Genomic DNA, 288,358 nt, shown 5'->3' on the forward strand with positions numbered 1-288,358 from the left:
CTCTATGGCCAAATTTTTCGAGTTACTCACATGCCGGGGAAAGGAAAATACACAGATCTTTCAAGGGATGTTGAGTACAATATCACAGTTGATGCTAATCCCTGAGGACTCAAAGCCCTTTCGTAGCCCCTGTTAGAGTAGAGTACTTGGAGGTGAGGTAATGTCCATCTCACAATGGGCCCTCTGGATCCACAGGCCACCCAGCAATCATTTCCCCATTTCCTGAATGTATAATCAGGATATACATTCATACATACATCATAAAATATAGCAATTGGCTGACCTGGTTCCTTAACCTCTGGTTTCCTAACCTATGAAATAACAATGACTGTTTTAGGGAAGGCCAAGCAGAAGCCTCTGAAACTGAAGTTTCATGGTGAAAACAAGTAAGTTAAAAGCAATATCACATTCTTGGGGAATGATAGAGATTAGTGCCACCTACAAAGACATGAAGGAGGCAGGGGTTGTTACTCCAGTTACACCTCCATTTTAATTCAGCAGTCTGCCCTCTGGTATCTCCTGGTGGTTCATGCTGCTAAATGGCTCCTAAAACTTAACCAAGGAGTAGCCCCTATTACAGTTGCTGTGTCAAACGTGGTATCTTTATTATAATGGGTTAGCACAGCCTTAGCAAGTGATATGCAACTATTAATACGGAAATGCCACTTTTAAAGGATCCAGCAGGATGTAGGTTGAGAGGAAATTCACATTCTCAAGGATTGGACAACAGTATATCTTTACAGTCTTGCTCCAGGGCAAGGTGAATCCTGCTCTGTGTTACAATATAGGCTTTCTGGACACTCTGCAATACATTACATTGGTCAACTGTATTGATGACAGTATGTTCATGAGCCTGATAAGCGAGAAATGTTGACTATTCTGAATGACTTAGTAAGTCATAAACACTGCAGATGGTGGGAGAAAAACGTTACAAAGATACAGAGATATGCCATATAGGTAAGCTTTCAGGGGTTCAATGGTCTGGAACGTGTCAGAGCATCCCCTCCAAAGCTCCAAGCTGTTGCACTTCATACCTCCTACCACTAAGAAACCCAGAGCTTGGTGGTCCTCTCCAAGTGAGGAGAATCACCGTGGTTGACATTCTGATGAAAGTGATTCTAGGCTTTGTAATGTGGTTGTGTGTTTGGGAGGCAGGGAGTGGGGAGGCAGTGGGTATACCATCTTCATAAATAAAAATGTGCTAATCAATGTTTTTCACTTAACAATATAAGATGGACATTGTCACATCAGTAAATACAGCTCTACATCATCTGTGCCTTACCTTTCATTTATCCTCAAAACTGGATGACAGTTGGCTCTTTGATTATTTTTGGTCTGGTAAGCATAGTAATTTGTACTGAGGGGCAGCACAGGCTAGCATTCAGGAGCACAGCCTCTGTAAGTGGAAGCCCAGTTCCTGCACTTCTCCACTTGCTGATGGTGTGTCCTTGGGCAACCTACTCATCCTTCCCCTGTACTGTTTCATCTGTAAAAAGGAGATACTAGTAGTAAATAGCTCACTGGATTATTGTGAGGATTAAAGAGTTAATATTTATTATGCACTTAGAAAGTGCTGGCCCTCCATGCAATACATACGTAATAAACAAGCAAACTTAAAAGATTAACATAAACACCTTTGTATCAATTCAGGCTCTTTGCTGTCAAGAAAAACCCAATATATACCCAAAAGAATAGAAATCATTCTATGATAAAGATACATGCATGTGTGTATTCATTGCAGCACTATTCACAATAGCAAAAACATTCAATCAACCCAAATGCACATCAGTGATAGACTGGATAAAGAAAATGTGGTACATATACACCATGGAATACTATACAGCCATAAAAAGAAACTAGATCATGTCCTTTGCAGGGGCATGGATGGAGCTCGAAGCCATTATCCTTAGCAAACTAATGCAGGAACAGAAAATCAAGTACCATATGTTCTCACTTGTAAGTGGGAGCTGAACAACGAGAACACATGGACATAGGGAGGGGAACAACACACTGGGGCCTGTTGTTGGGGGCAGGGGAAGGGAGAGGATCAAGATAAATAGCTAATGCATGCAGGGCTTCATACCTTGGTGATGGGTTGATAGGTGGAGCAAACCACCATGGCACACATTTACCTGTGTAACAAACCTGCACGTCCTGCACATGTATCCCAGAGCTTAAAATTAAATTAAATTTAGAAAAAAAAAGAATCCAATCACAAAAGACCACATAATTTATTATTCCATTTATATGAAATGTTTAGAATAGGTAAATCCATAGAGACAGAAAGTAGATTGATTGGTGGTTGCCTAATGCTGGGAGGTTGAGGGGAAATGGGTATGTGGTTTCTTTTTATGGTGACAAAAATGTTCTGAAATTGATTGTGGTGATGTTAAAAAGCCCTATGAACATACTACATAAATTTGAATTGTACAATTTAAATGGGTAAATCGAATGGTATGTTAATTGTATCTCAATAAAGCTGTTAAAAAAATAAAAAAGAGAGAGACCCAATTTATCTAGGGTAGACAAAAGTTACTTCGATGATGATATCACAGTGCCTCACAGAAAGGGCCGGAAGGCAGGGTTACAGAGTTGGCAAATGGCCCTGGAAAAGGGCAGGAATCAGAGCATTTCCAGGCAATCATGCAACAGGAATGACACAGCCATTCCCTAAGGATGTTAAGATTTTACCAAATGTTGTTGTTGATTTTTTTAACCTCTCACAATAAATACTTCACTCAAAAGCTCAACTCCCCCCAAACAGCATCTGGCTGGCCTGGCCTGCTCAATGGCCAGCATTGTGATTAACAGCCCCTCACTCCTACACCCAGAAGGGAAAGCTCCTCCACCCAAAGGAACCAGGGACTGTTAGGCAAGGGGGATGGAGGAGGCTGGACAGCCAAGGAAATCACAGCTGACTGAGAAAACCCACCTGGGACACTCACAGCCTAGACCACTGCTGTCTAATGGAGGAATAGGGGCAATTCCAGGCCAGTCAGAGAGGTGGAATTGCTGGGGGATGCCAAGTTCCTTGGGTACACAGGAGCAGGTAACTGTTTCACCATTGTCCTGTGCTGCGGAGGCAAAGACTGAGTTGGTCACTGTTCATCTGACATGAAACTACCCCTTACTACATTATATCAACACCGAGATATTTCTCTCCTGAAATATTTGTTCACATTTTCCCCTGAACCCCGTGGTGTGTGGGACTGAAAGAGTCTACACTGGTTCATACAAGGACGGCACACTCCATGGTCGTGTAGTGTGGCCCCAGGAATGTTAAGCTGGAAACTAGGGTATGGTGTGTTCAGGGAAGGGGGTGACTCCTCTGCTGAGACACTTGATTACATCTTTAACTGTGTCCTGCTGGAGCTGCTGGGAAGGTGGGTAGGACCACTTTCCATCCCCTGATCACCTCATCTTCCAGAGGGTTCATCCACAGTTGCCTGAGTCTGGATGGGGAGGAGGATGTAGGACCTCAGCCTTGAGATCTCAGGACCTCGAGTCTTGGCCATATAATGATGTAGCCACCACTTCTGGCTCTCTCTGGTGTCTGTTTTCACTCCTCTGAGTCTCACAGAATGGGATTGTGCCCATGGCTGGTGCAATCTGCATGCCAGTGGACAGGTCTGCTCTTAGATGTTTTTGTAACGTCTGTGTCAGTACATGTGGCCCAGAGTGCTGTACAGGAGCTGGCTGGTGCTTTTTGTTTTGTGCTTATTCAGGAAATACAAGAAATAACTCCTGGGTTCCTGCATTGTGCCATTGTCTGAATGATAAATGGTAAATCCCGGCCCCACTTCCTCATGCCCCCTCAGTGGGGAAGCACCTAATTTCCAATTCTGGATTCTTACAAGCACAGCTCAAGACTATCATTATTGTCATCACAGCTCAGCCTGGAATCCAGGCTCTGGGATAAATGTGAGCCCCTCACTTCCATAGCTCCACATTCAATGGGCTGAACACCCTCTAGAATTATTCATGAGAGAGGGTGTCATAGACCATAGATGGTATGGGCAGAGGGGTCTCCAATTCTCTCTGGAAAGGAGAGTGTCACCTACTAGACTGAGTCCACTGGCCATTCCCAAGTGGCTAATAGCTGCAGAAATGGATCTACGTCAGGGAACACTTTATTCCCTTATACACCAAGAAAATGGATCAGTAGCAGATGAGATGAATGAGTTTCCAACTTCAATGCCATTGTTTTGGAAACCAGCAAAACTGTGCCAGTATGTTGCCCAGAAAAACATCAGACCAGAACACCCTGGAAGCCATCTGCTCCCCAAAAAACTATTCTACCTGGCAGTTTTATAGCCCACCTGCCCCTGAGAGCCTTATCCCAAGGTAAGACACGGGATATCCAGCAAAACCTGGTTCCCAGGGCCACTTCATGACCTGGCCGGACCAGGCGGTCCCCCTGTGTTAGTGGGCTGGGGCCCCATAGGATGTCAACCTGTTCCCTGAGCACAGCATTTGTACCCATGAGAAACAGGTGCACCAGTTAGGAGAAATGCACAGGGCTGTCCCACCAGTTCTGGAGTCGTCCTTGGCCCTGGGAAGAGCTCATTAGACTTTATTTTGGATTTCCCCTAGAGCAGATGTTATGACTGACAGTCTAACAAGACCCACCTCATCCTCAAAACAGGGTCTTCTCAGCCCTTGCTAGGCAAAGGTGCCCTGGGAGAGCCCCCCAGTGCTCTGGTCAGCTGTCTCCCACCCACATTTCCAGGAGGAGCACCTGTGGAAAGGCAGACTCCACCCCTTCCCTGCACATCTCCGCCAGACAATGGTTGGCAGATGGGCATTGGCCTTTGCTGGAACTGTACCTCCTGTCTCATAACCTGTCTCGTAACCACTAAATCTTCATGAAACTACGCTTTCCAACCCTGCCCTTCCTTTATTCTGTTCAGCAATACTGAGGAACCTGCCAGGGACCCTCCTCTTCATAGAAGCACCCACTTGCAAGCCCAAAGAAGCAGAAGCTGCTGCCCAGCAGGTGCTGGTGGAGACCATCTGGAGGGGCCACCAGGTATCTCCTTCCCTCGCCACACATGCATCACCTGGCAGTCCTAAGATCTAGGACAGTCTGCGGGCCATTCCAGCTCACCATGGTAAAAGTAATAGACATATGGAGGTTTGCAGAAACATTAGGAGTGCAGACTTGGTAAAAGGCTGCATTGTTCATTCAAGCCTTTCCTGGCTCCAGCCCCAGCCACCAGGCTCCCTCCGCTCCTGGTGGTGTTCAGCCCTGCCTCCTTGGCACCCCGAGGCTCACAAGGAGACCCCAGGCCGACCACAGCTCGAAAGACATTCCTCCTCCTTTCTGAGGGTAGGTCTGACCCCGCAGCCTTAGTTCCATGCTTGTGGAGGCAACCATCATGGAGCTGCCTGGTTCCATATGTCAGGTGACAGCCCCTGTGCTAACGGGGACCCACTGGTGAACACAGGAAGGTGCCACCAGGAATCCCCAGAATGTGAAACATAGTGAGCCTGTAGGGTCGTTCTGTTGCAGTCCAGCAGTTGGGGCTCAAAGTGAAACGAAAGGGAAGGTGAAGCCCCCTCTCCCTCACTCAGGGAGACTGGGTTTCGGGGTGGGGGGCATTGACAAACTTCTGTGCATGAAACGCACTTCTCTGAAGTCTCGTGTCTTCTAATTCACTCCATGCCACCCGTTTTTGCCGTTTGCCCACTATTTTTTAATCCTTTCAACTGCTCAGCATCGAGTCATATCAGTGTGCCCCGCAAGGACAGCAGGAGTGTCCTGCAGGGCCTTAGGGTGCGGGGCAGGCTTAAGGGCTTCAGCCTCCGGGGAGGTGCAGAAGGCAGGGCCGCTTGTGGCTCCGGACGGAATGAAACTCTTAGGGAAGAGGACAGAGACCAGGAGGAGCGAAGGGCAGAGTCCCCCGCCCCTCACGGGCTGAACAGAGGGCAGGCGGCGACCCGGTGGTGCTCGTGAGCTGCCAGAGGGCAAAATGATCTCAGAACCCAGTCCTTACATGGTTTCGACTTTATTTAGAAGGAACTACGGCTCTTCTACCACACATTTCGAAGTGTTTGGTGAGCTAGAATCCCGATAAGAGGAGGATTTTCGGTTTCTGTTTCTGCCCAGCCCTGAAGAGGCTGCAGCGCTATGCGCGGCCGGGAGACTGGGCGCCGGCCCGGCGGGGGCGGAGCCCGGAGGAGCGCGGGGCGGCCGCGGGACCGGGAACGCGGGAGGCGGACACGGGGAATGGCGATCACGGGCCCCTGCTCGTTGCGCGTGCTCACGGTGTGTCCGTGGCGGGCCTCGCCGGCTAGGTGGCCTCGGAAAGGAGGCATGAGGTGGCGTCCATGGGCCACCAGGACCCTGTGCTGTCTGTCAGTTACCAGGGGACAGGGATCTGAGGATGTTCATCTGCGGATATAACAGGGGCTCAGCTGAAGGACCCTGCGTGATGATGCGGACTCAGGGGTGGCCCTGGGCCAGTCGGTTTCTTCCTGGTGCTGCACAAGGACTGAGGGCGTCCTCTGGATTTCTCATGAATGGTCCCCACCTTCAGAAGGTGGCCAGAGGGACTTCCTGTGTTGTCCAATGCTCCCCTTGTCTTTCTGACTCCCTACAAGCCTTCACCCATAGCCTCTTTAGGCCAGTCACTGAGGCTCTGCTGAGCAGGGGACCCTGGTGAGTGGGCCAGGGAGGATCAGACCAGCCTGGTCTCACCCAACTTCCTAAAAGCTGAAATATTGCCACCAAATGCCCGCTGAGCCCAGGGGATAATTGCATCACAATCATGCAGGTGCAAGGAACTATGACCCCAGCCTCTACCCATCTGGGGCACACATAGAAAAGAACCTGAGAAGAGAGATGTATACCCATGTGCTTGAACCCTTTGAAATATAGGCAAAATGGAGAGACAGACGGCGATCAAAATACCAGCTTTATTCCGGATAAAAGCTGGATTGGGGATGTGGCTTAGATATGTGGCAGTAAAGGGACCCCCAACACTGAACTCCAGAATTGGGCTTATCCGCATGGCCTCAGGCTGTTCCAACCCTCCCCCACGCTATGCAGGCCCCTGTCCTTGTGCACTTGAGCTTGGAGGAGCCAACAGAGTCTTGGTCTCTGCAGGCAGGATGACGCCAGGGACACCCAGCAAAGAGCAGGCTCACTCCCACTCCCAGTCAGAGAAGCGTCCCCTAGAAGATGGGCGGGGACCGGAAGGGACCGGTCCTTGACTGATTGATGTTCCACCTCCTAGAAGGAGACAGTTCGGCAGGACTGGGTGCTCCCACTAAAGATCCCAGGCGCCTGCCCTTCACTCGTCACTTCTACGTCCCTTGGAGGGTGGCCAGGTTCTCTATTCTCATGCCCCAGTGGCACTGTTCCTGCAGCTGCCTCCTGCCCTGAAACTCTCTGGTCCATGATGCCAATGACCTCATCTCAGGTACAGACCTCTGGTTCTCACATGGGGGTCCCAGGTTGAAGAATCACCCCCAACCATGTTACCAGTAGAGGGTCTTGACTGCAAGTTGTCCAGGTTCTTGGCGTTTTGAACAAAGAATTGGACAAAGCGCACAGCAAAGCAAGAAAAGAATGAAGCAACAAAAGAACGAAAGCAGGGATTTATTGAAAATAGAAGTACACTCCACAGTGTGGGAGCTGCCCGAGCAGTATTCAACGGTCCCGCATACAGAATCTTCTCTGGTCCAAATACCCCCTGGAGGTTTCCCATTGACCACTTGGTGCTCACCTCATGTAAATGAAGTGGCAGCCTGCAATCAGTCTGATTGGTTGCGGAAAGCAACCAACCAGAGGCTGAAGTGAAGTTACAAAGGTCACACTCCTGTGCAAACATCTCATTGGTTGCAGAAAGCAACCAATCAGAGGCTAAAGTGAAATTACAAAGTTGCACTTCTATGCAAAGGAAGACTTGGCCTGCAATCAGTCTGATTGGTTGCAGACAGCAACCGATCAGAGGCTGAAGTAAATTTACAAAGTTACACTCCTATGCAAAAAACAACTATACACAGGTACTTTCCATTTCCCATTGCCCCACAGAAAAGGTGGGGGCTTGCAAAGGGAGTAGCCTCTGGACCTTTTGTTACTTAGGCATGGAAAGTTAGGGTTTTCCTTTCAACTTAGTTCTAGGAAGTTAGCATGAAATGGCCTTAGGTTCCCTGCCTCCAGACCCTATTCTCCTGCCTCAACCACACCACTGAAGTCTGAACTGAAGCTGCTCTTGGTGAAATGTAAGAGGCCCATCATCTGGCTGGGTGCCCTGCCTGTGGTCCTTCCTCAATCACTGTCTCCCCTGCTTTTGAGTTTTCTAGGCTCCAGTAACTGGAACTACTTCTTGACAACAGAAATATTCCCTATTGCCTGTGCTCCTTGCAGCCATGGAAAATGCCCCAGGAGTTCCATTATTTCCTTCTAAACAGTCCAGCAGGATTTTTAGTTCACACGACTTCTTAATTTGGTCCTGTCCCTTTCCCAACCCCAGTGTGTCTGACATTGTTTTCTGGATCAGAGAAACTTTGCTTTCTTCACAGAGGCCTACAGATTCTCCATATACCAGCGGAGGATGGTGCATGCTCATCTGTCTCCAACCTCATCTGACAAGAACATCTCCTTCCCTGCTGCCAGGAGGTGCCCCAGCATGGGCATGTCTGCCTGTGAAGTTCAACCCTTAAGGAATTCCCTGCCAGCCTGTGGCTCATTGGTCTGGAATTCCAGGTGCTGCTCTTAGCAGCCCCTAAGTACATCCAGGGAAAAGCTGGCACGTTTATGTCAGTGCCACTCAATGGCCTGAGCCTGCCTGCTGCCCAGAGGCAGCGAGAGGGGAGAACGTGAACCACACCAGAGCATACTGTGTGGTCCATGCCAGGTCTTCTTGGGACCAATGTGCCTCATGGAGACTGGGATCAAAGGACGGCTGTGCCCAAAAGAGGCTCAGCTTACCAGCCCTTCAGCCCCATAAAGTCGGGGAGTCATGGGGGGTAGGAAGAATGAGAGAAAGAGAGAGAGACCTACAGGTGTGCAGTGCCTGATAGAAATAGTGACCTTCGCCCACCGGAAAAGCTGTCCTCACCAATGTCCTGGTGCCTGGTCATTCACTCATGGGGAAAAGAAGAGCAGAAGTAGAGCGAAGGTAGAAAGCCCCTTCCCCCACATTTTCAAGTGTACCTGGACAAGCATCCTTATTCACAGCTGGAAGAAGTTGGATTCAGTAGAATGCCATTTGGAAAACACTGTTCTGAAGCGCCATCCCCTCTGGCCCCTGAATCCTCACCAGCTTCCACCCTCTGCTCACCTTGGGCCCTGGATTCCAGCGCCCCCAGACTCCCAGCTGCCTCCCTGTCTCTGCCCCATGGTTCGGCCTGGAGTTCTGGTCCCTGGTTGTGTCCTGTGGCCCCATTCTCATGCGCCTTTTGCTTCTATTTCTTTACCTATGACTTTATACTGATGTAAAGTGAGTCTTCTCGGTCGCTTCTTGTTCTCTGAGGAATGTTGAATCAGAATCTAAATGGAAAATCTGGGCAGAGATAGAACCTCCCGCGGGAGCCACCCTGCCTTTCCATGTCTAGATCATCTGGGTTCCAACCTCCATCCTCCTCCAATGAGAAGCTTTTGTCCTCTCAAGATTCCAGTGACTTCTCCGAAGCTCTCTTCACCCCGGTTGATGCAAGGCAGCCCCATAGTCAAGATTCCTTAAACCCTTGCCCCTAAAATGTTTGCCTTTCTTACCATGCTGGCTCCAGCCTCTGGTCCCAGGGGTGTGGAGAGTTCTCTGTTACTTCTGGCTGATTTCCAGGAAGGCTAAGAACACTCTCCCCAGGTTATAATGCTGAGCATTTTGGTTCTCTCCAGCCCTGGGTCCCAATGCCAGGACCTACCTTAGTCCAGTCCATGCTCTCCCATGGGCCTGAGAGAAGATTTGAGGTTTCTGGCTTTCCCTCCAACCCTCCAACTCCCACCCCCAGCCATGTCAGCAAGGGGAAGGGGCAAACATGGAGTTTTCCCCCCAACTCCCATGTAAACTATGCCCCCTCTTAGAGGGCAGAGCAGCTAAGGACAATTTTGGTTCAAGGACATTTTTTTTGGCTGTCTATTGCACAAACAAGTGGAGTCCCGGGAGCCGGCCCTGCTCGTCCCCTGGGCCCTCCTTCCCTGGTCCTGCAGGTCTTGCTGCTTGTCAGGCCTCTCCTCCAACCCTCTGCCACATTTCAGAAAAGCTGAGAACCCCATGGAGTGAAAAAGGAGGAGAAACACAGTGTCCGTAGCCCAGAAGGAGGTTAAATACTTTCACTTCTCTTTTCCCCATTTGGGCGGAGCCCTTTCTGAGTCAGTCTGTCGGCCGACTTCCTGCTTGGGGCCTGGGCAGCCACACTGCACGCAGGCTGGGCCGACTGAGGGGCTCAGAGGCCAGGCTCTGAGGCCCACGCAGGGCCTAGGGTGGGAAGATGGCAGGTGGGGGCGGCGACCTGAGCACCAGGTGAGTCTTTATCTCCCTTCCTTTAACCTTTATCTCTGGCTATATTGCAGCTTTCATGCCTTTAGTTCAGTTTGTGCCTAAGGCTTCACTTTAATCCTTCTTTGCAAGAACATAGGTATGCGATGTTATATAATGAAATGAAAGAACAAGTAATGAGGAAATCAGATTTTTTAAACAGGAGCAGGACAGCTGTTGGTGTGAGTCCAACTTGCCGTAACACACGTGACTTTCTTGTTTTGGATTTACTGCTCAGCTGACCGGGACACTCTGAACATAGCAGTTGTTGGTGGCTGGGATTAACTATTTCCTCATGATCTGTGAACCCTTTCACCCCTCAGCCTTCCTCTACCTTCAAATATGTCATGTCAAAAAAGGTGCTTTAGAAAATAAACACTCCAGGGTAAACACCTGGCTTACTTTTAAACATCAGACGCTGTGGTCTCACCTGTCCTGGCAAGGGGCCTCTGCCGGCTGTTCCCATGACTGGCTCAGGGTCTGAGTTCTTATTCCATCAACCTTGATCAAAAGAAGGAAAGGGAAGAAAAAGGCCCAGGGTGACAAACGGCTAAATATTTTCATTTTTACCTCAATTTCCTGTCCCAAGATGGGGGATACCTCTGACCAGAAAAGAGAAGGAAATCCTAACTTTTCTCTAGTAGTGAGTTGAGAAATAACATTACTTAATCTTTTAAATTTTTTAATACAAAAGAAATACACTGTACATTATTGTTCATAAAATTTAAAACAGTGGAGAAGTATATTAAGGAAAAAGTCATCTTTGCCACTCAGCCATTCTTGTAGCTTCTCTTCCCAGTCCTGTGAAGAGTCTTGGGCACAGCTTTTCTTATATTTTTCTGTGCATTTATATATCTAATGTATTTTTTGTAAATACGTAATTTATGTTCTTGTTTTATAATAAATTATATTACATGTGCTAGTCTGCATTTTGCATTTTTACTTATTTTAATAGTGGAAAACTTAGAGATCTTTTAACCTTAATACATATAGATCTGCCTCATTCTTTTTATACACGCTATTCCATAGAATTGATATATGATATTTATTCTCCAATTGAAGGACATTTAGATTGTTTTTAAATTGTTCACATTTACCAATAAGCTATCATAACAATGATTATATACTTCTTTTTGGGTTTTTACATCTAAACAAATATTTATCTTGTCTCTAAACCTTAAAAATGGAATTATTGAGGCAAAGGGTCCAGTTATTTACTTGGTCCTGCCAAATTGTCTTTCTAGGAGGCTGAATGAATGTATTTCACCAGTAGCAAATGAGACGAACCATCTTCCTGCACACAGCCACGATTTGCAAAGGTGATGAATGAAGAGTTATGTCTTGTTTTAATTTGTATTTTCCTTACGATGGGAATATTGATCAGCTTTTCATGTTTCTTGGCCATTTAAATTCCCTCTTCTATAAATTGCTTGTTTGTTTTTTTTGCCAATATGATTCCGTTGAGGTGTTTGTCCTTTTTTTTCGTGATATGGGAGAATTCACTAAATATTCTGTAAGTATAAATATACTTTTCTTGTCCATTACCTTTGTCTATGGTGACTTTTATCTTGTTAAAGCTTAAAATTTAGCATATAGGCCTCTTGTGATACAGATTTTTTTAAGATAGATGCACGCTTGTTATAAACGAGGTGATGCTGACACCCTCTGTGAGCACTCTTAGTTTTTACAATTATTTCTGTGTTAAGGTGGCAGATTCGCTGCTACCGTTATTCCAGGAAGAGTTTCTCCTCTAATATCTCTGAAAATTTTTTAAATTTTTAAACAAAAATATTCTTACATTGGAGCCACTTTAGCCTTCACAGCTTTTATTTGCCCCGTTTTCATCTTTTCAGTCTTTCACTTTGTGTTCATAAGAGTTTTCTCAAACTTTTCCTCCATGACAATTATTTACCTTCTAGTAGGTTTCTTGTTTCTTGTCATTTCTAATTTTTTAAAAATTGATAGTGTTTATTTTTGAGGAGGGATCTTAATTGGTTTCTGTACGCCTGCAAGCTCCATAACCTCTTGTCATTCAGTCTTCACAGTCTTGCTTTATTTAGGTTTGCCTGTGCTGTTAAGAATTTTGGGATATTCTCCTTGTTGTCTCTTAGTTATTTTTCCAGACTGATTCTATCTGATCTTGTGTTCCATGTGCCTGTGGTGGCTTTACAGCTCCTCTAGCCAGGCTTGGCCAGGGCAGGTCACCCCAAACTTCCCGTTTGCTTAGTCATAATCTGGATGAACTTTTTTTCTTTTTTCTTTTTAACATTCCCTGTTTTATCTGAGATCAAATTGTTTTTTGTCTGAGCTACAGTTTGAAGTCTTTGTTTTGATTCTTATCAATTTTTCTGAGTTCACCGTTGATTGATTAAATTATCCTTTTCCCTGCTGATTCGCAGTGCTACCCTTTTTGGGAGTATAGAGGCAGGGTGTGCTTCTGTGTTCTCTCTTCTCTCCCCTTGGCCTGTGACAGCCCCTCCTTATGCCAGTACCACGCTGCCATAGTGATGGCAGCTTCCCAGGAACTCTTGACATCTGAGGGAGCAAATCTCTTCCTCTTCCTCCAGAATGTCTTAGACTCCCAAATTTGCCTGTCAAAATCTCGAGATTTTGTGTGGAACTGCACTGGATCTATAAATCAATTTGAAGAGAACGGACATCTTTACATTCATGAGACTTCCATCTCATGAATATGGTTTATGTATAGTATTACTTTAAAAATATCTCCTATTAAAATTTGTATTTTTCTCTCTGAAGGTTTTGCCCTTCTGCTAGATTCCTTCATAGATATTTGATATTTTTATGCCATTATTAACTAAAGTAGTCCTCCCTTATCAACAGTTTTACTTTCTGAGATTTCAGTTACTTGCAGTAAAACTTGGTCCAAAAACATTAAATGCAAAATTCCAGAAAACAATTCATGAGTTTTAAGATACTTGGCGTTCTGAGGAGTGTGATGAAATCTCATGCTGTCCCTCTCCATCCTGCCCAGGATGTGAACCATCCCTTTATCCAGGGTATCCACAGTGTAGACACTACCAGCCCATGAGTCGCTGAGTAGCTGTCCTGGTGATCAGATCGACTGTCCTGGTATAACAGAGCCTGTGTTCAATGAACCCTTATTTTAGTCAATAATGGCCCCAAAGCACAAGAAGATTGATGCTGGCAATTCAGATATGCCAAAGAGAAGCCGTCAAGGGCTTCCTTTAGGTGAAAATGTGAAATTTCCTGAAAGAAAAAAATAATATGCTGAGGTTGTTAATATCTACAGTATGATGTTTTGAGAGAGAAAAAGAGACCACATTTACATAATTTTTATTACACTACATTGTTATAGTTGATCTACTTTATTATTAGATATTGTTATTCATCTTTTATTGTGCCTAATTTATGTACAGATTGGGGAAAACATAGTATATGCAGAGTTTGGTACTATCTGCGGTTTCAAGCATCCACTGGGGTTCTTGGAAGCATCCCCTGTGGATATAAGGGAACTAGTGTGCTCAATTTTACGTATGAATTTGCGTTGGTGACCCATGATCTGATCCATGGTTCTATTTTTCATTCTTGTTTCAATACTGAAATGTTTTAGTTACTATGATTTTATAGGTAGTGTTCTGTAATCTACCTTACTGGGATTGAATTGAGAGACACTAAATGAACAGATAAATTTAGGAAGAATTTATGTTTAAAAAAAATCCTGAATGGCCCCAGTGAGAAACATAGTAAATCTCTCCATTTATTCATGATTGTTTGAACTTGGGACCTTGTTGGGTCGCTTCAGTTCTAGGCATTTTAAAATTGTATTTGTAAACAGGAATTCATTTTCCTTTTACATTTTCTAGTTATTTCTTGCTGGCATAAGGGAAATCTATTCATTTTAGTTAGCTGATCTTGTGCATAGGAGTCTTACTAAGTGGTCTTCTCCCTCTTAATATTGTCTTGTGTTTTTCTGGAGAAATAATTACATCTTCAAAGATAGTAGCAGCTTTGTCTCCTCTTTTTCAGAATTTATACCTGTATACTTTTCTTTTTCTTTCTCTTTTGCCTTAGTGCATTAGCCAGGACTGCCAGTGTAATACTGAATAGTAACAGTAAAAACGAACATTTTAGTTTTATTCCTGATTTCAAGGGGAATACTTATAATGTTTAAATTGAGGCTTTCTTATAGACACCTTTTTTCAAGTTAAGGACATTTCCTGCTGGCTCTGGTTTACTAAAAGTTATTTATTTTAATCAGGCCTGTGTATAGGATATTTATCAAAATGCCTACTAAAGAATCTTTGAGAATTGTATCATTTTTCTCTTTTAATCTGATTTATCCAGAGTAAATTATATTGAAACATTTTATTAATTCTGTTATTAATTTCACCAAAGTAAAACATATATATATACAGCTTAAAGTATCAGTCAATAAGGCCTTTAAAAACACAAGTAGTACTTTCTGCCATCTTCCCAGCCCATGTCCAGTTTCCCTAATGGATTAACTTTTTGGCTCTTACTTTTGTATTTACTTCTGTATTTTGAAATGATGTGCTGATACAGCTCTTTGTAATTTTTCAAGTTTCAGACATTAATCTGTTCACATAATAGGACAGAAGATGAAGACTTTTTCCATAACGCTCCTTTTCATTCCCTGTCCATTCTCATAATACATCACAGTTGGAGGTTCATCAGTAATCAGTGTTACCATTATGATGACTATTTACATGTTGTTCATAACCAAGTCATCTACTATATTATGATTACATTTCCTTTCCTGTGCAACATCCTCCCGCCCCTCCCCCCCAACCCCACAAATAACTATTGCCCTCTTATATATTTGCTTGGATTTTGTGTGTCCTCATTATGAATTCTTCCCAAGCACTCTGCAGAATTCTAAAATTCTTCTCAGTACAGTGAGGCACATTGGGTAATTTATCAAGTCCATTTTATTTTCTTAGGGAAACCCTCCTGGAATTATCCATTCCCCTGATTCCATCAGTTCTGGTTAGTTTCAGCTTCCAAGGCTGACCTTCTGAAGCTTGACACCTCTCCTGTGTTGGGTCTTGTTTTGTGGATTACATGTATACCTCTTTCTTGCTTTACTATCTCATTTTGGTTTACCACATTATCCAGTAGCCTCCTGACTAAGAGTTTATAGAAGATATATATATCCTACCTTACTGGGATTCAATTGAGAGATACTATATATACATATAAATTGTACATGTCTGGAAAAAAATTTTATCCTTAATCCTCACAACTGCATAAATATTTGGTAAGTATAAATGCAGAGTTTGGAAATTAATTTAGTTCACTGTCTTGCAACTTCCAGCATTGCTAATAAGAAACCTGATGCCATTCTGATTCTTGATCCTGTCTTTCTATGTCACCTGTTTTGCCTGTCTGAAACTTTCTGGCTCTTCTCTTTAATCCCTTGATTCTAAAATCTCATGATGGTTTGCCTTGATGTGGGTGTTAAATTCATCTGTTGTGCTTTGCTCTCCAGGGCCCTTTCAAATGGACAACTTGATTTCTATTCTGACCATTTTGCTTGTGATATTATTTGATTATTTTCTCCCTTCTGCTTTATCTCTCTCTTTTATCTTTTGGAATTCCTGTTAGTTGGATGTTAGGTTTCCTAGATTGATCCTCTAGAGACTCCCTGTTTTTTTTCTTGAAAATCTTATGTCTTCTTTTCTTGAATCTAACTTCTATGACATTTTCTGAGGAACTTCATTCCTTCCAGTGATTAAAAAACTTCTGCCATTATATTTTTAATTTCCAAAAGCTCTTTTGAAAAGTTGTTTCTCTTTTATAGCATCTTGTTGTTTCAAGAAATCTGAAATTTTCTCTCTACTAATGAGGATGATAATTGTTTTAAAATTTCACGTTTCTTCCAAGGTTGTTTTAAGTGTTAGTTCCTTCCAGGTTTCTTTCCCAGCTCCTGCTCCATTATTTGCTTGTTCTGGAAGAATTCATCAAGTGTCCACTGGGTGTCCATTCGCATTTCGGAATGAGACACTAAAAATCTGATTAGGAGCTCTGTGCAAGGAATGCCTCTCATTGACTGTGCCTCATTTTGATTTTTCATTTTCCAACTCGCCTTCTAAAGGAATGGTGCCTCTAATTCCTGACAACTTCCAGAGTTCAAAAGTGTACACTGGCTTACTCCTTGTCAGCTTCCCCTAAGCAAGTAATCAAGATTTTTATTTTTTCATTCTGTGAAATTAGCTACCATATATGCACCTATCTTCCAAAATGTTTCATTATCTCTTATTTGATGCCCTTTTCTATTCCCTGATCTTTGCTTCTTTTCTGCCTCTCTCTCTTATAGGTGGTTTCATGGGATTTCAGAAGGAACACAGATGAATGCAAGTGTGTTCAACCTGCCAGGCTTAACCAAATGCATAGATTGGTTCTCTAATGTGACCTTTCCTGGAATCCCTGAGATAACACCTACATGGTCATGCCATATGACTCTTTCATCCACTCCTGGGTTGGATTTATTTATATTTTATTGTGGGATTTTACCTCACCTGTTTATAAGCAACTTTGTGACCTACAATTTTCATTTCTTATTTTGTATTTGTCTAGGGTTGATAGCAGAACTATAGCAGCCTCATGAAATAACTGAGGGTGATTGAAATTTTGAATATATTTTTATATATGCACATATATGTATTAGAATGATTTGTGTAATACAGACATCATCTGTTCCTTGAAAGATTGCAGAAAATTGTCCATTAAATTATTTGAAACTGATGTCTGTGTGTGTAGTTCTTAGGAGAAAGCAGATTAGTGAAGCTCTGGAAGTATATTATGCATTTCTCCTGTTATTTTTAGTTCTTATGCTGACCTTTGAGCCAGTTTTGATTGTTTATATTGTCCTAAAAAGTAACTATTTCCCTAGATTCTCTTCTTATTGGTAGAAAGTTGTATAGAAATTTCTTATATAAAGTTTTAATCCTTTCCTTCTCTGAAGATGTGTCCTTTTTCCTATTCCTACCATTGTTTATTATTGTTTTTTCCTTTGTTTTCTTGATCAATCTTTCCATTTTGTTGGTCTTTTCAATGAACCACCTTTTGGTTTTATTGATCCACTACTCTTATTTTCTGTTTGAGATTTAATTAAATCTTGATTTTCTTTATTATATTTTTCTATATATTTCTTTCCTAATTCTTTACTTCTCCTTTGTTGAGGGGATTACCTTGTGTTCTGTTTCTAATACATTGGTTTAAAACTTAATTTACTTGCAGTGTTTCTTATTTTCTAATAAATGCATTTCAGGCCGTGAATGTTCACCTCTGTGCCACTTTGGAAATGTCTGGCCTTTATAATGTATAGTGTTTTCATTGGATTTTATTTCTTAGCCATTTGTTATTTTGATTTTGATTTCCTGGTTAACCTAAGAAGTGTTTGGAAGTAGCTTTTAAAATTTCTCAGTGGAACGAGTGGGGGAAGTCGTCCTCTATCCTTTGGTTGTTTGCTCTGATCCTATCATATTGTGGTTAGAAAATGTGTTCCTTAAGATTTCCATTTGTGAGAGTCAATTGTTGTTTCTTTTGTGGCCTAGTGCATAATCAGTTTTGAGGCTTCACCACATTTGAAAGGCAATATAGTGCAATGATTAAGAGTGTAGTAACTAATGCCAGATAGTAGAGAGGGTAGGAGCAGGGAGGATCAACACTAGGATGATTGGGGAAGGGTGATGTGAAGTCCATCTCTGCCACTGCATACATGTAGAGGTGGGGCAAGCCTTGTTTCTTCCCTGTAAAATGACGGTATTAATAATGGTGCTGCCAGCAGGCTGGGCTGATACAGGTTCTTGTCCTTGCCCCAGAAAAGAATTTGAAGGCCAGACCAAAGTGAAAGTACAGAAGATTGATTGCAGAGCAAGAGCAAATACACACTCAAGAGAGGATTGCAAGCATGCTCAAAAGAATGAGCCATGCCCAACCTGGCCAGAGCTCACATGCTATATGGATAAGCATAATGAAGTCATGGAATATTACATAATAAGGGGAGGGATTGGCTGGGTGCGGTGGCTCAGGCCTGTAATCCCAGTACTTTGGGAAGCTGAGGCAGGCGGATCACCTGAGGTCAGGAGTTCAAGACCAGCCTGGCCAACATGGTGAAACCACATCTCTACTGAAAAATACAAAAATTAGCTGGGCGTGGTGGCAGGCACCTGTAATCCCGGCTACTCAGGAGGCTGAGGCAGGGAGAATTGCTTGAAAACAGGAGGTGAAGGTTGTAGTGAGCCGATATCGCACCACTGCACTCCAGCCTGGGCAACAGAGTGAGACTCCATCTCAAAAAAAAAAAAAAAAAAAGTGGGGGTGGAGCAGGGAAGGGATTTTCTGGGTAATGAGTGGGCAATTCCCAATTGGGGGACCAGCATTTTCTTAACTAAATATGGTTAATTCGGAACTGCTGTGGTGTCAGGTCCGTGATGGGAGTGGGAGGTTTTCCCAGGGAAGTTTTATGGTAATAGGGGCATAATGTAGCCCCTATTTGAAAACTTCAAATTTGTCGTCCTACAGAAATCATCTAAATGTGTAAAAACAATCCAGTACTTTAGGAACACAGACCATGATATAATTGCTTGAATTTAAAAGTCTCCTAAGGTTAAACTATTTAGTTGTGATTACCTTTCTTTTGGTGTTATTGAGGTATAATTGTATAAATTGAAGGTGTAAAACATGATGATTTCATATATGTTTATATTGTGAAATGATTACCACAATCAAGTTAGTTAACATATCCATCATGTCACATAGTTACCATTGCGTGTGTGTGATGAGAATATTTAAGATCTACTCTCTCAGCAAATTTCAAATATGTAATACATTATTGTTAACTATAGTTTCCATACTACACATTAAATACCCAGAACTTATCCATCTTATAACTGAAAGTCTGTGCCCTTTAACCAACATTTCCCCATTCCTCCGACTTCCAAGCCTTTGGCAACTGCTATTTGACCCTCTGTTTCTATGATTCAACTTTTTTAGATTCCTCGGTCTGAATCTAATCTAGCAATGGGCTTGTCATACATGGCCTTTTTGGTATATTTCATTTATACCCAATTTGTTAAATGTTTTTTATCATCAAAGGATGCTGAAGTTTTCAAATCCTTTTTCTGTGTCTATTAAAATGTTCATATGATTTTTGTCCTTCATTCTGTTAATGTCGCACAACACCATTATTGATTTACATGTTGCATCATCCTTGCATCCCAGGGATAAATCCCACTTGATCATAGTAAGTGATCATTTTAGTGTACTGTTGAATTTGGTTTGGTTTGGTAGTATTTTGTTGAGAATTGTTGCATCTATGTATATCTGGAGAAATGGCCTGTAATTTTTTTTTCTTGTAGTATCCTAATCTGGCTTAGGTATCAAGGTAATGCTCATAAAATTAGTTTGGAACTGTTCCTTGCTCTTAATTTTTTTTTTTGGAAGAGTTTTAGAAGGATTGGTATTAGTTTCTTCTTAAATGCTTGGTAGAATTCACTAGCATAGCCAACTGGTTTTTCTTTAATGGAAAGTTGTTTACTTATTCAATCTTTTTACTCATTATTGGTCTATTCAGATTATCTGCTTTTTCAGGATTCAGTTTTGATAGATTGTGTATTTCTAGGACTTTATCTATTTCTTCTAGGTTATACAATTTGTTGATGTATAATTGTTCATAGTAATCTCACGGTTCTTTGCATTATCATGTTATCAGTTGTAATGTTTCCTCTGTCATTTATAAGTTTATTTATTTGAGCCTTGTCTCTTTTTTAACTTGGTTAGTTTAGTGAAAGAGTTGCTAATTTTGTTTATCTTTTCAAAGAACAAGTTCTGAGTTTTGTTGATCTTTTCTATTGTTTTCCTATTACCTATTTATTTCTGCTCTAATCTACATTATTTTCTCCCTTCTGCTGCTAACTTTGAGTTTACCTTATCTTTCTTCATCAACTGTAAAGCTAAATGGTTTAAGATTTTTCTCCCTAATGTAGGTGTTTATAGCTATAAACTTGCCTCTTAGAATTGCTCTTCCTGCATCTCATTAAGTTTTGCTATGTTGTGTTTTCATTTTTGTTTGCCTCAGGATATTTATGTTACCTTTTTGGCTTCTTCTTTGATCTATTGGTTATTCAGGAATGTGTTGTTTAATGTCCTTACATTATTTATATATTCCGCACAGAAGTTATGAATTCTTCAAATTTCCTCCTGTTATGGATTTCTAGTTTCATAATATTGTGGCCAGGAAAGACACTTGATATGATTTCACTCTTGAATTTGTTAAGACTTCTTTTGTGGCCTAACATATGATTTTTTTCCTGGAGAATGTTTCATATACACTGGAGTAGAATGTGTATTCTGCTGCTGTTGAATGAAGTGTTCTATATATGTTTGTTAGGTCTATTTGATCTAAAGTCTGGTTCAAGATCAATGTTTCCTTATATTTTTCTGTCTGATTGATCTATGATTATTGACGGTGGAGTATTACAGTCTCCTACTAACATTGTATTGCTGTTTCTTTCTTTTTTCAGTTCTGTTAGTATTTGCTTTAGTTATTTAGATGTTGCAGTGCTGTATGCAAAAATATTTACAGTTGTTGTATCCTCTTGATGAACTGTCCCCTTTATCTTTATATATTGATCTTCTGTATCTCTTGTGGCCATTTTTTACTTAATGTATATTTCATTTGGTATAAATATAGTCACCTCTGCTATCTTTTGGTCACTTTTTGCATGGAATATCTTTTTTCATCCCTTCACCTTCAGCCTACTTGTGTTCTTAGAGCTAAAAGGAGTCTCTCTCTCTCTGTCTTTTTTTTTCCTTTGGCAGAGTCTCACTCTGTCACCCAGGTTGGAGTGCAGTGGTGCTATCTCGGCTTATTGCAACCTCTGCCTCCCGGGTTCAAGCAATTCTCCTGCCTCAGCCTCCCGAGTAGCTGGAATTACAGGTACCTGCCACCACACCGGGCTAATTTTTATATTTTTAGTAGAGACGGGGTTTCACTATGTTGGCCAGGCTGGTCTCGAGCTCCCGACCTCAAGTGATCATCCGCCTGGGCCTTCCAAAGTGCTGGGATTACAGGTGTGAGCCACTGCGCCCAACCTAAAATGAGACTCTTCTATGCAGCAGATTGTTTGATCTTGTGGGGTTTTTTTTAATCCATTCAGTCACTCTATTTCTTTTGATTAGAGAATTTAATTCATTTATTGATAGGTAAGAACTTACTATTGCCACTTTGTTAATTGTGTTCTGACAGCTTTGTAGTACTTTTTTTCTTTCTTTTTTTCTTGTTGCCTTCCTTTGTGATTTGATCACTTTTGAAATGATATACTTTGATTCCTTTCTCTTAATCTTATCTACTACAGGTTTCTACTTAGTGGTTACTATGAGGCTTACATAAAATATTTTATAGCTATACCATCCTATTTTAAGCCAACAACTTCAAACACATACAAAACTCTACACTTTTACTTCTCCCCTCCCTCACATTTCAGTCAATTGATGTTACAATTTACATACTTTTTATATTCTGTCTCCAATAACAAATTACTATATTAGTACATTCTCACACTGCTCTAAAGAACTACCTGAGGCCAGCTGCAGTGGCTCACGCCTGTAATCCCAGCACTTTGAGAGGCCGAGGTGGGTGGATCACTTGAAGTCAGGAGTTTGAGATCAGCCTGGCCAACATAGTGAAACCCTGTCTCTACTAAAAATACAAAAATTAGCCAGGCGTGGTGGCATGTGCCTGTAGTCCCAGCTACTCGGGAGGCTGAGACAGGAGAATCACTTAAACCCAGGAGGCAGTGAGCCAAGATAGCACCATTGCACTCCAGCCTGGTTGACAGAGCAAAAGCAAGACTCTGTCTCAAAAAATATAAATAAATAAAAAATAAAATAGAAGTACCTGAGACTGTGTAATTTATAAAGAAAAGAGGTTTAATTGACTCAGTTCCACAGGCCGTACAGGAGGCATGGCTGGGGAGGCCTCAGAAAACTTACAATCATGGTGGAAGGGCGAAGGGGAAGCAAGCACGTCTTCAAATGGTGACAGAAGAGAAAGAGACTGAAGGGAGAAGTGCTACACACTTTTTTTTTTTTTTTGAGACGGAGTCTCGCTCTGTCGCCCAGGCTGGAGTGCAGTGGCGCGATCTCAGCTCACTGCAAACTCCCCCTCCCAGGTTCATGCCATTCTCCTGCCTCAGCCTCCCGAGTAGCTGGGACTACAGGCGCCCGCCACCACACCCAGCTAATTTTTTGTATTTTTAGTAGAGACAGGGTTTCACTGTGTTAGCCAGGATGGTCTCGATCTCCTGACCTCATGATCCACCCACCTCGGCCTCCCAAAGTGCTGGGATTACAGGCGTGAGCCACCACGCCTGGCCGAGAAGTGCTACACACTTTTAAACTAGATCTCATAAGAACTCACTGTCACAAGAACAGCAAGGGGGAAATCCACCCCCATGATCCAGTTCCTCCCACCAGGGCCCTCCCCCAACACTGGGGATTACAATTCAACATGAGATTTCGGTGGGGACATGGAGCCAACTATATTAATTGCTATAGATATAATTATTTTTAATAGTTTGTTTTTTAACTTTTATACCAGAATTGAAAGTGACTTATGCACAATCATTACAATATTAGAGATTTCTGACTTTGACTATATATTTACCTTTACTGGTAAGATTTTGTATATTTATATATTGTTATGTTGTGAATTAGTACCATCTCATTTCAGCTTGAAGAACCCCTCTAGCATTTCTTGTAAGACAGGTCTAGTGATGATGGATTCCTTCAGCTTTTGTTTGTTTGGAAAGGTTTTTATCTCTCCTTCACTTCTGAAGGACAGCTTTACCAGGTATAACATTCTTGGTCAGTAGAGTTTCTATTCTTTCAGCATTTTGAACATATCACCCTAATCTCTCCTGGGCTGAGAGGAGGAGGTTTCTGCTGAGAAATTTGCTGCTAGTCTTATGAGAGCTCTCTTATATGTAATGAGTTATACTTTCCTTGCTGCTTTCAAAATATTGTCTTTATCTTTTGATAATTTAATTATAATATTTCTTGATGTCAAATTTTATTGTTCAATCTGCTTGGGCACCTTTCAGCCCAGTGAATCTAGATGTTCATTTCTCTCCCCAAATGTGGGAAGTTTCCAGCCATTACTTCTCTAAATGTACTTTCTGTTCATTTTCTCTCTCTTTTCTCCTTCAGTAATTCCCATAATTTGTATGTTGTTTTACTTGATGGTGTCCCATAAATCCCATAGGCTTTTTTTAACTCATTTTTATTCTTTGCTATTTTTGCTCCTCTGAGTAAATAATATCAAATGACCTATCTTTGAGTTCACTTAGTCTTTCTTCTGCTTGATTGAGTCATCCGTTAAAGCTCTCTATTAAATTCTTCCATCCAGTCATTGTATTTTTCAGATCTAGGATTTCTGGCTTTTTAAAAATGGTTCCTGTTCCTTTTTGGCATTATAATTTTGTTTATATATTGTTTTCTAATTTTGTTGAGTTGTCTATCTGTGTTTACTTATAGTTCACTGAACTTTTTAAAGAGAATTATTCTGAATTATATGTCAGTAAGTTCACAGATTATTATTTCTTTAGAGTCAGTTATTAGAGCATATTCGTTTATTTTAGTGATACTATTTTTTCCTGATTCTTTATGATCCATGCATCCTATCATTGGTGTCTGCACATTTGAGGAAACAATAACCTCTTCCAGGCTTTATAAGTTTGTTTTGGCAGGGAAAGCCCTTCACTAGTCAGTCCAGCCTGGAGTTCTGGGCAGGTCAGCTGGTAGCATCCATGGACAGGCAGAGCTTGCTGTTGAGATCTCCAGCTGGGTCAGATCATTGCCTGTGCTCTGAGGTTGGGTAAGGCCACTGCTGCTCTCTATGGTTGTTTGGATGTTTTGACTGGACCCTTTTCTTGGGCAGCGGCTAACGGCCAGGCTCTAAGATGGGACAAGGCCTTAAGCTACTGTCAGGTATGGTCACAGGCTGGGCTCTGTGATTAGGCAGGGTTGAAGACTGTGTTCCACAGTTGGGTGTTGCCACTGGATTAGTTATTCTCCAGAGTAGGGCCACTGGCTGTGCTTCAAAGTTTATCAGAGTTGCTACCAGGTGCCCAGGTTCAGTGGGACCACAGAATATGCCCCTCCCTTAGGTCCTTGCTACAAGCTAGGCTCATCAGGAAGGTAGCATAAATTTCTGGAATCCCTGTTCGGGCAAAGCTGCAAGTTGTGCCCCACAGTTCAGAAGTGTCACTGGCTGGGCTGAGTGATTGGGTAGGACCACAGGCTATGTTCTACATTTGGACAGGGTGACTTCTTCTACTCCCTGCCTGGGCATGGCCATAGGCTGGGATCTCTGGTTGCTTGGGGCCCCAAAGCTGTGCCCACCATTGAGAGAGGTCATTGGCTTGGTTTCCTGCCCATGCAGGTCATTGGCTGGGCTTTGTGCCTGGGCAGGATCTCAATTTGGACTTCCTGGTTAACAGGGTTAGAGACCGTACTCTGTAGTTAGGCAGGGTGGCTGGCTTGATTACCTGCCTGGGCAAAGACATATGCTAGGATCTGAGGCTGGGCAGAATTTCTTTGGGGGTTCCCTGGTCAGGCAAGACAGAAACTTAAACGTCTTAGGTGGGCTGGGCTGCTGGCTAGGCACCCAAGCTACTTAGAACTGCTGACCATGCTACCTGGCCAAATAGGGCCACCAGCTTGCCTCTGCAGGTGGACAGAGCTGCTGGCTGAGCTCTCTGATAGGGTGCTGATGTCAGGAGCACAGTACCAGCATGACAATCTATGCATTGGCCACTGTGAGCCCTGCCCTCACTTCTTCATTTCTAATCAAACCCAGGTGGTCCAGCCCCTCTGATTTCCTGTTTGTTTCCCATGAGGCAAGACAGAATTGGGCCTCCTAAGAAGCAGCCCAGAATGCCAGGGAAGCTGGGTGTCCTCCTCAGGCTCTGTTTTCCCCACTGGAGAAACCTTAGGCTCAGGGAAAACCTCTTGGTGTGGTGCTGTGCCAGCCTGGGGTAGGAGCAACACAGTCAAAGTGAATCCATTCCTCTTACCCCTTCTAATGTGGTTTTTCTCAGGTTTTGTGGTCCAAGGGAGGTGGTTCAGCTTCACTCTTGGGTTCTGAAATTTTCACAAAGGCATCCTTGTCTATGGATAGTTGCTACTTAGTCTTTCTGTGAGAGAGACTAAAGCCAGAAACCTCCTATTCTGCCATCTTAGTGACATCCCATCCTGGATGTGCCTTTTAAATCTAAGGTTCTAGCTTCAGCTCTGGAAGACTATTTTTTTTTACTTGATTTCCCTATTCTCTTTCTTTCTATTCTCTTCTGGAATTCCCCTTGGCAGAATGTTGAAACATCCTATGCAGTTTAACCTTCTTTTTTCACATTTTCCATATCTTTCCCTGCCTATATTCCAGAAAGAAAAATGTGGCTCACTAAGTTACTCTTCAACTGAGTCTATTCTGCACACCCACCTTTATTTTTTAACAGCTTTAATGAGGTATAATTTACATACTGTAAAATTCTCCTGTTTTAAGTGTGTATCTCAATGATTTTTAACAGAATTACAGAGTTGTGCAACCATCATCACAATCCAAGTGTAGAATATTTTAACTACCCTTAAAAGCTTCTTCATGACTATTTGGGATCAATTCCTGCTCCTATTCTCCAGCCCTAGGCAACCACCAATATACTTTCTATCTCTGTAGTTTTCCCTTTCCTGGCCATTTCATGTAAATGGACCATATATTATACGGTCTTTTACATCTGGGTTATTTCATCGAACGTAATATTTTGAAGTTCATCCATGTTTTAGCATGTGTTTATATTTTGTTCCTTTTTCTTGCTGAATTGTATTCCATTATATGGCTCTATCAATGGTATTTTTTCATTTGCCAGTCAATGGAAATTTGGATTGTTTTTATTTTTTGACTATTATGAATAATGCTGTCCTGGGTATTTGCATACAAGCCTTTGTGTGGATATACATGTTCGTTTCTAGGTAGATATTTAGGAGTGAAACTATTGGGTTCTGTAGTAGCATTATGTTTCACTTTTTTCAAATCTGTCTTACAGTGTTTCCAAAAGACCATTTTACAGCAATGTATAAGGGTTCAGGTTTTGCTAAAATTTGTTATTTTATGTCTTTGTAGTCATTCCAGTGAATGTATTTTGGTATTTTGTTGTGGTTTGATTTGCTTTTCTCTAATAATGAATGCTACTGAACATCTTTTCACATGTTTTTATTTTTCATATGTCTTTCGGAGAAATATCTATTCAAATCATTTGTCCATTTTTAATTGGCTTGTCTTCTTATTGAGTTGTCAGAATTCTTTACATATCTGAATACAAGTAGTTTATTAAAAATATGATTGGCTAATATTTTCTCCCAGACTGTGACTAATCTTTTCTTTCTCTTTATGGTATATTTGAGGCACAAAAGATTTAAATTTTGTTAAATTTTAACATCATTTATTCTCTTATGATTATACTTTTGTGGTAGCTAATTCTTTGTCTTACCTAAAGTCACAAAGATTTTTCCTGTGTTTTCTTCCAAAAGTCTTATCATTTTTGCTGTTTTACAAGACTACTGCATAATTTGGGAAACGCAGTGAAAATGAAAATGGGGGGATCCTTGTTCAAAAATTATTAAGGATTTCAAAACAGTGAAAGCAGAACATTAAACTAAGCACAGAGTCTTTTGTGACTGCACAGGATGCATGCCCATAAAGCCATCCCTGCTTTTACATTTAGAGATGCATGATCCATTTTGAGTTGATTTATGCATATGGTGTGAGGTAAGGGTCTAATTTCATATTTTTGCATGTGCCTATCCAGTTATACTAGTACTATTTGTTGAAAAGACTATCTTTTCCTCATTTAATTGCCTTGGCACTTTTATTGAAAATCAATTGACCAAAAACCTAAGGATTTATTTCTGCACTCTCAGTTCTGTTGTATTGATCTTTATATATATTTATGCCAGTACTGTCTTGATTCATGCAGCTTTATAGTAAGTGTTGAAATCACAAAGTATAAGTCTTCCAACTTTTTTCTTCTTTTTCAAGACTGTTTTGGATATTCTGGGTTCTTTGCAATTCCATGTAAATTTTAGGATCAGCTTCTCAATTTCTGCAAAAGGCCATTTGAGATTTTGATAGGAATCATACTGAGTCTCTAGATCAATTTGGAGAGAATTACCATGTTAAACATATTGAGTCTTTCAATCCATGAACATTGGCATCTCTATTTTGATCTTTAATTTCTCTCATCAATGTTTTGCCATTTTCAGCATGCAAGTCTTGCATTCTGTTTGTTCAATTTATTTTTAAATGTTTTATTATTTTGCCTACCTTTATTTTTGAATTTGCAAACTCGACTTTTAAATTCCTAAGTTTCCTAGTTGGTTGAATATTATTCATAACTTATTCAATATTATTGAATAATATTGACCTAATATTGAGTCATAGACTTTTGAGTAAGTATATTTAATAACCCCATAACTTATTAGGTCTCAATATTATTAAATAAGTTATGGGGTTATTAAATATACTTACTCAAAATCTTGTTCTGTTTACTGTATTATTTCTTTTCTCTGATATTACCTAAAAAATGGTAAAAGAAAAATCTGAAGGGACCTGGTTAGAACCCTGAAACTGTCCACTAAGCCAGTGTTGACAACTGGGGTGTAGTGGTTCCATGCCTTCCCTAACATTTATTCTGAATTTTATGTACAAATGAAAGACTTTTTTAGTTTAATTTATATAAAAATGAGATCATAATATATTGATCTAAACATGATGTTTTCATTGAACAACAAAACTATGACTGTCTATCCAAATTACTAGAATTAAATAGCTATGTAATAGTTCAACAGTGTATATTTACAATAATATACTTAACCAGTCAGCTGAATACACAATTAGGTTGTTTTCAGGTTTAGGAGTACGTGTTATTGTTGAGGGGTTTTTGCTGGTAAAAACAATGTTTCAACAAAAATTTTGCATTTATGAGCATCTAATCAACAAATATTTATGGAACACCTTGTATATATCAGATACTCAAGAAAAACAGTGGACAAAACAGACAAAATCTCTGCCCTCATGGCATATATATTTTTGGGGGAAAAGAGACAATAAAGAATAGATAAACAATAAATACACAAATAAGTAATTCATTTAGCATGTTAGGGAGTAGTAAGGGCATGAGAAAAAAAATAGAGGCAGATTAGGAGCTTGGGAGTGTGGGGGCAGGCTAAGGGGATTGTGATTGTGATTTTTAGATAGGTTGGTCAAAGCAGGCCTCATTGAGAAGGTGATAGTGAAGCAAGGATCTAAAAGAGACAAGGGAGTTAGTTCACTACATAGATATATGTGTCTATGCTAAGTAGAGAAAATAGCCAGTATCAAGTCCCTAAGGCTAGAGAATCTCTGGTGTAGTCAAGAAACAGCAGAGGTGAGTGTGGCCCGACAGACATGAGCAAAAGGAGAGGAGCAAAGGATGTATCATTTCAGACCCTTTGAACAGTGTAAGGATCTGGCTTTCACTCATGAAGAAATTGGGAGCATTGAAAGTTCTGCAGTTCTTGTTTTTATAAGATGGATGTTGTCTTTTCATTTCTATACGATAGATTCCAAAAGTGGATCTGCATGGTCAGTCTGTAGTATATCTTAAAATTTAGTAGATGTTGCCACATCTTTTCTGAAAAGGCTGTAGTAATTCATGCTTACACCAGGGATGAGTAAGTGTCTGTTTTTCTGAATCTTCTCCCTCGTGACATAGTGTCACTAATGAAATTGTGTTTGCCAATCTAATGGGTGAGCAATGGTTTCTCATTGATATTTTAGTTTTTATGTATTCATATGTTTATTAGACATTTTCATTTTCTCTTATTTAAGCTGCCTGTTCAGGTCCATTTTGGAGGAGTTATTTGTTGCTTTTTATTAATAGACTGTAGTCTTTGCCCATTAATATCAGATATATTAACCCTTTGTCATATATATTGAAAATGCTTTTCTACACTCTTTTATATCTGTATTGCTTTTTAAAAACATTTTAACCTATTAAGAGAAATCTTCCTTTAACTATTCTCTTCTCAAATTTTTTTTGTCTGACTCAGATATTTGTTCTGTCATTTAAATATTTACATTATTTGATTCAGCTTTTTTTCCAACTTTTATTTAAGTTCGGGGGTACATGTGCAGGATATGCAGATTTGTTACACAGGCAAAAGTGTGCCATGGTGATTCGCTGTGTGATTCATTCCATCACACAGGTGTTAAGACCAGCATTCACTAGCTCTTCTTCCTGATCCTCTCCCTCCTCCCAGCCCCCACCCTCTGAAACACCCAAGTGTGCATTGTTCCTCCTGTGTCCATGTGTTCTCATCATTTAGCTCCCACTTATAAGTGAGAACATGCAGTCAGCACTATTCACAATAGCAAAGACATGGAATCAACCTAAATTGCCATCAATTATAGACTAGAGAAAGAAAATATGGTACATATACACTATGAAATACTATGCAGCCATAAAAAAGGAATGAGATCATGTCCTTTGCAGGGACATGGATGAAGCTGGAGGCCATTATCCTTAGCAAACTAATGCAGGAATATTTTATCCAGTTTCAATGGGGTTCCAGGTTGCAAGTGCACTATACTTACATAATAATTTCAGAATAATGGATGTTTTAAAACTACTACCTTTTTTGTCATTGGAGGCCTTTCATAATCTCTGTTTATTTAGATCTTATTTAATTTTCTTCAATAAGATTTTTATAGTTTTCTTCATACAGGTCTCATACCTTTCAGATGTTTATAAATACATACATTTGTATTTGCTATTGAGTCTGAGTATTTTTTTCAATGTATGTCATTCCAAATAAAAGCTATAAGTTTTATATATCTATTTTCTATTCATACTCTCATATGGTTTTGCTGTGTCCCCACCCAAAATCTCATCTTGAATTGTAATCCCCGTAATCTCCAGGTGTTAAGGGAGAGACCAGATGGAGGTAATTGAATCATGGGGCAATTTCGCCCATTCTGTTCTCATGATAATGAGTGAGTTCTCATGAGATCTGATGGTATAAGGGCCTCTTCTGCCTTCACCTGGCACTTCTCCTTCCTGCTGCCTTGTGAAGAAGGTGCCTTGGTTCCCCTTCGCCTTCCACCATGATTGTAAGTTTCTTGAGGCCTATCCAGCCACACTGAACTGTAAGTCAATTAAACCTCTTTCCTTTATAAATTACCCAGTCTCGAGCAGTTCTTTATAGCAGTGTGAAAATGGACTAATATATACTCCTTGGTAAATTCTTTTTGTAGTTCTTATGAATTTTATTAGGTCTATAGGTTTCCTACATATATAATTATAGAACATATTGTACACTATTTTAGTATTTCTACCAATTATTTTATTTTCATATCCTACTGCATTAGCTAAAGCTTCTAAAATATGTATATGTGAACACACATGTATATGTGTATACACACATATATATGTGTATACACGCATATATATGTGTATACACACACGCATATATATGTATACACACGCATATATGTGTATACACACGCATATATGTGTATACACACACATGTGTATACACACACATGTGTATGTATACACACACACATATATATGTAAAAGACCGTGGTAATGGTAGACATCCCCATATTGTTTTCTATTTAAATGACTTCACCATTAATGTTTACTACAACATTTGCTGATTTTAGAGACTTCATTTTGTGTTAGTTTTTATTTCATAGTTTTAATTTTTAAAAAATAACTGCTAGGACTTATCAAATTCCCTTTTAAACCCATTCATGAATATGTTTAAATACGTTTTCTCCTTTTATTTATTGGTATAAAATTATAGAGACTTTCTAAAGTTGAACTATTTTTTTGTTTCATTCAATCTCATTGTCATTGGTTTTCTCTTTCTTCTTGGTTCTAAATAACCTCTAACTACAAGTTTTATTTCATCTTTGATCCAACACAGTGCGTTTTCTTTTGTTTTCTAAAATCTTAAGTAATTTATTTTCTATATGAAGTCTGTTTCACTTCTAGTGATTATAACTTTTTGTGACTTCTTTTGTGGCTAAGATTATGCTGAATATTGATATATATTTCAAGGGTATTGAGAAATATGTGTTCTCTGTTTTTTCTTTTTTTGTTGTTTTGTTTTGTTTTGTTGTTGTTGTTGTTTGGGACAGAGTCTTGCTCTGTCACCCAGGCTGGAGTGCAGAGGCTCACTGCATCCTCCACCTCCCAGATTCAAGCAATTCTCCTGCCTCAGCCTCCCGAGTAGCTGGGATTACAGGCATGCACCACCATGCCTGGCTAATTTTTGTATTTTTAGTGAGATGGGGTTTCACTATGTTGGTCAGGCTGGTCTTGAACTCCTGACCTCGTGATCCGCCCGCCTCAGCCTCCTAAAGCTCTGGGATTACAGGCATGAGCCACTGCGCCCAGCCGTGTTCTCTGTTTTTAAGTCACAAGATTAAATATTAAATCACTCATTAATTTATCCAGAGCCTGTATACTTTGTCCATTTTTGTATATGTAAAGAATCAAAAAACAGGGGTGAATTGTTTTTCAATGCCTGTAAAACATTTGTCTCATGATTTGTTTCTTGAATTTTGATTTGACATTAAATGGGAACAGTCTTGCTTTTTGTTTTATTTACAGTTGCATACCATAACTTGCTGATTTTCAATTTCAACATTTTTTGTGTCATTTTTTCTTAGTTGTGTCTTTAGTTGGATTCTCTTTGATTCCAGTCAATATCGATATCATCAATATTGATGCTTCTTTTTCAATATTATTAATATTGCCTTTCAATATCATTTTTCTTTTACATTCTGTTTAAATAATTTTTCATACTTTTTCCATTTTGTCTTTATTTCATTTCAGTAGTTTTGGGGGAACAGGTGGTTTTGGTTACATGGATAAGTTCATTAGTGGTGATTTCTGAGATTTTGGTGCATCTGTCACCCAAGCAGTGTACACTGAACTCAATGTGTATTCTTTTATCTGTCACTCCCCTCCCACCCTTTCCCCTGAGTCCCCAAGGTCCATTGTATCATTCTTATGCCTTTGCATTCTCATAGCTTAACTCCCACTAATAAGTGAGAACATAACGATACTTGGTTCCATTCCTGAGTTGCTTCACTTAGAATAATGGTCTCCAACTCCATCCAGGATGCTGAGAACACCATTATTGCATTCCTTTTTATGGCTGAGTAGTACTCCATGGTGTGTGTGTGTGTATATATATATATATACACACACACACACATATATATGGTATATATATGTGTGTATACATGTATATGTGTATATATACATATATATGTCACATTTCTTTATCTACTCATTGATTAGTGGGCATTTAGACTTGTTCCACATTTTCTCAATTGCTAATTGTGCTACTATAAATGCGTGTGCAAATGTCTTTTTCATATCATGACTTATTTTCCTCTAGGTAGAGACCCAGTAGTGGGATTGCTGGATCAAATGATAGTTCTTTAAGGAATCTTCATACTGTTTTCCACAGCAGTTGTAATAGTTTACATTCCCACCAGCAGTGTAAAAGTGTTCCCTTTTCACCACATCCACGCCAACATCTATCATGTTTTTATTTTTTAATTATGGTCTTTCTTGCAGAAGTAAGGTGGTATCGCATTGTGGTTTTGATTTGCATTTCCCTGATAATTAGTGATGTTGAGAATTTTTTCATATATTTCTTGGCCATTTGCATATCTTCTTTTGAGAACTGTCTATTCATATCCTTTGCCCACTTTTTGATAAGATTATCTGAATTTTTTCTTGCTGATTTGTTTGAGTTATTTATAGATTCTGGAATTTTTGCTTAGTCTTGCTTTGGCAATGTGGGCCCTTTTTTGATTCCATATGAATTTTAGGATTGTTTTTTCTAGTTCTGTGAATAATGATGATGGTGTTTTGATGGGAATTGCATTGAATCTGTAGATTGCTTTTGGGCAGTATGATCATTTTCACAATATTGATTTTACCCATCTATGAGCATGGAATGTGTTTCCATTTGCTTGTGTCATCTGTGATTTCTTTCAGCAGTGTTTTGTAGTTCTCCTCATAGAGATCTTTCACCTCCTTGGTTAGGTATATCCTAAGGTTTTTTGGATTTTTGTTGTTGTTGTTGTTGTTGTTTTGCTTTGTTTTTTTGGTTTATTTTTTATTTATTTATTTTTTTGCAGCTGTTGTAAAAGGGATTTGATTTGATTCTCAGCTTGATCATTGTTGGCGTATAGCAGTGCTACTGATGATTTTGTATCCTGAAACTTAACTGAATTCATTTATCAGATCTATATCTTAGGATACTAATCATATCATTGGTGAACAGTGACTCAAGTTTGACTTCCTCTTTACCGATTAGGATGCCCTTTATTTCTTTCTTTTGTCTGACTGCTCGGGCTAGGACTTCCTGTTTTATCTTTTACAACTCATTGTTTTCCTTGTTTTATCTCTCTAAAAATGCAAACTATGTCTGCTTTTTATTTTTATTTTCAGTGTTACATAAGGTTTTATAAGGTCTGATTTCACTCAATCAGTAGTTATTTTCAAATCTTTTAGAAAGGAAAGAAGGAAGGAAGGAAAGAAAGAAGCAGGAATATGTATAAAGGTATAGCAAACATCACACTTAATGGTGCTGCTGAGTGCTTCTTCCTTGAAATTGGAAATAAGGCAAGGAAGTCCACTCTCATCACTTCTCTTCAACATTGTATTCAAACTCCTAACCAGTGAAATGAGACCAAAAAACGGAAATAATTGTTTGGGAAGAAACAGTAAATCAGTCTATTTGTTCATGATATAATTATTTTCTTTAAAATACAAAGGAAATCTATAAATAATTTACTAGAAATACTACATGAATTTAGCAATGCCATAAATTCATGGTTAATACGTTTCAAACCAATTATATTTTCATATAATAGTAATAAGGAATTTGAAAAGCATTATCATTTAAAGTAACACCAAAACAATAAAATAACTCGGAATAAATTTATTATTTTTTAAATTTAATTAAATTAAATTTTTTATTTCAATAGGTTTTTGGAGAGGAATAAATTTAATGAAAGATGTACATGACTTCTAAAAACTATAAGCAGTGCTGGGTAAAATTAAACACATGTAAGTAAATGGAGAGATATACAATGTTAACAGATTGGAAGCTCAATGTTGTTGTCATCTCCCCCAAATTTATCTGTAGCTTCAATTCAAATCCAAAAAAAAGTCCTAAAGTTTTTTCTTGAAGAAATTGACTAATTGATTTGAAAAGGTAATGTATAAAAGCAAAGAATCTAGAAAATCCAAGACAATCTTTTCTAATTGACTTCAAGACTTTTGTTAAGCCATGATATTTAAGGCAAAATCTTATCAGCATAAGGGTAGACAAATAGATCAATGGTATAGCATAGAAAGTACATATATAAACCCATGCTAATATGGTAAATTGTTTTTTGAATATTTTCATGACCTTGGAGTAGGCAAATATTTCTTAGAAAGTACACTAAAGTCATTAATTATAAAAGAAAAAAATAATAAATTGGATTTCATCAAAATTACAGATTTCTTCCCATCAAAAGACATGATTAAGAAAATGAAAGAGAAGCTACAGACTGGGTGAAAATATTCACAATACATAAATCAGACAAAACACTTCTATCCATAATATATTTAAAAAATGCCTACCCATCAATAAGTAAAATTGAATAATATAAATGGGCCAAAGACTTGAACAGACACTTTACAAAAAATAAATTGCCAATTAACACATGAAAATGTGCTTGACATCATTTTATCATTAAAGAAATACAAATTAAAATGAAAATGACATATCACATCACACACACTGGAATGGCTAAAACTAGAAAGGCTATCTCTGATAGTCTTTGAAAAACAGTTTGGCAGGTTCTTAAGTGGTTAAATGTACTCTTACACAATGACCCAGCAATTCCACTGCTACATATTTACGCAAGATAAGTGAAAACATCTTGCCACAAAAAGACTTGTACAAGAGCAGCAATTTTGTTTATACTAGTCTCAAAGTGGAATCAACTCCAATGACCATGAACAGAAAATTGAATAAGCAGATTGTGGTATATTCACACAATGGAATGCCACTCAACAACAAAAATGAACAAACTACTGTTCAACACATCAACATGAATGATAAGCAAAAGAAGGCAGACACAAAAGCATATATACCTTTTATCCCATTTACACAAAATCCGGTAGCGGGCAGTATTAAGATATGATGGAAAAAATGACAGCAGTGGTTGCCCTGAGAGACTGCCTGGTTGCATATGGTCAGGATGTGGGTTGACGGGCAGGGCACACACTGTTCTGTTCATTTCTCAAATAACACATCAGTTTTTGGCTCTGTGTCTCCCTTCAAATCTCCATTGTTTCTTACAAATTCTGTGGGGCACCATGATTCCTAACCTCTGAAAGCATCCATCCCCTACCTGCTATTGCAACTAGCACTTTTCTGACCACTTTTCACCTTCAAGATTTTACTTGAAATCTCTTATCTGCTCATTGTCCTCTGCCATTCTCTTTGTCATTGTGAATCTAATTCCTTTGTTATCATTTTAGTAATCTTTAGCCAGAAACTTTTTTTACAGAAAATCAAAACAATAATGTAACATTATTGTTTCCTGCCTCATGTTAGATACTGGAAAGTGCCAATAATACTCTTCTGGTTGGGAAGGAAGGGCTCATAAGTTTTCATAATATTAAGAAATACTGAGATGTTGGCTAAAACATTGTCAGAGCAATAAAGTAATCAGCTAAGAACCAGAATTAGAGATTCAACTTTAAAATTACTTTCATAGGAAACGGCAAAATTTCTGAAATTCAGATGCCTAAAATGATTCACCATATATAACAATAATACAGAGAGATTGATATTAATACAAAGTAGAATCAGGCATTCTAGGAGATATCATTGATATTCTCATGAAATTCTCAATAATGTGGTATCATTATTATTATTAAACTGCATTGTATTATTTATGAATTAATGATGTAGGATTATATTTCTTTCTTAACAGCTACAGATTAGAGAAGGACATGTTATTTTCATCTTTCTCAGATTTGTTTTCTCTCAGTTGATTAAGATGCACATTCAAGGTTAGATTTTATTTTTATTCCATTGTTTTTCATTTCTCTGTGGATGACCTGCTTATTCCACCTAGATTCTGTAGGAATTTAATTTTTATTTCAAAAAATATTCCATATGTGGTTAGGTGAAGGTATCTTTACAATGGCTTTGTTCAGTTTAGACAGAACTTTTTCAGTCCTCTATATTAGTTTTTCACAACCTCCATTTCTTCTATTACATCTTTTTTGTTGCTTCAATTGCATTTTTTCTGGCCTCTACTGAGGACCACCTAATTTATATATGTTCGTTCTTTGTAGCGTGTCCCTTATATGCAAACTCTTACAGCCTCCACAAACATCTCAGAATCTTGATGACCATTTTCACATGGTGTCCTTTTTCCCTAGGATGTTCACGGAAGACCAGGGTGTAGATGACAGGCTGCTCTATGACATTGTATTCAAGCACTTCAAAAGAAATAAGGTGGAGATTTCAAATGCAATAAAAAAGACATTTCCATTCCTCGAGGGCCTCCGTGATCGTGATCTCATCACAAATAAAATGTTTGAAGTAAGTAAAGTTTATTATGTCACGATCTGGTAAAGCAGCCCCAAAGTAAGTTATGCTTTGATATCGTAGACCAAAACTTCAGGGTACAATTTGCTAACTGACAGGTCTCCTATGAGTGGGGAACTTTTTCAAGTGTTTCTGTAAGTGCTCCTGTAAAGTAGAAAAGGAGAGGAGAAGCAGAGGTCACCGGAGATGGTCCCATTTCCAGCTGAGGAAATGGTGTTCCATGGTGCCCTCTGGAGTTGGAGTGAATGGTACTAGAGAAACTGGAATGGAAACAGGTGTTCTCCATAAATGTACAATATTTTGTAGAATTCATACACTATAACATAAACTAAAACTTAAAAATAATTTTAATGAAGTGATTTACTTGAAATAGCAATTGACACAGCATTTTCTTCCAGTTAACATCAATTTAAAATGCCTAGATCTGGGAACATTAAAACCCACAGGGAATTGATGTCTAGAGAGGACAAATTTGGAGGTAGATGCTTGTTATTCTTTCTCCAACACATTTGTTTTCTTTTTGTTTCCTTTTTTTTGTGTGTGCATTTCTGGAGTCTTGGAATATGGGTAAATTCCACCCATAGGCCCTGTTGGAGATACAGAGCAGCGAGTCGTCTCTGGCTATGAATATGCTTCCTCTGTGGCCAACTTCACAGCAAGGGGAGACTGGTTGCCTGGTTTCCTTGGGCCCTTCAGGCCAAATCAGTCTTGGGGGAAGAGCAGGGGTTGTCCAGCCAACAAAACAGCCACTCATCAATTGCCTGCTACGTCTATCCTAAAAACATACGGATAAGGCTCTTAAAGGACCTTGAGCCCACTTTTATCCTTCCAAGTTTCCCCTTTTTGCATCTAATGTAAATGAGGGTGAAGCAATCAGGCTCATCAGTGGGCATTTTTAAGGACAAGGGACTTACTTCTTTCATTACTGGTTATACAAATGAGTAAAAAGTATAGAACTTCACATGAAAATACCTATGTAGAGAAATTAGAATACAGTAACCATAGAATTCCTTTCTAGAGCTCTTCTGTGACTTGGAAGTCTTTATTTAGATTTTCTCCATTCAATATTTTTTAAGGATTCTCAAGATTCTTGTAGAAACCTGGTCCCTGTACAGAGAGTGGTGTACAATGTTCTCAGTGAACTGGAGAAGACATTTAACCTGCCAGTTCTGGAAGCACTGTTCAGCGATGTCAACATGCAGGAATACCCCGATTTAATTCACATTTATAAAGGCTTCGAAAATGGTAATTAAATTTATTATCTACCTTTTTATTTCCAGGGCCAAGTTTTTTCAATAAGTATATACTGATCTCCTACCATGTGTGACATGTTGTGTTGGGCAGTGGGCATAGAGTAGTTAACAAAACAGACATGTCATGAGTCTTCTCTTAGCTCATGGCGTATGGCTATGGTAAAACAAGTACCCGGAGGTCTGCTTCACTGGCCACTTAGACTCACAGGACAACCAGAGCCACACTGGCATCAGATTTACTTAGAAGAGTATAGGATAAGAAACAGAATCCCAACAGGGCAGCTTCTTATCTTCAGTGGGAGCCCTTGCAGTGGTCTACATAGCAGTCCACCAAATTGACTACTACCTGCCCTGAGTGACAGCTTAGCTGTGGGTGCAGGATCCACCTTGGCTCAGCACCACATGCCTGTGGGAGTGTATGTCTCTTGTAACAACTCCACAGTCACAGCTTTCAGGACGCCCTAAGGGGCAAGCTGAGTTACAGGAGCAAGCTGAGTTACAAGAGTTACCAATTGAAGGAAGACCACAACTATGGCTTCCCCACAGGTATTTATTGTCCATATATAGTCCCAGTCAACCCGTTATGGGTCATTTCTAACCTCAGTGTTTGCCTAGTAACACTGCAAAAAAGGCTACCTTTATTAGGTTTCCAGAATATGAGCAAGAAAGTTAACCCTGGGTCAAGTTTGCCTTCAATGAAGCAGAAGTGGTTTTGCTAACGCTTTATCCACAAGGGGTGAAACAAAGATTGACAAAACTGATTACTCTGCCAGGGACTATTTTTGGTGCTATACCAAACTAAAGGTTTCATTCTTGACCTTTTTCCTGAGAATGCATAATATATACTATTAAAATGGTACACGTTAAAGATGTCCTCCAATTTTTTTTACTTGCCTGGAAAACTTTTTATTCCCACACAGTTTAATCTCAACCCAGTTCTCCAAATAAGAGATAGAGACATCACAAGAAAAATGGGCACATGCCCTGAAGATGGTGGATGCTATGGGAACTGGAATAAAAGTATGAAAACATGTCTGCAAAACAGGACAAATTAGATTTGGCTAAATCTGAGAGTGAGAAGCAGTATAGAAGTTGACTTAGATCAATTGGAGGAAGATATTGAAAGGTCTGGAATTTAAAGCTAAGGAATTTGAAGTTTACTCGCTAGGCAATCAAGAAATACTGCAGGTTTATAAACAAGGAAAGAAGTGTAAGCAGTAGTTGTATATGGCTTATTGATTTGTGTCAATACTAACCTTATCTAAATTAATAATAAAATAATTTCTATAGCAAAAATTCAAGTCAGAAAAGGAATAAAAGGAAATCAAATACCTGGGCACAAATTTTGAGTCAATGTTATGTTTGTAAGCAGGATGGTCCAGGCTGCGGGGATGAAGGGAATGGTGCTACCTTTACTGCCCACATTCTCAGGGGCTCTGTTCCTCTCCATGGACTGCAGGGATCCCCCTTCCTAGTTCCAGTGCCCACAACTCACGTCTTAGTTTCTGGCGCTCCTTGTGCTTGGGTGACCTGCCCTGAGGCTCACTGTCACTGACCTGGGACAGCACCGCCCACCGCCCCACCCAGCGCAGCAAGCCCACCCACCATCAGGGGGATGCTGCTGACTCTCGGACCCTGAAGTCCACACAAGCTGCCCCTGTGTCCTCTGTTGTGTTTATTTGAGAACTGTTCATCCTCCCTGACCCAATTAAGACAACATTCTCCTGTTTCTAGGCTCATCTTTAAAGATGTTGAGGTTTTTCTCATTTATTTTTTATTTATTTATGTTTTTTGAGACAGTTCCAATCTGTTGCCCAGGCTGGAGTACAGTGGCATAATCTCAGCTCGCTGCAGCCCCAACGTCCTGGGCTCTAGTGATCCTCCCACCTCAGCCTCTTGAGTAGCTGGGACCATAGGTGTGCAACACCACATCCAGCTAATTTTATTTTTCTTTTCAGAGATGAGGTCCAGCTATGTGGCCCAGGCTGGTCTCAAAATCCTGGGCTCAAGCAATCCTCCTGCATCGGCCTCCCAAAGTGCTGTGATTACAGGTGTGAGCCACTGCACCTGGCTGATTTTCTGTGATTACAGGTGTGAGCCACTGCACCTGGCTGATTATAAAAAAGTGGAATCTCTCTAGGACTTGAGACCTTCTCCCCAGGGAATTCCCCAGTTTCTTCCTTACACTTGATATATGCCTACTCTGCCATCTGACAATTTTGAGGGTAACACAGCTCACAATGTTTCCATTACTCCTTTATCCTTAAATCTTGAATGTCTCCTTTTTGTGTAGGACAATAAAGCCTTCATTGTTGGGGTCTTCTCTTCTCTGTCCCAGGGGATGACGGGAGAACTTTAGGTCATGTGGAACCCTCTGAGCTCTGAGTCACCCAAGGGCTGGAAATTCCTAAAAGCATGATTTCCAGACATTGTCCCTGGTCCCTGTAGATCTCTAATTGCTTCTTCTCTCTCCCACTCTTCAGTAATCCATGACAAATTGCCTCTCCAAGAAAGTGAAGAAGAAGAGAGGGAGGAGAGGTCCGGCCTCCAACTAAGTCTTGAACAAGGTAAAAATGACAGAATAAAAGCTGTTTCTAAGAGAGGTTAGGGATCCAAGGTTCTGAGTGGAGATTGTGAATCAGGGAAGACATATGGAAGGACTATGGAGAAGTCAAGGAGGGGGTTATATGAGCTCCTAACCAGGTGCAGGGTCCTGGAGAAGTGGCCATGACAAGGCATAGTTGGCTCAATAACCACGAGGGAATAAGAACCAAGCGTGTCAGTAGGCCAGATTTACAGATGCCGACTACCTAGAAGTAATTGTAATTTAAAAAGGTCCCTGTAGGGGATCAGTGTGAAGTTGCGAAGGGTTAAGAACCACAGCCCGTGGCCCGTGGTCAACATCAAAGAGGAGACCCCTGGGGAAAGAAAGGCTCCTGTTTTACCTGTACTGTCATATTCACAACACTTCTGACACCAAACATGTCATTGGTCTCCCCACATCAGTCAGTTCTCCAATTCTCTGTAGATACCACCTGATATCTTATAATTTAATTGAATTCTGGCACTAATTGCCCAGACTTGGCACAGACTCTGCAGGTTAAGGGCTCATTCCCATAAGAATGCCCCCCACTTCAGATGCCAGTTGCAAGTCTCAGGTTGTGGCCTGTGCCTGTAAATTGGAGGTTCCCACAAGCCCTTCATTGGCTTTCATACTTTCCTAGTAGATCACACAGAGCTCATGGAAATGTTGACTTATATTTGACATTTATTATAAAGGATACAACTCAAGAAGAGCCAAGTGGAAGAAATGCATAGGGCAAAGCGTGGGGAAGGGCACAGAGCTTCTGCCCTCTCTGGGACACGACTCTCCTGGCACTTCCATGTGTTTGCCAACCCAGAAGATTTCTGAACCCAGTCACTTAGGGTTCTTTATGGACATTCCATTATACAGCCTGGATTGATTAAATCATTGGCACCTGATTATTAAATTAACCTCCATCCCTCCTCTCCCCTCCCTGGAGGTCAAGAGGTGGAGCTGAAAGTTCCACCCCTCTAATCTCATGTTCAGCTCCCCTGGCAACCACACCCCAATCCTTAGGGGCTTTCCAAAAGTTACCTCATTAACATAAACCCAGGTGTGGTCGAAAAGGGGTTGTTATGAATAACAGAAAGTGCTCTTTTCACTTGTAATGACTTAGGATGTTTTAGGGTTTTAGGAGCTCTGGCCAGGAGCAGGGAATTAAGACTGAAATGTGTATTTCTTATATCACGGGAGAAACTTGGTGATGGCAGAAGAGGGGACAAATTTAAACGTGAGGATGTTGTTCAAGAGCAGGAATATTCAAAGAGAAAGGCGGTCATGTAGAGAGACTCAGAAAGGAAGTGATGCACATGGGAAGAGGAAGTAAGTACCTAGAGGACAAAGGAAGGGAAATGAAACCGTGAAAAGGGGTAAAAGACAACAAAAATAACCTTGTCATTAACAGCTCACTTTGATTGAACATCTACTCTGTGGCGGTTGGTTTAATGCTCATGACAGCCATTGGAGATTAATATTACTTATATGCCTGTTTTGCAGATAAGGTAACTGAAATCCAGAGATACCACAAATGGAGTTTACATAGGGTCAGATGAATAGGGAAAAACCCAGATGTTCTACCCCAGAGCCTGCATTCCTAACCCTGTGCTATCCAGGCAATCTAAAAAAATAAAAACAGAAAAATGAAACAAAAATGAGGAAATATTTGCAGACAAAAAGATCCAGAAAAAAAGAATACCAAGAGCTGGAGGAAGTAGAGGCTACTCAGACACTGAGTCCTCATGGAAAAGCCAATGAGAAAGCATGAACAGATGTGGAGAGGGAGGGTATTGTGTGAAAGGGGGTGGGCATGAGGCAACCAGGACTTCAAAGAAACTGAGCTAAGGGCCCTGGGCAGGGTAGCTCTGGGGACAAAGGCAGGATCACTCTGCCATTATCAGTTACCAGAGTGTCTCACAGAGGACACTCAGCAGAGTTGTCTGGCCAAGGCCCCTGTCATCCAGGGGTGCAGCTGACCCAGTCCCCTACTCTCAAGGCTGGAGTCTGACTTCAGTAATTGGGTAGCATCTGCCAGCTCCAGGTGGCCTTTGCATTGAGACCTAGAAGGGGTCTTTAACTCCTACGTTACAGAGACCAAAAAGGGATTAGGGGAGAATGGCAAAATCCATACCTCGATTTCTGAAATAAACTTCTAATTTCTTCCTGCCAGGAACTGGTGAAAACTCTTTTCGAAGCCTGACTTGGCCACCTTCGGGTTCCCCATCTCATGCTGGTTTGTTCCTGTTTACTACTCTTTGAGCCTCTGCTATTCTTGCCCCATTCTGGAATGTGCTGTGGGGTTGCCTCTTTGTGTTAATGATTGTCCAGAATTTTCAGGTTTTGCATCTACAGTTTTTCCATTTCTGGGATTTAAATAACAAGTCCTCATCCTCTAGGTTGCCTAGGAGGGTTTCTTCCTCCCACACCCCTTAATCACACTTGCTGCTGGTTCCTGCTGCCGCTGAGCCTGGTCGTTTTACCCATGTGCCTGCTTCACCATTTTCTGCCTGCATCTGCTTGAATCTGGCTGTTGCCTTGGTGCCTTGACCTTACGTCCATCAGTGGCCCGTGCTGTAGTGGTTGGAGGGGAGTGACAGGCAGCAGAGGGCAAATAAAATACCTGTGAATCAAACCGTGGTTTAGGTACAACCCCACCTGAAAATGGACTCTCAGAGCACCCCTGTGAAACAGAACAGATAAATGCAAAGAGAAAAGATACAACCAGTGACAAAGATGATTCGCTAGGAAGCCAACAAACAAATGAACAATGTGCTCAAAAGGCTGAGCCAACAGGTAAGACTGACTGGGTTTGCATGAATGGGGAGGAGCCAAGGGGCCCTGCCTGGTGGCAGAGGAAGAGTCTAATGCACAATGCAAGGAGACACCTGTTTAACAAGCAGGGGAAAATCACATAGACACAGAGGGGGCCTGATATACAGATGAGCCTGATACACTGACATACTGATGACAAAGACCTGGAGGAAGAAAGCTAGAAGCAAAAAACTGAGAGAGAAAGGGGAAGAGTTGCAGAGTCTCACCAAAGAAGAGAGACAGAAACAAAAGGCAAAAGGAGAAAGTAAGAGAGAGATTGGACAGGAACCAATGAAGCACGAACACCTTCACGCAGCAATATATGCAGACAGGGGTATAAGTAGAAACAGGAGAAGAAAGGAGAAGCAGGGTGAGGTCTAACCAAATGGAAACAGGACAGAGCAAGGCTCTACTGGATCTCAGCTGTGATCTCGTTTATCTCCAGAGTCCTGCGAACAAGTTGCTGTCCAAGTGAATAATGGGGATGCTGAAAGGGAGATGCCCTGCCCGTTGCCCTGTGATGAAGAAAGTAATTATTGCTTACCTTGCCTATTTTCTTTCCTTTCTTATTCAGATGCTATACATTTGGTTGGTTGGTTGGTTGGTTGTTGTTTTACCATCGTAACCGCTTTTTAAAATTACCAGATTAAAAGCTGGATGTATTTATCATTACATGTTGTTTTGAAATATGTACACATTGTGAAAAGGCTAATTAGAGCTAATTAGCATAAATATTACCTCACGTACTTATCATTTTTGTGGTGATAACACAAAATCTATTCTCTCAGTAATTTTTAAGAATACAATACATTATTAACTATATTAATCGTGTTGTATAAAAGATCTCTTAATGTATTTCTCTTATTTAACTAAAATTTTGTGTCCTTTGACCAACATCTCCCCAGTCCTCTTCCTCATATCCCCAGCCTCTGTTACCACCATATACTCTCAACTTCTATAAATTCATCTTTTTTACACTCTACATATAAGTGAGATGTCATATATGTCTTTCCATGCCTGTCTTATTTTACATAACATAATATCCTCCAGGTTCATGGTTGTTGTTGCAAATAACAGGATTTCTTCCTTTTCAAAGGCTAGATAGTATTTCAGTGTGTAGATGTATTTCATTGTGTATATATTTTCTTTATCCATTCACCCACTGATGGGTACTTAGGTTGTTTCTGTATCTTGGCTATTGTGAATACTGCTGCAATGAACATGGGAGAGCAGATATCTCTTCCATATACAGATGGTCCCTGATTTATGATGGTTAGACATATGATTTTCAACTTTACAATGGGTTTATTGAAGTATTAAATGCATTTTTGACTTATGATGTGTTCAATTTATGGTAGGTTTATGGAAATGTAGTCCCATCGTAACTCTAGGAGCATCTGTACTGATTTCATATCCTTCGAATATATATTCAGTAGCGAAATTCATGGATTGTATGGGTAGTTCTACTTTTTATTTATTTGAGGACACTCAATACTGTTTTTCTTAGTGATTGTAGCAATTTACATTCCCACCAACAGTGTACAAAGGTTCCCTTCTCTGCACATCCTCACCAACATTTGTTATCTTTAGTCTTTTTGATAATAACCATTCTAACCAGTATGTGGTGATGTTCATTGTGGTTTTAGTTTGCATTTTCTTGATGATATCTGAGGCAGGGCATTTTTTCACATACCTGTTAGCCATTTGCATGTGTTCCCTTAAGAAATGTTTATTCAGGTCCTTTGCCCATTTAAAAATCTGTTTGTTTGTTTGTATTTAATATTGAGTTGTTTGAGCTCCTTATGTATTTTGGATAATAATCCTTATCAGACACATGGTTTGCAAATATTTTTTCCCATTCTGTAGGTTGTCTCTTCACTCTGTTGATTGTTTCCTTGCCTATGCAGAAGCTTTTTAGTTTGATGTAATCCCAGTTCTTTTTGCTTTTGTGATTGTGCTTCTGGTGTTATACCCAAAAAATATTTGCTCAGACCAATGTCGTGAAGCTTTTCCTCTATATTTTCTTCTAGTAGTTTTACAACCTTGGGTATTAAATTTCAGTATTTAGTCCATTTTGAGTTAATTTTTTAATATGGCATGAGATGGGGTCAAATTTCACTCTTCTGCATGTGGATATCCAGTTGTCCCAACACCATTTATTAAAGAGATAGATATCCTTTACCCATTGCATATTCTTGGCACCTTTGCTGAAAATCAATTGACCATAAATGCATGGATCCAAGCTCTCTATTTTGTTCCATTTTTCTACATGTCTATTTTATGCAAGCACCATGCTCTTTTGATTAACATAGCTTTGCTGTATATATTGAATCAGGTAGTGTGATGCTTTCAGCTTTGTTCTTTTTGTTTAAAATTCCTTTGGCTAGTTGGAGTCTTTTGTGCCTCCACACAAATTTTTTAATTGTTTTTCTATTTCTCAAAAATGCCATTTGAATTTTTTTTTTTTTGAGATGGAGTTTTGCTCTTGTTGCCCAGGCTGGAATGTAATGGTGCAATCTCAGCTCACTGCAACCTCTACCTCACGGATTCAAGTAATTATCCTGCCTCAGCCTCCTGAGTAGCTGGGATTACAGGCATACTCCACCACGCCCAGCTAATTTTTTGTATTTAGTAGAGACAAGGTTTCACCATGTTGGTCGGGCTGGTCTTGAACTCCTGACCTCAGGCGATCCACCCACCTCAAACTCCTAGATGCTGGGATTACAGGCGTGAGCCACTGCACCTGGCCGCCATTGGAATTTTTATAGGTATTGCACTGAATCTTTAGAGGACTTCGAGTTGTCTGGACATTTTAACAATATTAATTCCTCCAATCCATGAACATGGGGTGTCTTTTCATTTCTTTCTTCTTCAGTTTCTTTCATCAATGCCTTAGCATTTTCCGTGTGTGCATATTTCACCTCCTTAGTTAAATTATTTCTTAAGTATTTATTGCAGTTATTGTAAATTGGATTGTTTTCTTGATATGTTTTTCAGAGAGTTTATTGTTAGTGCATAAAAATGCAACTGATTTTTGTATGTTGCGTTTGTATCCTGCCACTTTACTGAATTTGTTTATTAGTTCTAGCAGTTTTTTTTTTTTTTTTTTTTTTTTTTTTGGTGGAGCCTTCAGGATTTTGTATATATAAGATCAGGTCATCTGCAAATAAGGACAATTTAAAACTTCTTCCTTTCCAATTTGAATGCCTTTTATTTCTTTTGCCTGCCTAATTGTTCTGGCTAGGACTTGCAGTAACATGTTGAATAGAAGTGAGAATGGGCAATCTGTATTGGTCCATCCTCACACTGCTAATAAAAGACTGGATAATTTATAAAGGAAAGGGGTTTAATTGACTCAGAGTTCAGCATGGCTGGAGAGGCCTCAGGAAACTTACAATCCTGGCAGAAAAGGGGAAGCAAACACGTCCTTCTTTACATGGCAGCAGCAAGGAGAAGTACAGTGCAAAGGGGGGACAAGTTCCTTATAAAACCATCAGATCTTGTGAGAACTCACTCACTGTTGTGAGAACAGCATTGAGGTAACTGCCCCCATGACTCAATTACCTCCCACTAAGTCCTTCCCATGACATGTGGGGGTTATGGGAACTACAATTCAAGATGAGTTTGGGTGGGGACACAGCAAGACCATATCAGCATCCTACTCTTGTTTCTAACCTTAGAGGGAAATCTTTCAGTTTTTTGTCATTAAGTATGGTACTAGCTGTGGGCTTGTCATGTATGGCCACTATTGTCCTGAGATACATTTCTTCTATATCTATTTTGCTGAGAGTTTTTATCATGAAAAAATGTTGAATTTTGTCAAATGCTTTTTCTACATCTATTGAGATGATCATATGGTTTTTGTCCTTCATTCTATTAATGTGGTGTATGACCGTTTAGATATGTATATGTTAAACCATTCTTGCATCCCAGTGATAAATCTTATTTGATCATGGTGTTTAATGTGCTACTGAATTTGATAGTATTTTGTTGAGGATTTTTCATATACGTTTATCAAGGATAGTGGCCTATAATTTTCTTTTCTTGTAGTGTTCATGTCTAGCTTTGGTATCAGGGTAATGCTGGCTTCATAAAATGAGTTTGGAAGTAGTCCCTCTTATTCAATTTTTAAGAAGAGTTTGAAAAAGATTGCTATTTGTTCTTTAAATATTTGGTAGAATTCAACAGTGAAACCATCTGGTCCTGAACTTTTGTTTGGTGGGTGGTATTTTATTATGGATTAAATCTTACTCATTATTGGTCTGTTCAGATTTTCCTGTTTCTTTGTTATTCAGTCTTGGTAGGCTATATGTGTTTAGGAATTTATCCATTTCTTCTAGGTTATCCAATTTGTTGGCATTAAATTGTTTATAGCAGTGTCTTATGATTCTTTGTATATATGTGGTATGAGAAAGGTAGTGTCTCCTCTTTCATTTCTGATTTTATTCATTTGAGTGTTTTCTCTTTTTTCTTAGTCTAGCTAAAGCTTTCTCAATTTTGTTTATTTTTTCAAAAAGCCAGTGCTTTGTTTTGTTGATCTTATTTTTTTCTAGTTTTAAACTCATTTATTTCTGATCTGATATTTATTGTTTCCTTCTTTCTGCTAATTTTCGCCTTAGTTTTTCTTCTTTGTCTAGTTTCTTGAGGTGTAACATTAGGTTGTTTGAGATCTTTCTTCTTTCTTTATGTATTCTTGTGTTTATTGCTATAAACTTCCCCTCTTATAACTGCTTTTGCTATATCCCATAAGTTTTGATGTGTTACATTTCTATCTTCATTTGTCTCAAGATTTAAAAAATTTTTTCCCTTTAATTTCTTCATTGACCCATTGGTTATTTGGGAGTGTACTTAATTTCCATGTATTTGCAAATTTTTCAAAATTCCTCGTTATTGATTTCTAATTTCATATCATTGTGGTCAGAAAGTATATCTGATATAACTTCAGCCTTCTTGACTTTGTTACAACTTGTTTTGTAGCCTAACATATGATGTATCCTGTAGAATGTCTCATGTACAGTTGAGAAGAATGGTACTTTTCTGCTTGTAGATAAAATATTCTATATATGCCTGTTAGGTCCCCTTGGTCTAAAGTATAGTTTAAGTTCGATGTGTTCTTATTGATTTTCTCCCTGGACAATCTGTCCACTGCTGAAGGTAGGGTGTTGAAGTCCCCTAGTATTATTGTATTAGTCTCTCTTTCCTTCAGATCTATTAACATTTGTTTTATATATTTAGTTGCTCAAATATTGGGTGCATATGTTTACAATTGTTATATCATCTTGATAAGTTGACTCCTTCATCATTACATAATGACTTTCTTATTTTCTTTCTTTCTTTTTGTTTCTTTTGTTTTTTGTTTTAGTTTTTGTTTTGGAGACAGGGTCTTGCTCTGTCACCCAGGCTGGAGTGCACTAGTGCAATCATGGCTCGCTGCAGCCTCAACCTCCTGGGCTCAGGCAATCCCCCCAAGTAGCTGAGATGACAGGCATGTACCATCACATCTGACTAATTTTTTTTAGTTATTTATAGAGACAGGATTGCCCTATGTTGCCCAGGCAGGTCTCAAACTTCTGGGCTCAAGCAATACTTTCACCTCAGCCTCCCAAAGTGTTGGGATTACAGATGTAAGCCACCATGCCTGGTTTTATCATGACCTTTTTTGCCTTGTTTTATATTATTTCATTCAAACTGTATCTCATCTGATGTAAGTACACCTATGCTTTCTTTCTTTCATTTCCATTTGCATGAAATATCTTTTTCTATCTTTTCACTTTCAGTCTATGTGTTTCCTTAAAAGTGAAGTGAGTGTCTTGCAAGCCGCATATACTTGGTTCGTGTTTTTTAAACTCGTTCAGCCACTCTATGTCTTTTGATTGGAGATTTAATTTATTTACACTTAATATAATTACTGATAGGTAAGTACTTTCTAAAACCATTTTGTTTATTGTTTTCTGGTTGTCTGTAGATTCTTTATTCCTTTCTTTCTCTCTTACTGTCTTCCTTTGTGATTAGGTGATTTTCTCTAGTGATACACTTTGATTCCTCTTTATCTTTTGTGTAATCATTGTAAGTTTTTGCTTTGTGGTTAACATGAAGTTTACACAAAACATCTTATAACAGGCTATTTTAAGCTGATAACAACTCAATTTTGATTGCCTACAAAAACTGCACTTTTACTTTGCTCCCTCATTTAAATGTTTGATGTCAGAGTTTACATGTTTTATATAGTGTATACTCTAACAAATTATTGTAGCTACTATTTTTTTGACTATATATTTACTTTACCAGTGAGTTTTATACTTTCTTATATTTTTATATTATTAGTTAGCATTTACTTCTTTCAGCTTGAGCATTTCTTGTAAGACAGGTCTGGTGGTAATGAATGTATTCATCTTTTGTTTTCCCGGGACAGTCTTTATCTCTCCTTTATTTCTGAAAGACAGTTTTGCCAAGAAAAATATTCTTGGTTGTCAGGTTTCTTTTTCTTCCTTTGGCACTTTGAATATTTCATCTCATTCTCTCCTGATCTGTAAGGTTTCTGCTAAAAAGTCCACTGCTATCCTTATTAAAACTCCCTCATATGTTAGTTGCTTCTTTTCTTTTATTGCTTTCAGGATTCTCTCTTTGTCCTTGAATCTTGACAGCTTGATTATAGTATGTTTTGGTGTAGTCCTGTTTGCACTGAATCTGATTGGAGACCATTGACCTTCTTGTACCTGGAAACTTATGTCTTTCACCAGATTGGCAAAGTTTTATACTATTATCTCTTTAAATTAACTTTCTACTTTGGTCTTTCTCTTCCCTTTTATGAATTCCTGTGATTCAAATATTTGCTCTTTTGGTGTGTTTCATAAATCCTGTAAGCTTTCTTCATGACTTTTCATTCTCTTTTCTTTTTCTTCTCTGACTGTATTTCAAATAACCTGTCTTTGAGTTCATATTCTTTCTTCTGCATGATCAATTCTGCTGTTGATGCTCTCTGATGCCTTTTTAAATTTCCTTCATTGTATTTTTCAGCTCCAGAATTTGTTTGATTTTTTAAATAATTTCAATATCTCTGTTAAACTTTCTCATTTTGGTCATTTATTGTCTCCCTAATTTTAGTGAATTGTTTCCTATATTTTCTTAAGGTTTGCTGAGATTCCTTAAAACAATTATTTTGAATTCTGCATAAGGCAGTTTGTTATCTCCATTGCTTTGGGGTCTGCTATGGGGAGATTATTGTGTTCTTTTGGTCATGTTGTGTCTCTTTGGTTTTTATGTTTCTTGTTGCCTTACATTTATGTCTGTGCATTTGAAAAAGTAGAAACTATTCTAGTCTTTGCAGGCTGACTTTGTCTGGGAAAGCCTTTCACCCTATTTAAAGATTCTAAGATGGCCATCTGGCATGGTGCAAGGGCAGGCTTGCTGCTAGAGTCCTCAAGCAGGCTAGTCTGGTGCCTAGGACAACCAGTGGGCAGGTCTGTGCTGGGGGAAACCTTGAGCCAGAATCTGCAGGGCTCTACATCACTGATGCAGGCTTCTTCAGGCACTTCAGTAGGCATGAAGCCCAGTGCTATTGAAGCCAGCTTGCTGCTGGGATGGGCCTCAAGCCCAGTGCCACTTGGTCCAGTTTGGCACTCGGTCTGGTCTGGATCGTGGGGTCACTGAGGCTGAAATAGTGCTGTAGGAGGCTGGAGACTGAGTTCACAGGGCTGGCCTGAGTCCTGGGGCTGCAGGATTTAGGTTGGGGTCAGAGTGAGCTTGGAGGTTCAGACCATGGGTACTGGCTAGAGTCTGGGGCTTTGGGAGCTGGGTTTTACTGAAGTCGGTTCTGTGGTTTGGGTGTAAGGCAAAGTCTAGTGCTCACTTCCTTCTCCTTTCCCCAAGCATATTGTATCTTTCTCAATGCTGTGCTTCCTGGAGTTGGGGAAGATGACACAGTGAAACTTTTCTTCCTGCCCCTTTCAATGTGCTCTTTCTTATTTCTGTGTTACACTCAGGTGCTGTGATCTTTCATCTGGTTTCCTCAGCTCTTGCAAAGGTATTTTCATGCATAGGTCATTGTTCACATCAGTGTTTCTGCAGGGGAAGGAGGGCTGGAGAGTCCTATTCTCCCATCTTGCTCTACTTCTCCTCAATTTTCTAATTATATCTTTATTTTTCTATAAGGGCAAAACTTTCCTTGGTTTTCTCATACTAACTGCCTACACTCATCCAAGACACACAGACTTTGTTCACAGCCTCTGGCTGCTTTTAACAGGTATGAGATGGAAGGGAAAAAGAGAGTGAGTCTTTTTAACAGAGGGACTGTCCCTGGTTAGAGAATGCAAGAAGAAAGAATACAAAAGAGGTCAACTAGGGAATATTAAATAACAAAACACAGTTGACCCCTGGACACTGTGGGAGGTTAGGGGTACCAGTGCCCCATGCAGTCAAACATTTGCACATAACTTTTACCTTCCCCAAAACTTAACAACTGCTGTTGACCAGAAGCCTTACTGATAACATAAACAGATGATAACACATATTTTCCATACGTATTATGTGCTGTATTCTCACAATGAAGTAAGATCTCCAAAGGAAAATGTTATTAAGACAATCATAAGGAAGAGAAAATATATTTACTATTCATTAAGTGGCAATAGGTAATCATAAAGACCTTCATCCTCATCATTGAGTAGTTTGAGAAGGAGGAAGGAGAGGAGGGGTTGGTCTTGCTGTCTGAGGGGTGGCAGAGGTGGAAGAAAATCTGCATACAAGTGGACTCATGTAGTTCAAGCCCCTGTTGTTGAAGGGTCAACCGTGTATGAGTGAGACAGATTTTAGATAAAGTGACATGGTATCCATACATTGCCATGTTGTGGAGTTGTTGAATAGAAATATGTTGCAAGTTACTTTTCAGAAGTTATCATGAAAACGTAGAAATTATGCATGATGCTGCTTGTCAGATTTGCAAAGGAAGGAAGCCCAGGTGAAAGACCTTCAGGAAGGAATGGCAAGTGGAGGGCCTCTGGTGTGGTAGACAATGGCACTGGAAGAGACCTTTCGTAATGACGGGAATGTTTGAGATGAGGAAGTTATAGAAAGATAAAAAGTGATATAGCACTCACACATCAGATGCAAAAGTATTTTTGAAAAAAAAGTGACATAGAAGAAGCTTGCAGAGGTAACGTTAATAATTAAGAAATAAAGGCCGACTCAAAGCAGGTAGGAAATGTAACAGAGATGCAACATTACATATGGGACAACAGGCCTGGCACGAGGTGAGGCAGGGAGGCCCCCAGGGCACAGCATGTAAGGAGATCTCACTTGGCATGTGAGACTGAGCTTCCTTACATTTCATGGCATCCCATAGCACCACCTTCACCTCGCCCTAGTTCTGTCTCTAAGAGACAATAATTTTTAAAAAGTGTAGATAAAAAGACTATGAATAGAAAAAATATAGAGGGAAATAAATACCAAGAAATAGGAAAAATGGAGGGAGGCACAAAGAGAAGTATGCAGAAAATGAGTTAAAGGACAATGAATGAAAAATTGATAGAGAGTGGATCATGCAAAGAAGGGAAGAGAGAAGACAAATCAAGACGTTCTCTGATCTGAGGAGATAAGAGCTAGAAAGGAGGCACAGGGTGTCCTATTACTATGGAGAAAGATCAGCTGCCCCCTTATCGAAATGGCCCCTGTGACTCCACCTCCACCCCCAGATTATGATAAGCCTCTCCTCAGGCATCACTTCCTCTCCATGGCTCAATCACCATCTAAGATCTGTTGATTTCTAAACATACATCTCCAGCTCAGGCCTGTCCTCTTGACTCCCTTCCCCAATTGCCTGAAGACCTTTATTTAAAGACCTGAAGAACATCTCTCTTTGGAAGCTGCATCTGTCATCTATTGCTGTGTCATGTAACAAACTATCCTGAAACTTAGTGGCTTAAGACAATCATCATTTCATTTGCCACTTCTGTCAATCCCAACTTTAAAATATCTCTAACTTGTCCATTTCTCTTCATCCCCAGCACGAACACCCTAATCTAGACCCCTGTCACTCTCACTAAAATTAGAGGAACAGTCTCCTGTCTGGCCCCCAATCTTGCTCCTCTCAAGTCTGCACTTCAGCTGAATGGACTTTTCCAAAATAGAAACCAGTTGATATGACTTTCCTGTTTGAAACCCAGTGCCTTCGTGTGGCCCTTAGCAGTAGATCAACACTGCTTGGAGTGGTGAATTGAAGGATGTCTACCACGCACCTGCGCGTTCCCCATCACCCACCTCTCGCCCTTTCATGCCACATTCCCACCACACCAAGCTTCCTTTACTTACTGGAATTTGCCAAGCTCTCTTTCTTTCATCTCTGCCTTTATATATGCTTTTGGGAAAACAGTTTGGGGTAATCTTCCAAAGGTGAAAATATACATACCCTATAACCCAACAATTATATTCCTCAGCAGAAACCAACAGAAATGTGTGTTATGTCACCAAAACACATAGAAAAGAATGCTCAAGGCAGCATTATTCATAGAAGCCAAATGCTTGAAATTGCACAAATGAATAAATAATTCATGGCTTATTTCTATAATGGAATACTATCTAGTAGTGAAAATAATTATACAAAATGAATACAGATGACTTTCACAAGCATGTTGAGTAAAATATCCATACAATTTTGGGGGATTTGGCTTCTTTTGGGAGATCTATATATATTGAGAGAGAGGTAAAGGGAGAGAGAAAGAGTGGAGAGAAAAGAGATTATTCCATTTTTATAAATTACACAACAAGCAAAATTAACCTTAGTGTTGGAAACCTCGATGGTAGTTGTCTTTGCGCAAGTTAGTGGAAACAGTTAGTGGGAAGTGTCACCAGGAGGTGTCTGGGGTATTGGTAATCTGTTTCTTGATCAAAGTGATTTACTTCCTTCGTGATCATTCAAAACCCACTTTTATTCATGTGTCTTATACTGCAATTATAATTTTTATTTTTTTTTTAAAAAAAGCAAAATATTAACCATCAAAGAATGAGAAGAGTAGGTAAAGGGAAAGGTAAAAAACAAAACAGAGCCAAGAGAGGCACAAAGGAAGGGACAGAGGTGAGCAAAAGGAAAAACACGGAGGTGGGGTGAAGGTCTAGCCCCAGCAGTGAAATTGCAGAGAGGGGGAGTTATTAATGATAGTGAAGGAGGTCCACTGAGGAGACAAATGAAAATTCTTCATTTATTACAATTAGGCCCAGAGGCAGAGCTACACAACCATGGAATCCAAATTAATTCCTGTTCTGTGCGACTGGTGGATATAAAAAAGGAAAAGCCATTTTCTATTTCAAAAGTTGAGTGCCAAGCCCAAGCAAGAACTCATCATAACCAGGCATCTGACATAATAGGTAAGGCTGACTGGGAGAATTTGTAACTGTGAGTCACAGGTTACCAGGTAAGGGGCTCGGGGACTTCATCAGGGACCATCGGGGCAGTGCAGGTAGCCTGGGATGGAGGCAGGAAGGGAAAGGGGCTGGCACCTGATGCAGTGAGTCTTCAGCTTGACAGAAGAAAGTCCTTAGGAGTTGGGAAAATACCAGAAGACAGAAATGGAGGTAATCAGTAAGAATGTCAGAGAGGCTATTTCTGAAGTCAGAGAGGGCTGGGCCTGATGGCTCATGCCTGTAACCCCAGAACTTTGTGAGGCTAAGGCGGGCAGATCGCTTGAGTCCAGGAGCTCAAGATCAGCCTGGGCAACATGGTGAAACCCTATCTCTACAAAAAGTATAAAAATTAGCCAGACAAGGTGACACATGTCTGTAGTCCCAGCAACTTAGGAAGCTGAGGCAGGAGCATCGTTTGAGCCTGGGATGTGGAAGTTGCAGTGAGCCAAGATTCCGCCACTGCACTCCAGCTTGAGCAACAGAGCAAGACTCTGTCTCAAAAAAGAAAAAAAAAAAGGAAAAAATAAATAAAAAAATAAAAAAGAGAGGAAGGCATGGGAGAGGAGTTAAAAAAAAAATCAGAGAGCCAAGATATTCACAAGAGGAGATGGGGAGGGAAACACATCAAGACAAAGAGAGGTATAAAGAGACACCATCGCTGGAAACAGAGGCAGAAGCAGGGGAGATGGCAGAACAAAGAGGAAAGATGAGAAGTAAAATGAGAGTGAAAGAAAAAAATAGAATGAGGGTTGGGGTAAGAACAGTGTCAGTGGATGGGCACAACTGCCTTCTGTGTGTCAATTTTATCAGCTTTTGGTTAAGAACTTGGAACAAACTGCAGGTGGCATGCATTCAAGGAACACTCCAGGGTCTTGAGTCAACTTAGCTTCCTGGGTCTTCCTAGTGCTGTCATTGTGGAATTTCCTGGTGCATGGACTCCTTGGTCACACCCTGAGACTCTTAATGGTTTTTGCTCCTTTGTGCAGTCATCAGCAGTGAGGACTCTGAAGGATCCACTGACGTTGATGAGCCCTTAGAAGTCTTCATCTCAGCACCGAGAAGTGAGCCTGGTAAGGAAGTTTGGGAGAGCAAGACTTGGGCTGTGGGAATCTGATTTAAGAGCTACTGTTTCCTGAGGCATTTTATTCTGAGCTCATTCTGTACAATGGATCCAGTTTATCCTGGGATCCCATTCTTTGCATTAATTTTACTTGACCTTTTTGGAAAATGCAGGGAGACAAGAAATTGTTATAAACTTATTTTTGAGAATTAGCCTTCTTTCTTGATGGATTCTATTAATCAATATTCATACCCATACATTGATTATATAGTAGGAATAGGCTAGCCAAGTGATGAGTTTGTTTTTAAAACTAACTAGTTGCTATGCCTATATAGTGTTAGATTTATATAGTGATTTTTATAGAGAACAGAAAACTAAATATTCCTTTATGGGAAGATCTTATTGTCATCTGATCACAAACTTTGAATAGGGTCAAAAGACATCTCATCCAACTATCTGGTGTTGGCAAAAACAAACACCTGAGATAAAGTATTCTGAAACTTGAAGTATTGTTTCTGATAGAGTTCTTCAGCAAGTCATAGCACATTTAGTGATTTTTTGAAAGACTTTTGCAAATTATCTTATTTTTAAATTTACAATAACCTTAAAGGGGTAAACAGAAGAGAGATTCTCGTCCTTGTTTCCTAGATGAGAGAACACAATTGCATAAATGTTTCAAAGTCATCTCCAAAATCTCATGGTAAATTAAAGGAAAGACAAGACTAGCATCCTGGATTCTGAGTTACTTCCTTTGTGAAATGAAAGAGAGAAACATTATTAAAATCTTGTATTATCTCAATCCTATTTGCATCATGAGTTGTCATAAGATTTATAACATAAATACTTATCATAACATAAGTATGCAAATTGGTTGATTTGTTTTGCCCTTTACTTTCTAGATCCAGAGGATATTAGAAATATGCCACTTTAGGGAAAATACACTAGGGAAAGACCTAAGAGCAAAGAAGAACCTCATCTTGATGTTATAAAATAACAATGTAATAATACATTCATTCTAATTGCTCACTGTATCTTTCAAAGTAAAATGTAAATTTGCATTAGTTTTTAGACAATATGTACTCTAACTTTGAACTCAGTGTAAGCAATCTGCTCTAAAAAATAGTCCCAAAATATGTCTTTGGCTGAAATACATGAGGAGATTATTTCTCAGCCTTGTAAACAATTCAGGAAGGCACTGGGTTGGTGGGAGGTAGAAAAAGCTCACGAATTTAACAGAAGATCTTCAAGGTCCCCCTGCATGAAAAATAGAAGCAGAAACAAAGGAAATGTGGAATGGCAAGCAGAAGGGATAAGAAGTAAAAGAAGCATGGGAAAGCAAAGGCCAAGCAAGGCAAAGTTTCCCTCTGAGGACAAGAATGGAGTATCACTAACCCACAATGAAGGTTAGTTGAAAGGAAAGACAAGCATGGCCTGTGTACAGGCGAGGACTTGCACGGATTTTCAAGGTTTTCTAGGTTTTCTTATTAGGGAATTTCCTACTGAATTGATTCCTTGGTCACACACTGAGACCTCTAAAGAATCCCATTCTTTTGTGCAGTGATCAATAATGACAACCCTTTAGAATCAAATGATGAAAAGGAGGGCCAAGAAGCCACTTGCTCACGACCCCAGATTGTACCAGGTAAGAATATTAGAGTTGCAACCCGAGACTGTAGAATATACAGAGTACAAATCCAGAGCTCTGTTTTCTTGATTAATTTCATTCTGAGTGGTCTCCTTATGCCTTGATTCCATAAATTCTAGAATATCACTTTCTACATTTAACCTCTCTGGCCCTGTTGAGAAATGGAAGACATTAGGAAGGTGTTATAAACTCTTGTTTAACTGGATTGGTTCAATCGATTGATACATTGAAAATGTAGCAAAAATATGCTAGTAAAATAACAGTCTTTTTAACAACAAACTATCAAGAGTTATTATTTCAAGAGTTGAAATAATGTACTTATTCTCTACTACTACCCTTTATATTTGATAGAGCATGATAAGCACAGTCTTTGTTCATTGATAATATTGTCTTAATCACAAGCTCAGAAAGTCTTCAAAGAATACTTTGTGCTGCTATTTAATTATTAATGGCAAAAAAAAAGTGACTTCAACTACACCCAAACCCAAATTATAGTTCACTTATTGGCTTACATTGTGATTTTTCACAGGGCTTTTGAAAATGACCCTTCATTTCCCCATCACAAAAACCTTAACAGGGAGGTAGGGTAACTAGTTTATCCCTGCTTTATATGTGAGAAAATGGGAGCTAGTGGTGTTTAAGAGTCATTTATGACCAGGCGCAGTGGCTCACACCTATAATCCCAGCACTTTGGGAGGCTAAGGCAGGTAGGTGGCTTGAGCTCAGGAGTTGAGATCAGCCTGGACAACATGGAGAAACTCCATCTCTACCAAAAATACAAAAATTAGCCAGGCATGGGCCGGGTGCAGTGGCTTACTCCTATAATCCCAGCACTTTGGGAGGCGGAGGCAGGCAGATGATGAGATTAGGAGTTCGAGACCATCCTGGCCAATATGGTGAAACCCTGTCTCTACTAAAAATACAAAAATTAGCCAGGCATGGTGGCGCTTGCCTATAGTCCCAGCCACTCGGGAGGCTGAGGCAAAAGAATCACTTGAACCCAGGAGAGGGACGTTGCAGTGAGCCAAGATCATGCCACTGCACTCCAGCCTGGGTGACAGAGCAAGACTCCATCTCAAAAAAAAAAAAAAAAAAAAAAAAAATTAGCCAGGCATGGTAGTGTGTGTGCACCTGTGATCCAGCTACTCGGGAGGCTGAGGTGAGAGAGTCACTGGAACCTGGGAAGTTGAGGCTGCAGTGAGTTACGATTGTGCCACTGCACTCTAGCCTGGGTGACAGAGACCCCGTCTCAAAAAAAATAAGTAAAAAAGAACGAGATCATGTATTTTGAGAGAACGTAAATGGAGCTGGAGGCTATTATCCTTAGCAAAGTAACACAGAAACAGAAAACCAAATACCATATGTTCTCACTTGTAAGTGGGATCTTAATAATAAGAACTTATGAACACAAAGAAGGAAACAGCAGATGCTGGGGTCTACTTGAGGATGGAGGGTTGGAGGAGGGAGAGGAGAAGAAAAGATAACTATTGAGTACTGGGCTTAATACCTGGGTGATGAAATCATCTGTACAACAAACTCCTGTGACACACATTTACCCATGTGACAAACCTTCACATATACCCCCAAACCTAAAATAGAAGTTGAAAAAATTAATTAAAAAGAGGCATTTCCAAATAATACACACAGAGGATTATGGGGAGAGCTGGGCAGGATCCCAACATTATGACCCTGAACCTCCAGAACTGGATTCACTAGAAGGAGAGAGAGAAAAACGCTCATCAAAACTTTGTTATTGGCAGGGCACGATGGCTCAGGTCTGTAATCCCAGCATTTTGGGAGGCTGAGGCAGGCAGATCACCTGAGGTCAGGAGTTCGAGACCAGTCTGACCAACACAGTGAAACCCCGTCTTTACTAAAAATACAAAAATTAGCCGGGCTTGGTGGTGCACAACTATAATCCCAGCTACTCAGGAGGCTGAGGCAGGAGAATCACTGGAACCTGGGAGGCAGAAGCTACAGTGTACCAAGATTGCACCACTGCACTCCAGCCTGGGTGATAGAGCAAGACTCCATCTCAAAACAAACAAACAAAAAAAAACAACTTTGTTATTAACCCAAGCCCATTTGCCATGTCAGTTGTCATAGAATTTATAAGTCTCTTGCATACAAATAATGGGTTTCTCCCTTTTACTTTACAGAGCCCATGGATTTCAGAAAATTATCTACATTCAGAGAAAGTTTTAAGAAAAGAGGTAAGAGAAAGCTTTAGGAAAAGAGGTAAGAGAAAATAACTTCTCTTCATGGTTATAAATGAACAATATTTTCTACAAAAGAGTCAGTCTAATTCCTTGCTATATCCTTCAAAGTAAAATATAAATTTGCTTTAAATTTCAATGGTTCCTATTTTAGCTTTTGTATTAGGGAGGTTGGCTAACTGCTATAACATATGAACCCAAAGAAGTCAATGACCCCAACACAACAGAAGGTTTTTTATTTTTTTAGTAGAAGTTTATATTTTTTTCAACTGAATATTTCAAGGATTTTTAGATGAGGGAAAGGTTGGGCTCTGTTTCAAGCAGTTCTTCAGGGAAGCAGGCAAGTAGAAGATCTGCCTTCTCCCATCCTAGACTTTCATGGTTGCCCTGAGAGAGAAGCAAATTTACAAATAAATACAAATCCATATACAAAAACCACAACAAAACCATAAAGGGACAAGTAAAGAAAGATAATGTGGTGTAAGAAGACAGAGGGCCAAGACAAAGCAGAGATGCCCACTGGGGCTAAAATTTTCTCAGCCTCAGGCTCAGGTGACAGTGAGGGATAAAATACTAACCTTGAGCCACACAAATTTGAATGAAAAGGTAGATCATGGAGGTTTGAGGGCACGGACATTCTTGCCCTGAAGTTTCAGAGCATCACACATTTTCCTAGTTTCCTTTTCATAGAATATTATTCTGACTTGGTTCCCTTATCATACATTGAGACCTCCAAAGGACATTTGCTCCTTTCTGCAGTGATAGGACAAGACCACGACTTTTCAGAATCCAGTGAGGAGGAGGCGCCCGCAGAAGCCTCAAGCGGGGCACTGAGAAGCAAGCATGGTGAGAAGGGTAAGAACAGCTCCCTTGACTTCAGGGCTCTGACTTCAGAGCACCTCTTCCCTGATGCACTGTGCTCTGAGCACACACAACAGCTATCCAGGAGCCAGTTCTCTGCATCTACCTCATCTGGCCATTTTGAAAAATGCAAAGAAAGAAGTCACTCTAAATTCAGGCTTAACAAGATGGTTGTGGTTGAGTGGCAGTGGCCTGTTTACTACATACTGCCTGTATTAGTCCATTTTCATGTTGCTGATAAAGACATACCTGAGACTGGGTAATTTACAAAAGAAAGAGGTTTAATGGACTTACAGTTCCACATGGCTGGGGAGGCCTCACAATCATGGCAGAAGGTGAAAAGCACGTCTCACATGGCGGCAGACAAGAGAAGAGAGCTTGTGCTGGGAAACTCCCCCTTATATAATCATTCAGATCTTGTGAGACTTATTCACTATCACAAGAACAGCACAGGAAAGATCTCTCCCCATGATTCAATTACGTGCCACCAGGCCCCTCCCACAACACATGGGAATTCAAGATGAGATTTGGGTGAGGACACAGCCAAACCATATCACTGCCAGACCTATTAACTCCAAAGTATTGGATTTATGTAGTGATTTCTACTTCTGCCCGTTCTCTGTTTTGTAAAGAAAAGAAAGTACACTAGTCTGTTATTGCCTGATTTTGTCACCAACTTGTTCAAAATTCAAAGCTTCTGGTCATACTCTCTAGCTACTGACAGAAAGAAAGCCTCCTGTTTCTTACCATCAGATTCAATTCATAGCTTTTGACAGATGGCCCCCAACATGAAATTGGCCAAATAGTGATATTTGAAAATATATTTACAAATAAGATCTACTTGCATCTTTACAACAACCTAAAAGGTGGGCGAGATAACTATTGTTCCCCCCATTTGACAGATGGGGAAACTAAGGCACACTTAAGGATCTTTTTTCTTTGCACATCACATATGGAAAGTTATAGGAGGAGACAAGACTAACAACCCAAACTCTTAATAAACATTCATAATCCTCTATAAAACCTTCAAAGCCAGATGTACTTCAAAGTTCAAAAAATGTTTTATTATTTTAGAAAGACAATGTGGTTTATATTCTATATACAACAAAATACCCCAGTAGGATCCAGGGAAGAATCCCATTCTCAAATATACTAATGTTTATACAGCAAATTATATAAATATTCACACCAAATATGATAAGATTTTACATGGACTCATGGCAACTCAAGTCCAGACTCACTGCCAAATTAGTTAGCTGCAAACCTATGAAAACAATACTGGTTATAAAAATATCTTTGAGGCCAGGTGTGGTGGCTCACGCCTATAATCCCAACACTTTGGGAGGCTGAGGCAGGTGGATCTTTTGAGCCCAGGAGTTCAAGACCAGCCTAGGCAACATGGCAAAACCCCATTTCTACCAAAAAATGCAAAAAATTAGCTGGGCATGGTGGTGGTGCATGCCTGTAGTCCCAGTGATGTGGGAGGCTGAGGTGGAAGGATCATTTGAGCCTGGAAGGTCAAGACTGCAGTGAGCCAAGATTGCACCACTGCCCTCCAGCTTGGCTGACAGAGTGAGACCCTGTCTCAAAAAAAAAAAAAAAAAAAGTCATTGATTTTTGCAATTAGGGCTAAAGGATTGTGGGTCTGTGCTCCATTTGATAGTAATCTCTTTCCCTTAGATGGGAAGAGACAGAAATGATCCTCATAGAATATTTATAGTCCAAATTCTGTCAACAGTGTAAGCAGTCATAAGATTTATAGATCTTTTGGTTAGATATTATTGATTTGGTTTTCCTTTACTTTCTAGCTCCTATGACTTCTAGAAGTACATCTACTTGGAGAATACCCAGCAGGAAGAGACGTAAGAGCAATTAAAAACTCTTGATGTAACAAATGTCCTTCTTTGCTGCAAAAGCTACATTCACTTTTTATGTTATATCCTTTAAAATAAAAAATTAATTTGTTGGGATTTTAGATGATTTGCATTTTACATTTTCAATTAGATGAGTTGGGCTGGTATAAAACATAAGCCTCAAAATGTTCAAAGGCACAAGTGCAACATAAGTTTATTTTTCACTCACATAAATAGGATAAAGTAGTTCCTGAGTAGAGGGGGTGCCCACACAGTCATTCAGGGCCCAGCTGATGGGGGCTCTGACATCTTTAAGATGTTGCTTCCATGGTTCCCTTGGATAAGAAACTGAGATGGAAGCAGAAGTATGTGCAAACTAATAATGAAAGCCTAAGAAGCGTAAGAAACAACATCGTCCTAGGATTGTATTCAGAAAAGATTGAACCTTATGTATGTTCCTTTTATTTGATTATGCATGAATGAGATAGGAGAAAATGATGGAAGCATCCACACTGATCTGTTGACTTCACTAGCTGGGAGACCAGAGACAGAATAGGGTAGGAAAAGAGAGCTTTGGGGTTATATACATTTGCATTCATTGGTCTTCTTATGACAAGCATATATTGCTTTCTTAATCTGAAACCACCCAATGAAATGGATGATTTATAATAAATACATATTTTTCCCAAAGTTAAAAAAAAAAAAGAAGAAGAAACAATGTCATCCCCAGTCCCAGCCTCAGAGAGGGCTCCTGGAGCAATCTTGACCAACAGGTCAGATGATCAAAGCCAAAGGGTGGCCTAGTGGTGGGAATATTTCTCCCCCTCCTCCACAAGCTTCTCTTGTTCAGTTTTGCTTTTAAAGAATTCCCTGCTGGTTCCTAAGACTCAGACTAAGACTGTTAAGGAATTTTATTTTTTTCTGCAGGTTTCAGCAGTAGTGACTTTTCAGACCTGAGTAATGGAGAAGAGCTTCAGGAAGCCTGCAGCTCATCCCTAAGAAGAGGGTCAGGTAAAGAAGATTAGGATGCCAAGACTTGGCCTGCAGAATGTCAGGAATGTGAATTAAAAGCTGCTGTTTCCAGACGCTTTTTATTCTGAGCACCTTCACTACCTGGTATCCAGTTCATCTGGGAACTCCTTTTTGCATTTTAGAAAATGGAAAGAGGCAGGAAATTATGATAAACTCATGTTTAACAGGAAGAGTTTCACTGACTAAATGTATGTAATTATATTTTGTTGTTGTAGAAGAAATAAATAGCAAATTTGTGGTATCCTTTTTTTTAAACCTGCTCTCATTCCTATTAACACTAAGATCTTAGATTTTTATAGTGATAAATGGGTTGACATCAATGTCGTTTGTAATTGTAAAGCCTCAAAAGACAACTGTTCCTACTATGTAATTATAGACAGAAATAAAAACTTCAGATCAAACACTCTCAAACGTTAGTATAGTTTTTGGTAGATGTCCCTCATCATGTAATTGGATTATATTGTGTTATTTCAATGTTTTTGGCAAATAAGATCTTATTTTGTCATCACAAAATTTTTAAGACATAGGCAGGCTAACTATACCCATTTTGGGGTGAGGAAATAGATGTACAGAAGTATTAGGGCCAAAAAACTAAAGAAACAATAGAAACTAGCAACCCAGGTGTCTCACGGTGGGTGACTGTTGTATGTAACAGACAGGAGGATAAGAGCTGTGTCATTTAAGTCAAAGTCCAAAGAAGATGTGCAAGGAACTCAGAATATTCACAGGAGACTATACCAGTGCCTGATGCAAGAAAGCTTATTTAACAACCACTGTGTGTGTGTGTGTGTATGTGTGTACACATGCATATATTTGTTACATATAACATGTATACATACATAAACACACACATATGTGTATGTGTATATATATATTGGTTAATACATATAATCTTTAGGGGGAGGGAAAAATAAAAATCACAAACAGAGATAATAAGAATGGAACCAGCTATAATATATAATATACAAAATACCTAGAAAGATAGAAGCAAAATAGATAAACATAGAAATAAAGGAGAACAGAATATCATTGATGGAAACAGAAAAAGCAACACAGGAGACAAGAAAAATCAAAGGGAGATGAGCTCACCGAATCAAAGAGACAGAGACAAAAATGTATAGCAGCAGGGCAATGGGCAGAAAAATGAGAAGTGAGAAGGAGAACGAGGTGTGGCCAGATAGAGTAGGGCTGTGAGGTGTACTCATTGATGTAGGTGTATTTTTTGGTCAGTCCGTTTAAGCTCTGAAAATAGCTCAGCATGACCACATTGAGACAGGTTCCCTGGTTTCCTCGTCACTGTCTATAGTCTATTATTTCCTTGTTTGTCTTCATTGTCCTGTGAATTTAGAGCTCCTCCAATGAATACACAAAGAGAGTCAGAAGAGATGCAGCCCATTAGCTTGTGATGGAGAAGCCAATTATGATGTTCAGTGCATTATTAATTATCTTTTTTTTCCTACTTGCATGGAGGAAAAGCTCTTTTTTCTTTTCCTTACCTCTCCCCCTAAACATATGCACACACACATACACACCACACACACAAAGACTTGTGCACAGACTCGGGCTGCTTGCAACAGGTTTGAGGGAGCGAAAAGAAAAAGAAGAGCTGGGCTCCTGAATGGAGGGAGGAGACACTGAGTGGATAAAGGAGAAAGAATGGAGAAAGGTAGGCTAGAGTCACCAAATGAAAAGATATGAGTCAGCTTCAAGTTTTTCTAAGTGGACAAGGAATTCAAATATTCCAGGTAGGGGAATTTTGTGGGGGAGGGAGGGATAATTTTCAACACACTTCTCAGAAATTGTACCAGAAACGTGAAAATAAAGTTGCTGATTGATTGACAGCCTTGCAAGGTAGAAAGCTCATAAAGAACAGACAAAGGTAATAGAGATGGCTATGTGGTCAGTGTCCAAACAGCAGGCATTTGGTGATGAAAGTAATAACCTGTGAGATAAAGATGAATATAGATGAAGAAAATGTGGATAAAGACAAAGATTGAAATTGCAAAAAGAGTCAAGATCAAGATAAGGGCCAGGCGCAGTGGCTCATGCCTGTAATCCCAGCACTTTGGGAGGCCGAGGTGGGCGGATCACGAGGTCAGGAGATCAAGACCATCCTGGCTAAAACGGTGAAACCCCATCTCTACTAAAAACAAAGAAAATTAGCCAGGCATGGTGGCGGGTAGCTGTAGCTCCAGCTACTCAGGAGGCTGAGGCAGGAGAATGGTGTGAACCTTGGAGGCAGGTCTTGCAGTGAACCGAGATCGCACCACTGCACTCCAGCCTGGGCGATCGAGCAAGACTCCGTCTCAAAAAAAAAAAAAAAAAGTCAAGATAAGATTCAGAGAAACAAGCTAGAAGAGAGAACAGAAGGAGGAAGTGATAGTAGAAAGAAGTTCACCTCAATAATAAAACTAGATCTAAAGATATAAACAGAAAAACAGGTGGAATGAGATACACTCAAAGGGTGATGAGTGGTGTAAAAAATTAGGTACAACAAGAAGTATGTAGAGAAAGAATTAAAAGATGAGAGAAAAATGGAGGCAAGAAGGGGGAAGTGTAAATGGGAGAGAAGAGAATGATGGAGAAATTGTAGGAGCTGAAATGACCATGAGATAAAAGCAACTTTAGCACAAGGCATGATTCATAATAGCAGTAAGTTTTCAGAATAAGGTGTCCCCTGGCCCCTCTGACTCACCCAGATTACAAAAGGCCTCACCCAGGCATTTCATCCACTCCTGTGATTTCAGTCACCACCCACAACCTCATGATTCCTACATGTTTATCTCCAGCCAGCCCTGTCTTCTAAACTCATTCATCCAAGTGTCAGAAGGCTCCTGTTGGAGGTCCTGAAGGCCTTAGACTTCACCACTTGGATGTTACTCAAGACCTTCAAGCTTAACACCTCCAAAGCTGAGCACATCATCTTTTTCCCTAAAACCAGCCTTTGCTCCTCCAGTGTTCTTCATCACTGAAACAAACTATTAATTGACCCTTTATTTCAAGATGAAATCCTCAGGGTTATTTATGAACAGAAGGGACAAATACAGTGAGAAACCACAAAAGAAAAAGAGATTTCAGATGTAGAGCCCATCCCTTAATTTAGCTGTGGGGAGTGGGTAGTCACTAATGTTGGGGGAAAGGAGAATCTTTGAAGGGGAGTGGGCACAAATAAAAATGTTTACAAATCACAATTTAGGATCACAGCCACAAGAACCTGAAAATAAGAAGTGCTCCTGTGTCATGTGTTTTCCAAAAGGTGTGCCAAGAAGCCAAGAAGCAAGGACTGAAAGTAGTCAAGCATCTGACATGATGGGTAAGGCTACCCTAGGGTCTTGGGATGGAAGTGGCTCAGTGGATATCACAGACACTGGGTAGGGATGTGGGAAGTGATCAGAGTTGAAGCAAAGCATCAAACAGCCTCTGGATCACCAACAGGAAGTGGGCCCACAGGCCCCAAGCTTCAGAATTTCAAAAGTCTGAAATCGTAGTCCCGGTTTCCTGCTGCACTTGACTGTGAGCAGACTGAGACAAAGAACAGGTTTGGTGCTGCCAGAATCCTGTTCTCTACATTTGCTTAACCCGACCCTTTTGGGAACTGCAGGGAGGCAAGAGATCATTATAAAGCCATATTTAACAGAATGGGCTCTCTTGGTTAGGTGGTAAAAAAATACACTGGTAAACATAGTAGTATCTCGCTATATTAGCATATCAATAGTAAAGTGTTGAATTTATAAAGCGAGTTCCATCCTTGTTCTTGAAAAAAAAAAAAAAAAACATGTTCTTCCACTCACAGGTAATAGTGTCATTTTGTCACAACTTTGGAAAGGCCTAAAAAGACAAATAGTTCTGCTACCTGTCAGGAAAGAAAAATCAGATACCTACTCTTAATGCTAAAAATACATTGTTTTGAAAGATATCCTCTGGACTGTTATTGATTTATATAGTGATTTCCTATTAACTCTTGCAAGTAAGATATTTAATATTCATAAAAATTTTAAAGCTGAACAGGATAATTGTTGCTGTCCCTGTTTCATAAATGAGGAAATTGGTGCATAAAAGTAATGAAGAGCTGTTTCAAAGTCTCAGAGAACTAGACAAAGACCTTAGACATCAATTCAGTGTCTGTTTCCTTTGGAAGGAAGACAGATAAATTATACTCAGAATATTGTTATAAACGCAAGCCTTCCATGCAGTGTGAATTGTCATAAGATTTATAAATTTTACTTATAAATTACAGTTCTCTGACCACTACCTGTCACTTTCTAGATACCATGGATGTTGAAAACAATTCTACTTTGGAAAAACACAGTGGGAAAAGAAGTAAGAACAAATAAGAATTTACTTAATTTTTATGTTACAAATGAACTATTTTTTAATGCTGAGGTTTATTATCATCATTTTCTTTTTTCAACTTTTATTATAGATTAAAGGGTGCATGTGCAGGTTTGTTGCATGGGTAAATTGTGTGATGCTGAGGCTTGGTGTCCCAAAAATCCCATCACCCAGGCAGTAAGCATAGTACCCAACAGATGGTTCTTCAGCCCATGCCACCCTCTCCCCCTGCCCCATCTAGTGGTCCCCAGTGTCTCTTGTTCTCATCTTCACATTTATGTGTATTCGATGTTTAGCTTCCACTTGTAAGTAAGAACATGCAGTATTTGGTTTTCTGTTCTTGCATTAAGTTGCTTAGGATAATGGCCTCCAGCTCCATCCATGTTGCTGTGAAGGGCGTGATTTCATTCTTTTTATGGCTGCATAGTATTTCATGGTGTATATGTGTGCCATATTTTCTTTATCCAATTCACTGTTGATGGGCAACTAGATTGGTTCCATGTCTTTGGTTTTGTGAATAGCACTATAAGGAACATATGAGTGCATGTATCTTTTTGATAGAACAAGTTATTTTCCTTTGGGTATATACCTAAAGGTAGTGGGATTGCTGGGTAGAATGGCATTTCTGTCTTTAAGTCTTTGAGGAATTGCCACACTGTCTTCCACAATGGTTGAACTAATTTTACCCTCCCACCAACAGTGTATGAGCATTCCTTTTCCTCCACAACCTCACCAGCATTTGTTATTTTCTTGACTTTTTAATAATAGCCACTCTGAGTAGTGTGAGATGGTATCTCACTGTGGTTCTGATTTGCATTTATCTGATGATTAGTGATGTTGGACATTTTTTTCATGTTTGTTGACCACTTGTATGTCTTCTTTTGAGAAGTGTCTGTTCATGTCCTTTGCCCATTTTTTAATTGGATTTTTTTTGTTTTTTGCTTGTTGATTTGTTTAAGTTCCTTGTAGATTCTGGATATCAGACCTTCGTTATATGCACAGTTTGCAAAAATTTTCTCCCATTCTGAAGGCTGTCTGTTTACTCTTTTGGTAATTTCTTTTGTTATACAGAAGCTATTTAGTTTAACTGGGTCCCACTTGTCAATTTTTGTTTGAGTTGCAATTGCTTTTGGAGACCTAGCTATAAATTCTTTGCCAAAGCCTATGTCAGGAAGGGTATTTCCTAGGTTTATTCTAGGATTTTTATAGTTTTAGGTCTTACATTTAAATCTTTAATCCATCTTGAGTTAATTTTTGTATAGGATGAGAAGTATGGGTCCGGTTTCATTTTTCTTCGTATGTCTAGCCAGTTATTCCAGCATCGTTTATTGAATAGACAGTCCATTTCCCATTGCTTATTTTTGTTGATTTTGTTGAAGATCAGATGGTTGTAGGTGAGCAGGTTTGTTTCTGAGTTCTCTGTTCTGTTCCACTGGTCTATGTGTCTGTTTTTGTACCAGTACCATGCCATTTTGATTACTGTAGCCTTATAGTATAGTTAGAAGTCGGGCAATGTGATGCCTCTAGCTTTGTTCTTTTTGCTTACAATTGCTTTGGCTATTCAGGCTCTTTTATGGTTCCAACTGAGTTTTAGAATAGATTTTTCTAATTCCATGAAAAATGACGCTTTTATTTTGATAAGGATGGTGTTAAATCTATAAATTGATTTAAACAGTATAGTCATTCCAACTGTATTGATTCTTCCAATCCATGAGCATGGAATAATTTTCTATTTATTTGTGCTATCTCTGATTTCTTTCAGCAGTGTTTTGTAGTTCTTGTAGACATCTTTCACCTCCTTGGCTGGATGAATTCCTAGGGATCTCATTTTCTTTGTGGCTATTGTAAATGGGACTGTGTTCTTCATCTGATTCCCAGCTAGAACATTTTTAGTGTATAAAGATGCTACTGATTTTTATGCATCGATTTTGTATTCTGAAACTTTACTAAATTTGTTTGTCAGTTCCAGGAGCATTTTTTTCTACACCTTTCATAAGATAAAACCTGAATGCCTTTTAAAGTAGCCATTTATTTTTTTCAAAATGCTCATGTTGCTTTATTCTGTCTTCATCTTGCTTTTTATTCTGATTTGAAAATAGATGTTCTTGTGAACATTGGTGTCTATCTTTCCAGAATTTTACTATGCATGTATTAACACGTTTTGGAATATAGTTTTATTTATTTAAATGAGTAACTCTGTACACACTTGTCCTTTCTTGCTTTTTAAACTAATATACCTGGACAATAAAAACGTTTTAAATTGAAATATAAAAAGTCTTATTTCAGAGCTGCTTTAATGTGCATTGTTTTCATTTTTAGTGTCGTCAGGAATTTTTCATTTATTATCGGTCATTTCTTTTTCTTCTTCATAGAACTCTTTGTCAGAGAATGCTCTCAGTGTTTCTTTGTTTTGTTCTGTTGTGTTTTTGTTTATTTTTGATGGAGTCTTGCACTGTTGCTCAGGCTGGAGCACAGTGGTGTGATCTCGGCTTACTGCAAGCTCCGCCTCCCAGGTTCACACCATTCTCCTGCCTCAGCCTCCCGAGTAGCTGGGATTACAGGTACCCGCCACCACACCCGGCTAATTTTTTGTACTTTTAGTAGAGTCGGTGTTTCACCGTGTTAGCCAGGATGGTCTCGATCTCCTGACCTTGTGATCTGCCTGCCTCGGCCTCCCAAAGTGCTGGGATTACAGGCTTGAGCTACCGCGCCCGGCCCTCTCAGTGTTTTAAGTCATGGTGTTTTTCTTATTATTCTGAATGAATATAGAACTCTTAAATATTATATATATTAAATCTTGGTCATATACGTTGCTAGTATTTTGTCCATTTGTTGTTTTTCTTTTAGATTTGTTAAGGGAATCTTTTGTCCTAGAGAAGTTTTAAATTTTTATGTAGTCAAATTTGTCAGCCTTTTTCTGACTGGTTCTTGGGTTCCATATCATATTTACAACAGCTATTTCTTCCTCAATATTTTAAAAATATTGTTCTATATTTGATTCTAGAAGTTTGATATAACTGATCATTTTTAATGTTTACATATGTAATCTACACGGGGTTTGCCTTTCTGTGTAAGTGAGGTGGGAATTTTAAAAATATTCTCCACACTATGGCATGGTGATTTGAATCACCACTTTGATTACACACTGCCTTTACCTGTCTATATTCTATGTTCTTCTTTTGTAATTGAAGGCACTACAGAAAAGAAAGAAGAGCTCAGAGGTAGAACCATCCTGATGCTTCATTGGGGTGAATTTTAGAATGAGCTCAAGAAGATCTCTCCCAACTCCTTCCCAAGTCCATTGAAAGCTCTGATCAGAAATGCATTGAACTGGCTAGGCATCATGGCTTATGCCTATAATCCCAGTTTCTCAGGAGGCTGAGGCAGGAGTATCGCTTGAACCCGGGAGGCAGAGGTTGCAGTGAGCTGAGACTGCACCACTGCACCCCAGCCTGGGTGACAGAACAAGACCCTATTTCAAAAAAAAAATTAAAAAAAAATAAAAAGCATTGAATTTGAAGGTTAATTTGGGAAGAACAGAGACTTTTACTCTTTTATTCATGTCTTATGTAATGTTCTTCCACGAAAAATTTTTTTTGTACAATTCTGGCATTTTTAAAAAGTTTTATACATTGTATAAATTTATGTGTTGCTATGAATATCTTTTTTCTATTACATAATAACTGGAGTGAATTTAAATGAGACAAGACTCTCAAAATCTTTATTTAAAAGGAAATCTGTAGTCAATTTATTACCTACTTGCATATGAGAGAATCAGAATGCCACTGAGTTAATATAAAATTTTACAAGCATTTATAAGTTTAGGGATCCAGATGTCACTTAAAATATTATGGCCAGGCCCAAAAATTATCAAATAAAACCATCGATCAGAATGACAGGTTTCTTTGGAAACTGGTTTCATGAGAAGTGGCAGTAATTTTCTATTTTGTGGGATTATTACAAAACCTCTTCAAATAGCTCTCCTAAGGACAAGTTTATGTTAACATAGAACAGAACAAATCAGTAACGGTTATGAAAAGACACACTTCCATATTTTGCAAGAGAGTAAGACTGATCTTCTTTTGAAATTTCTCAATTTAACACTTTGTCAAATCAGATTCTTTATGTTAGTGTTGTGGTGCAGAATGTTCTCTCTCCTTCCACAACTATGGGTCGAGGGGCCTTTCCTTTCATCTCCTTCAGCAATTTCTTTTGTTAGTTATGAAGACTTACATTTTTAAAATCTGGTCTGTGGAATTCATTAGTTAGCCTTACAAGAAATGTAAGCCCGTGGAGCTCAATGTTACTGGGAAAAATAGAGGTGCCTGAAATGAATTTCACCTAAAAACAGTGAAATAGGATGCGTATAGATTTTTTTTTTCTTTTGAGATGGAGTCCAGCTCTGTCACCCAGGCCAGAGTGCAGTGGTGCGATCTCGGCTCACTGCAACCTCTGCCTCCCGGATTCAAGCAATTCTCCTGTCTCAGCCTCCTGAGTAGCTAGGACTACATGTGCCCACCACCATGCCTGGCTAATTTTTGTATTTTTAGTAGAGATGAGGTTTCACCATATTGGTTAGGCAGGTTTTGAACTCCTGACCTCAGGTGATCCACCCGCCTTGGCTTCCCAAAGTGCTGGGATTACAGGCGCGAGCCACCGTGCCCGGCCTAGGATGCATATAGATTTTTCAACTACAGCTCTCCCATTCTCCATTCTGAATGAGCTCCAGATCCCATATCATTTTATTTTCAGATTTCCTTTCTGTCTCGTCTTCACCTAAATACATAACGTGAAGTTAGTTCAGTATTTAGGTGAAGATGCTGATGGTGTCTTTCTTTTAACGCTACATCTTGTGTAATATTTTATAGGCATTGCTACTGTTTATAGGCTAATTATTATTCCCAGCATCATTAAAATACTTTCTGCATTTTATTTTCTTTTATCTCAAAATACTGATGGCCTTTCTTTATACCACTTCCATTTGCCAGGCCTCATCCTATGGACCTCATCACGCTTCCCTTTGTATTGTTCTACTTGTCTATTTCACACTCCCAACCCTCCCACAACTTTTCTTTCCTTGTAAATTAGACCACAGCTGTACTAAAGACTCAGTCTTCCTTCAGGGTACCTGTTTTGGGTTAGGACGTACAAACAGTCTTCAAAACTGTCCATCACTATTGGAGTAAAATAGGAAATCCAGTGAAATGGAAGAAACAGCCAGATTTAAAGCGATCCCCCAACCAATAGTGTAGAAGGCTTCAGCACAGATGCCAAGATTTTGAGAGATTTTGGCCAAGCCCATGCTCACAGTGAAGATGGTGCAATGTTTTTGGTGGGAGATGAAGTCACCATAGCTCAGTCTATAGGACATGGCAAGACAATTCACAGTGACTCCCAGTTCCACAGGATAAGGCAGTGTGCTCAGAGCCTGCAATAGTCTTTCTAGAGCATGATTTGGGCATCTTGACCAATGAAGGACAGGATTCATGGCTTACTCTCTGACTTTTTGTCAGGCCTCTCCTCAAATGCTGACTTATGAGAAGTTCTTCCTGGCTCTTCTACATAAAATAACACATCCTCCTCCCACACACACTTCTAGCCCCATTTACCACTCCCTGAAGTTCTTATTCTGGTTTACTTTTCCACAAAACACTCTGCCATCTTCTGTGTTTATTTCTTCATTGCTGTCTCCCCACTAGACCATAAGCTCTACGCCAGCAAGGACTTTGTTATATTCACAACTGTATCCTCAGCATCTAGGATAGTGGGTTGATTCACAGTAAGTGCCCGATTAATAGTTATTGGATGAGTAATTTGCATGAATTAATTAATTCTACCAGCTTGTGAAAATTTAATCCAAATATATGATTGTACAAAATATGTACTTAAAGCAAGCAAAGAAAAAACATTAAAAATAAAAGGATGGTTAAAGAAATGTCAAGACCTATAAATTAGAAGATCAGGGATTTTTCATTGCTTGCTCTTTGTCATAAGTAATCACATGGTAATCAATATTGTCAGCTAATTCAGGTTCTCTGTGGATCTCATTTATGGGGGCCAGTCTGCTTCTAGACTACATGTTCTCAGTAGGCAGCCGGGCTTCTCCCTAGGAGGACTGTACAGATTGGTCTGGCTTCACAGATGAGGTAGGGGGTAGACAGCAGGTGTGCAGAGCAATGCTGGAAGGGGAGGCAAATCTCCTGCCAGGAGCCTGAGGTCTGAGGCCTGAAAAGATCTGTTTCCAGAAAGCTGGTTCCTCCAGTCAAAGAGATCGAGCTGGTGTGGCTTGTCTGAGAATGGCCTTCAGTGATCACCTGCTCATGGCCTTTCTGACTGGAAGTTGTGGCTGCCCTTTGCCTCTTAACACCTGGCAAGTATTGGCATGACTGTGATCAAGTGAGTGAACTGGGAGAAGGTGGTCTCCTTTGGGCCATGTGGATGGATGCATTCTCTTCTCTTGTCTTCTGGAACACCCCAATCTCCTACTGGCTAATATAGCTCCTTCCTGGTCATTTGCTGGTGATGTTGGTGGTAGTGTGGATAGTGGTAGTATTGGTGGTGGTATTGGTGGTGGTGGTGGTGGTGGTGGTGGTGGTCCCTTCGTGGCTTCCTGATGTCTACATATTGGAGTGCCCCACGGATTGGACCTGTGTGCTTTCTTTGTCTCTATACTCTCTCCCTAGGAATTGCATCCAGTCCTGTTCTTTAAATTTTATCAATATGTGAATGACTACCAATTATATTTCTTTTCTTCTCTCTCTCCTCAACTGCGAAGTCATAAATTCAACTTCTTACTCCAAACTTCTACCTGAAGTCTAACAGGTGTCTTAAATCTGATGTGTCAAGCACATTTCTTGATTCTCATTCCCAAACTTGTCATCCTCATCAGTAATCCTCATCTCAGTAAATGGCACTACATTTACTAAGTTTGAGCCAAAAATGTAGAAGGTGTGCTTGATTTCCCTCTATGCTAACCCCTCGCACTCTCTCTATCATCAAGTTCCAAGACTATATATCAGATTTGTCCATTCTTTATCTCCCCTGCCACTGCCCCGGCCCAAGCCCTATTATCTTGCATGTGGAATACCGCAGAGTCCTCCTAAATGGTCTCTCTGCTTTCATTCTTGCCCACTAGAACCTATTCTCCATTCAGCAGTTGGCCACCCAACTGCTATATCCTTTCAGTGGTTTTCAGTCGAACCTAGAAAAGTTTCCAGTTGAACCTAGAAAAAAAAAAGTCTAAACTTCTTACTGTGCCTATGAAGCATTACGCAGGCTGCCCCTGATCAGCTCTTAAACCTCATCCTTTATGATACCCCCTCACTTGCTACTCTGGCCTTCCTTGAATGAACCAAGTAGTGTTCAGCCTCAAAACCCTTGCACTTCGTGTTGACTCTATATAAGATGCTTTTACCTGGTAGGAATGGTTTCTTCTTATTCATGTTTCAGCTCAAGTGTCTCCTCCATGGAGAGGCCTTGCCTGATCTCCATTTCTTTTTTTTTTTTTTTATACTTTAAGTTTTAGGGTACATGTGCACATTGTGCACGTTAGTTACATATGTATACATGTGCCATGTGTGTGCGTTTCTTAAAAACTCCCCCAGCCTCTTTGATATCACCTTTTGACCTGTCTTTTCACTTGATTGTAAGTTTTTGATGTACAGAATATTTTATCCTTGTGTAATTGGTCTATCATTTATAATTATGTTTTTTAATCTTGTTTAAGAAATCTTGGCCTAATCTCAGGTTACCAAGATATTTTAATACTTTTCTTACTTTATTGAACATCTTGACCAATAAAGTCAGATCCAGTGAATAAATACTCTTGCTTCCATTCCTAAGATGGGCAGCCTGAGGATCATTCATTATGGTTCTTCAGAGAGTCCCCAGCAAGAGTGAGGCTCAGTTGACCACACTGGTGACCAGCCCAATTGGCTTCCCTTCTCATCCTTTCCCTCTTCCTGGTTCCTCACTCCTAATCCTTGTAATCACTTGAAAAATAAACCTACTGAAAACAAAACCCTATCTCAAGATTTGCTTTTGGGAATATTAGGTGGAGACATTCTTATTTGTTTTCTCATTTGGATATTTAATTCTTTTGGAATTGATTTTTTTTTTAGTGTGGCATAATGTAAGGGTCTAATTTTTACCAACCTGGATAACCATTTGTCCTAGCTTCTCCACTGATGTGTAATGTCACACATAACATGCATCAAGCTGCCATTTACATATATATATACATATAGGGTTTGTTTCTGGGCTTTCTAGTCTGATCCATTGCCCTATCTATTCTGCATCAATACATATCACACTCTAGTAAATACTATAATTTTATAACGTATTAATATCAGGTAGGGTAAGTTCTCTCAACTTTTTTCTCTTTCAAAATTGTCTTGGCGATTACAGCCATTTTATCATTCTTATAACTTTTAATATCATTTTGTCAACCCTTGAAAACCCTGTTGAATTTTTATTGAAATTGCATAGAATAAATGTGGAGAGAACTGACGTCTCTAAAATATTGACCGTTTCTATTCACGAACATAGAGATATCTCACTATTTATTCTTTCCTTTTTAGACCCTTTATTCATTTATTCAGCAAATCCTTATTTCCAATGCTGCTCAATAGGGATAAAGAAGTGAGAAAAATCTCATCGAGCTTACATTCTACTTAGGGTATATAGACAGTACACAAATAAGTACATAATATTTCAGATAGTGACAATGTCATAAAGAAAAATAAAGAATAATGGAGGTGTACAGTGACAGAAATGTGCCATTTTATGTAGGGTGTCCAAGGAGAGCCTTGCTAACAAGCTGCATGTAACTCAAAATCTAAATGCAGTGAGGTACTAAGCCATGGAGCTGAGGCAGAGAAAACCTCAGTTGCAAAGACCTGAGAGAGGACTATACATGGTCCTTTAGGCAACGGCAAGGGAGACCACTGGCTGGAGAGGTAGAGAGGGGTTGGGCGGGAAGTGGTTTCTCAGAGGTATATAGAACTTATAGGCCATGGCAAAGACTTTGGATTCTTAAGTAAAAGAAGACATCAGAGAGTTTTGAGCTGGGGACTATAATCTGAATTATGTTTTGAGGACATCCTCTGGATTCTACATGGATAATAGACTTTAGGAGGGCAAGGATGGGGCAGGAGTAAGGAGGCTATTGCAATGGTCTCGGAAGGGTGACGGTGAATTGGACTAAGTTGGTAGCAGTGGAAGCGTTCAAAAGTGGGTAGATTCTGAAAATGCAGATATGTGTGGGTATGTATTCATATACACATATACAGTCAATTCTCATTATTCCTGATAGTTATATTCTATAAAGTCACCATGAACATAGACTTAGCAAATATTGGACCATTGCTTCTAGTAGAAATACAGAATAAGGTTTTTCGAAGCCTCTGATCATATTTTCCTCAACTGATCAATACATAACCTTGTTTTATATGTGTTTCTGTATAAAGACACCTTATGTAATATCACATTGATTTATTACTATTGAACTCATATCCAACAGCACTATATCTCATGCCTGAACAAAGCTCATCTAACACATGTACTTTCTGTCCCACGTCACAGCCTTCTTGTACTTAGGAACACTAGACAACTCTTCAGCATTACACTTGGGTGCCACTTTATATAGTGAAATTACCAAAAAAAGCACAAAAACGCACACAAAAAAGTGGCACTAAATAGACCACAAACGGACTCTTGTTTACAGTGTGAACGCTGAAACAAGAAGGCAAAGCATCACCTTGTTTGACCTCAGCTAAGAGCATGCATAGGTGACTCAAATAATTTGCCACACTGCATGTCTGCAAATGACCAGGGAAGTGCCATGAGTATTGATTGGAGGGTTCACATAAATTTGAACTAATAGACAAATTTGCAGATTTGGAATCTGTGAATAATGAAGATTGTGTGTCAATTAGCTTTACTCAACTTTTTAAAAATCTATTGGTACTTTTAGTGGGATTGTGTTAAATTTATAAATAAACATAGGGAGAACTCCCATCTTTATGATGCTAGACTGCCTCTCCAAGAACACGCCATGATGATCGATTTGTTCAAGGGTCCTCTGTGCCCTCAGTGGAACTTTTACATTTATTTCCTGCATGTGGGTGGGTGATGCAGACTTTCTTTACACTTAGTCTGAGCTTTGGTGGCAGTGTGCTTTCGTTGTTATTATAAATGAGGTCTTCCCTTGCATTATATCTTTTAACTGGTTTTTACTCCCATATAGGAAAGCTACTCATTTCTATATCTTAATTTTGAAACTTACTAAATTTTCCTATTATGATAGTATATTTTTAATTGCTTGCCTTGGGTTTTCCAGGTATATAATCATATAATCTGCTTTACTTTTTTGTGCTTGTTCTAACTTTTCCGAGGCATATGTTTAATTCAATTGGTGTCTTTTTTTCCCACTGGTTCATTATTTAAGGCTATTTATTGGTTTGGTTTGGTTGTTTTTGGAGATAGGGATCCTGGTCTGTCACTCAGGCTGGAGTGCAGTGGTGTAATCATACGTCACTACAGCCTTGAACTCCTCAGCTTAAGTGATCTTCCTGCTTCAGCCTCCCAAGTAGCTGGGATACAGGCACATGGCACCAGGTCCCAATATTTTATTTTATTTTATTTTATTATTTATTTTATTTTAGAGATGGGGTATCACTATGTTGCCTAGGCTGGTCTTGAACTCCTGGTCTCAAATGATACACCCATCTTAGCCTCCCAAGTAGCTGGGATAACAGGCATGAGCTACCACACCCAGCTAAGACTTTTCCCCTCCCTTTGGGCACTGTATTAACAGTCTTCCATAGCTTCTCATAGGCAATGTTTTTTATTATTGTCATTTGCTAAATATCCTGCAATTTGGATTTGCATTTCCTCTTTGACTCAGTTATTTAAGAGAGGGTGGGGAAAATGTGTATACTCTATTTTCTGACTATGGAGTTCAACATGTATCAATCATATTGATCCTGTTAAACAAATCATTTGGGTTTTCCATCCTTTTCTGTTTTCTACACTGATCTCTCATGGGCTAAAAGAAACAAAAATAAAGTCTTCTATTAATAGTGTGTTTCTACCCATTTCTTATTGCATCTCCTATAATTTCTACTTTCTTAAAACTTTTTGGCCTGAATTACATGGTCCCTGATATCTTTTATTGATGTATACTGAATATATCTTTGCCTATATATTTATTTTCAATGTTTTATATGGTTTTTAAATGAGTCTTTTATACATGATAAAATGTTGGGTTTTACTTTGTAATTCAGTCTCTCAAAATTTCTTTTTTAAATAAGTGAGTTAAGCCCATTTACTTTCATTGATAGACCCAAGACGTTTGATCTTGTTTTAGTCACATTGGTTTATATTATATATTCTAGGGATTTGGATTTTTTAAAAGTCAACACTCTGCATTCTGTCTTCTATGCATTTTATGTGCATGTGTATACTTCTGATACTAAGGAAGATTTGCATTTTTCTTCTAGTGGTTACAACTAGCTAGTGGCTACCTAGCTGAGACTATCTGTATTAGTCCATTCTCACACTGTTATAAAGAACTACCTGAGACTGGGTAATTTATTTTAAAAAAAGAGGTTTAATTGACTCACAGTTCCACATGGCTGGGAGGCCTCAGGAAACTTTACAATTACAGCGGAAGGTGAAGGGGAAGCAAGCACATCTTACCATGGCAACCCAGGAGAGAGGGTGAGCTAAGGGGAAGTGCCACATTTTTTTTTTATGTTCTGGGATACATGTGCAGAATGTGCAGGTTTGTTACATAGGTATACATGTGTCATGGTGGTTTGCTGTACTTATTGACCCATCCTCTAGATTCACTCCCCTCACCTTCCACCCCACAACAGGCCCTATGTGTTCCCCTCCCTGTGTCCATGTGTTCTCATTGCTCAACTCCCACTTATGAGTGAGAACATACAGTGTTTGGTTTTCTGTTGCTGGGTCAGTTTGCTGAGGATGATTGCTTCCAGCTTCATCCATGTCCCTGCAAAGCACATGATCTCATTCCTTTTTAAGGCTGCATAGTAGTCCATGGTGTAGATGTACCACATTTTCTTTATCCAGTCTATCATTGTTGGGCGTCTGGTTTGGATCCATGACTATGCTATTGCAAATAGTGCTGCAATAAACATAGACGTGTGCATGTGTCTTTATAGTAGAATGACTTATATTCCTTTGGGTATATACCCAGTAATGGGATTGCTAGGTCAAATGGTATTTCTGGTTCCAGATCCTTGAGGAATCACCATACTGTCTTCCACAATGGTTGAACTAATTTACATTCCCACCAACAGTGTAAAAGTGTTCCTATTTATTCACAGCCTCACCAGCATCTGTTGTTTCTTGACTTTTTAATAATTGCCATTCTGACTGGTGTGAGATGGTAACTCACTGTGGTTTTGATTTGCGTTTCTCTAATGTTCAGTGATGTTGAGCTTGTTTTCATGTTCATTGGCCACATAAATGTCTTCTTTTGAGAAGTGTCTGTTCATATCCTTTGTCCACTTTTTGATGGTTTTGTTTTTTCTTGTAAATTTGTTAAAGTTCCTTATAAATTCTGGATATTAGACCTTTGTCAGATGGATAGATTGCAAAAATTTTCTTACATTCTGTAGGTTGCCTGTTCATTCTGATGATAGTTTCTATTGCTGTGCAGAAGCTCTCTAGTTTAATTAGATCCCATTTGTCAATTGTTGCTTTTGTTGCAATTGCTTTTGGCGTTTTTGTCATGAAGTCTTTGCCCATGCCTGTGTCCTCAGTGTTTTGCCTGTGTTTTCTTCCAGGGTTTTTATGGCTTTGGGTTATACATTTTAAGTCTTTAATCCATCCTGAGTTAATTTTTGTGTAAGGCATAAGCAAGGGGTCCAGTTTCAGTTTTCTGCATATGGCTAGCCAGTTTTCCCAACACCATTTATCAAATAGGAGATCCCTTCCCCATTACTTGTCTTTGTCAGGTTTGTCAAAGATCAGATGGTTGTAGATGTGCGGTGTTATTTCTGAGGTCTCTGTTCTGTTCCATTGGTCTATATGTCTGTTTTGGTACCAGTACCATGGGGGTGTTTTGGTTACTGTAGCCTTGTAGTATAATTTGACGTCAATTATACTACAAACCTGGAGGCTGATGCCTCCAGGTTTGTTCTTTTTGCTTAGGATTGTCTTGACTGTATGGGGTCTTCTTTGATTCCAAATGAAATTTAAAGTAGTTTTTTCCAATTCTGTGAAGAATGTCAATGGTAGTTTGATGGGAATGGCATTGAATCTATAAATTACTTTGGGCAGTATGGCCATTTTCATGATATTGATTCTTCCTAGCCATAAGGTTGGAATGTTTTTTCGTTTATTCATGTCTTCTTTTATTTCCTTGAGCAGTGGTTTGTAATTGTCCTTGAAGAGGTCCTTCACATCCCTTGTTAGTTGTATTCCTAGGTATTTTATTATCTTTGTAGTGATTGTGAATGGGAGTTCATTCATGATTTGGCTCTCTGCTGGCCTACTGATGGTGTAAAGGAATGCTTGTGATTTTTGCACATTGATTTTGTATCCTGAGATTTTTCTGACATTCCTTATCAATTTAAGGAGTTTTGGGGCTCAGATAATGGGGTTTTCTAAATATAAAATCATGTCATCCGCAAGTACAGACAATCTGACTTCCCCTCTCCCTATTTGAATACTCTTTATTTCTTTCTCTTGCCTGATTGCCCTGGCCAGAACTTCCAATACTATGTTGAACGGGAGTGGTGAGAGAGGGCATCCTTGTCTTGGGCCAGTTTTCAAAGGGAATGCTTCCAGCTTTTGCCCATTCAGTATGATATTGGCTGTGGGTTTGTCATAAATAGCTCTTATTATTTGAAGGTATGTCTCATCAATACCTAGTTTATTGAGAGTTTTTTTGTTTGTTTGTTTGGGTTTTTTTGTTCTTGTTGTTATTGTTTTTTGAGACGGAGTCTCACTCTGTTGCCCAGGCTGGAGTGCAGTGGTGTGATCTCGGCTCACTGCAAGCTCCGCCTCCCAGGTTCACACCATTCTCCTACCTCAGCCTCCCAAGTAGCTGGGACTACAGGCACCCGCCACCATGCCTGGCTAATTTTTTGTATTTTTAATAGAGACAGGGTTTCACCATTTCAGCCAGGATGGTCTCAATCTCCTGACCTCATGATCCACGCACCTTGGCCTCCCAAAGTGCTGGATTACAGGCGTGAGCCATCGTGCCCAGTCAAGAGTTTTTAACATGAAGGGATGCTGAATTTTTTCGAAGACCTTTTCTGCATCTATTGAGATAATCATGTAGTTTTTGTCTTTGGTTCTGTTTATGTGATGGATTACATTTATTGATCTACATATGTTGAACTAGCCTTGCACCCCAGGGATGAAGCCTACTTGATCATGATGGATATGTTTTTTAATGTGCTGCTGGATTCAGTTTGACAGTATTTTATTGAGAATTCTTGCATCAATGTTCATCAGGGATATTGGCCTGAAGTTTCCTTTTTTTTATTGTGTCTCTCCCAGGTTTTGGTATCAGGATGATGCTGGCTTCATAAAATAAGTTAGAGAGGAGTCACTCCTTTTCAATTGTTTGTAATAGTTTCAGAAGGAAAGGTACCAGCTACTCTTTGTACCTCTGGTAGAATTCAGCTGTGAATCAGTCTGGTCCTGGGCTTTATTTTGTTGGTGGGCTGTTAATTACTGCCTCAATTTCAGAACTTGTTATTGGTTTATTCAGGGATTTGACTTCTTCCTGGTTTAGTCTTGGGAGGGTGTATGTTTCCAGGAATTTATCCATTTCTTCTAGATTTTCTAGTTTATTTGTGTAGAGGTGTTTATAGTAGTCTCTGATGGTAGTTTGTATTTCTGTGGGGTCAGTGGTGATATCCCCTTTATCTTTTTTTATTGTGTCCATTTGATTCTTCTCTCTTTTCTTCTTTATTAGTCTATCTAGCAGTCTATCTATTTTGTTAATTTTTTCAAATAACCAGATCCTGGTTTTTTGGAGAGTTTTTCATATCTCTATCTCCTTCAATTCTGCTCTGATCTTAGTTATTTCTTGTCTTCTGCTAGCTTTTGGATTAGTTTGCTCTTGTCTCTCTGGCTCTTTTAATTGTGATATTAGGGTATAGATTTTAGATCTTTCTAGATTTCTGCTGTGGGCATTTAGTGCTATAAATTTCCCTCTTAATACTGCTTTAGCTGTGTCCCAGAGATTTTGGTACGTTGTCTTTTTGTTCTCATTGGTTTCAAAGAACTTCTTGATTTCTGCCTTAATTTCATTATTTACCCAGGAGTCATTCAGGAGCAGGTTGTTCAATTTCCATGTAATTGTGTGGTTTTGAGTGAGTTTCTTAATCCTGAGTTCTAATTTGTTTGTGCTGTGGTCTGAGGGACTATTTGTTATGATTTCAGTTCTTTGCATTTGCTGAGGAGTATTTTACTTCCAATTATGTGGTCAATTTTAGAATAAGTACCATGTGACACTGAAAAGAACATATATTCTGTTGATTTGGGGCGGAGAGATCTGTAGATGTCTATTAGGTCCACTTGATCCACAGCTGAGTTCAAGTCCTGAATATCCTTGTTAATTTTCTGTCTCATTGATCTGTCTAATATTGACAGTGGGGTGTTAAAATCTCCCACAATTATTATGTGGGAGTCTAAGGACTTGTTTTATGAATCTGGGTGCTCCTGTATTGGGTGCATATATATTTAGAATAGTTAGCTCTTCTTGTTGAATTTTTCCCTTTACCATTATGTAATGCCCTTCTTTGTCTTTTTTGATCTTTGTTGGTTTAAAGTCTGTTTTGTCAGAGACTAGGATTGCAACCTCTGCTTTTTTTTTTTTTTTTTTTGCTTTCCATTTGCTTGGTAAATTTTCCTCCATTCCCTTATTTTGAGCCTATGCATGTCTTTGTAGGTGAGATGGGTCTCCTGAATACAGCACACCAATGGGTCTTGACTCTATCCAGTTTGCCAGTCTGTCTTTTAATTGGGGCGTTTAGCCCATTTACATTTAAGGTTAGTATTGTTATGTGTGAATTTGATCTTGTCATCAAGATGCTATCTGGTTATTTTGCACACTAGTTGATGCAGTTTTTTCATAATGTCACTGGTCTTTATTTTTTAGGGTGTTTTTGCAGTGGCTGGTACTGGCTTTTTCTTTATTTTAGTGCTTCTTTCAGGAGCTCTTGCAAGGCAGGCCTAGTAGTAACAAAATCCCTCAGCATTTGCTTGTCTGAAAAGGATTTTATTTCCCCTTCACTTGTGGACCTTAGTTTGGCTGGATATGAAATTCTGTATTGAAAATTTTTTTTTAAGAATGTTGAATATTGGCACCCAATCTCTTCTGGCTTGTAGAGTTTCTGTTGAGAGGTCTGCTGTTAGTCTGATGGGCTTCCCTTTGTAGGTGACCTGGCCTTTCTCTCTGGTCTTTCCTTCATTTGGACCTTAGAGAATCTGATGATTATGTGTCTTGGGATTGATCTTCTCGTGGAGTATCTAGATGGTGTTCTCTGTATTTCTTGAATTTGCATGTTGGCCTGCCTTGCTAGGTTGGGGAAGTTCTCCTGGATAATATCCTGAAGTATGTTTTCCATCTTGTTTCCATTCTTCTCATCTCTTTCAGGTACTCCAATCAGTCATAGGTTTGGTCTTTTTACAAAGTCCCATATTTCTTGGAGGCTTTATTCAATGAAGCTCATTGACTGTCCCTTGGTGTAGGAGGTGTGCTTTGGGGGTGGGGTGAAACCCAGTTGTCTGGGCTGCACGGATTCCTCAGAACTACCAGGAGGAAAGGCTAAGTCTGCTGGTTCATGGAGACTGCGGCCTTTCTGCTATGGGCTCAGGCCCAAGGACATCTGGGTTCTGTCCCTGAGCCTCTGGCTGGAGTTATTGGAGTTCCTGCAGGGAAGCCCCACCCAGTGAGGAAGGATGAGTCAGGGTCAGGCCTGAAGAGGCACTCTGGCTGTAGTAGGCCACAGCCAGTGTGTTGGGCTGTGAGGGACACATCTTGGGACCAAGCCATCCAGCCTCCCTGGCTCCAGCAGAGGAGAAGCATGGCCTGGAGCTATAGAGATGGATGCCACCCTTCCCCTGCCCAGAGAACTTAGAGTGTTAGGCAGTTGTGAGTCCCAGTGCTGGCTGCTGAAGTGCCACATTTTTAAACCACCAGATCTTGTGAGAACTCACTATCATGAGACCAGCAAAGGGAAAATCTGCCCCCGTGATCCAAATCACCTTCCACCAGGCCCCTCCCCCAACACACAAGGATTACAATTCAACATGAGATTTGGGTGGGGACACGGAGCCAAACCATATCACGATACTTTCAGCCTTCCTTACAGTTCGCTCTGACCATGTCATTAGGTTCTAGCCAATGGCATATAAGCAGAAGATATGTGAGCCACCTCTGAGTCTTTTCCTTGAAATAAATGAATGGGTAAGCAGCCCACACTCATTTCCTATTTTTTCAGTGGTTAGGAGTGTATACTTCCAATTTAAAGAAGGTTTGCATTTTTGTTCTAGTGATTACTTTTAGGATTACCTTTATATGATTCCTTTGGTGCTCTATTTTAGACAGTATCCTTTAGTTTCCCACCCAGAAGATTTATAAAATCAGCCTGTGTGCCATTCCATTGTCCAGTCTTTTTCCTCTCCCATCCAATTTTAGGCTGTGCCATTACCGTGTTTACCTTTCAGCCATTAACCTTGCTTTACATCTACTCTTGGATTTGTCAACACAATACCTTTGGATTCCTACCTATAAAATAAACAAAGAACTTGCCCTACAGCCTATTTTTGCTCTCTCCTCCCTGTTTTTTGTTTGTTTGTTTGGTTTGGTTTGGTTTGGTTAGAGACAGGGTCTCACTCTGTCACCCAGGCTAGAGGGCAGTGGTGCAATATTAGCTGCAACCTCTAACTCCTGGGCTCCAGTGATCCTCTTACCTCAGCCTCAAGAGTAGTTAGGACTACAGGTGTGCACCAACATAGCTTGCTAATTTTTCAAATTTTTTGTAGAGTTGAGGTCTTGCTGGGTTGCCCCAGCTGGTCTCAAACTCCTGGCTTCAAGCGATCTTTCCACCTATGCTTCCCAAAGTGCTGGGATTACAGGCATGAGCCACTGCACCTAACCCTTCTCATATTTTTTGTTATTATACTATTTCTATATTGTCAGAGCATATGCATTTCATATTCTCATCTGTCACCCTACTGCTCACTTTTATTTTTGTCCTTTTGCCAGAATTTTTCAGTTCTACCTTAGTTTGCTGAAGTATATCTTCTAGTAATTTTCACAATAAGGACTCAGAAACTACATTCCAAGAATTTTTCTGTTCAAAATTATGTGTTTGTGTTATTTATACCTGAAAAATAGTTTGCTCATTCTTTGTTTCTAGAAATATCGTATAGGTTTTTCTCCACTCTCCCATGGCATTAAATGTTGCTGTGGAAAATTCTGTGGCCAATAAGTCTCCCTTGAAAATAACATTTTGCCTACACCACCCATTCAATTCTTTATTTATCTTTAAAGTCCAGTAAATTTGTTGGAAATATATCTCAGTGTTGGCTGTTTTGGGTCAATTTCTCTGTCACAGGGTGAAGAGATAGGTACTTTTGATGTATACATTTCAATTTATATTATAATTCCACAGACTTTTTTCATCAAGTATTTATTCTATTATTTTGATTTTCTTCTTTGGGAACTCCAATAATTTGTTCACTTACATTGATTATTTTCTAATTTTTATTTTATGTTATTTTATTTGAAACAATGTCTTACTCTGTCACCCAGGCTGGAGTGCAGTGGAGCCATCTCAGCTCACTGCAACCTCCACCTCCCAGGTTCAAGTGATTCTCCTGCCTCAACCTCCCAAGTAGCTGGGACTACAGGCATGTGCCACCATGCCAGCTAATTTTTTTATTTTTAGGAGAGATGGGGTTTTGCCATGTTGGCCAGGCTGGTCTCAAACTCCTGAGCTCAGGTGATCCACCTGCCTCGGCCTCCCAAAGTGCTAAGATTACAGGGGTGAGCCACTGCAACCAGCTTATTTTCTAATTTGTTTAATCATTCTTAAAGTTTCTTGTTTCCTTTACCTATTTCTGTAATCTATGTTCTTCACTTTAATTTCTGAAATGTCTAATCCCCTTTATTTGCCTTCTAAATTTGTCTTCATTTCTCTGATTTTTTTTTCTACTTATTTCTTAAGTTCTGGCTGTTATAAACACAATTACAGCTTTAGCTCTTCAAAGTATGCCTCTGAATTCCACCAAGTGTACTTTACTGGTAATTTCTTTCTTTTTTTATTTCTTTTTTTTGAGACGGAGTCTTGCTCCGTGGCCCAGACTGAAAGTGCAGTGGTGTCATCACAGCTCACTGCAATCTCCTTCCAGGTTCAAGCAATTGTCCTGCCTCAGACTCCCAAGTAGCTGGGACTACAGGTACATGGCACCACTCCAGGCTAATTTTTGTAATAGGATTTTGCCATGTTGATCAGGCTGGTCTCAAACTCCTGGCCTACAAGTGATTCACCCACCTTGGCCTCCCAAAGAGCTGGGATTCCAGGCACGAGCCACTGTGCCCGGCCATCACTGGTGATTTCTTAGACCTACTATTGCTTGACCCTCTTGGTACTCTTCTGCTGCTGCTGTCACCTTCTGCTTGATTTCAGCTACTTTAAAAACTTTCTTTATTGTGAATGATAAGACCACATATGGATATGTACAAGCATAGTGTAAATGATTGGCACTGTGTAAAAACAGGTTGCTTTGTGGTTATTGGTTTCTGTGTGACAACAATCAAGATGGGATGTTGGTAGCCGAGGACTTAGCCCCACAAAAGTAGAAGGAAAACAAAATTAAATACTTGTAAACTATTGACATATAAAGTGTGTAAATCTTTGTTTATAGTTCTAAAGGATTATTTTCTTTCTTTTCTGTTTGCAGGAAAAAAGAGAAGGCATAGATCTAAAGTAAATGGTCTCCAAAGAGGTAAGAAGAAATGTGGGGATTTACTCCTTTGAACTCGCTGTGGTCCTGTTCTTCCTGCCAGACCCCATCTTTGCTGCAGCCTCAGAATCTCCTATGGGCCATGGTAGCTTCAGACCTCATGGATTCTTTAGAGTACCAGCTAAGTCATTGTAACAAACAGATCCCAAAATACAGTGGCTTAAACCAAATAATCTAAGAGCCCAGAAGTAGTAGGCAGTCTGCCTTCCTTAACATGAGGTTTCCAACTGTGGGTCCACAAGGGCTGAGCTGGTTGACATTGTCTCCCAACCAGTGGGAATGAAAAAAAAATTGACAAAAGAACCAGCCATTTATTTATTTTAATAGAAAGACTCAAAAGTCTTCTGCCCACATCCCATTGGCCAAAACTTGGTCACACAGCCAGAGCTAGCTGCAAAGCGAGGCTGAGAAATGTAACGCTGGCCGGGCAGTCCTTGGTTCAGCTGTAAGTCTATTCTTATGGAAGAAGGAATGATTATGGGTGACAAATAGCAATATGCCTACTTGCCCTTTATGTTTGCCTCCAAAGTCACTGATTCCCTTAAATGTGGAGGAAAACTCAGACTCTCCATTTATTCAGATCCAGCCTTTTTGTCACCTGAGACTCTTTGGCAAGGACAGGAGCTGGAATCTGAGACGCATTACAGAGATATGTGGGCAGAGACATGCCAGCCTTGATTAGGAAATGAGGGAACAGGAGGAAGTGTTAGAAAGGTGTGTTGTAACTAATACAGTCCAGGACAGAACATGGAGAAACAGACAGAGAGAACTTGAATCAATTACGTGGAAGCCAGAGTACTGGTGCCACATCAGATCTAAGCCTGAGAAACACGCGGTTATTTTATTTATTTATTTTTTTCTTTTTTGAGATGGAGTCTTGCTCTGTCACCCAGGCTGGAGTACAGTGCTACGATCTCAGCTCACTGCAACCTCTGCCTCCCAGGTTCAAGCAATTCTGCCTCAGCCTCCCGAGTAGCTGGGATTACAGGCGCATACCATCATGCCAGGCTAATTTTTGTATTTTTAGTAAAGACAGGGTTTCGCCATGTTGGCCAGGCTGGTCTTGAACTCCTGATCTCAGGTGATCCACCTGCCTCGCTCTCCCAAAATGCTGGGATTACAGGCAGTGAACCAAACTCAATCAGAGCATATGCCACACTGTGAAGATAAAAAAGATGTGACAGTCCATTCTCTTCATCAGATCTTGTGAATTTTATGCTTACTGCATTCCTCCTTTTCTTCCTCTTCTTTGTCTCTCTTTTATTTCCTTCCATCTCCCATCCTACTTATGCTTCTCTTGCATGCTTTATTTCTTTATTTATTTTTACATCTTGTAAAATACTTCTGGCAAGTTGATATGGCACTATAGAGATAGTAGCACTTTTTCCTCTAGAGCTAAAGCATATTTGGATATATTTTTTCCCATTACTTCTGATTATTTGTCTGTCCCTCATATACATAGATCTATATGTTTATGTAAATGATATATTTTCAAGTATAAGTAACTGTAAATATAACTTTACTATAAATAAGTATATACATATAATATTTCTAGCATCCCTATCATTTTTATTTCTATACCTATCTGTCATCTTGGTTATATTCCAGTTTGTACTTACCCAGGTCTAAGATGTTTTTTCATTCCTGTTTCTACTGGTTTCTATGGAAGCCTCTCTACCTTAACTATTTTATTAAAATACTTGGATTTGTTAAGTCTAAGCAGAAATCACATTTATTCCTTCTACTTCCTTTTCAAACCCGTTCTCTCAAATAGTTCTTTTCTTGCCAATGGATGAAGTCTTAGGTAAGCCCTAGAGCTATGCTAGTCCCTTTTAGCGGTAATATCTCATTTAATATTAAAAAGCGTGAGCTGATATAATATTAAAACTGGAAATTATGTGGTAGGGAAGCTGGGTGAAGTCAGCATTTACTTTCATCCACACTTCCTCTCCAACTCCACTCAGTGTCTATTGCTTTCAGCTAATTTGGGTCTAGGAGGAGGAGGAGAAGGAAGTGGACAGGAGCAGGAATGGTCCTCATACTATATAGGTTGGTGCAAAAGTAACTGTGGGTTTTGCCTTTAAAAAAAAAAGGGAATAGCAAAAACTGCAATTACTTTTGCACCATCCTTATAGATTTTGGTGTCTCCTAGATATGGTGGATGCATGAGCCATATTCATTTGTGAGTTCTTCAGAGACACTCAACTTAGAGAGAACCTCTCAACCGAAGTTCCCCTAATTCAGGAACTTCAACTGGCTGCTTACCAATTCCCTCAGTCTCCCAGCTCTGGGAGGTCCACACTACACTCCTGCTGGGGTCAACTCATCCATCCAAGTGATTCTCCCAGACAGAATATCTCTCAAGAAGAACTAAGTGAGTTCCTCCTTTCCCTAGGGAGACCTATAGGAATTATGACTCTTCATACCCTCTCAACATTCTAGGATTGAGTCTATAAATGTCTCTGCCTTCCTCAAACTCCTGAAGGTGAAGATCAGTTACCTTGAAGCTGAAGTCTTCTCAGTTGCCTTAAGGAGGGAGGAGCACTTTACTCAACTTCTATAACATGGTGTTAACCTTTAGTATTTGGGTAGGAAATCCAAGAATAGCCACACTACTTCCTGTGGGATATTTGAGCAAGACAATTTGCAAAGAATAATTACAAAGGAAGTCCCAAGAGCTCTATAGTATTAGCAGATCTTAAGCCTCAAATCTTCTAGTGAGTAGAGCTCAAGTAAACGGAACTAAACTACTTGTATACCTCTAATTTGTTTGTCCTCAATGGACTTTGATGAAAGGCGACTACAACAGGACCAAAGACATAGATGAACAGAAAAAGAGTCTTTGTTTGTCTAAGATATTTATGGTTGGACAAGTTCAAATTGTGGCCAGGCCATATAAAGAAAGAAAGGAAAGAAAAATGCAGGGAGATGGTGTGGGGAGGGAAAGAGGGAAGGAGGGAAGGAGGAAAGGATGAAGGGAAGGAGGGGAGGGGAGGGGAGGAGAGGAGAGGAGAGGAGAAGGGAAGGGAAGGGAAGGGAAGGGAAGGGAAGGGAAGGGAAGGGAAGGGAAGGGAAGGATAGGATCAGCACCTTTAAACATGGCACTCATGAGATGCTCCTGCACATACCTCACTATCTTTCTACCTACCCCCATCACCTGCTGAATCTAACAGCATATTCCTGAAATAGTGTTTTAATCAACCCTTTGTTAGTCCTAACCCTAAGGCTTTCTGGGACTTGAATCTCTATACAAATTCCCCTTGGACAATAATCTCTTGGTTAGTTTCTTAGATCCTAATTTTTTGGCCAAACCTATGTGAATAAGGTCTTTGGTCATTTTCACTGTATTTTCAGCCTCAAAGCCTTCATTGAGGGCTAAGATGGTGGCTAGTGTCTCACCATCATAATGAGCAGGACAATCCAAATTCTTGCATTGCTGCCATTGATTTCTGCCTACAACCAGAGGAAATCTGCAATGCTTCACTTCATTTTGCAATATCTGTATACTGAAATTTCTTCATTGGTCATAGGGGTAGTAAGAGTCTCTATCTCATAAATGAATTAGTAGATGTAAATATCTTGTGTTAGTGTCTAGCACATAATAAGCACTTAAGTCTTAGCCCTCATTATTATTATTCTTACAGTATTCTTTGGGATATAAATGAAACTGTCGTAAATTCTTTTTAAAATTAATGTTGGGGGGAGGCAAATGAATTTGGATTAATGTCACGGTAAAGGAAAGAAAATCTAGGATGAACCCAGGTTAACCATCAAAGGCTTGGTAATTGCAAGGCTGTGTGTTACATACTTTTCTTTGTGTGTTAGGCTCTGGAAAAGTTATAGCTAAATAAAATTTTTGAAAGCACTATTATATATAATGTGAGTTTTTTACACCATCCATATTTATATTTTCCTATTTTCTTAGGGAGAAAGAAAGACAGACCTAGAAAACATTTAACTCTGAATAACAAAGTCCAAAAGAAAAGATGGCAACAAAGAGGTAAAAAAAAAAATACATTTTAAATAAATAACGTCTAAATTCTCATGCTCTTAGTAAGAAACATTTTTTTCCTAAATGCTTTATGTAGCTGTACTTACTGTTGAGAAATATATCAGATTTAGTCAAGTTCCAAAATATGTCAGGGAAAAAAAGATGATAACACCACAAACAAGTAGCTAGGTGATGAATCTGCAACCATACCCCAGGGCCCAGGAGCTGCTTGCAGTGCTTCCTCTGCTGAACTGATAACTTTCAAGGCTGGAAATAGTTGTTGGCATAAAAACAAAAACAAAACAAACAAAACCTATGTAATTCACAAGTGATGTAGCTGTCCCTCCTCTTGCCCATCACCACGTGGTAATTGTGTGGACTTGGGTCTGCCCCAAGTAAATTACAGTTTACTCATCTGTAAAGTGAAATTAAGTCAGTTAGACTAGACTGGCTGCCTTCCAAGGCCAATACCAGCTTCCCATGTGGCTTCTCATTCCATGGATCTCCTACAGGACTCGGTAAAAACCATGGACAGCCCCCTCTCCTGCATCATCAGCACAGAGCTCTTGTAGACTGTGCCTCTTCCCCAGTGTCACTGGCTGGAAGGGTTGGAACAGCAGCTCAGCATCCTCAAGTTCATTTTAAGACCTTTACACCTGTTTCTACTAAGTCAGCTCTTCAGTCCCCACCTCCACCACATAGAGGCTCTGAAATGCAAAGCCTCCTCCCTGTACAATTTGCAGATGATGCTGGAACTCTGATGAGCTGTTCTTTCAGCCAGGAGAAAGGTGCATGAAGGAGGAGGCAAGCAGAGAAGACAGACATCATCTCCTGCCAGGCTGCCCTGTTGTTATCCTGCTCAAATTTACAGACAAATTTGTCATCTAAAAGAGTTTTAACACCTAAAACTCTTTCTCTGGCCACATAACTTCATATAGACTCACTCTCTCTCTCTCTCTCTCTCTATATATATATATTTACATGTATCTATATATAAAAATATATATCTAGATTTATATATTTATATATATTTAAAATATATATATCTAGATATATATCTAGATATAAATATATATAATTATATATATAAATTATATATAAATATATATAGATATATATTTTTATATAAATATATATCTAGATTATTTATATATATATTTATATATAAATATATATCTAGATATATTATTTTATATATAGATACATATAAATATATATATATATATTTCCTTTGGCTATGAATTCCCCCACTAGAATGGCAGAAGCAGTGTATGCAACTGCCTCTCCATAGTTGGTGGTGGCAAACCTGCTTGGGAATTAAGACACTGGATGGTCCTTCTAGAAGACACACAACTCACTGCTGTTCCCTCAGTGAGAGTATCTCTTAAAAACACCCAGTACAGCTCCCATCCACAAGGCCTGCACCAGACCATGGGAATCGTGCTTCTTCATTATTCCCCTGCTGGCTCCCAGCTCAGCCCTCTGGCACCCTTGACCACGCTAGCCATGACCTTCACCTTTACGCTTCTCAGAGGTGAGTCTGAGAGTCTCTCATTCCCTGACATTCCCAGGGACAGAGGTCCATCTCCTGCTTAGATGTCTTTAAACCTCATTTGGCTTGAGAGAAGGTATCTGACAATTCTCTCCAGAGAAATGTGGCCTCTCTCATAAGGCCTGGAGGTGGGGAAGGCTGATGCTGGCAGAACCAGGCTCCCAATCCCCTACCATGTTCTTTGCAGATAGACTGGCATCTTGCCTTAGGATATAGGAGTACTGGGCTCCTATTGTGGCATTCTTGGATGTTGAGGCTTCTGCTAATATTCTGAGATAACCAAAGAGTCGCCTAAACATGGTGATATACTCTTTTGCCAAGAATGATTAGTCCCTGCTATGAAAAAATATATATTTTAAAATAACTTTTAATTTTTTCTGACCATATTATTATTTTACATGGTTAATGTAGAATTAAAACTGGTAGACCCAAGAACAGTTAAATCCTACTTTGTCCAGGCATTTGACTGCCCGGATATACAATTGTAGTGAGGTGCTGGAGCCAGCGAACACACAAAGAACCACTGGAAAGCACAGTTCTGCGGCACTTTATTACACATGATCTGCTCCTCAGCCCCGATGTCTCCAGGCCAAGAGCTGGGAAGCAGCGCAATGAGCTTCTGGTGTTTTGCCCTGAAGTTGTTTGCCCTCAATAGGTTTTGATTGAAAGGAAATCCCTGCAGTCCAAGAAGGATTTAAACAGAGATAAACTGAGCAAGAGAATATACATTGACCAATAATGGCTAGGGCTGAACAGACCCAGGTTATGGCCAGAGCTGGATCTCCAGTTTGACCACTTTATGAGAAAGAAGAAAGCAGACAGAACACAAGTGTCTTTTGATGGAACTGTGGGGAGAAGGGAGAGTTGGGGGAAGGAGGAGAGAAGAGTTAGAAGTGGCCAGTTTTCCTGGGTGCACCTGCAACTTGAGCATCATGAGTGACAGGAGGGAGAGTCCCACACAGAGCTACCCCTGTGTGGATGACATTTTACTGTGGCAACCGCATCAACTACCACGCTTGGCCCAATCATGGTCTTTGAAACTGATCGATCTAGAGCAATTTTATCTGAGAGACAAGGAACAAGTGGTAAGAAAGCTTCATCTAATTCCTTGAGGTCTCCATTTTTCCACATTTTACATGTTTCTTTTAAACCTTTAGTTCAGGCCAGGTGTGGTGGCTCACACCTGTAATCCCAGCACTTTGGGAGGCTGAGGCAGGTGGATTGCTTAAGCCCTGGATTTAAGACCAGCCTGGGCAACATGGTAAAACCCTGTCTCTACTAAAAATACAAAAATTAGCCAGGTGTGGTGGCACACACCTATAATCCCAGCTACTTGGGAGGCAGAGGAAGGAAAATCACTTGAACCTGGGAGGTGGAGTGGCCAGCCGAGATCCGTGCCACTGCACTCCAGCCTGAGCAACAGAGCAAGAGGGCAAGACTCGGTCTCAAAAAAAATAAAGGGGGTTGGGGGAAAACCTTTAGTTCAATAGCCAAGTTTATAATTCTTTTATACGGTTTTAGTCATCTCTCCTCCCCATGTATCTCCATAATATTTTAATAAACTTCCTAAGGGCAACATCTTGTGCGGTAGAGCATGCTTTTTCTTGGGATATGATTCCTCTTGTCATGTGAATTATCAGTAAATGTCTGATGGTACCATTTTTATCTTGATGAAGTTAAAAAACAACAAAAAAAAAAAACCTCTAAGTAATTGTTATGACAGAGGCCCAGAAAATACAGTATCACCAATCCCAAGGTTTCTTTATGCTAGATTGAAGGAAAGATGCCTTTCCAGCCTAATCTGGTCATAATTTGCTCAAAGGAAGGAGCATTCACGATTGAGCATCTGGAGGAGTTTTTCTCCTGGGGCTTGCAGGACCCAAATCCGCACCCTATGATACCAGCCATGGGCACAGAATAATGGGCACAGACCTTTAGAAAGAAAGAGCATCCACTTTGTGTCCCTGACTTCAGCAAACACGTTTGAACGATACAGATCTAAACATACATCTGGAATGACTGGCTGTTTATTTGGACACACCGATCAACACATAGATACATGCTTCCAAGGTTTATTTCTTTTTGGAGATGGAGTCTCGCTCTGCTGCCCAAGCTAGAGTACAGTGGCGCGATCTTGGCTCGCTGCAATCTCCGCCTCCCGGATTCAAGTAATTCTCCTGCCTCAGCCTCCCGAGTAGCTGGGATTACAGGCACATACCACCACACCCGGCTTTTTTTTTTTTTTTTTTTAATTTTTAGTAGAGACGGAGTTTCACCATGTTGGCTAGGCTGGTTTTGAACTCCTGACCTCAGCCTCAGAACTCCATCCACCTTGGCCTCCCAAAGTGTTGGGATTACAGGCTTGAGCCACCGGGCCCAGCCCTGAGATATCTTTTAAGTCAATCCTTTGTGCTATCTTTAACCATACAACTCTTAGGCCTTGTGCCTTAATTTCTACAAGTTCCTCTTGAATAGCCTTCATTGGGTTAGTTTTTAAGTCCTTGGTCATTTTCCTCACCATTTTCAGTACAAAACCTTCCAAGTTTACATATCTGACTGGTAGAGTCTACCATGAGGTCTGTCTTGAGACCTTATGTTTCTACTTTTTATCTCTGACTCTTTCCCAAAGAAAACTGTCAACACTTTAATTTATATATTTATCTCTGAGCATCAGTTTCCTCATCTGTAAAGTGAGGATAGTACTATTGCCTATTTAATAGATTTTGTTGTAAAGATGAAGTCGGTTAATAGAGGCAAAGATCTAAGGATAGCTCCTGGCATACAACAAGCACTGAATACGTGTTCAACTTCATTTTTGCTCTCCTCCTGTTGCTTGGGAAGCAGGTAAAATACTGTTTCAAATTTATTTGGAATGATTTGGAGATATTAATAGAGAAATATAGGATGCATCTCAGTTAAGCATCGTGGTTGTAACCAAGTCTAGATCAGAGGTCAGCAAAGTATGACCTACAGGGCAAATCTATCCTGCTGACTGTAAATAAAGTTTTACTGGAACACAGCCACCGTCGCATCCTTTGATGCATTCATGACACAACTACAGAGTTGAGTAGTCACAACAGAGGTTATGAACTGAAAAACCTTAACTACTTACTATCTGTCCCTTTACAAAAAAAGTTCCCGACTCCTGATATTTTTCTTTAAGTTCTAGACAGGATCCTGAAAAGTTGCATTTGAATGGTGGTTTTGTAAAACACTACTATTTGCAATGTAAAGAGACATTTATGTTGTTTTTCAACTTTCTCAGGAAGAAAAGCCAACACTAGACCTTTGAAAAGAAGAAGAAAAAGAGGTAAAAAGAAGTGATCGATATGTTTTTCATAATTAAACATTTAATATTTAATATTCTGTACTGTGAGTAACAAGTCAGTTTTCTTAATTGGCATATGGAGCTAGTACTGGAGCCTTAACGTTGACCAGCAGTTCATTTTAAGACCCTCAATACCTGCCTCAGTGGAATCAGATCCCCAGTGTCCCAGTCAACCCCTCATGCAGGGTTCCCTGAGCAATGTGCACTTTCTTTTTTGTTGATTGATTAATACGTAATAGATAGAAATACTTGGGGGTACATGTGACAATTTGATACTTTCGTATAATCAAATCAGAGTTATTGGGATATCCATCACTTTAAATATTTACCTTTTTTGATGCCAGGAACATTCAGATTATTCTCTTTTAGCTATTTTGAGATGTATAATCAAGTCATGTTAACTATAATCACCCTATTGATCTATTGAAAACACCAGGTTTTATTTCTTCTATCTAACTGTATATTTGAATGCTTCGTCAATCTCTCTTTATCCCTCCTCTCTCAATGTGCAGTTTCTTCTAGAACCCCCCACACCAAGCTTCCCTTTTAGCGTCGGAGAAAGCTCAAGTGAAAAAGTGAAGCAAAGCAGTTGGCAAAGAGGGAGACAGACGCCACCCCGAAAGGTGCCCCATTAGGTGCCACTCTGCCATCCTGCCCTCTGTCCCCTCAGTCAATGCCTGGAATGGGGAGATGAGGCTAAAATTTGAGAGTTTGTTTTAACTCAACGTCAAAGCAATAATATGAGTGGAAATCTCCCTTCAAAACATCAGGAGGAAAATCATTGTGTGATAGGTGGATATGACCAACCAGCTTGAAAGTTGAGATCCTACCACATGCCAGGCTGTTGTGGCATATTTTAGAGGGTGGAATGGAGGACAACAGTATCTACAGCTATCTAATGTGCCATGAAAGAAAGACTTTGAAATGTAACTGATTCATGGGGGAAATACCTCCAATACATTTTGAATTATAAAAGAAAGCTCTCAAGACAGGTGGGGAGGGACAATGCACAGTTGTAAAAGTAGATGGAATGGAAAAAAAAAATGCTTCCTTGCAGGTCCAAGAATTCCCAAAGATGAAAATATTAATTTTAAACAATCTGAACTTCCTGTGACCTGTGGTGAGGTGAAGGGCACTCTATATAAGGAGCGATTCAAACAAGGTGAGTTTACTGGTCCATCTATGATTTTCAGCTGGAAAATATCCACACAGATAGCATACTGTTTAGGAGCAGACACCTGCTTTGAGGTTCTGCAAAACCAGCCCCAGGCTTGATGATTTGCTAGGAGCTTTCCTAGGACTTGGGACATCATCACATTTACAGCTAGGGTTTATGAGTGAAGCATGCAAAACATACCATAGGGAAAATGCACATGGGGTGAAATTCAGAGACAACCAAAAGCAAGCTTCCAGGAGTCCTCTCCCAATGGAGTCATGCAGGACTCGTTTAATTACTGCAGCAACAAATTGTGACAACACATGTAAAATGTTGTCTACCAGGGAAACCAGCCTGAGTTTAGGAGTCCAGGGTTTTTACCAGTCACATAGGTGCCCTCTGCCTAGCACATACCAAAATTCCAGATTCCCAGAAGGAAAGCGGGTGTTCAGCATAAATCATATCATTTGCGCAAACAGTTTAGGCACAGTGAGCCCTCTTCTTCATTTATGGTTATAGATAAATGCAATTTATTTACATATGTCTGAAAATAATACATCAGGATCGGTAGTTCCCAGATTACACAACATTTTAACAAGATTTCTTTGGATAGGCTATCTCAAATTTATTCTTGTAAGAGAATATAAATAAATTGCATTTGTTTATAACCATAAATAAGAGGGATTTATCTCTAAAGGGCTTTATCTTTATGGATAAACAATATGTTTATCCATATTGTTTATTATGAACAGTTTAGCCCACAATGAGTTCTGGGAATGATAGAACTCTCCTAAAATCCAAATTCCTAAATGCCAGTGGCCAAACTTGCATATAGACAATGGCCAACCTTGCATATAGGCCGTCTAAGGAAAGTCTCAGGCCCACTCTGTTAACTCTGTTTCGCACAACAATGACATTTTCACACCTTTAAAATTCATAAAACATTAACCTATGAGGCCATCTCCTCTTACCCTATGTGAAAGGCCCACAAGACATCCAACTAGCACCCACTACAAGGGCAAGCACCTCAGTACTTGGGTGGAAAATGTACACATCTGAGAATCTCAGCAGTAACTTTCACAGCCCCATTTCCCATAACGTCTGTATAGCCTTCTGCTAAATGGTAAGATCACAGGGTTTAGAATCAGAAGACCTGCATTCAAGTTTCAGCTATACCAAGAGTGTCTGATTCATCTACAGCCAGGTGCTCGGTCTCTCTAACCTTGAACTTCCTTCTCTACAAAATCAGAACAATAATATAACTTGCCTCACTGTATTATTATGAGAAAAAAATAAAAAAACAGACATAAAATACTTTGCAAGTTACAATTGTTAAATTACAGAACTAATGTTCATCTGTCATGGTTGACACCTCCCCACAACATAGTTCTTTGAGCACCAACAAATATAAATGTTTGCCCCATGACTATGTTGCATAAGCATAATTTAACTTCTCCCACTATATAACATTTCCATAATTACTTTTAATATAAAATAGCCATGAGTTCAAAATAGGAAACATAATTGATTGTACCACATGTACAACATGGTACAAGACAAGGCAGATGTGGCTGTAGTCACAGCTTCCACATGGCCACCTGGGGACCCAAGAGCATGGTAGAGGGCTTTGTGCCTTCATCCACCTCTCTGAAATTCAGGCTGACTCTATATCAGGTCTCAGAGAAGGGAGGAGGAAGAATTCTGCTCATTCTTTAGGGCCATTCTTTGCACCCACCCCCACCTTTGGAATATAGCAAAATACGTTGAAAAGGTAAATGTTGGTAGTAATATTTCTTCTCATTGCATGATGGTCAAAGAAATGTACACACATGACAGAGAGAACCCTTCATCTCTGTTCCTTCAGGCTGGGTATGAAGCCCCTGATATCTGACAGGAAAATGCAGACTTTACTGCTACGATCCTAAGCCCAAAGTGGGTGGCCCCAGACCCCAGCATGGGGGGAGGCCAAGTTCAGGTGTTTTCACAGTTGGGGAGCTCACTTTGCCTTGGTCTTACAGGAACCTCGAAGAAGTGTATACAGAGTGAGGATAAAAAGTGGTTCACTCCCAGGGAATTTGAAATTGAAGGAGACCGCGGAGCATCCAAGAACTGGAAGCTAAGTATACGCTGCGGTGGATATACCCTGAAAGTCCTGATGGAGGTATTCTAGTGACAGATGGCTGAAACCAAGGATTTAGCTGTCATGCTTCACTAACACCAAGCTTTAGCAGAATTTCTCAGTGCCCAGAAATTCATCATGACTTCCTCTGCCCAGGTCTCCATGCATATGTTATTACTAACGTTCTCACCTGAACATTACGTTGGCTGGCTTATATTACAGCTTAATCCTCTAAGTACTTTATTTCTTACCCTTTTGAAGGTTGGACAGTAAATTGTGGCCTTGACTCTGCCATTAATAAACTGTGGAATTTGGTCACATGAAAGTAACTTAAGTTGGAGGGGAGGTCTTAAATTTGCGGGGGAGGTAAATGTTAAATATATACACACACACACATATATATTTAACATATATATATATGTAGTTCCTGGATTACAAAATATTTCAACAAGATTTCTTTGGATAGGCCACCTCAAATTTATTCTTGTAAGAGAATATAAATAAATTGCATTTTAAAGTAACATTGCTTCTCATATGAACCCCTTGATGTTACAAAGCAGGCACAGGGTCTTTGCTGCAGATGAACCTGTGTCTTTAGACTCCAAATACAGTGCTTTCTGTTGCACACCCACAGACAGTCCTTCCTCATGCCACTCTAACAATTAAAAAAAAAAATCTGCCAGGCACAGTGGCACATGTCTGTAGTCCCAGTTACTCAGAAGACAGAAGCAGGAGGGTCACTTGAGCCCAGGGGTCCTGGGCTTAGTGTACTATGCCAATGAGATATCCATGCTAAGTTCAGCATCAACATAGGGGACCACCAGATTGCCTAAGGAGGGGTGAACCAGTCCAGGTTGGAAACAGAGCAGGTCAATACTTTCCTGCTGATCAGTAGTAGGTTTGCACCTGTCAATAGGCACTGCACTGCACTCCAGCCTGAGCAACATAGCAAGACCCCATCTCTAAATTACACAAATAAAAGATCTTTGCCCAGTAAATACTTATTGAACCAACATCTAAAGCTATGGAGGGTATACAAAGTGTGAGCCCCTTCCCAGAAGGAAGGCTGTGCTTTCATAATTACAGGCCTGGACACGGTGTCAATGTTCTCACAAGAGACACCTGCAGGAAGAGGTACAATAGATCGGAGAAGAGAAAGTCATTTCTGGCTTTGAGGTTGAGGACCATTTTGTGGAACTCTTGCACTGAGCTAGGTCTAAAAAGATGAACAACTAGCAAAAATGTAGAATGTGGCATTCTACACATATAGAAAGGACAGCATGCAAATCTGCTCCACAATGTGTCAAGAAGTTGGGAGTAATGAGGTGGCTACATTCTCTGGACTGATTGTAGAAGTCATGAGGCCAGAGAAAGGCATTGAAATTCTTCCTTGAATCCCTGGAGAATCATGAAAAGTAATTTCCATGAAAACACCTTGAATTTGAGTTAATAGTGGGATATCCCGGTAGGAATATTTGGAAGGCAGTCAGAAATACTAAGCTCACAAAATAAAAGCAAGAACCCATCAAATCATTTATCTCTTTTCTTTTTTAGAACAAATTTCTGCCAGAACCACCAAGCACAAGAAAAAAGGTGATGATCAAGTGATCTTCTGCCAATGTCTCGTCTATTATGTTGTTGATTTTCTATCTCTGTGGCCTTACCGTCTTTAAATTGACCCATCATCATAAAATTTGATTTTATAATATGATGCTTTTGCAGTTGCTGCTTTCAAACATTATTCAATGTATAAGTCCAGGGCTCCTTTGAACATCAAAACGTTTGAGATAGAGGTGGGAACAATCCTCAGAAATAGATTAAAAGACAGAACTGAATTGTATGTGTTTTTTAGTAAAGGAGCTAAATGCCATACTTTTTTTTTTTTTTTTAAGAGAAAGAGTCTCACTCTGTCGCCCAAGCTGGAGTGCAGTGGTGTGATCTAGGCTCACTGCAACCTTCACCTCCCTGGTTCAAGCGATTCTTGTGCCTCAGCCTCCCCAGTAGCTGGGACTACAGGCGTGTGGCATGATGCCCGGCTATTTTTTTGTATTTTTAGTAGAGATGGGGTTTCACCACATTGGCCAGGCTTGTCTCAAACTCCTGACCTCATGTGATTTGCCCGCCTCAGCCTCCCAAAAGGCTGGGATTACAGGCATGAGCCACCATGCCTGGCGCCATACTTTCTTTAAACACAAAAGATAGGGCTGGCATTGGAAAAATAAGCATGAGTTTGAAATGCACAAAACAGTGTGCCTTTGCAACCTTAATATAAACACTGGTTGTTTTTCACTGGTTTTTCTGGATTCTATATTTTAGAAATAAATATGAAGCAAAAGTTCCCCTAGAAACATCCCATGGTCACTACACATGACCTAATGGAGAATTCCCCCTAAAATGTATATATAGGCATATGTCACCCAGGGAAGCAAACAACAAAAAACATTCTCTCCTTTTATCTTTTACCTCCACCACACACACACACACACACACACACACACACACACAGACACAGAGAGTTCTTCAGGTGAAAATTTTGGACTGGGAGGCAGAGTGCCCTGTGAGGCTGCTGACCTGGAAAATCTTTTCCTTTGTGGAGAGGCCCTTTGGCCCCAGTAAAAGGGCTGCACAGACCTCACTTCTATCTGTGAAGGTGAATTCTCCCTCTGTGGATGTAGTATGTGGAGTTCATAGACCAGTGGTCTTCATACTATATGTATTCTATGGAAAAATGGTGAGATCACTGATGCCTTCCATGGCCTCTCCAAGGCTGGGTATAAGAGAGAACCTGGTGAAGGAAGGAGATGGAAGAACTTCCATTTTCCTAAGCTCTGACATGGGTGACCTTGGATATTTCTGCCATACCAGGAAGTCACAATCTTTACAAAGCTGGCTCCTGGGGCTACCTGCTCCACTGGCTTTATGACTACAGATTCAGTGACTAGGCTCTGTATCCACTGGGTTTTCTGGAGAAAGACATTATTTGATATAATTACTAAAATCAAACATGTCTACCCACTGCCAGACAGTCAAGGCTGATGCAGTTTGGGCTAATCAATTGAGCTGGCCATCTCCCATCCCTTCATCACAGGCACCCTCTCTCCATTCCCTGAGGGCCCACAGTTCTAGAGGTGAAATTGCCTCGGTTCTCAGAGGATCTCCCCAGAGGGTCTATCTTCCCTCCTCTCCCCTCAGTTTCTAATGCTTGTGTCACTCTCAGCACCGCGTGGTAAATGCTATTGTTGCCAGCTTTCCTGCTTATAAGTTTTTTGTTAAACCTGCTGGTGATAGCTGAGATACCCCAGGATAATAAGTCATAAAAGTCCAAGCTAATCGTTTACTGGCTGCTAAGAAACCTCTTCTCCCAAGTGACAATTGTGTTCATTTGTTCATGCACTTATGTATCCATTAAACAAACAACTTTGGAGCCATTGCAAAGCTCCAGGTGATGGGCTTGGCCAATGAAATAATGCAAAACAAAGGAGGCCAAAAGGATGAACCTTAAGGATTCTGTCAACCTCATTGTCTTACCTGGGTGAATAACTCATGGGATGGAGTGGGAGATTCTAGGCCACTAAGCTGCTATACTTTATCTTAGCCAAAAGGCCCAGATTGCTTCTGGCAGGTGGTAATATGGCCACCTCTTCTATCATCATGCCTTGGATCCCACTGAGTGGTTTGTCTAAGGCCTCTCTGCCCTGAGCTACAGGTAAAAGCTTTAGCAGTCATTGTTTCATTCCACAGATACCCTAGGTCAAAGCAAGCTCTCAAGATTCAGGAGAAAGTGGAGAGGTGCTTACCTTCAGGAGAAGAGCTACAGTACTGGGGATCTTGGAGGCATTTTGTCTTCAAAGATGTGTTCCTGGAGAGCTGCAGAAAGGGTTAGAGTTATTCCTGGGACACCTGCATGGCGTCCAGGACTCTGGGCCCTGTGGTCACTGGGAGCTGTGGAGGAAGAGTCGGTCGATTCCCTTTGCAGCTTCTCTGGATGGAATGACACTTCCTTTTTTTTTTCTTTCTTTTTTTTTTTTACAGAGTCTAGCTCTGTCACCAGGCTAGAGTGCAACGGCGCAATCTCAGCTCACTGCAACCTCCACCCCCCGGGTTCAAGCGATTCTCCTCCCTCAGCCTCCCAAGTAGCTGGGACTACAGGTGCGCGCCACCACACCCAGCTAATTTTTGTATTTTTAGTAGTGACGGGGTTTCACCATGTTGGCCAGGATGGACTCGATCTCTTGACCTTGTGATCTGCCCTCCTCGGCCTCCCAAAGTGCTGGGATTACAGGCGTGAGCCACTGCACCTGGACACTTCCAAATTTAGACAAACATGCCTGCAGGCCCCTTGAAGTAGGAGGACCAATAGAGTTGCTCCAGCTCAGTCTCCCTGAATGGTTTCACGAAGGCCTGCCTTGGGTGTGAGAGCCAGGAAATGGCACTTGCATTGGGCCAAACTGTCACTGACACATAATTTAGTGCTTTTTTATTCTTCAGTTAGATGTACAGGTCCATAAAAGCAGACATGAAACAAAAGAAGGGCTGTGGCATGAATCCCTTAAAAATAAAGAAGTCTGTTCAAATGTGGGGTTAATGAAAAATCACACTCAATATTGTACCAATCTTTCTGTTTTTTTCAACAGAGAATACTGGAGTCTCACAACAATACCTTAGTTGACCCTTGTGTAAGTATAAATTTCCGACTATGACCCCAAAATAAGTCAGGCCTTTCTCCAGGCTCACTATGTCATGACTGCCTTTCCCCGAAGCATGCTCAGTCTCAGTTGGAGTATGTTGCTGTGTGTGATGAGAAGATGCAAGCCAGGTACCTGGGTCTGGGATTGGGTGTCTCAGTGCAAAAGCATCCTTTTGTTTCAGTAGAAATCTTCAAATTTCCTCATTTCCCTTAGAAAGTGAGTATAGGAGGCTGAGCTCTAGATCACCGAGGCCTCCAGAGACAAGAACTTGAAGTAGTAATGGGCAGGGCTGGCCTGCTGATTAGGGAGAAGGATCAAATGTCAGAAAATAAAAGCATTTTCAAGTAGGTGGTGTGAATGGAAAGGAAAATCCCAAATATCCGCTCCAAGGTGCAGACAGAGCTCAGTCAGCCAGAAGGAACAGACTGAGCCAAGCTGGTGAGTTCGAGGTGTAGACTCTGTCATTAGTTCTGCAGAGGAACACACAGAGGAAAAGTGAGTCTCTTATGAAGCCCCTATTGCCACTCTTGAGGGAGGTTTAGGCTCAGTGTGCTGAGCTGGTTAGGACAAAAACCATCACCACTTGGCAACTGATGAGGCATGTTTACTCTCACTTCTTGACTGGTGCTCAATGATGTGCAAACCTGATTCCACAGGCTCCCTTATCAACCAAAATTAAGGCTGTTTAGGAATAAATAAATTTTTTGAGACAGGATCTTGCTGTGTCACCCAGGCTAGAATGCAGTGACACAATCACAGCTCACTGCAGCCTCAACCTTCTGGGCTTAAGTGATCCTCCCACCTCAGCCTCCCAAATAGCCAGGACTACGGGTGCATGCCACCACATCAGCTAATTTTTTAAATTTGTTGTAGAGCCAGGGTCTCACTATGTTGCCCAGGCTTGTCTTGAACTCCTGAGCTGAAGTGATCCTCCCAACTCAGCCTCCCAAAGTGCTAGGATTACAGGCATGAGCCACAGTGCTGGCCAGGAAGAAATAATTTGATAATGATTTCTTAAAAGCCAAATGTGAGGAGTGACTCAATAAAACACACCAACAAAGTTGAGAGTATTTGGAGTTTTTTACAAATTGAAATGCCTTTTTTTTTTTTTTTTTTTTTGAGACGGAGTCTCGCTCCATTGCCCAGGCTGGAGTCCAGTGGCACAATCTTGGCTCACTGCAACCTCTACCTGCTGGATTCAGGCAATTCTCCTGCCTCAGCCTCCCAAGTAGCTGGGACTACAGGTGTGTGCCACCATGCCTGGCTGATTTCTGTATTTTTAGCAGAGACAGGGTTTTGTCATGCTGATCAGGCTGGTCTTGAACTCCTGACCTCGTGATCCGCCTGCCTCAGCCTCCCAAAGTGCTGAGATTACAGGCATGAGCCACTGCACTGGCCACAAGTTGAAGTGCTCTTATAGCAGAGGTCCCCAAACTTTTTGGTGCCAGGAACCAATTTTGTGGAAGACAGTTTTTCCACAGACCGGGATGGGGTTGGGGGCAGGATGATTTTGGGATGTTTCAAGCACATTAAATTTATCCTGCACTTTATTTCTATTATTATTACATTGTAATAGATACTGAAATAATGAAATAATTATATAACTCACCATCAAGTAGAATCAGTGGGAGCCCTGAGCTTGTTTTTCTGCAACTAAAAGTTCCCATCTAGGGGTGATGGGAGACAGAGACAGATCATCAGGCATTAGATTCTCAAAAGAAGCACGCAACCTGGATCCCTCGCATGTGGAATTTACAACAGGGTTTGTGCTCCTATGAGAATTTAATGCTGCTGCTGATCTGACAGGAGGTGGAGCTCAGGCAGCAATGCGAGCAATGGGGAGCTGCTGTAAATACAGATGAAGCTTCACTCACTCACCCACCACTAACCTTCTGCCGTGTGGCCCACTTCCTAACAGGCCATGGGTTGGTACAGGTCCTTATCCCGGGAGTTGGAAACCCCTGTTTTGTAGAAGAGTTTAGGAGAAGAGAGAGGGACTCCTCACACCAGAGCTGTCCTTTCTCATTGAAGGGTACAATACAGAAGTTACAATCACTGGATACAGATTGCAACATGCAGGCTCAAATGTCTCCATGCAAGACAATCAGTAAAACTCTAAGATCCAGAAATAAATCAGTGTCCTTTTCAGGGTCACTGGGTTATGCATTAATCACTGTGTCAACAATTTGAGAGACTCATGATAAGATTCAGGGACAAGATTTCACCATGAATCACAAGACCTTCCCAAGGTGGGTTAATTGGAAAGCCTGTTTACTTTTAAACTAAACTGCCAAATGTGACCTGTAGATTATCACATTCCCTTTTTGATTAAAAAAAAAAAAATCTTCCCATGGAAGTATTGCTGATCAATCTGCTAGGTTAACGGGATAGATGTTCTTCATTCCTTGTCAATGGGAAGGCTTATTCCAGGAGGTCATGTCCCTCGGTGGGGGAAAAAAACCTTGTTATTGCAACCAGGCCAGTTTGCTGACAAGATGAGGTAGGTCATGACACACAGCTACATGCTATTCTCCTGAATGATAAATCATCTCACTGGGAAATCAGTATTTTGGCCTTAGCCATGGATCGAAAGCAAGCACAATGCAAATCATGAGTGACTTAATAGCCAAGAAAATAAACTATGTTTATTATTAGGTTGGGGCAAAAAAGTAGTTGCGGTTTTCGCCATCAGAAGTAATGGTGAAAACTGCAATTACTTTTTTGCACCAACCTAATATTATAATCATAACAACTTGAAAACACAATAGAATAAAGAAGTTAGTCCTAAGAGTAACCAAATGAACAAGTCATCAATTTATAGTTGCTGTTGCTTGTTGAATACAAGCAAACAACTTGAAAACACAATAGAATAAAGAAATTAGTCCTAAGAGTAACCAAATGAACAAGTCATCAATTTATAGTTGCTGTTGCTTGTTGAATACAAGCAAACAACTTGAAAACACAATAGAATAAAGAAATTAGTCCTAAGAGTAACCAAATGAACAAGACATCAATTTATAGTTGCTGTTGCTAGTCTTCAGACTTTCATAATTTTACTTTTCTTGGAAGAAATAAAACAATGAGTGATTCACAGCATTAATAATTTGAATAGCAGAAATATAATGCACACAAAAATTATAATCAAAAAGAGAATTTGTGTACAAGAATGGGGGAAAAAAAAACCTGTTCCATTAGGGAGCCAACTAAGAAAGAAGATTAAATCCAGGTTCTTCTTTAGAGACTTACTATAGCCAGGAAATAATTAAGCCCAAATTGCAAGCAAATAATAATTTTTGAAACTCAAAAATAATGGTCTGGGCTAGAATCTAATAACAACTATGCTATAATTTTCTTCTGAAAGATAATTTTTCTCTCTTCGATCTCCCTTTTCTGCCAAAGAAAAATCATAGGCCAATTTTATTTGCAATATAAGTTTTAGTCTTATTGTACTTGACCTGATTATTTATATAAAAGGCAACAGGAATAGTGATTGTCCATATAGGCTCCTTTTAAGTTGGCTTTGCTGGAACCTTTTCATTAGACATTTTAGATTAGACTTTTAAAAGCTTCTTCAGGCTAGAAAGCCAAGCCAAGGATTTATCATCAGATTGTGTCTGCACTACTTGTAAGAATTGGGTAAATTCCTCCTTTCTTGAAGTCCCCCAAATACCTCAAGGTTTCTGGGCCTGTTGGGAAGGGACATTACTTAACACGAGGTCAAAAAACCTACAAGAGATTGCAGTACATTGAGCTCCATAGAGATAGTGCTGGCACAAGTGAGAGCTGGACAGGCCCTGGGCGACTCTGTACCTTGCTGAGGAAATATAACTAAACATGGACAAAGCAGATCCTAAGAAGCTGAGAGGTGAAATGTTATCATATGCATTTTTTGTGCAAACTTGTCAGGAGGAGCATAAGAAGAAGAACCCAGATGCTTCAGTCAAGTTCTCAGAGTTTTTAAAGAAGTGCTCAGAGATGTGGAAGACCATTTTTGCTAAAGAGAAAGGAAAATTTGAAGATATGGCAAAGGCGGACAAGGCCCATTATGAAAGAGAAATGAAAACCTATATCCCTCCTAAAGGGGAGAAAAAAAAGAAGTTCAAGGATCCCAATGCACCCAAGAGGCCTCCTTTGGCCTTTTTCCTGTTCTGCTCTGAGTATCGCCCAAAAATCAAAGGAGAACATCCTGGCCTGTCCATTGATGATGTTGTGAAGAAACTGGCAGGGATGTGGAATAACACCGCTGCAGCTGACAAGCAGTTTTATGAAAAGAAGGCTGCAAAGCTGAAGGAAAAATACAAAAAGGATATTGCTGCATGTCGAGCTAAAGGAAAGCCTAATTCAGCAACAAAGAGAGTTGTCAAGGCTGAAAAAAGCAAGAAAAAGAAGGAAGAGGAAGAAGATGAAGAGGATGAACAAGAGGAGGAAAATGAAGAAGATGATGATAAATAAGTTGGTTCTAGTGCAGTTTTTTTCTTGTCTATAAAGCATTTAAGCCACCTGTACACAACTCACTCCTTTTAAAGAAAAAAACTTCAACGTAAGACTGTGTAAGATTTGTTTTTAAACTGTACACTGTGTTTTTTTGTATAGTTAACCACTACCGAACGTGTCTTTAGATAGCCCTGTCCTGGTGGTATTTAGCCACTAACCTTTGCCTGGTACAGTGTGGGGGTTGTAAATTGGCATGGAAATTTAAAGCAGGTTCTTGTTAGTGCACAGCACAAATTAGTTGTATATGAGGATGGTAGTTTTTTCACCTTCAGTTGTCTCTGATGCAGCTTATACAAAACATTTGTTGTTCTGTTAACTGAATGCCACTCTGTAATTGCAAAAAAAAAAACAGTTGCAGCTGTTTTGTTGACATTCTGAATGCTTCTAAGTAAATACAATTTTTTAAAAACTGTATGAGGGAACTGTGTAGACAAGGTACCAGGTCAGTCTTCTTCCATGTCTATTAGCTCTACAAAGCCAATCTCAATCCCTCAAAACAATCTTGTCATACTTGAAAATATGACCCTCTAGTCAAAGCCTTGGTAAAATAATCAGTGTTTCCAATCTGTCCTGTTACAAAAGAAACAGATTATTATTGAACTTATGCAAATAACCATTGTCATAAGAATGTTTATGAATAGTTTCCAAATTATGGCGAATTCATGTAGAGAGAGAAAAGTAACTGTTTTGGTTTTGCTCACAAAAGTCTACTTTACCTAAGGGCTGTCAGATATAAGTAACTTAAAAGAAAGAGAAGTTTTCTTGACTTTTGAAAACAAAATATGAAAAGAATCGGCAATGTTTCAAACAAAAAGTCGTAAAAGTCACTTTATTCCTCCATCAATTTAGTCTCATGTAATTCTTATTTTGCTGGTGTTGGGTTAGCAATCTTCATGAAGACATCAGTTTTTCATTAGAGTTCTGGAAGTTTTATCTAGTCTAACTATATGATCTCCAAAGTTATCAGAAACCTATGTTCAAGAGTACTTGTCAGAGCCTTTTCCATAAAAAAGCAATTTTGGATTATAGTTGACTTCAAATGCTTGTACAGAAAATTTTAAAACGGTAACTGTGGATGTCAAAAACTTAGAATAGCCATGGTTAAAATCTAACAGAAGTACCCAATTGACAAGGAAATTTAGATATTTTGATTACCTGCAGCATTTTAAGATAACAACCAGAATCACGACTGATAGTGTCCCATTAAAACTATTAGATTTTTACAAATGTCATATAATCTTTAGGATATTCACATTAATAACATATCTATATAATTATTACTTTAGAAAAGACTTAATCAAAATTATGACTGATAACAATTTTTATAAATTTATATAATTTGGGGAACATTTTATCGATAACATACTCATAAGTGTAACTGAAAGAAGATCTAGTATTATGTATCATTTGACAGTTTCTCCCATACAATTTACCAAATCAGTCTAATCATTTAATATCTCTGCAAGAGGAGAGATACATTCTTTGAGGTCCCTCAGAGGTCCAACTGGAAAATAGCAAAGTAAATTTTAGGCCAAAAAAAAAATTTAGGATTTTGATCTTGGGGAAACCTGCCAAAGATGTAGAAAGGTATAAAACACTTGATCAAAATGGAATCACAGATCATTGTAAAATAATAATTATCATTTAACCAGAGTTATAATCAAAAGACTTCAAAAGCAATACAGAAAGTTACATGGATGTAAAAATCTTAGCCCTTTTAAAGCTCAGTTTTCTTGAGTAATCAAAAACTTAATAAAGACAATACAGGAATTATCTTAATAAAAATAAGTTTTGGGCCAGGCGCCGTGGCTAACACCTGTAATCCCAGCACTGTGGGAGGCCAAGGCAGGCAGATCACCTGAAGTTAGAAATTTGAGACCAGCCTGGTCAACATGGTGAAACTCTGTCTCTACTAAAAATACACAAAAAATTAACCAGGCGTGGTGGCATGTGCCTGTAGTCTCAGATACTCGGGAGGTTGAGGCAGGAGAATCGCTTGAGCCCAGAAGGCAGAGGTTACAGTGAGCCGAGATTGCACCACTGTACTCTAGCCTGGGCAACAGAGCAAGACTCCATCTCAAAAAAAAAAAAAAAGTTTTAAAAAGAAAGAGATTTCAGAATTAAAAATCAGTATCTTTTAATTTTATTAAAAGCAAAGCAATATTTTAAGCAAACTTTGTTGTTCTAACATAGGGGACCAAATTTTTTGTTTTTTATTAGTGTATTTTTAATATCAAATCTCAATCTTTAGAAAGACTTATAATTTCCTTTTAATTATAGCCAACTTGATCATATACACAATTTATTTCATAGGGTTTCTTTTCACAAACCTTATTATGACTTAGACTGTTTGTGAAACGCTTGGACTTTTTGCTTTTCTCTGTACTTTCTTAAATAACTAGACATTTTACTTTAGAACAAAAAATTTACCATACAAGACTTTTTTCTCATGCAAAATTATTCTCTTTTAACCTATCTTACCAAAAATATTTATAACTGTCTTCGCTTTTCTCTCTCCTTCTTACTGGTTCCTTTCTTTATTGCTCCTTATTTTAAAACAACCTTAAATAACCCCTGAATTAAACACAATTACTTTTTCTCAGTAAAGAACATATTTTTATGCCTCCTTATAATTTTCTGTCATGAAAAACACATCTTACTTTTTTGACACATTTTAAATTTAGAATTATATATATTAATTAGAATGTTTAAACTTTCAGTAACTTTAAATTTTATTGAAAACCTAGGAAATAAGAAATCTTGAATTGTCTATCACATGACAGTATCTTACAAATGAGAACTCTTTTATAATTTTTAGAAACATTTTCCCATAACAAAAACATTTTTTATCTTAATTGGAATTGACCTAGACGTTTAATGAGCATCTATTTTTGAATTTAATTTAGTAAAACTTTAAGATTATAAATTACATTAAAAGTTTATTTATATATGTTTATCCCATTTACATTTATTTTTAACAGTTTACCTAGATTACTTATGAAAATTGATACATTAGACAAAGCTAGTCATCATTTCAAGTTATTTTCCTGTCAACCAATTTTATAGCCTGTGAATATCAGATGTTCACTTAAGAAAGAATCTTAAAGTTAAATATATGAGTATTTTGCTGATAACTTAGAAGATAGGTGTTTTATTAAAGCAAAAATAATCAGTCATACTTATCAAAAGATTTATTCAAGTCATGTGAACTTAGATGTTTGGGACTACTAATTCCTGAGCATTAATGTATTTATAAGTCAATCTGGTACTACAGAGAGGTTTTATAGCTTTGATTTTAAAATTTTGGTCATGAATCAGGTAAATTTCACTAGTTTTAAAAAGAGAATTGAATTAAATTGTGCCTTTCAAAATGGTACAAGTTAAAGTTATCTGTCCTACATGACCGAAGCCCTTACTGAGTGAAACAAATTTATATCTCAAAGCACAGAGAAAGAATTTAATCCTTCCATATGGCTAATGAAGTTTTACATCTCCAAGGGACTGTGAAGTCCAGCAGGGCATTTAAAGGGTATTGTCTGATATTGGATAAAGAGTTTAATTGGGTTTACTTCCACTTTAATGGGGGTGGTTGAATATGTTTTACCAATGTCAGTGGGAGATTGGGAGCATAAGTGATCCAGCAAAGCTTGCAATAACTCATCGGTGTCATTCGTTAGTCTTGGGTCAGAAAAAATTCTTGGTGATAATTGTGATAATTTTAATTGTTTCATTTTCATTCTTTAGTTGTTCTGTTTGCTCCTTCTGTTCCAAATGTAAATACGTTTTCCCCCTTTTGAGAGAAGGAAATGTGTATATTGTGACATTCCAAAAATCTCTACCCAAGAGACAGATGGGAGCCAAGAGAACAAGTAGAAAGGAATAAATTCAGTTAAGGAAGAATATGAAGGCATAGGGGTAGAAGGAGGAGAAGCAATTGGAATGAAAGGGAGAAAGCTTCTGAAGTCTTTTTCAAATCAGAAATAGTGTGGGATGGCCTTTTGCTCATCTCTTCAATGAAGGCCATTTTTTTCCCCAGAATTTCTTTTAGGAGCATCTCACTGCTATCAGAAGTAAGTCAATTTGTCTGGTTCTAAAACCAGCTTTTTCCAATTGTGTATGGTAATACATCAGCTTAGGCATTTTCAAAAGATCCCCATTTTTGGCCACTGCTGCTTTTGACCATCCCGGGTCACATGGGTCCACTTATCTAAGTACTTGCAAGAAGAAGGACCCTAAGTGTTACACATCAAACCAGCTGGTGCTGATAGAGGCAGTGTACCCTGAGTCTTAGAAGACAAGTTTCCCATCTTGGTTGTTTTGAATGAGACAAGTAATGTAGTGGATTAAGTGTGGTGGTTTTAAATTTTTCTTCCCCGAAATTTCACTCAATAGGCTGAAAAGATTATCTTACATGTCTCTGATTCCAGAGTCACCTCCAAAGAAGTTTCAGGGTATTCATGGACAAGAGATAATCAGTTTTTATGAAGCCTGCCAGCTGAGCAAAAAGTTAACAGTGTAGGGATTTTCCTATGAGACTGCTCCATGTTGCTGGGGGTATGCCTTGACACCTCTGCTATTGTGGGTTTCCTAAAAACCATTTGGTCACAGACAGAGAATGTTTCTTAACTTCAGAGCAAGACTGCCCTCCCTCATGCACTCAAAAATGAGAAAGCTAAGGAAAGGTTGTCCCATCCAAAACCTTGAGAGAAACAATTCACAGAGTTCCTATTTTACACCGCCCTAGGATTCAACAAAAACTCCTGTCTAGCCAAGGAGAAAACCAGCTTCAAAAAACCAGAACTTCCACCACGATGGGAGGTTCATTGATTTTGGGAGGAACTCCTCTGCAACACCCAGCCAGGACATCCAAGTTCAGGAACACAATGTGTTCATTGCCAGTACCTGCACAAAGGTCGGAGGCCGCAGTATGTGGTCCAGGGAGGTCACTCCAAAATTCTGCCAACTACACCGGAATGTTGATGAAAATTAAGCCTGTTGAGAAATAAATAATTTGATAACAGTTTATTGAAAGCCAAATGTGAGGATCAACCCAAGAAAACACACCAACAAAGTTGAGAGTGTTCCAGTGTCTGTTACAAGTTGGAATGATTTTATAGGTAGGGTCAGGAGAAGGAAGAGGGACTCTTCACACCAGAATTGTCCTTTCTTATTGGAGGATACAATAGAGAGGTTACAATCATTGGATACAGATTGCAACATACAGGCTCAAATGTCTTCATGTAAGACAATCAGTAAAACTTTATGATTCAGAAATAAGTCAGCACCCTTTTCAGGGTCAGTGGGGTATGCATTAATCAGTATGTCAACAACTTGAGGAACTCATCATGAGATTCAGGGACAGGATTTCACCATGAATCACAAGACCTTCCCAAGGTAGGTTAATCTGGAAGCCTGTTTACTTTTAAATTAAACTGTCAAAAGTGGCCTGTAGGTTTTCACCATCCTTTCTCTGCTTGCCATGTGGATGCAGAGAAAAGGGAGTCTGCCAAACTTGAAACTTACCCAACTGTCCCATAGAACTGATGTTTATAGTTTCTTTTGAACAAATGTGAAACTTGAGCCCCCCAGTTTTGAAATCTCAGAAAGCTCCATTTGTCTTATCAGAGGCCGTTTCTCAGGAAACCAACCATCAGGCCTCTAAGATTGTAACAAGGAGCTGAAACACACCAGGTCACAGCATCTGGACAATGCAACCCAGGTAACTGACCCCCGGTGGCTGCCTAACTGACTATCTGCTTCTTGTTGACATATTCCTCTTCTTTACCCCTAATTCCTAGTTTGCTGCATGTAGTTACATTTCTGCCCTATAAACCCCTAATTTTAGTCAGTTATGGAGATGGATTTGAGACTGATCTCCCATCTCCTTGGCTGCAGCACCTGATTAAAGCCTTCTTCCTTGGCAATACTTCTTGTCTCAGTGATTGGCTTTCTGTGCAGTGAGCAGCTGGACCTAGATCAGGGTGTTTCAACAACAGATTTTGGTTTCCTGACAGTAAACATGTTGCTTGTGGCTTGGCTGCCATGGGCCACGAGTCTCAGAAGCCCTCCTAAGCAGCTGCCCACTCAGTTTTGACTGGAGGTGAGTTTTGGATTCTCTCTGGCCCTGCTGCTACGGGCCCAAACCACATTCCTGATTGCCTAGGAAGAACAGCCTTTGAAATTCTACATCTGCATCTGGATAGATGAGTATCCTTTGTGGGCCCAGACAGCAAGATCTGCTCTTCTCTATTGGGGAACATTTTAAAGGAATTTCCATTTGCAGGTTGAAAAAACCCAAATGGCTGAGAAAGGGAAACACCCTGACTGTTTTGATATGGACTTTCTTGATGGATTGTTTGTAATTGTGTGTGTGTTCCAGCAACTGAGTGTTCATTGCAGGTACCAGACAGTGGGATTGGCTCCTATCGATTTGGGAAATTCCAAAGGAATTTCTGTTTGCAGGCTGAAAAAGCCCAACCGATGGAGAAAGGAAAACACTCTTGACTGTTTTAGTTGGTACAGTCTTGGGGCTTGTTTGTTGTGGCAGCAGATGGATCATTGTGTTTTGGTGATTGTGTGTGTGTTGATACAGTCATGGGAAATTAGAATTTGATAAACTGATATTCTTTCATAATACTGTTTAGCCCCAATATTCTTTGGAATCTGGAGTTTGTTGTTAAATGAGAAAGTGGGATGGAGTTCCACGTATCCAGGCTTTTAAGCTGCTGTACTAAACAGAGTTGGGCCTGGTTAGTATGTGATGTTCTCCTTTAGTGCTCTTTGGCCCCAGTGTTGTTCTTTTTTTTTTTTTTTTTTTTTTTTTTTTTTTTTGAGACAGAGCCTCGCACCGTCACCCAGGCTGGAGTAGAATGGTGTGATCTCAGCTCACTGCTACCTCTGCCTCCTGGGTTCAAGCGATTCTCCTGCCTCAGCCTCCCGAGTAGCTGGGACTACAGGTTCACACCACCACGCCCAGCTAATTTTTTGTATTTTTAGTAGGGACGGGGTTTTGCAGTGTTGACCAGGATGGTCTCAATCTCTTGACCTCATGATCTGCCTGCCTCGGCCTCCCAAAGTGCTGGGATTACAGGCATGAGCCACTGGCGCCCAGCCCCAGTGTTCTATTTTTTTAAAAATATTTTTTACTTTATTTTTTTGAGACAGACTCTCGCTCTGTTGCCCAGGTTGGAGTGCAGTGGTGCCATTTCAGCTCACTGAAACCTCCATTTCCTAGGTTCAATGATTCTCCTGCCTCAGCCTCCCAAGTAGCTAGGATTACAGGCACCCACCAGCACGCCCAGCTAATTTTTGTATTTTTAGCAGAGACAGGGTTTCATCATGTTGCCCAGGCTGGTCTCAAACTCCCGATCTCAAATGATCCACCTGCCTCAGCCTCCCAAAATGCTGGCCCCAGTGTTCTTTGGAGCCTGGGGAGATTTGGCCTTTAAAAATCAAACTGCCTTGAAAACTGCTTCACCCAAAATTTTGGTTCACAGCCTTCACCAGATAACATATCCGGGCAAAGTGTAGCCATGTGAACATGTTTGTAGACCAGTGAATTTGTATTGCTATCTCATGGCTATAATTCTGAAGTAAAAGCAATTGGATCTTTGTTTGTGTGTATACACGTTTAGATGTGTTTATGTGTATTTACCTTTATTATGTTATATGTTATGCCTACCAAATTGGCTTATTTTAAAAAAGTGCTGGCCAGGGATGGTGACTCACGCCTATAATTCCAGCACTTTGGGAGGCCAAGGCAGGTGGATCACTTGAGTTTAGACGTTTGAGACCAGCCTGGGCAACATGGTGGAACCCCATCTCTATAAAAAATAAAAATAAATAAATAAAAGCAAAACAGTATTCATTAATTAAGTTCAAAGTATTTTTCAAGTTCATATGACTTAAGAACATCTTTAATAAACAATCTGGCTTTACAGTTATTGGTAAAATAGGCTGGATGTGGCTGCTCACACCTGTTATCCCAGCACTTTGCGGGGCCAAGGCAGGCAGATCGCCTGAGGTCAGGAGTTTGAGACCAGCCTGGCCAACATGGAGAAACCTTGCCTCTATTAAAAATTTAAAAACTAGCTAGGCATGGTGGCGGGTGCCTATAATCCCAGCTACTCAGGAGGCTAAGGCAGAAGAATCGCTTGAATCTGGGAGGTAGAGGTTGCAGTAAGCTGAGATCATGCCATTGCACTGTAGCCTAAGTGACAAGAGTGAGACTCCACCTCAAAAAAAAAAATTATTGGTAAAATAAAAATATAAATGTCTTTAGAATTGTCAGCATATATTTCTGTCTGGATTTTATATTTGTCTCTGCTAGATATTTTGAGGTGACAGAGCTTGGCACAGAAGGTTATAAAACTATAAACCAGCTGGGTGTGGTTGCTCATGCCTGTAATCCCAGCACTTTGAGAGGCCGAGGCAGGTGGATCACCTGAGGTCAGGATTTCGAGACCAGCCTGACCAACATGGTGAAACCCTGTCTATACTAAAAATACAAAAAAAAAAAAAAAAAAGAAAATTAGCCAGGCGTGGTGGCAGTTGCCTGTAATCCCAGCAACTCAGGAGGCTGGGGCAGGAGAATCAGTTGAACCTGGGAGGCAGAAGTTGTAATTAGCAAAGATTGCACCATTGCACTTCAGCCTGGGCATCAAGAGTGAGATTCCATCTCAAAAAAAAAAAAAAAAGAAAAAGAAAAGAAAAGGAAAAAAACGTATAAACCCAGCCAAAACAAAATGATCATTCTTTTAATAAGCAAGACTAATTTAATGTGTTTATTTAATCAAAACAGTTGAATCTTCTGAGTTATTGGTGAAAATACCCATGCAGTTAATTTAAAGTTCTTACTTAGGTGAACATTTGATATTCACAGGTTATAAAATGGTTAACAAGGAAATGATGCATAAAGAATCTTATAAACTACTAAAAATAAATAAAATATAAATGGATAAGTGCTATAGATAAAGTTTTTGTGTAATTTAAAATCTTAAAGTCATTTTGGATGCTCATTGGTTGTCTGGTAATTTCCAATTAAGAAAAGGTTATGATATGGGGAAACATGTTTCTAAAAATTGCAGAATGTTTCTCATCTATAAAATGCTAGTATCTCATAGGCAACTCAGGATTTCTTGCTTCCTAGGTTTTCACTAAAATTTAACATTACTAAGGACAAGAATTCTAGTTAATATGTAATTCTGTATATAAAACGTGCCAAAGAAGATGTGTTTTTATTGAGAAAAAGAATAATTTTGTCTAATTCAGAGGTTATCTGAAGGTTACTTCAAATTATGGGCTTGAAAAGGTTATTTATGAAACAAGGTAAAAAGGAACAAGTAAGTAAAGGAGAGAGATGTAAAGAGAGTTATGGATATCAAGATGTAATTTTGGTAAGGAAGGTTACATAGAAAGGAGAATAATTTTGTATGAGAAAGGATTTTGTATGGTAAATTTTTGTCCTAAAGTAAAATGACTTATTTTTTAAAAAAAAGAAAAAGAAAATTTAGGACAAAACAGAAAGTTCAACCATGTCATAGATGGTCTGTGTAAGCCACAGGTAATTTTTTTCCCTGTTTCCCTGTGTGTCTATCTTCATGAGTGTACAGAAAAAACAGTAAGTTGAAAAGTTTAGATAATATTATTTAAAACCTGATAGAAAATTGGAGAAACTTGACTAATTAACATTGCTCATAGTTAAAGCTCTTAGTCTTGATGAAGGTGAATTAGTAAATTAAGAAAGTTTGTGAAGAAATACATTGGCACTCCAAGATGGCCAAACAGGAAGAGCTCCGGTCTACAGCTCCCAGCGAGACTGAAGAAGAAGACAGGCCATTCCTGCATTTCCAACAGAGGTACCTGGTTCATCTCATTGGGACTGGTTGGACTCTGGCTGCAGCCTACAGAGGGCAAGCTGAAGCAGGGCGGGGCATCACCTCACCCAGGAAGCACAAAGGGTGGGGGGATTTCCCTTTCCTAGGCAAGGGAGTATACTAGAAACAGTATACTCCTGACCAAATACTGACTTTTCCTGCAGTCTTAGCAACCGACAGACCAGGAGATACCCTCCCATGCCTGCTTCAGCGGGTCCCGCACCCACAGAGCCTTGCTCACTGCTAGCACATCAATCTGAGATCAACCTGTGATGCTGCAGATTGGTGGGGGGAGGGGCACCCACCATTGCTAAGGCTTGAGTAGCTCACACTGTAAACAAAAAGGCAGGGAAGCATGAACTGGGCGGAGCCCACCACAGCTCAGCAAGGCCTACTGCCTCTATAGATTCCACCTATGGGGGCAGGGCATAGTAGAACAAAAGACAGCAGAGAGCTTCTGCAGACTTAAACATCCCTGTCTGACAGCCCTGAAGAGAGCAGTGGTTCTCTCAGCAAGGCATTTGAAGCCTGAGAATGGACAGACTGCCTCCTCAAGCGGGTCCCTGACCCCCAGGTAGCCTGACTGGGAAACACCTGCCAGTAGGGGCTCACGGACACCTCAAACAGGCAGGTGCCCCTCCGGGATGAACCTTCCAGAGGAAGGATCAGGCAGCAATATTTGCTGTTTTGCAGCCTCTGGTGGTGATACCCAGGCAAACAGGGTCTGGAGTGGACCTCCAGCAAACTCCAACAGACCTGCAGCTGAGGGGTCTGACTGTTAGAAGGAAAACTAACAAACAGAAAGGAATAGCAAAAATATCAACAAAAAGGACATCCACACCAAAACCCCATCTGTAGGTCACCAACATCAAAGACCAAAGGTAGGTAAAACCACGAAGATGGGGAGAAACCACAGCAGAAAAGCTGAAAATTCCAAAAACAGAGCGCCTCTTCTCCTCCAAAGGATTGCAGCTCCTCACCAGCAAGGGAACAAAACTGGACGGAGAATGAGTTTGACAAGTTCACAGAAGTAGGCTTCAGAAGGTCAGTAATAGCAAACTTCTCCGAGCTAAAAGATCATGTTCTAACCCACCACAAGGAAGCTAAAAACTTTGAAAAAAAGGTTAGACGAATAGCTAATTAGAATAAACTAGAATAAACAGTGTGGAGAAGAACTTAAATGACCTGATGGAGCTGAAAACCATGGCACGAGAACTTCATGACGCATGCACAAGCTTCAATAGCCGATTCAATCAAGTGGAAGAAAGGATATCAGTGATTGAAGATCAAATTAATGAAATAAAGTGAGAAGACAAGACTAGAGAAAAAAGAATGAAAAGAAACGAACAAAGCCTCCAAGAAATATGGGACTATGTGAAAAGACCAAACCTACGTTTGATTAGTGTACCTGAAAGTGACGAGGAGAATGGAACCAAGTTAGAAAACACTCTTCAGGATATTATCCAGGAGAACTTCCCTAACCTAGCAAGACAGGCCAACATTCAAATCCAGGAAATACAGAGCACACCACAAAAATACTCCTTGAGAAGAGCAACCAGAAGACACGTAAATGTCAGATTCACCGAGGTTGAAATGAAGAGGAAAATGTTAAGGGCAGCCAGAGAGAAAGGTCGGGTTACCCACAAAGGGAAGCCCATCAGACTAACAGCAGATCTCTCAGCAGAAACTCTACAAGCCAGAAGAGAGTGGCAGCCAATATTCAACACTCATAAAGAAAAGAATTTTCTACCCAGAACCTCATATCCAGCCAAACTAAACTTCATAAGTGAAGGAGAAATAAAATTCTTTACAAACAAGCAAATGCTGAGAGATTTTGTCACCACCAGGCTAGCCTTACAAGAGCTCCTGAAGGAAGCATTAAACATGGAAAGGAACAACCAGTACCAGCCACTGCAAAAACATTCCAAATGTTAAAGACCATCGATGCTATGAAGAAACTCCATCAATTAACAGGCAAAATAACCAGCTAACATCATAATGACAGGATCAAACTCAAACATAACAGTATTAACCTCAAATGTGAAAGGGCTAAATGACCCAATTAAAAGACATAGACTGGCAAATTGGATAGAGTCAAGATCCATCAGTGTGCTGTATTCAGGAGACCCAACTCACATGCAAAGACACACATAGGCTCAAAATAAAGGGATGGAGGAAGATCTACGAAGCAAATGGAAAGCAAAAAAAAGCAGGGGTTGCAATCCTAGTCTCTGATAAAACAGACTTTAACCATAACCAAAACAAAGATCAAAAGAGACAAAGAAGGCCATTATATAATGGTAAAGGAATCAATTCAACAAGAAGAGCTAGCTATCCTAAATACATGCACCCAATACAGGAGCACCCAGATTCATAAAGCAAGTCCTTACAGACCTACAAAGAGACTGAGACTCCCACACAATAATAATGGGAGACTTTAACACCCCACTGTCAATATTAGACAAATCAATGAGATAGAAGGTTAACAAGGATATCCAGGACTTGAACTCAGCTCTGGACCAAGCAGACCTAATAGACATCTACAGAACTCTCCACCCCAAATCAACAGAATATACATTCTTCTCAGCACCACATCACACCTATTCTAGAAGTGACCACCTAATTTGTAGTAAAACGCTCCTCAGCAAATGTAAAAGAATAGAAATCACAATAAACTGTCTCCCAGACCACAGTGTAATTAAATTAGAACTCAAGATTAATAAACTACTCAAAACTGCACAACTACATAGAAACTGAACAACCTGCTCTTGAATGACTATGGGTAAATAACAAAATGAAGGCAGAAATAAATATGTTCTTTGAAACCAATGAGAACAAAGACACAATGTACCAGAATCTCTGGGACACATTTAAGGCAGTGTGTAGAGCGAAATTTATAGCACTAAATGCCCACAAGAGAAAGCAAGAAAGATCTACAATGAACACCCTAACATCACAATTAAAAGAACTAGAGAAGCAAGAGAAAACAAATTCAAAAGCTAGCAGAAAGCAAGAAACAACTAAGATCAGAGCAGAACTGAAGGAGATAGAGACACAAAAAACCCATCAAAAAATCAATGAATCCAGGAGCTTGTTTTTTGAAAAGACCAACAAAATAGATAGACCACTAGCAAGACTAGTAAAGAAGAAAAGGGAGAAGAATCAAATAGATGCAATAAAAAATGATACAGGGGATATCACCACAGATCCCACAGAAATACAAACTACCATCAGAGAATACTATAAATGCCTCTATGCAAATAAACTAGAATATCTAGAAGAAATGGATAAATTTCTGGACACATACACCCTCCAAAGACTAAACCAGGAAAAAGTTGAATCTCTGCATAGACCAATAACAGGTTCCGAAATTGAGGCAATAATTAACAGCCTACCAACCAAAAAAGTCCAGGACCAGACAGATTCACAGCCCAATTCTACCAGAGGTACAAAGAGGAGCTGGTCCCATTCCTTCTGAAACTATTTCAATCAGTAGAAAAAGAGGGAATCCTCCCTAACTTATTTTGTGAGGCTAGCATCATCCTGATACCAAAGACTGGTAGAGACACAACAAAAAAAGAGAATTTGGGGCCAATATCCCTGATGAACATCAATGCGAAACTCCTCAAAAAAATACTGGTAAACCAAATCCAGCAGCACATCAAAAAGCTTATCCACCATGATCAAGTCACCTTCATCCCTGGGATTCAAGGCTGGTTCAACATACGCAAATCAATAAACGTAACCCATCACGTAAACAGAACCAATGACAAAAACCACATGATTATCTCAATAGATGCAGAAAAGGCCTTTGACAAAATTCAACGCCTTTCATGCTAAAAACTCTCTCAATAAACTAGGTATTGATGGAATGTATCTCAAAATAATAAGAGCTATTTATGACAAACCCACAGCCAATATCATGCTAAATGGGCAAAAACTGGAAGCATTCCCTTTGAAAACCGGCACAAGACAAGGATGCCCTCTCTCACCACTCTTATTCAACATAGTGTTGGAAGTTCTGGCTAGGGCAGTCAGGCAAGAGAAAGAAATAAACGGCATTCATTTAGGAAAACAGGAAGCCAAATTGTCTCTGTTTGCAGATGGCATGATTGTATATTTAGAAAATCCCATTGTCTCAGCCCAAAATCTCCTTAAGCTGATAAGCAAATTTAGCAAAGTCTCAGGATACAAAATCAATGTGCAAAAATCACAAGCATTCCTGTACACTAATAACAGACAAACAGAGAGCCAAATCATGAGTGAACTCCCATTCACAATTACTACAAAGAGAATAAAATACCTAGGAATCCAACTTGCAAGGGATGTGAAGGACCTCTTCCAGGAGAACTACAAACCACTGCTCAACAAAATAAAAGAGGACCCAAACAAATGGAAGAACATTCCATGCTCATGGATAGGAAGAATCAATATCATGAAAATGGCCATACTGCCCAAGGTAATTTATAGATTCAATGCTATCCCCATCAAGCTACCACTGACTTTCTTCACAGAATTGGAAAAAACTACTTTAAAGTTCATATGGAACCAAAAATGAGCCCACATAGCCAGGACAATCCTAAGCAAAAAGAACAAAGCTAGAGGCATCATGCTACCTGACTTCAAACTATAATACAAGACTACAGTAACCAAAACAGCATGGTACTGGTACCAAAACAGATATATAGACCAATGGAACAGAACAGAGGCCTCAGAAATAACATCACACATCTACAACCATCTGATCTTTGACAAACCTGACAAAAACAAGAAATGGGGAAAGGATTTCCTATTTAATAAATTGTGCTGGGAAAACTGGCTAGCCATATGTAGAAAGCTGAAACTGGACACCTTCCTTACACCTTATACAAAAATTAACTCAACACAGATTAAAGACTTAAATGTTAGACCTAAAACCATAAAAACCCTAGAAGAAAACCTAGGCAATACCATTCAGGATATAGGCATGGGCAAAGACTTCATGACTAAAACACCAAAAGCAATTGCAACAAAAGCCAAAATAGACAAATGGGATCTAATTAAACTAAAGAGCTTCTGCACAGCAAAAGAACCTATCATCAGAGTGAACAGGCAACCTACAGAATGGGAGAATATCTTTGCAATCTACCCATCTGACAAAGGGCTAATATCAAGAATCTACTAAGAACTTAACTTTACAAGAAAAAACAACCCCATCAAAAAGTGGGCAAAGGATATGAACAGACACTTTTCAAAAGAAGACATTTATGCAGCCAACAAACATATGAAAAAATGCTCATCATCTCTGGTCATCAGAAAAATGCAAATGAAAACCACAATGAGATACCATCTCATGCCAGTTAGAATGGCGATCATTAAAAAGTCAGGAAACAACAGATGCTGGAAAGGATGTGGAGAAATAGGAATGCTTTTACACTGTTGGCAGGAGTGTAAATTAGTTCAACCATTGTGGAAGACAGTGTGGCAATTCCTCAAGGATCTAGAGCTAGAAATACTATTTGACCCAGCGATCCCATTACTGGGTATATACCCAAAGGATTATAAATCATGCTACTATAAAGACACATGCACACGTATGTTTACTGCAACACTATTCACAATAGCAAAGACTTGGAACCAACCCAAATGTCCATCAATGATAGACTGGATTAAGAAAATGTGGCACATGTACACCATGGAATACTATGCAGCCATAAAAAAGGATGAGTTTGTGTCCTTTGCAGGGACATGGATGAAGCTGGAAACCATCATTCTAAGCAAACTATCACAAGGACAGAAAACCAAACACCGCATGTTCTCACTCATAGGTGGAGTTGAACAATGAGAACACATGGACACAGGGCGGGGAACATCACACACCGGGGCCTGTTGGGGGGTTGAGGGGCTGGGGGAGGGATAGCATTAGGAGAAATGCTAAAACCAACATGGCACATGTATACCTATATAACAAACCTGCACGTTGTGCACATGTACCCTAGAATTTAAAGTATATTTAAAAAAAGAAAAAAGAAAAATAAATTAATTAATTTAAAAAAAAAGAAATACATTGGCAGTTTGGCAGTTCTTTTTTTTAATATAATTAAGCATGAAGCCAGATGTACTGTGGAGCCAAATTTCACATACACGCTTGCATTGCTTCACATTCTATCTGCTATTGTGCATAGATAGTACTAGCACTAAAGTACTTCCTAGTTACATACCTAAAATGAGTTTCTAAATTGTACAAAATGTATAGTGGGTGTGGTGGACCTAAGGACATTTAATTGTGTATCAGGAACAAAATATTCATCATATGTTTTTAGGCTCTGAATAATACTATAGCCTCCAAGGTAAACTGAGTAGAAGAATAATTGGAGGTTGGTTTCCTATTTATTTGTTTTTGCTCCTAATTTTCATGTATTTGCTGTTTGTTCTCCTTTGGATTTTCCTTATATATACATATATGAATTTATGTTTTTTAGTTTCTAATGGAAGGCTTTTATTTGGTTCTATGAATAGTCATTTTGTTTCCTATGCGTTTCCAACAATTCATTATTTTCTCTATTTATCTAAACTTCCTAATCTACCTTTGTCAAGTCTCCAAAAATTAATAGAGGACACCGACCACTTAAAATTTGATGGTTTTCCTTACTTCTAACGATCTAGAGAGCTGTAAGAGCTTTACGGTTCCTAGAAATAAATAAATAAATAAAAGACATAAGTTCTGAAAAGTAATAGCACTTTTTTTATTCTGTTATTTGAAAAGTAGGTGAGAATAGAAATGTTTAAATGGTGTTTTTTTCCAAGGTAATTTAATTCAATCAATAATTTGAGTTAGTTTCAGATCTTTTCCTTTAATGAGGAAAAACTATGATATAGGTACAAAGTTTTAATGTTCAGAAAATATTGGCCTATCCTTAAGGAAATTATACTAATTGGGATTTCTCTCAAATTACTTTAGTTATCTTTACCATTATTAAAATTAAGTGACATTCACTTAGATTAAGTAGTAACTAAAAAAAAAAGATGTGAGACTAGTGAGTTTTGATCCCAAGCCTTCTATCACTGTTGAGTCTTTCATGTGTGTACTTGAAAACAAAGTATCCACAAGTGTTTCACTGGTTTGAAGAGTCTAGTGGTGAAAGTTACCTAATCAGATGTCAGTACTGTAACTGATTAGAAAGTTACCTAATTAGTTGTCAGTACTATATTACCAATCATGGAAATGTGTGCTAGTGCTCTTTTATTTTTATTTTTATTTATTTATTTATTTTTGAGACAGAGTCTCGCTCTTTCACCCATGCTGGAGTGCAGTGTTGCGATCTTGGCTTACTGCAACCTCTGCCTCCTGGGTTCAAGCAACTCTCCTGCCTCAGCCTCCCCAGTAGCTGGAATTACAGGCGCCCACCACCACGCCCAGCTAATTTTTGTATTTTTAGTAGAGACGAGCTTTCATCATGTTGGCCAGGCTGGTGTCAAACGCCTAACCTTATGTGATCCACCTGCCTCAGCCTCCCAAAGTGCTGGGATTACAGCCATAAGCCACCGTGCCCGGCCCTGATGCTCTTTCAAAATAGCTAAAAAGAAATTACCGTGTGTGTGCTTAATCTCATTTTGTCCCTGTTTTGTTGCATAGTATCTAAATGAAAGGAGATTATTTATCCTCATGCTAAATTTCCAAAACTAATATTTACATTTACCATTTTTTAATGATGGAGAGAAAAGTTAATTGTCTCATTTTGATAAGTTTAAAATAGGACCTATCCCATTTTTTACACTTTTAGTCACAGTTCTGTCACCAGAATGCTAGCAATTAGATATATGCGAGGAGTAACCTAAATACTTTAATACAATGGTTTGAAGTGCTATAGGAAGTAATAACTACTGGACACTAAATCACAGTGTTTGTGACATGTCACAGAAAATGATAGGACTTTCTGCAGCATAAATGTCCTCTTAACCAATCCTTGTGCTGTTAAGTTACAGGGCTTTAACTTCTGGGTCTGAAAAAGGCACCTACTTCTGCTACATCTTGAACATTACCCTAGTTTAAGCCTCATCTTCAGACCTGGGAGAAAATGACAGTCAAAATGAACTGCTTTCCTGAGACACTGGGCCAGAAATTAAAACTATTCAATCTGTCTAGGCCAAGGGACTGTCATGGCAGATGTGGACATGTGAGATTTGAGGGTTTTCTATAAATTAAATATTAATATCAAAAGCACACTGATTCAAGGCCAGAGTCTAGGCCCATGTGTCAGAATAACAGCATTTTCCTGGAGCATTAATCGGCTCTTTAACAGAAAATTGTAAAAGGTTTATGGAGATCTTACATTACAAACAAACTGATAAAATTAAAATTGTTTATAAGGTTTTAAAAATTACTTTTAATATTAATAATACACTATACAAAGGTGAAATTTGGTTTTCTCTTTTGAACAAAATTTTCATATGAGAGCTAATGAAATATTTTTATTTACTTTTTGAATAACTACAGGGTGCAAAAAAAGGAGGAAAGAAAGACATTTAGGTGGCCTCATGCTGTCTTTATTAGGTTTCATTGTTTGGGAAACTGAGTCTACTCTCTAGAAAAGGGTAAATGTCAGCAGGTGCGGTGGCTCACGCCTGTAATCCCAGCACTTTGGGAGGCCGAGGTGGGTGGATCAGGAGGTCAGGAGATTGAGACCATCCTGGCTAACATGGTGAAACTCCATCTCTACTAAAATACAAAAAATTAGCCGGGCGTGGTGGTGGGCACCTGTAGTCCCAGCTACTCGGGAGGCTGAGGCAGGAGAATGGCGTGAACCCAGGAGGCGGAGGTTGCAGTGAGCTGAGATTGCACCAGTGCATTCCAGCCTGGGTGACAGAGCGAGACTCCGTCTCAAAAAAAAAAGAAGGGTAAATGTTTTGTTTCATCTTCTTAGCTAAATCAATGACTACTTTACAGTGACCTGTGATCCTATTTTGTAATATCAAATGTCTTAAAACTTCGATATTTGACAGACTTTCCAAGAGTAAAAATTTCAAGTTCTAAATTCAGCCTTTTTGACCTCAAACTAACTTATTTGCATATTAGGTTCCCTGAAGTTCAAGAGAGACATACTAGACTTATTGACTTATTTGTTACATTAGAATTATGCAGAAAGTGTTGTCACATCTGAGGTGGTGTTCAACTTCTTTTGGGTTATATTTATGTAGATGTGTTGTTAATATGTGCTCCAGGATTGTATGATTCTTACATGTTTTAATATATGCCATCAGTAATAATTATGCTTATTATGTTGAATTGTTATATGTCACAGAAATAACCAAATTTCCTCATCAACTGTGTCTTTAACTATGGCTTGCTTAAGACTTTTGACATCCACTATTGTTACTTTGCATTGATTCTTCTCAAAAAGTAACATATAATCAGCCGGGCATGGTGGCTCACGCCTGTAATCCCAGCACTTTGGGAGGCCGAGACGGGTGGACCACAAGGTCAGGAGTTCGAGACCACCCTGGCCAAGATGGTGAAACCCCGTCTCTACTAAAAATAAAAAAAATTAGCCGGGCATGGTGGCAGGCACCGGTAGTCCCAGCTACTCGGGAGTCTGAGGCAGGAGAATTCCTTGAACCTGGGAGGTGGAGGTTGCAGTGAGCCGAGATCGTGCCACTGCACTCTAGCCTGGGCAACAGAGTGAGACTCCACCTCAAAAAAAAAAAAGTGACTTATAATCAGCTACAGTCCATGGTTTGCTTCTTTGGGGGAGTTCATGAAAAGGACTCTTGAATGTAGGTTTCTGATGACTTTGGAGGTTGTTCCATTAGATTAGAGAGAGAAAACATCCAAGAAACTAACTGAAAAACTGATACATTCATAAAATTTACTAACCTAATATGAAGCAGAGCAGGAGTTAGTTGCCTACACTGAACAAATGGAGGCCAGAAATAATTTCTTATGGATTTTTTTTGTTTGAAACATTGCTGCCTTTAACAATTGAGAGGAGCATTACTCTTGTAAACTAAGTTTGAGGCATATTTCTCTCTCTCTGCCTAATTTCTCCAGAATTCATAAACTATTTGTGAATATTATTAATTCATGGCAATGTGTTTGCGTATGTTTAATAAGAATCTGTTTTCTGCTGGGTGTGTTGGCTCATGCCTGTAATCCTAGCACTTTGGGAGGCCAAGGCAGGTGGATCACTTGAGGTCAGGGGTTTGAGTCCAGCCTGCCAACATGGTGAAACCCCGTCTCTACTAAAAATACAAAAATTAGCCAGGAGTGGTGGTGCATGCCTGTCGTCCCAGCTACTCGGGAGGCTGAAGCAGGAGGATCACTTGAACCTGGGAGGTGGAGGTTGCAGTGAGCCAAGATCATGCCACTGCACTCCGGCCTGGGTGACAGAGCAAGACTCCATCTCAAAAAAAAAAAAAAAAAAAAAAGAATATGTTTTCTTTTATAATGAGACACAGTTGGAGGAACTGGTCATTTTCCCAGGGCTTTGACTGAAATGGCCTTGTGAGAGGTTCCAGCAAAGCCAGTTTAAGATAGCCTACATGGACAATGGTTCTTGCTGCACTTTGTGTGGGCAAATAAGCCAAGTATATGGGACTGAAGCTTATTTGGCAGGTAGGTTGGTCCTGCTGTGATTTGTCTTTAGTGGAAGTGGGAGACTGGAGAGAAAAATAGTGTGTTTCAGAAGAAACCTATAGTATTCAGTTAACTTTTGATTTTTGGGTGGCTATGTGGGTCACCCATGGTATGGAGTTGCCCACGACACTCCTCATCAGCATGAAACAGCCAGAAAGATTGACAACCAGTTCCCCATGATTGAGGAATTGATAAACAGAAAAGGGGCACTGAAATGAACCCAATTGTCCCATAAATCTGATTTTTACAGTTTATTTTGAATAAACATAGAAATTGACCCTCTCAGTCTTAAAACTTGAGAGAGTTACATTTGTCTTATCTGAGTTCTTTCTCAGGAAACCAACCGTCAGACCTCCCACATAACATCAAGGGACTGAAACTCACCAGATCACTGTATTTGGACAATGAGATGCCAAACTCCTCACCCCTTATGACTGCCTAACCAATAATCTCCTTCCTGTTAACCGATTCCTCCTTACCACTCCCTAATTCCTGCTTCCCTGCATATAGATACATTTCTGCTATATAAACCCCTAACTTTAGTGAGTCAGGGAGACAGATTTCAGACTGATCTCTCATCCCCTTGGCTGCAGCACCCGACTAAAGCCTTCTTGCTTGGCAATACTCATTGTCTCAGTGATTGGCTTTCTGCGTGGCAAGCAGCAGGACCTAAACTGAACCCCTGGTATTTCAATAACAAAATCATGGGTGACTTCCCTGTCTAAACAAAGTCACATTTTGATTCTTTTCATTGCAATGAGATGAGCATTTTAGGCAGGGTCAGCCTTTTGCACAACTGCAAGGAGCACCTTTTGCTGTAAGAATGCCATGTAAGCTAGGCACAGTGACTCATGCCTGCAATCCTAGCACTTTGGGAGGCTGAGGCAAGAGGATCACTTGAACCCATGAGTTTGAGACCAGCCTGGGCAACATGGCAAAACCCCACCTCCACAAAAAATACCAAAAATTAGTCAGGCATGGTAGGACACACCTGTAGTCCCAGCTACTCCAGGGGCTGAGGTGGTAGGATTACTTGAGTCCAGGAAGTTGAGGCTGCAGTGAGCTGTGATCGCACCACTGCACTCCAGCCTAGGTGACAGAGTGAGACCCTGTCTCAAAACAAAAATGCCATGCAGCTGGACTGGTACAGGACACTAATTGAGAGGGGATAGAAAAGAAGTTGCCATGCCCTCTATTTTCTTAGCCAATGCTCTTCCCTAGCAAGATCTAGATCAATCCACACTGTTTCTGTTTCTTTGCTGGAGGTGAGACCCTTCAGTAGTCAAACAGCTCTCATCTCTGGGGTCTGCATAACTTGTTTGATGACTAAGGGAGACCCATAGGGCCATTTCTTACAGCCCACAGCCAAGCCCTCTGTGAAGAGGAAAAGGCAACTCTTCCAGCAAAGAAGTCCTCACCCCTTTTCAAAAACTTTCCTAGACAAACTTGTAGGCTGTTAATGACTCTACTTTTGACCTCCCAGCCCTTACTCAGGAGAAACCACTTTGTAATGTGGGTTTTCAACCTTGGCTGCACATTGCAATCACCTGGGGATCCCCCCCCTCAACCGCCCAACAAAGATTCTGATGTTATTGGTCTGAGGTGCTGCCTGAGAATTGGTGTTTCCAAAGCTCCTCTGGTGTTTTGTGTTTTTCTAGCACAAGAAAAGTTGTGAGTCACTGTAGTGCAATACAGTTGAATCACAATTGCCACAATTGTGTAGGGTCCATCAGAACCACCTGAAGGACTTCATAGACCACAGCTGGCTAGGAGCTACCCCTAGGCTTCTGATTCAGTAAGTGAGAGGCAGAGCCCAAGGCTGTACATTTCTAACAAGTTCCAGGTGCTGCTGCTGCTGGTCCAGAGACCACTGCATTAGAGGCCAGAGTTCTCAACTATTGACTGCACATTAGAACCATCTGGATAATATTTAAGACATACTGATGCCTATACACCAACCCAGACTAACTGAATCAAAACCTCTGGTAATGGGGCTCCAGAGATTTTTTTTAATGCTCCCAGGGGATTCTACTACAGAGCAAGTTGAGAACCACTTCTAAACAAAAGAAAAAAATTCTTACTAAAAAGGTTAAAGAGACATACATCAAGTTTGCAGGCTTTCTAGACAATGGAACTTCAAACATAGGATTTGCCTGTGGTATTTATTCTTTCTTGGGGCCCACTTGCAGTGTACTTTATAGGATGATGTATCAGAAACCTTGACCCAGCAGCCTAAAAATAGTGGTCAGCATCGATGAGTCTCATCTGTTACAACAAAAAGGAAAAACAGTTACAAGGCCCCACTGCAGGGGAAGCTCAGGCACCCCCCTTGGAGATGTGCCCAAGAAATGGCTCCTAATAGGCCACTCAAATCCTGCCATTGAAAGGGAACACATGGGCAAGATATATCTTGCAGCCTAGAATTTTTTTTATTTATGTGACTTTAGTCTCTTCTTTGTATAGTGACTTTGTAGAGGAAGAGAAATTACAACACCTTACATGCCTAAGTCATGGGGACTAAGTCATGGGGACTCTTCCTCCAGGTTCCCAGAGCAAAAAGCAAAAAGCCCTGTACTCCCTGGTGCCCACCTGGTCATCTTGCCCACGGTTTTTCCATCCCAGAGGTACTGCTGCAGGCCCAGAGCCCTCCAGGAAAAGAACTGACATCTAGGAACTCCTCCCCAAGCCCTTTCTTCAACTCATTCTTGCTATGGCAAGAGTGTGGGTTGCAGTGATATCTCAGAAGTTTATTCCATCATATTAAATTCTCAGTAAATCACCCTTTGACAAGTCAGTTTAAAGGATACGATGTAGACAGCTAGAAAAGACACTATTTCTGGGCCAGGTTTTCCCAGCTGTTTAAAAAATGGCTCAAATAATCTCTAATTCATCTTATTTTTGTCACTAGTCATCATGTCAGAATCTCTGGTTTCATAAAGAAAACTTTTCTGGCCTGACACACAGCCACTATCTACTGAACTTTGCCGCAGACCAAAATGTCTTCTGAGATCTCCACTCAGCAATCCTTAATATTTTGAGGAGAGAAATTTACAAGTGTGCCCTTGATACATAAAAAGGTCACATATTCTAGGGTCCAAGGGTCTCACTGATCCCGGTGATGTCTACATCTCCCCTTCTAGCCGGAAAACTCAAATATATGTGAGGTGTGCAACAAATGGGGACGGCTGTTCTGCTGCGACACTTGTCCAAGATCCTTTCATGAGCGCTGCCACATCCCACCCGTGGAAGCCAACAAGTGAGTAAGACATGTCCCCTTCCCTGAGCCCTTCCTTCTTGTGGTACAGCTCCTCCTGCCACTCATGAGTACTCTGCAGAGTTTCTGTACCTGGTTATGTGTTTCTTGATGCATAAGGAGCAGGCTCCTTAGCATCAAGATCCACAAGTATTATCCAGAGCTGTTGAACAGTGCTGGTAGCAGCAGATTAATGGGAAGCAAAAACTCTTCAAGTGGTTATTGAGTGCAATAGTAAGAGGTGTCAACTTCTACCTCCCCTACTTGGCTCCCAGACCCATGCTCTCTAATGATGCCATCATACACTGCCTGCTGGTTTAAAGCGTATGCCACCTGCTGTGGGACCATCACACAGCTGGTAAAGCCAGTGCTGCAGCAGTCTATCAAGCCAACTGACCCTGGGTCACAGGTCACATGTTGAGACCTGTGAGTTCTGCAAGTGTGAGTCCCCTGCTCACTTCCTTTGCTAAAAAATGTGCCTTTGGACAGAGGTGATGGTGTGCAGGATACCACGGAGATTGATAAGGTGCTCTGTGAGTGGTGTGTGGACAGAATTGTTAAGGCTGAGAGGATGATCTCTACCAGGAATGTGTCTGACTCTATGAGGGCAGAGCATTGCCCTTCCATAATGGAGGAGGCTACTGTGACCCACCTGCTCCCAGGGTGTCATCTCAGGGGATCAGCATAAACCTCTGCTTTTGACCAGTTGGCCAATCTGCGGAGGCAGAAGAAAAATCAGCTTTTTGGTTGAGCCCTTGTATAGCCCCTATCTCTGCACCAGAGATGCAAAGTGCTCTCAAAGGAGCACTTTGTAACAGGCTCCTTGAGCAAGCACTACATGGCCAAGGGGATGCTGGCATCACTAGGATGGGTCATTGTGCTTGCCTGATTATCAAGAGCCTCCTAGCACAGACAGCCTAGTAGAGAAGGTTGGAGAATGAATCTAGGAACAAATGAAAGATATCTGACACCTCTCTGGAGATTTCCTTTTCAAGAAGTTTCTGCAGCACAGATTCTAGGTATAAGATATGGCAGGGCCAAGGGAGAGGATGCTTATAGCCTGTGCTCTGTGCTTACTCAGCAAAGTTGAGAAACAAGAACTTGTTTTCTGATTTTTCTGTGATCTGATTGACTTGTAGAGGCCCAACACTTTGTGCTTAAGGTACTCATTTCCAATAACTGTAGCAAACAGTGCTCATTATCAAGTTCCCAGTGGCTCAGATGGAAACCCTAAGTTTTGAGGTGAATGAGATTCTGTCACTCATGGGGCACTTCAGCCAATAGATGATCACCCCTGCTATCACTATTGGTAGGAGGGCATGCCTTTGGCTACTGAGTCCAAATGGGGCTCTAGTGCAGAGGTCTCCAAGAGAGAAGTTGGATACAAGGTGGAAACCACTAGGCATTCTTGAGCAGAGGACTTGAACAACTGTAGGAATGGTGGCTGATTCACAGAACCTGCCATTGCTCACTTTATGCCCCATCTCTCAGGAACCCGTGGAGTTGCATCTTCTGCAGGATAAAGACTATTCAGGAAAGATGCCCAGAAAGCCAATCAGGTCATCAGGAATCTGAAGTCCTGATGAGGCAGATGCTGCCTGAGGAGCAGTTGGTGAGTAGAAATGTGAACCTGAAGCCTCTTCCTTTCTGTTCACCTGGGCAGGAGAAGCACAGTCTTACAAAGTGCTCAAGGAATGGAGCCCAAAAGCAAACTGCTGGCCTGTGGTGTGCTTTGCTCCATGACCTAATGCTACAATTCATATTCCAAAGAAAAATCCTGGTCCAAAGAAACTCCCCATGCCATGTTTGTTTCAAAGAGTCCACAGGTTTGGGAGTCGTGTGTTCTCTTTGGGCACTCATATGAGCTCTTTCTCTCTAAATTGCATTTAATTTGAAATGGCCTCCATCTTTTGCAGAAATGTGAATTCCTCCTCTTGAAGGTCTACTGTGATTCGAAAAGCTGCTTTTTCGCCTCAGAACCATATTATGTAAGTAACAGCCAAAAAAAATGCTTATACGGGCATTTGTCAAATCTGTGATCTGAATCCCATGGTACAAGGTGCCATTCTATTTGGCTTGTTGATGAGTTTTTAGTTCAGGCTACTATAGAAATTTATCATAGATTAGGTGGCTTAAACAGCAGAAATGTTTTTCTCACAGTCCTGGAGTCTGCATGTCCAAGATCAGGGTGTCAGTAGGGTCCGGTTCTGGAGAGGGCTGTCTTCTAGGTGGCAGAGATGACACAGGGTTGCTCCCTGTGTTCTTGAGTGGCAGAAAGAGAAGGAGAGAACTCTCCAGAGTCTCTTTTATAAGAGCCCTAATCCTATTCATGAGGGCTCAACCCTTCTTACCTCATGACCTCCCAAAGGTCCCACCTCCTGGTACCTTCACAGGGGGGTTAGGATTTTGACCTATGGATTGGGGGAACCCCACAAACCTTTATTCCATAATAGTGGGAGTCTATGGCACTGGGCTGATAGCCTCATTTTGGTCTTTTACTCAACAGAACAGAAAGGGGTCTCAGGGCCCACAGAAGCCCATGTGGTTAAACAAAGTCAAGAGAAGTTTGAATGAGCAGATGTACACCCGAGTAGAAGGGTTTGTGCAGGACATGCGTCTCATCTTTCATAACCACAAGGAATTTTACAGGGTGAGTGGCTCTCCCTGCTTCTTTTTCTCTTTCGATTACATCACTTTAAAGTCACTTTCCCTGTCATCTTTTCATGTCAGGTAAATGTTACAATCGCCCTTATCATATGACAAGCCCATACAACTACAAATCCTGGAAGTATCCTAAAAGCCCTGTAGTGCAAACTGGAAGGTGCCATTGCAAACATGGTCCTATATATAACCTCAGAGTTGACTCATTTCTAGATGGTTTGTTTTCACCCATAGAGAACAGTAGGCTGCAGACTCATTTGTTTCTACTGGAAATAGAAGTGCACTTTAAAGGCATTTAAAGTGTTTCTCTTCTCTAGAGGAAGATACCAAATCAAAGGTCTCAAATGTCAAAATATTGAATTTCTTTACATCTGAACTTCCTGGCACTATTTCAGAAATTAACAAGGATTATGTCAAGGGGTGAGAGTAAAGGGAAAAGGAAGACATTATTAAATGGCCTTAAACATTTCTGTACTATCATAAGGTTACTCAGAAAACGCTGTGCATAAAAATCACACAAGTAGAATTTTTAAAAGTTAAATTAATCCATAAGCTTTTGATCAGAAATTAGATTTCAGTGTAGTAGTATTTCAACTTGTCTTCCAGATAAAGATAAATAATTAAATTATCAAGGAACATAAGCAACTCTTAACTAGATTAATTCTCACTTAACATTTGGGATAACCTAAAATGAGGCCCCAGGTTATCTGCAACACTGGGTGTCTCAGCTCATTGCATAATTGCTATATTGTTTTTTTCTTTGCTTTTTTAGGAAGATAAATTCACCAGACTGGGAATTCAAGTACAGGACATCTTTGAGAAGAATTTCAGAAACATTTTTGCAATTCAGGAAACAAGCAAGAACATTATAATGTTTATTTAGCCATTCTTATCTCCTCCCTTCAGATCCTCTGGCAGCTAGCTACGCAATGTGCCTGTGGTCCCACTAATCTCTGACTGCTCCTGGGGAAACTCTACATCACAATTCTCCAAAATTTATCATTGCCATTTTAAAACTGTCTTTTCAGCTTTCAATAAAATTCAACACCCCTTCATGTTAAAAATTCTCAATAAGCTAGGTATTGAAGGAACATATCCCAAAATAATAAGAGCCATTTATGACAAACCCACAGACAACATTATATGGAATGTGCAAAAGAAGCATTCCCCTTGAAAACAAGCACAAGACAAGGATTCCCTCTCTCACCACTCCTATTCAACAAAGTATTGGAAGTCCTGGTCAGAGCAGTCAGGAAGCAGAAAAAAATAAAGGGTATCTAAATAGGCAAAGAGGAAGTCAAACTATCCCTGTTTGCAGACAACATTGATTCTATATCTAGAAAACCCCCTAGTCTCAGCCCAGAAGCTCCTTCTGCTGATAAACAATTTCAGAGAAGTTTCAGAATACAAAATTAGTATACGAAAATTACTAGTATTCCTATACACCAGCAATAGCCAAGCCAAGAGCCAAATCAGGAAGGCAATCTCATTCACAATTGCCACAAAAAGAATAAAATACCTAGGAATACAGCTAATCAGGGAGGTGAGAGAGTTCTACAATGAGAATTACGAAACACTGCTCAAAGAGATTGGAGATGACACAAACAAATGGAAAAACATCCCATGCTCATGGGTAGAAACAGTCAATATCATTAAAATGACCATACTGCCCAAAGCAGTTTACAGGTTCAATGTTATTCCTATCAAACCACCAATGACATTCTTCACAGAATTAGATAAAACTATTTTAAAATTCATACAGAACCAAAAAAGAGCCCAAATAGCCAAGGCAATCCTAAGCAAAAAGAACAAAGCTAAAGGCATCATGTTACCCCACTTCAAACTATATTACAGGGCTTCAGTAACCAAAACAGCATGGTACTGGTACCAAAAAAAAAGCCACATAGACCAACGGAACAGAACGAAGAGCACAGAATAAGACCACACTCCTATGACCATCTGATCGTCGATAAAAACAAGCAATGGGAAAAAGACTCCCTATTTTATAAATGGTGCTGGGATAACTGGGATAGAAGATTGAAGCTAGACCTCTTCCTTACACCATATACAAAAATCAACTCAAGATCAATTAAAGACTTAATGTAAAATCAAAAACTATGAAGACTCTGGAAGACAACCTAGGCAATACCATCCTGGACATAGGAACAGGCAAAGATTTCATGACAAAGACAAAAGCAATAGCAACAAAAGCAAAATTTGACAAATGGGATCTAATTAAACTTAAGAGATTCTGCACAGCAAAAGAAACAATCAACAGAGTAAACAGACAACCTACAAAATGGGAGAAAATATTTGCACACTATGCATCTGACAAAGGTCTAATAGCCAGCTTCTATAGGGAACTTAAACAAATTTACAAGAGAAAAAGAAACAACCCCATTAAAAAGTGGGCAAAGGACATGAAAGACACTTTTATTTTTAAGATGGAGTTTCACTCTTGTTGCCCAGGCCAGAGTGCAATGGCGTGATCTTGGCTCACCCCAACCTCTGCCTCCCGGGTTCAAGCAATTCTCCTGCCTCAGCCTCCCAGGTGGCTGGGATTACAGGCATGCACCACCTGACTGATTTTGTATTTTAGTAGAGACGGGGTTTCTCCACATTGGTCAGGCTGGTCTTGAACTCCCGACCTCAGGTGATCCACCCACCTCGGCCTCCCAAAGTGCTGGGATTACAGGCATCAGCCACCATGCCCGGATGAAAAGACACTTTCCAAAAGAAGATACACATGCGGCCAACAAGCATGTTTTAAAAGCTCAATATCACTGATCATTAGAGACATGCAAATTAAAACTACAATGAGACACCATCTCACACCAGTCAAAATGCCTCTTTCTAAAAAGTCAAAAAATAACAGCTAGTAAGGTTGTGGAGAAAAGGGAACATTTATACACTATTGATGGGAGTGTAAATTAGTTCAACCACTGTGGAAAGCAGTGTGGCAACTCCTCATAGTGCTAAAAGCAGAACTGCCATTCCACCCAGCAATCCCATTACTGGGTACATACCCAGAGGAATATAAATCATTCTACCATAAAGACACATGCATGCAAATGTTCACTGCAGCACTATTCACAATAGCAAAGATACAGAATCAACCTAAGTGCCCATCAGTAACAGATTGGATAAAGAAAATATGGTACATATACACCATGGAATAGTATGCAGCCATAAGAAACAATGAGATCATGTCTCAGGAACATGGATAGAGCTGGAGGCTATTATCCTTAGCAAACTAATTCAGGAACAGAAAACCAAATACCACATGTTCTCACTTGTGAGTGGGAGCTAAATGATGAGAACTCATGAACACAATGAAGGGAACAACAGACACTAGGGTCTATTGAGGGTGGAAGATGGGAAGAGGAAGAGGAGCAGAAAAAGTACCTATTGGTGATGAAGTACTCTGTACAACAAACCCGTGACAAGAGTTTCCCTATATAACAAACCTTCACATGTACCCCTGAACCTAAAAGTTTTTTTAATTGTAAATAAATGGATCATTAAAAAAATTTTTTAATAATAAAATTGTCTTATCAAGTTCTCTTATTGAATAATTTAGAATGAAACTTACAACTGATAACATAAAGTCTTTCTATAAAGGATCATATTATATCTTCCCAATTATTCAGTTTTGTATTTTTTGTTGTTGCTGTGAAAGCAATCTTTTCCCATTGAATTTTATTACTGATTATTGCCTATTACACAAAGCTACTGTTATTTATATGTAATTTTGTCACTGATTACCATACTGAATACTAGATGGTATCATTTTCACCTTTTACCCAGTGGCATCAGGAAGCCTGTGGTGGCTACATAGCACCTCCAACTTTCAATTCATGGAATCGTATTTGGTTTAGGGGATGGAAGCATTCCTCCGTTGAGCACTAAAATCTCAGACAATTCTTTTTTTTTTTTTTGAGATGGAGTCTCACTCTGTAGCCCAGGCTGGAGTGCAGTGGCACGATCTCAGCTCACTGCAAGCTCTGCCTCCTGGGTTCACGCCATTCTCCTGCCTCAGCCTCCCGAGTAGCTGGGACTACAGGTGCCTGCCACCACGGCCGGCTAATTTTTTGTATATTTAGTAGAGACGGGGTTTCACCATGTTGGCCAGGATGGTCTCGATCTCTTGACCTCGTGATCCACCCGCCTCGGCCTCCCAAAGTGCTGGGATTACAGGCGTGAGCCACCACGCGTGGCCAGACAATTCTTGGTTCTGTTGGAAAATGATTCTGCCAGGGCACCCTGGTGTATTTGCATGTGTAAAAGAGGAAAAAATAATTTTCCCACTACCCTTCTAAGTTTCCCCTACCCAGATCCTCTGGGGCCCCTGTAACAAAAGACAGATTAACAAGAGAAAAACAGAAGTTTATTAGCATATATATATACACACACACACACACACGTATGTATATACATACATATATGTATACACACATGTATATACATACATATATGTATACACATATGTATATACATGCATATATGTGTGTGTGTATATATGAGAGATACTCAGAGAGATGAATAACTCTCCAAGAGGTGGCTGAGAGATATATAAAGAGATATATAAAGAGATGTAAATCACCTCCATGATCATCACAATAGATTCTTACAGAGGCCAGGTGAGAAATAGAGAACTAGCCTAAGTCAGCCTCATGGTGTGTCCTTTGGCTTCATAAACAGACCTTGCAATTTTTTCTCCAGTCCCTGTGTACATAATTTGAATGACTGCACTTAGGAACTAGCAGAACCCTCATTGGTTCACTAGCCTGTGACATAATATCCATTGTAGTAGGAAAAGCAAAGTGGAGACCCTTGAAATTGCCATCCCCCAAGCAAAAATATGGAATTGCAGGGATTAGCACTCTCAAAGACCTAAAAAATATCAACTGGCCTCTGTAATATCTCCATTCAATTCACCTGTATGTCCTCTGTTAAAAACAAAATAAAACAAACCGATGGGTCACATAGATGACAGGGAACATTTAACCCTATAATAGCCCAATTGCAACTGGTGTGCCAAATATGATAGTATTACTAGAACACGACAACATACCTTTTGGCACTTCGTATCCAGCTACTGATATGGCAAAAAACATTTCTTTCAATCCCTATTAGTAAAGAGTTTACTTTTACATTGAAAAGACAGGAATACATATTCATATCCCCAGGGCTATGTTAACTGTTGTTTTCTGCTACAATGTTTTCCTGAAGGACCTTGTTCTCAGAGACATTCCATAGAACCCATAGAACATCATACTTTCCACTATACGGGCCTGGTGTGCAGGTAAGGACAAGTGACTTCACCTTGTCTCATGGGGATCTATGGCAACAGCTAATATGCCATGATGTTCCTAGAAGTGAGATAGGTAGGCAGCCATAAAGAATGTTTCTTCACCAATATAACTAGAAAAAAATCAAGAGCTGGACACCTTGGTAAATGAATGAGTTGGCCAAGTATACATCTTCAACAGGTTACAGGAGGCTCTATAAATATTCCTGAAGGGAGATCACACACATGCATGCAGGTTAAATAAATACATATGTTACTTATGACCCATGTTCACTTTGGGGTGGAGATAACATTAAAATGCAGTAAAATTAGGCTCCATATGTCAAAAGGTGAAACAGAACATAAAGGTGCTATGTGCACAGCCTCCATGACCTTGCCAGAACCAGTCTGTGGACAGTGGTCATTTATCAGGAAGGAATGATTTGTAAGTTGGTCAACTGTTATGTTGAAATCTTGAAAAGGGAGGGGAGTCTGCCAACAGTGTCAGGCCATTGGTTGAAACCAGCAGAGAAGTCTTCCATTCTTCGTTTTCCAGGGCTAGTTTCTGTTTATCTCTTAGAGAATAAAAGTGGCGAACAGCAGGGATGACAACAGTTCTCCTGTCCTACCTCTTCAAGTTTGTGAAAGGAAAATAAATCTTGGAACCCCAAACTCATTAAGCCAAAGTGAAAAGTTAAGCTGAGATCTGGGTCATGCAAACCTGCCTCGTCTTTTGGTTCCTAGATAAAATGGCTACAAGATGAAAAGCTACACGCCTCCCCCATATTTTTCCCATAAGGAAATTCCTAGTGAGCTCCAACAACTTTACCCTAAGATATTTCTGTTAAAATTTCACCATGGCAGGCCAGGCATGGTGGCTTACGCCTGTAATCCGAGCACTTTGGGAGGCCGAGGCAGGCGGATCACTTGATGTCAGGAGTTCAAGACCAGCCTGGCCTACATGGTGAAACCCTGTCTCTACTAAACATACAAAAATTAGTCTGGTCGGGCGTGGTGGCAGGGGCCTGTAGTCCCAGCTACTTGGGAGGCTGAGGCAAGAGAATTGCTTGAACCCAGGAGGGAGAGGTTGCAGTGAGATCGTGCCACTGCACTCCAGCCTGGGTGACAGAGAGAAACTCTGTCTCAAAAAAAAATTTCACCATGGCAATGTAAATTGATAGCTTATCCTTACAGGTGCAGTCACCTCCCTGCCCACCAGACAGAAATGCATATCTGATTGTTTCCCTGCCCCATTTTGTCTATGTCATCTTACATAAAAAAATGCAGATTCACTGAGCCAGAAAAAGGCATGAATTTTTTCCTACCCTATTTTTTCCTACCCTCTCTTACATGAAAACTGTGTACTTCTCAATAGCCCATCCTTTCCCCTTTAAATTTGGAGCCCTCAAAATCATCTTCGGAGAAAGGCATAGACCTCCTGGGCACACGTCCTTAATTTTGACAAGTAAACCTCCTAAAATGATTGAAACTTGTCTTGTCATTTTTCTCGATTGGCAGGTTGTTGGAGTGATAGTGTTAGATTTTAGTTGCAAACATGCTTTGGAAAATCACTTATAATAAGCCAATATCACGCTGGAGGATATCTTTCAACAGCGATAATTAAAATTTTTGAGTGGCTGATTGAAAGATTATCTTTCTAGCCGTAATTAAATAAAGTGAATATTTTGTCTAAAATGGCTCCTTCAAGTTTTTGACTAATAAAAAAGTATAGCTATCTGTGTTCTATAGAACACTGTAGACAGTAGATGGTAGAGATCATTATATACCCAGCCTGGGCAACATGGCAAAAGTCCATCTCTACTGAAAATACAAAGAATTATCTGGGTATGGTGGTGCTTGCCTGTAGTTGCCATTACTTGGCAGTCTGAGGCGGGAGAATCACTTGAGCCCAGGAGGCAGAGGCTGCAGTGAGCTGTGATCACGCCACTGCACTCCAGATAGGGCAACAGAGTGAGACCTCGTCTTGAAGATTTAAAAAATTTTAAAAAGAAATCATTATATACATTCAATTTATAGGCATAGAGAATGTTTTGCCTCATCTTTTCTCAAGAAGATAAATATATGACTACATATATTCGGTCCATAAAGCCCATCTATTAAGTGAAAACTTCACATTTCTTGTCTCCCTGCATTTTAAAAGTGAAGGTAAAGAAAATGTAGAAAATAGAATCCCAAGTTAAAGTGACCCCATTGCAAGAACAGTATCTCTGGGAATAAACTGACAATCCACAGCTGGCAGTCTGAGGTGGGAGAGTCACTATGTTCCAGTCACTATTACCAGAAATTGAGAGCAATTCATCTACATGGAGCATCTTCACTCAGTCTGGCTCCCCTCTTACACCTTCCTCTTGTTCCTGTTTTCCCTTCCCACTTGTCCTTATATGTTTATTATACATCTGCCTCTGTTTCACCATGAAGACTTTGGAAGCCATGTGTCAAAGAAAGCAGGACTCCCATCAGCCAGAATCCCTAAATGGCTGTGTGACTCAAAGAACCCTGACAACCAGAAACCACCTTATCCTGATAATGTGAGCAAGAAATCATCTCCTTCTTGTGTTTGAGCCAATAAACACTTTGGGACCTATTTCTGACAGCAGTTATCCTACTTGACGTACAAAAAAAAAAGCTTGTATTGGAAGAGGATGCCATACAAAAACCTGAAATACAGGCCATTGGCTTCATGATTCAGTAACAGGCAGTGAAGGTAGAGAAAATGTAGAAAATAGAATCCAAAGTTAAAGTGAATCCATATCAAAGGAAACATAGCAAAGGCTGGAAAGATTATGCAGCAGCAAATCAGGAAAGGAAGGGGAAAATGAGGTGAAAATTGCTAGCTGCTCACCAAAACCCAGTTTCCCCTCTTTTCCCGGAACACATAGCTGAACTATCTTTTTAAGGATTCTTTGCAGTGAGATAGGACCATTCGCCTCAGTTCTAGCCAAAGAAGTATGCACAAAGGTGATGTGCTTGCTGTATTTCTTTCACAAATTCAACACCAATCCCCAGGTGACCTCGGGAGCCATGGGATGAGAATGCCAAAGCCTCTATCAGCCTAGGTCCTCACCTAGGTCCCCAACTGACTGTGTGAAAAAGCCACCCAATATTCTGCCTCCAACATTTTTTTTTTTTTGAGACAGGGTCTGGCTCTGCTGCCCAGGCTGGGGTGCAGCGGTGCAATCACAGCTCACTGCAACTTCCACCTGCCAGGCTCAAGTGATCCTCTCACCTCAGCTTCCCAAGTAGCTGGGACTACAGGCGCACACCACCATGCCCAGCTAATTTTTGTATTTTTTAAAGAGATGGGATTTCACCATGTTGCCCAGGATGGTCTCGAATTCCTGAATTCAAGCAACTAGCCTGCCTTGGCCTCCCAAAGTGCTGGGATTTCAGGCATGAGCCATCACACCTGGCCTGTAACCTTCTTAGACTTTTTATATAAGTGAGGCATAAAGTTCTACATGTTTGAGCCACAGTGGGAAGGAGATTATTTGTTAAAGCAGAGAGCTTCCTCTAATTAAAATATGCTATATATTATATACAGAATTTAAGTAGGAAGATAAAATATGGATCATTTATATTTAAACATTTTTCAATTGGGAAAAATAAATAAAATAATTAGAATGAACTCTTTGTAAACCAGTGGTAACATCATGAGTTTATAATTGCTTACATTTTTTCCAAACATGTCCTCCCATAGAAGATATGTTTCAACTATTCATAGAATCTAGAAATAATAGAGGAAATAAAAAGGCAAAAACATATTAAGTAAAAAAGAGCAATACATTTTAAAACAATTTGCACTTTGAAGGGTATTCAGATCATAATGGCATTTTGATTATCATTTTCTGTCTTATCTAGCCATTTCTCTATTTAATAATTGAGTTCTGGGTGTCCAGGATTTTAGTCCTAGCTCATTGTTTAAATCTCAGACTACAAAAAAAATAGCCTTAAACAGTAACATGCCATGATTTCCTCATTTATAAAACAGAGAGATTGCTGGGTACAGTGGTTCACACCTAATCCCAGCATTTTGGGAGGCTGAGGCAGGAGGTTTGCTTGAGCCCAGGAGTTCAAGACTACCTGGGCAACATAGTGAGACCCACATCTCAATTAAAAAAAAAAATTTAGGCCGGGCGCGGTGGCTCACACCTGTAATTCCAGCACTTTGGGAGGCTGAGGCGGGCAGATCACGAGGTCAGGAGATCAAGACCATTCTGGCTAACACAGTGAAACCCCGTCTCTACTAAAAATACAAAAAATTAGCCGTGCGTGGTGGCAGGCTCCTGTAGTCCCAGCTACTCAGGAGGCTGAGGCAGGAGAATGGTATAAACCGGGGAGGCGGAGCTTGCAGTGAGCCGAGATCACGCCACTGCACTCCAGCCTGGGCGACAGAGCGAGACTCCATCTCAAAAAAAAAAAGAAAATTTAAAAATTAGCCAGGCATGGTGGTGCGTACCTACAGTCCCAGCTACTCAGGAGGCTGAGGTGGGAGGATAGCTTGAGCCTGGGAGGTCAAGTCTGCAGTGAGCTGTGATCATGCCACTCTACTCCAGCCTGGGCAACAGAGCGAGATCCTATCTCAAAAAAAAAAAAAAAGGAAAGAGAGACAGAAAGAAAGAAAGAAAGAGAGAGAGAGAGAAAGAGAGAGAGAAAGAAAGAAAGAAAGAAAGAAAGAAAGAAAGAAAGAAAGAAAGAAAGAAAGAAAGAAAGAAAGAAAGAAAGGACAAGACAGGACAAAAATTTTCCTGCTTAATTCTTCTGAAAGTATTTTTAAAATACCTTAATCATTTGCAAAATTACTCTGTAAAATTATTACATTAGCCCATGACATGCTAGAGGAAATTTTTCAAAGCTACTGTTTGGGTTAGAAATAGTTTAATATGTAGCTTTTCTTTCTGGCACTAATTAGATAATGCAGCAATTGTCTTTTTTTTTTTTTTTTTTTTGACACAGGGTTGAAAAAACCCTGTCTGTTGAGACAGGGTTTCAGCCTGTTGCCCAGGCTGAAATGCAATGATGCAATCATGACTCACTGCAGCTTTGACCTCCCAGGCTCAAGTGATTCTCCCACCTCAGCCTCCCTAGTAGCTGGAACTATAGGCATGTGCCACCACACCGAGCTAAATTTTGGTTTTTGTTGTTGTAGAGACAGAGTCTTCCTATATTGCCTAGACTGGTCCTGAATTCCTGGGCTGAAGCAATCCTGTTGCCTCTGCCTCCCAAAGTGTTAGGATAATAGGCATGAGCCACTGTGCCCGGGCCCAGTTGTCTTTTGAGGCTTTTTCCACATTTGTGCCCAAAGGACATTATCAACCAGTAGAATTCTTAGCTTTCTATGCTCTATAAAAGATAAGGTATAAACAGATGTAGAAATCACACCATAAAGTCAAAACTTCAGTATTAAGAGGCATGACAATGTGTCATTTATACAACAGCACATCAAAAAGTTTATCTACCACGATCAAGTAGGCTTCATCCCCAGGATGCAAGGCTGGTTCAACATATGCAAATCAATAAGCATAATTCATCACATAAACAAATCTGAAGACAAAAACAACATGATTATCTCAATAGACACAGAAAAGGCCCTCAATAAAATTCGACATCCCTTCATGTTTAAAACTCTCAATAAACGAAGTATTGAAGGAATATATCTCAAAATAATAAGAGCTATTTATGACAAATCCACAGCCAGTATCATATTGAATGGGCAAAAGCTAGAAGTATTCCCTTTGAAGACTGGCACAAGACAAAGATGCCCTCTCTCACTACTCCTATTCAACATAGTATTGGAAGTTCTAGCCAGGGCAATCAGGCAAGAGAAAGAAATAAAGGGTATTCAAATGAAGACAGGAAGTCAAATTGTCTTTGTTTGCAGATGACATAATCCTATGTCTAGAAAACCCCATCATCTCAGCCCAAAAGCTTCTTAAGCTGATAAGCAACTTCAGCAAAGTCTCAGGATACAAAATCAATGTGCAAAAGTCACAAGCATTCCTATACACCAACAACAGGCAAGCAGAGAGCCAAATCATGAATGAACTCCCATTCACAATTGCTACAAAAAGAATAAAATACATAGGAATTCAGCTAACAAGGCAAGTGAAGGACCTCTTCAAGGAGAACTGAAAACCACTGCTCAAGGAAATCAGAGAGGACACAAACAAATGGAAAAACATTTCATGCTCATGGATAGGAAGAATCAATATTGTGAAAATCGCCATACAGCCCAAAGTAATTTATAGATTCAACACTATCCCAACTAAACTACTGTGGACATTCTTCACAGAATTAGCAGAAAGTATTTTAAAATTCATATTGAACCAAAAAAAAGAGCTCATAGAGCCAAAACAATCCTAAGCAAAAAGAACAAACCTGGAGGCCTCACACTACCAAACTTTAAACTATACTACAAGACTACAGTAATCAAAACAGCATGGTACTGGCACAAAAACAGACACATAGACCAACCGATCAGAAGAGAGAACTCAGGATTAAGGCCTCACATCTACAACCATCTGATCTTCAACAAACCTGACAAAAACAAGCAATGGGGTAAGGATTTCCTATTTAATACATTGTGCTGGGAGAACTGGCTAGCCATATGCAGATAATTGAAACTGGATCCCTTCCTTACGCCTTACAAAAAATTAACTCAAGATAGATTAAAGACTTAAATGTAAAACTCAAAACTATAAAAACCCTAGAAGAAAATGTAGGCAATACCACTCAGGACATAGGCACAGGCAAAGATTTCATGACAAAATCACCAAAAGCAATTGCAACAAAAGCAACAACTGACATTTTCACAATTAAACTAAAGAGCTTCTGCACAGCAAAAGAAACTATCACCGGAGCCAACAGGCAACCTAGAGAGTGGGAGAAAATTTTTGCAATCTAGCCATCTGACAAAGGTCTAATGTCCAGAATCTACAAGGAATATAAACAAATTTACAAAAAAAAATCAACTCCATTAAAAAGTGGCCAAAGGATATGAACGGACATTTCTCAAAAGACATTCAGGTGGCCAAAAAACATATTTAAAAAGCTCAACATCGCCAGGCGCGGTGGCTAACGCCTGTAATCCCAGCACTTTGGGAGGCCAAGGTGGGCGGATCACGAGGTCAGGAGATGGAGACCATTCTGGCTAACATGATGAAACCCCATCTGTACTTAAAAAAAAAAAATTAGCCAGGCATGGTGGCAGGCACCTGTAGTCCCAGCTACTCGGGAAGCTGAGGCAGGAGAATGGCATGAACCCGGGAGGCGGAACTTGCAGTGAGCCGAGATCGCGCGACTGCACTCCAGCCTGGGCGACAGAGCAAGACTCTGTCAAACAAACAAACAAACAAAAAAAGCTCAACATCACTGATTATAAGAGAAATGTAAATCAAAACCACAGTGAGATACCATCTCATGCCAGTCAGAATGGCAATTATTAAAAAGTCAACGAACAGCAGATGCTGGCAAGGTTGCAGAGAAATAGGAACGCTTTTACATGGTTGGTGGAAATGTAAATTAGTTCAACCACTGTGGAAGATGGTGTGGTGATTCCTCAAAGATCTAGAACCAGAAATACCATTTGACCCAGCAATCCAATTACTGGATATATACCCGAAGGAATATAAATCATTCTATTACAAAGATACATGCACACGTATGTTCATTACAGCACTATTCACAATAGCAAAGACATGGAATCAACCCAAATGCCCATCAATGAAAGACTGGACAAAGAAAATGTGGTATGTATACACCATGGAATACTATGCAGCCATAAAAAGGTATGAGATCACGTCCTTCACAGGAGCAGGCATGGAGCTGGAAGCAAACTAATGGAGGAACAGAAAACCGAACACCGCATGTTCTCACTTGTAAGTGGGAGCTGAGCAATGAGATCACATGGACACAGGGAGGGGAACAACACACACTGGGACCTGTTGGGGGTGGGGTGAGGGGAAGGAGAGCATTAGGAAAAATAGCCAATGCATGCAGGGCTTAATACCTAGGATATGGGTTGATAGGTGCAGCAAACCACCATGGCATACATTTGCCTATGTAACAAACTTGCATATCCTGCACATGTACCCAGAACTTAAAATGAAAATGAAAAAGCCTCATAATTTTGCTAGCATATTTAAAATAAAATATCAACATATGAATACACAGACTCAAAGCTTCCATTTGTTAAACATGGACTTTATAATTATGCGGAGAATGGATCCAGTGAGTTGCTTGGATCCCTTTCATGTGGATGCACTGAGAAAGTTCAGACTCCTAATTACGATCTTTTTCTTCTTTACCTGGCCAAATTCTTGGTGAGGAACTTTGTTTCTTGACCTTATTCTTTATCATTATTTCCTAAAGGATAACAGCTGCTGATCATAGGAGAAAGTAATAGAATTCTTTAGGGGTTTTGGTGATAACCAACTCAGAAGAAAATGCCATATTACAAAAAGGAAGAAAAAAAGAAACCTAGGAAAGACCTGGAAAAGTTCCAGGCTGGAATGTACCCACCCACAAGCCAAATTAGTCTGCTTTTTGATTCATCTGAGGGATAATCAGAAAGGTTGGGAAAAACTTACCCACAATAGGCAACTTGCATTGTCTTGCAAAACTCTTCTTACACTTTGCTCCCTTCTGATATCCTACCCTTTCAAATCATTCTACACATTTCCTCTTCCTCTGCTCTTTTCCTCATATATGGAAGCCTTGGAAACTATGTGTTAAAGGCATTAGAGCCTCCACCAACCACAGTCCTCAAACAGGTGAAATAGAGCTTTGCCCATCCATCCCATCCTCTATCAACATGGAACCCCCTTGTTTACAAGAATGTAAAACAAGCCTCAATTTTGCTTGAGCTGTTACATAGTTTTTGGTCCATTTAACAGCTATTATCCTATAACAATGAATATAGAAGTCATCATGAAAACTGGCACTGGTGATGAGAATGCTGTGGCCCATGCTTGTAATTCCAGCTGAGCCAGGAGGATTGCTTGAGTCCAGGAGTTCGAGGCTGCAGTGAGCTAGGATGGCGCCACTGTACTCCAACCTGGGTGACAGAGCAAAACCCTGTCTCTAAATAAATAAATAAATAGAAACTAGTACTGGAAGTGAGGTGTTGCCATAATAAAAATGGCTTAGTGATCAGGAATTTTATATCAGAGCATGGAAAATGGTTTCCTTTATTAGGCAATGGCAAAACATGATAGATTTCTTGCAAGATATATCACAAAAGGTAAACATTTTTTTAATGCTTCTAAGTCCTGTAGCTCTAGGAAAACGAATTGGAAAACACTATCAATAGAGTCTGTTGGTTACCACTCACTGGGTTTGAAGGCTTATTACAGTTAAGAGATCAGCTCCAGCAATAATTGATTCATTTGAGAACAAAAGTGAATGGGACTCAAGAGAGTACAGAAAAGTGGGTTCTCGTAGGGTTGGAGAAGCCAAAAGATTCTGAACTCCGAAGAGTAAGAGATGAGACTGAAAGAGGCTTTGAGCAACAAAAAGCTAGTTAGGGTTTCTCGATTAAACAGAGGAATTGAGCACTGAGGTAAATTTCAAAGTAAGCAAAGCCTTGACACCTAACCACCTGGCATCAGATAGCCTCAAGGGAGTACCATTCAACTAAGAGAGAAATTTGGTTTGGGAGGGAAAAGTTAAGAAATAAATCAGGCTTATGGATTAAGTTTAGAAAAGAACTCTAGATGTTGTTATAAATATGTGGAATTCATGGACAATAAATCAATGAAAAGCCAACCAAGCTTTAATAAAATCACTGAAAGAACCATAAACCTGAACACGAAGTACTTTTCAAGTACTGTTCAAGCCTTAATAAAACCCTTAGTCATCCAAACTTAAACATGCAGAAAAAAGCTGTGAATATATACAGTGCTATAGAAGGGTGTGTCCCCCAGTGGATACTTCAGAGGTGGCCAAGAAGGAAATTGAAAGAGAAAATGAAAAAAAAAAAAATAGAGGGCAGGGTCAGGAGAATTATTTCAAAAGAGCAGAATCAAAGTCAAGAAATTTCCAAATTCCTCCACTGCTAGAGGAGAGGGACCCCTTTAATCACAGCCCGGTAGATTTAGATAATAGACCATTGGCCACTGTGTGTCTCCCATTTTTCCACTTCCTAGATAGTAGTTGTATTGGGATTACTCTGTCACTGATCAAATATTGTATATTGGAAGTACAGTAAGGGAAGACAACCTTATTAAAAGGTCACCAAAACATCAAGAACATCATCCAGACCTGATAGGGAGAACTGTACTTCACACAAAGTAAGTGGATACTGGCCTGTGTGCAGTAATTATATGGGAGTTTGTGTTATCTCCTGTAAGGGAGGGGCAGGAAGAAAGAGGGTAAGGGGTTCTATATGTGGGAAGATCAGAAGAAGGGTGATACTTGAGGACAAGATAGAAAGTGTATAGGAGAGACAGCTAGCTGCTTACCCAAACTGTGTTTTCCTCTTCTTCCAGGGCACACAGTTAAACTATATTTTCCAGGAATTCCTGCAGGTAGGAGTGGCCTATGACCGAGTTCTAGATAGAGGAACATCTGAGGAAGACATGTGCCTAGTTCCAAGGCTGACCCATAAAAGCTTCTTACACGTACTGCCCCACAATCTTTCCTCTGCCATGAACTGGATGGCAGTCTCCAAGTAAGGACACCCTTGGAAACCATGAGTGTCAAAACCTCCATCAGTCTGAGACAATGCATAATTATATGGAAGAGAGCCCCCAACAACCCAACAACCCTCCCACCTCACCAACTTGTAACTCATTAGACTGTTTTAAAAGAAATAAACTTAAATTTTGTTTGAGCATGTTATATATATTGGGGTCTATTTGTTAGAGCAGATAGCCTAATCTAACTACTACAAAGCAAGCTAACTACTACTATTACATGAATCTTCCAAAATCAAAAGGAATTATTTTCTATTTGTAACATATGCAGCAAACAATTAGAATAATTCTTTTGTAAAGAAAAATATGTTTATATGAATATTAAGAGTTTTATTGGCTTTTCTCTTTTCCAAGTGGCTTTTCCCAAAGTATATTTACTTCTAATATCTATAAGATTTATAAAATGGCAGGAGAAATCTAAAATAGGAATGTGTAAAGTCCTTATGTTGTCTAGAAAATGGTAAGAGTATTAATGTTTACTAGGCATTGATAAACCAAAAATGACTATAATAATGTAATTTTAATGTAATCCAATAAAGAAGTAAGAAGAAGAAAAGGAACATAAAACAGGTAAGACAAATAGAAAACAAGCAGGAAGATGGTAGATTTAAACCTAAATATATCAGTAGTTACATGGAAAGTAAATGAAACAACTTCTCCAATTAAAAGCCAAACATAGCCCAGGCACAGTGGCTCATGCCTGTAATCCCAGCACTTTGGGAGGCCGAGGCAGGTGGATCATGAGGTCAGGAGTTCGAGACCAGCCCGGCCAATATGGTGAGACCCCATCTCTACTAAAAATACAAAAAAATTAGCTAGGCATGGTGGCGTGTGCCTGTAGTCCCAGCTACGCGGGAGGTCAAGGCATGAGAATTGCTTGAACCCAGGAGGTGGAGGTTGCAGTGAGCCGAGATCGTGCCACTGCACTCCAGCCTGGGTGACAGAGCAAGACTCCGTCTCAAAAACAGACAAAAAAAAAAAAAAGGCAAACATTGTCATACTGGATTAAAGAAAACCTATAGGCTGCTTGCAAGAGACATGATTGAATATACGAAGATATATAAGTTAAAAATAAAAAAATGGAATAAGATATGCAAACACTAAGTCATCTCAAAAAAATATAAAGCCAGTGAATGGTATCAGAACATATCACCCCATAATATGCCACTTTGCCATGTTGATTATTTTGAGCTGAAGGCAATTGAGAAACAGCAGATGCAGAAAGGGGTCTCTTCCTTACACCTTTATGCCTAAGAAAAGTGCCATCCCTGTGCCTGGAATAGAACATTCTTATTGCCAGAGTCAAGGAGTTGAAGCCATGATGAATCTGTACAAACAAACCTCACTAAAATAACCCTTATCTCCCATTAGTTTTCTCCATATATTTCTTAGTCACTTTCCCATAATTTACCACTCTTAGCCCAAATCCTTTTTTCCTTTGTATTGTTACATCTCCACAAGTTATTGCTCTGTGTTAAAATAGTATATAAGCCTCCAGTCAATTCATTTCTTTGGGGTTTTTATTTCTTGCTATGATGTTTCCTTTGCCATGTAAAAATATTAACATTAAATAAAATTTCTGTGCTTTTTCTCCTGTTAATCTGCCTTTTGTCAGTTTAATTGATAGGTCCCAGGCATTAAACCTAACAGAGTAAAGAAAAAAAAATTTTTTTCTACACTGGTGTAGACTTTTAAGCAAAAAACACCATTAGGGATAAAGAGGGACATTACATAATGATAAGAAATTCAGCACACACAAAAGATAATTCTACATTTATTGGTACCTAACAGAAAAGCCACAAAATATATAAAGCAAAGATTGACAAGATTAAAAGGAGAAATAGACAAATCCACTACCAAAGTAGAAGCTTGTAACTCACCTCAGTCGCTGATGGCACAAACAAAAAATCAGTAAGGATGTAGAAAATCTGAACCATGTGATTAACAAACTTGACTTAATTGACATAGCTAAAACAACATACCCAACAACTTCAAATGTGCATTCTTTTTAAGTACACATGGAACACATAAAAATGATAAATGTTGGGACATATAGTAAGTCTCAAATTTCAAAAAACTAAAATTGTGCCAAGTACATCCTCTGACAATAAGAAACAAAACTAAAAATCAATAACAAGAAGAAAATTCCCCATGTAAATGGAAATTAAGAAATAAACCAATAAACACCTCATAGATCAAAGAAAAAATTATAATTGAATTCAGAAAACAATTCCTGAATGATAATAAAAATATGACATATCAAAACTTATGAGATTCACCAAAAGCAAAACTGAAGAAGGAAAAATTATAGCCTTAAATGCATTTGTTAGAAAAGAAGATCCATCCCTGCAAGGTCTGAGAAAAAAAAAAAAAAGAAAAGCTAAAAATCAATGATCTAAGCATCCAAAGGTAGAGATATGAAAAAAGTTAAGAAAGAAACTGATATAGAAAACAAGCATTCAAGAAAGGGGATCAGCAAGTTAAAGTCTAAAGTTAGCTCTTTGAAACAGCTATAAAATTAACAAGCTCCTAATAAGACTAGACTTTTTTTAAGACAAGTGTCACAAGAACAAATATTAGGGGGAAAAAGAATATGTCAATACATATTCTAAAGACATTAAAATATCTCAGGATACTATGATCAGCTTTATGCCAAACAATTGGAAAGTTTAAATTAAAAACACAATTTACAATGTAGGCAAACGCAAAAAAATAAATTTTTTCTACTTTTTCTGTAATTGTTCTGTAACTATTAAAAAATTGAATGTATAATTTAAAACCTCTCTTCAATAAAATTTTCAGGCCAGATGGCTTAAGTGATGTATTTACCAAGCATTTAAGGAAGATAATACACCAAATTTTATCAACCACGTCCATAGAATAGAAACAGAAGAAATAACTACTGATTATTTTGTGAGACCAGTATAACCATAATTCCAGACTCTGAGGAGGGCAAAACAAGAACCTAATGATTTCAAACAAGAATCTCTTTCATGAATACAGTTGTAAAACTCCCCAACATAAAAAATAAAGCCAGTTATATATTAAAAAGTATAATTCTTATGACCAAGCTAGGTTTATTTCAGAAATGCAAGATTGGTTGAACATTCAAAAATCAATCAGTGGGCCAGGTGCAGTGGCTTACGTCTGTAATTCCAGCATTTTGGGAGGCTAAGGCAGGCCAATCACTTGAGGTCAGAAGTTCCAGACCAGCCTGGCCAACATGGTGAAACTCCATCTCTACTAAAAATACAAAAATTAGCCAGGTGTGGTGGCATGCACCTGTAGTCCCAGCTACTCAGGAGGCTGAGGTAGGAGGATCACCTGAGCCCAGGAGGCGGAGGTTGCAATCAGCCGAGATCATGCCACTGCACTCCAGCCTGAGCAACAGAGCAAGGCCTTGTCTCAAAAATAAATAAATAAATGTAATAAAATGCATTAACAGATTACAGGAAAAAAGCTATTTGATCATGTTCATAGGTCCAGAAAAACATTCAATAAAAATCAAGATGGGCACGGTGACTCACACCTATACTCCCAGCATTTTGGGAGGCAGAGGCAGGTGGATCACTTGAGTCTAGGAGTTTGAGACCAGCCTGGGCAACATGATGAAACCCCATCTCTACAAAAAATACAAAGAAAAAATTAGCTGGGATTGGTGGTGCACACCTGTGGGTCCTGCAACTCAGGAGGCTGAGGCGGGAGGATCACCTGAGCCTGGGAGGCAGAGGTTGCAGTGAGCCATGATGGTGTCACTGTACTCTAGCCTGGGTGACAGAGGGAGACTCTGTCTGGAAAAAAAAAAAAATCAATATCCATTCATGATTAAGAAAAACTTAGCAAACCAGGAATTGAAGGACACTTCCCTAATTTAGTAGAGGGCATCCATAAAATACTCACAGCATGGCCAGGCACGGTGGCTCATGCCTGTAATCCCAGCACTTTGGGAAGCCGAGGCAGGCAGATCACGAGATCAGGAGTTTGAGACCAGCCTAGCATGGTGAAACCCCTTCTCTACTAAAAATAGAAAAATTAGCCGGGCGTGGTGGCACCTGTAATCCTAGCCACTCAGGAGGCTGAGGCAGGAGAATCACTGGAACTCAGGAGATGGAGCTTGCAGTGAACTGAGACCACGCCACTGCACTCCAGCCTGGGTGACCGAGCGAGACTCCATCCCCCCAAAAAAAATACCTACAGCATACTTCACACTCAATGATGGAAAGTTGAAAGCTTTGTGATGATTGCTTGAGACCAAGACAAAGTGCTCAAGCAAGTTGAGACCAAGACAAAGTGCTCCTATTACCCCTTTTATTCAGCATCGTACTGGAGGTCTTTGCTGGTGCAGAAACTCAAAGAAAAGAAATATATGGTAAAGAATCGAAAACAAAGATATGAAACTTATTTTTCACAGATGGTGAAATTGAATACACTGAAAATCCAAAAGAACCTATCAGTAAATCACTAAAATTAATAAGTAGTTTGGCAGGTTTTCTAGATCTGTGTCAAGTTACAAAAATGAAATGCATTTTACAAACCAAAAAGTTACTACAAGAAGTGTTGAAATATACATTTACCATACTACTGAAAAGAATATAGGAAAACAAATCTAATAAATGATGTGTAAAAATCTATACAGAAAGTTCTAGAACATTGTTGAGAAACATTAAAGAATACCTGAGTAAATGGAAGGATATATTATGTTCAGGGATTGGAAGATGAATATTGTCCCTTCTCCTCAAAATGATCTACAGAAACAACCCATGTTGTTTCCATTTTAAACATCAACAGCATTTTTGTGGAAATTGACCAGTTGATTCTAACATGTAATATTGGAACACAAAGAACTGGAAATAACCCAGACAATTTGAAAAAGGTGAACACAACTAAAGGACTTCACTACAAGATATCAAGATTTAAATAAAGCTACTCTAATTAAATGGTATTGTCTCAAAGATAGAAAAATAAGCCAGTTGAAAGAAAAGACTCATGCCTATTTGGGCGGTTGATTTACTACAAAGGTGACATGGCAAAACTGTGTGGCAAAGACAATACTCAGTTACTTGGATACCTACATCTAATAAATCTTGAAGAAAAAGAAATCCGGGCCCTCTAATCCACACCAAGCAATTACTTGTGGATTTTAGATAAAAATGTAAAAGATAAAACAGTAGCATTTTGAGAAGATAACCTAAAATAATATCTTCATAAACTCTGGGTGGGTAGGGAAAGATTTTTTTTTTTTTTTTTTTTTTTTTGAGATGGAGTCTCCTCTGTTGCCCAGGCTGGAGTGCAGTGGCACGATCTCAGCTCACTGCAGCCTCTGCCTCCCAGGTTCAAGCAATTCTCATGCCTCAGCCTCCCAAGTAGCTGGGATTACAGGTGTGCACCTCCACACCTGGCTAATTTTTGTATTTTGAGTAGGGACGGGGTTTTGTCACATTGGCCAGACTGGTCTTGAATTCTTGACCTTGGGTGATCTGCCCGCCTCGGCCTCCCAAAGTGCTGGGATTGTAGATGTGAGCCATCGCACCTGGCCAGATTTCTTAAACAGAATGCAAAAAGCACTTAACCCTAAAGGAAATAATTTATATACTGGACTACACTAAAATTAAAAAATTTCCTTCACCCAAAGATACCATTAAGATCATGAAAATGCAAACTGAAGAGTAGACAAAGATTTTTGAAACCTATTTATCCAAACAAGGGCTCATATTCAGAGTATCTAAAGGACCCTTATACTTCAATATAAGAAATGCAGTGAATCCCAGAAGTAAAGATACTTGAATAGGCACTTCACAAAAGTAGATATTCCAAAGGTCAGTCTAAACACATGAAAGTGCTCTCTCATTAGCAATTAGGGAAATGCAAATTCAAATCACAGTGAAATATCACTACACACCTAAATTGGCTAAAAAAAAATTGCCAATACCAAATGTTGACAAGGATATGAAAAAATTGGAACTTCTATAAACTGATAGTGGTAGTGTCAGTTGGTGCAATCACACTGGAAAACTGGCATAATCTTTTAAAGTTGGACATGCATATACTCCATAATTCAGCAATTTCACTCAGGCATACATAGTCAACAGGAATGCAGGCATGTTTGCAAATATTCATAATACTATTCATAATACCTCAGTACTGAAATTAATCCAAAGGTCTATCAACAGTAGAATGGGTAAAAACACTGTGGTACATTTTAATATATAAGTGGAATTTATAAAATGTAATCTTCTATGTCTGACTTCTTTCACTTGAACTTAACATTTGTGAGATTCATCCACATCGTGGCAGGCTTCTATTGTTGGGAATCAAGATCGTGTTTTTGTCTTTGGAAAGGAGGGGGAGTCTGGTGGTTGGGAGGGGTCACAGAGTGGTTTCTGGGGTGATCGGTTTCTATCTTGATTTCTGTAGTGGTAGCATGGGTATGTTCATTGTGTGATAATTATTCTGTAGGCTTATGGTTTGTACCCTTTTTAGTAAGTATGTTATACTTCAATAAAAAATGTGTTTTTTACAAGGCAAAACAAATTTAAAACCAAATTTAAACAAATTTAAAATGTATCAAAACCATTGTATCTGTCTGAAAGTGATTCATCTAAAACATTTCTTTCTGTAAATTCTAGATAGTAATTTCAGCTGTCTTTTGAGACCTTTTCAAGGTTGTGACTAAATGACAATAGAAATCATTCTGTTAACATGAGTTTAAAGTTATTTATTGTTTATCATTATTTTCCCCAAACACCTAGTGCTATGGTTTGACTGTGTTCACCAAAGTTCACGTGTTGGAAACTTAATCCCAATGCAACAGTGTTGAGAACTGGGACCTTTAAGAAGTAATTAGGTCACGAGGCTCTGTTTTTAATGAATGGATTAATTCCGTTATCCTGGGAGTAGGTTAGTTATCTTGAGAATGAGTTCCTGATAATAGCACAGTTTCTGCTCACTTCCCCTTTCTCTTTCACATTCTCTTCCCCTTCCGCCTTCCACCACAGAATGACATAGCAAGAAGACCCTCACCAGATGCCAGCACCTTGATATTGGACTTCCTGGCCTCCAGAATTAAGAAATAAATTTCTTTTCTTTACAAATTACCTAGTCTCGGGTATTCTTTTATAGCAGCAGGGGAAAAAAAAAAAAAAACTAAGATACCCAGATAATATGAATTGCAATCAGAGTAAACTTAATCGGGAAACAGTAGTTCTAATTTCAAGCCCTGTTTGTGGCCATTTGGCATCTTCCTTGCCTGGACCACTTCTTGGTGCTGAGCTAAAGGTTTCCTATTACTCTATTAGTCACTTGCAGAGTAAGCCCTACTGAACTCCAAACAGAAATAAAACCCCTTGGAGGTTTTAGTGGTGCCCAGTGAGCCAACAGAAAAGGAAATCACGTAACAAGACTAGGGGCACCCGGGGAGCTCCAGGAACTCAGGAGTAGGACCAGGCCCACCTGACACCACCCTGGTGTGACTCTCAGACGCATCTCACCAGCAGAGGTTAATGTGGCAGCAGCACTGTTGCCAGAGACAGAGAAAATTTTACCTACCACAGGCAGTTCTGCTTTGTCAACCTGCTTGCCATGTTCCTACACCTCACTGCCATTCTGCTACTTACCCTTCCTGCTTGTCTACACATCTCTTCTGACTCTTATTCTTTTTCTTACCATGGATCATCTTGGAAGATAACTGTTAAAATGTTAAAAATGGCAGAGCCTCCAGCATCCTAGGTGTCTGAATGACTATGGGGGTCACAGTCCCCTAGCCTCTCTCCCAAAGCCCCCGCAACTCCACTCATGACCTGGAACACTGTAGATTGTCCACAAAGCAAGAATTAATTTCTATTTAGTTTAGCAATTACAAAAGTTCAGGGTCTATTTAATATAACATAGCATACCCTAACTAACAAAAAAGATTAATCTGGACTCTTCAGAATTTTTTGTTTTACTTGTGAATGATTTCACAATCAGATTTAATGTTTCATAGAAATTTTTTATGTTCATTTGTGTACCAAGAATTCTGATTTGGACATACTTCTTTTCCTAACATGTATTTTCAGAGATTTCTCCCCAGTAACCAGTTAACTATAAAGCAATGAGAGGAAAACAGAAACAAAATCACGGGATGATCATTTCTCTCTGTGTATCTCTACCTTTCTAAGGAAAATGACAGCTATAAAAATGAATTCTAGCAATCAAAGGTGGTAATTCCAGCTCTTCCTTTAATTCCCTATTTGGCATTGTAAAAAGACAAGGGAAAAGTCACCTTAAGCATCTGTGGGCTTTGGTTTTGTCATGTGTAAAACAGGGCAATCAGTAATTCATTCTGCTTACATTTCATGATTGTTGTAAAGTTAAAATCAGAGTTTTTTGCAAAACCTTTTGATAAACCACCACGTGTTCAATGACAAATAAAAAGTAAAATGAGAAAATATAAAGTAAAAATCTGCGCTGTTATTTATCAGACTGGATTAATAGATACAAAGTCAGTTGCAAAGTTAACAGGAAACAATATTTCTCCTAAGAACTTGCTGCAGCTAAGCCAGGCGCTGTGGCTCATGCCTGTAATCCCAGCACTTTGGGAGGCTGAGGCAGGCAGATCACGAGGTCAGGAGTTCAAGACCAGCCTGGCCAACATGGTGAAACCCCGTCTCTACTAAAAATACAAAAATTAGCTGGGCATGCTGGCACATGCCTGTAATCCCAGGTACTCAGGAGGCTGAGGCAGGAGAATTGCTTGGACAAGGACCCAGGAGGCAGAGGTTGCAGTGAGCCGAGATGGCACCACTGCACTCCAGCCTGGGCTACAGAGCGAGAATCCATCTCAAAAAAAAAAAAAAAAAAGAATTTTCTTCAGCTATATAAAGTCACAACCCCCCACTGTGGGGGTTTCAGAAAACAAAACGCTGCACAGCAAAAAAAAAAAAAAAAAAGTCATAACAATCCCCCTTTTTATTTTTGTATCAAATATGTTTACCCAGAATCCTCTTTTTTGAATGAACACTGCTTTCTTACTTGTTAAGGAAACTTGCTGTCAAAAATCACACACATTTCTTCTGCCTCTGTTTCTTGCCTGGGGAAATGTTTGAAGATGGATCCCTGAATGGGTACGGGGATCTCTCCTCCTCCCTCCTTGCCCCCATTCCAACTCAACCTCCCTTAACCCAGAATAGAACCTATTTGAATGGTTTTCATATGTAACGAATAGACTTCTAGTGTTTAAGACATTCTACACCTGTTAAAAATAGATGGTAAAGGTTAAACACTTAACTTCTAGTATTTAAGACATTCTACACCTGTTAAAATAGATGGTAAAGTCCAGGGGCAGTGGCTCAGGCCTATAATCCCAACACTTTGGGAGGCTAAGTTGGGAGGATAGCTTGAGCCCCGAAGTTTCAGACCAGCCTGGGCAGAATAGCAAGACCCCGTATCTACAAAAATTTGAAAAATTAGCTGGGTATGGTGTTGTGCACCTTCGGTCCCAACTATTTAGGAGGCTGAGATGGGAGGATCACTTGAGCCCAGAAGGTCAAGGCTGCAGTGAGCCATGTTCACACTACAGCACTCCCGCCTGGGTGACAGAGAAGACCCTGTCTCAAAACAAAAACAAAAACAAAAAAACATGGTGGAAACTCCCATTTAAAAAATGCTTTTTTTACTTATCAAAAATGTAGCAAACAATTAAAATGAGTCTTTTGTAAGAAAAATATGTACATTTTTACATTGACTTACCTTATTTGACATCATACCTAGTATGTATTTCCAAATTAATTTTGTTCATAAAATCCATGGAAGAGAAACAGTTTCTGGTTAATAAAGTTATAAATCAGCTGGGCACGGTGGCTCATACCTGTAATCCCTGCACTTTGGGAGGCTGATGTGGGTGGATCACCTGAGGTGAGGAGTTCAAAACCAGCCTGGCCAACGTGGTGAAACCCCATCTCTACTAAAAATACAAAAATTAGCCAGGTATGGTGGCAGGCACCTGTAATCCCAGCTGCTCGGGAGGCTGAGACAGGAGAATCACTTGAACCCTAGAGGCAGAGGTTGCAGGGAGCCAACATTGCACCACTGCACTCCAGCCTGGGCAACAAGAGTGAAACTCCGTCTAAAAAAAAAAAAAATAATAATAGTAAATTTAAAATAAAGTTATAAATCCTGAAACAATTAACACTGCAAACATGTTTGATTACTATTTCCCTCCTTTCTTTCTGAAGAAAACAGACACCCGCTGAACTGAGACTCGGGCATATATATTTCTGGTGCTACCTCTGCCCTCAATTCTCCATGTAACTTTGTAAAAGATCTTTAAACATTTATGTGCTTATGTTTCTGCATCTATAAAACAAGGATAATGACAGTTATCCTGCCTACCCATTATGAATGTTGTAAAGATACAAAAAGATGTTATTTCCAAAATTGTTTTGAAAAAAGTTTGTAGATAAGCCAATGGTATGCTGAACAACACCTGTCAGAAAGACTATTGTTTGGATCTTTTAGGTCTTTTCAAATTTTTGATGACATTATTATGTATCAAGCAATCAAAACTTACTTTTTTTTTTTTTTTTTTTTTTTTTTTGAGATGGAGTCTCACTCTGTCGCCCAGGCTGGAGCGCAGTGGCGTGATCTCAGCTCACAGCAAGCTCCGCCTCCCAGGTTCACGCCATTCTCCTGCCTCAGCCTCCTGAGTAGCTGGGACTACAGGCACTGGCTACCATGCCCGGCTAATTTTTTTGTATTTTTAGTAGAGACGGGGTTTCACCATGTTAGCGAGGATGGTCTCCATATCCTGACCTTGTAATCTGCCCACCTCGGCCTCCCAAAGTGCTGGGATTACAGGCGTGAGCCACAGCACCTGGCCCAAAAATTACTTTTTTGTGATCTTTAGATGATGAGGGTTGTTTGGGGTGGAAATCTATACATAAAGGAAGGACCTCAATATGAATAGATATGTGTTTTTTTCTGACACCAAATGTGTGGTGTCTTTTCCAACAACAAACACATTCTTCCAAAACCAATCAGTTCTTTAACTTCTCTGAAACCAACTGAGTATCCAACAATTCAATTTATTTATTTTACCAATTACAAATGTTCAGGGTCTATTTAATATAACATAGCCTACCTTAATCTCTGAAAGTTGGGGTCAATGCCAACTCTGACACTACCCAGAGTTGGCACTGACCCCACAGGCTAAGATGTCAGTCCCACAAGACTGCTGTACTGTAGATAACAATCATGAATGGGGTGACCAGGCCACCCACATTTCTGTGGAGAAGACTACAACTTTAGGGGTTCACAGGACTTCCCTCAGGTTGGGTAATTCCTTAGAATGACTCACAGAACTCAGAAAGTATTCTACTTCTGATTATAAAGTTGTGTTCTTATAAAGAACACAACTGAGGGATGACTGGCTTTGTTGAGTGAGTGTGTGGAGGTGTTCTGGTGGCTGGATGTGACTGGCAATTCATAGCATCCTCATATCTGCTCACAGGTCAAAATGAAAATGTTCATGAGGACCTTGATCGACAAGACCATCAACCTGGAGGTGGAGCCAGGGACACCATGAAAAATGAAAAATGTGAAGGCCAAGATCCCAGATACAGAAGGCATCCCCAGCCTCCTGAGTAGCTGGGATTATGGGCGTGTACCACCACAGCTGGGTTTTTTTTTGTTTTTGTTTTTTCTTTTTGGTAGAGATGGGGTTTCATGATGTTGGATAGGCTGGTCTCGAACTCCTGACTTCAAGTGAACCACGTTTATTCTTCACTCTCGCATTCGCAGTGCCCAGTGATGGCATTACTCTGCACTATAGCCATTTGCGCCCCAACTTAAGTTTGGAAATTAACAGTCAGTAAACAGTTGAACCTGCTCAAAATGTTAGTCAAAGTTTTGTTGCATGGAAAAAAATAAAACCTCAGGAAGAACCAAATATAGTGCAAGGTGTGGAAGGAGGGACAGAGCTTTCATGCCCTCTCCAGGTGAGCCTCAACCCCACCTCCAACACATAAATGTATTCACCAATTCAGAAGCTCCCTGAACCCTGTCGTTCAGGGGTTTTTATCAAGGTTTCATTATGTAGGCATGATTGATTAAATCCCTTGCCACTGGCAATTGACCTCGATCTTCTGCCCTTCTCTTCTCCCTAGACATCAAGGTTTGGGGTTGAAAATTCTAATCTTCCAATCATGTGGTTGGTACTTATAAGACACCCATCGTTCTGGAATTTCCAAGAGTTTTAGGGACTTCGTTCCAGGAACTGGGGACAAAGATCAACTATGTATTTTTTAAAGTATACCACAGTAGGCCTGATCACCTGTGTATTAGTCTGTTCTCGCATTGCTATAAAGGACTACCTGAGACAGTAATTTATGAAGAAAAGCGGTCTAATTGACTTACAGTTCCACAGGCTATAAAGAAGGCATAGCCAAGAAGCCTCAAGAAACTTACAATCACGGAAGACGGCAAAGGGGAAGCAAGTACATTTTACCATGGTAAAGCAGGAGAGAAAGAGTGAAGGGGGAAGTGCTACACACTTTTAAAAAACCAAATCTCATGAGAACTCACTCATTATCATGAGAACACCAAGGGGGTTGTCCTCCCCCATGATCCAATCACCTGCCTCCAGGCATCTCCTCCAACGCTGGGGATTACAATTCAACATGAGATTTGGGCAGGAACACAAATCCAAACCATATAATTCCTCCCTGGCCCCTCCCAAATCTCATGTCCTTCTCACATTGCAAAATACAATGATCCCTTCTCAATAGTCAACAGTCCCCCAGTTTAAACTCATTTCAGCATTAACACAAAAGTCCATAGTCCAAATTCTCATGAGACAAGGTAAGATCCTTCAGCCTATGAACCTGTAAAATCAAAAACAAGTTAGTTATTTTCAAGATACAATGGGGGTACAGGCATTGGGTAAATGCTCCCATTCCAAATGTGAGAAGTTGGCAAAAACAAAGAGACTATGATCCCATGCAAGTCTGAAACCCAGCAGGGCAGTCATTCAGTCTAAAACCTATAATCTCCTTTGACTGTATGTCTCACCTTCAGGCCACACTGATACAAGGGGTGGGCTCCCAAGGCCTTGGACACCTCCACCCTTGTGGCTCTGCAGAGTACAACACCCTCAGCTGCTTTCATAGGCTGATATTGGGTGCCTGTGGTTTCTCCATGTGCACGATGCAAGCTGTCAGTGGATCTACTATTCTGGGGTCTGGAGGTTGGTGGCCTTCCTCTCACAGCTGCACTAGGCAGTGCCCCAGTGGGAACTCTGTGTGGGGGCTCCAACCCCATATTCCCCTCTGCACTGCCCTAGTAGAGGTTCTCCATAAGGGCTCTGCCCCCTAAAGCAGACTTCTGCCTGGACATCCAGATTTCCCATACATCCTCTGAGATGTGGGCAGAGGCACCCAAGACTCAGCTTTTGCACTCTGTGTACCCACAGGCTTAATATCACATGGAAGCTGCCAAGGCTTGGGGCTTGTACCCTCTGAAGCAATGCCCTGAACAGTACCTTGGCCCCTTTTAGCCACAGCTGGAGTTGGAGCAGTGGCAATGCAAGGTGCCATGTCCCAAGGCTGCAAAGTGCAGTGGGGCCCTGGACTTGGCCCACAGAACCATTCTTCCCTCTTAGGCCTCCAGGCCTGTGATGGGAGGGACTACCGCAAAGGTCTCTGAAATGCCTTCAAGGCATTTTCCCTATTATCTCAGCTATCAACATTTGGCTCCTCTTTACTTATGCAAATTTCTGCAGCCAACTTGAAATCCTCTACAGAAAATGGGTTTTTCTTTTCTTTTTCTTTTTCTTTTTTTTTTTTGGAGGGACTGGTTCTTTATTTCAAAAAGACACTTGTCAATATTCAGTATCAAAACCGTTGCACTATTGATTTCTCTTTCTCCCAATCGGCCCCAAAGAGACCACATAAAAGGAGAGTACATTTTAAGCCAATAAGCTGCAGGATGTACACCTAACAGAACTCCTAGAAACCTTACCAGAAAATGGGGACTAGGTAGGGAAAGAAACTTTAAAAGATCAACAAACTGCCAGCCCACAGACTGCAGAGGCTGTTACAGCCAGATGGGGTGGCCAGGGTGCCACAAACCCAAAGAAGCAAAGTTTCAAAATAATATAAAATTTAAAAAGTTTTGTACATAAGCTATTCAAGATTTCTCCAGCACTGACTGATACAAAGCACAATGAGATGGCACTTCTAGAGACAGCAGCTTCAAACCCAGAAAAGGGTAATGAGATGAGTTTCACATGGCTAAATCAGTGGCAAAAACATGATCTTCTTTCTTTCAAGGAGGCAGGAAAGCAATTAAGTGATCACCTCAACATAAGGGGGACATGATCCATTCTGTAAGCTGGTGGGAGGGGGTAGAGATGGGACAAAATTTTGGTCTCAGAGGTCTTACCATCTTAATTTGGTCACTTCTAATGAAAAAAATACAAAATAGAAATAACATTATCCAAAGATATCTTAAAGCTGAAAACTTGAACAGAACATTTCTTGTTTTTGTTGTTGTTTGGCTAGCTCCTCCTGGAATCACCTTTCTGGTTTAGCTAGTACTTTGTACAGAGCAATGAGGTTTCCTATAGTGGAGTCTCCCTGGGCTCTGTTTGGCTCTCAGTAAGGCAGGCCTATACCTTTTCCTCTCCTCTATGGAGAGGGGAATATGCATTAAGGTGAAAAGTCACCTTCCAAAAGTGAGAAAGGGATTCGATTGCTGCTTCAGGGCTGTGGAATTATTTGGAATGTTTTACAAATGGTTGCTACAAAACAACAAAAAAGGTAATTACAAAATGTGTACATCACAACATGCTTTTTAAAGACATTATGCATTGTGCTCACATTCCCTTAAATGTTGTTTCCAAAGGTGCTCAGCCTCTAGCCCAGCTGGATTCTCTAAGAAGAGGCAGAGACAGTTTGGTGAAAAAGACACAGGGAAGGAGGGGGCGGCAAAAGGAGAAAGCAGCCTTCCAGTTAAAGATCAGCCCTCAGTTTAAGGTCAGCTTCCGGCAGGCTGGCCTCAGGCGGAGTCTGGGTCAGAGGGAGGAGCAGCAGCAGGGTGGGACTGGGGCGTTCTACATCTCATTCAGGTCAAGCAGAGTCTGGTCCAGCATCCTTTGTGTACAGAGGTGCTCCTCTTTGGTGCGTTTCAGTTTATCTTCCAAGTCATCAATTGTCTTTTCCAGCTTGGCTACCCATCTCTCAGCAAACTCAGCACGGGTCTCTGCCTCCTTGAGTTTATCAGTAAGAATCTTGATCTCTTCCTCATATTTGTCTTCTTTTTGAGAGTACTTTTCTTCAGCAGCACTCAGACACTTCAGGTTCTGGTCCATCAGTCTAATCTGCTCATCCATCTCTTGGCAATGGGACTCTCCCAGCTCAGCTGGTTCCTCCGTGCCTTCCAAGTCTCCTTCAATGATCACCAACTTATGAGCCACCTCTTCATACTTCCTGTCTGGCTCTTCTGCAATGTGCTTAGCTTCTTGGAGTTGGATTTCCTGGAGTTCCATCTTTTCTTCATCTTTTAAGGCCCGATTTTCAATAACCTTCATACCTCTCTCACTCTCATCAGCAGCTTTTTCCGCTTCTTCCAGCTTTTGCAAGGCAGTGGCCAGGTGCTCCTGAGCACGGTCCAGCTCTTCTTCAACCAGCTGGATCCTACGGTTCAAGGAGGCCACCTCAGCCTCAGCCTGTTCCCAGGCCTGCCTTTCTCCCTCAGCTTCTCGCTGGAGGTGCTCAGCTCGCTCCTCTGCATCATCTGCCTGCTGCTGCAGAACCTGGATCTTGCACTTCACCGCCTCGATGGTGATCTCAGCCACAGTGCCCACCCAGCTACTGCTCGCGCTCTGGTTCCTGCCTCCTCCCGGGTTTTAATTTTCTACCACATGGTCAGGCTGCAAAATTTCCAAACTTTCATGCTCTGCTTCCCTTTTAAATATAAGTTCCCATTTCAGATCATCGTTTTGCTCACACATATGGCAGTATGCTGTTAGAAGCAGCCGGGTCACATATTGAATGCTTTGCTCTTTGGAAATTTCTTCCACCAGATGCCCTAAATCACCTCTCTCAAGTTCAAAGTTCCATAGATTCCTAGAACAGGGGCACAATGCCACCAGTCTCTTTGCTAAAGCATAGCAAGAGTGACCTTTACTCCATTTCCCAATAAGTTCCTCATCTCCTTCTGAGACCACCTCAGCCTGGACTTCACTGTCCATATGATGATCAGCATTTTGGTCACAACAATTTAACAAGTCTCTAGCATGTTCCAAACTTTCTCTCATCTTCCTGTCTTCTTCTAAGCTCTCCAAACTGTTCCAATCTCTGCCCATTACCCAGTTCCAAAGTTGCTTCCACATTTTCAGGTATCTTTATAGCAATGCCCCTCTCCCAGTAACAATTTCCTGTATTAGTCTGCTCTCGCATTGCCATAAAGAACTACCTGAGACTAGGTAATTTATGAAGAAAAGAGGTTTAATTAACTCATAGTTCCATAGGCTGTACAGGAAGCATGGCTGGGGAGACCTCTAGGAACTTACAATCATGGCGGAAGGTGAAGGAGAAGCAGGCACATCATCACATGGTGAGGCAGGAGAGAGTGTGTGAAGGGGGAAGTGCCACACACTTGTAAACAACCAGATTTCATGAGAGCTCACTCACTATCATAAGAATAGCAAGAGAGGAGTCAACACCCATGAGTCAATCACCTCCCGCCAGGCCCCTCCTCCAACCTTGGGGATTACAATTCCACATGAGATTTGGGTGGGGACACAAATTCAAACCAGATCAATGTGAAAGGGAAAAGCAACAGAAATATGCTAGCTTCTTTCTAACCTAATGTCAATACCAGAGCACACATATTCAATGAAGGTTGCCTCTCCCATTTCCCAAAGTGCCAGGTGAGGTGAGAGCACAAAAAGAGCACCAGGGATAACTGGATCATGGCTATGGAGTGCACTCCAGTTGAAATGCATTGGGAAGCAGACACTCTAAATTCAGACGTCTAAGGTCCTGGAGCCCCGCACGAATGGTCTTTGCCCTTCTCACCAGGCCTGGGCATTGATGCTGAGCTGGAGGCTTCCAGGGGCTCTTCGCCCTCACAGGAATCAGAGTCTTCACTGCTGATCGCTGCATGAAGGAACAAAATCCTTTAGGGTCTCAGTGTGGGATGCAGGAGCCAATACCGCAGGAAACTCACAATTAGGGACACCAGAAAAGACCCAGGAGCTTGTGTGACTTGCAGGTAGGAATGTCCCTGCCCAGCACAGTTGCAGTGCTCCTGCGGAATGCTGAGCCGCAGGGTCCTGGTGCTCCAGGCACTGAAACTAGACCCTCAGGCTGGGGGCAAATGGCCACAGTGGCCAGCTTTGCATGTCTTGCTCTCCATTTCCTTACCTCCTCTCTCTTCTTTCCCTTCCCATTGTCTCTGTCCATTTCTCCACTCCTGCTTCTTTCTTGCAGCTTCTCCCTCTTTGTTTCTCAATCTCTGTATGTCCTCTCTCTGGCGTTTTCTGTTTCTGCCTCTTTTGCCTCCTTGCACCTCTCTCACTCTCGCCTGGCTTTCTTGCATTACATACCTGCCCTCCACGTCTCCTCTGAGCCACTTCTCCCTCTCCCAGGTGTCTCTGTACTTTTCCATTTCCCCACCAACTTTCCTCTGTCGTGCAGAAGCTCCCTGAACTAAACACCAGAATCCACGTCTCCCAGCATTCATCTGGGCTCCCTGGGCCACCACGTGGGACTCTGACCACACACCCAGCCTGTCACTTCTGCTGTGACTCACACAGTGTCACCGCATCAGCCTTACCGATTATTACACCCTCCACCAGCCTTACCGATTATTTCAGGGGCTTGGTTACACGCCTTCCTTGCCATCTCGATGTCTTCTGGGAGCACAAAACTAGGTTGCACCCAATTTTTGGATCTGGATAGCTTTGCCCCTAGAACAAATAGTGATCCTTGAAGAATTTTCATCTTTCTCCCTCAAAAAAGCCTTGTGGTACCCCTCGTCCTCTCTCTCTACCCACTTGACTTCAGAGGATCACTCTGCACTAAATTTCACCTTCTTTCATACTGCCTCACTCCAGATATGTTTCTTACTTTCTGTCTTTCTCTCTGTGTTTATCTTTTTACCTTGAACTCTATTTTGTTTTTCTCTTTTCCCTTTACCTGTCATTCTTATTTACTAACTGATAATTGTCTTGGCCGAATTTTGTGATCTTCACTTAATTAACTTAATCATTAATAAAGACCTTAAGGGCCAGGCACAGTGGCTCATGCCTGTAATCCCAGCACTTTGGGAGGCCAAGGCGGATGGATCACGACGTCAGGAGATTGAGACCATCCTGGCTAACACAGTGGAACCCCGCCTGTACTAAAAATACAACAAATTAGCTGGGCGTGGTGGCAAGCGCCTATAGTCCCAGCTACTTGGGAGGCTGAGGCAGGAGAATTGCATGAACCCGGGAGGCGGAACTTGCAGTGAGCCGAGATTGTGCCACTGTACTCCAGCCTGGGCAACAGAGTGAGACTCCCTCTCAAAAAAATTAATTAATTAATTAAAAAATAAATAAATAAAGACCTTAAGTTCTTAACTTAATTCTTATACTTATTTCCACAAAAGTAGCTTATTACGTGTACATGTACATATAAATATAATTCTTAGGCTGGGTGTGGTGGCTCACACCTGTTATCCCAGCACTTTGGGAGGCCAAGGCAGGCAGATCACCCAAGGTAGGGAGTTTGAACCAGCCTGGCCAACATGGCAAAACTCCATCTCTACTAAAAATACAAAACTTGCGGGGCATAGTGGTGCATGCCTGTAATCCCAGCTACTCAGGAGGCTGAGGCAGTAGAATTGCTTGAGCCCAGGAAGCAGAGGTTGCAGTGAGCCGAGATCGCACCACTGCACTCGCCCTTCAGCATGGATGACAGAGCAAGACTCCATCTCAAAAATAAATAATTAAAAATAAATAAACATAATTCTTAGAACTATTTTTGTGAAGCTTTCCATACAAATACATCAGTGATGTCATGTTTGCCAAAATATATGCCCAGTTTTTAGGGCACAGAAATATGAATACTTTCATTTCCTGACAATATGAAGTGTGCTCTTTATTATGTGCCAGACACTGTCATGCTAGGTTGGAAGGACACAGCGAGAACAAGCAGCTGTGGTCCAGAGAGAGCGCATGCTAAGCACACGATCACAACGAGGCAGGAGTTTTATCTCACAGCAAGCAAGAAGTGCTCTGGAACAGATAGGCCCGTCCAAGAGACAGGAAGAGGCTTATGGGAAGAAATATCACGTGAGCAGGAGGTAGCCAGATTAGGGAGAAGATGAGAAGGATAGAGGCCAAGAAAACAGACCCTGATAGAAGAGAGCTTGGGCAAAGTAATTTGAGTAACTAAAAGAAGCCAGCGTGACTTCTTGGAGTGAGAGAATAGAGGCTGGAGAAATAGGAAGGGCCCTCATTGCCCAGCCTTGGAAGTCTAGTAAAGGGATCAACTTAAACCCAGGTATCATCATGCCAGTCATTGGAGGTTAGGCAGGAAGACAGCACAAACATACCTGAACTTTGGTACGATATAGCAGCTGAAGTTCATGGGAGAGTTATCAGAGATCTGATTAGCATCATAGCATCATAGCATCAGAGATAGAGAAAAATGATCAGGTGGCAAATGCCACCAGGTACAGTGCACCGGGCTCGATGGCTGATGTGGCATAGGGGTTGAGGGAGGGAAGAACTCAGGAGGATTCTTGAGTTTTTCTTTTTTTTTTTTTTTTTTTGAGACACAGTTTCACTCTTGTTGCCCAGGCTGGAGTGCAATGGTGCGATCTCCCCTCACCACAACCTCCGCCTCCCAAGTTCAAGCGATTCTCCTGCCTCAGCCTCCCGAGTAGCTGGGATTACCAGCATGCACCACCATGCCCGGCTAATTTTTTTATTTTTAGTAGAGACAGGGTTTCTCCATGTTGGTCAGGCTGGTCTCGAACTCCCAGCCTCAGGTGATCTGCCTGCCTCAGCCTTCCAAAGTGCTGGGATTACAGGTGTGAGCCACTGTGCCTGGCAAGATTCCTGAATTTCTTGCTTGAGAAAACTTGACAGTAATGGCCACTTTAGCAAAAAGGGAACTCTGGAAGAGGAGGAGGAAGGGGAAAAGGATGAGGATGTGGTTTCATGAAAGAATGTGTCTCCTCTCTCGCTGCCACACTGACCCCCACCAATTTTTTATTTGCTCTTTACACTCACTCTCACTTCCTGGCTTCTTCGTGCCTCTCCCTCACTTTCTCTGTTCCTGGTATTTACATTGACCTCCTGTTTCTCTCTCCGTATGATTTTTCTCACTGTCCCTCATTTGAGTTTTCAGTTTATGTCTCCTCTGCCATGTCTCTCACTTCCTCCCCCATGTCTCTATGTTTCTGGGGCTTCCCTTGATCCTCTGTCTGCCTTGACCCTTCCAAGCATTTTCTTCCTGTGTCTTCTCCTTGTCTCAAAAGTCGTGTCCCTCCATTCCTTTTTTGGCTTTAACTCTACCCCCACGGCCCCTTTCCCTTGCCCTCCCCATTCTGAAGGTTATCTACAATGACCTTTCTTCCTTGCAAATATGATGGTCACAGACCTTGTTTGCCTGATCTTGTGGCAACTTCTAGCAAATAGGAGAAACATTATTTCCTTGTCAATCCTCCACCAACCTGTGAAAGCTTAGACATCATGTCCACTTAGGTAAAACTGGGCTCCCTCCTAAAACTTGCTATTCCATGGCCCAATCATCTACCTCTTCTATACTCGCACTCCTCAGCTTCTCCACCCAGGGTGCCATGCTCCATGGAGGCGTTCGCCTCTCCTTTCTCTCCTGCCTGGAAGACTTAGGGCATGTACTCTCGGGGTCCTGCCAGTGAGTGCCTCTCACAGTGTTGCAGCCTGCGCACATCACATGCCTCATCCTGCTTGTTTCCTTCACAAATTTGAAAGCAACCAGAGGCTGGGCTCCTGTCGGGGAGGGAGGGGAGGAAGAGAAGCCCTTCCTCCCTCCACACCATGAGCTAATCAGGTAATCAGTCACTTAAAGGGCGGGATTCAATTGCAGTACCTTGTCTACCAAGTGGCAGTCTGCTGGGCATCTCTTCTGACCCTCTCTCCTTTTTTACTTGGAGAGCCTCGAGTTCCCTAGGCACTGAAGAGGGAATATAAAATGAGACACCAGATCCAGTGGCCGGGAAAAGGACGGAGATGTGACCACACTGAGCGCTGCGGTTGGGAGCGGAAGTGAAATGCTCCTGGGGAAGTGATGCTCCTCTCCGAGGACCCCTGCTGAGATCCAGCCAAGCCCTGCTCTGCCTCTTCCCATCTTGTCAGACCTGGTTCTCTCTCTCTCTCCTGCTCAGCCTTCCACCAGGATCCAATCCCCAAGCTTCTGCCCTAGGAAGGCATTTCTGCATCGTGGACTTAGCCAGCTTCTCTCTTGTCTCCCGGTGCATCTGTCTCTCTCCTCTCCAGCAATGCTGCAGGAGAACGCATTCCTCATTCTCCATTTTCCCTTCCCAACTCTCTTCTTCTACATCTCTTCCAACCTACATATCAGGCTCCAGTCCTGTTCTCTCTGTCTCTCCGTGTCTTTTTCTGTCTTCCTCACGGCAACTAAAAGACATACCTTTCCATTACGTCAATGTCTGCCTGCAGTGGACATTGGTCTATCTTTCTACTGTCATTCAGGACTCCTTGGGGTCTCCCCTTAGATACTGAGCATTTGACACAGCACTGCCTTCCCCCTTCTGTGTGTGCTACAGACGCCTACCACTAGTCACCCATGCAAACACCTGGCCATCATCAGCCTTACCTACTTGGGTGCATGTGTTTGCTTGCTGTGTTCCAAGAGCATCACCTGGGCCAAGGATAGAACATTCTGGCTTTATATATGTTGACTTCACATCCCGGACAGGCTCAGAGGTTTCTGTTCTGGTTCCAGAATGGATGGCCCCTAGATGACATTATGATTTCATAAATTTGGCACTGTGACATCATAAATCAAAACCTAAAGTTTTTATTTAAATGCATTAATAAATTAATCAAATATCCTTTTTGATCATGTATCCCGACTATCAATGACATCAGAATGACCTTCCACAGCTCTGAGGGTTCTCTTATATTTCTTCTATGTCATTTCAGAAAAAGTGATCATGAAACACTGAACAAAGAAAATTTGTTATGGACATTATGGTCTAAGGATGAGGGACATTAGGAAAAATAGAAACAAGAAGATGACTGAGAATCTAGAAACAGAAGCTAGTTGTGGCACAAAAGTACTGAAGGGTTTTTGAAGAGGCCCATCTGGCACCTGAAAGGTAGCTCCTAGCTGCCTGCCCCAGGAATGATGGGTGAGGGTTTGTATGGGAGGCACAGTGGTGCCATGGTCCTATGTGAAGGACCCAACAGGGAAGAAAGCCTATCCCACAGAAGGAACATGCCCATCATTTCCCTCCAGCCACCACAGCACAGGCCATCACTGGATGTAAGCTCAAAGCACCAAGGCAGCAGCCAGATTCAAGTAGATGCAGGCAGAAAAACTGTGAAGCAGACACGTGGGTAAAACGAGCAGGCTCAGCACCAGCAGGAACCAGTAGCAAGCGTGCTTAAGGGTTGTAAGAGGTAGAAGTCCTCCCAGGCAACCTGGAGGATAAGGACTTATTATTTCAATCCTGAACTTGGAGACACTGCAAATGCAAACACTAAAAATTCGGGGCAATCATAAACACAGAGGCAACCCTCTCTTCCCTTACCCCCAGCACGTTCCAGAATGGCGCAAGAACAGCAGAGGATCACAGCACAATCAAGAGGAACACACCAACAAAAGATGAGGAATCTGAGCATGTCCAGGTCAGGCTTTGAAAAGGGTCTTCACAGCCAGGTGCAGTGGCTCAAGCCTGTAATCCCAGCACTTTGGGAGGCTGAGGCAGGAGGATCGTTTGAGCCCAGGAGTTCAAGACCAGCCTGGGCAATATAGTGAGACCCTATCTCTACAAAAAAATTAAAAATTAGCTGGGCGTGATGGTACATGCCTATGGTCTCAGCTACTGGGAGGCTGAGATGAGAGGATCGCTTCAGGCCAGGAGTTCAAGGCTGCAGTGAGTTATGACTGTGCTACTGCACTCCAGCCTGGGCAAGAGAGGGAGGCTCTGTCTTTAAAAAATACATACAGCGGCCGGGCGCAGTGGCTCACACCTGTAATCCCAGCACTTTGGGAGGCCGAGGTGGGTGGATCACGAGGTCAGGAGATCAAGACCATCCTGGCTAACATGGTGAAACCCCGTCTCTACTAAAAATACAAAAAATTAGCCGGGCAAGGTGGCGGGCGCCAGTAGTCCCAGCTACTCGGGAGGCTGAGGCAGGAGAATCGCTTGAACCTAGGAGGTGGAGGTTGCAGTGAGCCAAGATTGTGCCATTGCACTCCAACCTGGGCGACAGAGCAAGACTCGTCTCAAAAAAAAAAAAAAAAATCAGGAAATGTATATCACCAGATTGACAAAATAAAGGGGAAAAATATATGATAATTTCAATAGATCCAGAAAAAGCTAAAATATAATAAAATATCTGTTCATGATTTTTAACTCTCAGAAAACTAAGAATAGAAAGTAACTTTTTTAATATAATGAAGTATATAAACAAACAAAACCCTATGGCTAACACTATACTTAAATGTGAAGTACTAAATACTTTCCCACTCAATTTGAGAACAAGAAAAAAATGTCTACTGTCACCATTTCCATTTAACACTTACTAGAAATCCTAGATAATGCAATCAGGTGATAAAAAGAAATGAAAAGAATAAACCCAAAAGGGAGGAAATGTAACTACCATTATTTGCAGATGACTATATACTTGGAAAATCTAAAGGAATGAATGAACTATTAGAATTAATTAGTAACTTCAGTAAAGTATCTGGATTCAAGGTTAATATGCAAAAATCAATTGTATTTTTGTATACTAGCAAATTATAAGTTTAAATAAAAATAGAAAAACAATATCCTTTTCAAAAGCATCAAAACCACTAACAATAAAGGTAAATCTAACAAAAGATGTTCCAGAACACTACACTGAAAATCACAGAACTTTTGCTGAGAGAAATTAAAGAAAGCCAAAATAAATGGAAAGGTATATTTGTGGATTGAAGACTAAATATTAATATGTAAGTTATCCCCAACTGATTCATAGATTCAATATAATTTTAATAAAATTCAAGTGGAATTGTTTGTGGAAATTGACAAATTGATTTTAAAATATAAATGAAAATGCAAAAGACCAAAGTTAGCCAAAAGAGTCTTGAAAAAGAATCACAATGTTTTAACTTCACATAAAGTTACAATAACTAAGACAACATGATATGGGCATAAAGATAAGCATATAAATCAACAGAGACTACAAGAAAGAGAAACACACACATAAGGTCACCAAATTTACAACGAAGACACTGCCACATTTCAGTGGGGAAAAGGATGGTCACTTCATGAAATGGTGTTGGAGCAATTGAACACCCTACCTCATACCATACACAAAAATTTATTTCAAGTGAATCATAGACCTAAATATGAAAGATAAAATAGTAAAGCTTCTAGAGCAGGTAGTATAATATCTTCTTGGCTTAGGGTAGGCAAAGATTTCTTGCAAAAGATCCTAAAACACTAACTATGAAAGAAACCACTGATAAATTAGACTTACTTAAAACTAAGAACTTTTGTTCATCAAAAGACACTATTAAGAGAATGAAAAAAAGCTGCAGAATATGTGAAGATATTCACAACACATATCCAACAGAAGACTTCTATGTAGAACATGTAGAAAGAATGTCTAGTAATTAGAACACAAAAATCCCAATTTTTTTTTTAAAAATAGGCAAAATAACAGGCATTTCATAACAAAATACTCAAATGACCAATAAACATATCAAAAAGTGCTCAAAAGCATTGTTTTTCACGGAAATGCAAAGTAAAAGCTCAATGAGATACCACTATGCCAAGATACCACTATCTATTCACCAAAATGGCTAAGATCTACAAAAAAAAAAAAAAAACCTAGCATCAAATGTTGAGAAGAATATGCTGTTTGAAACACTCATACATGGCTAGTGGAGTGACAATTAGGACACCCAGTTTGGAAAACTGGCAGTGTCTACTAAAGCCACCCTATGACCGGGCAATTACACTCCTAGGTCTATACCAAGAAAAACAAAGCAAAACCAATACAAGAAACCTCAGGGTTCAAATGTCTTTGTCTCACCCAGGTAACATTTGCAAAAGGGTAAGTCAGGATAGGTAGCGTTCCATCACCAGCTATCACTTGCCACTTTTTACCTGATTTCTCAGAGCTTAGTTTCTTCTACTTTACAATATGCAGTTGGCTTTATGACCCAGTTCAAAGAAGTTTTGGAATAAAACTGAGTATAAGTAAATAAATATAAAAACCCACATGGAGAAAGATGACAAAGGAAGGGAGAAAAAGACGCATCCTCTGTTCACTTGCCACCTCCACCTGCTGACTTCCTGGTCCTGCTACTTTCTAGGCTGCAGAGCCCCATGGGGGCTGACACACCATCCGTCACGCACCATCCGTCAACATCTATGCACTCTCAGGCCCAATGTGGGCTTTCCAACATGGCTCCCAGGGACCAGAACAAAAAGTCTGAACTGACTCACCCAGAAAGTAGAAAAGGGAAGTGAAAGTATTAATATTTCTGAATGCCTCTGTATTTGTGAAAACTAGGCCACAGATAGTGGGGTTTCTCAACTCTTGTGAAAACATGGTAGCCGGGAATTAAGAAGGACTTACAGTATCATGTCTGGAGGACCAGAAGAGGGTACAGGCCAAGGAGGAGGAACAGGAGGCCAACTCCAAGAAGTCCACGGAAGTCAGGGGACCATGTGTTTATGCAAAGGAAAGAGGGCAGAAAACTCTATTTGACCAAAGCTGACTGAAGTTGTTTCTAGGTGAAGTAACATAGTTGATGTTAGAGAGAAGTAAAACTCTGTTTGCCTCCTCCCCTTGCAGACATGGCCATGGGAAAAAAAAAAAAAAAGGGAAAGACAGAAACTTCCAAGCCTTTCTCAGGCCTATGAGTTGGTGGGGCACATTGTGACCTTGACCGGACAAGTTAGACCCCAAGCATTTGGATATAGGTTGGAGGAAGCTGAAATGCTCTACATCATAAAGTCAGGGGAATGCCCTTAGAATTTCTGGAAAGCAGGCAGGGAGGAAAAAGAGAAACCTCTGGACCACTGGGGCCAGAGGCAGGAGCCAAGTTGGTAAAAATAGCCAACCTTTTAAAGATAGTACAGATATGAGGCTTTTAAAAAATATCCCCAGAATTTGACACCCCTCCCATTGACAGGTGGAGTCTGTGTCCCCTTTCCTTTAATCTGGGATATGTGACTGCTTGACCAACAGAATGTTTGCATATGGCAGAAGCAATGCTATGCTGATTTTAAGACCAGGCCTTAAACCACAGGAGGGCCCCAGCCAGCCAGCCAGCCATGTGGTGCGCCATATTGGAAGTTGATGCTGCAGCCCTGGTCGAGCTGCCAGGAGATACCCATCTAGAGCAGACACACACCATCTCCACTGAGCTCTGTCCAAACTGCAGGTGTATCACGAAATAAAATAAGACTTTTATTGTTTTAAGTCACTGCTTTAGGGTAGTTTTTTTTTTCACAGTAGTATAACTAGAACAGATTTTGAAGTAGGATGCAGTTATAACAAAAACATAAAACATGGGGCATTTGGCTGTGGGACAGAGCAGTGGATGGAAGCCTAAATGTGTTCCAGAAGATGTCAGTGCAGTGTATGAGAAAGCGAGAGAAACACCAGTGGAATCTGGAGGAAGGAGACCCTTGTTATGTAGTGGTAAAAGTTCTGTAAAACTCTCACCTGCAGTCATGGGGAAGTAGAAAATGTACCTAACAAAATCAATGACCTAGAGATGTCCAGGCAGTGGAGCTCAGAAATGATTCTCATGGGATGGGCCAAGAGGATGAGAACCAAGATTATCTAGGTCTTAAGGGGTGAGATGAAGATCCAGCTACATTTACGTTTGTACACAGTGATTTTTTTCACTCATACTCTGATATTATTCAAGAAAGATTTGAAGTGACTTTTTAAAATACTGAAATGTATCAGTACAAAGTTAAAGATAAATTGGAGTAAAGAGAGAATGAAAGTAGGACATGAACTAAAACCAGGGACCAGAACTCTGAGCCGAACTGTGGGGCAGAGACAGGGAGGCAGCTGGGAGCCCCAGGGATGCTAGAATCTAGGGCTTAAGGTGAGCAGAGCCCAAAAGCAGGTGAGGATTCAGGGGCCCCAGGGGGACCGTGCTCCAGAACGATGCTTTCCAAATCATGTTCCACTGAATCTGACTTCTGACTGTTTTTTGGTTTGTTTGTTTTGTTTTGTTTTTGATACAGAGTCTTGCTCTTTCCAAATCATGTTCCACCGAATCTGACTTCTGACTGTTTTTTGGTTTGTTTGTTATGTTTTGTTTTGTTTTTGATACAGAGTCTCGCTCTGTCACCCAGGCTGGAGTGCAGTGGCACGATCTTGGCTAACTGCAACCTCTACCTCCCTGGTTCAAGCAATTCCCCTGCCTCAGCCTCCCGAGTAGCTGGGACTACAGTCACATGCCACCACATCTGGCTAATTTTTCTTATATTTTTAGTAGAGATGGGGTTTCACCATGTTGGCCAGACTGGTCTCAAACTCCTAACCTCAGGCAATCCGCCCACCTCAGCCTCCTAAAGTGCTGAGATTACAGGTGTGAGACACTGCGCCTGGCTGACTGTTTAAGAGGAATCCCAGGACATAAGAGTTCTGTGCCCAAATAATGAAAAATGTGGGTCAATGAGGCTTCTATCCTTCTTCTCCTGCACCCCCCACCCCTGGCTTGCGTTCTTGCGTTTCTCTCCCCACAAATTGGGTACACATCCCAGCACGCCAATGAGGACATCTTCACCGGTGGACAGGCACATGCAGGTCCTGCACAGGCGTGGGTCTCTCCTTCTCTCTGCCTTCTCCCTCCCTCTCCCTCTCTGTCCCTCCCCCACCCTCTCTCTCTGGCTCTGACTTGTCACTTGTGTGTCACACATCTCACTGAAGCAGGATGTGCTCCCTCCCAGCAGAGCCACCTCTCCAGAGTGCTGCTCTCTTTTGCTCCCAACCATTATGGGGCAAGTAAACCTAAGCAAGAGAGTGGCCCAAATGTGCTGACTTCTCTGACTCCCTTGAAAGAACAAAGCACTTTGGTGTTCCTCAGACGGCTGTTGGGAGGATTAGAACTCTTGTGGTTCAGACAATGAGATCACATGGACACAGGAAGGGGAATATCACACTCTGGGGACTGTGGTGGGGTGGGGGGAGGGGGGAGGGATAGCATTGGGAGATATACCTAATGCTAGATGACGATTTAGTGGGTGCAGCGCACCAGCATGGCACATGTATACATATGTAACTAACCTGCACAATGTGCACATGTACCCTAAAACCTAAAGTATAAAAAAAAAAAAAAAAAAAAGAACTCTTGTGGTTCAGAAATAACCCTTTGATTCTAAACCCCATGCCCTAGTCAATAGTACTCCTTCCTGGAGTCTTTCAAAAAAATCATTCCAGGCCAGGCACAGTGGCTCACGCCTGTAATCCCAGCACTTTGGGAGGCCGAGGTGAGTGGATCACTTGAGGTCAGGAGTTCAAGATCAGCCTGGCCAACATGGTGAAACCCGATCTCTACTAAAAATACAAAAATTAGCCAGGTGTGGTGGTGTGCACCTGTAATCCCAGCTACTCAGGAGGCTGAGGCAGGAGAATCACTTGAACCTGGGAGGTGGAAGTTGCAGTGAGCCGAGATCATGCCATTACACTCCAGTCGGTGACAAGAGCAAGACTCCATCTCAAAAAAAAGGAATGAGGATCTTTACACTATGGGGAACATATCAGATTCTTGGTTAAAATTCAGAATAAACACAAACCTAAGTGGTAAGGCGAGTAAAAGACCTATGTCAGAGCACTTGGCTTAAAGAGAGAGGACACTCTGGTTGACTCTGCAAATCCCCTCTGCCTCAGACGACTGCTCCAAGCCAGTTGTGGTCATCTCTCTTCCTCTCTGGTCACTCGCTCATGGATGGTCAGGACTAAGCCAGTTTGCACTGATGACATGCAAGGAGTTTTCCTGGAGCTTCTGTGCAAAACCAGCCAGTCTTCCTCACCCTGCGGCTCTAAACAAGGCCCTGTCTCTGAGCTGCTGCCAGCAGTCACCTTACGACCACGAGAGGAACCACCCACCTCAGGGTGAACATATTCTCATTATTTAGGCCAACTTGAGTCAAGATATTTGTTAACTTGTAGATCCTAACTTTAAAAATCTTCAGAATTGATTATGTGAAAAGCAAAGGGTTGGGAGGAAATAAAAAGAAACAGGAAAAAATAGGATCCGTTTAAGAACCAGGCTTGGGAAGAAGAAAAATTGTCTGTTTGTAAATGACATGATCTTACATATAGAAAACCCTAAAAACAACATCAAAAAACTGTTAGAACTAATAAACGAATTTCATAAAATCGCAGGATACAAAATCAACATTAAAAGTTCATTGTGGGAGGCAGGACAAGACAGCCAAATAGATGCAGCCAGGAAACATTTCTCCCACTGACAGAAACCAAGATATCACGTAAACCATCACATCTTGGATTGATTTTCTGAGAGAAAATACTGAAAGTGGATAGAGAGGCAACGCAGACATCGAGGCTGAAGAGGGAGGAAGCTGGGAAGCCTGTGTGGGATTGTCGAGTATCAGGACCAGATCCTCGTCCTGAACAGACCTAAGAAAGGAACTGTGGGGCACCATTTTCCTGTTGCAGGCCTCTGGGACCCTAGCCACAGGAGAACACAGCGACCCCCGCAGACATTTGAACAGGCAGGAGGAACTGTCTGAAGAGTAGGCAGAGGCAGAGTTGGAACCTCTGTGGAGTCCAGAAGGTTTTGCTTGTGGGGCAGCTGCAGTGATACACAACCATAGGCACCTATCCCCCAAGGCTCTCAATCTTGCTCTGAATGACGGTAGACCCTGAGGACCACCAGCCTGGGAGAGAGCAGGGCCTTTTCCGCAGGACTGAAGTGCATCTGATCTAAATGCCCCTTTGTATACCGGCCCCTCCCGGGGCCGCTGCCTCACTGCTCCTACAAGAGTATGCACACAACACAGCCTCCACTGCCCTGCCCGAGTGTTTGGCTGGTGGCCTGGGAGCAGTTCAGCCCCCAGCTCAGCCGGTGCTCAACCTAGAGGAACTAGAGGACAAAGCCACGGTCCTGGCCCCAGTTGCCCAGGGTTTGAGTACACTGCTCAGGGGTATTGAGCTGGGATCTGTAGCCTGAGCTCGAGTGGTAGAGGAGCCCCCACTCTCAGACACTGAGAAGAGGAAGGCACGGGTTCATGCACCAGTGCAGGAGCTTGGCATGTATCCCTCACAAGACCCATCCAGGTAGGGTGTAGGTCAGCTGCAGCCTCTGCCCAAGGGAGCCCCATGGCCCAGAACACCTAATAACCCAGTGATCTGGGCACAAAAGGCTAAGGGTAAAACTAGCTGGTCAGGCCTGCCCCAGGGGCAGACAGTGGTGGGTGATCCATCTGGGGGAGCATGAGCTGCACAGTCCCACAACAGTCTGCTGGGTAAAAACCCCAGGCCACAGGCGCCAACCAGCTGCCCACACACAGCACAACCACCCTGCCAGGAATCCTCCGCCCTGACCCACTGCATCAATAGACCACCCACAGACATACCTACAACCTGCCCTGACTCTGCCAAGCACAGAGAACCAGCGGGCCCCCAGGAAGTTTCCAGGTCTCCCGGTGACCTAACCTTTAGCTTGGACCACCCCTAAGGGGGAAGTACAGCCCTCCTGGGCCTTAGAGCGAAGGCCCAGAAATAAACTTGGTGAGAGGGTCATTTCTCATCCCCCCAACTCCCCTTCCCCAGAGCACTGCAGCAAACACACTGAAATACAAAAAAAAGCACATAGCTGAGTAAGACCTGTCTGCTGGCCCTTACTCTTAAGCACCATTGACTGGATCACAGCCTGAATTACACCACCAAACAAAAATAAATTCCTTCAACACACATCGCCTGTGAAACAAAATACAGGAAATTAGCCACAACTAAGAAACAAGTACAGAACTTTGGCCCCATGGAAGCACCCAGAAACAAAGTCAATCAACTATACACAACATACACCACAGTCAAACCCTCACAGGAAAAACAGAATTTATAAACAAAAAGCCCTATCCAGATGACAGCAACTTCAAAAAGATAAAGAAACACCAGCCTTCTCCAATGAGAAAGAATCAGCACAAGAACTCTGGCAATTCTTAAAGTCAGAGTATTTCCTTGCCTCCAGAGGTTTACACTAGCTCCCCAGCAATGGATTGAAATGTCTGAAATGACAGATATAGATAGAGTTCAGAATCTGGATGACAAGGAAGGTCAACAAGATTCAAGAGAAAGTGGAAACCCAATCCAAGTAAGCCAGTAAAACAATCCAAGAATTGAAAAATAACAGTCATTTTAAGAAAGAACCAAACTGAACTTGTAAAATTGAAAAATTTACTACAGGAATTTCAAAATACAACTGGGAGCCTTAACAACAGACTAGACCAAGCTGAGGAAGGAATTTCAGAGCTTGAAGACTGACCCTTTGAATCAACCCAGTCAGACAAAATAAAGAAAAAAAAATTTTTTAATGAACAAAACTTCTGAGAAACATGGGATTATATAAAAAGACCAAACCTATAACTCACTGGCATTCCTGAGAGAGAAGAAGAGAGAGTAAGCAACTTGGAAAACATATTTAAGGATACTGTTCATGAGAAGTTCTCCAATCTCACTAGAGAGGTCAACATGCAAATTCAAGAAATTCAGAGAACCCCTGCAAGATACTATACAAGACAACCATATCCAAGACACATAGCCAAGGTCAATGCAACAATGAAAACCTTAAAGGCAGCTAGAGGAAAGGGTCAGATCATGTACAAAGGGAACCCCATCAGTCTAACAGCAGGCTTCTCAGCAGAAACCTTCCAAGCCAGAAGAGTGGGGACTTATTTTCAGCATTCTTAAAGAAAAGAAATTCCAACCAAGAATTTCATATCCCATCAAACTAAGCTTCATAAGCAAAGGAGAAATAAAATCCTTTGCAGACAAGTAAATGCTAAGGGAATTCATTACCACTAAACCAAGCTTACAAAAGATCCTTAAGGGAGTTTTAAACACGGAAATGAAAGAACAATACCTCCTACTACAAAAACACCCTTACATACTTAGGCCACAGGCCTTGTAAAACAACTACACAATCAAGACTACAAAGCAACCAGCTAACAACATCATGACAGGAACAAAATCTCACATATCAATATTAACCTTGGATGTAAACAGTCTAAATATCCCCCCTTAAAAGTCACAGAGTGGGCCAGGCATGGTGACTCACACCTGTAAACACAGTACTTTGGGAGGCCAAGATAGGCAGATCACCTGAGGTTAGGAGTTCGAGACCAGCCTGGTCAACATGGCAAAACCTCATCTCTACTAAAAATACAGAAATTAGCCGGGCATGGTGGCAGCTGCCTGTAATCCCAGCTACTAGGGAGGCTAAGGCAGGAGAATCACTTGAACCCAGGAGGCAGAGGTTGCAGTGAGCCAAGATCGCGCCACTGCACTCCAGCCTGGGCAACAAGAGCGAAACTCTGTCTCAGAAAAAAAAGAAAAGAAAAAAAGAAAAGAAAGAAGTCACCGAGTGGCAAATTGGATTAAAAAAAAAAGACCCAACTGTCTGCTGTTTCCATGAGACCCATGTTACATGCAACAACAGTCATGGGTTAAAAGTAAAGGGATGGAGAAAGATCTATCATGCAAACAGAAAACAAAAAAGCAAGAGTTGCTATCACACATCAGATAAAACAGACTTTAAACCAACAACAGTAAAAAAGCACAAAGAAGGGCATTACATAATGATAAAGGGTTTAATTCAACAAGACTTAATTGTCCTAAATATACATGCACCCAACACTGGAGCACCAGAATTCATAAGACAAGTACTTCTAGCCTACAAAAAGATGTAGACAGCCACATAATAACAGTGAAGTACTTAAACACCCCACTGACAACTTTAAACAGATCATCAAGACAGAAAACTAACAAAGAAATTCTAGACTTAAATTTGACACTTTACCAATTGGACCTAACAGACTTCTACAGAATACACTACCCAGCAACCAGAGTATACATTCTTCTAATCTGCACAGGGCACATACTCTAAGATTAACCATGGCCGGGCACAGTGGCTCATACCTGTAATCCCAGCACTTTGGGAGGCCAAGGCGGGTAGATCACAAGGTCAAGAGTTCAAGACCAGCCTGGACAACATAGTAAAACCCCGTCTCTACTAAAAATACAAAAATTAGCCGGGCATGGCGGTGCATGCCTGTAGTCCCAGCCAGTCAGGAGGCTGAGGCAGGAGAATCGCTTGCACCCGGGAGGTGGAGGTTGCAGTGAGCCAAGATCATGCCACTGCACTCCAGCTTGGACAACAGAGTGAGACTTCGTCTCAAAAAAACAAAACAAAACAAAACAAAACAAAAAAAGATTAACCACGTTTGGCCATAAAGTCAGTCTCAATAAATTCAAAAAAATCAAAACCATACCAAGTAGACTCTCAGATCACAGTGAAATAAAAATATAAATCAATACCAAGAAGATATCTCAAAACTACACAATTACATGGCAATTAAACAACTTGCTTTTGAATGACTTTTGAGTAAACAACAAAACTAAGGCAGAAATCAAAAAAGTATTTGAAATTAATGAAAACAGAGACACAACATACCAAAATCTTTGGAATACAGCAAAAGCAGCATTAAGAAGAAAGTTTATTATGCTAAACACCTACATTAAGAATTTAAAAAGAGCTCACATTAACAATTTCACATTGCACCTAGAGGAACTAGAAAAACAAGAACAAAACGCCAAAACTGACGAAGAAAAGAAATAACTAAAATCAGGGCAAAATCAAACAAAATTGAGATCCAAAAATGCATACAAAGGACTGATGAAACAAAAAATTGGTTCTTTGAAAGGATACACAAGATAGATAGACTGCTAGCTAGATTAACAAAGAAAAACAGAAGATTCAAATGAGCACAATCAGAAATGACAAAGATGACATTACGCGCCTGTGGTCCCAGCTACTCAGGAGGCTGAAGCAGGAGGATGGCTGGAGCCTGGGAAGTCGAGGCTGCAGTGAGCTGAGATTGTGCCACTGCACGGCAGCCTGGGTGAAGAGCAAGACACTGTCTCAAATAAATATTTTTTTAAATAATCATAATCCTATTAAAGAGTGGGCAAAGGACATGAACAGACACTTCTCAAAAAAAGACATACAAGTAGCCAACAAACACATGAAAAAATGTTCATCATCACTAATCATCAGAGAAATGCAAATTAAAACCACAATGAGACCATCTCACACCAGTCAGAATGGCTATTATTCAAAAAAGAAAAATAAGAAATGTTGGCCAGGGCTGCAGATAAAAGAGAAGGCTTACACATTGTTCTTGGGAATGTAAATTACTTCAGCCACTCTGGAAAGTGGTTTGGAGACTTCTCAAAAAACTAAAAACAGAATTATCATTCAACCCAGCAATCCCATTACTGGGTATACACCCAAAGGAAAATAAATCATTCTACCAAAAAGACACACGCACCCATATGTTCACTGCAGCACTATTTACAATAGCAAAGCCATGGAATCAACCCAGGTGCCCATCAGTGGTGGACTGGATAAAGAAACTGTAGTACACATACACCATGGAATACTACACAGCAATAAGAAATGATTCTCCACATGGTCAGCTGGAGGTCATTATCCTAAGCAAACTAATGCAGAAACAGAAAACCAAATGCTACATGTTCTCACTTATAAGTGGGAGCTAAACATTGGACACACTTGGACATAAAGATGGGAACAGTAGACACTCGGGACTAAAGAGAGGGGAGGGAGGAGGGCCAGGGTTAAAAAACCACCTATTGGGTACTAAGCTCACTACCTAGATGACAGGTACAATCGTACTGCAAACCTCAGCATCACACAATAGACCTTTGTAACAAACTTGCACATCTACCCCCCACCACCAAATCTAAAATAAAGTTTGAAAAAGAAAAAATAAAAGTAAAAAATTAGTTGCATTTCTATAATATATACTAACAACAAACTGCTTCAAAATGAAATTAAGAAAACATTCCCATTTACACTGGCATCAAAAAGAATAAAATACTTAAGAATAAGTTTAACGAAGGAGGTAAAAGATGTGTACAATAAAAACTATAAAACACAGATGAAAGAAATTATAGAACACACAAACAGAATAATTAATACCATTAAAATGCTCATGCTATACAAAGTGATCTGCAGATTCAGGCAATCCCTATGAAAATTTCAATGATGTATTTCACAGAAATTTTTTTTAAATCCTAAAATTTGTGTGGAGCCAAAAAAGACCCCAAATAGCTTAGGCAACCTTGAGAAAGAAGAATGAAGATGGAGGCACCACACTTCCTGATTTCAAAGTATATTACAAAGATACGGTAATTAAAACAGTATAGTGCTTGTATAAAAAACAGACACATAGGCCGGGCATGGTGGCTCATGCCTGTAATCCCAGCACTTTGGAAGGCTGAGGCAGGTGGATCACCTGAGGTCAGAAGTTCGAGACCAGCCTCGCCAACATGATGAAACCCCATCTCTACTAAAAATACAAAAATTAGCCGAGCATGGTGGTGGGCACCTGTAATCCTAGCTACTTGGAAGGCTGAGGCAAGAGAATTGCTTGAACCTGGGAGGCAGAGGTTGCAGTGAGTCAAGATTACACCATTGCACTCCAGCCTAGACAACAGAGTGAGACTCCGTCTCAAAAAAATAAATAAATAAATAAATAAAACAGGCCCATAGACCAATGGAACCCAATAGAAAGTTCAGAAATACACCCATATATACATGGTCAACTAGCCTTCAGCAAAGGCACCAAGAATACACAATGAGAAAATGATGGTATCTTCAATAAACCATGTTGGAAAAATGAAATATCCATATGCAACAAGAATGAAATTGAATCTTTATCTTACACAATACACAGAAATTAACTCAAAATAGATTAAAGAGTTAAAGGTAAGATCCAAAACTGTAAACTTCTAGAAGAAAAGAAGAGAAAAGCTCCATGTCATTGGTCTTGGCAAAGTTTTTTTGATATGACGCCAAAAGCGCAGGCAACAAAAGCAAAAATAGACAAGGGGATTTGCCACAAACTAAAACACTTCGGAGCAGCCAAGGAAATAATCAACAAAATGAAAAAGCAACCTACAGAATGGAGAAAATATTTGCAAGCCATATATCTGATAAGTGTTTTTTTCTTTAGTTTTAATATCTTTTTTAAATATACTTAATTTAATTTTTGTGAGTACAGAGTAGGGGTATTTATGGTGTATGATAAGGATTAAATATCTAAAATATATAAAGAATTCATGCAACTCAATAGCAAAAAAAAAAACAAAAAAAAAAAAACAACACATAACCCAATTGAAAAATGGGCAAAGGACCTGAATAGACATTTTTCCAAAAAAGATATACAAATAGTTAAAGGGTTTATGAAAAGGTGCTCAACATCACTAAACATCGGGGAAATGCTAGTCAAAACCACAATGAGATATCATCTCACACCTGTTAGATGGCTATCACCAAAAGGTCAAAAGATAGCAAGTGTTGGCAAGGATGTAAAGAAAAGAAAACACTTAAATGTTGTTGGTGGGAATGTAAATTGGTGCAGCCATTCTGAAAAACAGTGTGAAGGTTCCTCAAAAAATTAAAAATACGGGCAGGGCACGGTGGCTCACGTCTGTAATCTCAGCACTTTGGGAGGCCAAGGCAGGAGTTTCAGACCAGCCTGACCAACACGGTGAAATGCCCATCTGTACTGAAAATATAAAAATTAGCCGGGCATGGTGGCATGCACCTGTAGTCCCACCTACTCGGGAGGCTGAGGTAGGAGAACCATTTGAACCCGGAAGGCAGAGGTTGCAGAGAGCCGAGATCGCACCACTGCACTCCAGCCTGGGTGACAGAGCAAGACTCCGTCTCAAAAAATAATAATAATAAATTGGCGGGGGCAGGGAGGCTCAGCTTAGTTGAGAGTGGCATTTTGTAGAGAATGAATGTCATGACCAATATCAGAAGTTTCTCAGAGCCACGGTTGAGCTGCTTTTTATGCTGGTTTCAGGTGACTACAAAACAGTGGCACAGGTGTGGGCCTGAAGCCCGCATAATGGAGCTTTCCCCTCCTCCCTGGATTCAGCCACACCCAGGACGAATGAGGTTTGGCTGCAAAACTTAATAGTTTGGGGGATTTGGGGGTTTTTGTTTTTTGTTTTTTGAGACCGAGTCTCACTCTGTCTCCCAGGCTGGAGTGCAGTGACATGATCTTGGCTCACTGCAACCTCCACCTCCCGGGTTCAAGCGATTCTCCTGCCTCCGCCTTCCCAGTAGCTGGGATTACAGGCCCCGCCACCATGTCCGGCTAATTTTTGTATTTTAGGAGAGATGGAGGTTTCACCATGTTGGCCAGGCTGGTCTCGAACTCCTGACCTCAAGTGATCCACCTGACTCGGCCTCCCAAAGTGCTGGGATTACAGGCGTGAGCCACCGCACCCGTCCAATTTAATGGTTTAAGAGAATATGAGGCCAGGCACAGTGGCTCACACCTGTAATCCCAGCACTTTGGGAGGCCGAGGCTAGTGGATCACTTGAGGTCAGGAGTTCAAGACCAGCCTGACCAACATGGTGAAACCCCATCTCTACTAAAAATACAAAAATTAGCCAGGCGTGGTGGTGCACACCTGTAATCCCAGCTACTCGGGCAACTGAAGCAGGAAAATCACTTGAACCCGGGAGGCGGAGGTTGCAGTGAGCCAAGATCATGCCACTGCCCTCCAGCCTGGGTGACAAGAGCAAAACTCCATCTCAAAAAAAAAAAAAAGAGAAAACAAAACAAAAGTGAGGAAATCAAGGGGAGGGAAATCACTGCCCCAGCTCAGGGTTCTTGCCCTGAGGAAGGAGCTGCACTGCCAGAGTCCCTTTCAGGCAACCTCCAGGAGGCCACCAACCCCCAGCTGCAGTGCCTGCATGACAAAAGGTCAAGTTCAAGGGCCTGGCTTCCCCTCTGTTCCCCGCCCCCACACCCCCACCCACCCCCAGCAACACAGACAGGAAGCAGGGCTCACTCTTCCTGCACCAGTGCACTTACAGGAAGTCAGCTGCTGTTACAAGTGCAGCCACCTGAGAGCCCAGGCCCTTTCCCAGAACCCCACCCATACCTGGTGGGGCTGATGTCCAGCTAGGGTGCTACACTAAAGCCCTACACAGTACTGAAGCATTAACACGCTTTTAACCCAGTTAGGGAAAAGCCACTGCCCTGAGCCCCTTGAAAGAGCTCAGGAAATGCCACCCCAAAATATGCTGCTTTGGTGTGCCAATCACTTTGCACTGAGGACACTTGAGAAAGACCAAAGGCAGAGAGATGTTTTCCCTGAACTCCCCCTGTCTGCCTAAAGACAGATCCCCAATCCCCTCCCAGGGAGTTTCGGGGAAATGAAAATCAAAACCACAGTGAGATACCATCTCACACCTGTTAGATGGCTAGCATCACAAGGTGAAAAGGTAACAGGTCTTGGCAAGGATGTAGAGAAAACACATATATGTTGTTGGTAGGAATGTAAATTGGTGCTGCCATTCTGTAAAACAGTGTGAAGTTTCCTCAAAAAATTAAAAATAGGGACTAGGTGGGGGTGGCTGGCAAAATGGCCAAATAGGAACAGTTCCAGTCTGCAGCTCCCAGCAAGATCAACATGGAAGGCAGGTAATTTCTGCATTTCCAACTGAGGTACCCGGCTCATCTCATTGGGACTGGTTAGACAGTGGGTGCAGCCCACAGAGGGTGAGCCAAAGCAGGGTGGGGTGTCACTTCAACACCCAAGAGGTCAAGAAACTCCCTCCCCTAGCCAAGGGAAGACATGAGGGACTGTGCCATGAGAAACAGTGCACTCCAGCCCAGATACTACACTTTTCCCATGGTCTTTGCAACCTGCAGACCAGGAGATTCCCTCAGGTGCCTACACCACAAGGGCCCTGGGTTTCAAGCACAAAACTGAGCAGCCATTTGGGCAGACACCAAGCTAGCTGCAGGAGTTTGTCTTTCCATAACCCAGTGGCGCCTGGGACGCCAGTGAGACAGAACCATTCACTCCTCTGGAAAGGAGGCTGAAGCCAGGGAGCCAAGTGGTCTAGCTCAGCAGATCCCACCCCCATGGAGCCCAGCAAGCTAAGATTGACTGGCTTGAAATTCTTGCTGGCAGCACAGCCATCTGAAGTTGACCTGGGACACTTGAGCTTGGTGGGAGGAGGGGCGTCCACCATTACTAAGGCTTGAGTAGGTGGTTTTTCCCTCACAGTGTAAACAAAGCCACTGGGAAGTTCCGAATAGGTGGAGCCCACCACAGCTCAGCAAAGCTGTTGTAGCCAGACTGCCTCTCTAGATTGCTCCTCTCTGGGCAGGGCATCTCTGAAAGAAAGGCAGCAGCCCCAGTCAGAGGCTTATAGATAAAACTCCAACCTCCCTGGGAAAAACCCCCCGGGGGAAGGGGCGGCTGTGGGCGCAGCTTCAGCAGACTTAAACATTCCTGCCTACTGGCTCTGAAGAGACAAGCAGATCTCCCAGAACAGCACTCAAGCTCTGCTAAGGGACAGACAGCCTCCCCAAGTGAGTCCCTGACCCCTGTGCCTCCTGACTGGGAGATACCCCCCAGCAGGGGTCGACAGACGCTTCATACAGGGGAGCTCTGGCTGGCATCTGGCAGGTGCCTCTCTGGGATGAAGCTTCCAGAGGAAGGAACAGGAAGCAATCTTTGCTGTTCTGCAGCCTCTGCTGGTGATACCCAGACAATCAGGGTCTGGAGTGGACCTCCAGCAAACTCCAGCAGACCTGCATAAGAGGGACCTGACTGTTAGAAGGAAAACTAACAAACAGAATGCAATAGCATCAACATCAACACAAAGGACAACCACACAGAAACCCCATACGAAGGTCACCAACATCAAAGACCAAAGGTAGATGAATCCACACAGATGAGGCACCATCTGTGTGCATCCACCAGCACAAAAAGGCTGAAAATTCCAAAAACCAGAATGCCTCTTCTTCTCCAAAGGATCACAACTCCTCACCAGCGAGGGCACAAAACTGGAAAAAGGAGTATGACAAATTGACAGAAGTAGGCTCCAGAAGGTGAGTGATAACAAACTCCTCCAAGCTATAGGAGCATGTTCTAACCCAATGCAAGGAAGCTAAGAACCTTGAAGAAAGGTTAGAGGAATTGCTAACTACAATAACCAGAGAACATAAATGGCCTGATGGAGCTGAAAAACACAGCACGAGAACTTTGTGAAGCATACACAAATATCAATAGCCAAATCGATCAAGTGGAAGAGAGGATATCAGAGATTGAAGATCAACTTAATGAAATAAAGTGTGAAGACAAGATTAGAGAAAAAAGAATGAAAAGAAATATGGGACTATGTGAAAAGACCAAATCTACGTTTGATTAGTGTAGCTGAAAGTGACGGGGAGAATGGAACCAAGTTGGAAAACACTCTTCAAGATATTATCCAGGAGAACTTCCCCCAACCTAGCAAGACAGGCCAACATTCAAATCCAGGAAATACAGAGAACACCACAAAAATACTCCTCGAGAAGAGCAACCCCAAGACCCATAATCGTCAATTTCACCAACGTTGAAATAAAGGAAAAAATGTTAAGGGCAGTCAGAGAGAAAGATCAGGTTATCCGCAAAGAGAAGCCCATCAGACTAACAACGGATCTCTCTGCAGAAACCCTACAAGCCAGGATAGAGTGGGGGGCATTATTCAACATTCTTAAAGAAAACAATTTTCAACCCAGCATCTCATATCCAGCCAAATTAAGCTTCATAAGTGAAGGAGAAATAAAATCCTTTACAGACAAGCAAATGCTGAGATATTTTGTCACCACCAGGCCAGCCTTACAAGAGCTCCTGAAGGAAGCACTAAATATGGAAAGAAAAAACCAGTACCAGCTACTGCAAAAACATACCAAATTGTAAAGACCATTGACACTATGAAGAAACTGCATCAACTAACGGGCAAAATAACCAGCTAGCATCACAATGAAAGAATCAAATTCACACATAACAATATTAACCTTAAATGTAAATGGGCTAAATGCCCCAATTAAAAGATACAGACTGGCAAATTGGATAGAGAGTCAAGACCCATTGGTGTGCTATATTCAGGAGACCCGTCTCATGTGCAGAGACACACATAGGCTCTAAATAAAGGGATGAAGGAATATTTACCAAGCAAATGGTAAGCAAAAAAAAAAAGCAGGGGTTGCAATCCTAGTCTCTGATAAAACAAACTTTAAACCAACAAAGATCAAAAAAGACAAAGAAGGGCACTACATAATGGTAAAGGGATCAATGCAACAAGAAGAGCTAGCTATCCTAAACATTTATGCACCCAAAACAGGAGCACCCAGAATCATAAAGCAAGTTCTTAGAGACCTACAAAGAGACTTAGACTCCCACACAATGATAGTGGGAGATTTTAACACCCCACTGTCAATATTAGACAGATTGACAAGACAGAAAATTAACAAGGATATTCAGGACTTGAACACAGCTCTGGACCAAGCGGACGTAATAGACATCTATAGAACTCTCCACCCCAAATCAACAGAATATACATTCTTCTCAGCACCACATCACACTTATTCTAAAATTGACAATATAATTGGAAGTAAAACACTCCTCAGCAACTGCAAAAGAACAGAAATCATAACAAACAGTCTCTCAGACCACAGTGGAATCAAATTAGAACTCAGGATTAAGAAACTCACTGAAAACTGCACAACTACATGGAAACTGGACAACCTGCTCCTGAATGACTACTCGGTAAATAACGAAATTAAAGCAGAAATAAATAAGTTCTTTCAAACCAATGAAAACAAAGACACAATGCACCAGAATCTCTGGGACACAGCTAAAGCAGTATTTAGAGGGAAATGTATACCATTAAATGCCCACAGGAGAAAGCAGGAAAGATCTAAAACTGATACCCTAACATCACAATTAAAAGAACTAGAGAAGCAAGAGCAAACAAATTCAAAAGCTAGCAGAAGACAAGATATAACTAAGATCACAGCAGAACTGAAGGAGATACAGACACGAAAAATCCTTCAAAAAATCAGTGAATCCAGGAGCTGGTTTTTTGAAAAGATCAACAAAACAGACCACAAGCCAGACTTATAAAGAAGAAAACAAAGAAGAATCAAATAGACACAATAAAAAACGATAAAGGGGATATCATTACCGATCCCACAGAAATACAAACTACCATCAGAGAATACTATAAACACCTCTACACAAATATAATAGAAAATCGAGAAGAAATGGATAAATTCCTGGACACATACACTCTCCCAGGACTAAACCAGGAAGAAGTCGAATCCCTGAATAGACCAATAACAAGTTCTGAAATTGAGGCAGTAATTAATAGCCTACCAACCAAAAAAAAGCCCAGGACCAGATGGATTCAGAGTCAAATTCTACCAGAGGTACAAAGAGGAGCTGGTACCATTATTTCTGAAGCTATTCCAAACAATAGAAAAAGAGGGACTCCTCCCCAACTCATTTTATGAGGGCAGCATCATCCTGATACCAAAACCTGGCAGCGACACAAAAAAAAAAAAAAAAAAAAAAAAAGGAAATTTCAGGCCAATATCCCTGGTGAACATCGATGCAAAAATCCTCAATAAAATGCTGGCAAACCGAATCCAGCAGCACATCAAAAAGCTTATCCACCACAATCAAGTCAGCTTCATCCCTGGGATGCAAGTCTGGTTCAACATACACAAATCAATAAACATAATCCATCACATAAACAGAACCAATGACAAAAACCACATGACTATCTCAATAGATGCAGAAAAGCCCTTCGATTAAATTTAACACCACTTCATGCTAAAAACTCTCAATAAAATAGATATCAATGGGACGTATCTCAAAACAATAAGAGTTATTTATGACAAACCCACAGCCAGTATCATACTGAATGGGCAAAAGCTGGAAGCATTCCATTTGAAAACCAGTCTAAGACAAGCATGCCCTCTCTCACCACTCCTATTCAACATAGTATGGGAAGTTCTGGCCAGGGCAATCAGACAAGAGAAAGAAATAAAGGGTACTCAGCCAGGCGCGGTGGCTCATGCCTGTAATCCCAGCACTTTGGGAGGCTGAGGCAGGCGGATCACCTGAGGTCGGGAGTTTGAGACCAGCCTGACCAACATGGAGAAACCCTGTCTGTACTAAAAAAAATACAAAATTAGCCAGGCATGGTGGTGCATGCCTGTAATCCCACCTACTTGGGAGGCTGAGGCAGGAGAATCACTTGAACCTAGGAGGCAGAGTTTGCAGTGAGCCGAGATCGCACCATTGCACTCCAGCCTGGGCAACAAGAGTGAAACTCCGTCTCAAAAAAAAAAAAGAAAGAAAGAAAGGGTATTCAAATAAGAAGAGAGGAAGTCAAATTGTCTCTGCAAATGACATGATTGTATATTTAGAAAACCCCATCATCTCAGCCCAAAATCTCTTTAAGCTGATAAGCAACTTCAGCAAAGTCTCAGGATACAAAATCAATGTGCAAAAATCACAAGCATTCCTACACACCAATAATAGACAGAGAGCCAAATCATGAGTGAACTCCCATTCATGATTGCTACAAAAAGAATAAAATACCTAGGAATCCAACTTACAAGGGATGTGAAGGACCTTTTCAAGGAGAACTACAAACCACTGCTCAATGAAATAAAAGAAGACACAAACAAATGGAAGAACATTCCATGCTCATGGGTAGGAAGAATCAATATCATGAAAATGGCCATATGCCCAAAGTAATTTATAGATTCAATGCTATCCCCATCCAGCTACCATTGACTTTCTTCACGGAATTAGAAAAAACTACTTTAAATCTCATGTGGAACCATAAAAGAGCCCGTATAGCCAAGACAATCCTAAGCAAAAAGAACAAAGCTGGAGGCATCACACTACCTGACTTTAAACAATACTACAAGCCTACGGTAACCAAAACAGCATGGTACTGGAACCAAAACAGATATATAGATCAGTGGAACAGAACAGAGGCCTCAGAAATAATGCCACACATCTACAACCATCTGATCTTTGAAAAACCTGACAAAAGCAAGCAATGGGGAAAGGATTCTCTATTTAATAAATGGTGTTGGGAAAACTAGCTAGCCATATGCAGAAAACTGAAACTGGACCCATTCCTTACACCTTAAAAAAAATTAACTCAACACGGATTAAAGACTTAAATGTAAGACCTAAAACCATAAAAACCCTAGAAGAAAACATAGGCAATACCATTCAGGACATAGGCATGGGCAAAGACTTCATGACTAAAACACCGAAAGCAATGGAAACAAAAACCAGATTTGACAAATGGGATCTAATTAAACTAAAGAGCTTCTGCACAGCAAAAGAAACTATCATCAGAGTGTACAGGCAACCTACAGAATGGGAGAAAAATTTTGCAATCTATCCACCTGACAAAGGGCTCATATCCAGAATCTACAAAGAACATAAATTTACAAGAAAAAAACAACCCCATCAAAAAGTGGGCAAAGAGTATGAACAGACACTTCTCAAAAGAAGACATTTATGCAGCCAACAAACATACAAAAAAATGCTTATCACCACTGGTCATCAGAAAAATGCAAATGAAAACCACGATGAGATACCATCTCACGCCAGTTAGAATGGCGATCATTAAAAAGTCAGGAAACAACAGATGCTGGAGAGGATGTGGAGAAATATGAACACTTTTACACTGTTGGTGGGACTGTAAATTAGTTTAACCATTGTGGAAGACAGTGTGTCAACTCCTCAAGGATCCAGAACCAGAAATACCATTTGACTCAGCCATTACTGGGTCATACCATTACTGGGTACATACCCAAAGAATTATAAATCATTCTACTATAAAGACACATGCACATGTATGTTTATTGCAGCACTGTTCACAATAGCAAAGACTTGGAACCAATCCAAATGCCCATTAACGATAGACCAGATAAAGAAAATGTGGCACATATATACCATGAAATACTATGCAGTCATAAAAAAGGATAAGTTCATGTTCTTTGCAGGGACATGAATGAAGCTGGAAACCATCATTCTCAACAAACTAACTCAGGAACAGAAAACCAAACACCACATGTTCTCACTCATAAGTGGGAGATGTACAATGAGAGCACATGGACACAGGGAGGGGAACATCACACACCAGGGCCTGTTGAGGTGTGGGGGCTGGGGGAGGGATAGCATCAGGAGAAATACCTAATGTCGATGACGGGTTGATGGGTGCAGCAAACCACCATGGCACGTGTATACCTATGTAACAAACCTGCATGTTCTGCACATGTATCCCAGAACTTAAAGAATAATAAAAAATAAGTAAATAGGGACTAAGGAGGATTAACTTCTATCCCAGGAGAGGAGACAAGAATACCCCAGAGCTGGACAAACTTTGTCACAAACCATTATCTCTGCTTCTGAGGTCCCATTCATCTCTCCCCAAAACCATTTATTCTCCTCTAAGTTGCCTGCACCTCCCCACCCCTCTCCACCATGAGGAAGGTATTCAAGCTCCTCAGTCTCACTGGTTTGAAAGTGTTCCCTTTTCTTTCCTGTGATGCCCCAGTGCACATAATAAATTTGTGTGCCTTTGCTCATGTAATTCACCTGCTATGTGTGTGTGTGTGTAAATGGGGTTTCACTTTGTTGCCCAGGCTGGTCTCAAATTCCCAGCCTTAAGCGATCTTCCAACCTCAGCCTTCCAAAAGTATTAGATGTTAGGATTGCAGGTATGAGCCTGGCAGGTGTTTGCTTGTTTGTTTGTTTGTTTGTTTTTGTTTTTGAGACAAGGTCTTGCTCTGTTACCCAGGCTGGAGTGCAGTGGCACAATCGCAGCTCACTGAAGCCTCAACATCCCAGGATCAGATGATCCTCCCGCCTCAGGTTCCTGAGTACCTGGGACTACAGCATGCCACCACCCTGCCCGGCTATTTATTTTTATTTTTTTGTTGAAGAAGTGATCTTACTATGTTGCCCAGGCTGGTCTCAAACTCCTGGACTCAAGCGATCCTCCCACCTCAGCCTCCCAAAGTGCTGGGATTATAGATATGAGTCACTGCCTCCAATCTATTTTTAAAATTTTTTTTAGAGACAGGGTCTTGCTTTGTTGCCAAGGCTGGAGTGCAGTGGTGTCATCATAGCTTACGACAGCCTGGAACTCCTGGGCTCAAGTAATCCTCCCACCTCAGTCTCCCAGGTAGCTGGGACTATAGGCATGTACCACCAGCCCACTAATTTTTTTGGTTTTTGTAGAGACAGGGTCTCACGATGTTACCCAAGCCGGTCTCAAACAGCTAGGCTCAAGCCATCCTTCCACCTCAGCCTCCCAAAGTGCTGGGATTACAGGCATGAGCCACGGTGCAGGGCCTGATAGTTTATTTCATAGACTCAGCTACCAACTCCTTAGAGTGTAGAGGGAAATTCTTCTCCACACACACCCTTTAAGGTTCTCCCTCCACCCTCTGCTGCCCTGGACACCCTCCCTAGACCCTCCCAGTCAGCAACCTGATGTCAGGAATCCTCCTGGAACCTGCTCCTGACTTCGCAGGTGTCAGTTCTGATCAGCAGGAGCACACAGAACAGAATGAAAGGCAGGGCTCTCCTGCGAAGGTTGGTTTTTTATTCTGATTTTAGCAAGTAAAACTCTACTTGAAATTTGCGTCTGACCACGGGTTCTCTCCCCTAAAATTTCCATACTCGCCCCAACCTGATTCCTCTCTCCAGATTCTCCAGAAAGTCTACACTGCCCTCTGGTGGCAGAATGTTGCTATTGCACAGTCTCCTTTCAAAGCATCCTGGAACGTTTCTTCTTGTCAGTCATCCTGTTGTCCATCCTGGAAAAACAGAACTCTTCTCAACCTTCTAAACGAAGATCGCAAAATCAAGGTCAGAGTGCCATTATTTACTTCTAAATGAAGGTGGAATAACATAAAGAATAGGTGCATGAGATGGTTTTGATACGTGGCAGTTCACGTGCCCACAAATGGGTTTATGGCCTACGCAGAGAACCCTTAATTCAAATTGTGGGATACAGTGTCTTTGATGCTCTTCCATCCCCTTTATGACCTTTCCATCCTCCTAGGTCCCTGGGGACCTAGGGGTCTCCAAAAACAATATATTTCTGCCCACCCTGGATTTCCCTCTAGGCTAGAATGCTCTGAAGTGTAGCCTCCAGAGCAACTCAGACTTCTAAGGGCACACAGCAGTGATGCAGGGGACACTGAAGTTGCAGAGAAGTAAGGTGGCACCTAGATACCCAACTGTACAGCCTCCACTGGAGCACAGAGCCTGTCAGCTTCCCTGGCCTGCCCTGTAGATTCTCACATTGTGAGGGCATCCTTCCAGTGCAGGCTCAGAGGTGGCCTGAACAGAGAAGAAAATACTAGGTTATGAAGTGAGTTTAACCACGGCAGACAGTTGTCTTTATGAGGGGAGATGAGAAGTGGGTTGTTGTAAGTGGATGCCGTCTCGGGGAGGTGATTCATCCCCACGGTGTGGATTAATGCATGCCATCTGACCGTTGCTCTGGAGGTGATGGATGTGGAAATGGATCCCGGGCAGAGATGGCTTTGAAAGGGCCCCCTCACCAATGGGAGCTCTCTCTGGCAGACATAGAACCAAACACCTCAAACACTTGTGGGGGTCCCATATACAGAACAAGATGTGTCTTCTCGGACTGACAGCCATGGCTAAGATGGCCTCACAGCTCCAGCCCTAGGAAATATCTAGCCATAGTGTCTGCCGGGGCAACTAAGCGTTCGCAGCAAGTACAACAGCACCTGGAGTTGCCCCGTAACCCTGTTTTGTGGAAAGAGAAGCAGCTGCCATAAACAAGAGAACTTCATGTCAACAAATCCTGAAAGTTAAAAATCCCAAGCGACAAAGAAATCTTAACATGTTTCTCCCCAGCACCGACACAGAATCGTTCATAAATCCTAAATGTTTACTAGATGAAGACTGTGACCGCTTTCAAATGTTTATGGTCAGTACTCTTTTCATTTGGCCTTTTTGAAGAATGTTGACTTCGGACCGCAGTGCTTCACCTTCCCACCGCTGCTGAGTGTCACACAGCGTCATCTTCCCTCCCTGCCTGCCATGAGGCCCTTCCTGTCCAGCTGCCCCACAGCAATTCATGGAAGGATCACTAGGTTATATTTATAATTTTCAAAAACTATAGAAACATACAAATATAAAATGAACATGTCAATGGTTTGATTCAAATCATTCATTAAACAAGGGAACCAGAAATAGGTTAAAACTGGTTCAAAGGAGAACTTGAAGAATTGAGATTTACATTGTCAGTCCAGTCAAAGGAATGCTGAAACAAATTTGCTAATATATGCAAAGCTGGTTAATATACTACTACACAACAAACTATATAAATCATCTTTTCTACAAGACAGTAAAAAATTATATCTCTCCAATGCAAAATGCATTTTCATTGCTATGGGCTAGAATCATTTACAAAACCTTCAAATAAGAATCTTCATATTATTATTCCTTTTCTGCAAGTTAACCTCTACCTCTTAGAGTTGTAAAATACCCTGGCTAATAAAGTTAATCAAAATTACATAGCAACCACTGCATTGAAGGAATACTCAGTCATCTCTTTTATTTTATTTGATATTATTTTATTTTATTTTATTTTATTTTATTTTATTTTATTTTATTTTACATGGAGTCTCACTTTGTCACCCAGGCTGGAGTGCAGTGGCGCAATCTTGGCTCACTGCAACCTCCGTCTCCGGGGTTCAAGCAATTCTCCTGCCTCAGCTTCTCAAGTAGCTGGGATTACAGGTGCCCACCACCACACCTGGCTAATTTTTGTATTTTTAGTAGAGATGGGGTTTCACCATGTTGGCCAGGCTGGTCTCGAACTCCTAACCTCAGGTGATCCACCCGCCTAGGCCTCCCAAAGTGCTGGGATTACAGGCATGCACCACCGCACCTGGTAATCTCAGTAATCTCTTAATTGTTCTTGAAAATGTATACATTAAAGCGTATGGACTTGATGTGTTAAGGAACTGGGCCATTAGTCTCCAGCCTTCTCCTCTCTGGAAATGTGGTTTATGTAAATGCCAAAGCTCCTTTATAAGTTCTGAGCCCCTCAGTAGTTTTTCCCCTGTAACACTGGGTTTTGCTCAGGTGCATTTCTGCTAGCTAGGAGGCAGCTTGAAGTCCTGGCAAGCCAGGCTGGCATTCTAGAGAGTTCAGTGTGATCACAACACAGAAGAGTACCTGGGCCTGGCCTTCCTGGAGACACATCAGGGAGGCCCTTGGAGCAAACTTTTTCTATACAGGACCAGATAGTAAATATTTTAGACTTTGCAGGCCATAAAGTTTCTGTAGCAACTACTCAACTCTGCCACTGTAGCCCAAAAGCAGCCTTAGACCACATATGAATAAATGGGCACGGCCGTGTTCCAATAAAACTTTATTTACAAAACAGGCCACGGGCTGGATTTGGCATATGGGCCACAATTTGTCTACCTCTGGTAGAGAGAATACAGGAGCTTTCATTCATTCACACAGTTAATATTAGCTGTGATCCTAAGTGAGCCATACCTAAACCGATCCCATCCCTGCCTTCACAGAGCTCCTGGTGTGGTGGAACGCATAGTTTACATAAGGAATTTTAATACAGGGTAATAGCAGAGACGGCAAGTCAGACAAACCTAGTCCAATGAGAAAACACCACTTAAGTTGAAACATAAATACTTACTAAGATGCTGAATTTGAGGTCCTTGTGACATATCCAAGTAGCAGCGTCATTGGACAGGTGTTTATAATAAGTCTACAGCTCAGAAAGCCAGCCCGGGTCGGGCGCGGTGGCTCACGCCTGTAATCCCAGCACTTTGGGAGGACGAGGCGGGCAGATCACCTGAGGTCGGGAGTTTGAGACCAGCCTGACCAACATGAAGAAACCCAGTTTCTATTAAAAATACAAAATTAGCCGGGTGTGGTGGCACATGCCTGTAATCCCAGGGACTCTGGAGGCTGAGGCAGGAGAATTGCTTGAACCCAGGAGGCGGAGGTTGCAGTGAGCCGAGATCGTGCCATTGCACTCCAGCCTGAGCGACAGAGTGAGACTCCGTCTCAAAAAAAAAAAAAAAAAAGAAAGCCAGCCTGGGCTGCAGATCAGATCTGGAAGCCACTGAAGCCTCGGGGGTGGCTGACGTTGCCTGGGAGGGTGAGTGGGCAAGAGGAGCTGTGTGAGTGACTGCACCCTGTGCTTCTCAAACTTGAGCGCACAGCTCACTCACCTGGAGGGCTTCTCAAAACACAGATTGTGGGGCCCCGCCCCCTAAGTCTCAGATTCAGTACATCTGGTTCGAGGCCAAAGAATTTGCATTTCTTTCAAGTTCCCAAAGAAGAAGGTACATCTGGAGTCTAGTCAAGTTTTGAGAAAAGGGCTTTTCATTACAAGCAGAGTGTAACCAGGAAAGATGGCTCCTTGTACCCACCAGAGGAATAAAAACATCTTTTAAGAAAAGTCCAAGATTCTGACATTTTGGTTACAAAGTCAAGAAATAAGCTCCACCTAAAAAAAATCATCATGATTGGCCAGGCGCAGTGGCTCACGCCTGTAGTCCCAGCACTTTGGAAGGCTGAGGTGGGCGGATCACGAGGTCTGGAGATCGAGACCATCCTGGCTAACACTGTGAAACCCCGTCTCTATTAAAAAATACAAAAAATTAGCCGGGCATGGTGGTGGATGCCTGTAGTCCCAGCTACTCGGGAGGCTGAGGCAGGAGAATGGTGTGAACCCGGGAGGCAGAGCTTACAGTGAGCAGAGCTTGCACCACTGCACCCCAGCCTGAGCGACACAGCGAGACTCCATCTCAAAAAAAAAAAAAAAAAAAAATTCATCATCATGAGATGCATCCATTTCACTGGCATTAGTCATCTGAGACTATCTAATGCAGAGCAATAAATTCTTTCCATGATGTTGGATATCTCTTGGACCTCCCTGTAAATAATTGTTTTTTTTCTTCTTGAGATGGAGTTTCACTCTGTCACCAAGGCAGGAGTGCAGTGGCGAGATCTCGGCTCACTGCAACCTCCCCCTTCTGGGTTCAAGCAGCCTGAACCCAGCCTCAGCCTCAGAGTCCTGCCTCTGCCTCCAGAGTCGCTGGGATTACAGGCACCAGTCACCACGACTGGCTAATTTTTTTTCGTATTTTTAGTAGAAAGGGGGTTTCACTACATTGGCCAGGCTGGTCTCGAACTCCTGACCTCAGGTGATCTGCCTGCCTCGGCCTCCCAAAGTGCTAGGATTACAGGCATGAGCCACTGCACCTGGCCCCTGTAAATATTTTTTTTTTTGAGATGGAGTCTCGCTCTGTCACCCAGGCTAGAGTGCAGTGGCGCAGTCTCAGCTCACTGCCAGCTCCGCCTCCCGGGTTCATGCCATTCTCCTGCCTCAGCCTCCCGAGTAGCTGGGACTACAGGTGCCCGCCACCATGCCCAGCTAATTTTTTTTGTATTTTTAGTAGACAGGGTTTCACCATGTTAGCCAGGGTGGTATCAATCACCTGACCCCATGATCCACCTGCCTCGGCCTACAGGCGTGAGCCACCACGCCCTGTAAATAATTTTTAAAGAGGCAACCTCGATGGGCACTGATCAGTGAAACAGAGGTCATCAGAGCACAAGCTATCTGAAGGCGGAAATCCTCCATCCACTGGGCAACACTAGCCCCTGACTTAATTTCATTACAATGAAGGTGAATGTGGCTCTGGTCACTATCGCTCCAGCCCAGAAAATATTCTGGCTGCAGTGAGCCCTGGAAGAGACAGATCTCAAAATTTACTGAGGTTAGAATCAAGGCACCCTGGAGTCAGGCAGCCATTGGTTGGATTTCTAAAACTGTCATTTACTTTGAGTGGCCTAGGGCACATGACTTTCATTTTTGTGAGTGTGTGGTTTTTGTTTTTGTTGTTTTTTTTTTTGAAATGGAGTCTCATTCAGTTGCCCAGGCTAGAGTGTCATCGTGCTACCTCTGCTCACTGCAACCTCCACCTCCTGGGTTCAAGCAATTCTCCTGCCTCAGCCTCCCAAGTAGCTGGGATTACAGGTGCACACCACCATGCCCAGCTAATTTTTGTATTTTTAGTAGAGATGGGGTTTCTCCATGTTGGTCAGGCTGGTCTCAAACTCCTGACCTCAGGTAAGCCGCCCACCTCGGCCTCCCAGAGTGCTGGGATTAGAGGTGTGAGTCACCGCACCCGGCCTAGGGTACATTGCTTTCTGCATGCTTGTTTCCTTATATGAGAATATAAATAACTATAGCATTGTTCTGAAAGATACATTTTTAAAAGTATGTGAAAATAACAGAATTCTTGGCCTGTGGTAAGTACTCTATAAATGGTAACTATTTTTGCCATTATTTCCATTTTCACTGTTGTTTGGAGAAGAAATGAAAAGTTGAAGAGAGTGTTTAATCAGTTCATAAAGTTGCCAGGGGACTTTAACAGCTCACAAGAGTAAAATGCTAAAAGAGAAAATCTTCTAGCCTTAGGGAAGAAACTTAAGGGAGTTACACAGGAAGTTTAATGGCCTTTATATTTGGGTGTAATAAACACACATCATAAGAAAGGAATTCCCTCAGCCGGGTGGGGTGGCTCACGCCTGTAATCCCAGCACTTTGGGAGACCAAGGCGGGCGGATCATCTGAGGTCAGGAGTTCAAGACCAGCCTGGCCAATATGGTGAAACTTTGTCTCCACTAAAAATACAAAAATTAGCCGGGCGTGATGGCACATGCCCATAATCCCAGCTACTAAGGACGCTGAGGCAGGAGAATCGCTTGAGCCCGGGTGGTGGAGGTTGCAGTGAGCTGAGATGGCGCCACTGCACTCCAGCCTGGGTGACAGACCGAGACTCCGTCTGGAAAAAAAAGAAAAAAGAAAAAAAAATCATTTCATTTCCAAACTTACAAATAACTGGCAACAAGTATTTTTGCAGAAAGCACTAGAGCAAAGTACTCTCCATCACAGCTGAAAAAGGGTTTTATTTCACTTGGAACAGCTGCAGGCACAGAGACTGAAATGTTCCTGCCATTGAACATTGAGTTAGGGAGTTCCCAGCTACACAGGGCAGGGCAGCATCTCTGTAGGACACCTGGAACCAAATGGGCTGAACTGGAACAGAATGAAAGAGAAATCCAGGTGGGACCAGAGAAGTAACTATTCCAAAGCCCTGCTCAGGTGAGTTTTGACTCAAGAAGAATCAGAAATCAGAAGTTCATCTTGGGGCTTCCTATATCTATTGATTTTCTGTTGTCTTTTTTTTTTTTTTTTTTTTGAGACAGAGTCTCACTCTGTCACCCAGGCTGGAGTGCGTGATCTCAGCTCACCGCAACCTCCGCCTCCCGGGTTCAAGCAATCCTCCCACCTCAGCGTCCCAAGTAGCTGGGGCTACAGGCACCTGCCACCATGCCCAGCTAATTTTTGTATTTTTAGTAGAGACAAGGTTTCACCATGTTGGCCAGGATGGTCTTGAACTCCTGGCCTCAAGTGATCTGCCCACTTCAGCCTCCCAAAGTGCTGGGATTACAGACATAAGCCACTGCGCCTGGACTTGTTGTCTTAAACTCTTAAGTTAGAGAACTTTCCAGGTCATGGCTAAGACAGACATATTGACCAGAGACACCATCAAACACCTGCAGCCCAAACTGTGAAGTCATTTCAATATGACACCCAGTGACTCCTTTCACAACTGTCATTCTCAACCCATTTACACTCTTTCTTCTTATAAGAAGAGATTTTTTGGCTGGCTGTAGTGGCTCACACCTGTAATCCCAGCACTTTAGGAGGCCGAGGCAGGCAGATCGCTTGAGTCCAGGAGCTCAACACCATCCTGGACAACATGGCAAAACCCTGTCTCTACAAAAAATACAAAAATTAGCTTGGCATGGCGGTTCACAACTGTGGCCCAGCTACTCAGGAGGCTGAGGTGGGAGGATTGCTTGAGGCTGGGAGGCAGGTTTCAGTGAGCTGTGATCATGCCACTGCACTCCAGTCTGGTCAAAAGAGTGAAGCCCAGAAGAAAGAGAAAGAGAAGAAAAGAGAAAGAAGGGAAGGGAAGGGAAAGGAAAGGAGAAGGAAGAGAGAGAGAGAGAAAGGAAAGAAAGAGAGAGAGAGAAAGAGAAGGGAGGGAGGGAGGGAAAGAAGGAGGGACGGAGGGAGGTAAGGAAGGAAGGAAGGAAATAAAGGGGAAACAAAGGAAGAAAGAAAGGGAAAGGAAAGGAAGAGAGAGAAAGAAAAAAAGAGAAAGGAAAGGGAGGGGAGGGGAGAGGAGGGGAGGGGAGAGGAGGGGAGGGGAGAGGAGGGGAGGGGAGGGGAGGGGAGAGGAGAGGAGGGGAGGGGAGGGGAGAAGAGAAGTGAAGGTCACTTCCAAGATGGCCAAATAGCAACAGCTCCAGTCTGCAGCCCCTAGCGAGATCAACGCAGAAGACGGTTGATGTCTGCATTTCCAACTGAGGTACCTGGTTCATCTCATTGGGACTGGTTGGACAGTGGGTACAGCCCATGGAGGGTGAGCTGAAGCAGGGCAGGGTGTCGCCTCACCTGGGAAGTGCAAGGGGTTGGGGGATTTCTCCTTCCTAGCCAAGGGAAGCCATATGACAGACTGTACCTGGAGAAATGGTATACTTCTGACCAAATACTGCACTATGCCCACAGTCCTAGCAACTGGCAAACCAGCAGATACCCTCCCATGCCTGGCTCAGTGGGTCCCATGCCAACAGAGCCTTGCTCACTGCTAGCACAACAGTCTGAGATCAACCTGCGATGCTGTAGCTGGACGAGCGGAGGGGCGTCCGTCATTGCTGAGGCTTGACTAGCTCACAGTATAAACAAAGAGGCCTGGAAGCACGAACCAGGCGGAGCCCACCTCAGCTCAGCAAGGCCTACTGCCTCTATAGATTCCACCTCCAGGGGCACGGCATAATAGAACAAAAGGCAGCAGACAGCTTCTGCAGGCTTAAATGTCCCTGTGTGACAGCTCTGAAGAAAGCAGTGGTTCTCACAGCATGGCATTTGAACACCAAGGACGGACAGACTACCTCCTCAGTTAGGTCCCTGACCCCCATGTAGCCTGACTGGGGAACACCTCCCAGTAGGGGCCAACAGACACCTCAAACAGGCGGGTGTCCCTCTGGGACAAAGCTTCCAGAGGAAGAATCAGGCAGCAATATTTGCTGTTCTGCAGCCTCTGCTGGTGATACCCAGGCAAACAGGGCCTGGAGTGGACCTCCAGCAAACTCCAACACACCTGTAGCTGAGAGGTCTGATTGTTAGAAGGAAAACTAACAAATGAAAAAAATAGCATCAACATCAACAAAAAGGACACGCACACCAAAACCCCATCTGTAGGTCACCAACATCAAAGAACAAAGGTAGATAAAACCACAAAGATGGGGAAGAAACCACAGCAGAAAAGCTGAAAATTCCAAAAAACAGAGCGCCTCTTCTCCTCCAAAGGATCGCAGCTCCTCGCCAGCAAGGGAACAAAACTGGACAGGGAATGATTTTGAAGAGTTGACAGAAGTAGGCTTTAGAAGATCAGTAACAACAAACTTCTCCAAGCTAAAGGAGCATGTTCTAACCCACTGCAAGGAAGCTAAAAACCTTGAAAAAAGGTTAGATGAATGGCTAACTAGAATAAACACTGTAGAGAACACCTTAAATGACCTGATGGAGCTGAAAACCACGGCACGAGAACTTCGTGATGCATGCACAAGCTTCAATAGCTGCTTCGATCAAGTGGAAGAAAGGATATCAGTGATTGAAGATCAAATTAATGAAATAAAGCAAGAAGACAAGATTAGAGAAAAATGAGTGAAGACAAATGAATAAAGCCTCCAAGAAATATGAGACTATGTGAAAAGACCAAATATACATTTGATTAGTGTACTGGAAAGTGACAGGGAGAAGGGAACCAAGTTAGAAAACACTCTTCAAGATATTATCCAGGAGAACTTCCCTAACCTAGCAAGGCAGGCCAACATTCAAATTCAGGAAATACAGAGAACACCACAAAGATACTCCTCCAGAAGAGGAACCCCGAGACACATAATTGTCAGATTCACCAAGGTTGAAATGAAGGAAAAAATGTTAAGGGCAGCCAGAGAGAAAGGTTGGGTTACCCACAAAGGGAAGCCCATCAGACTAACAGTGGATCTCTCGGCTGAAACCCTACAAGCTAAAAGACAGTGGGGGCCAATATTCAACATTCTTAAAAAAAAAAAAAAACAAAACAATTTTCAAACCAGAATCTCATATCCAGCCAAACTAAGCTTCATAAGCAAAGGAGAAATAAAATCCTTTACAGACAAGCAAATGCTGAGAGATTTTGTCACCACCAGGCCTGCCTTACAAGAGCTTCTGAAGAAAGCACTAAACATGGAAGGCAACAACCAGTACCAGCCACTGCAAAAACATGACAAATGGTAAAGACCATTGACGCTATGAAGAAACTGCATCAATTAACGGGCAAAATAACCAGCTAACATCATAATGACAGGATCAAATTCAAACATAACAATATTAGCCTTAAATGTAAATTGGGCTAAATGTCCCAATTAAGAGACACAGACTGGCAAAGTGGATAAAGAGTCACGACCCATCTGTGTGCTGTATTCAGGAGACCCATCTCACATGCAGAGACACACATAGGCTCTAATAAAGGGATGGTGGAAGATCTACCAAGCAAATGGAAAGCAAAAAGAAAAGCAGGGGTTGCAATCCTAGTCTCTGATAAAACAGACTTTAACCATAACCAAAACAAAGATCAAAAGAGACAAAGAAGGCCACTCCATAATGGTAAAGGGATCAATTCAACAAGAAGAGCTAACTATCCTAAATATATATGCACCCAATACAGGAGCACCCAGATTCATAAAGCAAGTCCTTAGAGACCTACAAAGAGACTGAGACTCCCACACAATAATAATGGGAGACTTTAACACCCCACTGTCAGTATTAGACAGATCAATGAAACAGAAAGTTAACAAGGATATCCAGGACTTGAACTCAGCTCTGGACCAAGCAGACATAATAGACATCTACAGAACTCTCCACCCCAAATCAACAGAATATATGTTCTTCTCAGCACCACATCACACTTATTCTAAAATTGACCACATAATTGGTAGTAAAATACCCCTCAGCAAATGTAAAAGAACAGAAATCACAACAAACTGTCTCTCAGACCACAGAGCAATCAAATTAGAACTCAGGATTAAGAAATTCAATCAATCAAAACCACACAACTACATGAAAACTGAACAACCTGCTCCTGAATGACTACTGGGTAAATAACGAAATGAAGGCAGAAATAAATATGTTCTTTGAAACCAATGAGAACAAAGACACAACGTACCAAAATCTCTAGGACACATTTAAAGCAGTGTGTAGAGGGAAATTTACAGCACTAAATGTCCACAGGAGAAAGCAGGAAAGAGCTAAAATTGACACCTTAACATCACAATTAAAATAACTAGAGAAGCAAGAGCAAACAAATTAAAAAGCTAGCAGAAGGCAGGAAATAACTAAGATCAGAGCAGAACTGCAGGAGATAGAGACACAAAAAACTCTTCAAAAAATCAATGAATCCAGGAGCTGGTTTTTAGAAAAGATCAACAAAAAGATAGACTGCTAGCAAGACTAATAAGGAAGAAAAGAGAGAAGAATCAAATAGACACAATAAAAAATGATACAGGGGACATCACCACCAATCCCACAGAAATACAAACTACCTCATCAGAGAATACTATAAACACCCCTATGCAAATAAACTAGAAAATCTAGAAGAAATGGATAAGTTCCTGGACACATACACCCTCTCAAGACTAAACCAGGAAGAAGTTGAATATCTGAATAGACCAACAACAGGTTCTGAAATTGAAGCAATAATTAATAGCCTACCAACCAAAAAATGTCCAGGACCAGACGGATTCACAGCCAAATTCTACCAGAGGTACAAGGAGGAGCTGGTACCATTCCTTCTGAAACTATTTCAATCAATAGAAAAAGGGGGAATCTTCCCTAACTCATTTTATGAGGCCAGCATCATCCTGATACCAAAGCCTGTTAGAGACACAACAAAAAATAGAGAATTTTACGCCAATATCCCTGATGAACATCAATGTGAAAATCCTCAATAAAATGCCAGTAAACCAAATCCAGCAGCACATCAAAAAGCTTATCCACCAAAATCAAGTTGGCTTCATCCCCAGCATGCAAGGTAGGTTCAACATATGCAAATCAATAAACATAATCCATCACATAAACAGATCCAATGGCAAAAACCACATGATTGTCTCAATAGATAGAGAAAAGACCTTTGACAAAATTCAACAGCCTTTCATGCTAAAAACTCTCAATAAACTAGGTATTGATGGAACACATCTCAAAATAATAAGAGCTATTTGTGACAAACCCACAGCCAATATCATACTGAATGGGAAAAAACTGGAAGCGTTCCCTTTGAAAACCGGCACAAGACAAGGATGTCCTCTCTCACCACTCTTGTTCAACATAGTGTTGAAAGTTCTCGCTAGGGCAATCAGGCAAGAGAAAGAAATAAAGGGTATTCAATTAGGAAAAGAGGAAGTCAAATTGTCTCTGTTTGCAGATGACATGATTGTATATTTAGAAAACCCCATCGTTTCAGCCCAAAATCTCCTTAAGCTGTTAAGCAACTTCAGCAAAGTCTCAGGATACAAAATCAATGTGCAAAAATCACAAGCATTCCTATACACCAATAACAGACAGAGAGCCAAATCATGAGTGAACTCCCATTCACAATTACTACAAATAGAATAAAATAACTAGGAATCCAACTTACAAGGAATGTGAAGGACCTCTTCAAGGAGAACTACAAACCACTGCTCAATAAAATAAAAGAGGACACAAACAAAAGGAAGAACATTCCATGCTCATGGATAGGAAGAATCAGTATCATGAAAATGGCCATACTGCCCAAAGTGATTTATAGATTCAATGCTATCCCCATCAAGCTACCACTGACTTTCTTCACAGAATTGGAAAAACACTACTTAAAGTTCATATGGAACCAAAAAAGAGCCTACATAGCCAAGACAATCCTAAGCAAAAAGAACAAACTGGAGGCATCACACTACCTGACTTCAAACTATACTACAAGGCTACCATAACCAAAAGAGCATGGTACTGCTACCAAAACAGATATATAGACCAATGGAACAGAACAGAGGCCTCATAAATAACACCACACATCTACAACCATCTGATGTTTGACAAACCTGACAAAAACAAGAAATGGGGGAAAGGATTCCCTATTTGATAAACGGTGCTGGGAAAACTTGCTAGCTATATATAGAAAACTGAAACTGGATCCCTTCCTTACACCTTATCCAAAAATTAACTCAAGATGGATTAAAGACTTAAATGTAAGACCTAACACCATAAAAATCCTAGAAGAAAACCTAGGCAATACCATTCAGGACGTAGGCATGGGCAAAGACTTCATGACTGAAACACTAAAAACAATGGCAACAAAAGCCAAAATTGACAAATGGGATCTAAATAAAGAGCTTCTGCAGAGCAAAAGAAACTATCACCAGAGTGAACAGGCAACCTACAGAATGGGAGAAAAATTTTTCATTCTATCCTTTTGACAAAGGGCTAATATCCAGAATCTACAAAGAACATAAACAAATTTACAAGAAAAAAACAACCCCATCAAAAAGTGGGCAAAGGCTATGAACACACTTCTCAAAAGAAGACATTTATGCAGCCAACAGACATATGAAAAAAAGCTCATCATCACTGGTCATTAGAGAAATGGAAATCAAAACCACAGTGAGATACTATCTCACACCAGTTAGAATGGCGATCATTAAAATGTCAGGAAACAACAGGTGCTGGAGAGGATGTGGAGAAATAGGAATGCTTTTACACTGTTGTGGGACTGTAAATTAGTTCAACCATTGTGGAAGACAGTGTGGTGATTCCTCACGGATCTAGAACTAGAAGTACAATTTGATCCAGCAATCCCATTACTGGGTATATACCCAAAAGATTATAAATCATTCTATGATAAAGACACATATACACGTATGTTTATTGTGGCACTATTCACAATAGCAAAGACTTGGAACCAACCCAAATGTCCATCAATGATAGACTGGATTAAGAAAATGTGGCACATATACACCATGGGATACTATGCAGCCATAAAAAAGGATGAGTTCATGTCCTTTGCAGGGACATGGATGAAGCTGGAAACCATCATTCTAAGCAAACTATCACATGGACAGAAAACCAAACACCACATGTTCTCACTCATAGGTGGGAATTGAACAATGAGAACACATGGACACAGGGCAGGGAACATCACACACTGGGGCTGGTCAGGGTTTGGGAGGCTCAGGGAGGGATAGCATTTGGAGAAATAACTAATGTAAATGACGAGTTAGTGGGTGCAGCAAACCAACATGGCACATGTATACCTATGTAACAAACCTGCACATTGTGCACATGTACCCTAGAACTTAAAGTGAAAGAAAGAAAGAGAGAAAGAGAGAGAGGGAGAGAGAGAGGAAGGAAAAGGGAAGGGAAGGGAAGGAAAAGGGAAGGGAAGGGAAGGAAAAGGGAAGAGAAGGGAAGGAAAAGGGAAGGGAAGGAAAAGGGAAGGGAAGGGAAGGAAAAGGGAAGGGAAGGAAAAGGGAAGGGAAGGAAAAGGGAAGGGAAGGGAAGGAAAAGGGAAGGGAAGGGAAGGGACTTTTTTACAGTGAAGAAAAAATAATGTCACTGAAGACTTTTTGTCATCTAAGCTGTGTAAAATTACTGAGGAATAGTGAGGAGTGGGGAACCAGGGAAGCAACCCTGCTGACAAATTTAACCATACCCAGGACAAAACAAAAAACTGCAGGCTTTCTCCTACTGCACTGTGATGCTAGAAGATACTGAATAAAGAGATGCGCTTTAGGGTGAAGGGACATATTAAAGGGGTTTTGGTTACAGAAAGATAGGTATCTATGCTTAGTCTGGTGGGCCTGAAGAGAGATGAGCTGGAGGAAAACATTTCATTTCTTAAGAGGCAGCTGGTGGAGAAGAAAAGGAAGGAGCCCAGCCAGCCAGCTGGCACTCTATGCAGAGACAACTAGGAAGATGCTCCCTGGCTCAGGACCCGACAGAACTCCCCTCCACTGCCTCGAACCTTCAGTATAAGTTTGGTACATGCAGCATTATGGGTAGTTTTCAACAAGGCAGTGTGGGAGACAGGCAGAACTTCCCACGGGAGGAAAAGATAGAGGGCTAAGGAACAACAGGAAAAATATAAACCTTCCAAGAATATCCAGGGGCCTACTATTAGTGGAATAATGGCTCAAGCTAATGATTATTCATTCACCCTTTTATTCGACCAATATTAACTGAGTGCCACCTACATGCTAAGTACAGTCCAGCCAATGTGCACCAGTGCAGGAAAACCAATTGTGCACATTCCTTTCCAACTCCACGTTTAGTCATGTCATGTTGGTAGTTTGAAGTCAGCCATGGTAGGAATATTGGCACCATAGTAATTGGCAAATGCTACAAATCAGAACTTTTTTCCCCTCAGAGAGTTGGTTTGCCACTAACCACTGGCCAGCCACTCTTTTGGATACTGAGAAAAGAGCAATGAGCAAAACAGACAAGGTTATAACCCTAGAAGAGCATATGTTATAGAAGGGAAAGATCAAAGAATTGATTGATTGATTGATTGATTGATTCACAAGCTATTTTTGAATGGTGAATAGGGCTAGGAAGACAAGAAAAAGGGGTGACTGATAGGCTGCAGAGGTTGGGAAGATCTCTTTAAGGAGGTAACACTTGCCTGGATGCAGTGGCTCATGCCTGTAATCTCAGCACTTGGGGAGGCCAAGGTGGGAGGATCGCTTCGGTCCAGGAATTTGAGACCAGCCTGGGTAACATAGCGAGACCCCGTCTCTATAAAAAAAAAAAATGTTTTTCAATTAGCCAGGCATGGTAGTGTGTACGTGTAGTTCCAGCTACTCAGGAGGCTAAGGTAAGAGTATCACTTAAGCCCAGGAATTCAAGGCTGCAGTGAGCTATGATTGTGCCACTGCACTCCAGCCTGAGTGACAGAGTGAGATAGATAGATAGATAGATAGATAGATAGATAGATAGATAGATAGAAAGAAAGAAAGAATGGGTGCAGTGGCTTACACCTGTAATCCCAGCACTCTGGGAGGCCAAGGCAGGCAGATCACCTAAGATCAGGAGTTCAAGACCAGCCTGGCCAACATGGTAAAACCCCGTCTCTACTAAAAATACAAAAAACATTATCTGGGCGTGGTGGCACACACCTGTAATCTCCGCTACTCAGGAGGCTTAGGTAGGAGAATAGTTTGAACCTGGGAGGCAGAGGTTGCAGTGAGCCAAGACTGCGCCACTGCACTCCACCCTGGGCAACAGAGTGAGACTCCATCTCAATAAATAAATAAATAAATAAATAAATAAATAAATAAATAAATAAATAACAGAGGTAAGCAGCACTTGAGCAGTGAAATGAATTTTTTAAAAGAAAATCATCCCAGCAGTTTGGGGTTGTCTGTAGAGCAGGCAGCTCTGTGTAGCATGCTGTTATAGTCTCCCATCCTAAAAACACCTTCCGGCCGGGTGAGGTGGCTCACGCCTGTAATCCCAGCACTTTGGGAGGCCAAGGTGGGCAGATCACGAGGTCAAGAGCTCAAGACTATCCTGGCCAACATGGTGAAACCTCGTCTCTACTAAAAATACAAAAATTAGCTGGGCGTGGTGGCGCATGCCTATAGTCCCAGCTACTCAGGAGGCTGAAGCAGGAGAATCGCTTGAACCCGGGAGGCGGAACCTGCAGTGAGCCGAGATGCACTCCACTGCACTCCAGCCTGGCGACAGAGCAAGACTCCGTCTCAAAAAAAAAAAAAAAAAAAACTTCCCCAGCCCCTCCCCCTTTTCTCTCCTTGCCTTTATAGCCAGCTGCTCCCAAAAGAGGCCTCTGTTTATTTCCTCCAATTCCTCCTCTCCTTGCTTGCTCCCACCACTCACCAATACCACTCTTGTCAAGGTCACGAGCAAACTTCATATTGCTGAGTCCTGTGGTTGACTTTCATCCTTTATCTGACTGAAGCTCTTGGCAGCACTCGACAGACCCAGCCACTCCCTCCTCCTCACATATTGTTTGCATTTGGCTTCCAGGACGTCACCCCTTCTGAATTCCTCCCATCTCACCAGCTGGGCTTTTTTTTTCTTCAGTCTCTTTTGCTGGTTCTTCTCCAAACCCCTGACCTCTAAATGCGGAGGTGTCCCGGCCTCACTTTTTGGACCTCTTCCCTTTCCTGACTATACTTCTTTTTCAGAGACCTCATCCAGCCTCACAGCTGTAGGTTCCAGCTCCGTGCTGATGAGTCTCAAACCCACGTCAGCTGGCCAGACCGCTCACCTGAACATCCACTGCTTACTTAACATCTCCACCTGGAGCTAGAGTGATCCTTTAAAGTGTGATTTGTATCTCATCACTCCTTTGCTTCAAATCCTCCAATGGCAACACAGTGAGGCAAAGATAGTCTTTTTAACAAATGGTGCTGGAACAAAGGTATATCCATGATATAGTTTGGCTCTGTGTGCCCACCCAGATCTCACCTTGAATTGTAATAATCCCCATGTGTCAAGGGTGGGAGCAGGTGGAGGTAATCAAATGATGGGGGAGGTTTCCTCCATGCTGTTCTCCTGATAATGAGTGAGTCTCACAAGATCTGATGGTTTTATAAGCCTCTGGCATTTCCCCTGCTCGCACTCACTCCATCTTGCTGCCCTGTGAAAAAAGTGTCTGCTTCTCCTTTGCCTTCCACCATGATTATAAGTTTCCTGAGGCTTCCCCAGCAATGAGAAACTATGAGTCAATGAAACCTCTTTCCTTTATAAATTATCCAGTCTCAGGTATTTCCTCATAGCAGTGTGAGAACAGAATAATACAATCCACTTACAAAAAATGAATCCAGACAGAGATCTTACAGCCTTCACAAAAATTAGCTTGAAATAGATCACAGCCCTAAAAGGAAAATGGAACACTGTAAAACTTCTTCCTATGATTTACATGTTTGCCCCCTCCAAAATTCCTGTTGAAACTGAATCCCCAATGTGGCAGTATTAGGGCCTCTAAGAGGTGATTGTGTCATGAGGGTTCTGCTCTCATGAATGAATTAATCCATTCATGGATTAATGGATTAAAGGGTTAATGGATTAATGTGTTACTATGAGAATGAGACTGGTGGCTTTAAAAGGAGAGGAGAGACTTGACCTAGCACACTCAGGCCCCTCACCATGTGATGCTGTGCACCACCCTGGGACTCTATGGAGAGTCCCCACACCAAGAAGGCCCTCACCAGATGCAACCCTTCAGGTTATGACTTCTCAGCCTCTATAACTGTAAGAAATACATTCCTTTTCTTTATACATTTCCCAGTTTTAGTTATCCAGTTATGAGCAACAGAAAGTGAACTAAGACACTCCTAGAAGATAGGAGAAAATCTAGATGACCTAGGGTTTGGCAATTATTTTTTTAGATATATCACAAAAGGCACAATTCATAAAAGAAATAATTGATAAGCTGGATTTCACTAAAATTAAAAGTTTCTGCTCTGTGAAAAACACTGTCAAGAGAATAAAAACAGAAGCCACAGACTGGGAGAAAATATTTGCAAAAGACAGATCTGATAAAGGACTATTTCCAAACTTTATATATATATATATACACACACACACACACAAATATATATATTACATATATATACATATATACACACACATATATACACACATATATACACACATATATAAATATATACACATATATACATATATTCACATATATATACATATATACACATATACACATATATACATATACATATATACACATATATACATATATACACATATATACATATATATACATATATACACATATATACATATACACATATATACACATATATATACATATATACATATATACACATATATACATATATATACACATATATACACATATATATACACATATATACGTATATATACAAATATATATACATATATATACACACACATATATATATATATATATTTTTTTTTTTTTGAAATGGAGTTTTGCTCTTTTTGCCCAGGCTGGAGTGCAATGGCGCAATCTTGGCTCACTGCAACCTCTGCCTCCTGGGCTTAAGCAATTCTCGTGCCTCAGCCTCCTAAGTAGCTGGGACTACAGGTGCGTGCCACCACACCTGACTAATTTTTTTTTATTTTTAGTAGAGACGGGGTTTCACCATGTTGGCCAGGCTGATCTTGAACTCATGACCTCAGGTGATCTACCCGCCTCGGCCTATCAAAGTGCTTGGATTACAGGCATGAGCCACTGCCCCTGGCTCAAAATTTATATATTTTATATAGAACCCAATTGAAAAATGAGCCAAAGACCTTAGCAGACACCTCACCAAAGAAGAGGCGGCAAAATAAGTATACAAAAATGGGCTCACATCATATGTCATCAGGAAAATGCAAATTAAAACCATGAGACACCTTTATACAGCTATTAGAATAACCCAAATCCAGAACACTGACAACACCAAATGCAGGCAAGGGTGTGGAGCAATAGGAACTCTCATTCATTACTCGTGGAAATGCAAAATAGTACTATTGCCTTGGAAGACAGTTTGGTGGTTTCTAAACATACTAAACATAGTCTTTTGCACAAAACTAAACTTACTCTTAACATAAAATCTAGCAATCATGCTCCTTGGTATTTACCCAAAGGAGTTGAAGACTTATGTCTACACAAAAGTCTGCACACCAATATTTATAGCAGCTTTATTCATAACTGCCAAAACTTGGAAGCAAACAAGATGTCCTTCAGTAGGTAAATGGGTAAATAAACTGTGGTACATCCAGACACTAAAATACTATTCAGAGCTTAAAAACAAACTGTCAAGCCATGAAAAGACAAGGAGGAAACTTAAATGCGTATCACCAAGCGAAAGAAGCCAATCTGAAAAGGCCACGTACTGCATGATTCCAACTATATGACATTCTGAAAAAGGCAACACATGGAGACAGTGAAAATAACAACAGTGGCCGGGCACGGTGGCTCACGCCTGTAATTCCAGCACTTTGGGAGGCTGAGGCAGGTGGATCACCTGAGGTCAGGAGTTTAAGACCAGCCTGGTCAACATGGTGAAACCCCATCTCTACTAAAAACACAAAAAGTAACTAGGGTGGTGTTGGGTGCCTGTAATCCCAGCTACTCAGGAGGCTGAGGTAGAAGAATTGCTTGAACTCGGGAGGCGGAGGTTGCAGTGAGCCGTGATCGTGCCACTCTGCTCTGGCCTGGGCAATAGAGCGAGACTCAGTCTCAAAAAACAAACAAACAAAAAAAAAGATTAATGGTTACCAAAGTTTAGACAGGAGAGAGAGATTGGGGCCCAGAGGATTTGTAGGGCAGTGAAACTAGTCTGTATGATACTATATAGTGGATACATGTTATCGTACATTTATCTAAGCCCGTAAAATGTACACCAAGAGTAAACCCTAATTTAAAACCATGGACTCTAGGTGATTATGATTATCATTGTAGGTTCGTCACTTCTAACAAATATATCCTCTAGTGGAGGATATTGACAGTGGGGGAGGTTGTACATGTGTGAGGCCATGGAGTATATGAAATATCTCTGTACGTTCTGCTCAATTTTTTTGTGAACCTAAAACTGCTCTAAAAACTAAAGTTTATTTGGCCTGGTGTGGTGGCTTATGCCTGTAATCCCAGCACTTTGGGAGACCGAGTCAAGTGGATCATTTGAGGTCAGGAGTTCAAGACCAGGCTGGCCAACATCATGAGACCCTGTCTCTACTAAAAATACAAAAATTAGCTGGGCGTGGTGGCATGTGCCTGTAATCCCAGCTACTGGGGAGACTGAAGCATGAGAGTCACTTGAACCAAGGAGGTGGAAGTTGCAGTTAGCCAAGATCGCACCACTGCACTCCAGCCTGGGTGTCAGAGTGAAACTCTGTCTTACATAAATTAATAAATTAAATTTTAAAATAAAAAGTCTATTAAGGCATTAAGAAAAAAAAATCCTCTAACAGCTCCCACCTTGCTCAAAGTCAACACCAAAGTCATCCAAATGATCTACAAGGCCCCCTCCCTGTACTTCTGTGACCCGCTCTGGATTCATTCGAAGACCTGCTTCATTGTAAGAGCGTTAGGAGGAGTGGGAGACTGAGGCTGGCCTAGTTCAGTTTCCCCGCTCCCCAGACAGGCCTGAGCAAGGGCTTGGGGGCCAGGCACTTATGTGAAAGACAAATTCAGGACCCACATATGATGGGAGTAGGAGAAAAGCCATCAGACGGCCCATTTGTGAGGGGGTGGACACGTGGGGTTCCTCCCACTGGGAACCCTCTGGGTAAGCATCTAGAACCCACCTGTGGCGGTGGGGGGCGGGGAGTGCAGGCTGCTGAGCCTCTTTGTGCTCTCTCCCGTCCTTCCCTGGTTGGTGGTTGTTCCGGGGGCCATAACTGTTGGGAGTTTCTCTTTCTCCAGCTTGCAGTCCTGCAAGCCCCCATGGCATCTGAGAAATCTCCCAGGCACAGAAGGGTTGAGCCCAGGCACTTGGGAAGGATGTTGCCGGATGTTGGAGACCTCCACAGCTTCTGGTGGGGAACTGCCCAAGGTCCAAGCCAGGGGGAGGGCCTATCCCGCCTCCGATGGCTGGAGGCTCTGGATATCACCAAAGATTTGAATTTGACTGTGTCTACAGCCATTCCACCCTGACACAGTGAAAGTACTGCATATATTTAATAGTCTTAAGGATAAATACAGAGAGTAGTTAAAAGTATAAACAAATCAATGAGAATGCTAAACACTAGATTCAGAAATATTGTTGCCACTGAAAGAAGCGGCAGGAGATGTGGTCTAGGAAGCCTCAGTTGTATTAGTAATTTTTTTTTTTTTTTTTGAGATGGAGTCTTGCTCTGTCGCCCAGGCTGAAGTGCAATGGTATGACCTCGGCTCAGTGTAACCTCCGCCTCCTGGGCTTGAGCAATTCTCCTGTCTCAGCTTCCCAAGTAGCTGGGACTACAGGCACACACCATGATATCCAGCTAATTTTTGTATTTTTAGTAGAGACGGGATTTTACCATATTGGTCAGGCTGGTCTCGAACTCCTGGCCTCAGGTGATCCACCCACCTCAGCCTCCCGAAGTGCTGGGATTACAGGCGTGAGCCACCGCACCCAGCCATTAATGTTTATTTTTTTAAGTGGCTGTTCATTATATTTTTCTCTATACATTTTTATATATTCAATATATTACATTGTTATTTTATTATTGTTGTTATTATTATTATTTGAGACAGAGTCTCACTCTGCTGCCCACATTGAGCGCAGTGGCACAATCATGGCTCACTGCAGCCTTGACCTCCTGAGCTCAAGCAATCCTCTCACCTCAGCCTTTCAAGTAGCAGGGACTACAGGCACATGACACCACACCCAGCTAATTTTTTTTTTTTAAGACGAAGTCTTGCTCTGGCGCCCAGGCTGAAGTGCAGTGGTGTGATCTCAGCTCACTGAAACCTCCACCTCCCAGATTCAAGCGATTCTCCTGCCTCAGGCTCCCGAGTACTGGGATTACAGGCACACGCCACCACGCCCAGCTGATTTTTTTGTATTTTTAGTAGGGATGGGGTTTCACCCTGTTGGCCAGGCTGGTCTTGAGCTCCTGACCTCAGGTGATCCACCCACCTCGGCCTCCTAAAGTTCTGGGATTACAGACGTGAACCACCAGGCACAGCCAGCTAATTTTTTAATTTTTGGTAGAGACAGGGTCTTACTATGTTGCCCAGGCTGGTCTTGAACCCCTGGCCCCAAGCAATCTTCCCACCTAGGCCTCCCAAAGTGCTGAGATTACAAGTGTGAGCCACTACACCCAGCCTATATAATTATTTTTAAACAAATATTTAAATTATTCAGAAAATTTTTGAAAAGGAAGAAAAATGAGAGGATTAGACTTGCTATATATAAAAGCACATTATAAAGCACAAGTAATTAAAAGTTTGTCATCAGAACAAAAATAGACCAATCTATGAAATAAAACTGAAAGCCCAGAAATAGCCACCAAGTGCATATGGGATAAAGAATAAGAGGAAGGTATCATTTTAAATTAGTAGGGTGGGATACATGACTCAATAAATTGGTCTCAGGGATATTGTTCTTACCCCTGGGATAAATTTAAGATAGATTTTTTAAATTAATGCAAAACTTAAGTCATAAAAGAGGAAAACATATGAATTTAGTTATACTCTTGGCATAGAGAAGGCCTTTGTAGCATGATATATTCAGACACCATAAAAGGAAAATTTGGTTTCACTTTTGTCTAAATAAAAACTTTAGACTTCTTCAAGAAAAGGACAAACCAGGAGAAAGTATTTACAGATGTATGGCTACTTTACTTAATAATCAACATATAAGAGATAACCCAAGTGGAAAAAAATGGGTAAAGGAATGAATAGTTGATAGGAAACAATAAAAACAGCCATTAAGCATGAAAAAAATACATAACTTTAGTAATTAAAGGAATACAGGTGACCATAGTTAATAATTTATTGTATATTTCAAGATAGCAGGCTGGGTATGGTGGCTCATGACTGTAATCCCAGCACTTTGGGAGGCTGAGGCAGGTGGATCACTGAGGCAGATCACCTGAGGCCAGGAGTTTGAGACTAGCCTGGCCAACATGGTGAAACCCTGTCTCTACAAAATATACAAAAATTAGCTGGGGGATGGTGGCGGGAACATGTAATCCCAGCTACTTGGGAGGCTAAAGCAGGAGAATTGCTTGAACCTGGGAGGCAGAGGTTGGAGTGAGCCGAGATGGCGCCACTGCCCTCCAGCCTGGGTGATAGAGCAAGACTGTTTCAAAAAAAAAAAAAAAAAAATAGCTTAGAAGAGATTTGGAATGTTCCCAACACAAAAAAATGGTAAGTGTTTGAGGTGGTTGATATGCTAAGTACCATCATTAGATCATTACACATTGTATGCATGTGTAATGCTTGTAAGCATGGTAAGCCAGGCACAGTGGTGCACCTGTATTCCCAGCTGCTCTGAGGGCTGAGAAGTCACTTGAGGCTAGGAGTTTGAATCCAGCCTGAGCAACATGGTAAGTTTTAAAACTTTTTTTTTTTTTTGAGACGGAGTTTTGCTCTTGTTGCCCAGGCTGGAGTGCAATGGCACAACCTAGGCTCTCTGATTGCAATGTCTGCCTCCCGGGTTCAAGGGATTCTCCTGCCTCAGCCTCCCGAGTAGCTGGGATTACATGTGCCCACCACCACACCCAGCTAATTTTTTCTATTTTGAGTAGTGACGGGCTTCACCATTTTGGTCAGGCTGATCTCCAACTCCTGACCTCAGGTAATCCACCTACATCGGACTCCCAAAGTGCTGAGATTACAGCATGAGTGAGCCACCGCACCCAGCCATTTTAAAACTTTTAAAAACAAAACAGGCCAAGTGCAGTGGCTCACTCCTATAATCCCAGCACTTTGGGAGGCCGAGGCGGGTGGATCACCTGAGGTCAGGGGTTCAAGACCAGCCTGGTCAACATGTTGAAACACCGTCTCTACTAAAAATACAAAAATTAGCCGGGTGTGGCGGTGGGTGCCTGTAATCCCAGCTACTCAGGAGGCTGAGGCGGGAGAATCACTTGAACCTAGGAGGCAGAGGTTACAGTGAGCCAAGATCATGCCATTGCACTCCAACCTGGGCGACAAGAGTGAAACTCCTTCTCAAAGATAAAAAATAATAAAAATAAGACAAAACATCATATGTACTCCATAAACATGTACAATGTTTATGTATCAGTTTTTTTAAAGAAATGCAAATGAAAACAACTAGATACCATTTTTATTAAATCAGGTTAGCAACATTTAAATATTTGATTGGTGAGGCTGTGGGGAAAGAGGCAGTGGGAGACATAAAAAAGGCAAACTCTTTACACAGCACCTTTGCAATAGCTATGAAAATGTAAGAACGTATCCTTTGATTCACCAATTCCAGTTCTTCAGGGTGTGCTCACAGGAGACTGCAGAGAGGTTGTATACAAATGACCACACATCAGTGACTGTGATAGCAAAAATAGGAAGAGCCAACTGCCTATCAATAGGATAATAAGTGATGCTATGCAGCATTATAAAGAATAGGATGGGACGGGCGCAGTGGCTCACACCTGTAATACCAGCACTTTGGGAGGCCAAGGCAGGTGGATCACTTGAGGTCAGGAGTTCAAGACCAGCCTGACCAACATGGTGAAACCCCATTTCTACTAAAAATATAAAATTAGCCAGGCATGGTGGCGCGGGCCTGTAATCCCAGCTACTCAGGAGACTGAGGCAGGAGAATCGCTTGAACCCAGGAAGTGGAGGGTGCGGTGAGCCGAGATAGTACCGTTGCACTCCAGCCTGGGCAACAAGAGCAAAACTCCATCTCAAAAAAAAAAAAAAAAAAAAAAGAATGGGTGGGTCTCTATGTGTGGGTATGGAAATTGTCCTAATGTAATTTATTACTTAATATATTAGGCTGGTGCAAAAGTAAGCATAATTACATATGAGTACATTATTTAATATATTTAATGTATTATTAAATAATGAAAGCAAAATACACAGCAGTGCCATTGCATAGTCAAATTTGTGGTTTAAGAGTTTACATGTACTAAAATACACATAACCACGGTGAAAACGCATTTGCTCTTTTGAACTTTGGCAATTCTTATTTTTAACCACATGAATGTTATATTTTTATCTTTAAAAAGCTAGTTTTTTAATGAGAAAAATGATGTAACAGATATAAAATTACTGACTTGGAACAATATTATTACGTGAAAAAAGTTGGGTTTCAAAACAGCATGTATATGATAATCACATTTCTTTCTTTATACATCTGTAATTGTTTCCATATATATTTTTGTGCATCGAAAATTGAAAGAATTTAGCCAAAATGTTCACTGTGGAAATCCCCAGCTGTCATTATTTTTCCATCTGCTTCTTTGAACTTTGTATTGTTCTATAGCAGGGTTTCTCAGCCTCAGCACTATTGGCATTTAGGACCAAATACTTTTTTGTCCCGGGGACTGTCCTGTATCTTGTAGGACGTTTTGCAACACCTCTGGCCTCTCCCTACTAGATGCCAGTAGCACCCCCACCTATGACAAATAGCATCTTTCCAGACTGTTACCTGTTGCTTCTGGGGTGCAAACATCACACCCCCCACAACCACTGGATCTACAGGAAACATGATTTGTTTATGTAATTTTAAAATGTGATTATGTAATAAAAAATAATACATTGGATAGAAATACAGATGATGATAGACAAATAGATAAATGATGGCAAGTAGATGGATGGATAGACAGATAGAAAGAAATAATGTAGGCTGGGTGCAGTGTCTCAAGCCCGTAATCCCAACACATTGGGAGGCCAAGGTGGGAAGATTGCTTGAGCCCAGGAGTTCAAGACAAGCCTGGGCAACATAGTGAGTCCTCGTCTCTATGTCAAAAAATGAGACGGGAAGGCCAGGTGCGGTGGCTCACACCTGTAATCCCAGCACTTTGGGAGGGCAAGGTGGGTGGATCACTTGAGGTCAGGAGTTTGAGACCAGCCTGGCCAACATGGGGAAACCTCGTCTCTACTAAAAATACAAAGATTAGCCAGGCGTGGTGTCAGGCACCTGTAATCCCAGCTACTTCAAAGGCCAAGGCAGGAGAATCACTTGAGCCCGAGAGGCAGAGGTTGCAGTGAGCTGAGATCTCGCCATTGCACTCTGGGCAACAAGAGCGAAACTCCATCTCGAAACAAACAAACAAACAAACAAAAACATGAGATGGGAGAATTGCTTGAGCCCTGGAGGTCAAGACTGCAATGAGCTGTGATCGCACCACTGCACTCCTGCCTAGGTGATGACAGGGAGACCCTGTCCCAAAAAAAGGAGAGGGAGGGAAGGGGAGGGGAGGGAAGGAAAGAATAATGTAAGAGAGAAATACACGCAGATTATCCATTAGGAGACAGCAGGGAAGAAGCAGTTGAAACCACTCTACTGAGATTTTTTTCCTGATTTTTTTCCTAGGTCCTCTTGGAGGAGAATAAGATGAGTGACTATTCCCGAACTCACCAGAAGGTATTCATCCAAATGAGTGCCCACCATGCTACCCTTTGGAGGCTTTGCCTGTATTCTAATGATGCTGCAATAATAAAAGTATGTTTCGTTTTGCTTTTTGAGATGGAGACTTGCTCAGTCACCCAGGCTGGAGTGCAGAGGTGTGATCTCGGCTCACTGCAACCTCCACCTCCCAGATTCAAGCGATTCTCGTGCCTCAGCCTCCTGAGTAGCTGAGTAGCTGAGTAGGGATTACAGACGTGTGCCACCATGCCTGACCAGTAAAAATATTTTTGATACTCCTCTTTGAAATTTCTCTTCAGAATAGATAACATACATTTTTTAATAACTTCAGAAATGGTCAATATTTCTTTTAAGTAAAACTGCTGATAAGAAATAGACAAGATTGGTCAGGCATGGCGGCTCACACTCATTATCTCAGCATTTTGGGAGGCCCAGGTGGGAGGATCACTTGAGCCCGGGAATTTGAGATCAGCCTGGGCAACATAGTGAGGCCCTTTCTCTACAAAACAAATTTAAAAGTTAGCCAGGTGTGGTGGTACATGCCTGTAGTCCCAACTACTTGAGAGGGTGAGGCGAGAGGATGGAGGATTGCTGGAGCTTAGAAGTTCAAGGCTGCAGCGAGCCATGATTATGCCACTGCACTCCAGCCTGGGTGACAGAGCAAGACCCTGTCTCCAAAAAAAAAAGAAACTATTCACATAGCTTATTTTGCACAATATTGTTTTGTGGTTTTTGGTTTTTGTTTTTTGGGTTTTTTTTGTTTGTTTGTTTGTTTGTTTTTTGAGATGGAGTTTCGATCTTGTTGCCCAGGCTGGAGTGCAATGGTGCAATCTTGGCTCATCGCAATCTCTGCCTCACGGGTTCAAGCAATTCTCCTGCCTCAGCCCACTGAGTAGCTGGGATTACAGGCATGCGCCACCACACCCGGCTAATTTTGTATTTTTAGTAGAGATGGGGTTTCTCCATGTTGGTCAGGCTGGTCTCAAACTCCCGATCTCAGGTGATCCACCCGCCTCAGCCTCCCAAAGTGCTGGGATTATAGGCAGGAGCCACCACGCCCAGTCACAATATTGTTTAATTTAATCATGTAATTTATTCATCACATTAAATCCAGAATTGCTTTTTTGTTTTTTTGAGACAGCGTCTCACTCTGTCGCCCAAGCTAGTGTGCAATAGTGTAATCATGGCCCACTGTAACCTTGAACTTCTAGGTTCAGGCAGTCCTCCCTCCTCAGCCTCCCCAAATAGCTGGGACTACAGGCATACACCACCACACCTGGCTAATTTTTTTTTTTTTTTTTTTTTTTTTTGAGACGGGGTCTTGTTCTGTCGCCCAGGCTGGAGTGCAATGGCGCAATCTTCACTCATTGCAACCTCCGCCTCCTGAGTTAAAGCGATTCCCCTACCTCAGCCCCACAAGTACCTGGGATTACAGGCACGCACCACCATGCCGGGCTAATTTTTTGTATTTTTAGTAGTAGTAGAGACAGGTTTCACTTTGTTGGCCAGGCTGATCTTGAACTCCAGACCTCGCAATCCACCCGCCTCAGCCTCCCAAAGTGCTGGGATTACAGGCATAAGCTTTTTTTTTTTTGGCGAGTCAAGGCCTTACTATGTTGTTGCCCAGGCTGATCTTGAACTCCAGGCCTCAAACCATCCTCCTGCCTTAGCCTCCCAAAGTGCTGGGATTAAAGGCATGAGCCACAGTGCCTGGCTGTGAGAATAGTTTTAAGTAGATGTTTGTTGTTGTCATGAGTTCAATTGTGTCCCCAAAAAAAGATATATTGAAGCCCTAACTTCCACTACCTCAGAACATAACCATTTTGGAAATAGGGTCACTGCAGATTAGTTAAGGCAAGGTCATACTTGAGTAGGGCGGGCCTCTAATCCAACATGGCTGATGTCCTATAAGGGAAAACTCTGTGAGCACAGACATGTGCAGAGCGAAAATAATGTGAAGACACACGGGGAGAAGATGGCATGAGACTGGAGCAGTACAGCTGCAAGACAAGAAATGCCAAGGGTTGCCGGCCGGGAGTGGTGGCTCACACCTGTAATCCCAGCACTTTCGGAGGCCAAGGCGGATGGATCACTTGAAGTCAGGAGTTCAAGACCAGCCTGGCCAACATAGTGAAATCCCGTCTCTACTAAAAATACAAAAATTAGCTGGGCATGGTGGCACATGCCTGTAGTCCCAGCTACTCAGGAGGCTGAGGCAGGAGAATCCCTTGAACCCAGGAGGCAGAGGTTGCAGTGAGCTGAGAGCGTGCCATTGCACTCTAGCCTGGGTGACAGAGGGAGACTCGATCTCAAAAAAAACAAACAAACAAAAAAAAACCCCAAGGGTTGCCAGCAACACGAGAAGCTGTGAGAGACAAGGAACTGTTCTCCCCCAGGGAGCACCACCTGCTGACGTCTTTAGCTCAGACTTCTAGCTTCCAGGACTGTGAAACAATAAATCTCTATTATTTTAAGCCACCCAGTTTTGGGTACAGTCTGGTGCCGAGTAACAATGTTTAGGTTAACAATGAATCATATACACAATGCTGGTCCCATAAGATTATAATGAAGCTGAAAAAAATTTTATTGTCTAATGATATCATAACCATTGTACATTGTTGTGCAATTACTTTATTTTTTATAAGTTTACTGTAGCCGAATGTACAGTGTTTATAAGGTCTACAGCAGTGCACGGTAATGTCCTAGGCCTTCACATTCATTTATCAGTCACTCACCGACTCACCCAGAGCAACTTCCAGTCCTGGAAGCTCCACTCATGGCACGTGCCCTATAGAGGTGTACGAAATTTTATTTTTATTATTTATTTATTTATTTATTTATGTATTTATTTTGAGATGGAGTCTCACTGTGTCCCCAGGCTGGAGTACAGTGATGTGATCTTGGCTCACTGCAACCTCTGCCTCCCGGGTTCAAGTGATTCTCCTGCCTCAGCTTCCCAAGTAGCTGGGACTACAGGCGCCTGCTGCCAAGCCCAGCTAATTTTTTGTATTTTTAGTAGAGATGGGGTTTCACCATGTTAGCCAGGATGGTCTGGATCTCCTGCCTTCGTGATCCGCCCACCTCAGCCTCCCAAAGTGCTGGGATTACAGGTGTGAGCCACCACACCCGGTGGTATTTTGTATATCTAAACATAGAAAATTACAGTAAAAATAGGCTATAAAAATAAAAATTGGGCCGGGCATGGTGGCTCACCCCTGTAATCCCAGCACTTTGGGAGGCTGAGGTGGGCAGATCATGAGGTCAAGAGATTACGACCATCCTGGCCAACACAGTGAAACCCTATCTCTACTAAAAACACAAAAATTAGCTGGGCGTGGTGGTGCATGCCTATAGTCCCAGCTACTCGGGAGACTGAGGCAGGAGAATCGCTTGAACCCGGGAGGCGGAGGTTGCAGTGAGCCGAGGTAGCGCCACTGCCCTACAGCATGGGCAACAGAGCGAGACTCCGTCTAAAAAAAAAAAAAAAAAGAAAGAAACAAAAGAAAACAGATATACAAAATACCATTGTGCTACAATTGCCTGCAGTATTCAATACAGTAACATGCTGTCCAGGTTCCTAGCGTGGGAGCAGTAGGCTATACCATGTAGCCTAGGTGTACTAGGTACCAGCAGTAGGCTACACCATCTAGATTAGTGTAAATACAAGCTATGATGTTCACACAATGATGAAATCTCATGATGCATTTCTCAGAACGTATCCGTTGTTAGGCGATGCATGACTGTACTTCGTTACAGCAGCCCCAGGAAACTAATGCAGTTGTCTACTCAGCATCCATTCCCCTCTTCCTAACAATACCCAAATTTTCGTTTGTATATTTATCCCTTCTGCATACAGGAAACCATTGAGATGGCTTAGCCAATCAGCATTTTTTATTTTTATCCTCCATAATTCGTTGGTTTGGAGGTGGACACATCTTTAACTGGGCCGATCTGAGTGGCTCTCAGCACTCTCTCTTAGAATAGTGGGACAGAGGGCTCCTCAAGAGGGATGTGAGCCACTAGACATGAACCAGAAAGCATAAGGCTTGGATTACATCTGGCAACAGCCATCTTCAGATGCAGCCAACAGGGTGGGCAACAGAGCAGAGAGACTCAAAGGTCCTGGGTCATGGGAGATGTCTTAAAACCGCAAGATCAGTCTGCCCTGAAACATTGAATGTCTTACAGTCAAAGGCTTTATAGTTAAACCAGTTTAACTGAGATCTGGCATTCTTGCAGCCCAAAGCTTCCCAGCTGACAAGCTGGCAACACAGGGCAGATTGTACCATCTCAAGCCAAGTGAGGGGCTTTAAAAGAATCCATTGGAGGCTGGCTGCAGGGGCTCGTGCCTGTAATCCCAGCACTTTAGGAGGCTGAGGCAGGTGGATCACCTGAGATCAGGAGTTTGAGACCAGCCTAACCAACATGATGCAACCCCATCTCTACTAAAAATACAAAATCAGCTGCGCATGGTTGCACACGCCTGTAATCCCAGCTACTTGGGAGGCTGAGGCAAGAGAATCGCTTGAACCTGGGAGGTAGAGGTTGCAGTGAGCCAAGATCACACCATTGCACTCCAGCCTGGGCTACAGAGCGAGACTCCATCTCAAAAAATACAAATAAATTTAAAAATTAAAAAAGAAGGAATCCCTTGGAGAGATAGACATGAAGGACTTGGGACTGAAGCCACACCCAAAGAATCTATAGCCTGGAGGCCATGGCTGGAACTCACCCTGCTTGGCAAATACAGGAAGAGACATGACGATGGTGGGAAGGGCCTGCACTTCGAGAGCCTGGTGGGACAAGGATGGATGTGCATCTCCCAGAGGCCAGAGATGGGCTCGCTGAAAGGAGATGGGCCAGGTCTCCTTGAGAGAGACTCTGCCCAGGAGAACTTGCTGCAAGTAAAGCAGGGGAATGGACCAGAAAGCAGGGACCTTGCATTGGTGATCAATTGGGCAGCAGGAGGTGTCATCCAGTTCCCTGGAGTTCCCACTTAAAATTACAACAGAGCAGGTCAACCAAAGCCCTTCCTGCCCCTCACCTCTCTTCCCCTGCCCACTCAAGTCCTGCAGAGACCAAAAGAACAGGTGGCGAAGGAGACCAGAGTTTGAGAGTCAGAAAAGCGATCAGACCACTCCCCACAGTTCCTGGACTAAGACAGGCCCCAGCTGAAGCAGGGTAGAGGGCGTTAGTAGGATAAAATATTGAATATTAGAAGAGATAAGACTTTTTTTTAATTATTAAAAGGAGTCTGTTCTTATAACTAAAAGGTCCTGGAAAAACTATGGGCCATCCCCAGATTTTAACCAGGTCTAGTGAGCACTGTTGTGCCCACATCCCGGGCATTCAACCTATGCAGGAAGGCCTTGTATTGCCAATACCCGAGCCTCTGCCCAACAGCTTTTATCTGGCCAGGGAGGGTGCTCAACGCTTGAGCAAGGCAAACAGGAAGTGCTGGAGCGGTCAAGTGCCTGGAAGTAGTCTTCAACCAAGGAGGGACAGGAAGTCATTGGGTAAGTACCACAGCTTCCTGCCCCTCAGTCGGGATAATGCTGTGACCTCTGGTCTGAAAACTCACTCTTTAATGGCCCATTCCCTTTCCTATCTCACTTCCTCACTATTTATACCCAGTTCACGTCTCAGGGTCTGTTTCCAGGGACACCCAAACCAAGACAGCAGAAATAGACAAGATGATGTCAAACAGCAGGTTTGAGTGGGCAGGAGGGCAGGGGACACGGGAGCGGGGGTGGGATGTTTCCTGTCACTTGTCTATCCAATAAACCAATCACTCGATTATTTTACTCATAATCAAGTTTCCTGCCTAAAACCTGGGGACAAGAGGCAGTGGGAGTTTTTCATTCTCTTCTGCATGTTCACCACATCTTGAAACTGAAGCTAAATACAGTTAGATACTCATCACATGGCTCTTCTGACTTCTTCCTGCCTCTTGAACTTTCCGTTTCCTCCCATGGTGCCTTTAAGAGTGGGGCAAAGTGCATACAGGGCTCGAGCTCACATGAAGTGAGCTTATAGAGCTGGGGTACTTTGGCTGATCTACGTCAGGGTAGCTAGTTTCCAATAGCCCAAGGGCCTTACTTTGTTTTTTCCTTTTTTAAAAATTAAAGTGTAATCTACCTACAGTAAAATTCAGTCTTTTTTCTTTTTTTTTTTTCTTTTTTGAGACAGGGTCTCACTCTGTCACCAAGGCCAGAGTGCAGTGACACCATCCTGGCTCACTGCAGCCTTGACCTCCCTGGGCTCAGGTGATCCTCCCACCTCAGGCTCCCGAGTAGCTGGGACCACAGGAGCTCACCACCACACCCAGCTAATTTTTGTATTTTTAGCAGAGACGGTTTCACCATCGTGGCCAGGCTGGTCTCTAACTCCTAGCCTCAAGTGATCTGCCCACCTCGGCCTCCCAAAGTGGCGGGATTACAGGCGTGAGCCATGGTGCCCTTGCGCCCTACCCTTTCTGATAGTTTCTCAAGTGCAGGAGTAGGGTGAGGCAAGAGAAGAGGAGAGTGAATGCCTCCTCACATTTTGTGTCTTAGATACCTCTCTTGCCTCATTCCAGTCCCAGCCCTGGTTGTTCTACATAATACTTCCTTAAAATTTTTTATTTCTGGAGCATGCATGGTGGCTCACACCTATAATCCCAGCACTTTGGGAGGCGGGCAGATTTCTTGAGCCTAGGAGATCAAAACCAGCCTGGGCAACACAGAGACCTTGTCTCTACAAAAAAATCTTAAAAATTAGCCAGGTATGGTGGCACACGCCTATATCCCAGCTACTCAGGAGGCTGAGGTGGGAGGATCACTTGAGCCCCAGAAGTTGAGGCTGTAATGAGCCACGATTGCACGACTCCAAAAAAAAAAAAAAATCATTTCTGGCTGGCACAATGATGCACACCTGTAATCTCAGCTATTCAAGAGGCTGAGGCAGGAAGATTGCTTGAAGCCAAGAGTTCAAGACTGCAGGGTTCTATGACTGTGCCTGTAAAGAGCTATTGTACTCCAGCCTGGGCGATACAGCAAGACCCTGTCTCTAAAATTTGAAAGAAAGACTGGCCAGGTGCAGTGGCTCACTCCTGTAATCCCAGCACTTTGGGAGGCTGAGGCAGGCAGATCACTTGGGATCAGGAATTCGAGACCAGCCTGGCTAACATGGTAAAACCCCATCTCTACTAAAAATATGAAAATTAGCCAGGTGTGATTGTAGGTGTCTGTAATCCCAGCTACTCAGGAGGCTGAGGCACAGGCATGAGAATCACTTGAACCCAGGAGGAGAGGGTAGCAGTGAGATGAGATCGTACCACTGCACTCCAGCCTGGGTGACAGGGCGAGACTCTCTCAAAAAAAAAAAAAAAGGGGAAATTTTTTTTTTTTTTGAGACGGAGTCTTGTTCTGTCGTCCAGGCTGGAGTGCAGTGGCACGATCTCGGCTCACTGCAACCTCCAACTCCTGGGTTCAAGGGGTTGAACCCTGGAGGCCTCAGCCTCCCAAGTAGCTGGGATTACAGGCATGCGCCACCACGCCCGGCTTATTTTTGTATTTTTAGTAGAGACGGAGTTTCGCCATGTTGGCCGGGCTGGTCTCGAACTTCCTACATCAGGTGATCCGCCCACCTCAGCCTCCCAAAGTTCTGGGATTATGCATGTGAGCCACTGCGCCCGGCTGAGAAAAATTATTTCTACTGGTTTGTTTCTAGTTTGTAAAAATCCCATTGATTCTTGTATATAGACTTTGTATCCAGCAACTTTCGCAGCAGAGTCTTAACTCACAGAATAAAGGGTGGGACGTTCCTGCTTCGGTTCATGCCTAAGAAAGCTCAGTGACAGGCAGATTCTGACAGTGATGTTCCAGACTAGAAAACAATGGAGTGTCTGTGTTTTCAAGGATCTGTGGGCTTTCCCCCAAAGCTTTCTATTGCCTCTCTCCACTCCTCAGTCACTTACCAGGCTCCCAGTGCACCATGGGCAAATGGAAATCTGGGAAATGGAACTTTAAGTTAGAGCCAGACTAGCTGGGAGAAGGGCAGGCACGAGGAGAAGGAGCGGTGGCTCAGCTCCTGTGAGTCCATGGAGGCCAGAAGTCCATCCTCCAGTTCCCTATCTACCCCCCTGTATTTTCTCATGCTTTATTCTCATTCCTCATTACAAAAGGGATGTGAGGTGATGCACAAAACTACCTAATTTGGAAAGATAAAATTAATATAGAAGAAGCCTGAAAAACACAAACCCCTTCTCTACAAAAACATTTTGAAGAAAATTAGCCAGGCATGATAGCACACGCCTGTAGCCCCAGCTATCTGGAGGCTGAGGTGGGAGGATCGCTTGAGCTCAGGAGTTCGGGGCTGCAATGAGCTATGATCGTGCCACTGCACTCCAGCTTGGGTAACAGAACGAGACCCTGTAAAAAAAATTAATATATAAGGAAATTGAAGGGAAAATGGGGACACAGACATGAACTGAAATCAGGCTTGGGTGAGCAAAACTATGGAAGGAAAACACATCAGAGTCTAGGGGTTTGGAGAAGCCAGGGTCAAAGGCAGTGCCAGGGCCAGAAGCAGACCCAGATGTTAGAGCAGACCCAAGGGTGTGCCTCATGCCTTAGAGGGTTGAAATTTATTCTGACCACCGTGATCTCTCCTCTAGATGACTGCATTCACTCCTCTCTGTTCACCCGGCTTCTAGCTCTGCTTCCTCCGCACAATCTACTGTCCAACTAGCAGCCAGAGAGATCTTTTAGAAACACAAAACGGCTCCAGAATGGGAGAAAATATCTGCAAGCCACGTGTGATTAAGGGTCTAGCCTAGGCTGGGTGCAGTGGGTCATACCTGTAATCCCTGTCACGCGCGTTCGTGTAAAGAGACCACCAAACAGGCTTTGTGTGAGCAATAAAGCTTTTTAATCACCTGGGTCCAGGGGGGCTGAGTCCAAAAAGAGTCAGCGAAGGGAGATAAGGGTGGGACAGTTTTATAGGATTTGGGTGGGTAGTGGAAAATTACAGTCAAATGGGGTTTTTCTCTTGCGGGCAGGGGCGGGGGTCACAAGATGCTCAGTGGGGGAGCTTCTAAGGAATTTCACAAGGTTTATTGATCAGTTAAGGTGGGGCAGGAACAAATCACAATGGTGCAATGTCATCAGTTAAGGCAGGAACCAGCCATTTTCACTTCTTTTGTGATTCTTCAGTTGCTTCAGGCCATCTGGATGTATACATGCAGGTCACTGGGGATATGATGGCTTAGCTTAGGCTCAGAGGCCTGACATTCCTGTCTTCTTATATTAATAAGAAAAAAAAAACAAGATAGTATTGAAGTGTCGAGGCAGTGACAATCCCAGCACTTTCGGAGGCCAAGGTGAGTGGATCACTTTGTCTGAGGTGTTTGAACCAGAGCAACTCCGTCTTGATTAGGAGCCGGGTAAAATAAGGCCGAAATCTACTGGGCTGCATCCCCAGATGGTTAGGACTTCTAAGTCACTGGATGAGACAGGAGGTCAGCACAAAATACAGGTCATAAAGACCTTGCTGATTAAACAGGTTGCAGTAAAGAAGCCAGCTAAAACCCACCCAAACCAAGATGACCAAGAGAGTGACCTCTGGTGGTCCTCACTGCTACACTCCCACCAGCGCCATGACAGTTTACAGATGCCATGGCAACGTCAGGAAGTTACCCTATATGGTCTAAAAGGGGAAGCATGAATAACCCACCCATTGTTTAGCATATAATCAAGAAATAACCATAAAAAATAAGCAACCAGCAGCCCTCGGGGCTGCTCTGTCTATGGAGTAGCAATACTTTTATTCCTTTACTTTCCTAATAAACTTGCTTTCACTTTACTTTATGGACTCGCCCTGAATTCTTTCTTGCACAAGATCCAAGAACTCTCTCTTGGGGTTTGAATCCTGACCCCTTTCCTGTAACATCCTGAAGTTGGGAGTTCGAGACAAGCCTGGCCAACACAGTGAAACCTCCTCTCTACTAAAATACAAAAAATTAGCCAGGCATCGTGCCATGTGCCTGTTGTCCCAGCTACTCGAGAGGCTGGGGCACAAGAATCGCTTGAACCCAAGAAGTGGAGGTGGCAGTGAGCTGAGATCGGGACACTGCACTCCAGCCTGGGTGACAGAGTGAGACTCTTTCAAAGAAAAAAAAAGAGGGAGGGGGGTCTAGCATCCAGAATATTTAAAGAACTACTACAACTCAATAAAAGAAACAAGTAACCCAGTTTTAAAATGGACAAAGGACTTGAATAGACATTTCTCCAAAGAAGACATACAAACGGCCGACGAACACGAGAAGATGTTCAACATCATTAGTCATTAGGGAAATGCAAATCAAAACCACACCCACTAGCATAACTATAATCAAAGACAGACAATAACGCGTATTGGTGTGGTTGTGGAGAAACTGAAACCTTCGTATCTTGATGGTAGGAGCTTAAACCGGTGCAGCTACTTTGGAAAACAGTTTGGCGGTTCTTCAAAAGGTTCACAGAGTTACCATGTGGCCCCCAAAATTCTACCCAAGATAATTGGAATACTATGAAGCAATTAAAATGAAAGACTTGGCTGGGCGAGGTGACTCACACCTATAATCCCAGCACTTTGGGAGGCCAAGGTGAGTGGATCACTTGAGGTCAGGAGTTCAAGACCAGCCTGGCCAAGATGGTGAAACCCCGTCTCTACTAAAAATACAAAAAGAAAAAAAAAAATAGCTGGGCGCGGTGGCGGATGCCTGTAATCCCAGCTGCTCAGGAGGCTGAGTCAGGAGAATCGCTGGGACCCAGGAGGCAGAGGCTGCAGTGAGCGAAGATTGCACCACTGCACTCTAGCCTGGTCAACAGAGCAAGACTCCGTCTCAAAAAAACAATGAAAGGCTCCTACTATGTGTGACAACTTGGATAAAATCTCATTCACCTACCGTTGAGTGGAAGAAGCTAGGAGAAATGAGTAGAAATTGTATGATTCCATTATATGAAAGTCAAAAATAGATAAAGCTAATTTTTTGACCTATGTCAAGAGTATAGAAAGGAACCAGAAATCCTTGGCCTTGGAGATGGCAAGAATTAGGGCCTCCGTCACCACCTGGGCTCTGGAATTTTCTTCGCTTTTTGTCTCAGCTTCTGTTTAGAAGTTAGCTTCAGTCCCTCCAAATGTCTGAGTCTTCCTCTGTTCCCCAGGCTGGAGTGCAGTGGTGCAATCTTGGCTCACTGCAGCCTCCCTGTTCCAGGTTCAAGCGATTCTCCTGCCTCAGCCACCTGAGTAGCTGGGATTACAGGTGTGCACCACCATGCCCAGCTAATTCCAAATGTCTTTTTCTACAATCCATGGCCTGTGGCAGACTCTGGATGCACATATTTCCAGTCCCCTCATTTGGAACAAGACCTCTTTTCATTTACTTCCCATTCAAAAATTGCTAAGGAAGGCTTCTAACTAGCCAGAGATTATAAATACTGACCCCTGGCTTGTCTGGCCAACAATACAATAGGCAGCTCCCACGAGGCCCCTGTGGTTGGAGTTGGAGGTGGGGAGAGGTCTCCCAAAGAAGGCCTCTCCGATGGGATGTGCTGTTTCCAAAAGATGGATGGGTGCTAGGCAGACAGGCTCATAGATATCCACACCATTCAGATCCAGCTTTCTTGGAATTCACTCAACTGATGCCTTCTTCCTTCCCAGACCAACAGTTCATACCCCGGTCCTCTCCTAGGTTGGTCCACTCACACAAAATCTTACAAGCAGCTGGAGAAACACCATCAGGAAGCCAGGCTTGATGGCTCACCCCTGTAATCCCAGCACTTTGGGAGGCCGAGGCAGGTGGATAACCTGAGGTCAGGAGTTTGAGACCAGCCTGGCCAGCATAATGAAACCCCATCTCTACTAAAAATACAAAAAATTAGCTGGGTGTGGTGGCGCACACCTGTACACCCAGCTACTCAGGAGGCTGAGGCAGGAGAATCACTTGAACCTGAGAGGCGGAGGTTGCAGTGAGCCAAGATCACGCCACTGCACTCCAGCCTGGGCAACAGTGTGAGACTCCATCTAAAAAAAAAAAAAAGAATGAGATCCTAATACTAAAAAAAGTTCAAGATATGTTAAGTCAAAAAGCAAGTTGCAAAACTATATCTATGGTAACATGATAATAAGGATGATGATAATAATAATACTATCTATGTTAGCAGATGCAGAAAAAAAAATCCAAGCAATAGACACCAAATTACTAACGTTAATAGGTGCTGGAAAAGGGGATCGAGTGGGGAGATTTATGAGAGACTTTCATATTTCTTTAGGATTGAAAGCATAAAATAATGGTCTAATTTTTAAGAAAGGAATTTGAAAGTTGGGGACAGTGTGACAGATGTTGTTTGATTGCCTTCCAGACAGATGTCTTGTGTCCACAAGGTTGTTTAAGAATTCAGACTTATCGAAGAAAATGTGGAGAGAAGGACTGTGTGGTAGATAGAGCTCCCTCTCCCCTCTCCCCTCTCCCCTCTCCCCTCCCCCTCCCCCCTCTCCCCTCTCCCCTCTCCCCTCTTTCCACGGTCTCCCTCTGATGCCGAGCCGAAGCTGGACGGTACTGCTGCCATCTCAGCTCACTGCAACCTCCCTGCCCGATTCTCCTGCCTCAGCCTGCCGAGTGCCTGCGATTGCAGGCGTGCGCCGCCACGCCTGACTGGTTTTCGTATTTTTTTGGTGGAGACGGGGTTTCGATGTGTCGGCTGGGCTGGTCTCCAGCTCCTAACTGCGAGTGATCCGCCAGCCTTGGCCTCCCGAGGTGCCGGGATTGCAGACGGAGTCTCGTTAACTCAGTGCTCAATGGCGCCCAGGCTGGAGTGCAGTGGCGTGATCTCGGCTCCCTACAACCACCTCCCAGCCGCCTGCCTTGGCCTCCCTAAGTGCCGAGATTGCAGCCTCTGCCTGGCAGCCACCCCGTCTGGGAAGTGAGGAGCGTCTCCGCCTGACTGCCCATCGTCTGGGATGTGAGGAGCCCCTCTGCCTGGCTGCCCAGTCTGGAAAGTGAGGAGCGTCTCTGCCCGGCCGCCATCCCATCTAGGAAGTGAGGAGCGCCTCTTCCCGGCCGCCATCACATCTGGGAAGTGAGGAGCGTCTCTGCCCGGCCGCCCATCGTCTGAGATGTGGGGAGCACCTCTGCCCTGCCGCCCCGTCCGGGATGTGAGGAGTGTCTCTGCCTGGCCGCCCTGTCTGAGAAGTGAGGAGACCCTCTGCCTGGCAACCGCCCCGTCTGAGAAGTGAGGAGCCCCTCCGCCCGGCAGCCACCCCGTCTGAGAAGTGAGGAGCGTCCTCCCTCCTCGTCTGGGAGGGAGGTGGGGGGGTCAGCCCCCCGCCCGGCCAGCCGCCCCGTCCGGGAGGCGAGGGGTGCCTCTGCCCGGCCGCCCCTACTGGGAAGTGAGGAGCCCCTCTGCCCGGCCAGCCGCCCCGTCTGGGAGGGAGGTGGGGGGGTCAGCCCCCCTCCCGGCCAGCCGCCCCGTCCGGGAGGGAGGTGGGGGGATCAGCCCCCCGCCTGGCCAGCCGCCCCGTCCGGGAGGGAGGTGGGGGGATCAGCCCCCTGCCCGGCCAGCCGCCCTGTCCAGGAGGTGGGGGGGGCGCCTCTGCCCGGCCGCCCCTACTGGGAAGTGAGGAGCCCCTCTGCCCGGCCAGCCGCTCTGTCTGGGAGGGAGGTGGGGGGGTCAGCCCCTGGCCCGGCCAGCCGCCCCGTCCGGGAGGGAGGTGGGGGGGTTAGCCCCCCGCCTGGCCAGCCGCCCCATCCGGGAGGTGAGGGGCACCTCTGCCCGGCCGCCCCTTCTGGGAAGTGAGGAGCCCCTCTGCCCGGCCAGCCGCCCCGTCCGGGAGGGAGGTGGGGGGTCAGCCCCCCACCCGGCCAGCCGCCCCGTCCGGGAGGGAGGTGGGGGGATCAGCCCCCCGCCCGGCCAGCCGCCCTGTCCAGGAGGTGAGGGGCGCCTCTGCCCGGCCGCCCCTACCGGGAAGTGAGGAACCCCTCTGCCCGGCCAGCCGCCCCCTCCGGGAGGGAGGTGGGGGGGCCAGCCGCCCCGTCGGGGAAGTGAGGGGCGCCTCTGCCCGGCCGCCCCTACCGGGAAGTGAGGAGCCCCTCTGCCCGGCCAGCCGCCCCCTCCGGGAGGGAGGTGGGGGTGTCAGCCCCCTGCCGGGCCAGCCGCCCCGTCGGGGAAGTGAGGGGCGCCTCTGCCCGGCCGCCCCTACTGGGAAGTGAGGAGCCCCTCTGCCCGGCCAGCCGCCCTGTCCGGGAGGGAGGTGGGGGGTCAGCCCCCCGCCCGGCCAGCCGCCCCGTCCGGGAGGGAGGTGAGGGGGGTCAGCCCCCCGCCCGGCCAGCCGCCCCGTCCGGGAGGTGAGGGGCGCCTCTGCCCGGCCGCCCCTACTGGGAAGTGAGGAGCTCCTCTGCCCGGCCACCACCCCATCTGGGAGGTGTACTCAACAGCTCATTGAGAACGGGCCATGAAGACAATGGCGGTTTTGTGGAATAGAAAGGGGGGAAAGGTGGGGAAAAGATTGAGAAAGTGGATGGTTGCTGTGTCTGTGTAGAAAGAGGTAGACATGGGAGACTTTTCATTTTGTTCTGTACTAAGAAAAATTCTTCTGCCTTGGGATCCTGTTGATCTGTGACCTTACCCCCAACCCTGTGCTCTCTGAAACATGTGCTGTGTCCACTCAGGGTTGAATGGATTAAGGGCGGTGCAAGATGTGCTTTGTTAAACAGATGCTTGAAGGCAGCATGTTCGTTAAGAGTCATCACCACTCCTTAATCTCAAGTACCCAGGGACACAAACACTGCGGAGGGCCGCAGGGTCCTCTGCCTAGGAAAACCAGAGAACTTTGTTCACTTGTTTATCTGCTGACCTTCCCTCCACTATTGTCCTGTGACCCTGCCAAATCCCCCTCTGCAAGAAACACCCAAGAATGGTCAATAAAAAAGAAAAAAAAAAAAAAAGAATTCAGACTTATCTCCTTGTTCACTGACCCATAACACAACAGAATAAATGTTTGACATGGGAAAATTCTCGGGGACAAAAGAGCTTATTCAAGCAGAACTAATAGCCATGCACTATCTCATAATCAGCAGAGAGACAGACATGGTGCCTGTGCTGGGGGTGGGGACAGGCAGAGGAGAGGCTGCAGAGGGCTTACAGGGAACAGTAGTAGCTCTTGTGGCTCAGGCTTCGCTGAAATTGATGCAGCGGTGGCCTGAATGGTGGAGATTCTAGGCGCGAGGCCACAAGGAGGAAAGTCAGGAAGACGGAGATGCCTATGTGATTGAGTGCTTCAAAGCAGGAGCAGACACAATTAATAGAGAAAATGCAGAGGGCAAGATGCACTCATCTTGAAGCAGGTGATAGGGGAATCGCATGCTCTTGAAATGAAGGCCTGTTTTAAGGAGATCTGCATAAAACATGCATCCTGAGTTTTCCTTTCTTTGCTTTTTAAAAAGTTTATTTTTTTTATTGTGGCAAAATACACAGAACATAAAATGTACCGTCTTAACAATTTTTGAGTGGAATGTTCAGTGGGTGTTAATTACGTTCATCTTGTTGTGCAACTGTGACCAGCGGAGGGTGAAGTTCTTGGCGTCTTGAATAAAGAATTGGACAACACGCATAAACAAAGCAAGGAAAGAATAAAGCAACAAAAGCAGAGATTTATTGAAAATGAAAGTACACTCCACAGGGTGGGAGCGCCCCAAGCATAGGGGCTCAAGAGCCCCGTTACAGAATTTTCTGGGGTTTAAGTACTCTCTAGCTGGGCGCGGTGGCTCACGCCTGTAATCCCAGCACTTTGGGAGGCCGAGGCGGGCAGATCACGAGGTCAGGAGATCAAGACCATCCTGGCAAACACGGTGAAACCCCGTCTCTACTAAAAATACAAAAAAAATTAGCCGGGCATGGTGGTAGCCGCCTGTAGTCCCAGCTACTCGGGAGACTGAGGCAGGAGAATGGCGTGAACCCAGGAGGCGGAGCTTGTAGTGAGCGAAGATCGCACCACTGCACTCCAGCCTGGGCAACAGAGCGAGACTCCATCTCAATTAAAAAAAAAAAAAAGTACCCTCTAGAGGATTCCACTGGTTACTTGGTGTACGCCCTATTTCCTGTCATAGCTGAAGTGTTTCCATTTGATTTCATTCTAGGAAATCAGCATGAATCGGCCTTATGTTCCCTGTCTCCAGACCCTATTCTCCCGCCTCACACCCATCACCACCATCCATCTCCAGAACACTTTTCATCCCGTAAAACTGAAACTCTGCACCCATGAAATAGTAACTCCTCATTCTCCCCCTCCCCCAGCCCCTGGCACCACAATTGTACTTTCTGTCTCTATGATTTTGACTACTCTAGGTACCCCCGTAAGTGGAATCATAAGGTATTTGTCTTTTTGTGACTGGCTTGTTTCACTTAGCATAATGTCCTCAAGGCTCATCCCTGTTGTAGCATCTGTCAAAAGTTTGTTCCTTTTTAAGGCTGAATAATATTCTATTCTATGGAGAGACCACATTTTGCTTATCCATTCATCCATCAATGGACACTTGGATAGTTTCCACGTTTTAGCTATTGAGAGTAGTGCTGCTGTGAACACGGGTGTACAGGTATCTCTTTGAATCCTTGCTTCAGTTCTTTTGGGTGTATACCCAGAAGTCATCCTGGGCTTTTTTGGCATGGGGCAGGTTATTTCTCAATAAGATGGCAGTAGTAATAATCCCTGACTTGCAAGCTGCCTTCTACTTTTCCAAGGATGTTCCCATCAAATCCTTCCCTCATTTGATTTTCACAACCTGCGAGGAAGGCAAGGCAACTGGCATCCATATGGACATGGAAACTGAGAGCCAGGCTCCTGGTGTCAGGCTCCCCCACCCCTCAGGATGTGGCATTCCCTTCCAGGCCCCATCTGAGCACATAGGTGGCCGCATGCCCATTTCGGTCTATCTCAGCTTCAACTCTGGCTGGCCTTCTACCATGTATTTTATTGTTATTGCAGCAAATATTTTTTGTATTGTTAGATATGAGTTATAAATTTATTTTCAAAGAATTAACATGTCAATATGTTCAATTATTTGCCTTCTACTTTTAAACTTCCTCATAAAGCAAGCTTTTTCAATTACCTACGCCACCCTAACTCATTCTGATCACCTGCTCCACCCTAACTCATTCCTATTACCTGCTACCTGCTCTGCCCTGACTCCTGCCAAAGCACTCACTCCATCATTCTCTTTAAATTAGCCAATCGGAATTAGTTTAGCCTGTGCGGTCTAACCCTAGCCAATAGGGGAATGACACAGCAGCAGGGGCCATATGCATCAGAGATAAGAACCCCTTCCCCTCCCTTGTCCAGGTGTGCGCTCACCATTGCTCCATCTGTAAGGGCGCACCCTTCTATAGAAGTAACTTGCCTCGCTGAGAATTAAAAAGAAGATTTTATATTCGAGTGCTATTTCTTTTACGGCACCGAAACTTTATATATAACAGTATCATAGACTCTTTGTGGAGGGAGGTGAGAAAGAGCTATTTCCAGGTCCTTATACGTATAAATAGGCATGTCCACTAGCCCCCCTTTCTTCAAGGCAGCTAGGTGGGAGGGGCACTGGTTTCCCAGAATCAGCTTTAATTCCATTAAAGTAGATCAGAAAAATGGCTTATGCATTTCCTCAGGAATGTTGATTATTTTTTCCCAGAAGGAAGTTGTTAATTGCATCACACACAAAAAGTTTTGTCCCAGACCAGTTTGGGGACAATTATTTTTCTTTTCTTTTTCTTTTTCTTCTTTTTTTTTTTTTTTGACACAGTCTCACTCTCTGTCACCCAGGCAGGAGTGCAGTGGCACAACCTCAGCCCACTGCAACCTCTGCCTCCCAGGTTCAAGCTATTCTGCCTCACCCTCCCGAGTAGTTGGAATTACAGGCGCCCACCACCATGCCCGGCTAATTTTTGTATTCTTAGTAGAGACAGGGTTTCACCATGTTGGCCAGGCTGGTCTCGAACTCCTGAACTCAAGTGATCTGCCTGCCTCGGCCTCCCAAAGTGCTGGGATTACAGGCGTGAGCCACGGCACCTGCCCAATTTCTCTTTTACAGATTGTTGGTGTACATAAAAATCACCCTAGGTGCTTATTGAAAACGCTAATGTGTTCATAAAGGAGGGTGAAGTGGTTGCCTCCTCCATAACTGAGGTCTAACAGGTGACTCCGCTCCTCAAAGGTGACCCTTCCCAGAACCATCTGCTCCACAGAGGCCACTGGTCAGTTGGCTGCTGGTCACACCGGGACCAAAGTCTTGGGGTATATGCCGCTGCCTTCCCCAGAGCCTCCCCAAAGGCAAGGGGGTGGGAAATGTTTCAAACCTGGGATAGAAAGAACCTCCCTTCCTTCCCCAGGCGAGCACTCCAACTTGGGTGTAGCCAACATTATTGAAATCTTGGGAAGACAGACAGGTCCCAGCCCACCCACAGTGGCAAAATAGATGTTCCTTTTCTTACTGAGCCTCTCGGCCATTCTGCCAGCCTCCCACACAGTTGCTCTACCCCTTGGTGGGCACCACGAGCCCTGCCCCCAACCGCCTAAACATCCTCCCCACTTTAGCATGACGAGCAGACACCTACAAAAACCACCCGCTTTGCTTCCCACACCAGCCTGAACCTAGGAGGCCTTTCTGCGTATTCAAAGCTGGGAGAAGGTGCTCTTCCTGCTCTCCCCACCTGTGAGGCAGGAGATGGAGCTGGGGACTTGACTGCCTGTCACTGTTACCAGGTTCTCGGCATTTTGAACAATGAATTGGACAAAACCCACAAAAAATGCAAGGAAAGAATGAAACAACAAAAGCAGAGATTTATTAAAAATGAAAGCACACTCCACAGGGTGGGAGCGGCCTGAGCCAGCGGCCTTAAGGCCCAGTTACAGAATTTTCTGGGGTTTAAATACCCTCTAGAGGTTTCCATTGGTTACTGTGTAAATGAAGAGGATGAAGGAAAGTTACAAAGTCATTTACTCGATGTACACTCTTTGTGCATGAAGAAGATATTTGCTGTCATCGCTGAAGTGTTTCCAGGTTCCCTGCCTCCAGGCCCTATTCTCCTGCCTCATCGCCACCTCCTACTCACGGCTCTGTTTTTTCAGGTAGGATGTTGAGGTGGAGGATCGGCAAAGACAAGGGGCTCTTTGATACGAATGAAGCTGTCAAAGGCGTTTGAACCACAGCAACCCCATCTTGATTAGGAGCTGGCTAAAATGAGGCTGAGACCTACTGGGCTGCATTCTCAGACGGTTAAGGCATTCTAAGTCACAGGATGAGATAGGAGGTCAGCACAAAATACAGGTCATCATAAAAACCTTGCTGATAAAACAGGTTGCAGTAAAGAAGCCGGCTAAAACCCACCAAAACCAAGATGGCCATGAGAGTGACCTCTGATCGTCCTCACTGCTACACTGCCACCAGCGCCGTGACAGTTTACAGATGCCTTGCCAACATCAGGAAGTTACCCTACATGGTCTAAAAGGGGAGGCATGAATAATCCACTCCTTGTTTAGTGTATCTTCAAGAAATAACCATAAAAATGGGCAACCAGCAGGGCTGCTCTGTTTATGGAGTAGCCATTCTTTTATTCCTTTACTTTTCTTTTTTTTTTTTTGAGCGGGAGTCTCACTCTGTCGCCCAAACTGGAGTGCAATGGTGCAATCTCGGTTTACTACAACCTCTGCCTCCTGAGTTCAAGCAGTTCTCCCACCTCAGCCTCACAAATACCTAGGATTACAGGCGCCTGCCACCTCGCCTGGCTAATTTTTGTGTTTTTAGTAGACAGCGGGGTTTCACCTTGTTGACCAGGCTGGTCTCAAACTCCTGACCTCAGGTGATCCACCCTCCTCGGCCTCCCAAAGTGCTGGGATTACAACCATGAGCCACCGAGCTTGGCCCTTTACTTTCTTAATAAACTTGCTTTCATTTTATGGGCTCACCCTGAATTCTTTCTTGCATGAGATCCAAGAACCCTCTCTTGGGGTCTGGATTGGGGCCCCTTTCCTGTAATAAAGCCACCTGACCCTGCTCCCAGAGCTTGTCCCCTTTCTTCCTGTGGCAAATGTGTCTCAGCAAAGGCTGCAGGACGATGCCGACTGCGACACAAAGGAAGGAGCCCAGGCCGGCAAGGCTTGAACACCCCCCAGGATGCCTGGACTCCTCACAGAGGCCCCCCAACTTGGGCTCTGCTATAAAAGTGAGGAAAAGGAAAACAGAATAAATCGAGCGTAAAGTGGATTGTGGGGCAGGGGTCTCAGAAGTGGTGGATTAACTGGAACTGACTGTGGGATTCCACCATGAGACAGAAATGGGGCCTTAGAGAGAGACTGAGGTGTGGAATAATTAAGGTCTTTTTTGATTCAAAGTCGAATCTGTAGCTCGGAAATAGAACTTGCTGCTACCCGTGCATTTAGCACCTAATATAATTCAGGAACTGTGCTGAGCACTAAGGATTAAATGTTTGAAAATGTGTTCTAAGGAGCATAGATAGGGTCCTGTGTGAGAGGCAGCCATGAGCAACCCCATACACACCACCTGGTGCTCACCCTTGAGGGCCACCCAGAATGGGGGAGTTGAGGAGGCATCCGGAGCCGGCGACGTTTGAGCTGCAGAATCCTGCGTTCCTCCTATAAGCCAGCAAACACGAGAGACATTTTTATTTAACATTTAAAAACCTAGATATAAGAAAGTGGGCCAGGCGTGATGGCTCATGCCTGTAATCCCAACACTTTGGGAGGCCAAGGTGGGTGGATCGCCTGAGGTCAGGAGTTCGAGACCAGCCTGGCCAACATGGTGAAACCCCATCTCTACTAAAAATACAAAAAATTGGCCGGGCATGATGTTGGGCTCCTGTAATCCCAGCTACTCTGCAGGCTGAGGCAGGAGAATCATTTGAACCCAGGAGGCGGAGGTTGCAGTGAGCAGAGGGCGTGGGAAAAAAAAAAGAAAGAAAGAAAAAAACTAGATATAAGACAGTGACATCAACATTGAAAATAAAATTCAGGATGAGTAGGAATCCGGGGGATAAAAAGGTTTGGGGTAGGAAGGAGTTCCAGGTAGGGGGAGCGGGCTCACAGGTGGGGGATTTCAAGGACTGAGTAGGAGGCAACAACCTGTCTGCAAGAGGAGTGGGCCTTGCTGGCCCAGCCCAGGAAGTTGGGTTTTATCTTGAAGGTAATTGAAAGCCATTAAGGGAAACAAGCCTGTGGGACCTGCATTTCTAAAAGCCTCTTGTGTAGCTCAGTGGGAGTGGCCTGGAGGGGGTTCCTGGAAGGAGCCAGCCAGTGAGGGGCTAAGGCAGTAACTGGTGGGAGCAGGTGAGGGCCCCAGCAGGAGGGAAGACGTGGGAGCATCGGAGTGGACCTGTGGTTGGGGGGACACACACGTGGGTGGGTGGGGGCAGGAGGGGAGACATGGGAGCATCAGAATGGACCAGCGGTCAGGGGGATGCACACGTGGGTGGGTGGGGAGTCACGAAGGTGGTGAGGAGATGAATAACCAATACGGTTATTAATAACTTGTTACCTCCAGATAAGGAACAGGTTTGAGGCATAGAGATCATTTGAATCAGGTTCCTCCTTCCCTGGATTGGGGCTGGGTGGAGTTTCCTCTCTGTTCTGGAACGTTCTCCAAAGTGCCTCAGGGCTGCCCAAAAATAACCGAAAGGACACCCAGGACCCCCTCCTGGACAGCGAAGACATCTCTCCAGAGGCCTCAGCAGAGCCCCCGTGTTTTGGGGAGCCCGTCGTCCCCAACCCTCTCCTGGTACCACAGAACAGCACTTACTTCGCTAATTGTCCCCTGGTAGAAATGGCGCAGCTAACGTGAAGGAACAACGCATCCTAATCCACTGTGTGGTGTGGCAGAATCCATGACAAGCCACACAGGTGTAGGGCTGCCGCGCTGTCACGCAGGGTCCCAGCGCTGAAGGACCGGGCGGTGAGGGGGCAGGGAAAGTCAGAAAGGGCACCCAGGGTACAGGGCACAGTGCTCAGTTTGCTGTGGCTGCCTGAGTAGTAATAATCACAGCTACAACTGCAGGTGCGCTCAGGTGCCAGGCCTGCGCACTGTCTCGGAGCATCTCACTTTATGCTCATAGCGAAGGAGGTACAAATTTCAACCCCTAATTACCATTAGCTGTCATCATTTTTATTGTGGCTCTGCCTGGCTAGTCCTTGCTCTCCCCACCCCCAAGTCAGTGGCCCACTGAGTCCTCAGAGCCTGGCTCCACAGCCCCGGACCACCAGGATGGCCTCTCCTTCTGATGCTCCCATCTGAGTCTTTGCTGCTCTGAAAAATGTGGGTTTTTCTTCTGTGTTGAGTTGAAGACAGAGCTCTGCCTTTCTCTCCTGAGGTGCCCTGCACATGTCAGGGTCCCCGTGGGTGGCCGGAAGGAACAGCTTCATGAAGGGAAGAAACCAGCCCTTCAGTGGTATGGGGTTCCCCTGGTCCCTGGAGGAACAGTAGCCTCTGTCTGAGTCCTAAACTGGGGCAGCAGGCCAGGCACAATGGCTCAAGCTTGTAATCCTAGCACTTTGAGGCACCGAGGCAGGCCAATTGCCTGAGCTCAGGGGTTCGAGATCAGCCTGGGCAACATGGTGAAACCCCGTCTCTACTAAAATACAAAAAATTAGCCAGGTGTGGCAACATGCACCTATAGTCCCAGTTACTCGGGAGGCTGAGGCAGGAGAATTGCTTTAACCCAGGAGGCGGAGGTTGCAGTAAGCTGAGATCACACCACTGCACTCCAGCCTGGGCGACAGAGTGAGACTCTGTCTCAAAAACAATAAAAATAAGTAAATAAAATAAACAAATAAACTGGTGCAGCAGTCCCCTCAGTGGTCATGTGTCCACAGGTTTCCATCACAGCCCTGCAGTGACAGGATGGCTAGATGCCCTGCAGAAATCCTTTCCTGGACATACTCCCTCCTCCAGCCACCAGCCCCCCGCTGGGTACAGTGCTCATCACAGCCTGGGGTGGAGGCATCAGCAATGCCCTCTTCAAGCTCTTCCCAAAGAAAGTGCCCCATCCGCCTGCCTCTGGCCCTGCCTGACCTGCACATGAGCCACCAGCTTCCTGCCAGGCCTCTGGTGATCCCTGGAACAGTCTCTAGAGCAGGAGCAGGAGCAGGCAGGGCCTGTATCTTCACTCTGCCTGAGCCCAGGCAGGCTCAGCTATGCCTTCAGGCCCCTCGACCACAATCATGGTGACCACATCCCTGGGATAGTCCCTGCTTTGATAACCTGCCTCACTATCTAGTGCCTGCTGAGCACCGCTCCGCCCAGCCTGGTGTGTCCTCCACATCTTCAACCTCTGCAGTCTTCCCAGGGCTGCCCATGCCCTCCCTGGTTTCCAGTCTCTCCTCTACCACTCTCCTCCATCCCCCCAGTCATCCCCCGGTGCTCCCCTTCCAGACCCCACGGTTGCCCCTGTGCCACCTGACTGTCCAACTTTTCTCCAAGCACTCAAGATGGTCTCAGTGCTCCCCACCCCCACCTAGTGAGTCAGTTTCAGTACCTGGGCCCTCTAATTCTGCCCTGCGGAGTCTCAAAGTATGTGCTGCCCACTCACCAGAGGAAACAGAAAGCACCTTCTCAGAATACAGCAGGCTTTAATTTCTAGAACTGTGGAGTCATTCAGAAAATGAGAAGCAGAGTGTTGGGCGTCTGATAAGTGAAGATAAGGGCTCAGAGGGATTGCAGGTCGTGGGGCGCGGAGGGGTGGAAGGGAAGACAGTTATGCTAATTTTTCTAAAGAAGAGCCTAGACATCAGCCCATACATAGGATCAGCCGTGGTTAGGAGGCAGCGCCTTACCAAAACCTGCAGGAACAGCCCCCTCCTCCGTCACTCTGTGCCAAGCCCAGCCCCTGTGGCTGCAGCTTGAGAAGCCCCTGATGTGCTCTCAGAGGCATTTCCCCTGGCGCAGTGGCTGGTGGGCACCTGGAACAGGAGCCCTGCAGCTTCCCCAGACTCAAGCAGGCAGTCATGGCCTTGTGCAGCCTCGACATGGCCTCTGGCTTCTCAACAAGGCCCCCAGTCCATCTGCCTCTGTGTCCGGCCTGCTGACACACCACTGCCCTCGTTCTATGCCAAGCACCTTCCAGTGTGCCACCCAGGGACCGGTGGCAGGAAGCAGGCTCCTAACAGACATGGATTGGGCTCCTGGGCACAATTACTCTACTTCTTTTTTTTTTTTGAGATGGAGTCTTGCTCCGTCACCAGGCTGGAGTGCAGTGGCATGATCTCGGCTCACTGCAACCTCCGCTTCCCAGGTTCAAGCAATTCTCCTGCCTCAGCCACCCGAGTAGCTGCGATTACAGGCACGTGCCACTGTGCCCAGCTAATTTTTTTGTATTTTTAGCAGAGATGGGGTTTCACCATGTTGGTCAGACTGGTCTCGATCTTGTGACCTCGTGATCCACCCTCCTCGGCCTCCCAAAGTGCTGGGATTACAGGCGTGAGCCACCGTGCCTGGCCCACTTACTCTACTTCTGCACCCCCGCCCCTGCACATAAGGAGGGTACATCAGACCCAGAGGATGGCAACTCCCCCAGACTCAGAGGCCACAGGGAAGGGCCTGCACTGGCCCACCTTCACCTCGATGCTGACTCGCAGAGCTCCAGGAATGTGGACCAGCAGGGAAGGAAAAGGTTCCCAGATAGACTCCGGAAACAGAGCTCACATGACCCCCCTGGGACTCTCTCGTCCCCGCACTGTCCCTGCCAAGGAAAGGACAAGGCCTTGGGCCAGTCTTCTGCAGGAGGTGTCCTGGACAGGCAGTTCCCAACCTGCGTGTACAGGCTGTGGCTTCAGATTTGTCTCTGGGCTGTGCTTGTTCCTCTAGGAAGGGCCCCAGCAATTCCAGCCCCACGGAAATTTTCTCTCCTTCTTCTGGTGTGGATCAGCCAGGGCATTTCACAACCAGCTACAGATGACAAAGAACTGGTAACAGGGCCACCTCCCGTGCCCTGGTCTGGGTGTCCCTGTGAAACTGAATGAAATGAACACCAGGTGGCCGGGGTCAAACACCAAGTTAAACAGAAGGGGACAATCTCAGCTCCCAGGCAGAGACCACGGGTGGGGGAGGGAGAGCGGGCAGGAGGTTACAGACCACGTGAATAAGAGTTCAGATCTTTGTGGTACTGGTTGGCAGTTTCCGTTTTCTTACACCCCAGCTTCCTTCCTGATTCTCTGCCCAGCACAAGGGGATTGGGGAACATGTCCAGCCAACTATAGCCAAAGGCAGTACAGGGCAAGGTATACAGTCAGTGCCAGTTAATGGTTAAGACAGCCAGCATATCAGGCATTGCAGTGAGCCGAGATTGCACCACTGTACTCCAGCCTGGGCAACAGAATGAGACTCCATCTCAAAAAAAAAAAAAAAAGAAATAGACAGCCAGCATAGGAGTCAGACAGGATCCCAACTCCACACTTGAACTCTCTAAGCCTTGGTTTCCTCATCTGTAAAATGGTGATAACATTCAAGACCATCTCACAGGGATGCCAAGAAAATTAAATGAGAAACTCTACGGAATGCACTTAGGACAGGGCCTGGCACAAAGTAGGACCTCAATAAATATTAGCCATACTATCAACTTGACTGAGAATGGTAGTTGAAGAACCAGTGGGCTCCACACAATCTCATATTAGAGAATCTGACTCTCCAGGCAGGCGTGAGAGTCAGTGCACGATGACTAAATCCTTCGAGGCACACGGGGGAAATGTGTCCTGCCTAGGGCTGTCTTACTTCTCTTCCTCACCCCTGTTGGCCTCAGTATCTGGAACTGCACCATAGAGATGAGTCCCTTTGGGTAGTGCCAGGCAGCGACTCAGATCCCAGGGTTCCAAATAGAGACACAGGGGCACTGTTGTACTGGGGGCATGAAGGGCTATAGCATGGGCTGGCTTAGGGGTGTGGTTTGAGCACCCCAGTTCCCCATAGGCCTGATTCCCCACAGAGCTCAGATGTAGAAGGGGCCTGGCAGATCGGGCAACCAAAGCTCCTTTCCCTAACCTCACAAGGTCCAGAACCCCAAGATTTAGACTTTCTTCCTTTCCCCAGCCCCCTCATCACCACTTCCTGGCACTCAGCTCCTGCATCTGAGAAATGAGTATCGTACCAGGGTTGTGGTTAGGCTCAAACGAGCAACCCATGCAAAACCCTTTGAACCGAGCTAGACATAGGTGTGGTATTAGTTTGATAGGGCTGCCATTACCTAGAACCACAGACCGGGTGCCTTAAACAACAGAAGTATACTTCCTCATGATTCTGGAGGCTGGAAGTCTGAGATCCAGGTGTTGACAGGGTTGACTTCTAAGAGCTCTTTCCTTGGCTTGTAGACTGCTATCTTCTCCCTCTGTCTTCACATGGTCGGCCCTGCATTTGTGTCCTAATCTCCTTTTTTTTTTTTTTTTTTTCTTTTGAAATGGAGTCTCACTCTGTCACCCGGGCTGGAGTACGGTGGTGTGATCTCGGCTCACTGCAACCTCCGCCTCCTGGGTTCAAGCGATTCTCCTGTCTCAACCTCCCGAGTAGCTGGGCCTACAGGTGTGCGCCACCACACCCGGCTAATTTTTGTATTTTTAGTAGAGGTGGGGTTTCACCATGTTGGCCCGGATGGTCTCGATCTCCTGGCTTCGTGATCTGCCCACCTTAACCTCTCAAAGTGCTGGGATTACAGGTGTGAGCCACCGCACCCAGCCAATCTCCTCTTTTTATAAGGACATCAGTCATATTGAATCAGGGTCCATCCTAATGACCTCATTTTAACTTAATTATCTCTTTAAGACTTATCTCCAAATACAGTCACATTGTGAGGTACTGGGGCTAGGATTTCAACATAAGAATTTTAGGGGACACCCTAATGTCCCTAATGTCACCAAATAATGGTGGCAGAAAGGAGGTGTTTGTTGCACTGAACTAAATACCAATGTTTCCTGAGCCCCTAATAGTTGGTGCTCAGGAAACATTAGTATTTAATTCAGTACAACAAATACCTTCTTTCTGCCAGCGTTATTCTAGGCCCTTGGAATACATTATGAGCAAAGCAGCCCAATTCTTTGTCCCTGTGGGGTTTACATTTTGGGGGTAGAGGGAGGGGCAAGAGACATCATATGTCAGACATACTAAAAAGTAAGTTATGTAGTGTGCTAAAAGATGGCACGTTCTATAAAAATAAATAAATGAATAAATAAATAAATAACAGAGTAGAGTAAGGGGAATCTGGAGCTAGGGCCAGCATTTTGAACAGGGTAGTCAGAGCAGGCCTCATCGAGGCAACGTTTCGCAAAGCCTTCAAGGAGATGCTCTATGGTCTATTATGGTTCTTCCTAGGGAATCGTATCAGAATTGTTGGGCTTTGAACTCCCATTTCCCTGCCCACTTCCACCCACGCTGATATCAGAGCAGAGACAGTGCCTCTGAGACACAAGATCTGACACTGACATTTGACTCTGCTCTTTATTAGCAGAGCCATGCCAAGCAAGTTACTCAACCTCTCTGAGCCTGTGCCCCACACACTGTACTCCTGCGGGCCATCACCTCTGTGCAGTGGGGTCAGGGTAGAGGCATGGCCCAAGGGCAGCCACCCATGGGCTGGGCTGCCCTAGGCTAGCTGGGGTGGGTGCTGGGCTTTCAGAAGTAGCTACCAGATTTTGCATGAGATGACCTGGGTATCAATTAGGACTGTGTTCAGCTGCATGTAACTAAAAACTAGAGTAACAGGGATTTTTTGGTCTCATACAGAAAAGGAAGTTTAGAGTTGGCAGTCAAGGGCTGGTACCATTGCTTAGGGGTCAGCCAACATCAGGACTCCTCCTGTTCTCCTCCACCACACTTAGCAGCTGGCTTTTCCCCTCATGGTTGAATATGGCTGCTGCACCTCCAGGCGTCCAAACTGTCTTCCAAAAAGTTAGAAGGAGAAAACGATGAAGTCAAAGATCAAAGAGAAAGGGCTAAAGAGCATGCCAGTTGAATCTGTTTCTTTTTAAATATCCACCCACCAGTCAGGCATGGTGGCTCATGCCTATAATCCCAGGACTTTGGGAGACCGAGGCGGGTGGATCATCTGATGTCAGGAGTTTGAGACCAACCTGACCAACGTGGTAAAACCCCATCTCTACTAAAAAGAGAAAAAATTAGCTGGGTGTGGTGGCGGGGGCCTGTAATCCCAGCTACTCGGGAGGCTGAGGCAGGAGAATCACTTGAATCCACGAGGCGGAGATTGCAGTAAGCTGAGATCACGCCATTGCACTCCAGCCTGGGCAACAAGAGTGAAACTCCAGCTCAAAAAAAAAAAAAAAAAAAAAAAAGTAAATTTCCACCCACTGACTCCCGCTCTTATTCCATTGGGCAGAACTAGGTCAACATGACCACCACTACATACAAAGGATCCAAGGAAGTAGTTGAGCTGGACACCTTGCCGCCCCCCAAAGGCAGGATGCTGTTAGTAAGGAAGAAGGGGAAACTAGATACTGGGTAGGTGCCCAGCATATGCTCTCAGCTGAGCTCAAGTGCAGTGAGGGTGGGCGGTGCATCACAGCCCTGGCCCAGGGCCACCCCCAGGACTGGGAGGAGAGCCCAGAGCTGAGAGGGGCAGAGCCTGGGCTGCAGGTCTCTGAGTCTGCATGGTATGGGCAGTCTAGTGGTGGGAAGATTTTCTCCCTCCCCCTCCCCACTCACTTATGTGCACCGGCATCCACGCAGCCTCCACTTTCACAGGCTGAGGTGCTGTCTCATTTCTCTCACCCTCTGCCACACCACCCCTTGGGTCTCCCTGACATTGCGCTGCTTTCTCAGGGCTTGGCTGGAGCACAGTGCAGAGGGGGTGGGGATGGGGGACCACTCCTCATCGCTGCTTCTCAGAGGATCCCCCTCCACTCTTCAAAAGAAGGGATGGGAAGCGGGGTGTGGGGCTGTGTGCTAAGGAAGGCTCTCCTTCCAGCTTCTACTGCCTGCCCCCTACCTCAGGATCAGAAGTGGGGGGCTCCGAGGGCCCCTCATTCCAGAGCCCATGGGCTAAAGCAAGTAAAGATGAGTGAGGATTAAAGCAAAAGGCAAACGTGAGGACACAGAGCCTGCCCTCCCTTTCGCAGCAACCTGGTGAGGATGAACTCGGAGGCTGGCCCTAGTGGTGGAAAGTTAAGGAAAGACTGCCAGAAGATGAACGCCAAAAACCTAGGGCTCCCCCTCTTCCTCCCCGTATCCAAGCCCTCATCCTCCTTAGACATACATCCAGAGTCTGACCGCTCCTCCCGCCTCCACAGCCACCACCCTGGTCCATCCTTTGTCCTGACTCACGTAGATCATGACATCTCTCTCCTTCCTACACGTCCAGCCGCCCCATCCACCCTCATCACACAGCCAGACCAGCCCTCTCATGTTTCCCAAATCTCCATGATGGCTCACAGGTTCCCATGGATTCCTGTGGACTCCCAGGATCACTTCAGCCACAGGGAAGTGTGCTCCTGACTCAGGGCCTTTTCATTTCTGGTACCTTCTGCCTCGGAGGCCCTTCCCCCTGGAGCCCTGGGCTGACTCCCTTACCCTTCAGACTTTCACTAGCATCTACCAGAGCCTTCCTCTGACCTCCCTGTGTTAATGACAACAGCTCTCCACCCTGCTGCATACCCTAACATGCTGAGCAGCTTTCTTTTCTCCACACCACGTGTTGCCACCAGACAAAAGTGCTACAAGCTCCTGGAGGGAGGGACCAGGTCTATAGTTCACTGCCATATCCACAGTCCCTCATGTACTCCCTCAGTGCTTGCTCAGTGAGTGAGTGAATGAATGAATGAGCGAACCACAAGAATATTATTTGACCTCAAGAAGACCACAGGAACTGGCAGGGGGACCATGATCTTCCTGAACGCTCTGCATGAGATGACTTGGCAGATCCCACAGACTTGCCTTCTTAAAACCACCCTGGAGGCTGGGCACGGTGGCTCATGCCTGTAATCCTAGCACTTTGGGAGGCCGAGGTGGGCTGATCACGTGAAGTCAGGAGTTCAAAACCAGCCTGGCCAACATGGTGAAACCCCATCTCTACTAAAAATACAAAAAAAATTTTGCCTGCATGGTAGCAGGTGCCTGTAATCCCAGCTACTTGGGAGGCTGAGGAAGGAGAATTGCTTGAACCCTGGAGGCAGACGTTGCAGTGAGCCAAGATTGCACCACTGCACTCCAGCCTGGGTGACAGAATGAGACTCCAACTCAAAAAAAAAAAAAAAAAAAAAAACCCACCCTGGAAACAGGGAGAGAATCAGAGCGAAAGCTTCCAGTTCAAATGCAGGTTGAGAATGAGGTTTGCAGAGCCAGCGGGCAGTGAGTGCTGACCGAGAAGACCCATGATGGCCCACAGGGAGCTGCAGTGGGGGGGTGGCAGTGTGACATTGCTGAAACTAGCCGCTCCAGTGGCCCAAGGCTGGGGGAGATTTGGCTCTGCTACTTTCCAGCACTGTGAGCTTGGGAGCCTTACCTGCTCTGAGCTTCAGTTTCCTTACTTGTATAATGGGGATAAATAACACACTTCTTTTTTTTTTTTTTTTTGAGATGGAGTCTCACTCTGTTGCCCAGGCTGGAGTGCAGTGGCACTATCTTGGCACTATCTGCAACTTCCGACTCCCAGGTTCAAGCAATTCCCCCGCCTCAGCCTGCCCAGTAGCTAAGATTACAGACACACGCCACTACGCCCAGCTAATTTTTGTATTTTGGGTAGAGACGGGGGTTTCACCATGTTGGCCAGGCTGGTCTCGAACTCCTGACCTCAAGTGATCCACCCACCTCGGCCTCCCAAAGTGCTGGAATTACAGGTGTGAGCAACCACGCCCAGCCCTAACACACTTTCTTTATTGCCCTTGAATCAACTGCATTCCAAGGCCAACGTCATTTGGAAAGGTTGACCTAGATTTCCTTTTCCGTCTCCACTGGGACCTCCCCTTTCACCCACCAGAACCCAGGAGGCTTTGATGCCTTGAACACACAGAAGGGCTCCTAATCTTTTGTACATCAAAGTCGCCCCAGCTTCTTTGCTGCCCAAGCTCACTGGTGTGGTTTCCTAATGTCCCCGACAGTTTGGGAGATCTCTGCCAAGGCTGGCCACCTGGTACCAGCCCAGGTGCCCCACCTGTCTCCCACCCCCAGGTCTCTGGTCACCTCCTGGATACTGTGAGTACTGGAGAACTTGCTGCTTGGGGACACCAACACTCTCTCCCCTGAGGACTGGGGCATACGCTTTCCAGACCCACCTTTCTCCTTCCCTCTCAGGACCCCTGGAGTGATCTCATCAACATCTGGCTTAACTCATCAGGGGATTTTCTGCAAGTGAGAAGGCTAATGCCTCTGGGGCCAGGCAGGCCTGGTGAATGTATGACGAAACTGCAGGGCATGGTAGGAGCGTGTACTGGTTTTCTAGGGCGCCGTAATGAAGTACACACAAACTGGGTGGCTTAGAACAATGGAACTGTGTCGACTCACAGGTCTGGAAGCCAGAAGCCTGAAATCAAGGTGTTAGCAGCACCATGCTCCCTCCAAAAGCACCGGGAAGGATCCATTCCAGGCCTCTCCCTGAGTTTCTGGGGGTTGCTGGCCGTTTTTGGCATTCCTTGGCTTGGAGACACGTCACCCAGTCTCTGCCTTCAGCATGTGGTATCTTCCCTGTGTGTGTCTGTGTTCCCATTTCCCCTTTTTCGAGGACAGAAGTCAGATTGGGGCCCACCCTACCCCAGTATGACCTCATCTTAACTCATTACATCTGCAATGACCCTCTTTCCAAATAAGGTCACATTCTGAGATACTGGCAGTTAGAACTTCAACATGCATATTTGAAGAGGGTACAATTTAGCCCCTAACAGGGCTGACGAGCCCTAGAGGGTGAGCGAGTCCACTCCAGTTTACTGTTGCCCTGCAGGGCTCTGGGAGCCTGTCCAGGGTTTCCTGGGACAAGGTACTTTCTGTGCCTAAACTGGGTGAGTCCCAGGAAGCCAGCTTGGTTAGTCACCTCAAATGGGGCCCTATCTTCTTATGTTTCAAGAGAAGTCAGAAACTCTGACTTCATGTGAAATCTCCCAGTTTTTGAATGGGCATCTAATTTGACAAATTTTAAAATCCTGTGTGGCCCCATCTGAGGGTGTCTAGCCTGCGAGTGGCCGGTGGTCACCCATTGCCTAGCATGGCAGGGCAAATTGTAAGACTCCAAAAACTGCAAATAACAGCAACTGTGGCCGTGAGCTCAGGCTGGGCAACTTGTTCTGGGGCCCTGCATCAGCCCCATCTCTTTGGAAGCCTTCCTGGGCCCTTACTACCCATGCTGAGCAATGCTTCTGGCTCCAGAAACTTCCAGCACTGTTTCAGATAGGGGGGCTGGCATTGGCAAACTGTCTTGGAGTTGGTGACCCAGAAGGAGGGACCCCAGACTAGAGGAAGATGAGAAGGCAGAGAGTACCAGACAGTGCCTTCTAGGGAGAAGAAACAAGTCATGAATATCTGATGTAGGGACGGGACGGACACTAAGTGGGAAAGGCCACCCTGCTGCCCAGCCCCCACCACCGCCAGCACCACCAGGCTGGCCATCTCTTTCCCACCTTCCCCACCACCATGCACATGGTGCCATGCACCGCTGCTCCTCACCCACTCAGACCAGCTCCAGCACCTTTGGAGGTGAGATTAGCTTCTTAAGCAACTTCTAAGTCTTGATCATAGCACATGCTCTGCGGTTTTGCTGATGGTGACTAACAGAGGGAATTTCAGGCTAGGTCAGAAAGGAAGGTGGAACAGGGTAAAGTGGGTGAGGATGAGGCTTTCTGGTTGTTCCTCCCCAGTGTCCAGGAAGTTGCCCATCCAAGCCTCTCTTCCCTGGTGGGGCTTGCCGTGCTGTGTCTCTGGTTTGCTGGCCTGGGCAGTGCCACACTGCCAGGCTTTGCAGATCTGGAAGGGGAAGGAACAAGCCAAAGAGGAAGTGGCATCAAGAAGAAGATGGGAAGGGCAGTCTCCCCCTTCCCTCTTGCCAGGCCTGCAGAATTGGGGAACCCGTATAAAAGACAACATCCCTGCTGGGAGCTGCACCCTCTGCCCAGCCCGGCCCCAGGTGCCCTGATCTGCCTGCCACGACCTGGGCAAAGCATGCTGTTCCTGCACATACTCGGGCTTTCTGAAACCTGAGAAGGCAAGGGGGGTGAGGGGGAGTCCCACACAGCCCAGGCCCAGCTGGTGAGGCTAATTTTAGGTTTTTCTCAGCCTGACTGAGGCCTACTAATCTCCACCATGCCAGAGAATGCACATGGAGCAGAGGCCGTCTTTACTCATGATGCCCCCTCATCCCTCCAAAAAGCTCCTTTTTCTGTCCAATTTCAATTTCTCTTTGACCTGCCCCAGGCCCACCCATCCCAGGAAATCTGCCCCGACAACCACCTCACAAAGAGAGCTCTCCCTTTCTCAGTGTGTGGGGTAACTGTGGTTGGAAACCACAGTACAGCCCTGTGTCCCCAGCCCTGGCACAGTGCTTAGCTCAAAATAAGCCCTTGGTAAGTGTGGGTGGAATGAATGAATGAGCATTTTATTACACAGTGACAGCATGCTACATGCAGGTTAGGTCTAAAGTTAGCAAATAAGGTTAAAAGAGTTCAGAGTTTAAATTACCCTTGAAACTCCATCAGGAAGACAGCTTATTGGGATTAACATTAGATCTCCTCAATAAGTCCAGTACAAATCCATTTCCTTTTGTTGAGAAGAGGGACCTGGACCGCTGGCCCAGCTCCCCAGCCCTTGGCCCAACACACGCACTTGCTCAGGAATTCCCAAGGTTTATGGGACATGCCTCCAAAAAAACATACATCTAGAACTCCTAGATGTAAGAGCCTTCCCATCGCCCATCAGCCTTCTCCAGGGACTCTGCCGCTGTTGTCATGACAGCCAGGACAGAGTCTAGTGGAGCCTCGGGAAGTCCGACAGGCTGAGAATGAAGTCAACCAGAGGCAGAGAGGGGCCCCCACGCAGAGAGCGGAAATCAGAGGCCTTTGGCGAACAGCCAAAATGACCAAGTTTTGAAGAACTCCCTGAAGTATGCCAATAACAAGAAAAAGGGGAAACTCGTCAGCTCCAGGCATCAAATGAGACATGCCCCAGGCTAGAGCCTGAAAAGGCCAGCAGGGGACGGGGGCTTTCTCCTCTTACCCCATTTTCCTCCCTATGTTTCAATGAGTTTTTCCTATTGTTTTATTTGAGAATTTCCAAACACATAGAAAATATGGAAAGAATAGTACAGCAAACACTCACGAGCCCTTCATCTATGTTCAGCGACTGTTTAGATTTTGCCTTGTTCTCTGTCTACCTGTATTTGAAACATTTGAGAGTGAGTTACATAAATCACGACACAGCCCCAAATATTTCAGCTGCATCTCATAAGAATTGTCCATTCTCCTGCATAACCACAAGACCAAGTGTAAGGGTAATTGAGTTTTTAAAAAAAACACAACTTTTTTTTTTTTTTTTTTTAAATAAAGAAGCTTTGCATGACTAGAAAAATAAGGGAGGGTCAGGGATTCCAGAGAAAAATTATACCAGACCAAGCTTAGATTTGTTCTGATAAACTTCTAAACTGGGTTCTCAGGCCGGGCGTGGTGTCTCAGGCTGGGCGTGGTGGCTCACGCCTGTAATTCCAACACTTTGGGAGGCTGAGGTGGGTGGATCACCTGAGGTCAGGAGTTTGAAACCAGCCTGACCAACATGGTAAAGCCCTGTCTCTATTAAAAATACAAAATTAGCCAGGCATGGTGATGCATGCCTGTAATCCCAGCTACTCAGGAGGCTGAGGCAGGAGAATCGCTTGAACCCAGCAGGTGGAGGTTGCAGTGAGCGGAGATGGCACCATTGCACACCAGCCTGGGCAACAAGATCAAAACTCCATCTCAAAAAAAAAAAAAGAAAGGGAAAGAAAGAAAGAAAGGAAGGAAGAAAGAAAGAAATCTAAATTGGGTTCTCATTACAGAAAAACAAGTAAGCGTTCAGCTCTGCCAAACATCTATGCAAGAAGTCTCTAGATGCATATTTAACAGCAAGTCTCCAAATCATATATTTATACTTCCCAAATGATGTTTTGAGAAACTGGAGCTGTTCTATATTTATGCTTATCACATAGTAAGTGCTTAATAAGTTCAAATGCAAACTTTGTCTTTGGGGCAGTAGAAAGTCTTCAAAGCCCACCATCTGAGCCTACATGGGTGATATAGTTTGGTTTTGTGTCCCCACACAAATCTCATCTCGAATTATAATTCCCAGGTATTGAGGGAGGGATCTGTGATTGGATCAAGGGGGCAGTTTCCCCCATGCTATTCTCATGAGATCTGATTGCTTTATACATGTTTGGAAATTCCTCCTTCTTTTGTTCTTTTCTTTCCTGCCGTTTTGTGAAGGTGCCTGTTTCCCCTTCTGCCATGATTGTAAGTTTCCTGAGGCCTCCCCAGCTATGCAGAACTGTGAGTCATAAATTAAACCTCCTTCGTTTATAAATTACCCCGTCTCCAGTCTCGGGTAGTATCTTTGTGGCAGTGTGAATACTAATACAATGCAGCTGGCTCAAACTGAATGAGCCCTGACTCTGCCTCACAGGAATGGCCTTTAGCTAACCACAAGATGATCTCTCTGATCCCATCAAACACCTGCTCTAGCTGCTCTGAGGAGACCTCCTTAGCCACCCAAGTCCTCCCAGCTTTCCTTACATAAATCTCTAGTGCATTTATGATCACTATCACAAATTAGCTGTTAATTTGTCCTCTATTTTTCCCTGTGGGTTAGTCTTCTTTCCCTAATACTAGCCTAAGACTGTCTTCCTCTCCACTGTGGCTCAGAACTGGCAGCCAGAGTTTCTTGGTTGACTCCAGCCCCCTAAAGATGGGGCAGAGAATGCCAGTCCCTGGTGTGCCAGGAACTGAGCTAAGCACCTTCCAAATAAGGTCTCATTTAATCTTCACAAAACTCTATTGTATGAGTACTAGTATAGCTCCTAATTTAGAGATGAGAAAATTAAGGCTCTCAGAGATTAACAGAAGTCACAGCAGGCACCAAGTAGCAGAGGTGATTTGTAGTGACCTGAACTGGTCTCTCAGTAGACAAGTTAACAAGTAAGACAGGTTAATTTTTAACCTGGGTTAAAAATCTCAAGGCACTAAGATGCCAGACGGTAGGGCAAGGGCCCTTTGTGGTTTTCCACGCATATTGGATGGGTGGGGGCCAGGGAGAAGATGCTTCAGGCTCCCATGCATGGAGCAGGTTACATCGGCATTCCTAGGGTTCTATTTCATGCATGAACTTTGTATCCTCCTGTGGACTCCCACAGGCTTTTTTTTTTTTTTTTTTTTTTTTTTTTTTTTTTTTTTTTTTGAGACAGGGTCTCCCTCTGTTGCCCAGGCAAGACTTAAGACTTCAGTGGCGGGCCAGGCGCGGTGGATCACGCCTGTAATCCCAGCACTTTGGGAGGCCGAGGCGGGCGGAGCACGAGGTCAGGAGATCGAGACCAACCTGGCTAACATGGTGAAATCCTGTCTCTACCAAAAATACAAAAAAAATTAGACGGGCGTGGTAGCGGCGCCTTGTAGTCCCAGCTACTCGGGAGGCTGAGGCAGGAGAATGGCGTGAACCCGAGAGGCGGAGCTTACAGTGAGCCGACATGGCGCCACTGCACTCCAGCCTGGGCGACACAACGAGACTCCATCTCAAAAAAAACAAAAACAAAAAAAAAAGACTTCAGTGGCACCATCATGGCTCACTGCAGCCTCAGCCTCCCCGGTTCAATCAATCTTACTACCTCAGTCTCCGAAGTAGCTGGGATTACAGGCACACGCCACCACGCCTGGATGATTTTTGTGTTTTTTGTAGAGATGGGGTTTCGCCATGTTGCCCAGGCTGGTCTCTAATTCCTGAGTTCAAGCTATCCTCCCACCTCGGCCTCCCAAACTGTTGGGATTACAGGCATGAGCCACAGTGCGTGGCCGAGAGTCTGTTTTCTATTCTAGCCTTCTCCTCGGATTTCACACAACAGGTGCTCCATAAATACTCAGTGAATCCAGGCAGGTATGAAGAAATGTAATTTGTTTCTCCTTTATCCATCCTCCTGAGCAAATGTCCAGACGGCGGAGTCCAAGGGAATGCTACGACCCACCCGTTTGTATCCCGTTAACCTTCCTGCTGCTGACCCGGGAGCAACTGCGTGGAGTGGGCGTGTGCTCTCGGTTGCTCAGGTTGTATCCTGAGATCCTGGCATGGTCTTCCGGGGGAATATTTTTTCCACTGCAGATGACCAGAGGAAGATACCCCACATTCTTCCATAATACGGAGGACAGCTGTGTGGGTTACAGGGGAGGCCAGAAATGAAGCAGGGATGGTGGAACTCGAGACAAAGAAGAAACAAAGGGCTGCCCTTAACAGATGCCTTCATTGTTTGACCGGTTCATTATCCAGAACATATGAAGGAAGGAATAAAGAGGGGATCTCAGTTCTTTTTCTCAAACGGCCAAAGAAAACCTTTTGTTGTTGTTGTTTTGAGCAAGAACCTTGTACTGGTACATGAAGAATAGATGAGAAAAGTGTGCAGTGAGTTTGAAAAATATTATTGAGATCTTGAACTTCCACCTTAGCCTGGGTTCCATTGGCTTGGGGAAATTTTAGGATTTGTTACAGATGTTAAATTATGAAAAAAATCTAGGTACAATTCAGCTTCTATAGGAAAAAACAAACAACAACAAAAAAAACAAAAATAAAAACAAACAAAACAGCCTTGCAGGTCAGGCTATTGCCTTGAAAACAAAAGATAATTAAAGATTACTTACAGCTGCGCACGGTGGTTCACGCCTGTAATCTCAGCACTTTGGGAGGCCGAGGCTGGTGGATCACCTGAGGTTGGAAGCCCAAGACCAGCCTGACCAACAAGGAGAAACCCCATCTCTACTAAAAATACAAAATTAGCCGGGCATGGTGGCACATGCCTGTAATCCGGAGGCAGGAGAAACGTTTGAACCCGGGAGGCGGAGGTTGCAGTGAGCCGAGATCGCGCCATTGCACTCCAGCCTGGGCAACAAGAGTGAAACTTCGTCACAAAAAATAAAATATAATAAAGATTACTTTATCCAAACCCCCTCCCAAGTAAGTTTTTCAACAAAATGTGCTCTCCCTCTCCTGCAGGTAAGGGAGGAGACCACCCCTCATATTGCCTTATGCCCAATTTCTGCCTCCAAAGAAAGAAAAAGTAAAAACTAAAAGGCAGAAATGAAATCCACAAGCAGACAGCCCGGCGCCACACCCTGGTCCTCGACGTTAAAGATCGACCCCTGACCTAATCGGTTATGTTATCTATAGATTACAGACATTGTATAGAAAAGCACTGTGAAAATCCCTGTCCTGTTTTGTTCCGATCTAATTACCGGTGCATGCAGCCCCCAGTCACGTACCCCCTGCTTGCTCAATCGATCACGAGCCTCTCACGCCCACCCCCTTAGAGTTGTGAGCCCTTAAAAAGGAGAGGAATTGCTCATTCGGGGAGCTCGGCTCTTGAGACAGGAGTCTTGCCGATGCCCCCGGCCGAATAAACCCCTTTCCTCTTTAACTCAGTGTCTGAGGAGTTTTGTCTGTGACTTGTCATGCTACACGGGGAAATTAGAGAAGAGCTGGCCCCTCCAGCCCTGAAAATAGTAGCCAAGACAGAGAAAGGGGGTATGGGAAGGAAAGCAATGCCAGGTATGTCCCATTCAGAGGGACCGATAGGATATAAACAAGGTGGAGGGTAGCGGGAACCCCTTCTCCTCACCCCAGCCCACGCTATTCCCTACTCAGGCCTCTGGGAGAAGGTTGCTGAGAGGCTGCCTGCACCTGCTTGGGATGCAGCCTCATCAGCGTGTCTTGGTTAGGCAGGATGCTGCCAACAGCTGAGCTCTGCTAAGCCACCCTTAGACCTTTGGCAGCATGAGCCAGACTTTGGAGGAGCTGCAAGTCTAAATGGGAAGCTTCCAGAGGGGTCCATCGTAGCAGGACAGTTAGGGTGTAAGCAAATTGCTAAGGTTGGAACCAAGCACAAGCTCCGGGCAGACCTCAGAGGGGTCTTCAGCCCCAGTGGGAGCTGGGGTGGAGTGAGCCGTGGTGCAACCCTGCCGAAGCATCGCCAGGGACACAGAATGGACCCCGAGGGTACAACAGCCACAGAGTTCACCTTGCTATACCCTTGCTCTGCAGAGCTGGCCCTGGGGAAGAGGTGCCACTTTGGCACAGGGACCAAGAAGCGTCCCAGAACAAAGCAAGCCAGACCATGGCCCCAGGCCTTTTAACCTTTGACATCATAAGAACATCTCCGATTCACTGAGACTGTTGCAGTTGAGGACTGACAGCAGGAAGGGCCTCAGAGGGAAACTCCTTGTGAGGACTCCTCCTTGTGACAGGACTCAGAGCCGAGGCCCAACACTAGGGCTTAGAAGGTGGGGCTTACCCTGTGGATGGGCCCAGGGAGTGGCCTTCAGACACCACAGCTGAGCATGAAAATGTAAACTGAGCATTCATGCCTCAGGAAACTGAGGGAGGGGCTCCTCTGCCATCTGTGCTAAAAGTAGAGCAGCCAGGGCCTCATCCCAACAGAGGACAAGAATCTCCTCTTCCACAGAGGACCCTTCCCAACACCAACTCCGTGTGGCAGGGAAGGAGCAGAGGCAGCCAAAACCAGGAGTTGGATTGAGGCTTCCATCTGTTCCTTGTCCCCCTGGCATTTGGAATGCTGTGCCATCTAAGATACTTGTCACCAAGTCCTGGGCCCAGCTGTCCCTCTGCTAACCAAGATCCTAGGCCAGGTGCCACCTGAGTTCTGTGGTCCAGTGTGACTGGCTGCAGAGGGGCTTGGCTGTTCAGTTATAAGAAGAGGTTCCCACATACGTGCCCTCCTCCTGATCCTATGCCAAGCCCCAGCACAGGGATGGGAACCTGTGTGTCACCCAGCCTTAACCACCCAAAGAGGGGACGCCTGTAGCTCAGGCTCTCCTTTCACTCCATTAGCATCTATCCACCTGGGTCCCTTTTCCCCAGTTAATCATGGCTGCATCCGTATCACGAAGCCTTCTGCTCTGAGGACAGCCTGCCGGGACCAGACATATATGCAGCAGGCTGTGCCTTCCTTCTATGCCTTTGTTTGTGCGGCCCTCTTTCCTCTGCCCACCTGGATTCACCTGGCTGAGGCTCAGAGATGCAGTTTAGGCACATTGGCTGCAGAAACCTGTCTCTGAATCCTCCAGCTTCTCCAGCACCCTGCAAAGACCTTGCTCCTAGTATTTCATTCATTCATTCAACAAATACTTAAGTACCTACTCTGTACCTGTCCTAGGCACTAGGGATGCCACCATGAATAAAAGAGACGAAAGGAAAAAAAAAAAAACCCTGCCCTTATAAGACATAGATCCTACAGTATGTGGGACGGAGACTGATAATACATGAAATAAACAAGCTACATGGCATGTCAAATTCAAAATTCTGTAACGACAAAGAAAGCAGCAAAGGCGGTGAGGCACGTGGGATGGTAGGGAGGTCACGTATGTGTGTGCCTCTCTCACAGCTCGGCGTGCTCCTTCAGAACAAGCATGGGATTGTGTTTCTCTCTGGGTCCCCACGCCTAGCCAGGCACCCTGCTGAGTAGTCTTCTTCACTAGTGCTGCCACATACTTAACCACTTGCCCTTTACAGCCCGGAGATCCCTGGGCTGTCTGCACCTATTTCTCCCCAGAGCGCCCAACAGGTCACCAAGGACGGAGGGTCCAAGAAGGGCAAGGCAGGGCTTGGATAGGCTCCCAGGACTAAGCAAGCAACACCTACCAGCTCAGGCCTTCTTGAAATTAATTCTGGGGGTCAAGCCAATATCATTTGTAGAGCCATAAGCCCTAAGGAAGAACACTTCAGACAACAAATCAACGAATGCAGCATTCTAATTTTCAACAAACATATGAATTGCAACTTAGCATTAATGACAGAGGCACTGGAAAACGGTGCTGCCCTGATGGTTTCATAGGAACCACAGTTTACTCAGGGAGGCTGGCTCTGGGCATGAGGAAGAGGGCTCAGCTTTAGTGCTGCTTTATAGAAGTATACTGGGTTTTTGTCTTGTTTTTTTTTTTTTTTTTTTTCTCGTTCTGTCGCCTGGGTTGAAGTGCAGTGGCAGGATCTTGCCTCACTGCAACCACTGTCTCCCAGGTTCAAGCAATTCTTCTGCCTCAGCCTCCCAAGTAGCTGGGATTACAGGCATGTGCCACCACACCTGGCTAATTCTTGTATTTTTAGTAGAGACGGAGTTTTACCATGTTGGCCAGGCTGGTCTCAAACTCCTGACCTCAGGTGATCCACCTGCCTCAGCCTCCCAAAGTGCTGGGATTACAGGCATGAGCTACCGCTCCCGGCCTATTTTTTAATCAGTTATACTGGAGGTGGGTATGCTCTCCTCCTTCCTGACTCAGCTTAGATAGGCAACCCTGTGTCCCAGAAGATCCCTCTACTGTGCCCACACCCCATCTGCCCATGGATTAGCCCTGACCCAAAGTGGGCCAGTCACTTTCTTCTTGGGATGTGGAAGTGAGTGCAGTTTGAGAGGCGAAGCTGCTGATGCTTGAAATCCAGCTTGTGGGTGGTGCAGTTAGGAGGTGATGTGGAGTGAAGTCAGCACCACATGCAGGGCCAAGCTCCCCTGCTGCCAAGAGGAGGCTGGGGCAAATGCAGGGAGGGAGAGGCTGTGATGCTGCAGGCCAAGAGGCAGAAAGAGAGAGACAGAGAGGGAGGCAAGAGAGAGAGTTGGAAGAGAGAAAGAGAGGCTGGGACTGGCCAGAATGTGTCCTGCCTGTGGCTGTCTCAGAGGTGCCTCATCCTCATAACAACCCTTCCTTCTTGTAACTTGAGCTAATTTTATGGATTTCTTTTTTTTCTTTTTCTTTTTCTTTTTTTTTTTTTCAAACGGAGTTTTTTTCTGTTGCTCAGGCTGGAATGCCGTGGCGCAATCTTGGCTCACTGCAACCTCTGCCTCCTGGGTTCAGGTGATTCTTCTGCCCCAGCCTCTAAGTAGCTGGCATTACAAACGCTCGCCACCACCCCAGGTTAATTTTTGTATTTTCAGTAGAGATGGGTTTCACCATGTTGCCCAGGCTGGTCTTGAATTCCTGACCTCAGGTGATCCACCAGCCTTGGCCTCCCAGAGTGCTGGGATTACAAGTGTGAGCCACCATGCCTGGCCACATTTTTAATCTTACAGTTTCTGTGGGTCAGAAGACCACACATGGCCTAGGTGGTCCTCAGTTTCAGGGCATCTCAGAAGACTGGAATCAAAGTGTTGGCCAGGTGCAGTGGCTCATGCCTATAATCCCAGCACTTTGAGAGGCTGAGTGGCACCTGGACAACAGAGTGAGACCCTGTTTCAAAAACAACAACAAAAACAAAAACAAAAGACAACAACAACAACAAAAAACACAAGGTGTCATTTGGGGTTGTGGTCTCATCGGAAGGTTCAGCTGGGGAAGGAGCTACTTCTAGCCTCACTCACAGGGTTGTTGGCAGGGCTGTTAGGCTGAGGCTGCCCTCAACTTCTTATTACATGGGCCTCTACAGCTCTCTTCATCAGAGCAAATGTGTTGAGAAGAGCCAGAGAGAGTGCAACAAGATAGAAGTCACAATCTTTTATAACCTACTCTTAGAATTGTTATCCTATCACCTTTGCCGTATTCAATTAATTAAAGCAATTAGCTAGGTCTAGCCCACAAACAAGGGGAAGGGATTTCACAAGAACATGAATACCAGGAGAGGAGAACTACTGGGGGCCATGTCAGAAGCTGCTGGCCACACCCCTGAACTAGAAAAACCACAAGATTACATGAAAAAGACATTTAAGGAAGGCCCTACCAGAGATGGAAACCTAGCCTTGTCCACAACTCCAAGAAGATCCTTTAAGTTCTAAAGTAATCTGGTTTTGTTTTTCTTTCTGTTTTTGTTTTTAGAGAGAGTCTTGCTCTGCTACCCAGCCTGCAGTACAGTGGTGCAATTGCAGCTCACTGCAGTCTCAGCCTCCTAGGCTCAAAGGATCTTCCCTCCTCAGCCTCCTGAGTAGCTGGGACTACGGGTGTGCGCCACCATGCCTGTGACCCATAAAGTTCTTAAGCCAATGTAACTTACTCAATTACGTTGGTATGTCACTAAAAGAATAGAGATGAAAGAAAAAAAAAAAACCTGCCCTTATGGGACATAGATCCTACAGTATGTGGGACAGAGACTGATAAAACATGAAATAAACAAGCTACATGGCATGTCTTTCCCTGCAATTCCAGCAATAAAATTCCCAGGAGAGGCTGGGGAGAGAGAAACACGCACCAAAGAGTAGGTAGAGACAGTGAGAGAGACAAACGGTGCTTATGAATAAAGAAGAAGGTAGGGAAGGTGGTAGGGAGGGGGAAAGGGGGAGAAAACAAGAAGGTCTAAGGAAACATTACTTCTTGACAGCAAATACACCAAAAGCTACCATTTTTTTTTTTTTTTTTTTTTTTATACGGAGTTTTGCTCTGTCACCCAGGCTGGAGTGCAATCGCACGATCTCGGCTCACTGCAACCTCCACCGCCTGGATTCAAGCTATTCTCCTGCCTCAGCCTCCCAAGTAGCTGGGACTACAGGTGCCCGCTACCACGCCTGGCTAATTTTTGTAGCTTTTAGTAGAGACAGGGTTTCACCATGTTGGCCAGGCTGGTCTCTAACTCCTGACCTCAGGTGATCCGCCCACCTCAGCCTCCCAAAGTGCTGGGATTACAGGCATGAGCCACTGTGCCCGGCCAAAAGATACCATTTCTAATACAGATATAACCATAATTGACTTGGGACCTAAATTGCAAGAGAAAGAGTTCAGCACGTGATGTGTTAGGCAAAGTATCAGCTTTCAGCCCAAAGTGTTAAGGGGATTATAAGCAGGTGTGTTGGCCTGAGGAGTATCCATTCAACAGGTATTTTTAAGCATCTACCATGTGCCTGACCTTATGCTGGGAATACACAGTGAAAAAGTACTTCATTCACACATATTTATTGAGCATCTGCTATGTCATATAAATTGTTCTGGGCTCTTAGGGAGTACATCTAAGAAAAAAACAGACCTAACTAAGCAGAACTTACCTTAGAGCAATACCAACAGATGGCATGCAAAGATTAGTTGGTACTTTGTAAAGTGCCCTTATGCTATCCCACTGGAACCTCAATAGGCTGAAGGTTCCAGTATTGTCATCATCTGGAATATGAATAAACCCAGAACACAGAGATCAGCACAGGCCCCAGAGCTCAGAGAGAGTCAGAGGCTCATGGACCTCATCTTTACTTTCTTCGACAAGTGGTTCTCAAATTCGAGTGTTCGCTATAATAGCCTAATGTTCTTGTAAAAATGCAGAGTACTGGGCCTGGCTCCCAGAGATTCTGACCCATTAATTCTGGGATAGGCCTGGGAATCTGTACTTTTAATATCACCCAGATGATTCGGCAGTAGAAGGTCCCCAGAGCTCCCTTTGAGAACACGCTGTGAGCCCATCTCCCAACCAAGAGATTTTTGTCAAAGCTCCCAAGGAAGGAGTAGGGTTGACTGCACAGTGAATGCTCACTTCCTCATGTGAAATGTACAAATTCAATTCAACTTGATCAATATTCATTTGTTCAGTCGAATAAAAATAAAGAGCTTAGGAGGTGGCTGGTGGGGTGTAGATAGGGATGTCTACATGGAGGAATATAAACTCAGAATGCCAGGAAGTTGTCTTCAAATATCTTAAGATGGTGGGTAGCTCAGTTTAACTCAAACACCTTTATTAAATGCATCAACTAGGATACCTTTGGTTGTGAGCAACAGAAAACCCTATATAACTGGCTGAGCAACCAGGAGCTGCATCAAGTCACCACAAGGAGGAGTCCAGAGGGGTATAGCCCCCGTGCCCCAGGCACTGTGCTAGGTAAGGGCTTGAGGTACCCAGACATGGTCTCTATGCTCAAGGACAGTCTCAGAGGAGAGAAACACATGAACAGATGCCTTGGAGTCAATGTGCTGTGATATGTGCTGTGACACAGGTGTTGCCCAGAAGAGGGGCACCCGGCTCTGCCCGAGGACAACAGGCAGGTAAAGCTTCCTGGCAGAGGTGATACCTGTGCTGGGCACTGAGGATGAGTAAGAATGAGGCAAAGAAGAAAGGAGTGGAAGGGGGTTTCAGGCCGTATGCCTCACAACTCAGAGGGATGAGGCATCACGGCGTGGCGTGGGAAGCCCCGTGCCTCTGGAGTGAGTAGACTGGGTGTCAGACTGAAGAACGAGCAGAAGCCAGGACCCGAGGGCACATAAGTCATCCTGAGGAACTTGAACTTGGTGGTCCGCCACATGGCAGTGTTCATGGGGCAGCTAGAGATGCAAGCCACAGTTTGCAGAGCAATTTTTTGAACCTTAGAAGCCATATAAGGGCTGAAGATATGTATTAGAGTGTTGGCAGCATAGAGGTGATAGAAATTCTAACACAGATGAGAAATGACAGGCACAGTGTGAGACAGAGAAGAACACTAAGCTGAGCGTGGGAGCCTAGGAGCAAGACTCAGGTCTCAAGACCCCCCGTCTCCACCAAGCAGTCTCAGAAGAATTGCTCGACGGGTGGGAAGAGCTCCAGGCGAGAGGCTGTCTTAGAAATCAAGGAAGTGGAAAGTTTCCAGGAGGAGAATGTGGTTGCCATTTCAAATGCAACAAAGAGGCCCAGAAAGATAAGGACTGTAATGTATCCCGTGGGTTTGATAATCTGGAAGTCACTGGAGACTTTGGTAAACAGTTACAGTGGCGTGGTAGGGACAGAAGCAGGGTACTGTGGTGGGCAATGATAGAGCAACGAGGGCTAGGATTACCCAGTGAAGATGGCTCTTATAATAAGCTCAGGGCAAAAGGAAAGGAAAGAGGGAGAGGCAAGAGGGGAGTATAGGATCAAAGGAAAGTGTTTTTTGGGTGGGGAGAACTTGAGCATGTTTGTACATTGAGGGTCAGAGGGAGATAGGAGTGACTGCAGCAAGTTGTGAGCAAATTGGAGCAAGAGGGACAAAATTGAGGCAGCGTGAGGGGCTGGACCTGACCACGAGGAGGAACACCTCGTCCTCAGAGACAAGGGTGGGTGGGTGGGTGGGTGTGACACACTGGAAAACCAGGATGGTGGGAGCCGTACAGTGTTCAGTACAGGATGAACACCAGAAAGAAATATTAATGAGAGCTTTCTGCAGATCCTGACCCTTTGTAAAGGGAGTGCACACTAACTTTCCAATTCGCAAAGAATAGCACCCTCTTATAATCACCCCAGGGATAAGGAAGGATCAGAGTGTGAGTCAGAAAATGAGCTGCTTGGCCGGATGCAGTGGCCAAGTGCACCTGCAATCCCAGCACTTCGGGAGGCTGAGGCGGGTGGATCGCCTGAGGTCAGGAGTTCGAAACCAGCCTGGCCAACATGGTGAAACCCTGTCTCTACTAAAAATACAAAAATTAGCTGGGTGTGGTGGTAGGCGCCTGTAATCCCAGCTACTTGGGAGGCTGAGACAGGAGAATCGCTTGAACCTGGGAGGCGGAGGTTGGAGTGAGCCGAGATCACGCCATTGCACTCCAGCAGTGGGTGACAAGAGTGAAACTCTGTCGAAAGAAAAGAAAAGAAAAGTAAAGAAAAGAAAGAAGGAAGGAAGGGAAATGAGCTGCTTGTATCGGATATTTCAGGTGTAGAGTAGCTCTAGGCGATGACAAGTTCCAGGATTTGAATGTGGTACGGAGCTGAAATGGAGCAGAGGTGAGGGTCACTGGGATTAAGATCAGAGAAATCATGCAAGGGTAGGTTCTTGGATAGGTGTATCAGATAGGAACCCAATTTTGCTGCAAGCAACAGCAACATGACTGCAGTGGCTTAAATAAGTAGGGGATATACAGGATAAGAAGTCTAGAGGCAGACAGATGATGGTGATGGCTCAATAGCCTTTTGAGGACAAGGTGGACTCTGCTAGCCATTTCCTCATGGTTGAAAGATGGCTGTCCCTGCTCCAGCCATTGCATCTACAGTCAAGGAAGGAAGAAGGAGAAAAGGATGTACCAGCTGTGTATCTCCCCTATTACCAGGAAAGCAAATGCTTTTCTAGAAAACACTCCTTCTCTCCAGCATATTCCCACTGGGTCTTCTTGAGAGAACCGTGTCCCTTGGCCTTCCCTTGGCTGCAAGAGAGCTGAGAGAACTGGGAACAGGACTGCCACGGTAGATGAAGTCAGCACCTTCTGCTGGGCACACCGCTGCATGGAACTAAATCAGGGTCCTCGTACAAAGGCAAAAATGGGGCTGGATATTGATTAGGCCAACATGAGATCTGCTGTGATACATCCTCTATGTGGTGAACAAAGTCTTGTCCTGCTCTAGAGGGTTGATATTCAGGCCAATGAAGGATGGAAATAGCTGTTAGGTCCAGCTGAGGGCAGGACTGGGAAGAGGAGTGATGGGAAGGTAGTCAGAGGCCAGAGCTGAGTCCCTGGACACCAGCCTGTGTTTGTGCTGAGAGGGGAGCTCTCCGCAGGGTCTTGAGCAGCTGTGAAACAGGCAGAGCTGTCTTCGGGGAGATGGAAGAGGCAGGCCTGGCCAAACTAAGGGGCAGGTGCAGACCACAGCCACAGTTTGGGAGGCAGCAAGTGCCTGCCCAGCCTCCAGCACCCCCTTTGGGCCTCTGGGCCCCTCAGAAACGTGAACTGGGCAACCCAGGCTCCGCATTCACAGGCGTAAAGTGTGGCACCCTTTGAGAAGGGGACTCAGGTCAGACTGGCCCTCCAGAAACCTCAAGACTACCACCCCCAAGTCTCTTCCTTATATCCTGTGGTCCTCACCATGGTCCTCTCATTTGATCCCAGTCCTCTTGCCCAGCTATCCCCTGGCTCCTCCCACAGCATTAGGGTTCCATCCCCAGCAATGCTGGGTAAGAGCTTCCCAGGACTCCTCTCCCCTCCCCAGGGCCCTCTATTATGAGCAGAACCAGACAGGGCAACACAGGGGCAGATGATGAGCTACACAGGGCCCGCTGCTCGCTGGTTGTGAGGGGGTAAGAAAGGAGGAGGGCAAAGCTGACTCCCTACGCTAAGCCTAGGTGACCCATCCAGCAGCCTACAGCTGTGCAGTGGGACTTGGGCAGCAGTGATTGTTCAATAGCCTTTTGGGGACAAGGTGGCCTCTGTTAGCCATTTCCTCATGGTTTAAAGATGGCATCCCAGTGTGTGACCTGGACACCAGGTTTTGTCTCAGATGAGCCAGAGAGTAGAGAAGCCCCTCAGGCTGCACTCCCCCATCTTTCTGCCCTTCGTCCACTCCATCGAGCATGCCCCGCACCCTCAGATCCTAGGGCCTTTGCTCATGCCATCAGTCTGCTTGGAACACTCCTCCCCACCCTGCTCTCCAAGTTGACTCCCACTCTTCCTTTGCACCCCAGCTTAGACATCATTTCTCTGAAGACCCCTTTCTTGGCCTTTTGCCTGGTTCTTTCTTTCCCCGTTTTCCTTCCTAGGAATATGTGATTCTGTATTAGTTCAGATCATTACCACCAATCACTGAGTCAAACATGCAATCCCAGTGAGCAAGCACAACAGAGGCTGATTTCTTCTACTTCCACATGGCTTGGGGAGGCCTCCTTCACTTGTAGTTACGCCGGCCACCTGGCAATACGCCACACCCAATGTCTCCAATGCGGAGCATGAGAAGGAAGCACACCAGCTCTTAAAGTGCATCCTTGGAGGTGACACAAATCACACCCACTCAAGGTCCTTGCCAGAATTGATCACATGCCCCAAACTAAACTGTAAAAGGGATTGGGAAATAGTGGGGTGTACGTGGAATAGTTAGTTAGTTAGTTAGTTAGTTCGTTAGTTAGTTAGTTATTTTTAAGAGATGGGGTCTCGGTTGTTGCCCTGGTTGGTCTCAAACTCTTGGGTTCAAGCAATCCTCCTGCCTGAGCCTCCTGCGTAGCTGAGATGACAGGTGTTTGCCACAATGCCCAGCTCATGGAATATTTAGGAAGCTCTACTTGTCTCTGCCACAGCTTTTTGTAAAAGCCTCTTATCACAGTTGTCACTTTACATTTATTTATGAGCTTCTTGGATGGTGTCTGTCTCTGTCCCGAGGGTTGTGAGCTCCAATGAGGACAGGAATTGCATGTGTTGGCTCACGGTTCCCCCTCAGGGTCTAGCTGACTACCTGTGTGTCATCGGTGTCCAGGAAATATTGAGTGACTCACTAAATAAATAAACTGCATTAAGTGGGCAGTGGGCTTAGCAATTGAGAGTTCACTTCAGGCCACAAAGAGCATCATTTCAGAGGGAAACAAAACTTCAAAGTCTAAGGAGTGAAATTGAGTTAGGGATCAGAGGGTCAGCTAATTTTGACAGAGAAAAGCAAGAAGATCTGATGAGGAGAGGCACGGGGGAATTTTCCCACAGGCCCAGCTCGCTAAATCAGCTTTTATTAAACCACTCCTTGGTACTGTGGCTGTCCCTGGGTGCCACAGACACAAAGAGCTGTGGGGGAGAAGGGGAAGGTTTTGCAGCCATCACTAGCTCCCACTGCTTCCCCTGTGACCCTACCACTGTGAAAAATAATGCAGCAACAGCAGAATGCACAGTTTCCATAATTAGGCTCCGTGAAGAGGGGAAGCCGTCTCAAAAAGCCTGCTGTTTTAGCTCTGGTAGAAGTCTGGGTAGTTTAAAGGGGAGAACGTGTTTTCCAGACAGATGGCTTAACATCGGTTCCTGACAAAAGGCAGGCAGGAAAGAAGAAACCACTCAGGAAAAGAAAAGCCTTCAAACCTCTGGAGAGGCAGTGAGCGGTCTAAAATCTCTGCTTCTTCTTAGCTCTCTGGTTCTGGCCACATTACCCAGCTTCTCTAAGCTCCAGCTTCCTCACCTGTAAAATTCCTCTTCATCAGTTCTAAGACACACCTTTTTTTCTTAACATTTTAACATCGCTGAAATTAGGATGTAATTAGCGATCAATGGCAGGCCACAATATAGTTGGTAGGGCTTTTCTCTTCATATGGCATAAAATAATGGCAAGTGTTACAATCAATTTATCTTAGATTTGATGAAATACAGCATTCCCTTTGGTTTTGGGATCAGAAATAATATAGGTGAACTGGTGCCAGGTAATATATGGAATTGTACATAGTAGATTCTCAGAAAAATCACAATTTTAATCTTATTACTTTAAGATATAAAAAAGAAAAATCTTCAGGCTAGGCGCGGTGGCTTACAACTGTAATCCCAGCACTTTGGGAGGCTGAAGCGGGCAGATCACCTGAGGTCAGGAGTTCAAGACCAACCTGGCCAACATGGCGAAACCCCATCTCTACTAAAAATACAAAAATTAGCTGGGCGTGGTGGCACACACCTATAATCCCAGGTATTTGGGAGGCTGAGGCAGGAGAACCTCTTGAACCTGGGAGAGAGAAGTTGCAGTGAGCCAAGATCATGCCACTGCACTCCAGCCTGGGTGACAGAGCAAGACTCTGTCTCAAAAACAAAAACAAAAACAAAAACCAAACTTCAGTCTTTGTGGGATACGTAGCATGAACAAGGTTAGAAATGTAATGTGCAACATCAGAACTAAAGTTGGCCGGGCGCTGTGGCTCACGCCTGTAATCCCAGCACTTTGAGAGGCCGAGGCGGGTGGATCACAAGGTCAGGAGATCAAGACCATCCTGGCTAACACAGTGAAACCCCGTCTCTACTAAAAATACAAAATATTAGCCGGGCGTGGTGGTGGGCACCTGTAGTCCCAGCTGCTCGGGAGGCTGAGGTAGGAGAATGGCGTGAACCTGGGAGGCAGAGCTTGCAGTGAGCCGAGACTGCACCACTGCACTCCAGCCTGGGCAATAGAGCAAGACTCTGTCTCAAAAAAAAAAAAAAACAAAAAACAACAACAAAAAAAACTAAAGTTAATAAAACTTTATTGTATTAGAGATTTCTGTTAAGTTAGTAGATTTCAGCTGCTCTTGTCACCAAAAAAGAAAGTAACTATGTGAGATGATGGCTATGTTAATATGCTTCGCTATGGTAACCACTTTACTATCTATATGTATCCCACAACATTTGTTATAAACCTCAAATACACACAATAGAATTTATTTTTTAAGAAAAGTCTTTGTGACATCATCCTTAGCTAACCAACACAGGAACAGAAAACCAAATACTGCACATCCTCACTTATAAGTGGGGGCTAAATGATGAGAACACATGAACACATAGAGGAGAGCAACACACACTGGGGCCTTTTGGAGGGTGGAGGATGGGAGGAGGGAGAGGATCAAGAAAAACAACTAATGGGTCCTAGGCTTCATACCTGGGGGATGAAATAATCTATACAACAAACCCCATGACACAAGTTTACCTATGAAATAAAGCTGCACGTGCAACCCTGAACTTCAAATAAAAGTTTAAAAAATAAAAATAGGCTGGCTATGGTGGCTCATGCCTGTGAACCTAGCACTTTGGGAGACTGAGGCAAGTGGATCACTTGAAGTCAAGAGTTCGAGACCAGCTCCACTAAAATAACAAAAATTAGCCGGGCTTAGTGGTGTGTGCCTATAATCCCAGCTACTCAGGGGGCTGAGGCAGGAGAATTGCTTAAACCAGGGTGGGGGCAAAGGTTGCAGTGAGCCGAGATGGTGCCACTGCACTCCAGCCTGGATGAAAGAGCGAGACTCCATTTCAAAAATAAATAAATAAATAAATAAAAATCTTTGTGAGTTGTTTGGTTTCTACCCTCAGACTTTATACAACTGTCATTACAGGATTAGGAGTTGCCCTTGTAAGACTTGGGCAAAGTACACTGACTTTGCAGGTGGGACTGGGGTAAAGGCTGGATGACGGAAGAGAGAGAGAGAAACAGCGAGAGAGAAAACACAGAGAGAGAAGAGAGAGAGATGGAGAGAACACAGAGGTTAGCAGGAGGAAAAATCAAAGGTGAAATATGAATCCACTGCCTCTTTGGAACTTTACAGTGGTGACTGAAATGTAAGAGACACTGGTTCCAAGCCTGGGAAAAGGGCAAAGTGATCCAGCCTCACGGATGACTCAGCCAGGAGCAAAGAGGGCATTCAGAAGAAGACATAAATATTCCTTAGCCTCAGAGAGGCAGAGACCTGAAAGAACTGATAAATCAGGAATCTTGATTATTGTAAATTTGGAAGTTGTACATGTAAAATGTTTTCTTTTTCCATTGGAAAGATAGAGACTGTCATTTGGTGCAAATCTCTCTACTGATTTTGAAAGAAAGAAAGGAATACTGTTAGGTAGATGGGGATCTGGAAAGAATTCCTGGATTTAGCTTCGGGCTTAGAATCCAGCCCCTTCCCCTCTTACTGTTCCTCCTCCCCGCCTCCACCACAAGTGATTTGTTCCATTTTAATTGCACCCATTTGACTTTCACGAAACGTGTTAAAATTTTGTTAGTGCATGAATATCTGGGTATGTGTACTTGAGTTTCATATTTGAAGGCTTAATTCGCTTTTTGAAATGCTTTTTATAAAAGTATTTCATTACTTAATGAAGTGAAGTAATTTCTAAAAGTAAAATCAAGGTCCAATCTGTATTGATCTGGAGAAGTTCTGCAGTATATCAAATGTTTATGGTTTTGCACGTCTCAATTACAAGAATCAGAAGGGCATTAAAAACAAAAAGATAAAAAAGCTTATGCAGAGATGGTGTTAGTAGTGACTCAGGGCATTCATTATTTTATGGGAAGGGAATTATTAATAAATTACTTCAGGGGTAGAATTGCCAATTTTACGTCACTTTTATGACAAAATAAATCAAATGGGCAAATGCTCAGTTTTGTATATAATTCAGCATATGATTGTATATTTGTGACCAATTCTGCTGAGTATAAAGTCCCATGACAGTTTTATTCAGAAAATACAAATAATACAAAAATGCAGAACTAATTTTCTGGTCCCAAGATAGCTTGGCAAATAGCCACGTTTATAAATATTTTCTGTGACATAATTTGTCCTATGACTTAATCAAGATGTCTTTAGAGATAATATTTGTTAAAGTAGTCAGTGATAGAACTTAGCCCATTTATGTCTAGTGTTCCATTATTGGAACACTAAGTATGTGGGAGTTATTTGTATCCTACTGCTCAAGGTCATTGCCAAGTTCTGATTGCAAAAATTCAAAAAATTGCAACCTCAGACATAAATGGGTTAATCTGAAATGCCAGTTACAAATTGGGCTGTTTCCACCCCTGCCTCCACCCTCTGAGCTTTGCATGTTCCACTAACCCGGGCAGGTGGCAGGTGGGGGTGTCAGGCTGCTGGCATCTCTTCGAGGGCAGAACACTAACCTGACCATGGGCATCCACCCCAATAAAAGCAATTCCAACCTTAAAATAAATAAAAATAAAATTAAAGAAATTGGGCTGTGGCGTTTTTTTGTCTGTTTGTTTGTTTTGATGGAGTCTCCCTCTGTTGCCCAGGCTGGAGTGCAGTGGTGGGATCTCGGCTCACTGCAGCCTCCACCTCCCAGGTTCAAGTGATTCTCCTGCCTCAGCCTCCCAAGTAGCTGGGATTACAGGTGCCCGCCACCATGCCTGGCTAATTTTTTTAGTTTTAGTAGAGACAGGGTTTCTCCATGTTGGGCAGGCTGGTCTCGAACTCCTGACCTCAAGTGATCCACCCACTTTGGCCTCCCAAAGTGCTGGGATTATTAGCGTGAGCCACCGCACCCAGCCTAGGCTGTTTCAATGCAATTTTTATTTCTTTTCTTTCCTTTGTCTTTTTTGTTTGTTTTTTGTTTGTTTGTTTTTTGAAACAGAGTCTTGCTCTGTCACCCAGACTGGAGTGCAGTGGTGCAATCTTGGCTCACTGCAACCCCCGCCTCTCGGGTTCGAGCAATTCTCTTGCCTCAGCCTCCCAAGAAGATGGGATTACAGGCTTGTGCCACTATGCCCGATTAATTTTTGTATTTTTAGTAGAGAGGGGGTTTCACCATGTTGGCCAGGTTGATCTCAAACTCCTGGCCTCAAGTGATCCACCTGCCTTGGCCTCCCGAGGAGCTGGAATCACAGGCATGAGCCACCGCACCCGGCCTGTTTCAGTGTAATTTTACTTAGAAACATCCCATGGTGTTAGGGTTAATTTGCTTGGTAATTTTAACCAGGAGCATGCAAATGATTATTGAATTCATTGGGATTTTATGTTATTAGAGGTATCTCATCCACCCATAATATAGCCTTGTGCTTTGGGTTATGGGGTGGTTTGTGGTATAATCACTATAAAATAGGCCTGGGCCACTGAACACAAATAGTCAACTCAGATATGCAGACTACAGACACATTTAATAAAATGTTACATTGTTGGTAATTATACATTGTGAAAGTAATTTTTGTCTCCTTTAATCTGTCATTTGTTTGTTGCATAGTCAGTCTCTATCTTTGGACTGGGTCCAGAAATGGCCAGAAATGTATTTTAATGATCCTGGAAGTGGCTAGTAGCATGTGCTGTGGATGTGGAATTGGTATGACTGGATGCACCAGGGTCTGCAGAAGCTGCACCAAGATTGTGACTGTACACAGAGATCTTCAGCCTGAAAGAAATCAAGTTTCAGTTTGATGAATTTGATCTGGGCCATCTCCAACACACTTTATGTACCTTATGTACTGTGATGTACTGTTCCTCAGACACCGTGGCAATCTTCTGCATTGGTCCTAAAATAGCTGGAGATATCGCAGCTCCTTCTTAGGGGCCCTGCTGACAAGTGGAGGCCAGTTGCTAAGCCCATCAGCTGCATCGTAGCTGCAGCAGTCCAGGCGCGGTCACCCAGACCATGCGTGGACCAGAAAGAGCCCATCTTCTGCATCACTCCAGGAGCAGCTGAACAATTCCTTTTGGAAGCAGTGGGACGAAACCAAGTAGCTGGCAGCTTCCCCGGGCTCTCTTCCACTGTAGCAGAATCTTGAGAAGGCTGGCTTCCAGCCACGGCTGCTGCTTGAGTGTATGGGTCTGGTGCCTCCATCCCATTTCCTGCATGGCCCTGACCCCTGGATCCTTCTTATTAGAGAAGGTGAGCCAGTGCACACGCTGGCAGAGGTCACTGGTTGTCCTCTAGTGGGGGGTCAGGCGTGTCTGTATTGGTGCTTGTCCCACCCGGCAGACCCAGCCTACTGTTTTTTTTTTTTAATCCATAGATGAACAGGGCAGAAGATGCCAGGTAAATAGGGCTCTACCGCTTCTTGACTTCCTGACCAGCCCAGCCAGCAGGCACTGCTTGGGGTGGTCAGTAGGCTTCCTATACAAGTGTTCTGGGCCACCTCTCATTGAACCTCCCCCACATTTACACATCATACCCACTCACACACACCCACACATTCACCTATGTGCACCTCCCCCCAGCACACATACTTACCAGTCAAATGGGCAAATCACGCAAGGGAACCACGGCACATTCCTCTGCTTAATAGATGCTTCTTTCCTATTCCCCTCCCAACCACCAAGAATGATGTCATCCACCAGGAATCCAAACTCAACCCTCTGCCCTAAGACCTAGGGCAGAAAGGATCTGACTACCTGTGGAACTGCGAGTTACTGTAATGCTTGTCACATTAGATTACAGGATGTCAGGGAGTCTTCTGAACTCAGGGACACACCAGTATGGACAGACAGCACAGATGAGTCCCTGCTTCTAGGGTGCCCCATTGGTGCCAAGAGCATAACCACAGAGGTCCTTGACTGCTCCTTGCAACCCTTGCTGGACACCCCACTGCTCCCGGCCCCCCTAACTGGAAGACTTTGGTTTCATCCTCACTTAGGTAGTTGGACATGGAGCTGTCTGCCGACTTGGGAACCTCTCAGCCATGCATATGGGGCCATGATATTGCTAGAGGACTTTTGTTCTTCTGCTTATTTTTAAAAGACCAGTCCTGTTCAAAGTCAACTCCAAGCATATGAATTACATAAAAATAGGCTTTAAGGCTTAGAGAGATGAAACTTGGCATCAGAGGTCCCTGAGGAACGGCCACTGCAGCTTGACACCACTTTGAGCCAGGAAAACTTAGTCTTGGCCACTTAGAGTAGGCACTTAACTTTGAACGATTGGAATTTTCAAACAACCAGGTTCTAGGCAACCACTTGGTTAAAACCTTGTTATACAAGCCCAAATAACAGGAGTCAGCCAAGACCACCCTGACTTGAAGAAGATTCTCCATCGTGAAACAGTTATCACTGAGCAATCTTAAAATCCACCAGCATAACCAGATACCAGCTGCAAGCCAATGCCTACCACAGCCATCCCTAGACAAGGTCTCACACCCATTCTGCAGGGATTCCAAAAGTGCAGAGACCGGGCGGGGGGCTAGCTCTGCCATTTTGACCCCTCCAGCATGTTCCTTGGGGGAAAAGCCAGAATATGGGTGTGTATTCTGCCGTGACATCAACGTAGAGGGACGCAGATGTCAGATCTTCTGGCAAGACGTACTCAGGTCAAGGTCAGGCCTAGGAAGACAATGAAGACTTCTTTACTCATTTCTGATGCCAGAGCCTCTGAAAAACTGGACTCTGTAATACTCTTGGTCCCTTGAAATGCTGGTGCTATGGATGACATAAACAAGACAATCCACACCATTTCTTGTACCAGAGCCCCATTTCCAGCCATCATAGCTCTGTTCATCAAGGTTGAGTCCTAAATCCACGAACTACCCACTGGCCACAGTTTGCATCCCAATTCTGGAGACATAGTACAAAGCCTAATGTATGTCAGTCTACCTCTCTATCCCCCATCTTTGTTGAAAGTGTGGCCAGACGCAGTGGTTCACACCTGTAATCCTAGCACTTTGGTAGGCCGAGGCAGGTAAATCACTTGACATCAGGAGTTTGAGACCAGTCTGGCCAACATGGTAAAGCCCTGCCTCTACAAAAATGCAAAAATTAGCCCCGTGTGGTGGCGGGCACCTGCAGTCCCAGCTACTTAGGAGGCTGAGGCAGGAGAATCACTTGAACCCAGGAGGCAGAGGTTGCAGTGAACCACTGCACTCCAGCCTGGGAAACAGAGCAAGACTTCATCTCAAAACAAAAAACAATAAGTGGGCCAGTCCTCAGAGGCATCCTACCACCGCTACACACAAGACTGATTTTCAGCTGGAATCCACTGTATTTAGTTGGTGCCTGTATAGTTATACTTACTGAATAATTTTAACATCACCCCTGGCTACATGCCATACAGTCAGCATAACTCATTCTCCTATCTTGCTTCTGATGAGTCTTTCTACTTTGTTATTATTATTATATTTTTTTAGATAGAGTCTCACTCTGTCACCCAGGCTAGAGTGCAGTGGCATGGTCTTGGCTCACTGCAACCTCCACTTCCCAAGTTCAAGCAATTCTCATGCCTCAGCCTCTGAGTAGCTGGGATTACAGGCAGGCGCCAACACGCCTGGCTAATTTTTGTATTTTTAGTAGAGACGGGGTTTTGCCATGTTGCCCAGGCTGGTCTTGAACTCCTGGCCTCAAGTGCTGTGCCCATCTCAGCCTCCCAAAGTGCTGGTATTACAGGTGTGAGCCACCGTGCCCGGCTTACTTTGTTATTCTTTATATGACCCAGAACACACTTTCTGCAGTAAGTACAGATTCTCAAGCACCATGAATTGCCTCCTCTGTACAGGCACTGGGCAAGGCCTGGGAACATCACAGAGAATACCCAAAGTCCCTAAGAGTTCTCAGGGGTTCCCTGGTTATCACTAGCCCCCGGGACCTCGCCACCGACATGCTTGTTTTATCAAGCTGAAGCAGGTATCTGACACATCAAAGGAAAATCACCTATGGATGGTGGAGCCTCAGGCAGCCAAAGAGATGATTACAGAATGGAGACATCATCTGGGTCTCCTCACCCTTCTTGTCACATGACCTTGCTGAAATCAGGAAGAGCACCTTTCGATTCCTGTGAAGTTGCAGAGATGGCAAGTCCTGTTGCTTGCTGCCTTCAAACACCCCTCACTACACACTCAACCCAGTGGAGCCATCAAGGCCTGTCCTGCGCCCCCACCAAGAAGGGGAATGGGATGAGGTCAGATTGGTTAAAGATGTGCACACCTTTTATTTTTTTGGCCTCCCCTCTCCCCAGATTGTAGGGCTTCCCCTTGGCAGTTTTTTTTGTTTTGTTTTGTTTTGTTTTTGAGACAGAATTTCGCTCTTGTTGCCCAGGCTGGAGTGCAATGGCATGATCTTGGCTCACTGCAACCTCCACCTCCCAGGTTCAAGTGATTCTCCTGCCTCAGCCTCCCAAGTAGTGGAGATTACAGGTGTGCACCACCATGCCTGGCTAATTTTGTATTTTTAGTAGAGACCAGGTTTCACCATGTTGGTCAGGCTGGTCTCAAACTTCTGACCTCAGGTGATCCACTCTTCTCAATCTCCCAAAATGTTGGGATTACAGGCGTGAGCCACCACGCCCAGCCTCCCCTTGGCACTTTTAACTTCCAGGCTTACCCTTGGCCTTCATACTGGTCACTAAGCCAGCTCCAAGACCTGAGTGGCACCTGCTCCAGTCCAGTTCTGCCTTGGCCTGGCTTCTGCCCAATGCCTGTTCAGGGTGGGACCTAAGCTGCCTGGATATTATTTCCTCCTTCCGATAAAGGCATACCTGGGTGTGTTTACCACTGTCTCAGCTCAGAAGCATCTCAGACCAATTCCTTTCTATTTCACTCAAGACAGAATGTGGGAGTTTCCCCTCCACAACTGCACCACTGCCTGAGGTGTCTAGGGCCACACTTCCTTCTCTGAACTTGCTCATACCTGAGATGTTGAAAGGGCGGCTGTCCGAGGGATGAGCCACAGGAGGACTGCAAAGAGGCTCAGCACAGACGGTTGTCACTCCAGCAGGACAGTCAGGGGCGAAGTGCTGGCTGCCCTTATGAGAGTTCGTCGCTGGCACTGTGACAGACGAAATTCACTTGATGATTAAGGAGATGGTTTTATTCAAGCTAGTGCCATGAAGAGAATGCTCATTAATGAGGAACATCTCGAAGAAAAGGAAGGGGGCCTGGGATTTTACAGACGAAGGTAAAAGAGGGAGGCATCGGCCAGGCGCGGTGGCTCATGCCTGTAATCCCAGCACTTTGGGAGGCCGAGGTGGGCAGATCACCTGAGGTCAGGAGTTTGAAACTAGCCTGGCCAACATGGTGAAACCTCGTCTCTACTAAAAATACAAAAAAAAAAAAAAAAATTCGCTAGGCATGGTGGTGCATGCCTATAGTCCCAGCTACTGGGGAGGCTGAGGCAGGAGAATCGCTTGAACCCAGGAGGCAGAGGTTGCAGTGAGCTGAGATTGCGCCACTGCACTCGAGCCTGGATGACAGAGTGAGACTGTCTCAAAAAAAAAAAAAAAAAAGAGGGAGGCATCCTGGAGTCTATGGGAGTCATGAGGCAGGATGAAGACCAGTCTTCTGGAAGAAACTGGGAGGGCAGTGTGGCCTTTTGCGGTCATCTGCTTTGCCATTTCTGAAATACAGAAAGGTAGAGACATTTCTTAGTCATCACTGCTGAAGTTGTACAGTGCTCAGATAAGTTCAATACTTGCCAGGCATGGTGGCTCATGCCTGTAATCCCAGCACTTTGGGAGGCCGAGGTGGGCGCATCACTTGAGGTCAAGAGTTCAAAGACCAGCCTGGCCAACATGGTGAAATCCCGTCTCTACTAAAAAAATACAAAAATTAGCCAGGTGTGGCGGCACACGCCTGTAATCCCAGCTACTCGGGAGGCTGAAGCAGGAGAATTGCTTGAACCTGTGAGGCAGAGGCTGCAGGGAGCTACGATCATAAGATCGTGCCACTGCACTCCAGCCTGGGCAGCAGAGTAAGATTCTATCTAAAAACAAAAAAAAAGTTTAATATTGTCAGTCCCAGCTCTTGTTCAAGATGAATATTCCTGATCACTGAAGAATTCAGACTGAAGAATGCAGGCACTGCCTGAGTGGGGTGAAGCAGGGCCTAATGAACAGACCCTCTTACATTCTTGTTGGTGCTGTTCCCGTGAAACCAGTTCAACCATCTGTTAAGAGGTGAGTTGTTTTAGGGTCCAGGAGAACAGGCATCTGTTTTTTTCATTATTATACTTTAAGTTCTAGGGTATATGTGCACAACGTGCAGGTTTGTCACACAAGTATACACGGTCCATGTTGGTTTGCTGCACCCATCAACCCTAATTACATTAGGTATTTCTCCTAATGCTATCCCTCCCCCAGCCCTCTACCCCTCAGGCATCTTAAAAGAGGGATGTCTAAGCATGGTGAAATCCTGTCTCTAAGAAAAATATAAAAATTAGCCGGGTATGGTGGAGGGCGACTGTAGTCCCAGCTACTCAGGAGGCTGAGGCAGGAGAATTGTTTGAACCCAGGAGGCAGAGGCTACAGTGGGCCGAGATCACACCATTGCACTCCAGCCTGGGCGACAGAGCAAGACTCCATCTCGAAAAAAAATAATAAAAATTAAAAATATATATATATAAAGAGGGATGTCTAAAATAACGAAATAATAATATAAAAGTTACATTAAAGTAAAAGCCAGTAGTTGAATCTGAGAATTAGCTGGTTCAGTGAATTCCAAGAGGTTAGCAGAAGAAAATCTTCCAGCACCATTTTTGAGTTTCTTAAAGCTGTCAATGTCTTGTGATATTGTCAACAATCTTGGCACTTGTCACACAAGGGCATACATGGCCTGAGCATTTTGCTGGGCTTCCTTAGTGGTCCAGGCAGCAGCTTGTCCAGGGAGAATTCATGGTATCCTGAGAGGCTGAGTCTTTCAAGGTTTACGCCAAATCGCTAAGCCTCAGCTTGTAGAACTCCTTCAGATTCTGGGAGAAAAGGCCAGCTGCAAGGCAACCCACAGTCCTGACAGGGATTTGGGCAGTCAGGTGTTAATTCTTGGTGATGCCAATTCAGGCTTGAAGAAGAAAAAATGTGAAAGTTAGTTTGGAGGACTGTAGTCAGATATTGAAGAAAACTGGAGAAATTGAAAACCTGGTAAGGATTGACAATTTGGGCAAGGCAAGAGGATCTAATCAAATTTAAAGGTAGGTTCCCAAACTGGTTTTTCTATGAGGAGTAGGGAAAGGCAGCCAATTAAATCTCATCAGACAAGACAGAATTTGCATAGTCATCAGCTACCTGCAGTGTGTAAAGAGGTCCAAGAAGACTCAAAGGCAATGCACAGGGCTGGAGTCTGATAACCAGAAGGGTGTGCTACATATTGAAACATAAAATTTCTCATTTAAACACCTGTCTTTTGACAAAGATAATCTCAAAGAAAAATTTTTCATCATCACAAAATAAGGCTGGCCTTATTAGATATAGTCTCACTATTTACATAGGAGCAGCAAGAATGGTACTTTAGCAGATAGGCCTCCTTAAACTTGCTTTGCTGGAAGCTTTAATAAGGTATCTCAGATTGGACGTTTGAAAGCCTCTTGAGACTAGGAAGCCACACCAAGAACTTGACATCCAAATTACTTCGGGTACCTATAAATATGAGCAAATTCCTCTCTTCTCAAGGACCCCTCAATATCCTACAGTTCACGGGCTTGCAAGGAAGTGACCTTCCTAACATACGTGTAAAGCTGACAACTCTGTAAGTCAGAGGGCTGGCAAGCATTGGCTCCATAAAGTCAATCCTAGTTACTTTAATGTATCAGGCGATTTCTGATTAAATGAGCATCATTCTCAAACATGATATTTCAGGCAAAGTTTTGGGTGCATAATCAATATTTCCAATTATGTCCTGTTAATAAGGAAGGCAGATTCTCATTGAACCTATGCAAATAATCATATTGCCATAAAATTAAGAATACTTAATGAGAGTTTCTGAATTTTGGAGAGGTCAGGGAGGGAGAATAAGATATTTAAAAATGGTTTGTTTCTGGTTACCAAAGTCTGCCAAACTGTTACGAGTCATAGAGAGCTTAAGAGAAGAGAAGGGGGGTTCCTTCATATACAGAAAATGGAACATTAAAACCACATCTAAAACATTGCAAACAAAACCCACCATCATTCCTTATCAGTTCATTTAGTCTTAGGTAATAAATTCTTGTTCCACTGGATTTTGAGTTGGTCATCTCATGAACTAACCAGCGTCTCAACTAGAGTTCTAGAAATCCTGACTCAGTCCACTGATGTGGTCTCATAGCTGTTTGAATGATGCCGCCAGAAGCTTGCACTTAAAGTCCCTCGCATAGTCCTTTACTGCATGTCTCTGAGACAGTCCTTCTTTGCTGAAGATGAAGCACTGTGGTCTGTAGCTGATTACAAGGGCTTTCAGGGAAGCATCAGAGTAAAACAAAAAACCCTATCAGTAGATGACAAAATAAAATGGCTGTGCTTAGGCCGGGCGCAGTGGCTCGCACCTGTAATCCCAACACATTGGGAGGCCAAGGCGGGCAGATCACAAGGTCAGGAGTTCGAGACCAGCCTGGCCAACATGGTGAAACCCATTTCTACTAAAAATACAAAAATTAGCTGGGCGTGATGGCGCATACCTATAATCCCAGCTACTAAGGAGGCTGAGGCAGGAGAATAGCTTGTACTCAGGAGGCAGAGGTTGCAGTGAGCCGAGATCGTGCCACTGCACTCCAGCCTAGGTGACAGAGTGAGACTCCATCTCAAAA

The 288,358-nt window shown here is 42.7% G+C and overlaps 2 protein-coding genes across 48 annotated transcripts; one reads left to right on the forward strand and one right to left on the reverse strand.

Annotated features, from left to right (window-relative positions):
• The first annotated feature begins 10,283 nt into the window (after window positions 1-10,283).
• SP100 (SP100 nuclear antigen) lies at window positions 10,284-139,570 on the forward strand. 41 transcript variants are annotated; one of them, XM_063791678.1, is made up of 30 exons: window positions 10,337-10,472; window positions 11,732-11,806; window positions 34,606-34,687; window positions 37,067-37,229; window positions 38,312-38,480; window positions 40,972-41,055; window positions 43,240-43,302; window positions 43,713-43,862; window positions 44,326-44,409; window positions 55,083-55,235; window positions 56,258-56,341; window positions 57,890-57,973; window positions 60,136-60,189; window positions 60,952-61,047; window positions 62,862-62,915; window positions 63,834-63,917; window positions 67,135-67,251; window positions 68,205-68,258; window positions 88,233-88,277; window positions 92,221-92,295; window positions 97,104-97,148; window positions 98,224-98,328; window positions 100,341-100,483; window positions 101,996-102,034; window positions 105,076-105,117; window positions 133,251-133,366; window positions 134,855-134,975; window positions 135,280-135,351; window positions 135,870-136,013; window positions 136,797-139,570. In XM_063791678.1, coding segments are annotated over exons 3-30 (2,553 nt in total). In that variant the 5' UTR covers window positions 10,337-10,472; window positions 11,732-11,806; window positions 34,606-34,685; the 3' UTR covers window positions 136,908-139,570. The 41 variants fall into 41 exon arrangements, with proteins under 41 accessions (XP_054535478.1, XP_009442796.2, XP_054535473.1 ...); XM_063791687.1 differs by having other exon boundaries at window positions 10,345-10,472; window positions 67,195-67,251; XM_526052.7 differs by lacking the exon at window positions 34,606-34,687 and having other exon boundaries at window positions 10,300-10,472.
• Window positions 139,571-164,388: 24,818 nt separating this feature from the next.
• LOC470670 (tropomyosin alpha-3 chain-like) lies at window positions 164,389-199,014 on the reverse strand. Of its 7 annotated transcripts, XM_063791769.1 has the most exons (5): window positions 177,383-177,562; window positions 173,875-174,015; window positions 173,128-173,211; window positions 169,869-169,973; window positions 164,389-169,161 (listed from the first exon to the last, which is right to left on the reverse strand). In XM_063791769.1, the coding sequence occupies exon 5, from the start codon at window positions 167,586-167,588 to the stop codon at window positions 167,112-167,114; it is 477 nt and encodes a 158-aa protein (XP_063647839.1). In that variant the 5' UTR covers window positions 167,589-169,161; window positions 169,869-169,973; window positions 173,128-173,211; window positions 173,875-174,015; window positions 177,383-177,562; the 3' UTR covers window positions 164,389-167,111. The 7 variants fall into 7 exon arrangements, with proteins under 7 accessions (XP_063647839.1, XP_063647836.1, XP_063647837.1 ...); XM_063791766.1 differs by lacking the exons at window positions 173,128-173,211; window positions 177,383-177,562 and adding an exon at window positions 198,909-199,014; XM_063791767.1 differs by lacking the exons at window positions 173,128-173,211; window positions 177,383-177,562 and adding an exon at window positions 186,290-186,511.
• Between the last annotated feature and the right edge of the window lie 89,344 nt (window positions 199,015-288,358).

The sequence above is a fragment of the Pan troglodytes genome, chromosome 13, assembly GCF_028858775.2.
Source record: "Pan troglodytes isolate AG18354 chromosome 13, NHGRI_mPanTro3-v2.0_pri, whole genome shotgun sequence".
Classification (NCBI taxonomy): domain Eukaryota; kingdom Metazoa; phylum Chordata; class Mammalia; order Primates; family Hominidae; genus Pan; species Pan troglodytes.

Coding starts and splice junctions, on each gene's coding strand:
- SP100 (XM_526052.7), top strand. CDS start 10,441: ATGGCAGGTGGGGGCGGCGACCTGAGCACCAG. Junction 10,473..11,731: donor GGCGGCGACCTGAGCACCAG/GTGAGTCTTTAT, acceptor TTGTCTTTCTAG/GAGGCTGAATGAATGTATTT. Junction 68,259..88,232: donor AAAACACAGTGGGAAAAGAA/GTAAGAACAAAT, acceptor TTCTGTTTGCAG/GAAAAAAGAGAAGGCATAGA.
- LOC470670 (XM_009444524.5), bottom strand. CDS start 167,794: ATGATGCAGAGGAGCGAGCTGAGCACCTCCAGCGAGAAGCTGAGGGAG. Junction 167,593..167,726: donor AAAGGCAGGCCTGGGAACAG/GCTGAGGCTGAG, acceptor TGAGAGTGAGAG/AGGTATGAAGGTTATTGAAA.